Genomic DNA, 222,756 nt, shown 5'->3' with positions numbered 1-222,756 from the left:
AAAAAAAGCTGGAAAATGTAATTCAGTGTAACTCTTTCAAGGATATGGGTAACTCGATTTAGTTTGGAACATCAATCTTCCGATTATGCTTTTGAACTGAAATGTGAAATGGAAGTAAAATAATTAAATTTCAATCAACTCACTATTTAATTTAAAAATAATGGTTATATTTGTTCAATACTAAACACCATGCTCTTCCATTACAAGGATTAGACAATACAAGCTTATTCACCAGCTCATTCTTAAAACAAAATAAATTAATGGCTAGGACAACTACTACGTACAGCAAATCCAAAGTTTTCAGAAATGGTTCTCCCTCCTGACCATTTGGAATAGCTCACTTTGATTTGTGTGCAGTACTTGTGTCTTTATTTAAGGAAGGATGTAAATGCATTGGATGCAGTTCAGTTTACTACACTAATACTGGGAGAAGACAAGTTACTTTGTGAGGAAAGGTTGCCCAGGCTAGGTTTGCATGCATTGATTTGACTTGATTGAAACATATATGATCCTGAAGGCTCTGAGCAAGATGGACTTGAAAAGGATGTTTACTTTTGTAGGAGGATCTACAATCGGGGGTCAGTTTTAAAAATTAAGGCTTGCCCTTTTAAGACAGAAGTTAGCAGGGTAACAAATCATTGGACCAGTCTTCCTCAAAAGATAGTGGCAGTAAAGCCCCTGGACATTTTTAAACCAGGTAGGTAGATTCTTGATACGCAATTGGTTGAAGGGTTATCAGGAATAGTAGAAGTAATCAGATCGGTCATGACCATATTGAATGCTAGATATCAAGAGTGTTATTAGCCTGAATGATCTTGTGCTGCTCCTAATTCTCATGTTCATGTGTACAGTTGCAATTTGTTTTTAGTAATTCACAAGATGTGAGCATCAATAGCTAGGCCAGTAATATTGCCCACCCCTATTTGACCAGAAGGCAGCTCAGAGTCAACCATGTTGACTGTGGGTCTGGGGTCAAATGTGAGGCCAGACCAGGGAAAGTCAGCAGTTTCCTTTCCCAATAGTGGATCAAATTGGGTTTTCCCCCTAAAACTAACAACAGTTCCATAATCATCATTAAACTGTTGATTCCAGATGTGTTAATGAATTCAACTGAAAGGTGAGATTTGAACCTGCTCCCTCCCACCCACCACTCCCCCACCTCTGCTCCCCCAGAGCATTACCTGGGTTTCCAGGATTAATAAGCTGATAGTAATACCATTGGTCCATCATCTCCCCTAATTAGCCTGATCTTGAAAAATATTATGTGATGATTGGTAGAAGAATAAACCATTCCAGTTTCTCCCATTTGGTTCCTCCCTGAGCTATAGTACAGTCATGGGAGACAGAAAGCCAACAGCCCTGTTTTATGGCAGGCAATGCAGATTCAAAATTACCTCAGTGTTAGTTACATTGCTATGTCATTACTTTTCTGGTATGAATTTTATATTTAATTTTCTGGTAAAACTATATGCATAAATGATCGAAAGGATTAAAAGTTATGGTTGACTGGGCTTTATCTTGCTTTTAACAACCTTTCTCTAGTTCTGACAAGTTCACTGACTTATAATGAATATATTTGACAGTAATTTTAAAGAGGAGCAGCCTGTGTTTTAAAGATGCACCTAGAACAAGCTCCAAACTTATTAAGCATGAATTTTCTGGATGTATTTTGTGTAGAGAAACAGAATTAGGTATGTTTTTAGTAATAAAAGTACTTTTTAAAGCACTTTTTAAAGTAGATATTTATAAATATATATTTGTAGTATTGTTATTATAATACAATTTCCTCTTTCAATGTTTTCCCTTTCTGGAAATATAAAATTAGACAATTTTAATAATAACTCCTTTTCCTATAATTAGACCTGTGAACCTAAGCAGCCACAATTCTACATATAAGTGAAAAACAGATTCAGTATTTTATTTAGGAGCAACACTAGCTGTTCATGCAAGGAACCAGAAAAATGAAAGGACTTACTCCTAGTAAGATTTAGACTTTGAAACTGCTGCCTTCTGATTGGGATACCAGTCTCAAAGACTGTAACAGGGCAAGATTACCTGTCTTCACTCACTGTCAGTTTTGAACAAGTTGATTGACTGGCAATTGGATGAGTTATCTCACCAGTGGAGGTGACATGTTAATTACCACCTTAGAAAATAGTGAAAACTCCCCCTTTGTAATTAGTCTATTACTAAAGATGACTAATTGTTTTAAACTACAACCACTAGAATAATTGCTCTGTTTGTAAAAAAGAGCTAATCGTACAAAATATTCACATTCAGGTACATGAGTTAAAGTTCAAAGATTGGATGAACTCAAAGCTATATTGTAGAGACAAGACAAATATGGATCAGAAATACTGTGAATCCTTTATCTGAAACACATCTGATTTTCTCTTGAAAGGTGGATGACTCTGCATTGAATTGATGCTCACCCAGATTCACTTCACTCACCAATACCTAGTCATTCATTGATCAAGTGAATAAACAGGTTTAAACGGAGAAAAAATGAACAAATGAGGTTGCATTAAATTTCTTAATTAAAATGTTCTGTTGGAGTACATTTGGTTTAAAACTTTGAAGATACCAGGGTTATTTTGGTTTTGACCATAAGAACGGGGGCACAGTGGTTGGCACTGCTGCCTCACAGCACCAGGGTCCCAGGTTCGATTCCAGCCTTGGGCAACTGTCTTGTAGAGTTTACACATTCTCCCTGTGTCTGCGTGGGTTTCCTCCGTGTGCTCCGGTTTCCTCCCACAGTCCAAAAATGTGCAGGTTAGGTGAATTGGCCATGCTAAATTGTCCATAGTGTTAGGTACATTAGTCAGAGGGAAATGGGTCTGGATGGGTTACTCTTTGGAGGGTCGGTGTGGAGTTGTTGGGCCAAAGGGCCTGTTTCCACACTGTAGGGAATCTAATCTAAAAACAAAGGAAACAAGGTAGGCTATTCGGCTCATTGAGTCTGCTCCATTTTTCAATGAGATCATGGGCGATCTGAAAAAGCTCAACCTTTGATTTTAAATGAATAATTGTTTCAGCTCTTTAATTAGGAGGAGCACTAGTTTCTTATGTAAGGAACTGTATAAACTAAGGTATAATTCATAGTAGGAATAAAAATCAGATTCCACCCTGCTCTGATCCCAGTGCAGGAATATGTTTCTGGATCCTTTTGTATTTAAAGGACTGGTTGTACGTATTTTATTTGTTACTAAATTTCTTGATATATGTATCTGAGTTGGATAGCAATTCTAATAACTTGTTGGAGGATGTGCTGAATTTTATCAGCTAGCTAAGGTTCACAGTTAACAAATCCTATTGCATCTCATGCTAACCATGCTTCAACCAATCGATACCCTCTTCTTATATTGCATAAAGTAGTGTTCCTTTCAAATTTTGGTTTCTTGCATGTGAGTCCTGATATCATTAACAAACAAATATCGTAAATACCATGGGATTAAACCTTTCAGAAGTTGGAATTGACTTTGTTGCATTTAATAGAAGATTTCTCTCTGTAAAGCCAAGTGTGTGTTCTTATGCTATTTCTCGTCCCATATTCACCAAATTAAGAAGTCCAAGCTCCCGGATTGATATTGGGATTACATGATCAAATGTCCATAAAGGAGATAGTGCTAGTCATTCCTGGAAGTACCATTGCTGACTCAGTGGCTGATGACTCAGATAAACCCATTAAAGATGATTTTATCCTCCTAACAAACCTGATCCTACTTCTCACATTCCACTTAGCTCTCCTCCCCCATTTTTCTCTGACTTGCAAGCTGCAAATGGTAACCATGAACTTCCTGCTTTCCCACCACCTTTCACCACAAGAGCACCCTTGTGTCTCTTCTTTATCAGAAAGACAAGAAGTTTGATCTGACTAGACAGTGAAAGCAGAAAACCAGAAGAATGATTCATTTCACATTGAAATGATTAATTTCCCATTTGTGCACCAGCACAGATATTGGCATCTACTTGGAGTACAGCCCACAGATGAGTTCTGTCCAAGGACAGTTGCTACAAGCATGTAGTTATAATTTTATTTACTTTAAACATTGCTAGCATTCATCAGGAATCACATGCAAGAAACCAAAATTTGAAAGCGAACACTATTTTATGCAACATAAGAAGAGGGTATTGATTGGTTGAAGCATGGTTAACATGAGATGCAACAGGATTTGTTAACTAGCAACCTTAGCTAGCTGATGAAACTCAACATCAGCACATCCTCTAACAAATTATTAGGATTGCTGAGGTGCTTTCCCAGCAGAGTGGCAGTGGCTCCATGAAGCGTAAATGTGTTTTTCTTTGCTCAGGTTTGCAGGCATTTACACTCTCACTCCTGACCTCTACCTAAGCTCTTTCTGTCAGCTAACTGCTGCCTTCTGCTTGGTGATGGTAAAGCCTGAAGCTCAGCCAGGCTCAAAGCTACTCACCAAGATCACATATTGTATTCTCCATTGAAATTCCAGGCTACAACCACTGGATTAGCACTACATAGGAACACTGGCACAGCCAACAATACATGAAGATGGCACTATGAGAATGCAGAAAGCTGATCAGTTTAAGTTTGCTTGTAATTTGAAATACTTTAGCTTATAAATTTGGTTTAGATGGTTATTTTGTCGAGGTTGCAGCCTCTCTGTCTTTTTCCTCCACTTCCAGCTCCTCTTCCTCTTCAGGATGCTACACCTCTCCACATGTAATAACAAGGACCATCACATTATGATGGTGTGGATAGACAGCATTCGATACACGACTAGGAATCTTGAAACCCATATAACTGAGTACCTCAGGGCTCATCCAGAGTGCTGTAAGTAGCGGAAGTCTTGTTTCAGCATGCTAGTGGTCTGATCTATCACATTTCTTGTGGCAGATTGGCTTTTATTGAGCACTCGCTAGGCATAGGTAGTGAACAGGAGTCATCAGCCATGTGATCTGTGTCCATGGTACACTCCAGTTTGTCATGATGACTCAGGTGTAGACATTGTGATTGTTGAATTGACCCGCAAGGGTCGCACATCAGCTGCACATTGAGACAAGTAGAAGCCTTGTCTGGATTGGTATATGGTGCCCTTAAAGAAATATGCAGCATTTGGAAACCTTTCTGGTCACTCTACTGGCTTCCTTCTGGCAAGACAAAGAAGAACAAGAACAAAGAAAATTCACAGCCCAGAAACAGGCCCTTCGGAGCTCAAAGCCTGTGCCGATCCAAATCCACTGTCTAAACCTATCGCCCAATTCCTAAGGATCTGTATCCCTCTGCTCCCTACCTACTCATGCATCTGTCCAGATGCACCTTAAATTAATCTTCCATGCCTGATTCCATTACCTCTGACGGCAACGCATTCCTGGCACCTACCACCCACAGTACTTTCCGTGTGTATCCCGCTTAAACTTTTCTCCTCTCACCTTAAACGCATGACCTCTCATTATTGAATCCCTCACACTGGGAAAAAGCTTAGGTCTATCCATCCTGTCTATGCCCTTCATGATTTTGTAGACTTCAATCAGGTCCCCCCTCAATCTCCTTTTTTTCTAATGAAAACAAACCTAACCTACTCAACCTCTCTTCAAAGCTAGCACTTTCCATACTAGACAACATCCTCGTAAACCTTTTCTGCACCCTCTCCATAGTGTCCACATCCTTTTGCTAATGTGGTGACCAAACTCTACACAGTATTCTAAATGCGGCCGAACCAAAGTCTTGTACAATTTTAACATGACCTGCCAGCTCTTATACTCAGTACCCCATCTGATGAAGGCAAACATACCATATTCGTTTTTGACCACTCTATTCACCAGTGCATCTATCTTCAGGGTATAGTATACCAGATCACTCTGCTCATCAACTTTTTCCAAGGCGCTTCTATTTACAGAATTGTTCGCTCTAGAATTAGACTTCCCAAAATGCATCACCTCACATTTGCTCGGATTGAATTCCATCTGCCACTTCTCCACCCAACTCTCCAGTCTATCTATATTCCCCTGTATTCTTTGACAGTCCCCTATGCTTTCTGCTACTCCGCCAATCTTTGTGTCATCTGCAAACTTACTGATCATACCAACAGTGCTCTCTTCCAGATCAATTTTGTATATCACAAACAACAGTGGCCCCAGCACTGAGCCCTGTGGAACACCACTGGTCACCTTTCTCCATTTTGACAAACTCCCTTCAACTACTACTCTCTGTCTCCTGTTGCTCAAGCAGTTCTTTATCCACCTAGCTAGAACACCCTGCAAACCATGTGACTTCACTTTCTCCATATCATATGAACCTTACCACAGCCTTACTAAAGACCACGTATATGACATCTACAGCCCTTCTTTCATCTATCAACTTGGTCACTTACTTAAAGAACGCTATTAAGTTGGTACGGTACAATTTCCCCCACACAAAATCATGTTGTCTATCACTGATAAGCCCATTCTTTTCCAAACATAAATAGGTTTTATCCCTCAGTTCCTTCTCCAGCAACTTTCCCATCACTGACGTCAGGCTCATTGGTCTGTAGTTACCTGGAATATCCCTACTACCCTTCTTGTACAGGGGGAACAACATTAGCAACCCTCCAGTCCTCCGGCACTTCACCTGTGTTAAGGATGCTATAAAGATATCTGTCAGGATCCCAGCTATTTCTTCTCTCACCACCCGCAGCAACCTAGGATAGATCCCATTCGGTCTTGGGGATTTGTCCAGCTTAATATCCTTTAGCCTACCAAACACATCTTCCCTCCTTACGTCAATGTGATCCAGAGTAAATAAACTTCTATCTCTAATCTCAACATTCATTATGTCCCTCTCCTTAGCGAACACTGATGCAAAGTAATCATTGAGAATCTCATCCATTTTCACAGGTTCGACACACAACCTTCCTTTCTTATCCTTTAGTGGACCAACCCTTTCTCTAGTTACCCTCTTGCTTTTTATGTATGAATAGACGGCCTTGGGATTCTCCTTAATTCTGCTCGCCAAAGTTATTTCATGACCCCTTTTAGCCCACTTGATTCCTCTCTCCCGATATTCCTCCAAGGCCTGTTCTTTTCTTAGCTACCTGGACCTTCCCTTTCCCACTTGACTAGTTGCACAATTTCTCCTGTCATCCACAGTTCATGAATCTTGCCTTTCCTATCCCTTGTTTTCAAAGGGTCATGCCTATCCTGCACTATCTTCCACCTATCTTTGAAAACCTCCCACATATCAGATGTGGACTTCCTTCCAAATCTGCTCCCATTCCACAATTCCCAGCTCCTAAAGAATTTTGATATAATTGGCCTTGGCCCAGTTTAGTCCTCTTCCCTTCAGGCCACTCTCATCTTTGTCTGCACGTATTCTAAAACTTACAAAATTGTGGTCATTACTCCCAAAGAAATCCCCCATTGCAACTTCTACTCTCAGCCTGGCTCATTCCCAACGCCAGGTCCAATATGGCCCCTTCCCTCATTGGACTATTGACATACTGCTCTGGAAAACTTTCCTGGAAGCTCCATCCAGACCTTTGACACCAAGTGTAGCCCAGTCAATGTTGGGTAAACTAAAATCTCCCATCACCATCATCCTGTTGCCTCTACATCTTTCCATAATCTGTTTACCTATTTGTTCATCTTCCTCATGCTCACTGTTGGGACGCCTATAGTATAGTCCCAACAATGTAATTGTACCTTTCTTATTTCTCAGCTTTACCCATAATGCTTCACTGCTCAAGCCCTCCATAGTGTCCTCCTTTAGCACAGCTGTGATATCATCCCTGACCAGCAATGCAACTCCTCCCCCTCTTTTATTCCCTCCCTGTCCTGTTTGAAGCGCCTATATCCTGGAACATTTAATTGCCAATCATGTCCTTCCTTCAACTAAATCTGTGTGGTCGCAATAACGTCATACCCAAAGGCACAAATCCAAGCCCTCAGTTCATCTGCCTTACCCACTAGACTCCTTGCATTAAAGTAGATGCACTTCAGGCCACCAGTTCTTTTGCATTCATCTACAGTCTGCCTAATCTTCCCTTGGTAATGCTAACTTCATGATCCTGTTCCTTACAGTCTCTAGCTTCCACCTCACTGTATACTTGTCTTCTCTTCTGGTTCCCAGCCCCCTGCCACATTAGTTTAAAATGTCCCCAACAGCAGTAGCAAAAACTCCCCCAAGGACATTAGTTCCAGTCTGGTTCAGGTGTGGACCATCCAATTTGTAATAGTCCCACATTCCCCAGAGCAGGTCTCAATGTCACACAAATCTGAACCCCTCCCTCCTACACCATCCCTCAAGTCACATGTTCACCCTGCCTATTCTTTCATTTCTGTCCTGGCTAGCAAGAGGCACTGGTAGCAATCCCGAGATCATTACCTTTGAGGTCCTCCTCTTTAACCTCTCTCCTAACTCCCTGAATTCTCCTTTCAGGACCTCATCTTGTTTTTTACTTATATCATTGGTGCCTATATGCACCACAACAACCGCTGTTCAACCTTCCCTTTCAGAATGCTCTGCAACCAATCGGTGACATCCCTGACCCGAACACCTGGGAGGCAGCATACCATCCGGGAGTTTTGTTTTCGGCCTGTCTACTCCCTTACAATAGAATACCCTATGGCTATGGCCCAAAGAGATTTTTTCCTGCCCTTCTTAACAGCAGAGTCTGCTATGATGCCAAGCTTGTGGCAACTGCTGCCCTCCCCTGGTGAGCCATCTACAGAATGGTATACCTGTTTTGGAGGGAGATGACCGCAGGGGACACCTGCACTGCCTACCTACTCTCTCTCTCTCTCTCTCTCTCTGCCTTTTGGTCACCCATTCACTGTCTCCCTCAGCAATTCTAATCTGCCGTGTGACCAATTCACTAAACGTGCTATCCACGACCTCCTCAGCATCGCGCGTGCTCCACAGTGAGTCCATCTGTAGCTCCAGAGCCGTCATGCGGTCAAACAAGAGCGGCAGATGGACACACCCCTTGCAATTGGAAGAGTCAGGGATGTTAGCCACGTTCCTGAGCTCCCACATCAAGCAAGAGGCACATGCCATGGATGTGAGGATCCCTGCCATTATAAGCCTTAGCTTTATATCAACTAACTAAAACCAAACAGTGCACTTAAATAAATGAAAGAAAAGAAAAAAAGCCTTACCTTACACAGTTTTTTTCTTCAGGTTAGAGGAGGGGGCGGGAGGGAGATACTACTACCTGTGTAATATCTCAGGTTTAGCTGCTGCCCAAATATATACTAAGCCCTTACCTTCCTGACAATCTTCTGGTCTCCAAGTCATCTCTGCTCTGTCCCCCGCTGCGCTCGGAGAGGAGAAAAGCTGCGAGTTTTGAAGGCAAGAATTCATACTGTTCTCTTATCTTCCTGACAACCTCCTGGTCTCAAACATCATCTCCGTTCTGTCTCCCACTGCTCCCGGACAAGAAAAAGGCAGTGGGCTTTGAAGGTAAATATTTATACTAAGTCCTTACCTTCCTGGGAACTCCTGGTCTCCAACATCACCTCTGCTCTGTCTCCTGCTGCTCCCGGACAGGAAAAAGACAAATCAATTGAAATTCTCTCTCTTTGAGCAGAGAGCCTTGTTGATCCATCATTCCATGTGAAGATTTTGCTGACATTTCCAGAACAAGGTAGGACTGATAAATTAAACTGCATTTATTTCAATGCAAGAGGCATAACAGGTAAGGCAGATAAACTCAGGGCATGGTTTGGAACATGGGACTGGGATATCATAGCAATTAGAGAAACGTGGCTCAGGGATGGGCAGGACTGGCAACTTAATGTTCCAGGATACAAATGCTATAGGTAGGACAGAAAGGGAGGCAAGAAAGGAGGGGGAGTGGTGTTTTTGAGAAGGGATAGCATTACAGCTATACTGAGGGAGGATATTCCTGGAAATACATACAGGTATTTGGGTGGAACTGAGAAATAAGAAAGGGATTATCACCTTATTGGAATTGTATTATAGACCCTGTAATGGTCAGAGGGAAATTGAGAAACAAATTTGAAAGGAGATCTCAGATTTCTGTAAGAATAATAGGGTGGTTATGGTAGTGTTAAGGGTTTAGATTAGATTAGAATCCCTACAGTGTGGAAACAGGCCCTTCGGCCCAACAAGTCCACAATGACCTCCAAAGAGCAACCCACCCAGACCCATTCTCCTACATTTACCCCTGACTAATGCACCTAACACTATGGGCAATTTAGCATGTCCAACTCACCTGACCTGCACATCTTTGGACTGTGGGAGGAAACCGGAGCACCCAGAGGAAACCCACGCAGACACGGGGGGAATGTGCAAACTCCACACAGACAGTTGGAGAACGTGCAAAATTTGACCTACTCTTGGGAAATTAGGCAGAGCAGGTGACTGAGGTGTCAGTGGGGAAGCACTTTGGGGCCAGCGACCATAATTCTATTAGTTTTAAATTAGTGATGGAAAAGGATAGACCAGATCTAAAAGTTGAAGTTCTAAATTGGAGGAAGACTAATTTTTATGATATTAGGCAAGAACTTTGAAATGCTGATTGGGCGCAGATGTTCAGAAATAAAAGGACGGCTGGAGAATGGGAAGCCTTCGGAAATGCGATAGAGTCCAGAGAAGGTATATTCTTGTTAGGGTGAAAGGAAAGGCTGGTAAGTATAGGGAATGCTGGATGACTAAAGAAATTGAAGTTGTACTTAAGAAAAAGAAGGAAGCATATGTCACGTATAGACAGGATAGATTGAGTGAATCTTTAGACGAGTATAAAAGCAGTAGGAGTGTATTTAAGAGAGAAATCAGGAGGGCAAAAAGGGGACATGAGATAGCTTTGGCAAATAGAGTTAAAGGAGAATCCAAAGGGTTTTTACAAATACATTAAGGACAAAAGGGTAACTAGGGAGAGAATAAGGCCCCCAAAGATCAGCAAGTGTGGGGCCACAGGTGATGGGGGAGATACTAAACGAGTATTTTGCATAAGTATTTATTGTGGGAAAGGAGATGGAAGATATATAATGTAAGGAAATAGACGGTGACATCTTGAAAAATGTCCATAATACAGAGGCGGAAGAGCTGGATGTCTTGAAATGCATAAAAATGGATAAATCTCCAGGACCTGATCAGGTGTACCTTAGAACTCTGTGGGAAGCTAGGGAAGTGATTGCTGGGCCTCTTGCTGAGATATTTGTATCATCGATAGTCGCAGATGAGGTGCCAAAAGACTGGAGGTCAGCTGATGTTGTGGTGCTGTTTAAAAAAGGTGGTAAGAACAAGCCAGGGAAGTATAGACCATTGAGTCTGACATCGGTGGTGGGCAGGTTGTTGGAGGGATTCCTGAGGGACAGGAGGTATTTGGAAAGGCAAGGACTGATTAGGGATAGTCAACATGGCTTCATGTGTGAGAAATCATGTCTCACAAACTTGATTGAGTTTTTTGAAGAAGTAACAAAGAGGTTTGATGAGGGCAGAGTGGTAGATGGTGATCTATATAGACTTCAGTAAGGCGTTTGACAAGGTTCCCCATGGGAGACTGGTGAGCAAGTTAGATCTCATGGAATACAGAGAGAACTAGTCATTTGGATACAGAACTGGCTCAAAGGTAGAAGACAGAGAGTGGTGGTGGACAGTTGTATTTCAGACTGGAGGCCTGTGACCAGTGGAGTGCCACAAGAATTGGTGCTGGGTCCACTACTTTTCATTATTTAAATAAAATGATTTGGATGTACACAGAAGAAGTATAGTTAGTATGTTTGCAAATGACACCAAAATTGGAGGTGTAGTGGACAGCGAAGAAGGTTACCTCAGATTACAACAGTATCTTGATCAGATGGGCCAATGAGCTGAGAAGTGGCAGATGGAGTTTAATATAGATAAATATGAGGTGCTGCATTTTGGTCTCCTTCCTATCAGAAAGATATTGTGAAACTTGAAAGGGTTCAGAAAAGATTTACAAGAATGTTGCCAGGGTTGCAGGATTTGAACCATAGGGAGAGGTTGAATAGACTAGGGTTGTATTTCCAGGAGCAGCGGAGGCTGAGGGGTGACCTTATAGAGGTTTATAAAATCACGGGGGTCATGGTTAGGATAAATAGAGAAAGCCATTTCCCTGGGATGAGGGAGCCCAGAACCAGAGGGCATAGGTTTAGGATGAGAGGGGCAAGGTATAAAAGAGACCTAAAAGACAACTTTTTCACACGTGTATGAAATGAGCTGCTTGAGGAAGTGGTGGAGGCTAGCACAATTGCACCATTTATAAGGATGGGTATATGAATAGGAAGGGTTTGGAGGGATATGGGCCAGGTGCTGGCAGGTGGGACTAGAGTAGGCTGGGTTATCTGGTTGCCATGGATGAGTTGGACCGAAGGGTCTGTTTCCATGCTGTACATCTCTATGACTCTATGACTGTATGAACCAGCTTGGGAAGAGTCTGACATTTAAATGTTCATTGCCATAATCACCTTCACACTGAATTTAGATTTAAGTTTTATTGTCATGTGTACTCATGTACAGAGTGCAGGAGTACATATAAAAAGTGTACACTGTTACCATTCCCGGTGCCATCTTAGGTATAACGGTACCTCACTATAAAATCTTAGGTACAAAAATGGAAAAATAATGAAATAAGTTAAAAAGTTCCACACTGCAGTTCTTCTTAGTATGTAGAAACAAAACAACAAAAAAAATTTAAAAGCAAAACATAACAGTCTTTTCTTAAACCATGGGCCTACAGATGCTCCAAGCTGTGCTTTCCCCACTAGGGCTTGCTCTCCTCCATGCTGGGCACATTTTCACCCGCGCTGGGCTAAGTCCTGTCTGTGCTTGCCAGCCATTACATGGCTGACTGCCATCTGTTCTCACGCTAGGCCCTAGTTGCTGCCATGCTCCATCACCACCACTGCCTCCATGACTGAGCTCTCTCTAGAAGGTAAGTAAAAGAAACACTAAAAAACTCAAAAAGAGGAAAAAACAACGAGAAATGAAGGAAAGAGAAAAGCAGAAGGAATGGACTGAGACCCAGGCTCAAAAGCCTGGAAGCTGCCTACTTGTAATGCAATCCTTTCCCTGCTCTGAATCTCAAGCAATTGACAGATTTCAGGGCTGACCTACCTCTTGAAGCATTGATGACCAAATACTGTTTCTGAGGTTTAGGCAAGATAATTGCTCCCTGAAAACCCTGGGTGGATATTGGCAAAAACAAGGACTGCAGATGCTGGAAACTAGAGTCTAGATTACATTGGTGCTGAAAAAGCACAGCAGGTCAGAGAGCATCCTGTGGGTTTGGAGTCACATGTAGGCCAGACCACAGAAGAATAGCCAATTTCCTTCCCTAGTGTCAACCAGATGGATGTTTCAATGATAACTAGGTAATTGCCATGTGGCCTGTGTAGTGAATTCAAACTCGACCATCTACAATGGTGGGATTCAAAGCCGTGTGCCTGGAACATTAGTTTGGGGTTCTGGAGGGCCAGTCCAGTGGCACCCCACTATCTCCTTCAATAAGGGGGTTTCATTATGGCAGCCTCATCCAATGGAATCAAATGCAGACATGGTGGGCAACACGGTGGCACAGTGATTAGCACTGCTGCCTCGCAGCGCCTGAGACCTGGGTTCAATTCCTGACTCAGGCGACTGACTGTGTGGAGTTTGCAAATTCTCCCCGTGTCTGCGTGGGTTTCCTTTGGGTGCTCCGGTTTCCTCCCACAGTCCAAAGATGTGCAGGTCAGGTGAATTGGACATGCTAAATTGCCCATAGTGTTAGGTAAGGGGTAAATGTAGGGGTATGGGTGGGTTGCGCTTCGGCGGGTCGGTGTGGACTTGTTGGGCCGAAGGGCCTGTTTCCACACTGTAAGTAATCTAATCTAATCGTCCGAGGAGCAGGAAAATCGACGTTTCGGGCAAAAGCCCTTCATCAGCCCACCAGCTGAGAAATCTTCTTCCATTCTCTTCTAGTTTTTTGGATTCTTAATAACAATTATGAGATGCAGAAAAAGGCATATCACTGAACCTAATTTCTCCATCAATGCCCATCACCTTAGGAAGGATCATGGAAGATTTTCTGAGAGGCATTGAGATAAATGTTAATTTGGGAGAACACAGTGGGTTTTGGAGCTGGTGTGACTGCCTCAACCCTGGAAAGTTGGCAATGTATTGGAAAGCTGGTTCCAACCTGAAAATGTCTGCATTTGATTCCATTGGATGAGGCTGCCATAATGAAACCCCCTTATTGAAGGAGATAGTGGGGTGCCACTGGACTGGCCCTCCAGAACCCCAAACTAATGTTCCAGGCAGAATGCTTTGAATCCCATCATTGTAGATGGTCGAGTTTGAATTCACTACACATCTGAAATTAAAAACAAGCCACATGGCAATTATCTAATTATCATTGAAACATCCATCTGGTTGACACTAGGGAAGGAAATTGGCTATTCTTCTGTGGTCTGGCCTACATGTGACTCCAAAGTCACAACAACACGATTGACCCTTAACTGTCTTCTGGGCAATTAGGGAAGGGCAAAAATGTTGGCTTAGCCAATGATGTCAGCATCCCATGTACAAATAAAAATAAATCATTGAATTCCCATATGTTAATCACTCATTTGGTACGATATAGACACAATGCCAAGAATTTTTCAGGCCCTTTGGAAGCTGGCTTGGAAGCAGGAGGTGTTTAAAAACCCATGGGATGGAAGATGTTAGACAGATTTCATATTGTTTCTGCACGTTCCTGACAGCAGCAGACATGGAGACAGATCTTGCACAAGAATATGACAGGAAGATAATTTAGGGAATGAAGTAACTGCAACAGTGCGGTTTTTCGATGTTACAGAGAGTACACAGGAAGCACGGATCCCCAGAACCTTGCCCAAAAAAAAGCGGCAGCTAGCAAATGGGAACTTTGTGCTGGCTTTCTTAGGCAAACTTTGAAACAGCCAGCAAGGCACTCCAGCAAGCATGAAACAGCAAGAGAACTGCTAAATAAAATCAGGAGGGGACGAAAATGCCAGTGCTGTGTTACCTGGCAACAGGCCCTGTTTTGGAATTGGCATTTGATTAGAAAAAGACAAGTGGGGAAAGGAGCGTAGGCCATTTACATGAAACAAAATCTGTGGGTAGAGAGACAATATGCCATTAGCCTCATTTCCCCAGACCTCAGACTCTTGATAAGAAGAAGGAGCAGTAGAGAGGGAGCCGAGTCCAGCCATAGGCAATGTGAACTCAACAATCTCAAGGCTAACAGGTGGTCCTGCATGAGGGGGTCGATGCCGGAGAAAGGCAAGAGGGACAATGAGCGGTTTTCCAAGTACAGAACAGGCTACCATCCAGTAAGGCCCTTATATTGGGGTTTATTTGTCTTCAAATGTGCAAGTGGCACTGTCTCTGAAAACCATATCTCTCCAAGGAGGCCCACACTGACCTGTGTGGCATGATGGAGAACAAGCTGAGCCCTGTGGGAAATGGTGGCCATCCCATGCTAGTACTGTCACTATAACACCAAAGTAGTACAGCTCGGGATCTTTCCAGGGATCCAGTCAGTTGCATATCCATGCTTCAAGGTGAAATCCTTTTTAAGTGGGATGGCGTTTATGTGCATTTCAGCATCTATCCTGATCATCAAGGTGAGAAAGCCATTGAGTTCAGGGCCAATACTGGATTCTCCAAGATACAAAATACAATTGACTAAATGCATTAGGCCAATAAGATTTCCATGAACCTGCCAGTGGTCTCATAAACAGGAAGAACTTCCGTTATCCAATATAAAACTGACCTGTGACCAAAGTAAATCCCTCCTTCAGGCCAGTGCACAGTTCCCAGGAAATTGTCCCGATGCCTACTTCAGTCCTAAATTCCACAACTTTTCTGTCCCACAATCTCACTTCACATGCCTTCAGGATTGAATACTTGGAGACAAGGGCCACTAAGAAGGAGATGGCTACTTGGAACTCAAGAATGGCCAGAGAAAGATGTGCAATACCTGCCATGGATTACCCTGGGTAACCATTGAGCCAACCACTAGGTTTTTGAAGATGCATTTGGATCAATCCACTGCAGTTCTTCATTCTGCCCCTAGGGTGTTGTGTGTCATGATGGCTCTGCTGTGAGCATTCCTGTAGAGGAGGAGGCAGTTACCAATGAGGATCTGATGGATGATGATACCTATCCACTGCTGATGTTGTCGAGGAGGCTGCTGACCAGACAATGCCAGGTTAGCGACCACGTGGCAAGGCACAATGGGATACACAGATGTTTCATTTAATTCTTACTACTTTTGAATTTGCTCCAATAAAGCCTTCCTGCAGCCTATCCTGCTATTGCCTCCTTCAGTTACCATTCCATCAGCCTATGCTGAGTCACAGTGACAAATGTGAGGATTTAACTGCATGTGGCATGGTCCATCACAAGCAGCCCCCTGACGGAGCCAGGGTATAACTGAAGTCCCATAGGGCTGCAAAAAATCGATGGGGATATAGCGCTAGAACATTAGATTAGATTAGATTACTTACAGTGTGGAAACAGGCCCTTCAGCCCAACAAGTCCACACCGACCCGCCAAAGCGCAACCCACCCATACCCCTTACCTAACACTACGGGCAATTTAGCATGGCCAATTCACCTGACCTGCACATCTTTGGACTGTGGGAGGAAACCGGAGCACCCGGAGGAAACCCACGCAGACACGGGGAGAACGTGCAAACTCCACACAGTCAGTCACCTGAGGCGGGAATTGAACCTGGGTCTCTGGCGCTGTGAGGCAGCAGTGCTAACCACTGTGCCACCCTTACCCATATATTAATGGTGCACCATACCCACTAAACATATATTCAACAAAAGAAATATAAGCCTTCATGATGTGACACATTCAACAATGGACCTCCATGTATCACTTAGTTCCCATTGTGCAGTGTAATGATGATACACATTGTTGCCTCTGTGAAGCAATGGCTGAAGAGCTAAATGTTTACAGTGATCCATTTGCTGCTATCCAAATAGACTGTTTAGTTCTGTGTTGTTGGAGCTGCATTTTGTTATGGACCAGGCCAGACCCCTTCAAAATATTTCAAGAAAGTAGCCTAGACCCTAGCATTTCTAGTTGTTTTAAACAGGTGTATAGTGGATACTCAGGGAACGATGCAGCTAGTCAAACCACTTAGTTTCAAACAAAGAAGAATTTATTTGCAAGATTACTGAATGAAAAACAAACAAAACAAATGATATATAGAATATCTCAACCTATCTGAAAACCCAACAGATTATCCCAACTTAATGATGCTGTTCCAACTACTTGCAACAATCCCCAGAAAGATCCATCAGCAAAAAAGGTAGAATCAAACACAGGATGAAGTACTAGATTACTAACAGTGTGGAAACAGGCCCTTCAGCCCATCAAGTCCACACCAACCCGCCAAAGCCCATTCCCCTACATTTTCCCCTTACCTAACACTATGGGCCAATTTAGCATGGCCAATTCACCTAACCTGCACATTTTTGGATTGTGGGAGGAAACCGGAGCACCCGGAGGAAACCCATGCAGACACAGGGATAACGTGCAAACTCCACACAGTCAGTCGCCTGAGGAGGGAATTGAACCCCGGTCTCTGGTGCTGTGAGGCAGCAGTTCTAACCACTGTGCCGCCCACAAAAGACATTAGTGAACCAGGAGGATTTTTCTGACAATTGACAACAATTTCATGGGCACCATTAGACTCTTAATTGGATTATATTAGATTACTTACAATGTAGAAACAGGCCTGTCAGCCCAACATGTCCACACCGACCCACCGAAGCACAACCCATCCAGACCAAATACCCTACATTTACCCCTTCACCTAACTCTACGGACAATTTAACATGGCCAATTCACCTAACCTGCACATTTTTAGATTGTGGGAAGAAACCGAGCACCCCGTCTTACAGGAGAGGTGGCAGAGAGATTCAGCATGGAATATCTTCTTCCATGTCTCTGTTTCTTTTACTACAATGTCAAACTGACTGATTGCTTGCTCTGAACAACCAGACCACTAAAACCAAACCAGAGAAAAGCTGAGCTGGGAGAACTAGCCACTTCCCTTTCTTTGTACAACTGTTTTTTTATTTAAAAGCTTCCCCAAGTAGATCAACCCAGATATTTCGGAGCCTGTGTCTTTATGACCATCTGAACAATAAACAAGGACAACATTATCATGTTAAAGGAGCAGTACCATCGTAATTAATCGCAGCAAATGGAGTGTATTCCATCACACTCCTGACTTATAGAGGGTGTACAGATTTGGGATGTAGTTGCAATGTCGAATAATCATGATGAGACCCAGGTTTATACTATAGGGGCATGGGTTCAAACTCACTGTGGTAGTTAAGGAATTTAAATTCATTGGTATTGAAAGTTAGTCTCAGTAAAAGTGACCAGAAACCAATATCAATCGTTATTGAAACATATAGGATTCTTAATGGCCATAGTGCTTGAATGGTGCTTGCTGTGATCTGATTTTCCTCATGGCTGTAGGAATGTATCAATCAAGAAGATAATGGAATATTGTCTTTTATTCAAAGGGGTTAGAGTATAAGAGGAAGGAAGTCTTACTGCAAGCACAAATATACAAGGTGCTGGTGAAACCACATCTGGTATATTCTGAGCAGTTTTGGTCCCCTTATTTAAGAGATGTTATTTCATTAGAAGCAGTTCAGAGAAGGTTCACTAGGATGATCGCAGGTGTGGAGGGATCGTTTTATTTTCACTCCCACCTTCCCCCAGTTCCAAACTCCCAGTTCAGATCGCCGTCATGACCTGTCCTACCTGTCCATTTTCCTTCCCATCTATCCGTTCCATCCTCCGCTCCAATCTATCACCATTATCCCCACCTCCATCCACCTATTGCACGCTCAGCTACCTTTCCCCCATTTTCACCCCCCTCCCATTTATGTCTCCACACCCAAAGCTCCCAGTCTCATTCCTGATGAAGGGTTTTTGCCCAAAATGTCGATTCTCCTGCTCCTCGGATGCTGCCTGACTTGCTGTGCTTCTCCAGCACCACACTCTTGACTCTAATCTCCAGCATCTGCAGTCCTCACTTTCATCGGGATTGTTTTATGACCAAACGTTAACCAGGTTGCATCTCCACTCACTTGAATTTAGAAGAATGAGAGGTAATCTCATTGAAACATACAGGATTCTTAACATGCTCAACAGGGAAACTGATGAATGTTTCCCCTCATGGGAGTGTCTAGGACCAGAGAACATAGTCTAGAATTAAGGGTCATAGTCTAACTTAAGACTGAGATGAGAAGGATTTTTTTCTCATAGTGCCTTTGGAACTCCTTGCCACAGATAGCTGTGGGGGCAGAGTGCTTATGTCTATTTCAGGCTGATATAGATAGATTCTTGACCAGTAAGGAATTCAAGGACTACTGAGAAAGGGCAGAAAAGTGGATGTGAGGAACATTGGGTAAACCAATGACTGCAGATGCTGGAAATCAGATTCTGGATCAGTGGTGCTGGAAGAGCACAGCAGTTCAGGCAGCATCCAAGGAGCAGTAAAATCGACATTTCGGGCAAAAGCCCTTCATCAGGAATAAAGGCAGTGAGCTGGAAGCATGGAGAGATAAGCTAGAGGAGGGTGGGGTGGGGAGAGAGTAGCATAGAGTACAATGGGTGAGTGGGGGAGGGGATGAAGGTGATAGGTCAGGGAGGAGAGGGTGGAGTGGATAGGTGGAAAAGAAGATAGGCAGGTTGGACAAGTTCGGACAAGCCATGGTGACAGTGCTGAGCTGGAAGTTTGAAACTAGGATGAGGTGGGGGAAGGGGAAATGAGGAAGCTGTTGAAGTCCACATTGATGCCCTGGGGTTGAAGTGTTCCGAGGCGGAAGATGAGGCGTTCTTCCTCCAGGCGTCTGGTGATGAGGGAGCGGCGGTGAAGGAGGCCCAGGACCTCCATGTCCTCGGCAGAGTGGGAGGGGGAGTTGAAATGTTGGACCACGGGGCGGTGTGGTTGATTGGTGGGGGTGTCCTGGAGATGTTCCCTAAAGCGCTCTGCTAGGAGGCGCCCAGTCTCCCCAATGTAGAGGAGACCGCATCGGGAGCAATGGATACAATAAATGATATTAGTGGATGTGCAGGTAAAACTTTGATGGATGTGGATGGATCAGCCATGATCCTATAGAATGGTGGAACAGGCTTGAGGGGCTGAACAGCCTACTCCTGTTTCTATCTCTGATAGTCTTATGGAATGGCTATGATGGAAATTATTACATCAAGACTATCACAGGAGTGTTCAGTTTCCAGTAAATTGTAACTCAAAACATTAAAGAATAAACACTTTCCTGTTGATGCAATATTGTCAAATAATTATCTTGTTATACTTATTGTGCAACTGTTGCATCATTTTATTTACGAGACTTTGAAACATACACCCATTCCGTTTCACATTATTGTACTTCTGGCCAACTATGATGACTCTTTTAGTGTTTTATAAAACGAATGACCTAATTAACACACTAAACATCACATTTGGTGAGGATTACTGATAAATATATCACATTAGTTGTTGCAAGTAGATACATAAGAACTAGATGGAGATGTTTCAGAAAAAACACTTCCACAGAAAACCATCAGCTGCAGGATATGCTGGAATCTGGGGAAGTCAGGAACCCACACACATCAAATTAATCATTTCTTTGAGAAGTTTGTTAATAATCCAAGGAATGTCAGAAGGTCATTTTCAAATCATAAATCATCAAATCTGAGCAGGTCTGGGTGCATGCTTGAGCATGGATGCATGGGTTCACTGTAAGGAATTACTTAGTTTTGATCATGAGGAATTTGTTCCATGCTCAGTCTCTTTCAGCTGGAGGTATGACCATTTTTGTGCTTCCTGGGACAGCTGGCCCTCTGAGTTGCTGCCTGCTTTCCTCTGCCCCATCATGGCTGCTTTCTGCCTTTTCAGTTCATGCTCTACTTGCAGCTCCTGCCTCCTTGGGAGGTAATGCCATACGAAAATAATTAGATTCTGTGCTCACCTCCCTGACTAGGATATTTACATTTGAAGATTAGGTGGCAGATTTGGCTACCTGGAAATTGTCCAGGTGCTAGATTCCTGACCCTAGATTGAAAATCAGGCTTGTACGGCTAGATTATCCTCTTCTTGGTGTCAGAATGGCAGGAAAGGGGTCCACTATTCGTTGTTGTGACCCTGTTATATCTCTAATCTATTTCCCTGATGTGTCATCCATCATGTAGGGTGGTCTACATGACCACCACGGGAAGCCAGCCCTGAAGGATTTTGATTGCATCATCAGAAAGAGTGACCAGCCATATACAGACGAACCTCGATAATTCGAAGGACACGCCGGGAAGTATTTTGTTTGGTTAATTGAATGTCAGATAACATTGTTAGCCTAGCCTCAGGACCTTGCCATCTTGTCTGGATAATCTGCAATTCGGTTAATCGAATGCCGAATAATTAAGGTTCCTCTGTAAACACTATTACTATGAGCAAAGGTCAGAGACTAGAACTTCTGCAGCAAGTAATTCATCTCCTGTTTCCCTGTTTCTCAGCTTTAAGGCACAAGTTAGGAGTATGATGGAATACCTCCCAATTGCCTGGATGGGTGCAGCTCCAACAATATTCAACAACACCATCCAGTAGAAAGCAGCCTGCTTGATTTGTACCTTTTCCAGGACCTTCAATATTTTCTCCCTTTACCACTGATGCCAGCAGTGCATACCATCTACAAAATGTACTGTTGGAACTCATCACTGCTCTGACAGCACATTCCAAATCTATAACCACTTTTCACTGAAAAGGACAATTTCAGCAGATGCTTGGGTACAACATCAGTTGCAAGTTCTCCTTCAAGCCATTCATTATTCTGACTTGAAAATACATCAACACTGAAGGAACAGAGATAAGTTAAAATCCTGGAGGTCCCTTCCAAAGAGCACTGTTGGTGTCCTGACATCTCAAGGACAACAAAAGTTTAAGAAAGATCACCAATTCTTTCCCTAAAGCAGTTAGGAATGCACTACAGATGTGGCCCAGCAGTGATACCCACAACTGAAGGACAATTAAAGCATATAAAGGACTTCTTTACCTATTTGCAATGTATTGAAGCCAAAGCTATCACCACAATCAACTGGGATTAGCTATCCCAGCATGAATCAAGGGTCAAACTCAAAGCAATTCCTTGTCAGTCACACATTAATTCAGTTAGTTAACAAGGAGCTTCATGAGTGTGGTTTGTTTGAAATACTATATTTTACACAAAGAGTATTCTGGTGTTAAGGTCACGTTTGTTTCTAAAAATGATTACATTGGTTGATTAATATGTGTTTAACGAATGGATGCATTTTGGGAACATGCTTTTATTACAGAGACATTTTGCAATAAGTTTCAAGAATGTTCACAATTCAATAAAATTAAGTTTTAATTTTTATTGAACTGTGAATCAAAAGTGGCTGAAGCAAAGAGTGAACTACCCTGACCTCAGCAGAATGAGGCCTAGATGATTTAGGAAGAGCCTCACAACCAGGGCAGGCAAATGGGGAAGGCCTTACCTTGTGGGATCCAGAGAAGGACAGCTATTGCTTTAGGCACCATAAAGAAAGAGAAAAAAAGACTCTCCTTCCTGCTCCATTGACCTTGTAAGATAGCATCAAGGGCTTGCTTGTGAAGCCACTAGTTAAAGTCCTTATGAAGGGTCCTGACTCAAAACGTTGACTTTCCTGCTTCCCGATGGTACCTGACCTGCTGTGCCTTTCCAGCTCCACATTTTATTGCATTAAAGTATTTGTTGAACTTTGATAATGCCATCACAGCCCAATCTACAACTTTAATGAAGAAACAGGCTGCTTTCTGACAGGTAAACCCTTTCCTGTTAAGAAGAGTAGAATGAACTGGAGGTGTGTGTAAGAGCAGCAGAATACCTATGGGTACGCCTCTTGGGCAATTTTAACTGGTTAAAGTTTGGCATGCTAAATTTTATTTAAGATAAGGATTAGCTATTTTTCAAAATTTATTAACATTGTTCATCTAACTCATAAATCTTTGGCTAAATCAGAGGGGTTTGTTGCTGTGTGGCTGAGAGCGTTCACTCACTGTATTCTACCAAACTCACTTCATTCATTATCAACCACACCTACGTGACAACACTACTATTATAGGACGAGCCAAACAGAGAACAGCCAGGGAATTCCTAAAGGCATGGCACTCATCCACAGATTCTATCAACAAACACATCAACCTGGACCCAATATACCAACCACTGCAGCGGACAACCAGAACTGACAACCGGAAGCGGCAGAGACAAACCAGTATAAATGCCGGAGGGAACATCACAGAAGTGCTTCACAGGAGGCTCCCAAGCACTGAGGATGTCACCTAGACAGGGGACGAAATGTCTGCAACACAAATTCCCAGCTCGGTGAAAGAATCACAACAAAAAGGAAACTGTCAAAACATTTGGGGTTCACATTGGCACCAATTCTATCCTGTGGTTGGCCAGTGTGTGACCTTTTCCTATTGCTTCCTTCCTGTTAAAGAGGTAAAGCAGGAGAAACCCTTCAATGTGACTGGCTATTGTAATAATACAGCACTTTCCAAATCACAAAGTAAGGCAGAAACGCAAGGTTCAGTCCCTGTTGCAATGTCTGTCCAGATGGGAACCCAGCTTACAGAATGAATCCTGTTCTGCTAAACATCATTTTCAATTTGTGCTGGTGCCTATCAAGGCTCCAATCCTGAAGGAGAGTTTAATAAAGTCCTTTTATTCATTTTTCCTAATCTGATCAGAGGTATTTACAGTCAGGCTCATAGTCTATAGGTGTTCATAGAATTGCAGGATAAAATAAGGTATTGTAAGAATACACAGATCAATTCGCAAAAGTGATGTTATTCATCACATAGAACTGTTTTATATCGCAAAAACTGTTGGACAGTCAATTGATCAATTCTTTTGTGGTATTATGACCATTAGTCAAAAACCCAAAATACTGTGAACATTTTTGACTTGCAATTCCACAATGTAGTTTTTTTTAAAAAGAGGATTGATGCAAAGATAGCTGCAGATGTAAATTAAGTGGCTGTCTGGAAAGATAAACCCACAGAATGTCATACCTACAGATTTGAAGGGAACTTCAAACAACAGCCCTTGAAAGAGGGGAAGAGCTGAGACAAAATAGTCTTGATTGTGATTTCTTAGGAGTACAAAGATAATGAGAGACTGATGACCTCCTGCTGAACAGCTAGCTACCTCCTGGATATTATGCACCAAATTGCTGACAGATTTTGTGCTTTTTGATTTAAAGAATACACATGGCCAGGCGTTAAAAAGCCAGTTTCAAGTCTACTGGAGTGTGTGCATTGGGAATGAACATTTGCAAATGTAACAGTTGAGTTTGAGCAACAGAATGCTGCTAATGTCACAGTCAAAGAACTACCCACTAGCCACCTCTGTGTTGCAGGTAAAATGATCTTCACTCACTGCAAGTGTTGAAAACTAGACAGAAGGAAATAGGACAACAAAAGGACACTCTCACCCTGAATACAGAATTAAATTGCAAAAAAGTACAAAATTTCAATCAATCTACAAAAGGATTGTAAAACGAATTGTTCAATTCCCAATATCAGTGCCAGCAGTAACACTGCAATAGCTGCACTACAATAGCCACTTGTTTCTAATTTGTATACACGTGTGTTGTGTTAATATGTCCTCTCGGGTATGGACATTAATAAACTCTTAGTTTTTATTAATTCAAGGAAATCTGTTTAAATTGGTTCCTTTTAAAACCATAAGTTCATTTATGTTCTGGGAGAGAAGTGAGCACAAAATGAAGGGCTTCCTAAATTAATCTTGCTGCAACCAACTAAAGGAGCTGGTAAGAAGGGGATCCAGTTCATCCTCTGACCTGGGGAATTAACAGTTTTGGGTATCATGTCTGGAACTGTATTGGATTGGAGAATCTTATGTCCATAAGACATAGGAGCAGAAATTAGGCCATTCAGCCCATCGAGTTTACTCCGCCATTCAATCATGGCTGATAAGTTTCTTGACCCCAATCTCTTGCTTACTCCTCATAACCCTTGATCCCCTTGATTCACAAGAACCTAACTGCCTCAATCTTAAACATACTCAATGACTGAGCCCCCACAGCCTTCTGCAGCAATGAATTCCATAAATTCACCACTCTCTGACTGAAGAAGTTTCTCCTTATCTTCGTTCTAAAAGGTTTTCCCTTTACTCCAAGGCTGTGACCTCGGGAACTAATCTCTCCAATCAATGGGAACATCTTTCCAACATCTACTCTGTCCAGGCTGTTCAGTATGCTGAATGTTTCAATTAGATCTCTCCTTATCTTTCTAAACTCCATCGAGCATAGACCCCGAGTCCTCGAATATTCCTCCTATGTTAAGCTTTCATTCCTGGGACCATTCTCATGAACCTCCTCTGAAAATGCTCCAAGGCCAGTACCTCCTTCCTGGGATAGGGAGCCCAAAACAGCGTACAATAGTCCAAATGTGGCCTGACCAGAGCCTAACAGACCCTCAGACATACATTTCTGCCTTTATATTCAAGTCCTGTCAAAATTGATGCCATCATTGCATTTGCCTTCCTAACTACTGACTCAACCTGCAAGTTTACCTTGAGAAAATCCTGGACTAGAGCTCCCAAGTCTTATTGCTAAATGGGGAGAAAATTGAAGTGCAAACAGTCCATGCCTCTATACTTCCTACCAAAGTGCATGACCTCACACTTTTCCAAATTGTACTCCCATCTGCCACTTCTTTACTCACACTCCTAACCTGTCCAAATCCTTCTGCAGTCTTCCCGCCTCCTCAATGCTACCTGTCCCACTTCCTCTCTTTGTATCATCTGCAAACTTAGCCAGATTGCCCTCAGTTCCTTCATCTAGATCGTTAATGTATAAAGTGAAAAGTAATGGTCCCAACACTGAGCCTGGCAGAACACCATTTGTCACCAGCTGCCATCCTGAGAAAGACCCTTTTATCCCCACTTTCTGCCAGATAGCCAAACATCGATCCGTCTAGTCTCTGATACCGTTGATCCTTATCTTACTCAGTAGCCTCCTGTGCGGCACCTTTTCAAAGGCTTTCTTCATGTCCAGGTAGATACCATCCATTTGCTCTCCTTGGTCTAACCTGCTTGCTACCTCCTCAAAGAATTCTAGCTGAGTTGTCAGGCATGAAACCATGCTGACTTTGCCCTGTTTTACCATATACATCCTTCACAATGGATTTCAGGATCTTACCCATGACCAAGGTTAGGCTAATCAGTCTGTAATTCTCCTTCTTTTGCCTTAGTCCCTATTTAAACAGGCGTGTCACATTCGCAATTTTCCAGTCCTCTGAAACCCTCCCTGATTCTAGCGATTCCTAAAAGATCACCACTAATGGCTGGGATAGAGTCCTTCCAGTCCAGGTGATTTAACCACCTTCAGGCCATTTTGTTTTTCTACCTCCTTCCCCTTGGTAATGACCACCACACTCAAATCTGCCCCTCACTTTCTTGAATTTTTGGGATATTACTCGTGTCTTCCACTGTGACGACTGATGCAAAGTAATTATATTCAGTTCCTCAGTCATTTCCTTGTTCCCCACTACTATCACCCCAGCGTCATTTTCCAGCAGGCCAATGTCCCCTTTTGCCTCTATTTTGCCTTTTATATATCTAAAGAAACTCTTACAGTCTTCCTTTATATTATTTAGCTTACCCTCATATTTAATCTTCTCCCTCCTTATTTCTTTATTTGTTGCCCTCTGTTGGTCTTTGTAAGTTTCCCAATTCTCTGGTTTGGGAATTCACTGCCCTTCGCTGCATTATATGCATTCTCTTTTTGGAGTCTAGTCATAACATTGATAATTTATTTTCAAGTATTATTTAACTGACCATAACATGGGCTGATGTCTAGGCTGACATTTCCACCCAAACAGCAATGTCTGTTAAAGGCAAACATGTTGTGCAATCTCTGAAAATTTACCGAAGAAAGAGATTCTATTGTGTTTCCATGACCCTTCCATTGCAAAACCTCTTATAGCCAATTCAATACAGTACACATACAGATTCCAAACAGTAATAAACTAAATAATTAGGTAAATGAGTTTTTGAATTTGTTTGAGGTTTAATGTTGATCAGGATGCCAATAGGACTCCTCAACTCTCTTCAAAGAGTGCTATAGGAACCTCAATGAACTGAGAGGATAGAAAGTTTAACATCTAATTATCAGAAACACACCAGCAATAGTGAAGCACACCTTCCATTTTGTACTGAGATTTATCAGTCAACACTATCAATAATACCATTCTCCCCCATGTCTGAGTGAGTTTCCTCCGGGTGCTCTGGTTTCCTCTCACAGTCGAAAGATGTGCAGGTTAGGTGAATTGGCCATGCTAAATTGCCCCTAGTGTTAGGTGCAGGGGTAAATATAGGGGAATGGGTCTGGGTGGGTTGCTCTTCGGAGGGTCGGTGTGGACTTGTTGGGCCGAAGGGTCTGTTTCCACACTGTAGCGAATCTAAACTAATCTTAAATCTAATCTAATCTTTCAGTCCACAGTAGGGCAGAAAGAGTCAAATCATGTAGCATGCTGACCATCATTTACTCCTCACCCTTATGAGGAAAGAATTTTGATTGAACATATCAAGTAGGTATCGAAGGTTACCCTTGAATTATTGTGCCTGGAACCACTCCCCCTCCACTCCTCCATGCTCTGACTGAGGCTTTCTGACAAGTATGAGTTTGCTAGTTTTGTCTCTGGGCTAAATGGCCTGTCCAGACAGCTGTAATATGAGCCTGGTACGTATGGTTGAGGAAGAAAAGCATCAGAAACAGCAAGGCAAGGTAATGCAGAGCATGGAAGCTGTGAGCATCTAAATAGGCTCAGAGTGAGTGAGGAATAAGTGAGTGAGTGAAGAGCCCTGAGATGCAGCCAGGTCCACTCCATGAGTTGGTTGTGTATTTCTGAGCACACAGTCTCTTTGCTGTAGCATTATAATGATAGTTGTCAGTGCAGCAATGTTCTATAAGCGTGATGTGTCATGAGGGTTCTTACAGACTGAAACATGTCACATTCCAATGTCTGTGGGAGTGAGCTTTTGTGACCAGTGCCCAGGGAAGTTGTCCAGAGATGCTGGAAAACAAACACTAACATGAAGATTGTTTGCAGCAAGCAGCAAGTTAAATCTACAAGGTGCTTGCACTGGTTTCCTTGTCAAGTTTTCCTGACATCAAGCTTATATGGTGAGTTTGGTAAGATGGAAGGCTGGTTATTATTGACATGACTTGGGCTGTTAAGATGATGTTTAACAAGCAATAATCACTGTAAATGCGAAACTTGCTGCTGCCTAGTGAGAATCCTGCCACACTGCTTGTGAAAAACATAAAAGAGCGTGAGCTGCTCTCTACATTGTTATAGGCTTTGGCAGACTTCTCAACTGATTCTGCCACAAATCTCACCATAGCCACATCGGTCAGACACTATTAGATTCCAACTGTCCCCTCATCTTACCATCCACACGGTCTTACATGTTTACATAAATTTGTAACGTCAGTTTAGGTAGTTTCAATAGACATGAGACATTTTGAAGAGTTAATACTTTTTAATTATTTTCCTTTTGTCAAGCAAAATCTATTTTTTTCCAGAGATAATGGAGGTTATCATAATACAACTTCAAATGGAAAAAGATTGAAAAAAAACATAACATTTTACCAATGTTATCTGATAAATTGTAACAAACTGAATAAACATTAAAGCATTTTAAAATGGGAATTTAGTATTAGAAATGTTTTTGTACAAAATTACAAAGACAACTTCCACATTAGAAATGTTGAGTTTTCTCTTAAGTAACACATATCTTACATGCCTCTGCTTTCTCTCTCTCCAACCAGAGAATGGTTTCATGTTGCTATAGTTGATACTTCTTTTTAAATGCAGTATAAATTTTTTAATGTTTTACAAATTTTAAGACACTAATAACAAAAGTTTAAGTATCAGATGTTAAAAGTTGATGCATTACGTTTGAAAGACTAATTTAGGAAAATGAACATAGGGAAGAGGAGAATGTAACTCTGCCCCTTGAGCCTGTTCCAGCATTCAGTTAGGTCACAGCTGATCTGTACTTTTTCTTTACCTTAAGGTTGATTTAAAAATGAACTGAACATTACATTTCCACTAATAGTTTAAAATGAATATAATGCATTGTTCTTTACATTCTAATTACATACTGTAACAGTTTTCTGGTCAAGGCTTTTGTACAAGATATATACACACTTTTATTCAACCAGTGGTGTGAAACATAATTTCATAATTCAAAAAAGTTTGGGATTTTTATCAATTTTTTAATATCTTTCCATTATGTTGAATGGTGGATAACACTGCAATATTGTTGGTGAGTTAATTGCAAAGCCCTTAATGCATTTGAAAGCTAACCTTTATGATGCTATGGACTGAAATTTCAGGATTAAGGAGGAAAATAAAATTGAAAGCAGACTGTAAGTAACTCTAAGACAACATGGTTAGGTTAAGAGTTTGGACAGAAAGGTGCTGGATACAATTTAGTTTGGAGAGGTATGAAGCAATACATTTTAGAAGGAAGAATATGAGCGATCATTTTGTACTGGGCAATAAGACTTCAAATATAGTCAGGAAATAGAGAGATTTTGGGGTTCAGAGTCAAAAATGTCTCAAGTGGAAGGGTAAATTGATAATAATACTTAATAGTTAAAATGCAAACACTGAACTTTATACCTTAGGGTACAAGAGCAAATAGAAATGCCAAATTGAGATAAGTCATTGGTTACACTGCATTCAGAAAACTGTGCAAAAGTGAGGACTGCAGATGCTAGAAACCAGAGTTTAGATCAAAGTGGTGTTGGAAAAGCACAGCAGAGGTCAGGCAACATCCGAGGAGCAGGAAAATTAGCATTTTGGGCATCTCAACTTAGAAAACTGTGTCCAGTTTGTGGTGTTTTTAAGGAAATCTGTCAAAGCCACATTGAGCATGTGGAAGAGATTCACTATTTGCATACAACTCACAAGAGACATTAATGAAGACAGATCAGAGTAATTAGGTTCTTATCAATATAACAAAGAAGATGAAGAGAATGTCTCAAAGTTCTTCCAAATTAGGAGAGGTTTAGTCATATTTTGTTTTAGAGTGCTTCTGTAAAGCACCTTGGGAGGTTTATGATGTTGAAGGTGCTATTTAAATATAACTTGTTGAGAAGATAAATAGAGAATATCTATTTCTGGCAGAAGTGAGTTGGAAAGGACAAACACACAATATCACCAAAAAACATGAAAGAGATTAGGAAAAACTTATTCACGGACACACGGTTATTAGAACACAATTTCCTACCAGTAATAGTGGTAGGACTCAAATCTGTAATACCTTTTAAAAGAAAAGTGAATAAATATTCAAAACAGAAGAAGGAGGGTATGGAATTAGGACAATGCTGATAATTCTTTAGACAGTTGATACATGTATAACGGGCCAAATGTTTTCTTATATGGTGTCACATTCTGAGATTATAATTTAATATTAGCAACAATATAGATGCAATTTGGTAATTTACATTTTGAGAATGTTTAGCATACTGTGCCACTTCTATTAACACATCTGAAGATTGAGACACTTTAACTTCATTTTTAAATTAACATATATATATAAACTTTGTGTGCCAAAGAAATAGCAACTACTCATCAATATTTCAATTAGAAATGTGAGGTTATAAATCCAGTTTAAAATCTAACAATGTAATAAATAAAACAAACCTATTGGATTTGAAATAAAGATAAACATTAGAAAATACGTATACATTTTAGAATCAATGAATAATAACAATTTTTTTTGTCAGAAAACTGTTTCCAATAATGTAACCAACAATATTAGGCACAATTTCTGTGTAAACGATGAACCTCAAGATACTATGTAGATACGACTCAGTTTTAACAAGTCAAAATGCAAATAGTATCTCAGTGAAGCTCTCAAGTTTTAGCTGGTAATTTATTACAAAAAAGGAGCACAGCCAAAGAAACAAGACATATATATAGTGCCAGTCTACATTTTACAACACTGTATCACTCACATCTATCGATACTTTTTATAAAAGATGCTAGACTAAAAAGCTTTAAACTGTTTAAAAATTCTAGTACCGCTTGTTGCAAACTACAGTAATAAAAATGCAAGCTCTTACCTATCAGTTTGAGGTTTGTGATCAACTGTTCACATATAGATTTCAGTTAAAGACATTAAGCAAATAATTTAAATGCCAAATATGATTAAATACAATCTCCTTCAGATGTATTGATTCTGAGAGGTCTGATGGTACAATCTATTGTATAAAACTCTGTTGACATCTTGCAATTAACAATTTTAACAAGAAGAATAAATGAAAAATATACAAAAAAAAGATAATGATTTTGGTTTTCTCTTTTTTTTGTGTAAATTGTAATTAATCGCATAAAGTGGAAAAGAACGTCCAAATGTAGCTTGAAACAGTTCATTAGTTCATATGAAAACGGTGTTCTCCTCTTGTTATGTGTGAAGAGAATTCATATCTATCCTGGCTTCGGTACCCACACATGTTGCACTCAAAGGGATCACGGAATCCATGGCACCCCATATGTATTGTAAACATCACATGATCCAGGAAAAGTACCCTGCAGTGTTCACATTTATACACTTTCACATGTTCTCCTTCACTACTAATCACTTTGATGATTTCTTGATTGGATTCCATACCTGCTCTCATAATGTCATAGGATCTAGGGTCTTCTTTTACTAAAGACAGACCATTTCTTGCCTGTGGAGCTACGTGATTTGTCAGGTAAATCAGGTTGTTTCGTTCTTCATTATTGCTCTCAGTATCTGTGGAATCAGGGCAGCTGTTGTTTGGAGATGGTTCTCTTTCTGATGACTGTGATTTTGTTTTCGAAATAAGCACTACGCTTTCTACGACACCATCTTGGCTTGCGGCACTGTTAGCATGACTCTGTGTATCTGAATGCGTTTTATGCATGGTGTACATGTTGCTTATTACTGGTATCACTTCAGAGCCTCCAGCAGGAGTTTGGACAAGAGGACGCAAGGATTCAGCCCCTAGATAATTGATAGCATTGTTAATTGCTTGATCCAAAACATGAGTCTGCATCATCTCACTCTCCTTTTCATAATTTGAATTAGCGTCATACTGAAGCTCTGAAATATCAAGCTGCAGCTTCTTTTCACCTGTGTAATTAGCATATGAACAACCAATACAGTATTACTTTACACAGACTGGATAAACAGCAGACTTCCTGTTATAAAAATAACGGATCCTGCAGCTGTAACACTTGCATAAACCATAAAATTGCTTATTCTGAAAAAAAAGTCAACACAAAGATTAAACTGTTTCACTAGTACTAATATTAGATATTGAGATATAATGTGATCTAGGTGCTTTCACTAATTAAAATTGACTTGCATTTCAATATTGGTAGCAGAACTACAATAGCTAATGATGTATTTACCAAGAATAGTGCCAATTATTAATTTACTTTATTTACTAACAAATGTATTTCCAAATAAAGCAAATTAGTACCAATGTTCTCACAGAGAGGCAAGTACAGCAACAGAGGGGGTTTAAACAAAAATAGCAGGTGGAGAGATGGGTCTTACAGCATATGGATGAGTGGTTAAGAAAAGATTCGGTGAAGAGGCAAAGTAATCTAAAATGCCGTATTATTGGGTAGATACAGAGTGATATGCCTTAGGCAGGCAGGAGAGGTTATGTAAAACTGAAATAAAGATAGTATATGAAAAAAGGAAAAAGGAATTAAACTAGAATGGGTTTGAGTTCCTGTATTTTTTTTTGCCAATGTGGAAAGAATTAAAGACTATTTATGTGAGTGAAACTAATTGGCAAATGTCAGCAGAAATTCTCTAAGGGAAGGTTGTGCTTGATGAATTTAAATAATTCCTAGAATTAGAAATCCTAGAATTTATAAACGACGAGGACAAAGTAACTGTGGTACATCATATTTCAGAAGGCATCTTGTAAGCTATCCCATAGAAAATATGTTATCAAAATTAAATGAATTATATCAAAGAAACCCATAGTGAATGTTCAGGATTAGAAATCAAATAGTATCAGTAGCACCAATCTTGGTACTTATTCTCTGTTTTATTTTTAATAATAAATTGCATGCAGGCAGCTGATTATTGTTATTCTGATGATACCAAATTAAGGGGCATGGTAAACTCTGAGGAAGATTGTTGACGAATAGTTTTGTGAAGTGAGCAACTAAGTGTTGGATACACTTCAATTCAATGGATTATCATTTAAGTTTTTGAATAAAGGACACAGTGGCACGGTGGCTCAGTGGTTAGCACTGCAGCCTCACAGCACCAGGGTCCCAGGTTTGATGCCAGCCTCGGGTGACTGTCTGTGTGGAATTTGCACATTCTCCCCATGTCTGATTGGGTTTCCTCCCACAGTCACAGGTAAATTGGCCATGCTAAATTGCCCATAGTGCAAGGTGCATCAGTCAGAGGGAAATGGGTCTGGGTGGGTTACTCTTTGGAGGGTTGGTGTGGACTGGTTGGGCCAAAGGGCCTGTTGCTACACTATAGGGAATCTAATCTAAAAAGGATGCTTTTCCTAAATGGTAAGATTCTTAATACATTGAAACAATATAGGTAGAAGCTACTTGATCTTTGAAGGGATGAGTACAAGTAAAAGAGGCTACAAAAAGACAAATAGATTTCTGAGGCTTCCAGATTGGAGCGCCCAGAATATAAAACAAGGAAGTGAGTTTGAACTTTTACAATTCATTGGTTAGGCAACAGTTGGAGAGTTGTGAGCAGCTGTTTGCCTGTAATAGGGTGGTGGTGAGAAGCATAAAAAGGAGTATTCAAGGTTCACTAAAAAGAGAGAATCTATTCATAATGAAAGACTCAAAAAGTGGATTTTCTTGGGGTTGGAACAGAGATAATGAAGGGAAAAATCTGACGACTATTTACAAATTATAAATAGTTTTAGGAGGATAAATAATGACAGACTGCTTCCAGTGGCTGGCATATAGTGTAAGCTGAACTAGAGGGGAGATAAAGGAAAGTCTTTACAAGGTTGGGTGCTTATTGGAACCTGGAAATCTAAAATATGACTGGCTTTTAGAAAACAAATATATGTAAGTATGTAAGGATGTAGAAACATAACTGGGAAGTGGTTTAAAATAAAGTGCTCTTGTTGAAGTACTGGACTTAACTCAGACACGAAGACCATTGATTATACATTCCTGATGTTTTTTCCGTCTTGTAAAGCATGTTCAAAGTATTCCAGTTTTTCAAATTGTTTTAATATAGTAAATTGATGCTTTCGTTTTTATCATTATGAATTAATTCACAATCTTTTAATGCTGGCAACTTGATCAGGTAAGTTATTTCTCACCTTTTCCCCAATTCACAAAATATTCAGTCAATGCAGTATGATCATATTTTACTTTTAATATCAAGTAAATAAAAGGCACAAAATTGTTGAAACTCATATCATGAGTGCAAATATGAAATGAATAAACTGAAGAAACTAAATTCAAATTTAAACATCAAAAATAGCTGTTTCAAACCAGTGTTCACTGCTGTGCAACTTGTGTGACACAGCTAGTTACTTAATGAGTATTGCGACCAAATATTTATGCTTACCAACAAACTTTTGTGGCATTGAACTTTTGCGTTTTGCAACATTGCTTGCAAGTCTGTCCAGTACCATAGCTCTTTCTGATCCCATCTTGCATACTCCTTCAGTTAAATCATGTGATTTGTTGTCTTCTTTCACTGTGAAACAAAAGAAAAATTAAAATCCATTTATAATTGAATAAGTAAAGCTTGCTGGTTCAGCAGGTTGAAATAACTATGTCACAACTAATTATTTTCATTAATTAGTTACTTGGCTCATCCAGCCTTTCAAACTGACAGCATTTTGTCCCAATCAGAAAATAACTTACACTGTCAAATCCATAAGAATCAGAAACACTGAAAGCACAGCATTGATTAAAAACAAGTCAACCACAGTGGTAGCAAATAGATAGACAAAGTAATTTGCATGTTTCTGGTAAATTTTTGTCCTGATCGTTTAGTAAGCTATGGTGAAGAAATGACCTTACGTTGCATTACGACAGACATTTCCCCCTGAGTCTGGAAGAACAGGAAAGGAACAAGAATTTACAGAATATTTTGCAGCTCAGTAAAGAATAGCAATATTCTAGTGGCAGCACCTCAGACATTGTATTAATCTCAGATTCATCAACATAGTCCAATAGTCTACTGCAACTAAATCATAAGAAAAATATGATTTTTCCCCACTTATACTGGGGAAATACGTAACTACACATCTGCTAGTATGCTGATATATATTGAATGCAATTTAGGCCAGAGATTATACTGTCTAAGGATAAACCAAAACAAAAGCAGCAGTTGGAAATAAACTTGTTTTCGAACATAATTATTCCCAACTGCCTACCCTAATTAACATAAATGGATAAAATAGGTAATCAGAGATTATGAAAATTATTTTTCAATAGTATTAGGGATTAGGCAAGATGAAAGCTTAGACTTGCCCCATGACAGAGAGGCAAATGGTGGAAGTGGCTTAAAATTGTAAGTCCCATTGTGAACGTGGTACTTCTGATTTTTGCAGGTGCAGGAATGGGGACGGTGCACTCTGATCTTCCTGAATGCACATTTTACAGAAGCAGCTCGCCATTCAGCTCAGTAACTGGCTCAATTGATATGGAATGTTATTTTAAATTCATTAGTGGGATGTGAGCATCATCAACTAGCTCAGCATTTATTGCCCACCCCTAAATGCCCTTGTTAAGATCTGTCCACATTACTGTGAGTCTGTAATCATGTGTCAGCCAAACCAGATAAGGAATAGCAGATTTCCTTTCCTAAAGTACATTAGTGAACCAGATGGATGTTTACATGAATTGACAAAAGTTACATGGTCACATTTAGGTTAGCTTTCTTTTAATTCCAGATTTTATTGAATTCAAATTTCAGCAACTGCCAGGGTGGGATTCAAAGCCATGTCCACAGAACCTTAACCTGGATTTCGGGATTAGTCCAGTGGCATTACCACACAACCACTACACTTGTGCTCCCCTCAAATCTTGGCAGTTTTAGAGTGTGAAACCCAATGTTTGCAGATTAGATGCTATAAGAGCAGGCCTGGACTTTATGGATTTATTTGGATGGCCACATTACCCCTGTGGACAGGTAAGGTACCCCTTTGTATCAGGTTCCAGGACTCAGGTGCCTTTGGGTATGTTGGGTCTCCTGTGTAGGCATAAGTGTGAGCAAAAAGTGCATAAACCTAATACTGTCAAGCCTATTGGAACTGTCAGCAGACCTGTAAAAAATAACTGTCACAACTGCCCAAAGCACCTGTTAAAAGGCCCTATCAAAAATGTCAAGAGGTTCTGTCAAAGGGAACTCTCAACTGGAACTATCGAAGCAGTTGTCCATATAATACCGACTATGAGATGCCATACTGAATCAAAAGCCTGTTAAAGAAATCTGCCAATAGGAGCTGTCAAAAATATTAAAGGGAGCTCTTAAGAATTGCCTGTCAAATGTACTATAAAAGCAAGGTGTAAAGGCATTTAAGACTCGTACATGTTATACCTTTAGCAAAAAAAAACTGTCGACAGCATTAAAAATTATTGTTTATTATCTCACTGCCTGTTAACATAAAGTATGTCGGCTTCCATTATTAGTGTTGATGACAGATTACACAACTGTCCATTTTCACAGTAGGGTGCCTGTAATTTATCAGTTTAATTGACAATTACTAGTGGTTATGGCCTCTTGAAGTGGGATGTTGCTTTAAAGGATGAATGAAATGTTGTTTTAAGGCTTTATTTAGTTGAATGAATATAAATATCAGATATTGGCTTTTGTGGATTAAGGTGCTTTCTCTAGTATAGTCAAGTCAATAATACATTTTATTTGTGCAGAATTTTGTTCTATCTCATCTCTGCATGGGTCAAGAGGTCTGACTATAGTGGTTATGAGGTGATTTGGCTTGAAATGTGGAAGAATAAAAGGTGAGCGTGGGCAGTAAGTTGTCACAGGAACTGTAAAGGGGCAGGGTTAACACGAAGGGCATATGGGGTCATGTGAAATGGTCCAATGAACATAGGTTGACTTGGAGGGCATGTGGAATCATGGAGAATGGCAAAGGGGCATGGGTTTTCATGTAGGGCATGTAAGGTCACAGGTTGGCATCAATGGGCCATGGGAATTATGTTGTGGAATAGGGTGTGAAAGACTATAGCTGGAGGGATTTCTTTTGTTTTATTCTTTTTTTAAATTAAACAAGACAATGCCAGAGCATGAAGGCAGACCTTCTCTGTAGCCAGTCACTGCACCCAGAAGCCTTTACTTTTGATCTAGTGTCATCCAACCTGTCTCCCAAGAAGTCTTACCAATCATGAGTAAAAATCTGACTTGCCAAGCTTGCATTTGTGGAGCTCAATGCTGTGCTTTAAGCCTGGGCTTGTGAACTTGTTAAAACAATGTTCCACCCATCTCCATTTCACTTCTTCTGCCCAAACTATTAAAACTGTCCTCTCTGCTTCCTTCATCTAAATCTCTTCAGCTTGGTTTAAAGATTTGCCACTGCCTACTAATTTCACTCTGTTAAAAATTGCATCGAAGCGGAGATCTTTGTGGGGTTGGGTACATCCAATGACACTCAAAAACAGGATCTGAATGGCCCCTGCCTATTTACAACAGTTGGGGAATGAAGGTGAGAGTGGGTAACTCACATATGGGGAGATATCCAAACTCAGCAGGACCATTGGAACCCAGTGACCTGTTTTTGCTGGAGTGACAGTTTAATAACACAGTATAGAATCCCTACAGTGTAGAAAGAGGTCCTTTGGCTCATTGAGTGTACACCGACCCTCCAAAGAGTATTCCACCCAGACCCAACCCCTATCCAATCCCCATTATCCCAGATATAGCATAGCCAATCCACCTAACCTGCACATCTTGACCATGGGAGGGAACTGTAGCACCCAGAGGAAATCCATGCAGATACAGGGAGATGTGCAAACTCCACACAAACAGTCACCCAAGACTGGAACTGAACCCATATATGAGTTGCAAATTGTACATGAGTTACATATTTTTACAGCAGGTGTAAATGTACATGAAGGGTGGTTACGGTGTGTGGAATTATTGACTTATCAAGTTATTTAAATATCCTACCCTTGAAACGTTGAAAGCAAAACAGTCTACCTGTGTCTGTATTTGGAAAAGAAATTTGGTGCATGAAGTTTCTGTGTTTGTTAATAAAACCCTAAGCACCATTATTATGTATTTATTACTACTCGACTGCTTACAAATCTATTAGCACCACAATTGGTTTGGGGTGGGGGAGGGGTTTCATCAGTTTGCTTCTTTCCATTTCAACTATGATTATATTTTTACTAAATTCTGTTCTCTCCTACACCTCCTGATTTACGGATTTTACAGGAATGATTTTGTATCCCTTACAGATAATTAATCCAAATAATAACATACAAGTGTTATAAAACAGTATCATAGGGATTGATATAGCCTCCAGTTGCCTATAAACCAATTCTATTCTGTAATGTGGAACCAGTGACAGCTGGCTGCATTTACATTTCAGATAGATATGATTGCTGAAGGTGTAAACCATAAATTCCAGGTGATTTCTCCTTGTCTTTCTGCAGTATTCCAGTTAAACCAGGAATACAGCCATTTTGCAGCTTCCCTTACAGTCTCCCACCAAAATTAGGTAAGGTGACTGAGAAAGTACCTACAGAATTTCAAAGCCAGAGTTCTTAAACAGCCACGTATTAAGTAAAGGAAAGCAAATCATTTAAAAAGTTCTTTTAATGTCCTCAAACTATTGGATTCAGTGAAATACTCCTGAATCACTACAGCTATACAAAGAAAAAGAAAGATTTCCATTTACTTAGCACTTTTGACAGTTACTGGACATTTCGTAGTTCTTTACAACCAAAGAAATCCTTTCTCAGTGGGCACTGCCATAACGTAGGAACCATGGTAGCAATGTTAAACTGACCAGATAATCTGTTTCTGTCATTTTGATTAAGGGATAGGCATTAAACAGGACACTGAAGTGAACACCTCTACTCCTCACAATTCTTGAGCAGGTAGTTGGAACTTCAGTTTAATACCTCCTCTTAAAGATGGCATCTCCAACAGTGTAGCATTTCGTACTCCTGCGCTGAAGCGGGAACCTGAATCCATCACTGTTTCACTCAAACAGTGCTGTGACAGACAATTGATGGTGAAGAACCTGGTATTTTTATTTATTAGAAAACCAGCTTTTTGAGTGATTGACATGCTATTGCTTTTCCTCAGCAGCGATATTTAAGATGATATCCACCCTTCACACACACAGTTTTCCATTTAAGAGAGTTTGTTGCTAAATCGATGATCAGCAGCTCTATGGTTCCAGCACCAACAGAAGGAGTGATAGCTAGTATTGGGACTACAGACAGTATGCAAAGCACATCTCCTAAAAGGAAACTAGATACCAAGTTAAGTAAGGGGAGCATTTTGTGGGGACCAGGCTTGTTGAGGAGCCTAAGCAACCAAGTTTGGAAGGCCAGGATGGATGATAAATGGGCAAATATTATCCAAGGCCTGTAAAGGAAGACCTATTCCCTTGCACGGCATAGGCCTGCAGTTACTTGTCCATTCAAGGGCATCAAATGGGCCACGGAAAATGCCCGAGTTACTTAATATCATGACCAACTGCTGACAAATTTCTAACAGGTTGAAGACAGACATGTAGATAGCAGGAAAGGAAAGTATTGGATTTTGAAAACCTCATTGCCACCATCAAAGCAATAAGTGAGAGCCTCTTTCATCTATTTCCCTGGTCTTCATACTTTCAGCTAGTGGAAACAACTTTCCTTGGTCCACCTTACCCAAACCTAACATAATCTGGCATTCCTTTGTCAAATCTTCCATACATGCCCTTTCCCTAAATCTTCCTAACAGGACTATAAGGTTAATACAGGAGTAATGGTCCCAGTGATGGAGGAGTCCAGAACCAGGGGTCATGGTTTAAAGATACAAGTTGGCCATTTAGCATTGAGAGAGTGGTGAGCCTGTGGAATTTTTCATCACAGAAAGTGGTTGAGAGTGAAACATTGAATGTTTTCAAGAAGGAATTAGATTTAGGACTAACTCTTAAGGCTGAAGAGATCAAAGAATATGGAGAGAAAGCAGGAACAGGATAGTGAATTGGATGGTCAGCCATGGTTAGACTGAATGGCAGAGCAGGCTCAAAGGGCCCGATGGTCTAGTTGTGCTCCTGTTTTCTATGTTTCTATATATGCTACATGGAGAACAAACTCATCTTCTCATTGCCTACTTTATTGCTTTTGTACTCAATACTTCTATTTGTTATATCCATGTTCCCATGCAATTTGCAAATCATTCTTGCACTATCAAAGGTCATTGCTCTGTAATGGGAATTCAGTGCCTCTCAGCACCGTTGTTGCTTTACCAGCTGAGGATTTCAAGCATTCTCTGTTTTCACTCTTTCAACATGCCCTGCCATCTTCAGAGATTTATGCACATGAACTGTCAGACCCCTATATTTTGGCAAACATTTTCGAACTATGCCAATAGATCAATATTGCCTCTTCCTTACCCTTCTGCTAAAATGCTGTAGGGCACATGTCTCTGTATTAAATTCCATCTATCACTTGTCTTCCCATTCCATTAGCCTATCTATGTCCTGTTAACATTGACCCATCCGCAACATCAATAGCCATCTCTTTTAAGACTTGAGGATGAAGTCCATTAGAATACCAGGGCTCATCAACTTGCAGTTCTAGAAGTACAGCTTTCCTACTGATTAGAATTTCCTCAAATTGTCCTTTCCTTTCCACTCCTGATTTAAAGATATAACTGGGATGTTTTTGTGACCTCTGTAGTGAGGACAGAAATAAAATATTTGTTGACGTCATCCACAATTTCTTTTAGATTACTTACAGTGTGGAAACAGGCCCTTCAGAGGGGGTGGTGTGGCACTGTTAGTCAAGGACAGTATTACAGTTGCAGAATGGACATTTGAGGACTTGTCTATTGAGGTAGTATAGGCTGAGGTTAAAAACAGGAAAGGAGAGATTGCACTGTTGGGAATTTTCTGTAGGCCTCCAAATAGTTCCAGAGATGTAGAGGATAGGATAGCAAAGATGATCCTTGATAGGAGCGGGAGTGACAAGGTAGTTGTTTTGGTGGACTTTAACTTTCCAAACATTGACTGGGAATATATAGTTCAAGTGCCTTAGATGGGTCGGTATTTGTTCAATATGTGCAGGATGGTTTCCTGAAACAGTACGTAAACAGGCCAACAAGGGGCGAGGCCACATTAGATTTGGTATTGGGTAATGAACCTGGGTGTTGGATTTGGAGGTAGGTGAGCACTTTGGTGATAGTGACCATAATTCAGTTATGCTTACTTTAGAGATGGAATGGGATAGGTATTTACCACAAAGCAAGAGTTATAACTGGGGGAAAGGCAATTACGATGCGATTGGGCAAGATTTAGGATGGGTAGGATGGGGAAGGAAACTGCAGAGGTTGGGCATAGTTAAAATGTGCAGCTTATTCAAGGACCAGCTATTGCAGACCCTTGACGACTATGTACCAGTCAGGCAGGAAGAAGTTGTCAAAGCTGTGGTTTACTAAGGAAGTTGAATCCCTCCTCAAGAGGAAGAAGGCGGCTTATGTTAGGATGAGATGTGATGGCTCAACTAGGGCGGTTGAAAGTTACAAGTTAGCCAGGAAAGACCTAAAGAGAGAGCTAAGAAGAGCCAGGAGGGGACATGAGAAGTCACTGGCCGATAGGATCAAGGAACACCCTAAGGGTTTCTATGGGTATATCAGGAATTACAAAATGACGAGAGTAAGATTAGGGCCAATTAAGTATAGTAGTGAGAAGTTGTGCATGGAGTCAGAGGAGATGGGGAAGCACTAAGCTAAATGAATACTTTTCATCAGTATTCACACAACAAAAAGACAAGGTGGTCAAGGAAATAGTGAGATACAGGCTACTAGACTAGATGGGATTGAGGAGCACAAAGAGAAGGTGTTAGCAATTCTGGAAAGTGTAAAGATATGTAAGTCCCCTGGGCCAGATGGGATTTATCCTAGGATTCTCTGGGAAGCCAGCGATGAGATTGTCGAGCCTTTGGCTTTGATCTTTATGTTGTCATTGTCTTCAGGAATAGTGCCAGAAGACTGGACAATAGCAAATGTTGTTCCCTTGTTCAAGAAGGGGTGTAGAGACAACCCAGGAAATTACAGACCTGTGAGCCTAGAGTCATAGAGATGTACAGAATAGAAACAGATTCTTCAGTCCAACCCGCCTATACTGTAAAGTTTTGAAAAAGGTTTATAAGAGATAGGATTTATAATAATCTAGAAATGAATAAGTTGATTAGGGATAGTCAACATGGTTTTGTGAAGTTAGGTCGTATCTCACAAACCTTATTGAGTTCTTTGAGAAGGCGATCAAACAGGTGGATGAGGATAAAACGGTTGATGTGGTGTATATGGATTTCAGTAAGGTGTTTGATAAGGTTCCCCATGTTAGGCTATTGCACAAAATACGGATGCATGGGATTTAGTGATTTGGATCAGAAATTGGCTAGTTGAAAGAAGATAGAGTGGTGGTTGATGGGGAATATTCATCCTTGAGTTCAGTTACTAGTGGGGTACCACAATGCTGGTTGTCATTTTTATAAATGACCTGGATGAGGACATAGAAGGATGGGTTGATAAATTTGCAGACGACACTAAGGTTGATAGAGTTGCTGATAGTGACAAAGGATGTTGTAGATTACAGAGAGACATACATAAGCTGCAGAGCTGGGTTGAGAGGTGGCAAATGGGGTTAAATGCAGAAAAGTGTGAGGTAATTCACTTTGGAAGGAGTAACAGGAATGCAGAGTACTGGGCTAATGGTAAGGCTCTTGGCAGTGTAGATGAACAATGAGATCTCTGTGTACAGGTACATAGATCCTTGAACGTTGCCATCCAGGTTGATAGGGTTGTTAAGAAGGCATATGGTGTGTTAGTTTTTATTGGGAGAGGGATTGAGTTTCAGAACCATGAGATCATGCTGCAGCTGCACAAAACTCTGGTGCGGTCACATCTGGAGTATTGCGTACAGTTCTGGTCACTGTATTGCAGGAAGGATGTGGAGGCTTTGGAAAGGGTTCAGACGAGATTCACTAGGATGTTGCCTGGTATGGGGTGAAGGTCTTACAAGGAAAGGCTGAGGGAAGTGAGGCTGTTTTTGTTAGAGAAAAGAAGGTTGAGAGGTGACTTACTTGAGTCATATAAGATAATCAGAGGGTTAGACAGGTTGGACAGTTAGAGCCTTTTTTCCTTGGATGGCGATAGCTAGCATGAGGGAACATAGCTTTAAATTGAAGGGTGATAGACTGCCTACAACACTGCCTGCAACAGTAGTAGACTCACAAACTTTAAGGGCAATTAAATGGTCAATGGATAAACATATGGATGATAATGGAATAGTGTGGGATAGATGGGCTTCAGATTGGTTCCACAGGCCAGCGCAATGTCAAGGGCCGAAGAGCCTGTACTGTGCTGTAGTATTCTATGTGCTATGTTATACAATAATGATTGCTCTTACACAAGTGGTCAGTACACAGTCATTTGGTCAACTTGGCCCACCTCAGATGCAGTGATACTCCCATCCTAAATGGATTGTGGACATCCGAGCCAAGCAAGCTCTCGGAAGCATACTTCAAAAATCTGTGCTTAAATCGATATTTGGGTAAGTAAAGTCCTTCAAATTCACTATCTTCTAATTTTTGCTTGAAGTGGGAGCTTAGGAATGTTCTGACTAGAGAAAGATTGGTCCACTAAAGGATAATGAGAGAAGGCTGTGTTTCGAACCTGAGAGAATGGGTGAGATTCTGAATAATTACTTTGCATCAGTTTTCACTGAGGAGAGGAACATGATGAATCTTGAGATTAGAGATAGAAGTTTGATTAGTCTGGATCACGTTGACAGACAAAATCCAGCAACTAGCAGGAAGACTACAAATAACAGTCAATAGCTTAATTACTCATAGTCTTAACAAGGTATTTTCCTGTTCTCTGGAACTGAGACAAGTAATTTGATACAGAAATATCCTACTGACATTTTATCAGATCTAGTAGGAAACAAATACATTCAACCCACGCTTTGCAGAATGTTAGATTTAATATCACTGTACGATCTACTGAAATCAAACTTTTCACTCTTCAACATTATTACTATTCAATTTACTAAGCATGAAATATACTTGAAGCTACTACGAGAGCCAATTGTTAGAGACTACCTGTTTGTTTGGATTTTGATCAGTTTACATACTTTTATGATGATGCTAAAATAGTGGAAAAACGCATAAAAATCAACAATTCTCCACAAGTACAAGTAGCCTGGCTTCATTTCAGACAGGTGATATCTTCACCATTTGATCCTGGTTTATTCACCTCTAAGGGACAATCACTGTACCTGGTCCCTTGTTAAATCAAACATTTGCCTCTTGGAAAACGTTACAAGTAATTATCAAGAGATGGTGAAATATTGATATTTATCAGTGAGGTAGAATGATGAAAACATTAATGAAATAAGTAGACTTAATATAAAATATTCAGTTGAATAAACTGAAAAACATGAGAGGATAGAAGGGTAAAGAGGACAAAACCTCTGGGTCTGAATGGATTGCATCCATGTATTTTAAAATGATAAAATACTTCAAAGGAATCTAGGGAAAAAACAGCACAGCATTTCTTAACATACTTAGTGATTTGTTTGAGGAAAAAATGTGGTGTCAGAACCCTGTACCATGTCATTCCAATATTTAGAAGGAGAACACATTCAGGGAATTATAGTCAGTCAGTTTACCATCCGTGATAGGAAAAAAAATGTTTTGGAAACCTTTCTAAAGAACAGAATAGAAAAACATCTGAAATAGAAATATAGCAATTGATAGTCAGCATGGATTTTAAAAGGGAAAATCCTGCTTGCTTAACATCTTGACTTGTTTTTGGAGAGGTAACCAAGAATGTGAACAATAGTGATGCAGCAAATGTACCTGGATTTCTGATGAGGTGCCCCATAAATAGATTAAATAATAACACCAGAGAATGTGGAGTCAGGGGACAAGTGGCAGAATGGATTGTCACCTTGCCTACGGAATCCTATGTAATCATGAAATAGTTTTTGTTTACCTGAATAAATACCACTTTGCAGTCCCATGGTTTGTAAGTAATTGTGGCAACGTTCTTTGTGTTCTTCGAGTGAGCTGCGTTGCTTGTAGCTTCTCCCACAATAACTACATTTGTGAGGCTTTCCAACTACACACAAACAGGAAGAGGTCTTAAAAGAATATTGAATGGGCTTCACATTTGTAATTTGTTATTAATAAGGTATTTGTGTTTCATGAGAATATGCACTTTCATCTGTCTTGTATAATATACTCGCACCAACAGACATACTCAAACTGCATATCAGAGTATTGCATATATATCTATTGACTCTATGATCTGCCTGATGAATTAACACATTTCATAAATACAGAGTTCCTTATCTATCATTTAGCCAGCACTTAAAAACAAAACACAGCAGTTCTGGAAATTTGAAACAGAAGCAAGAAATGCTGGAAATGCTCAGCAGGCCTGGCAGCATCTGTGGTCAGAATAAAAGCAAATATTTCAGTTCAATGATATTTTTAGAATTGAAAAATTCAGAGATGTGACGGATTTTATGCAAGTACAGAGGCAGAGGAAGGTGGTCTAAAATACAGCTAGGAAGGTCTGCGATTGGCTGGAAGACAAGGGAGATGACATGGTAAAAGAACTGTTGGTACAAAATCTCATCATCATCATCTTTCCCCTTGTACTAGTTGCTTTCTGCCATTTTCATGAATTAGATTAGAGTCAATGAGATGCTAAGGGAATTGCCTTCTGTCCCTGCTACAAACTCTGTTTCATAGCCACTAGCTCCATTTCTCTCCCTAGTGACTGCCTGAACCACACTTTTCCCGAATGTGGTGTCATTGGCTCCAAGATTAGCTTTCAATTACACATGCATACCTTTAGTAAGGCTGCCTATTTCTTCTTGAGTAGCCCTTCCTAATTTCCAGTTCATCTGCTACAGAAACACTTATTCATTCCTTTCTAATTTCTCATACTATTGACCTGCCACGTTCTGTGCTCACTGACTTCCACTAGCCCGTTGTTATGCACCATCTTGGGCATAAAATTCTCAAAGTTGTATCTCAGATTCTTCAATAGCTTCAGTCCTCCTTATCCCAGCAATTGCCTCCAACTCCACAACACTGAGATATCTTTGTTTCTTTAATTCTGGTATCTCAAATATTTTTGAATTTACTTGCTTCATCATTGGTGGAAGTATCTTCAGCTGTCTAGAGTTCTAAAGTCTGGAATCCCCTCCCTGAAAACCTCTCGGACTCTTTTCCTCTCAGATATTTCTAAAAGCCTATCTGATCAAGCTTTTGGCCATTTGACTTAAAATGCCTTTTCATGTTTGGTGTCAAATTTGTTTTTGATTTTGCAAAGCACTGTAGCATGGTGTCTGACATTAAATGTGCTACATAAATATAAGCTGTTGTTAATAGTATAAAAAGTGTTGAAGCATGAATATGAAGAAAATATAATCTAAAACATTTCTTAATATGGTGAAAATGTTACACAAATAAGATTTGGATGCAGAGAAAGTATGGGAAAGAATTTGGGTGGCACGGTGGCATAGTGGTTAGCACTGCTGCCTCACAGTGCCAGAGACCTGGGTTCAATTCCCGCTTCAGGCATCTGTCTGTGTGGAGTTCGCATATTCTCCCCGTGTCTGTGTGGGTTTGCTCTGGTTTCCTCCTACAGTCCAATGATATGCAACTTAGGTGAATTGGCCATGCTAAATTGCCTGTAGTATTAGGTGAAGGGGTAAATAAAGGGGTTGCGCTTTGGCGGGTTGGTGTGGACTTATTGGGCCGAAGGGCCTCTTTCCACATTGTAAGTAATCTAATGAAGAATAGTCATAACAAACACTACTTTTTGAAAGCTTGAATTGTAACTTAAATATTTTAAAGCTAAAACAACAGTATTTAATTGTATTGAATTACCAAAAATAACTCTTAGGTTACATATTTGAATTTGTTAACCACTTCTGTGAGCATGAGCTAGCTTAAAAAAAAACAACCAAGAATTGATCAGACCAGATAAAGTTTTGTTCAATAACATCAGTAAAGAATGTTGACCTGTTTACAGCCTACAGTAAATCTGCTTAGCACCAGTCCTCCACCACTATTTCCTGCATCACTTAATCTGTGTTTTCACAAGAATGTAATAAGATGCTACTTACAAAATTATACTAAGTTTGTTGAAATTTAGCTGCTGATGGCTAGCCAGAGGCAGACATTGAATACACAGAGGCTACAAAAATGCACTAATTACACTCATTTAAGAAAAATCAGAATGGAAACCAAATATTTTGATTAAAATTAGAACACTGTCAAAAGTTAAAACTACTCTGAAGTCCTTTAGTAATTTGATATCAATATTCTGACTGTAATTCACTGACTGAAATGTAGACTATTTCTACTCGTGCAGTGACTGGGTTTAGTTATCTGGTTCAATTATAGTGCTGTTTAGTAGAATAAGGTAAAGCTCAATGTATGCAGACTTGTATGTGTGTACAGAGCACTGATTACTAACATGGACTGCCAATGATATTTACAGTATCAGAAAGAGTTGACAGAACTGTCACATATGTCTTGAGCAATTGCAAAGTGGTCTAAGTGTCCCATATAACCAGGGTACTACATTACTTGTTTAAAAAGGAAAACAACACCTTTGTAAAGTATTTTCTATCCAGTGAATGTGTTTTACAAATAAGTTACTGTTGTTTTACAGGAAAATGTAATAATTGATTTGAGCACAGGAAGATTTCATAAGGAGCAAATGACTAGTTGATGGGCTAAAAATGAATTTCCTCACAGTTGTGGGTGCAGGAGTCACGATTTACAATTTCCTACATCTAGTTCTATAGAGGCCAGCAGCACACACCTTTCATCCACATATGAAGAAGTAATTGAGGAAACAAGCCACTCTATCAATGTCCATCTTCTAACTGTACATTTACTGTAACTACACACTTTGCCTCTCCAAACCAAAGGCACCCCATTCAAACTTTTAACTTCACAACTGTAAACTTTCCTAATCTATGCTGCATAATATTTCCTGACTTAAATGTCAAAACCTTGCCAAGTACTACCTGCTTAACACAACAATATAAAAGGTTATATCTATCTCACAAATTCTCAATACCTACCTCCCCTAAACCTACTGCAAAGTGTCTCGAATGGTGACAAAATGATTGTATTCCTCTAACCACCCTTTGATATCATTTACCATTGTCAATATCACAATACAATCATTTATATATTAAATACTGTATTCTCCAACTTATCATGTGATGGAACCTACTGTATTTTGTATCTTTCATATTTCAGATACTGTACTCCATCTGCAACTTTAATTTAGCAGTGTTCTCTTTCAAGTTCCAAATTTAGAACATGCAGACAATCACTGGACTTTTATATTTATGCTCATTAAATTGGATAAAGAGATCTGATATGACTACTTGGTTGAAACCTTAAATATAAATTAATATTAAACATACATATTCAGAAATCGCTTTAAATACCTGCTCAGTAAGTGCAAAATTGCCTATGGAACAGTTACAAAGATCAGGATGCTCTTAGGCTCAAGATTGTTGTTTTTGTTGAATTGCCTGATTTCATCATGTTATATATAGCAGAACTACAACAGATCTAATTGAATGGCACCAGAACATTGGAGGGAATCAAAATAAAATTAATTACATAACTAATAGACACACTCAATAACTACCGGTAACTTATCACTTCTGGGTTTTTTTAAAAAGAAAGAGCATTTCCTAAAGTGTGGAAAGAGGCTATTTAGGCCCATCAAGTCTCCAATTTCCATCCCACGCAGACCCATCACCCACATCCCATCTCCGTTACCCCACATGGGGTTTTTACCAAGACTAACTCACCCATATTGCACATCCCTGGACATTATGAGCAATTTGGCCTGGCCAATCCATTTAACCTGCACATCTTTGGACTGTGGGAGAGAATTAGTGCACCTTAAATATCATTAATGTTTGGGTTTGGATTTTAAAAACGTGGGCGGCACAGTGGCACAGTGGTTAGCACTGCTGCCTCACAGCGCCAGAGACCCGGGTTCAATTCTTGCCTCAGGCGACTGACTGTGTGGAGTTTGCATGCTCTCCCCGTGTCTGCGTGGGTTTCCTCCGGGTGCTCCGGTTTCCTCCCACAATCCAAAGATGTGCGGTTCAGGTGAATTGGCCATGCTAAAATTGCCTGTAGTGTTAGGCAAGGGGTAAATATAGGGGTGGTGGTATGGGTGGGTTGCGCTTCGGCGGGTCAGTGTGGACTTGTTGGGCTGAAGGGCCTGTTTCCACACTGCAAGTAATCTAATGGAGGAGGAAGGTGCAAACTCCACACAGTCACTCAAGACTGGAGTCGAACCTGAGTTTCTGATGCTGTGAGGCAGCAGTACTAGCCACTGTGCTACCATTAGTAGATGCTTGTTGATATGGTATTTGTTTAACTGCCATGTGAATGGAAAGTAATCCCTTCTTCAAATGATAGAAAAATGAATATGATGTTTATGTTAATATTTTATGTACCTGATGTTTAATGATAAATTGGTGACTAACATGGAGTACACATTGTCAAAATATGTACCCACCAGAATGAGTCCGTAGATGACCTGTGAGTGCATCCCTACGGCGGCAAGCATAGTTGCAAAGATGGCACTTGAATGGCTTCTCTCCAGAGTGCAACTTAATGTGGCGAAGTAGATTGCCTTTCTGAGTAAAAGATGCACCACATTGACTGCATTGGAAGGGGCGCTCCCCTGCAAAGCAGAGTATATTTGTTAGCAAAAAAAAAACAGGATATTAAGCGCGGAATTTCAGAAAAAAGATGTGTCTCTGTTACTGTTTTCTAATTTCTGCCAGCTGTAGGTTTGATATAACATGAGGCATTCAGATTAAACCTGCCAGTTTCTCAACGCTTCAGTGGCTGGGTCAATTTGATCTGAAAATCTATTTTTTTTTAAATCAAAATGGCACATCACAATGAAGATTCAACCTCATTTAAATAGAGTGCCTGCATCATTGTGTGTTAACAGCTACTCTTCCTGATCAGCAGTTTCAGAATAAACAGATTTGATTTTTGAATGTTGTGGCATTTTGGTTTTTTAATGTGGTTTTTTCAGTGGTTCTTTTAAAAAAATAAGAAATGGCAATGAACAAAAAAAAGAAAACTTATTAAAAATGCATTTCAGGCTTTCAGTTTAATCTCTGCATCACATTCTCATTTTAAATGTGAAGCATTTCACTACTCCAGTTATGATTTTCTTCATGGAAATGGCATGCAAAAACGTGGCATAACAAAATCCAAATGAAATGATGAAGGTAAAAAACAGATAAAAGCGGTGCCTGTTTTTACCAGTGTGGCTACGTTTGTGCACCATGAGGACATTTGGGCCAATGCAAATTATTCCACAGATATCACACTTCAGCTTGCCATTTGGAAGTCGAATGCCACCAACTCCAGAAAATGCTTTGTTGCCTTGGCCATTGTGTGGTCCGTTCAATTTAGTCACAGAAGTATCTATCATGCGTAAGTCTTCAGCGCACTCTTCACCATTTGTGTCACAGGTTCTCCCATTCTCTTCGTCACTCGGAGTTTCAATTTTAATAGAATTTGCTGCAAGAAAATAGAACATAAAATACAATAAATGTTGATGTCATGATACTAATGTACTGACAAGACAATCACTTTTATTTCCATGAAGGAAAGTGGATGAGGAAACATACTAGTTTTTATGTTGAGGAATCTGACTGCAATGGGGTCTTTGTGAGTCAAACAACTGAACATCAAATAAAGAACAGAACATGAACAGGCTATTCAGTCCATTGAACCTTTCCAACATTGAAGACATCATAACAAAAGGAAATTAATATGGATTCTAGAAATTGGAAATAAAAATTGGAAATGCTGGAGTCCGGCAGCATCTGTTTCTCTCTGCATAGACCTGCTGATGTTCTCCCGCAATTTTTTGTTTTGGTGAGATCTTGGCTGTGTGACCTAATTCCACACACTTGTCTTTGCCAATCTTAATATATTTGACTGACCAAATCTAAAACTATTAAGTGCAGATGGAAAATTACCAATTGACCATGTGCTAACAGCTATTTGCATAAGGAATTGCAAACATCTGCTACCTTTCATTGTGTAAGAGTGTTTCTGAAAATTTCTCCTGACAGGCAAGGTCCTTAATCTACGTTCCCTCCGTGATACAATTCCCAATCAGACTCTCATATTATTTCCTTCATGAAAAGCACCACTCCCCTTAGGTTTCTTGGAAGATTTAATCAAATTATCTATCAAATTTCTGAATTCCAGGGATCATAGTTGTGTACTTTAACTGTTAGGGAACACGGTGGAAAATCTATGTTGCACACTGAGGCTCACATTGGCTTTCTAAGATGTGTTGCCCAAAACTGCTCACAGTACTCCAGATATAGTCTCACTTAGGTTTTGCACCATTGGAGCATATCTTCTAGCCCCCTGGATTTAAAGGCCAAACTAAGAATTTTTTCTCTCTTGTTCATTATTATCACGAACAGATTAACAATTCACTTACAACATTTGTGTAGTCATTCTGGATTCCTTTATAGATCCCAATCTTAATTATAAACTAATAAAACAATGCATTTAAATATTGGAAGATCTATTCTGAGATAGAAAATGAAATAAACTACCTGCATCGGTATTGGTTTAGCATTAGTTGGTGTAAATTTAATATTCTTTCTTACATGTGGCATTTTCATTAACTAGTACTGTCTGTACTCATTAGCTGGACAGTAATACAGTTGGAATGTCAAGGCAAAAATAATAGCATACATTTTTACATCAACAATTAAATGTTGAAATTCTGCCACATTATCACCTCCTAGATAATGCAAAAGGACAGGAATAATTAACGATAAAAATGTAATACATCACAGAGAAGACTCATTTGTGGGCTCAAACTCCAGAATGTATAAGATTTAATTGCAGTTAACCACATGATGAAATAATATAAACACTTAAGGAGCTTCTGATTCATGTTACATTAGGATGTCCCTATGGAAAGAAAAATATTTCTAATTTTTTTTGACTGTGGACAATTCATTGACACTAAAATGGAAGCAATTCTGGAAGCAGAATTATCTTCTTAAAGCTGTATCAGGTAAGACAGCTTCTCAATGGCTTTAAGGAGTAACCATTTGATTACACAAACAGGGTATTTCTATTTTTCACGTGATGTGAGCATTGCTGACAAGGTCAGCTTTTATTGTCCATCCCTCATTGTCCTCAAGGAAGTGGTGGTGAATCACTTTCTTGAATCACTGCATGCAACACATCATTGTTAGGAACAGTGTTTCAGGACTTTGAACAGCTGTAAGTCAGGACATTATGAGGTTTGAAGGGGAACTTGCAGATGTTGGTGTTTTCATGCATCCATTGCTCTTGTTCTGCAAGTTACTGCAGGTCATTAGTTTGGGAATTATTTTTAAAGAAGTTCTGGTGAATTGTTGTGTACATCTGGTAGATGATTCATGCACAGCCGCAGTGGTGGAGAATGTGAACATTTAATTAGGTGGGTAGGCTGCTTTGCAAGTGGAGACTATTTCTTTAAATTCCTAATTTGTATCTTCTAGATGATGGATAGACTTTGAGAATTAGGTCGTGAGTTATAGATAACTGCATTTCCAACCTCTAACCTGCTCTTATAGTCACAATATTTGCATTGTTCATCTAGTTAAGTTCCCATTTATGATGAATCCAAAGGTGTTTGGTTCTAATCAATGTTGCTATCCATTAGCCCAAGTCTGAATATTATCCAGATTATTATCATGCTGCAAATTGGTATCAACTGTTTCATTACCTGATGAGTTATGAATGTAATTAAACAATGTACAATCATCAGTAAACATCCCCAAACACTCGCAGTACTCAACTTATAATGGATAGAAGATCGTTCATACATGAGTTAAAGAAGTCTACAAAGGAATTCCGGCAGCAATGACCTGTGGCCGCTTTTAAGAGCCAGATTTGCAACCATCCTCAGCCAAAACTGCTAAGTAGATGATCCACCCCAGCCTCCTCCTGAAGTCTCCAGCATCATAGCCAATGCAATTTTCTTCGTATGATATCAAGAAATGTCACTGGATATTGCAAAGGCTGTAAATCCTCACAACATTTTAGCAGTTGTACTGAAGATCTGTGCTCCAGTATTAGCTGCACCCCTAATCAAACTGTCCCAGTAGAGTTGAACCAGTGGCATTCACCCATCAATGTGAAAAATTGTCCAGGTATATTCTATCCACAATAGGTAGCATAAATCCAATCCAGCATCAGTCTACTCATAAACATCAGCAAAGTGATGGGCAGTGCAATGAATTTAGTCAGCAATAACCTATCTAATGATGCTCAGTTCAGGTTTTGCTAGGACCTGTCAGCTCCTTATCTTATTACAGCCTTGGTCCAAGCATGGACAGAAGAGTGAACTCCAGAGCTGACATCTCAGTGGGTACCCTTGAAAACAAGGCAGCCTTTAATTGAGTGTGGCATCAAGGGGTAGATAGGATTCATTGGGGTGAAAATTCCACTACTTAGTGTCATACCAGTACAAAGGATTGTGGCTGTTTAAGATGAAACATCTCATCTCTAGATCATCTCTTCAAGAGTTTGTCAGGGTAGTGTCCTGGACCCAAATATCTTTAGCTACTTCATCAATGGTCTTCCCTCCATCATAAGGGTCAGAAATGGGTATGTTCACTGATTACAGAATGTTCAGCTCCACTGAAAACTCCTCAGACACTGAAGCACTCCATGTCCATATGCAGTCAAATCAGGACAAAATTCAACTTGGCTGATAAGTGGAAAGTAACACTCTCCTTCTCCCACACAAGCTCAGTAATGACGATCCTAAAAAGAGACTATAACCACTTGTCCTCGATCTTCACATCGTTACAATTACTGAATTCCTCACTGTCAACATCCTTGGATTATCACTGACCAAAGACTGAGTTAAACCAGCCAGTTAAATAGTGTAGCTACAAACACAGGCAGAGCTAGGAATCCTCTGACAAGTATCTCACATCTGAGCTGTCACTGTCTGCCCACCATCAACAAGGCACAAGTCTGGAGTGTGATGGAATTCTTTTCACTTCACTGTATGAGAGCAGATCCAGCAACACTTCAGGAGGTTGGTGCCATTCGAGCGATCCTCCAGTCCCCCTTTCAACATTTACTCCTTCCACCTCCAGGTACAGTGGAGGCAGCATGTGCGTTTACAAGATGGACTGCAATAACTTGCCACTGCTACTCTGACATTCCCTGCAAAACCCATGATCTGTACTGCTTAAGGGTGCCACATGCATAGCAGGGCAGCAGCGGTGAACATTTCCTTTCAAGCCATACATAATTCCTGACTTTGTCAATATTGTATATTGCAGTTCCTCCAAACTCATTGAGTCAAAATCCTGGAACTTTCTTCCTAACAGTACTGTAGGATTTGTCTATTTCCTATGGATTGCAACAATTCAAGAAGGTAGCTCATTACCACCTTTCCCAGTGTAGTTAGGAATGGGAAATAAATGTTGGTCTAGCCAGCAACTCTCACATCCCACAAATGAATTATTTCTTTTTAAATGACTGACGACTGATATCAATGAAACTGGGGATCTTAGGAGAAGGCGGAGTTGAATTGTAACACAGTACTTTCAGCTCAAATAGTGATATCAAACAGCTCTGGATCTTTTTAAGAGTTAGGATTAGCCACAAATGATTTCTCCTACACATTGTAACTATGGCCCTTCTAATTGTGTAATCTTCTGCAACTAATATATTCTGTTCCTCCACATATTCTACATGAAGAGGACTGAGTGCATCTCATTTTATCAATAATTCCCCTAGGCCTATCTTTGATGCAGAGCGCCTGTGCACTCCAGACCAGTTGGTGCTGCACTTAATAAAATTAATTAATAATGAAAAAGTCATTATCAAAAATAATTGAAAATACAGCATTAATAGCTAATCTTTAAACAAGATTACATCAAGCCTGGTCAACCTTAATATAAATAGAATACTTGAGATGGAGAAAAAGGGATCTCTTTCAGGCAACTACATCTAGCACATTTAAAGATAGTTTTTCATATTTCATTCAAGTTTTCTGCAGCTTTAACTTACACCATGATATGGAGTACTTTGTAAATTTGGTAAGTGGAAAACAGTCAATACAGCTATCAAAATTATTGGTTTTGGAAGCATTTACAGTCCTAGTGAAAGCACTAGCCATAGAAGATAGAACAACATCATTTTTAGTGCCCAATCTTATTTAATCCTGCCATTCTAATAGATAGGGCTGTTACTGGTTAAAATATTACCATCAGATTGACAGTCTTCAATTTGCATATCCAATCACATAAATTTAAACTCAGTTATTACATTAATTGCTACTCAATTTTATCTACTGACTGATCCATTATTTCCTAACAGTAACTTCTGCTTTCTGTCATGTTTCAAATGTTTAAGGATAATGACTAAAATTACTTGTCCGATTGAATAATTTAAGCCCATAGACTTAAATGAAGCAAATATAATTAAATTATGATTAAAATTTGATGTAAAACAGAATATAAATCAACTCTTTTTCACCTCATTGATGTAATGGGCAACATCTTTCCTGCAAAGAATCTTAGATGAAACCTTATTCTAAGCAAACTATCCCAAGCTTTCACTTTTGAGCTTTTAGCTGAAATTCTGAAAGGAGAACAAACTGTATTAATATAGCAGTTTTAATGTATTAGAGTAGCGCAAGGTGTTTCGTTGGAATGGTATGAAGTAAAACTGGACATTGAACACAAGCTGATGGATAATAGAGCAAATTTGAAAAGCTTAGCTGAAATGGAAGGTTCTAAGGTGTATTTTAAAAGACAAAAGAGAGGGGGAAAGCAGCAAGGTTGAGAGAGGAGTTTCCAGAACTTAGGCCTTAGGCTACTGAAGGTAGCACTGTAATCACAATCAGGTATCCCAAAACCTTGCCTGCAGTTGGAAAGACTATAGGAACCGAATGAGGTTATTCTGCTCATTCTCCTGCCTTCTCCTCATAACCCTTGATACCTTACCAATCAAGAACCTATCTATCTCTATCTTAAATAGACTCAATGATGTGGCCTCCTGCTGCAGCAATGAGTTCCACAAATAAGCACCCTCTGGCTGAAGAAATTCCTCACCACCTCAGTCGTAAAGGGTCATCTCTTCACTCTGCGGCTGTGCCCTTGGGTCCTAGTCAGAAGATGAACACCTGAACAGAATTGGAACAGGATGTAACCAGTCCAGATAAGGGCAAAAGATCCACATTGACCTGGGGCCTACATTTCATCTGCAGTCAAGGGCAGAAACAGCTCAATATTGTGGGACCCAATTGACATCTGGACCAAGTTTGAAAAAAAATCCAAGAGTGACATTACAGGGAAGTCCTGAGTGGATTGGTTGTTTAGCAATTGCTGTTGGTCTTTGTAAATATACAGGGAATAATTTAAGGCTACATTATGGCAGTTCAGTTTGACCAGAAAGCTCCTCTTCTGTGATGTAAGAAGTCAAACCCATGGTCTGTGTCCAGGGTGACCCCATGTGCAGAAGGTGTCTCCAGGAACAGCAATTGGAAACCGTGATTCTGACCTGGAGTAACAGCTGGAGGCACTGTGGAGCATTCATAAGAATGAGATCTTATTGGTGTGTTTGTACAGTCAGGCAATCATACGGCAGGTAGAGTGAACAGGTAGAAAGGGATTGGGCAATTCCCAGTAAAGCCACAAGGCAAGGAGTTGACTGGGTCTCTCTCTCTCTCTCTAATAGATAATCCATTTTGGATGCAACTTGAGGAAATGATTTCTCAGGGGAATGCAACAGAAGTCAGGTCCATGGCACTACAAGTGGCTCACCTACACGGGGCAGAGATTGTTGTTCACCTTGAGATTAGCAGCATACGTAGAAAGAGGAAGTGGTCCTGCATCAGGAATTGAAGGAGCAAGGCAGAAGATTAAAAGCAAACCGTCAAAGTTGTAATCTCTTTGTTATTCCTGGTGTGATGTACCAGTGAGTGAAAGGATAGGTGGAGAAAATAGATGACTATGTGGCTAAGGAGTTGCAGCAGAATGGAGGGCTTTAGATTGCTGGATTATTGGGTCTGGTTTTGTGGAAGGTGAGACATGTACAAGTTTTATAGGTTACACCTGAAGTCAATTGGACCAATATTCTTGCGGGGATGTTTGTAATTGCAGTTGGTGGGGGTTTAAAATACTTTGGCAGGGGTGAAGTGGAAGTATAGTACAGAAGAATAATCAGGTCAATCTGAAAGGCTGCGCAAATATAGTCAAGTTAAGCCAGAATGGAGCTCAATGGCATTTATTCTAATGTAAGTGGTCTTGCAAATAAGGGAAATGCATTGACAGTGCTGACTAACACATAGGGATGTAATATCATTGCTATCATAGAGACATAGTTAATGGAGGTCTGGCAGCTCAATATTCCAGAGTATTGAATCATTAGGTAAGATTGGGGATATGCAAAAGAGGAGATGTCGCAATATTTATCAAGGAATCAATTCTTGCAATAAGCTTCCTCAAATAACGCCATATAGGTAAAGCTTAAAAGATAACTATGCCTGTATTCTCTATAGTTTAGATGAATGAGAATGAATCTCTTCGAAATATATAGAATTCTGTTGGACAGACTGGACGTATGGATAATGCTTCTCCTGTCTGATTTGAGATGAAGGCATCAAAGCTATGGTAGTTAAATTTGCAGATGACACAAACATAGGTAGGAAAGTGAATTGTGAAGATGACATAAGGGCCATACAAAGGGATATAAATAGGTTAGATGTTTGGGCAAAGATCTGGCAAATGCAGCATAACTTGGGAAAGTATGAAACTGTCCAATTTTACAGAAAGAATAAATAAAGAAGCATATTAATTAAACAGTGACAGGTTGTTTAGCTTTGAGCTATGAAGAGATCTGGGTGTCCAATTGCATGAATCACAGAACATTTGTGTGTAGGTACATCAAGTAAACAGGAAAGTTAATAGAATGTTACGATTTATTGTGAAGAGAATTAAAAGCAAGAGTAGGGAGGTTATGTTTCAATAGTACAAGGCACTGGAGAGGCTGCATTTGGAATAGTGTGTACAGTCCTGGTCACTGTTCTTTCTTAAGGATGTTACAGCATTAGAAGCAATTCAGCGACTGTATACTAGACTAATAACGGGAATGAATGTGTTGCCTTCTGAGGAAAGACTGGACAGGTTAGGCTTTATCTTCTAAAGTTTAGAAGACTCAGAGGTAACATCATTGAAACACAAGATCCTGAGAGGTCTTGATCGCATGGATGTTGAAAGGATGATTCTTTTTGTGGTATTTTCTAGAACTAATGGTTATGGTTTAAAAATAATTGGGGGGGTGGGGTGGGTGTGCAACTTTCAACAGAGATGAGGATACATTCTTTTTCTCTCACAGGGTTGAGTGTTTTTGGAATTCCTTTCTTCAAAAGGCAGTGGGTGGAGAATCTTTAAATATTTTTAAGGCAAACGTAGATTACCAAAGGGATGAAAAATTACCCAAGATAAGAAGAAATGTGGAGTTGTGGTCCATGATCTTATTGAATCAGCCCAAAGGGCCGATCAACCTACTCGTTCCTTGTTTGTTTGTTCAAATGACTGAACAAGACTTGGATATAATTGAGGAGATAGGTCATGGTACTTTGGAAGACCTCACGTTTCAGGATATGAAATATGGGAAGGCAGCCAAAAATGCATTAAACTAGACAAGTCTAGAGATGAACAGTTTATGCCTGAAACACCGACTCTCCTGCTCCTCGGACCTGCTGTGCTTTTCTAGTGCCACACTTTTTGACTCTGACTCTCCAGCACCTGCAGTCCTCACTCTCTCCAAGACTAGAGATGACAAAGGCAACAATGAGTGTTTGAGGAGCAGTTGAATTGAGGCAAGGTATAGTCGGGCAACATAAGGTACATGGAAATAGTCAATGATAGCATGAAATATGGTTGGAAGCTCATCTCAGGGGCAAATATAACAATGTGAACTGGGACCTCGGGAAACAAAAGTCTTAATGATTTTCACCCAACCATAGTAATTTATGACTGCGATTTCACTTGAATAATAATATTGAGAACTGAAAACTTCTGTCTATTGCTTAAATACATTAATCAATTAATTTTACAACTGTATCATATTTTCACAGCTGCACATTGCGTGTTGGGGAGGAAATGGCCTCACATGGGACAATAATATTAAAGAGACCATTTCCTTTTTGGTTTTATAAAGAGGTTACAATATCATTTTGCTTAACAACAATCAAAGGCTTGTAAAACAGAGATGTTTGTGCCTGACCTTTAGAGGTCAGAGGTTTGTAATGATTAGCTGGTATCTATCTATTTATTCCGCAGTAACATAATAGAAGAAACATCTACGCTGGGGATGTTCATCTGTCCTACTTCTAAACTTGCACACACGGCACCAGGAGTAATACAGAGATTACAGCCATTGAATTCCTCCTTTTTAATCTACTGCCTAGCTCCCTTAATTCTTAATGCAAGACCTCATTCCTCATGTTGCCCGTATTATTGGTACAAAAATGTACTATAATCTCTAACTCATCACTCTCCCCTCTCAGGAGATCTGGCAGCTGTTCAGTTACTTCCCTGACCATGGCACCAGTGAGGCAAAACACCGGCCTGGAGACATGTGTTCGGCTGCTGAAAGGCCTCTCTGCTCCCCTGATTAAATCACCAATTGGTAGTGTTCTTCCTTTCCCCATCTTCCTCACACCTACCCCCCACCATGCAGTTAAGCTACTTGGTGCCAGAAGCTTGGCTCTGACTGCACTTTTCCAAAGTCCCAGCACCCTCATCAGCTTCCAAAATAGAACATAGAACATAGAACAACAGTGCAGAACAGGACCTTCGGCCTTCGATGTTGTGCCCACCTGTGAACTATTCTCAGCCCGTCCCTCTACACTATCCCAAAATGATCCATGAGCTTATCTAAGGATTGTTTAAATCTCCCTAACATGGCTGAGTTGACTACATTAGCAGGTAGTGCATTCCACGCCCTTACCACTCTCTGACATCTGTCCTAAATCTATCACCCCTCAATGTGTAGTTACGCCCCCTCATACATGCTGACATCTTTCACTGTCTACCACTGAATACCAGTTAGTGAGAAGGATTCTAGGAGACTCCTGGATTACCTGCCTATTCTTTCTGAACTGTCTGTGATCTTTCCTCTTGACTCTTGAGCTGCAATGTAACTACCTCTCTAAATGTGGTATCCACATAACTCTCAGCCTCATGATGCGCCAATGTCCTCAGTAGCTGCTCAAGCTCCAAGACCTGGAGCTCCAGCTTCTACAGTTAGAAGCACATCCTGCACATGTGGTCATCTCAGACACTGGCAGCATTCAGGACTCCCCACAGGTGACAAGCCACACATTCTGTTTGGTTCGCCTCTCTCGACATTTCTTAAACTAGAATTAATGTCTTAGACTAGCGTTATTAGTCTTATTTTGTTAAATGTCCGACTCTATCACAAAGGTTAAAGAATAACTATAACTCAGTTCCCACAACTCTAAATCTGTAGGTAAGGAAGGTTTAACCAGTGTCCAATATTCACTAATCTGGAATCTTTCTCACCTTTCAACGTATGATGGTAACAAGAGGCACACTATGTTCCTCGATTTCTTGCACAGTTTAAGTTAATTGAATTTATTTGAAAGAATAAATGTAATTGCTCATGCTCATATTCATATACTTCTTTGAAGTTGCCTTTAGTACTAACTAGGGCTGACACTCCGAAATGCAACCTAATAGAATTGTCAGTCACCTCAGCCCTAAGCTCGAGACGCTGTCACAAAAGTCACTTGTTGGATCTCTTGCAATCCTACAGAAAATGTATCAATTTGATGGAGAGGAGACCAGCAAGGCTCCAAAAACCTCCTCTTCAAATAATCTCTGCTCCTAATGGCACAAATGGCTATTTTTATTAGCATGAGTTCATAGAACAATAGACCAGTACAGCACAATACAGGCCATTTGTCCCACAATGCTGTGCTGAGCATTTATTTTAATCTAAGATCAACCTAACCTACACACCCCTCAACTTACTGACGTTCATCTGCTTGACCAGCAATCGCTTCAATGTCCCTAATGTTTCTGACTCTACTACCACTGCTGGCAGTGCATTCCATGCGCCCACCTACCTCTATGTAAGGAACCCACCTCTGGCTTCTCCCCTAAAACTTCCACCAATCACCTTAAAATTATGACCCCGCGTGACAACCATTTCTGCCCTGGGGTGAAGGCTCTGGCTATCTACTCTATCTATGCTTCTCATTACATTGTACACTGCTATCAAGTCACCTCTCTTCCTTCTTCTCTCCAGTGTGAAAAGCCCAAGCTCACTCATCCTCTCTTCATAAGACAAACCCTCCAATCCAGGCAGCATCCTTGTAAATCTCATCTGCACTCTCTCTAAAGCATCTACATCCTTCCTATAATGAGGCAACCAGAACTGGACACAATATTCCAAGTGTGGTGTAACCAGGGATTTATAGAGCTACAGCAAAACCTCGCGGCTCTTAAACTCAATCCCCTTCTTAATGAAAGCCAAAACACCATACGATTTCTTAACAACCCAATCAACTTGGATGGCAACTTTGAAGGATATTAGTATGTGGACCCCAAGATCCTCTGTTCCTTCACACTGCCAAGAATCCTGTCTTTAACCTTATATTCAGCATTCAAATTTGACCTTCCAAAATGAATCACTTCACATTTATCCAGGTTGAATTCCATCTGTGACTGGATGCAGAGCTGGGCTGAGAAGTGAATGTCTTATTGCACCCTGCAACAGCCCTTGACACTACCTGCAACACCAAGGACTTGTGTGTCATCGGCAAATGTAGTGACCCACTCTTCCAATTCATCTAAGTCATTTACAAAAACTACAAAGAGCAGAGACCCAAGAACAGATTCCTGTGGGACACAACTGGTCACCTACCTCCAGATGAAATACTTTCCATCCACTACCACTTGCTGTCTTCTTTTGGCCAGCCAATTATGTATCCCAGCAGCCAAATTTCCCTGTATCCCATACCTCCTAACTTTCTGAATGAGCCTACCGTGGGGAACCTCATCAAATGCCTTACTGAAATCCATATATACACAACATCCACTGCACAACCTTCATCAACTTGTCTCGTCACATCTTCAAAGAACTCAATAAGACTTGTGAGGCATAATCTGCCCCTCACAAAGCCAGGCTGGCTATCTTTGATCAAACTATGTTTTTCTAAATAGTCATAAATCCTATCTCTCAGAATCCTTTCCAGTACCTTACTTACAACTGACGTAAGACTGACTGGTTTGTAATTCCTAGGGATTTCTTTATTCCCTTTCTTGAACACAAGAATAACATTCGTCTCTCTCCAATCAGCCGGTACTAGTCCTGTGGAGAGTGAGGATGCAAAGATCATCGCCAGAGGTGCAGCAATCTCATTTCTCGCTTTCTGTAGTAACCTTGGATATATCTGGTCCAGCCCTGGTGATTTATCTATCTTGATGCATCCCAGAGTTTCCAGCACATCCACTTTCTTAATATCACTCTGTTCAAGCCTATTAACCTGGTCCACGGTGTTCTCACTATCAACAAGATCCCTCTTGCTTGTGGATACTGAAGCAAAACACTCATTTAGAGCCTCCCCTATCTCTTCAGACTCCATGCACAAGTTCTCTCCACTATCCCTGATCAGCCCTATCCTCTCTCTGATCATTCTCTTATTGCTCACGTAAGTACAGAACACCTTTGGGCTTTACCTAATCCTGCCCTCCAAGGCTTTTTCATGCCCTCCTAAGTCTCCTCCATCCATTTTTGAGTTCTTTCCCAGCTACCCTGTAATCTTCTGAAGCTGTGCCAGATCCTTGCTTCCTTAACCTTAAGTAAGCTGAGGCCTACAGTGCGAGTAAATGGAAGACTATGCCATGGAAACCCAGAAAATAATACAGAACACAATACTGATTCAGAGAACTAATGGAATGTTTTCCTTTGTTACTAGAGGAATTGAACATAAGTTCTTTATACAGGGCATAGAGTCATAGAGATGTTCAGCATGGAAACAGACCTTTCATTCCAACCCGTCCACGTTGGCCAGATATCCCAACCTAATCTAGTCCCACCTGCCAGTACCCTACCAATATCCTTCCAAACCCTTGCTATTCATATGCCCATCCAAATGCTTCTCAAATGTTGCAGTTGTACCAGACTCTACCACATCCTCCGGCAGCTCATTCCATACACGTACCACTCTCTGCGTGAAAAAGTTGCCCCTTAGATCTCTTTTATATCTTTCCCCTCTCACCCGAAACCTATGCCCTCTAGTTCTGGACTCCACGACCCCAGGGAAAAGATGTTGCCTATTTACCCTATTCACGCCCCTCATCATTTTGTAAGCCTCCATAAGGTCATCCCCTCAGCCTCCGACGCTCCAGGGAAAACAGCCCCAGCCTGTTCAGCCTCTCCCTATAGCTCAAATCCTCCAACCCTGGCAACATCCTTGTAAATCTTTCCTGAACCCTTTCAAGTTTCACAACATCTTTCCGTCAGGAAGGAGACCAGAACTGCATGCAATATTGCAACTGTGGCCTGAACAATATCCTGTACAGCCGCAACATGACCTCCCACCTCCTGTACTCAATACTCTGACCAATAAAGGAAAACACACCAAATGCCTTCTTCACTATCCTATCTACTTGCGACTCCATTTTCAAGGAGCTATGAACCTGCACTCCAAAGTCTTTTTGTACAGCAACACTCCCTAGGACCTTACTATTAAGTGTATAAGTCCTGCTAAGATTTGCTTTCCCAAAATGCAGCACCTCACATTTATCTGAATTAAACTCCATCTGCCACCTCGCAGCCCATTGGCCTATCTGGTCCAGATCCTGTTGTAATTTTAGGCAACCCTCTTCGCTGTCCACTACACCTCCAATTTTGGTGTCATCTGGTGAGACCACATCATGATTGCTGATGCACTTTTGAACTTAGTTAAGCAAGGATGTAAATGCCTTGGAAGCAGTTCAGAAGTAGTTTACTAGATTGATACCTGGACTGAGTGGGTTATCTTATGAGGAAAGGTTGGGTTGTTTTCACTGGTGTCCAGAGGAATGAAGGGGGATTTTATTTTCAAGTTTACAAGATCTTGAATGATCTTGACAAGGTGAATGTGAAAAGCACGTTTCCTCTTGTACTTAATGGTCTATTTATACTTCAATTGGTATATAGAGATAAAGTTGCCATAGTTCTACCAGATCAAAGGGATGCAGTCTCATTAAGGAGAGATGACTGGTGTTGGTTTAACTTGAATATTACCATGACTCAGGCAAAGAAAGACATTGAGAAGGAGAGTCAGTCCTTCATGTTAATTTTAGCTGGTGTGAAAGTTGAACCAACACTGTTGGCAGCACTCTTCACTGCAAACCAGTTGTTCAGCCAACTGAGCTAACCAAACCCCATTTCCAAGTATGATACTGGAATCAGAGACACTGGGAAGTTCAAAACATAATTGGAGTCAACATTTGATGAGCTGAACTTATGCAGAATAAGTTCAGCGGCCTGAAAGGCCTATTCTTTCTCTGACATTTGCTGGTATCCTGTAGTGTGGTTATCTAAAGACAAGTTGTTATCACAACTGTTAATTACATTATATTTAGTGGCTGTTTAACAAAAGTAACACATTGTAGGTCCCATGGTTTTCTTTACTCATAGTTGCCTTTAACGCAAAAAGAAGCCATGGAAGTATCCAAGAAATTGCCAACTTTAGGAGTTCATTTTCAAATGACTATCAATAACACATAATTGGCTTTAATGCTTGCTACTTGATTCTATTAAACAAGTGATTTACATCGAAAGTGATCTGCCATGGGAATGTGGCACAAATTATGACAGATAAAGAAAGCTTTGCATACCAAGTACAGAGAAATCTCATCATGTTTTATCCAAGATAAAAGTAAGTATGCTAATATTTTCTAAACAAGATCACTTTGAAACTTCATCCAAACATAATTTTATCAAGCATTTGAGAACTGTCCTTCAGAGTTGGCAAGCAACAGCCTGATGTAATCATACTCATAAAATCACATCTTACAGACAACATCCCAGACACAACCATTACCATCACTTTGCTAGTTCAGCGTGAATGACTCTTTAGAGGTGGAAGCACAGTGGTAAATAGCCAGTTACTGCCCTGAGAATTCTCAACATTGATTCTAGACCCCCAACAGGTTTCATAGGATCAGGTTAAACATGGGCACTGTGTTAAATGTGATAGTCTTCAAGGGATCTATCAAAACATGAGCTACCATCAGCAGCAGAATTGTATTCAACCACAATCTGGAATCTCATGGTCTGGCATACCCCCACATTCTGATTACCATTAGGCTATGTGAGCAACCCAGTTCCATGAAGTGAGCAGACAACATGCATTAGACATATCTGAAAATGAAGAATTAACCTGTTCAAGTGATAACACTGGACTACTTGCATATAAAATAATGTAAGCAACAGGCAATAGACAGGGTCAGATGATCTCACAAACAATGGATCAGATTTAAGCTCTGCAGTCTTGCAACATTCAGCCCAGCACATCAGTGCTAATGAAAAAGTTTGCATTCGTTTGCATCTATCTTCAGCCAGAAGTGCTGAGTGAATGATCCATCTCAGCCTCCTCTAGATTTCCCCACAGCATCACAGATGCCACTCTTCAGCCAATTTGATTTCCCCTACATGATCTAAAGAAACAGGTGGAGGCACTAGATACTGCAATGGCTCCAGGACCTGACAGAATTCCAGTAATAATATGAAGATCTAGAACTTGATGTTCTAGCACATCTATCATTGACATTTACCCAACAATTTGACAAAATGTTCACGATTGTGGTAGAATGCTTACCACTTGCCTGGTAAGGCACCCCCAACCAGTGCAAACTGGCAACATGTCTTCTATCCACCAGACGCACTGGAGCAACTCATTCATGCTCTTTCAACAGCACCTCCCAAATTCATAACGTCAACCACTGAGAGATACAATGGGCCAGAGCTGCATTGGAACATCAATTGCAAGTTCCCCTCCAATTCACGTATCATTCTGATTTGGAACTACATTAATTTATTGCCACTTAGTCAAATTCTTAGAGTTCCTTTCTTAACAGCACCATAGTGTCCCCACACCGAATGTACTGCAGCATTTCAATAGAGCAGCTCACGAGCGCCTTCTCAACAACAATTAGGGAAGGGTAATAAATACTGTGCCCACTTTCCCTTGAATGAATATAATTTTAAAAATGCTCGCAATTTTTCTAATTTCAAGGCTGCATAATCTGACAGTTTGGGTGGGGTAGGAATTCTGAAGTGAGTAACTTCATCTCCTGACTCTCCAAATTCTGTCCATTGTCTGTAAATCTATTTAAATTCTTTTGAGTATTGAGGTCACCTCTGAACCAGAAGTTTCGGATTCAAGTCTGATTTCATAGTCATGGAAGGTACATTCAGAACAGTCAAGCAGATTGATTATCAACATTGTTCCAGTGTTGTGGACAGTTAGAGTGGAGAGCCTCCTGGCTGAACAACAGTCAGTGTGGAAAGGCATCCCTCAAGCAACAGCCTTGAGTGACCTTTGTCTGAAAAACCTAGCTGTGGAAACAGACATAAGCATGAGCTTTGTCAGCGTCATGAATAAACATATACGGGAAGCTTTTAAATCTAAGGCCAAGATTTTTACTCCCAGGTCACATGTTCAGAGCCCATAGAACTTGCAAATCTTTTAAGATAGCTGCCTGCAGTCCTATTTTTCAATGGGCAGATGAGTAGTGGGTGTAGCACAGGCAGCCTGGTTTAGAAGTCAGGTTTGGCAAATAGAAAGAACTGGTGAGATGCTGGGTACAGAGTTGGGCAGGTCTTTGGAATACACGATATCTGGCATTTAAAAATAATGAATGCCCAACGAAAGATCTTTCAGGCCCTCATCCAACTCATATAATCCCCATTTCCAATCAATGCCTCACCATGCTGCCTCATGCTCCCTATCCTTCTGCCTTATCCTTTACAGCTCTCATGCCAAACTCTGTCCTTCAACCATCTCCCAGGGCTCTTGATAGCCTCCATGCCATCTCAATGCTAATTTGGTCCCCTACCCAGCCACCATCCCCAAATCCTACACCTACTATGTCAAGACACCCACCTGGCATCCAACACCGAAAGACCTCAGGATCTGTATTGAGGTGAGGTATAAATATGTACATCAGACTTCACTACATTGCAAAAAGAAATCTTATTTACAAAAATACTCATTTACTACATTTATATTTCTTTCACTGCATAATACCTTATACAAACATACATCTCATTCAAGTGCAACATGAACTGGAATTCACAGTCCCACAACAAAGACTCCAGAACTCCTTGTAGCTGTCAATCAAACTGAAATGGATGGCATCCAAATATCCCATCTATGATTGTGCAGTTATGTAGTAGTATGCCAGTAATGGAAACAGTCAGGCTTATGTCAAGAAATAGTCTGCAATAGCAAGCAATATTTTATTTAAAACACTAAAAAAAATTTTCAGAACTTTAAAGGGCAGCAGATATAAATGCTTTGTCATATCCCTTAGGCAGTTGCTTCCAACCGTTTTGACAGTTTAACAGGATTACTGGCAGTTCCATTGATGCTGGTAGTGATGTGTTTAGACACTTTTTATGCATATTGTGCCTACTTTAAACAATTTCCAAGGGCAACTGACCTCTTCCAAAGGTAAACAAAGATCAGATCCGAAGGGGTATTCTAGTTATCCAAATGAATCCACTGATGCTAGGTCCTGAGCAGGTCTAATCTGCAGACTCTAGATTTCACTCTAAAGAGATGCTATAATCAGAATTGAGCGGAGGCGTTGATGACTTAAATGGCCAGCTGCCTCCACAAATGGTGCGTACATGAAAACCTGGCCTACCTTATTCCATGTCTGAAAAATATGAAAGGTATTAAGAGAGATTTGGCAGTTGTGATCACATCCACCATTTTCATCTCATCGAAACAGCAAGATACAAACACAGTGCAGAAAAAATGACTAGATATTCCGTGGTAGCTGTCAATGCTACCAATTTTTGGAAGCTGACTGTTATTATACCAATAACTGGAAACATGGATCTAAAAATACAAATTTACAATTTAGCATCCATCAAAAGGGAAGCTGGATCTCAAGAGGCGAGGGAACTGAAACTTCATTCTGCAGCAAAATGTTCTTGCAAGATTGGGAATTTTGGGGCAGTACAACATATACTTAGGGATATAGGAACAATAGTCACAGCAATTTAGCAGGAAAAGTTAGTAATTATTAAGATAAATCTATTGTGTAGTAAATATTAAAAATAGGTTAGAGAGGAAAGAGTGACAGAAGAATGAAAACGTAGTTCTTAAAGTTAATGATTCGCTGTCTGAAGTGTTCCATTGTACAAGGAATGTAATAGTTTTGGTATTACTGAGCTTCCCTAGCCATTGGATAAATGATCAGAGGCAAAGTAACTTGTTATTTGGGGAGAAAAATTAACTTACGCACATACTGTCAGAAGTCTATCATCTCATAAAATGATGGGTTGCACTGTGACCTTGGAATAATGAACATCAATGTGAATGAGGAGCCCCACTCTGGCAGGGCAGTCTTCACCCCAGTTGTAGCAGAGGAAGACAGTGGGCTGAAAGGGTGCAAGACTTGTGGACTTTTGCTTTCTCTTGGTCTGTTTCTAAACCAGCTGAGCTTTCTATTTCTGCTCACCTCTTCACAGAGCCCTTCAGCAGTCAGTCACCAATGGTCACGGCCACTAGCAACTGTTTCCCAGTTGTCAATACTAATGTCTCCCATCTACATATCTTGCTTGCAGGTTGCCATGTAGTGGAGCTATGAATACCCAAATGGCAATGTTCCAGAGACCAGCTCATTGTATAGAATGCCTTTGGGTATATGTTTTAGTTAATGAACGTGGCTGAGTCAGTGCAAACTTCGTTGGCTCAGCAATGAGTAAACACTGGTGCAAAACCACAAAGCATACATTCAGAACATAATAATCACATGTAGTGGCATAGCATAGCGACACAGTTAGCTGCCTGTCTGTATAAGCACTGGAGTATTAAATGAGGGTGGTGGTGGAAATGAAGGCCTGCCTTAAGTGAATTGGCTCTTAGTTTCAGGCCAAAATAAAGTGGTAATGTTGCACAGATCTCTGGACTACATGCAATGCAGAAGTAGGAAAGCGAAAACAGTACTGCTACTTGCAGTGTCATGACAACATATTTGTAACATGCTCAGTAAAAGAGTATATTTTGCAACTTGACACTTCTGGCAGGAGCTTCAAGAGACAGCAATGCGTATTAGGGATTCAAATTCTGATGTCACACAGTGCCTCTACTTTATGGTCCTGCAATTCCGAAGATTATTTTGAAATTTTTGCAATAATTTCCCCATAACCCATCATAGAGGTAACACTTGTAACATTTGGGAAGGATCAGTATTCAGACAGAAAAAGAATCAGGTGTCAACTGTTATTTCTGTGATTTGGAAAATGCTGTTCTTAGATATTGGATTTTTGAAACTTCAATTTGCCAATGGGTTCAATGCTTTAAAGTGTTAGCAAAGTTTTATTTCTCTAAACGTGCAAGGAAGTCATGTATTAGATTTCAATAACAGCAATTACACCCTTCCTGGATATTGTTCTGTCCTCTTTCATTCTTTATTCTTTAATGGGGATGCAGGTGTTTTTGGCCTTGAACTGAGTACTTGGAAGATCATTTCAGAGAGTAGTTAACAGTCAGCCACATCGCTGTTCATCTGGAGTCACATGTAGGCCAGACCATTAAAGACCGAAGATTTGCTTTCCTAAAGGAAATTAATGTATTTACATTCTAAAAACAATTAATGTTGTTTTCATGGCCACCAGCATTGCGACTTTGCAGATCTGCATTGAAAGAATTTAAATTCCAAAAGCTGCCATGGCGCGTGTCCCCAGATCTTTAGTCCTGACTTCTAGATTATTTGATCATTGACAAGGCCACTATAACTGTCTCCCCCAATAGAGGAACTGTATCGAATCTATTCAAGAATATGACTTCAATCAAATGTATAAAATCATAATATCTGCTCCAGTTTTCACATTTTAGGCCAGCATCAATCCAAACCCAAAGTATCATCTCCAAAGACTATGTTACATTTGCCTACAGTTAACACCAATGGTATTGAAACAAAGGCAAAAGGCAGAACCTTCCTAAAAGTAGAAAGTCATTGCAGATTGGAAGCATGTTGAGTCCCTGGCCACTTCATCGCCATCCTCACAATTTGCAATCTCATGGAGGATAGTGCATTAACCTGACTCTGTCTTTCCGATCTAATAAAGCATGCCTGACAGGATTGCAGAGTGAGGCCCAACAAAAAAGCTTGCAGCACTAGCATGGCTGGCAGCCTGACTTGGTGAGTGGGACATAGCTGAGGATGTTAGGTGATCACAAGATTGACTTGAGATGTTAACATACAAGATACATGAGGAACACTTTGGAAAAGAGCTCCAGAGGTGGTTAGAATGGCATATGAAGGAAACTGACAGGAAGGAATATTGGCTATGGGTACTGCTGTTTCAGCTTTATGGCTCCATGATTGGGACTTGAGAGGAAGCTTCATCGGCAATCAAACATACCATCAGGAGGAGAAAGAGAGGACTGCAGATACTGGAGATCAGATTCGAGTGTATGGTATTGGAAAAGTGCAGCAGATCAAGCAGCATCCGAGGAGAAGGGGAATCGATGTTTCGGGCATAAGCCTCATTCCTGATAAAGGCTTATGCCTGAAACGTCAATTCGCCTGCTCCTCGGGTGCTGCCTGACCTGCTGTGCATTTCCAGCACCACTCTAATCCTGACTCTGATCTCTAGCATCTGCAGTCCTCACTTTCTCCTAGTTGATTTCAACCTTACTGCGAAGCATCTTTCAAGGATGCCTACCCTGAAGAAGTTCTCATCCTCCCTCTACAAGGATGGCAGTGAGTCTCTCTCTCACTGCACCCCCAAGGTCATCTCCTCTACCCTGAAGCTCTTCAGCCACGTCCTGAAGCAGACTTGCTATCACAGCCACATCTCTTTCCTCAGTACCTGCCTACAGAACAAACTGGTCCCGCATGGCCTCCAGACTACATTCAGACCAACACTATTTGGATGTGAACAAGACAACCTGTACCTACTACAAATTCAAAACCTCTAGAAATGTTTCTCCTTCCAGATCTTCTGCTCATCTCGTAGCCATATGCCACCCCTAATCTCTCTACAGTCAACCCTGACCCTGCTAAGGGCCTGTAAAAGACCACTGCTGTTTTACATCCTCAGATGAGTTCACATACAATCAGGAGGCCTTTTCTAAGCAATGGCTGAACTCTAAACTCAACATGGTAATCCACGATCATCTCAGTTCAGCCAGCATAGGATAAGGCCCTGGATTGAGGCTCTACTTGGAACCAGAGGGCATAGGTTAAAGGTGAGAGTGGAAAGATTTAAAGGGACTTATGGGACAACTTTTTCACACAGACGGTGGTGCGTGTATGGAATGAGCTGCCAGAGGAAGTGGTGGAGGCTGGTACAATTACAATATTTAAAAAGCATCTGGATAGGTAAATGAATAGGAAGGGTTTAGAAGGATATGGGCCAAGTGCTGACAAATAGGACCAGATTAATTTAGGATATCTGGTCGGCATGGGAATAATTGGACAAAAAGGGTCTGTTTCCACGCTGTACATCTCTACGACTCGATAACTGTATTGACTGTCCTCCTCTGGCACTTGGGTATCTTGGCTGGAGGCAAGGCAGAATCAGGAGCTGTGCGGACAGGGATTTCCAATTCCTTCTTAGTAACACTGCCACCTAATCTTCCAAGGAACTATGAGGATTTTGCCCAGCGAATCTAAAGAAACTTGTCTGCTGCTCGGCTGACCAGTTAAAGAACTCCTTCTCAATGTTGTTTATGGAGTGAGGCAGTTTCAACATCAATCACTTCTCCAAAACTTCCCCAACCTTTGGGGAAGTTATGGAAGCCAAAGTAAACTATACTTCAAGCTTTTCCACAGGAGAAAATAAAACGTGTGTGTAAGCTACTTTTGCATAAGTGCATGCAGTTATTTTACAATCATCCGTTAAAAAAAGAACTTCCTTTGGTCTTTTTATAATCCATTCCCAGGATATGGGTGTCACTGGCAATACAACATTTATGGTCCAGCCCCAAGTGATGTGATCAACTGTCAAGCTTCCAAAAACTTTTCTGAGGGCAAGAGTCAATCTCAGTAGTGCCAGACTAGAATCATACACAAAACAGACCTGGTAAACAATCCTGGTTTAACTTTCCTTTTCCAAATGATATTACTGAACCAGTATTTGACTATTCAACAGAATCAAATTTAATTGATAATTCATATTTGCCTACTGAAGCTTTGCATAAATGACTGACACTAAAACCAATTACTCTTGAAAGTCAAAGCTAGAGGATTTTAATCTACCAACATGGAGGCAACTATGATTCTGATAATACATACTAAGGGGAGGATAAGGCAACCATGGCCAACGAGAGAAGTCAGGGGCAGCAGAAAATCATCTGATATGGTAAAAATTAGTGGGAAGCCAGAGGATTGGGAACCCTTTAAAAACCAGCAGGCGCGAACTTAAAAAGCAATAAGAGGGGAAAGATGCAAAATTAGGATAAGCTAGCCAGTAATATTTCACAAGATTGCAAGAGATATTTTTAAGAAATCTAAAAGATAAACAACAGGCAAGAGTGGATAATGGACTGCTGGAAAATGAGGCTGCAGAAGTAGTAATCAGGAACAAAGAAATGGTGGGGCAATTGAATAGGTACTGCACATTAGTTTTCTCAGTGAAAGATAGCAGCAGCACATCAGAACTTCAAGAGAGTCAGGGATAGAGGTGGGCATGATGGCCATCACTGAAGAGAAGATGCTGTGGAAGCTAAAAAGGTCTGAAGGTGAATAAATCATCTGGACCAGATGGACTACACCACACAGCTCTCAAGGAGCTAGCCAATGAGATTGTCAAGGCATTCGTAGTGATCGTTCAGGAATCACTGGAGTCACAGAGTCCTAGAGGACTGGAAAATGGCTGGTATAACACCTCTGTTTAAGGAGGGAGACAGAAAGCAGAAAGCTAGAGGTCCGGTAGCCTGACCTCATTTGTTGGTATAATTTTAGAGTCCATTATTAAGGATGAGATTGCAGAGTTCTTGGAAATGCATGGTAAGGTAGGGCTAAGTCAGGGGAAGTAATGCCTGATAAACCTGTTAAATTCTTTGAGGAGGAAATGAGTAAGCTAGACAAAGGAGACCCAGTAGACATAATCTATTTGGATTTCCAGAAGACCTTTGACAATGTCTTGCACAAGAGGCTGCTAAATAAAAGCCCATGGTGTGAAGGGTGAGGATTGGCTGACTGGCAGAATGCACAATATGGCGAATAAGGAACCTTCCCAGAATGGCAGCTGAAGACTAATGAAGTTCCACATTGGTCAATGTTGAGATCGCAACTATTCATGTTACACATTAACAACCTACAAGAAGGAAGTTCATTGTTGGTCATTGTCATTCTAGGTCATTGTTGCTAGGTGTGCTGATGACACAAAGACAGATGGGAGGGACAGATAGTAATGAGTAGGCAGGGAGACTGCAGAAGGACTTGGATAGGTTAGGAGGGTGAGCAAAGAAGTGGCAGATGGAATACAAAGTGTGAAGTTTTGCACTTTGGTAGGAAGAATAGAGATAGGGAAAGGCTGCAGAAATTTGAAGCACTGAGGGACTTAGGATTCAAGATTCTGTTAAGGTTAATATGCAGATTCAGTTGGTAGTTAGGAAGGAAAATGAAATTTAAGCAATCATTTCAAGAGGGATGGAATACAAGAGTAGAGATGTACTGCTGAGGCTGGTTAAGGCTTTGGATAGATTGTTTTTGGAATATTGTGAGCAGTCTTGGAGCTTGTATCTGAGGACAGATGTGTTAGTGTTAGAGGGGGACCAGAGGAGGTTTCTAAGAATGTTTCCAGGGATGCAGGGCTTATCATATTAGGAGTGGTTGAGCACTCTGAAACTATACTCAATGAATTTAGAAGGGTGAGGGGGAATATCGTTGAAACTTACAGAATACTGAGAGGCCTGGACAGAGTGGACATGGAGGAGATGTTTCCAATGTTAGGAGAGACTGTGATGCAAGAGTACAGCCTCAGAGTGAAGAGTCAATCTTTCAGAACTGAGATGAGTAATTTCGTCAGACAGAGTGTGCTGAATTTGAGTAACATATTGCCACAGAAGTCCGTGGAGACCAAGTCGCTGAGTGTACTTAAGACAAACAGCAGTTCTTGATTACTATGCGGATCAAGGATTACGTGGCAAAGATAGGAGAATGTATTTGAAACAAATATCAGCTTTCATTGAATGGTAGAGCAGAATTAATGGGTCAAATGGTCTAACCCTGCTCCTATATTTTATGGCCTTATGGTTAATTTATCCAGTTACTTGCTGTTAGCACAAACTAAGAATTTAAACATTGTCATTTTACTGACTGGAAGAGGTATGGGAAGTATGATCAGCTTTTGAAGGTTTTGCCAAACAACATGGATAATAATTTGGCTTCATTGTATCTCACTCAGCATGCAACAAATCTGAGGACTTGATGGCCACAAATATATCAATTGTTCGGGATCATAGAAAACAAATGTAGTGTTCCCACTGCTGTTCCAGCTTGCGTAAGTTAAATCAAACTTGGATGAGAATTATTGATGATTTTGTTGACCAGATAAGACATATAACAGTTGGTCAAATCATCAATGGAATATCCAGAGACTTCTCCATCCCTTCCAACACAGCAATCTAATAGACTAAATCCAGCCAATGAGGAGTCAGTAATTAAACTCATTTAGTTTTCTGTCTATGTTTAAAATGTATTCCTGATACAAACAGTTCTAAATGAAACAAGGCAGGATGATGCTGAATTCTTCTTCCTGCAATCAAATATAACTGAATGATTGGGGGTAAAAGAAAAGGAAAGGCTTTATACAGAGCCTTGTCACAACTAAGCACCTGCTTGACCGTTGGAGGAATTACAGATTAAAATAATTTGAGATCATTAGAAATGTTGACTGTGAATTAGTTCTGAAATATACATTAAGAATTTTAATTACAACACAACTGAAAGCTTCACCCAACAAACTAAGACAAACTAATGGTGCAGAGTCAAAATCCTGGAACTCCATTGTGGTACTGAGCATGTACTTAGTTGCCATGGACTGCAGTGGTTGAGGACAGCTCACCCCTGCCTTCTCAGCAGCAACTGGGGGCAGGCAGTAGATGATGGTCTAGCCAGCAATGCTTACTCCTGTGAAAGAATAAACTTTGAAAAATTCAGATGTGATTTTTAATTCACGATTGGGAAGCCAACCATCCAGACAACCTCTGGTTCCCGTCACTTGTGTCACAATCATCAAACAGACATGTCCTAATTGGGTTGTCGGTGGGTGTGGTTTGTGGTGCCGTGTGTTCTTTGGCAGTGGGAGCTGCTTGCTGAGTGACAGCAGCAAAGGGAAACAGGAATCATGAGGGAAGGGACCTATTGCTGCCTGTAGAAGAGGGAAGGCAGCATCTTATGGGGGAAGCTGCCCTGCCAAGCACAAAAGAGGCAAATAACCAAGTTGTAAGCGTAATACCCGATCCAGCACAACTTCCAGCATGTTGTCAGCCCTTTTCTGACTGCAGGCAACACTACAGGTCAGGGCACTTCACAGACTATTAACTGGAGGCAAAGAGCATCCTGATTCCCTCCACCCTTTGAAATTTGAAAATTTCAAACAATCCTGGAGGACTTGGGACATTGCATACCTTCTGGGAGTGCCATGTTCAATGTGCATCCATTCCAGTTTTCACCCCCAAGGGTGTTTGAAAGTCCTGAATATTGTCTCTAATGTTTTTAAAAATGTATGTTGCCAAGTTATCAAAGATGCCACAAAGGACACTGATAAATTTATATTCACTGAGCTTTTTAGGATCCAACTACTGAAAAAGAGTCATGACCAAAATGATAGCATTGGAGTTTGAAATCAAAGTCATTTATTTCTTGCTCATAAATATTTAAAAGTGAAAATAATGATCATTTGCAACATTTTGCAGCAAATGCCATAAGTATGTGCTGTATCTATGAATCTGACAATTACAGTAAAGAGGCAGCTGCAGCCTTTGCTTCCACTGCAAATGAAGTGAAGCTTTTTTTTCTGGATCTCATATCTTTGTCCAACAGGTTGAGACTGGAATCTCTGATCAGCAAAGCTCATGCACAAAGCTCAACATGTTGACACAACTGTTTGTGCTATTTTACACAGATGCTTATCTGGGTTAGTGCTTGCAGCAACTGAGACTGTCCTGAATATTCACTAATTAACTCGAGCAATCAGTGGTTCTATTCTATGGAGCTGAATTTTTAATGGAGACTTGGAAAACTGGAGCTGGGCTTTGTTTTCTGGTCAGAGCTCCTCCTCTGGGTGAAATCTGATTCCATTTCATAGAGGTAAACCCTTCATTGACATGGAGGCTGGTTTCTGGTCAAATGAAGATTGGTGGGCAGGCTGGTTGGTGAATCAAAATTTGCTTGCTTGAGAGGAGCACCACAGTGTCCTCAGATGCTACTGACCTGCTGAGTTTTGCTGGCAATTTCTGTTTTTGTTTCAGATTTACAGCATTGACAGTCCTTCAGTTTTTTTTTGCTGCACAAACTGGAATGGTTCCTCAACTCTAAGATGGTCTCTTGGGTAGGTTTTTAAAACTTAATTTTCAAACTGAAGGAAAAGAAGCTAGGCTGGAGGGATGGGGGTGAGAACTCTGCTGCAAAATGGTTTTTAGCTCTCCCTCCTCCTAGCCAGGCAGGAAGCACCTGTGGGCCTCCCACTAAAGTGAAAATGCCCCCAACTGGGCAGTGGGTGACCATTTCCTGGCAACTGATTTGGGTCAAAACTAACTTCTAAGTAAGAAACCTATTTTACTTTGCATTGTGATAAGGAGCAAATTAAATATCACCTTGCACTAAACCTCAATGAAAAGGACAAGTTTATCATTTCAATTGATGTTTGTTCTCTGTTCCAGGTCCAATGATGCTTTTTTACTCATTAGGTTGCTTGTTTTAGCTGGGAGAACACAACAGTCGGCATATTCAATATTGATCTGCCTGTCCAATCTTTCCTTGTACTCTATCATGAAATATTCCATTTAGCAATTCAATCAAGAGCTTGTACAATATGGCCAGAGTATAAATGAGGTCAAACAATCATGCCTGGGATTGACACCAAGCCAAACACTTTACAAGAACCACTGGTTTTTCACATAAACAAACTTGTATCCCTGGATCAAAAAGTGACACCAGCCTTTAAATGTAATGTAATGTACTAGTTTCTAGCATTACCTGCATTGAGTACATGATACAAGATATTTTTCAATTAAGTTTCATTGTTAAATGTGTTAAAATTTTAAATATCTTATTTTCATTTACTAGGGATCTCACAATTTATGAAAAGATTCTAATCAGTTTTTCTCTATTAATGGTTACACCTCATTTTTGTTTGACAAATTCAGTTTTCATCGAAATGGACATTGAGAATCATAACCTCAATTTCATACAGTTATGATGTTTCAAGGCCATTTATGATTCTCAAATGACTATTAATTTGTCTTTTTCTGCTTATTTTCCATGTTAATAGATCTGTGATGTCAAGTTTGTATGATATTTGAAAAGCAGACAATGATGAATTTAATCCATGCATTCTTCAATCGCTTTGCAAATTTCCGTGGCAGTAATTATGACTTCCCAAGTGTACTGGAAACTGTATAAGCCAGATCATCATTGTCTTATTATCTGAGAAAAATATTTTTAATCATCATAATTTTGGGGAAGAACCTTTGTGACCTTTGTGTGTCATGGGGATGGGGAATACGGACATTCGTTTTGGCTAAACTAGTCAAACTTTACAACTCTGAACTGACACTACTCCACCCCCCTTACGACAAAATGTGCCTCAAGATTACCCTTCCATAGATTTGACAGAGTTAAAAGTTGCTTTAAATATTAAGCAATTTCTGCTACATCCTGTGAAACTTCCAAAGTTTAAGCAATCCACACTAGATCTTGCGGAACTTCCAAAGATATCACAATTAACTGTTTAGAAATTCATCGCATCTATGAATATTTTTTGGAATTGGACAAAAAAACTAAAACATGCAGAATAATTATCCTCTTCAGACTGTTTATTTATGAATGTTGCAAACTCAATCTCAATTTAATTCACAGCTTATTTAAGACTTCCAAAAATCGCTTTAAGTTGAACTTAGCGGTTTTCAGCCTTGAATGGAACCAACTGATATATAACCAAGTAAATGCAAGTGAGATAATCAACATTGAGGAAAGATCATCAAAATAAAGTGTGACAATAAGGTATGGGAACACTAACGAGGGGCCAACTTGGAGTTAACATATTGGAATATTAGCCTTTATTAAAAGAGGATTTTGAGTATTGGAGTAGCGAAGTTTTGCTTCAATTGTATAAGAGTTTGGTTAGATAGGATCTGCAGTGCAGGATGCAGTTGTAGTCCCCTTATTTCAGGAAAGATATTATTGCCAACCTGGGACTGTGATGACGGTCCATCAGATTTGTTCCTGGGATGGTGGGAGTTTCCCACGAAGCGAAATTCAGCAAATTGGCCTGTGATCCCTCAAGTTTTGACAAATGAGAGGTGAACGCATTGAAATGTACAAAACACATTAAAAGGATAGATGGTAAGATGAAGATAATATGTTTTCCTGGTTAGGGACTCTAAACGCAGGGGACACAAGTACAACAAAGGAAGATTTCCACAAAGGGGATGAAAATTTAGAGGCTCTGGATAACAAAAGAGGTATATATTAGGATGAAATAAACAATGTGAGGTTATGGTGGAAGGATCAAGAATAAGAGAGCATAGATTTATGGTAAATGGCAAAAGAAACAATGAGGAGAAACATTTTCATGCAAGTGGTTATGATCTGGAATAATCTCCCTGAGAATATGCTGAGACAGATTGAAGAGAAGCACACTAGAGGCTACTGGATTGTTGTCAGAAACACAAAAATATGTAGGGGGTTATGGGAGAGACCAGAAGAATGGTAGTAGGAGAATTATTCATTCAGAGAGCTGGCATGAACATGACAGGCGAATGGAATCCTCCAGTACTATACTAATTATATGATGTGAAGATTAGCACACAAAGCATGCCTCTCCAGAATTCCTTAACCTGCTGTTTCAGGAAAACAATAAACTAATTCTAAAAAGTTGAGTGAGTATGTCAAAACAGATCAAGCAAATCTAATTACAAGACCTATGATTCTTGCCAACTCTGAATTTGGTGACGAACAAGCTGGAAAGGCAGAAAAATTCCAATTTGTTTTATTATTGAGAATATTCAACATAACTTATACTTTGTCTCAATTTCATTCTTTTTCAGTGTTCTAGTTATATATAGAGATACAATACTTTGTTTTTCTACTTCAGACATTCAATCTCAATCAACTCCTTAGCACTAGCACTGATGCAAAAACAATAAATACTTTCCACTCTGTCATAACAGTGGTTAAACGTAGAATGTCCAGATAGAACAGCAAAGTTACTAGAGTACACAACTAGATTAATCGTTCAGCCACCAGAAACCGAAAGCACCGAAAACAACATCCAATAGTCCATATACTGAGGTTTAGAGCTAAAATAACCTGAGGTTAGCAACCTGCTGTCACCAGTTCTTTCTCATGCACTTAAAAATTCCACTGCCTGAGCTCTGCACGCCTGAGCTCTGTTGCAGTCACCGTTAGATCCTGCAAGATAACTTAGCTCTCCCAAGAGATGGGTTTGATCTGAACAGAAGATATGCACTTCTCTGATAAAAACAACTTCCTCTTGTTGCAGATTAGATCAGTCAGCACAGTATCTGAACTGAAGCCACATAGCAAAGTGCTTCTCCTCTCAAGCAGACTTTGAGTTTATCACTTCTTGTGGCCTTAATCATTCTGTCATAAATAACACACGCCTGTACCTTTTCTGCTCACCACTGACATTTAACAGCTGACACCTGCACTGCCATTGGTAATGCTTCAGTAACCAATGTATACTCATTAAAACAGCATTAATTCTGTAAATAGTACACCTCTGAAAAAGAGAACACTGTCAGTCTTGGCACGGTCACATAACACCAATCATAAAAATTAGATTTCTGCCTCAGATTTCATCTTAGAATTGCATTAGTCTCATTCAAGTCTTCAGGTCTTATCCAGCATAGATTAAGGTCTGCAGTAGCAGTCTGCACAAATATAAAAATTATCACAATTATAATGTCATGGTTAATTTCTAAGAAGTCTGTGCATCAATATATCTTCTGTCAATTTATGACTCCTGTTCTAATTCTATTTAAAAACACATTTACAGAAATTAACATGAAAAGTGCTCCTTTTTGAAGCTGAAAAAGCATTTCTACTAAAGCATTTTCCATTCAACAAAAGCCTTTGTCAAAATAATGAATTTGATCCTTGAAAGTTTATTGGCTACGCCCAGTCACATTCAGCTGCTTCATCAAATAATATCCCTCTACCAGAAGCTCAGAAGTCGGGGGTTGTTCATCGGTGATTGCAGTGTTCTGTGTTCCGTTAGTGACTCCTCAGATATGAAACAGTATATGCTCATGTACAACATAATCTGGGCAATATTTAGGCTTAGGCTGAATACAGGCGAGTGGTATTTGTGTCTCAACAATGCCAGGCAATGACCATATTCAACAAGAAAAAAACTAACCATCTCATTTTGGCACTACCATCACTGAATCCGCCATTGCCAGATACAAATAATGTGGCAGGTTCAGAGACTGAAAATTCTGCAACAAATAGCACATCTCCTGACTCCCCAAAGTTCTTGGCAAGGCAAAAGTCAGGACAGTAATGGAATGCTCTACGCTTGTCTGGATGTTCTAACTAACAAAGATAACTTTTAACACTCACCCCAATACCACTGGTGCACAATGGTAGGGCTGTGTCCCACTGAGAAGATGCATTGCAGCAACCTGCCAAAGGCCATTTTCACTGCATCTTGCTAAACCATGATTCCAATGCCTAAAAGGACAAAGTCAGCAGATGGATGGGAATAACATCTCCTTCAAGTTCATCTCCAAGCTACAGAATACTCTGACTTGGAACTGGATTGCTCATCCTTCACTATCATTGGATCAAAATCCTGGAATTCTCTCCCTAGTCTTGACTTCAGATGATGGTTTAGTTTGGTCTTCTCAAGAGCAATTAAAGCTAGAGAGGAAAGCATGGACTTGTCCACAAACCGTGAATTAATAAAAATATTAAAGTTCAAAATAATATTTTACTCTAAACATAAAGGTCAAAAATTGCTGAGAGTAGAGTTGATTTGAGTTTAACTGAAGGGAGCGGAAATGGAGCACGATGTAGTTTGGCTGCCTACCCAGAATGCCTATAATTCTTTAAAAACATGACAATTTGTTATTAAAATAATAACAAATAATATTAACCAAAAAAATGGCTTAAACCTTCTAATGTAGGTCGGAATCCCCATTCCTGACTTAGATCAGACAAAATGCTACATAGTTACCAACCTCTGATGTTTGGGTCCATTTTGCACTAGAGAATCTCTCCAAACTCAGCAGTGAAGGAACTTGGAGAGATGCCATGACAATCTTCATAGTAGCCATGCCCACTATTTAAGGCATTGGCTGCCACACTCTGGCAAGTAATGAGTTGAAATGTCCAAAACTCCTTTGACCAGCTACAGAAGGAAGGTGAGCAATGTAAGGTATGTGCGTAAGGAGGTACAGTGGCAGATGGATTGGTGAGGGGTAAGGGTGGCAGGTAGATGAGGGTTGTAAGTTGACACATAAGTGGGGAGCTAAGATAGAAGGTGGGTGGTTGACATGGTTGGAGAAGCTGGTGGATGAGGGAGACATGGTGGCAAGTGGGTCAGTGCGGGTGTACAGTAGTAGGTGGTGGGTGGGGGGGAGGTTATGGTTGACATAATGGTCAGAGGATAATCAGATGATGAGGTGGGGATGCAGTCAGGTCAGTTGTGTCAGTAATTTGAATTGGTTTTAATCGATCTAACAGCTCATGGGTAACTATCCATGTGGGTCCAAACTTGCAAAGTTGTCAACCCTAGATCAGAGATGGAGACTTTTCCAAAGAGTTCCAGGCACAACATAATTGCCCATCAGAAGTTTACACTTCCTGAACAATTCCCACCTAAGCATTACATGAGGACTTCTGAGGGATTCCTATACTTTTCTTATGGAGAATGTCTGATCTCTGATGGTCCAAAACCTGGAAGATCTGGCCCATAATGTTGGAATGCAATTAGGTAAATCAGTTCTCCTCGACATGATGCTATCATATAGCAGGTTGATTACTAAAAACACGGTGATAGGTTTTTAAATTGGAGCACGATGAATTAAATGAAAATAATGGAATTCCAAAAACTGGAATAATAAATTATATAACCCAACTGGGAGCCAAGTATTAATATATGCCAATTATAACAGCAATCCATTCCTTTTAAAAATTACGGATAGATTGTATTCAATCTGTTACTGAGAAGGCAAGGGACTTCAAAGATATCATCTAAGCTTTAAAACAAGGGAATTGTAATGTAAATGACAATAAGAGGGCAGCTGAGAAATGTCACTTCAAATTGCACAATGTCCAAAAAAGCAATGAAGCTAATGATTAATGTCATAAGAAGGTTCACTAATTAACATGATTGAGCATCAAAAAGAGTTTGATTTTTTTTGTGCACCAAACAAGACAACCCCTTAACAACCCAACTGCTTTATATTTGAAGAAATTAGATGTTATACAGTAAATCCAGGCTCTGGAACATCAATAAGGACAGGACTGATAACATTCTGCCAGTCTTCTTCCTGTAAAGTCAATCCTAGGGGACAGTAGGGAAATTGACTGACTGACTTAAATTGTTCAAACATAAACATCATTTTTATTATTAAAAGAGGAATAACATTCTGGTTAGTGTCAAAGCTGAAAGAAAACACCCCGCTATTATAAGTCTGCGACATTATATTGCTCCTTTTATTTCTCAGGAAATGCAGAAAAAGGCAATAACCATTTTTGGAGTATAATACACAAGGAGGTCTGGAAAAAGTACTTTGCCCCATCCTCTTTATATTATCAATTCAAACCCCAATGTCATGGTTCAGCATGTGTTCTAAAATTGCTAAAGAAGGTGACTTAACCTCTATAAATTTCCAAGGCCAACATACTTTAAACAAGTATGCTTGCTATGCTAAGCACTAAGACATGTTCTGCAAGTATTCCTTAACTATTTAATCTTTTCTTACAACTTCAATGTCATTGCCAAACAGGTAATTTTTTTTAGACTTTTTAGTGAAGCTCAGTGAATTAGTACTAACAAATTCTGATGGAATTCCATTCTGCATATTAATTGGACAAATATTATGTAAGTAAATATTACTAACAATTATGAGAAGTACACACTAACATAGAATTTAGGAGCTGTTTAAAGAAAACAAGTTGTAAATGGAGCATTGTGGGATGCCACTTATTAAAGTGTCACCCCAAAGAGCCCTCTCCATTCAGCATCATCTCATTACTTAGCCTATTATGCATCTAGCAATGGGATTATTCATCCAGGCTCTTGCCCAAAATGTTGATTCTCCTGCTTCTTGGATGCTGCCTGACCTGCTGTGTTTTTCCAGCATGCCAGTCTCAACTCTGATCTCCAGCATCTACAGTCCCGACTCTCTCCTATTATTCATCCAGCCATTTCATGTCATATTTTATGAAAACCACAAATGTTCATCCTTAATTTTTCAGTGTTTTCCAAAGGCCACTTAGGATTCAATGGCTATTATTAGACTTCATCAAATTCTCAGAGAAAAAGGGAAAAAGGGAAAATGGATTTGAAACCTTGCTAAAAACCAATAAAACTGCGGATGCTGGAAATCCGAAATAAAAATAGAAATTGCTGGAAAAGCTCAGCAGGTCTGGCAGCATCTGTGGACAGAAATCAGTTAACATTTGGGGTCAAGTGAGCCTTCTTCAGAACCCTTGTTGAAACCTTGTTTCCTGCTTCACTTATGTAACTTTTAACCACTAATTGAGGAGAGAGGAATAGATAGCCTTCTCACCACCTAAAACCAGTGCAGCACAGGAGCAGGCCAAATGGTCCATTTATATTGACTCTTTAGAAGAAGGGCTCATGCCCGAGACGTTGATTCTCCTGCTCCTTGGATGCTGCCTGACCTGCTGCACTTTTCCAGCAACACATTTTCAGCTCTTTAGAAGAACATTCCACTTTGCCCTATTCTCCTGTTCTTTCCACATAGACCTGCATTTTGTCTTGAATTTTCTTTTATCCATTTGTCTCTGACAATTGTTAATTAATTAATATCCATCACTTTATCAGCCATGTGTGTTCCCAATCTTGACAAGAATGTTTTTCTTCATATCACCTCATGTAGCATTAGTAAGAAATGTTTACTAATCACATTGAATATAGGACCTGTGCCTTTTCACGAGCAGTCCATCCAACATTGAAAACAGTCAGTCAGTCACTACTTCTTTTATCAAACAGTTCAGGGTTCTAAAAACTTGTTTTGAATCTTTACTTCATCTACTTTGATCCAAGGAGAAAGAAAAATAGCTTCTCTAGTCTGGCTGTTTGGAGAAATGCAAGTGTGTTTATTTAGCATACTGGCTAGCTTGCCATAGGCAAGTGGATAGCCTGTGGTAGTCATGACACACATATCAGATGAAACATGGTGTCAACATGAAGGATGCTACAAACAAGTAAAGCTGAATGAAAGTAGCTGTTTGCTATCCGCAGAACCACAAATCTTTTCTGCCCTCCCCAAAATCATCCAGTTCATTATAAATTGTGGTAGCCAGAATTGCATGCAAAACTCCAACTAGGGCACTCGTTTTATATGTATTTAGTGCAGCCCTTAGCTTTTATACTATAGGGGCTAAATGTTAGATTTGGTTGGGGGAAAGCAGGTGTGGTTTCAGTCACACAGGTCAGTAGCTTTTTACTACGGTCACTGCATTTGCATCGGACTTCCTACTTTCATAACCAACAGAAGAAATAGGTGCAGTGACATCTCTTTCTGCTCCATTATTTAAAGGAACTCCTGTGAGGATCAGAATGGAAGGATTGTACTGGTGTCCAAGCAGAGCGAAAACCTGCAGATCTGTGGTACATAGCACTAGTCTTTTCTAATACAACGCTGAAGCTCAATGTATGTTTAAGAAACAACCACTCATCTTTTGATTAAGCACTTAACAGCCTTTGATATGGAGTTCAATAATTTCAGCTCACAACTGATCTTTTTTGGCAATTTTTGGTACTTTATTTTTACTTTCAGATAGGAGCATACCTGCTCCAGGCACATTATTAGTAACTTTGTTTCTTTTTAGTCCCATTATCATTTGTTTTGGCCAAATTTTCCGTCATTTAATCTCTCCTATTTTTCATCCTTTTTGTAGGCCTTTTCTGACTTCTCCCAACCATTGCTTCCTCAAAATATATCTCTGATTTTTTCCAGTTACAATGGATGATCCTTTAATTACATGGGCTAGTGTTGGGCAACGGTACGGGAAGCCTCCTTTGAATCCCTTAAGTTGGTCATTCTCTTGTCTTATCGGTCTCCCCAGCCCCACCCCAGTCTCTTGAACTTGGACTGAAGGGTTTGGGACTGAATAGGCTGGGGTTTCTTTTCCCTTGGAGGCTGAGGGGTGACCTTATGGATGTTTATAAAATCATGAGGGGCATACATAGGGTGAGTAGCCAAGGTCTTTTCCTCAGGGTAGGAGATTCCAAAGCTAGAGGGCATAGGTTTATGGTGAGAGGGAAAAGATTTTCATGCATGGAACAAGCTGCCAGAGAAAATGATAGAGGCTGGTACAATTACAATATTCAAAAGACATCTGGGTGGGTAGATGAATAGGGAGCGTTTGGAGGGATATGGGCCAAATGCTGGCAAACGGGGCTAGATTAATTTAGGATATCTAGGTGGGTTACTCTTCAGAGGGTCAATGTGGACTTGTTGGGCTGAAGGGCCTATTTTCATACTGTAGGGAATCTAATCTATCTAGTCGGCATGGATGAGTTGGACCGAAGAATCTGTTTCTGTACTTGACGTCCCCAACTCCTTAAAGCCTCTTTCGGGATTACTTACCCCAGATTTATAACTGGCCAGCTTAGTAATGGTGGGACGGCCTGCATACCCAGCAATGTTTCCATTCGGATGGTACTATCAGCCTCAGCATCATACCATTTCTATATTTACTATAATTGAAAAGAACACATTTATCAAGCTACATGAAACTAATTCAAGCATGGAATCATCAAATACTAAATTACAGAATAAGGTGAGAATTAGTTCCTCATGCTGTGCTGACTGTTTGAAAGCAATTAGGAGAAAGTGAGGACTGCAGATGCTGAAGATCAGAGCTGAAAAATGTGTTGCTGGAAAAGCGCAGCCGGTCAGGCAGCATCCAAGGAGCAGGAGAGTCGACGTTTCTTCAGGAATTGTTTGAAAGCAATACCAGTTAATTGCAATTCCCCAGTTTTCCATTTGCAAACTTTGAACTTTTATTCTCTAAGTCCAGATATGAAAATTTATCAAAAGGGCAGTAGTTCTAATATTGACTCCTGAAGTAATTGAAGCAATTTGAAATAAAAACAGACTCACCATTATTCTCTATGTCAATATTTCTAAAGTCTTTTTATTTTTGAAGGCTTTAATATTGTTGACAAATGTGGTCCTTAATCAAATACCTATATGAAGTTCATACAGTTCATCAATCACACTATCCTCATCAGTCCACTCTTTTCCTTCAAAGAACTTAATTAAACTAGTTACATTGACAAATATGTATTTACTTTACTCTTTTAGCCGTAGTTTGTCAACTGGCAATCAGCTTTGTCTTGAATTAGGTGGAATTTTCACATTTTCAGTCAAAGTATTCTGTCGAGTGAGATACATGGTTTCCAGAGCAACTTTTTTTACCCAAACTTGTGCTCTTCCACTCAGACACCGTACTCTTAGGTGCATTTCTTGGGGAGTCTCATGGCTGGAGAGGTTTAAGGGCTTGTCATTTATGGGACCGTCTGGCCTGTATGCCATTCTGAAATCTCATCTGCATACCATATCAGTTGTTACAAGTAAAGATTGAACCCTCACATGGCCATGCTAGGATCTCCAAGTACAGACCATGGCTCAGACAGAAGGAAAGCTTGGTCTGCATTTCATGTGCAGGGACCTGAAAGCATTACTGAAGAGGTGGTGGAGAGGATGGCAATTTTTTTTCTGGAGACCACACCACAAGAGTAAGTCAATCCAGTTCAGTGCTGTGTCCTGGCAAAATAGTACACCACACAGTGCAGGGAGAAGATCAATGATCTTTAGCACTTCGCATCAGTAAGTGCTACCATCTTCTCTCTATTATCTCACACTCACAGGCCAATCATTCATCTCACCAAGATTCAGGGCTATAACTCTCAATATTGCATGTCCACTCAAGAGTTCTCACCAGCCTCGCCCAAACACTTCCTGCCCTCCTCCCTTCCTACTCACTCACAGGGAATACCTCACCGCCTCTTCTGTATCACCATGAAATGCTCCTTCCATCCATTTCTAACATACTCAATCTCTCTCATTGTCTCATCACAAGAAAATCTAGTCCACACCCTCCAGACTGATGTCTCCATAGTATCCTGGCTGACCTAGCTGATAACTTGACCTGCAGAGGTAACTGTTGGTAAATTGCCAGGCTTTCAGGACACCAATCCCCAGACTCTGTTGGGACTAAAAGTCTGACTGATCACAGCCAATTCTCTGGATCAGAAGTTGGTAAGCTTCATGACTGACTGTGGTAGTAGACTACAGTCATTTCACTGACTGTAGTCCCCCTTCACCTTACTAAGGAGAGCTCTGTTCAAATATGGCCAATTGCTTGAAGCACATGCCGTGTGTTATTGCTATGCAAACTTCTGGCACTTGCTACAGGAGTGACATTTGCAAAACATGGAACTGCACAGTGACATGTGCACCCCTTTGACTGTTCAGTGCTCTATCAACATGACTAGCTGCCTACCTCTACAGAAAATAAGAAAGCACAATCTGTAACTGAGCACAAATGACCCAGTCATATGACCTGCACAGATGCTGGAAGCTCATAAGTCAGCACTAAAGTCAGTGAGTGAGTGTGTGCTAAGAAAGTAATATTAAGTATATGAGCATGGTAGCCTTTAAGTAAGCTTGATGAAAATGAACATGAAGAAAGCAAGCTAAGAGCCATCAGATGCATCCTTTGCTAATACATGGCATGAATGTATAACCCTGCACTCAAAGTGACTAGGCAGAAAAATGCTTGTTGTAGGATGCCTTGAGCTCCAAAGTAAAATACTGCAGTGGTGTGAGAGTTGTTCTGACAGCAGGCATGAAGATGTGGTGAGGCTGGTGGTTTGTTGATGCCGATTGGTGCCAACAAATGGTCAAAGAAGATTGCGACCATGGAACATGCAAGGATATTATTTTGAAGCAGTAGCTATAATATGGCTAGGACAAGCATTCAGGAAGTTGCAATTGTCAGGTACTCATTCAGACTTCCCATTCTGCTGGGAATTTACAGTATCTAGCTTCTCAGAGGACAGAGGAGTTGGTTGTGGCATATAAATAAGGCAAGCTGGGACTTTGATGATATGCAATGCATGGAAATAAGGTAGTCATTGCTCAATGGCAAGATTCCAAAAGGCAAAAGTCAAACAACAGCAGGTTAGAGTCCAACAGGTTTATCTGAAATCACAAGCTTTCAAAGTGCTGCCCCTTTGTCAGGTGAAGAGCGTACCCAGGCACAGATTTTATAATCAGACCGATCAAAAGTTCATACAAACTATATGAGTGAAATGGTGACAGGCCAAATAGTAGGTCTTTGCGAGTGATCAAGAGTGTCAGACGGTGAGAGTAAAATGTCAACAGCTGACTAACAAGTGAAGGGATACCTATAATTCGATTAATTGAGGCAGAGAGAGATAATTACATAAAATTAAAAATAAGGTGTTGCTGGAGACATGCGTTTCTTGAACATTTTGATTAATTTATTTATGAGTTTCCTGTTGTTTAATTAATGCCATGAAATTTGGTTTAATTACAAAATCACCTTTCACCAACTTTTCCCTCTTCCCTTTATAATTGGCACTTATTTTGGACTGGATATGTCAGTCTAGGCAATGACATGAGATATAATTGTACAATGATCATTTCTACCAAAGATATTTTACAATGAGATTAGAAATTAAGCAACATTTAAAAATTACTATAGATTTTCCTTATGAGTCTACTGTGTTACAATAATTAATAACCCAGTAAGTACCATAGAAATGTGACATCAAAAGAATTTCTATGGTGAATCTCTCCTTTATCTACTGGTGGTTGAACATACAATTGAAAGAACCCCAATGAACACTCATCCTCTTGGCATATTAATACTGTGCTCAACAGTTGTTTTAAAATGTGATAAAACATCTTCAAATGCATAATACGGCTTAATGCTTGAAGCGAACATGAGTGCATAGTTAGGAAATGGATGCAAATATAAGTGTATCAAGTTGTTTTGTGGAAAATCTTATTGTACTTGGATGCGTACATATTCCATTCTGGAAATCAAAGTACGACGCTTTTTTAAAAAAAAACATTTTTGTAGGATGTGGGCATTGCTGCCTGGCCAGCATTTATTGTCCATCCCTAATTGCCCTTGAGAAGGTGGTGGTGAGCTGCGTTCTTGAACCGCTGTTGTCCATATTCTGTGGGTTTACCCACAATACCATTAGGTAAGATTTTGACTCCGTGGCAATGAAGTAATGCCAATATATTTCCAAGTCAGGATGGCGAGTGGCTTGGAGGAGATCTTGAAGGTGGTGGTGTGCCCATGTACTTTCTGCCATTGCCCTTCTAAATGGAAATGGTTATGGATTTGGAAGGTAATGTCTGAGGATCTTTGATGAATTTCTACAGTGAACATTGTGGGTAGTACACACTGCTACTACTAGTTACGGAAGGGATGGGTGTTTGTGGATGTGATGCCAAACAAGGCTGCTTTGTCCTAGATAGTGTCAAGCTGGAGTATTGTTGCAGCTGGCCATCTCGGCCAGTGGGGAATATTTCATCATACTCCTCATTGTGCTCTGTAGGTGTTAGGCAGGATTTGGGCAGTCAAGAGGTGAGTGACTTGCCACAGTATTCCTGGACTCTGACCTGCTTTTGTAGCCACTATGTTTATGTAGTGAGTCCAGTTGAGTTTCTGGTCAATGGTAACCCCCAGGATGGTGATAGTGGTGGATTTAGTGATGGTAACACTATTAAATATCCAGGGCGGTGGTTAGATTGTCTCATATTGGTAATGGTCATAGCCTGGCACTTGTGTGGCTTAACTGTTACTTGCAGCCCAAGCATGGATATTGTCCAAGTCTTGTTGCATTTTAACATGGACTGCTTCAGTATCTGAGCAGTCATTATTGGCACTGTATATTGTGTAGTCTCCTTAGTCAACATCCCCACTTCTAACCTTATGATGGAGGCAAGGTCACTGATGAAGCAGCTGAAGATGGTTGTGCTTAGGACATTACCTTGAGGAACTCATGCAGAGATGTCCTGAAGCTGAGACGACTAACCTCCAACAACCGCGACCATCTTCCTACATGTCTGGTACGACTCCAAACAACAGATGGTTTTGCTTGGGCTCCTTTATGGCACTTTCAGTCAAATACAGCCTTAATGTCAAAGGCTGTAGCTCTTAGATTAGATTACTTACAGTGTGGAAACAGGCCCTTCGGCCCAACAAATCCACACCGAACCGCTGAAGCGCAATTCACCCATACCCCTACATTTACCCCTTACCTAACACTACGGGCAATTTAGCATGGCCAATTCACCTGAGCCGCACATCTTTGGACTGTGGGAGGAAACCGGAGCACCCGGAGGAAACCCACGCAGACACGGGGAGAACGTGCAAACTCCACACAGTCAGTCGCCTGAGTCGGGAAATGAACCCGGGTCTCAGATGCTGTGAGACAGCAGTGCTAACCACTGTGCCACCGTGCCGCCCATCTTACTTCACTTCTGGAATTCAGCTGTTTGTCCATGTTTGAACCAAAGCTGTAATGAGGTCAGGAGCTGAGTGGCCCTGGTAGAAAATGAACTGGACATCACTGAGCAGGTGCTGCTTGATAGTACTGTTGATGACACCTTCCATCACTTTACTGATTATTGACAGTAGACTGATGGGGAAGTAATTGGCCAGGTTGGAATTTGTTCTGCTTTTATGTATAGGACATACCTGGGCAATTGTCGGGTTGATGCTAGTGTTTTAACTGTATTGGAATAGGTTGACTAGGGGAGTGGCAAATTCTAGAGCATAAATCTTCAGTACTATTGCCAGAATATTGTCAGGGCCCATAGCCTTTGCAGTATCCACTGTCACCAACTATTTGTTGATATCACGTGGAGTGAATTGAATTTGCTAAAAACTAGTATTTATAATATTGGGGACATTGGAGGAGAAGATAGATCATCCACTCGACCCTTCTGGTTGAAGATTGCTGCGAAAACTTCAGCTTTATCTTTTGCATTTCCATCATTGTGGATAGGCTCCTCCATTGAGCTAATTAATAATCCACCACCATTCCTTTTTAGAATTTAGATTCCCTACAGTGTGGAAACAGGCCTTTCAGCCTAACAAGTCCACACCGACCCTCCAAAGAGGAACCCATCCAGACCCATTCCCCCTAACTAATGCACCTAACCTACTCATCCCTGAAAAAGATGGGCAATTTAGCATAGCCAATTCGCCTAATCTGCGCATCTTTGGACTGTGGGAGGAAACTAGAGCACCTAGAGGTAACGCACACAGACACAGGGAGAACGTGCAAACTCCACACAGACGGGAGGGAACTCCAAATTGAACCCGGGTGCCTGGCACTCTGAGGCAGCAGTGCTAACCACTGAGCTACTGTGCAGATGATTCTTGATTGAATGTGATAGGATTACACAGCTTAGATCTGATCTGTTGGTTGTGGGATCACTTAGCTCTGTCTATTACTTGCTGCTTATGCTGTTGGCATGCAAGTAGTTTTGTTGGTGGCTTCACCAGGTTGACTCTTCATTTTCAGGTAAGCCTGGTGCTGCTCCTGGTATGCCCTCCTGCAATCTCCATTGAGTCACAGTTGATCCCCCTAGCTTGATGGTAATAATTGAGTAGGGGATATACTGGGCCATGAGGTTACAGATTGTGCTGGAGTACAATTCTGCTGCTGTTGATGGCCCACATCGCCTCATGAGTTACTAGATCTGATCAAATTCTGTCCCATTTAGCTTGGTGATAGTGCCATACAAAATAGTGTAGGTTATTCTCAATTTAAAGATGGGACTTTGTTTCCACAAGGATTGCGCAGTGGTCACTTTTACGGATACTATCACAGACAGTTGAATCTGCGGTCGGCAGGTTGGTAAGGATGAGGTCAACTATGTCTTTCCTCTCTTGTTGGTTTTCCCTCACCTGCCGCTGACCCAGTTTAGCAGCTATGTCCTTTAGAACCAGTAGTGTAGCTTGGTAATGGACATTGAAATCCCCCATAGGATATTTTGTGCACATGCCATCATCAGTGCTTCCTCTAGCTATTGTTCAACATGGAGAACTACTGATTCATCACGTAGGTGAGGACGGTATGTGGTAATCAGCAGGAGGTTTCATTGTCTGTGTTTAACTTGAAGCCACAAGACATCATGGGGTCAGGAGTCAATGTTGAGAGGTCCCAGAGAAACTCCCTCCCTACTGCATATCATTTTACTGCCACCATTGCTGGGTCATTCCTGCCAGTGGGACAGGACATATCCAAGGATGGTGATAGTGGCGTATGGGATATTGTCTTTAAGGTGTGATTCTGTGACTTTGACTATGGCAGGCTATTGTTTGACTAGTCTGAGACAGCTCTCCCAATTTTGACACTAGCCCCCAGATGTTAAGAAGGAGGAGAGGGCTGTTTTTGCCATTGTCTTTTCTAGTGCCTTGGTCGATGCCAGGTGATCTGTCTTGTTCCATTTGTATGACACTTTGTAGCAACATGTACAAGTGAATAGCTTGATAGGCCATTTCAGAGGACGATTGAGAGTCAACCACATTGCTGTGGGTGTGGAGTCACATGTGGGCCAGATCAGGTGAGGATGGCCGATTTCCTTCCCTGAAAGATGTTAGAAAATGAGCTGGGTTTTTCCCAACAATTAAAAGATTTCATGGTCATCAGCAGAATCTTAATTCAGATTTTTTTTAACACTTGAGTTAAAATTCCACCATCTGCCATGACATGATTCGAAACTGGGTCTCCAGAGCATTAGCTGAGTTTCTGGATTAATAGTCTAGTGATTATACCACTAGGCCATTGCATCCCCAGTACTAAAACAATTAATGAATATTGAGACAATGAAGAACTATTGCAGCAATTCACAATCATTTTATCAAGGGAACATTGTTGCTGGGTGTCAAATGACAGATGTAAAAATGTTCCATTGCCGTACAAATTTGTTGTGGAACCTGTTTTGTCTGCTTCGGTTATAGGCTACTTTTTGCAGACATTGCATTTATCTTGTAAGTCATGTACCAGACCAATAAAGCTTGCCATAAAAATTACAAGGGTATACAAGGTACAATTTAAAGTTCACTGTTTGTCTATTCCAAATTTTTACTTTGGACAGTCAAAAAGGTATGGTGATTTCTTGCAGATTATTTGCATAACTTTATGAAAATGTACTCCCTGCAGAAATTATCTGCTAATGGTCTACCAGCAATTTGGGGATCTATCCCAAGAACATTTCATTCATTAATTTTAATAAATGAAAATTCATGGAGAGCATATATTTGTAAAGGAAAAGTAGACACCATAGTTTGCTCACTCATTTGACAGAAACGACTGGTGGTGATTTAACCTGAATGTCACCATGTCTCAGGCAAGGTTGTGAAAGTGGGAACTTCATGGTAACCTCAGCTGGTAGTGAGAATTCAACCCATACTGTTGGCTTTACATTACAAACCAGCCTTCCAGTCAAATGAGCTGTACATGACAGGCAAAGAGAGGGAACACAATTTAATAAAATTGCTCTTTATATCCTGTTTGCTGCTCCAAAGTTAGCAGAAGGCTTTTCTACTACAAATTAGAGCATAGTTCCATTCAATTAATCCAAATGGAGGATGGGAAAAATTTCTGCTGTAAGAGCTACTCCTTTTATTTTGAGGTATTTTAGGTGTTGGATGTGATTTTCTCCAATTCCAGGAGCAGCAATTAATGTTTTATATGCTGTTGCATTGTTTTGGAACTTTAGAGAAAAAATATCAAAACATCAGCAGTTTTAAAAGGGAGAAGAGCAGACAAAGGAAGCACATGGTGAGGACAGTGCAGGAGACAGAGAGAGAAAGAGAGAGAAAACCTGCACAGTTACCACCTTTTATGTTTGAATTCGTGTATCACTGAACATCGGAGTGCATCTGGGAAAATTAACAAACAGTGAAATTCACAACTAATCTTGGAGGGACTGCTGGGCGAAGTTCACAGCACAGAATCAGATAAGTTAGTTGTTGTTTTAAGTCTGTCCAAAAGAAAGGCTGCAGTAGTGGGTACAGTGGATTCTTTCTTGATTATATGTTTTTGGAGATAAGTCTCTGGATTAAACTTAAAATATAAGCCATAGCTATTAATTTAACCTGGGGCAGTGTTTGTAGAGGAATAAGACGGTGTTATTTTCTGGGTCTGTAGATTGTGAAGGAGCAAAAATGGCCTTTGCAGCGATATGTACTTGTTGTCAGATGTGGGAGTATAAAGAGAGTTTAAGGGTTACTGCGGATCATATCTGCCATAAATGCTGTTGGATGAGAATCTTATCAGATCGAGTGGATCGGTTGGAGAAACAGATAGAAGCGATAAGGAATTTGCAACAGCAACAGTATGTGATGGATGGCAGTTTTAGAAAGGAGGGAAAGTCTCGGATACATAGATGAGTTAACTCCAGGAAGGGTAAGAGAGGTAGGCAGCTAGAGCAGGAGACTTTCAAACAGGTATGCGATTTTGGAAAATGTAGGGGGTGATGGATTCTCAGGGGAACGTAGCACAAACAGCCAAGTTTCTGGTACTGAGACTGACTCGAATGCAATGAGGGGTACGTCGGCTTCCAAGAGATCAATTGTATTAGGGGATTCTGTAGTCAGAGGTACAGACAGACGTTTCTGTGGCTAGCAGAGAAAAAGCAGAATGATGTGTTGTTTCCCTGGTGCCAGAATCAAAGATGTCTCAGAGTGGATGCAGAATGTTCTCACGGGGGAGAGGGGCCAGCAGGAGGTCATTGCCCACATTGGAACCAACGACATTGGAAGAGAAAAGGTTGAGACTCTGAAGGGAGATTAGAGAGAGTTAGGTAGAAATTTAAGAAAAGGAGGTCCTCAAGGGTAGTAATATCTGGATACTCCCAGTGTACGAGCTAGTGAGGGTAGGAATAGGAGGATAGAGCAGATGAATGCAAGACTGAGGAGCTGGTATATGGAAGAAGGATTCACATTTTTGGATCATTGGAATCTATTTTGGGGTAGAAGTGACCTGTACAAGAAGGATGGATTGCATCTAAATTGGAAGGGGACTAATATACTGGCAGGGAAATTTGCTAGAACTGCTTGGGAGATTTAAACTAGTAAGGTGGGGGTGGGGGAGGGGGACCCAGGGAGATAGTGAGAAAGAGATCGATCTGAAACAGGTACAGCTGAGAATAGAAGTGAGTCAAACAGTCAGGGCAGGTAGGGACAAGGTAGGACTAATAAATTAAACTGCATTTATTTCAATGCAAGGGGCCGAACAGGGAAGGCAGATGAACTCAGGGCATGGTTAGGAACATGGGACTGGGATATCATAGCAATTACAGAAACGTGGCTCAGGAATGGGCAGGACTGGCAGCTGAATGTTCCAGGATACAAATGCTACAGGAAAGATAGAAAGGGAGGCAAAAGGGGAGAGGGAGTGGCATTTTTGATAAGGGATAGCATTACAGCTGTACTAAGGGAGGATACCTCCAGAAATACGTCCAGGGAAGTTATTTGGGTGAAACTGAGAAATAAGAAAGGGATGATCACCTTATTGGGATTGTATTATAGACCCCCAATAGTCAGAGGGAAATTGAGAAACAAACTTGTAAGGAGATCTCAGCTATCTGTAAGAATAATATGGTAGTTATGGTAGGGATTTTAACTTTCCAAACATCGATTGGGACTGCCACAGTTTAAAGGTTTAGGTGGAGAGGAATTTGTTAAGTGTATACAAGACAATATTCTGATTCAGTATATGGATGTACCTACTAGGGAAGGTGCAAAACTTGACCTACTCTTGGGAAATAAGGCAGGGCAGGTGACTGAGGTATCAGTGGGAGAGCACTTTGGGGCCAGCAAACATAATTCTATTAGTTTTAAAATTGTGATGGAAAAGGATAGACCAGATCTAAAAGTTGAAGTTCTAAATTAGAGAAAGGCCAATTTTGATGGTATTAGGCAAGAACTTTCGAAAGCTGATTGGAGGCAGATGATCGCAGGTAAAGGGACGGCTGGAAAATGGGAAGCCTTCAGAAATGAGATAACAAGAATCCAGAGAAACTATTTTCCTGTCGGGGTGAAAGGGAAGGCTGGTAGGTATAGGGAATGCTGGATGACTAAAGAAATCGAGGGTTTAGTTAAGAAAAAGAAGGAAGCATATGTCAGGTACAGACAGGATAAATCGAGTGAATCCTTAGAAGAGTATAAAGAAAGTAGGAGTATACTTAAGAGGGAAATCAGGAGGGCAAAAGGGGGACATGAGTTAGCTTTGACAAATAGAATTAAGGAGAATTCAAAGGGGTTTTACAAATACATTAATGACAAAAGGATAACTAGGGAGAGTACAGGGCCCCTCAAAAATCAGCAAGGCGGCCTTTGTGTGGAGCCACAGAAAATGGGGGAGATACTAAATGAATATTTTCGCATCAATATTTACTGTGGAAAAGGCGATGGAAGATATAGACTGTAGGGAAATAGATGGTGACATCTTGTAAAATGTCCAGATTACAGAGGAGGAAGTGCTGGGTGTCTTGAAATGGTTAAAGATGGATAAATCCCCAGGACCTGATCAGGTGTACCCGAGAACACTGTGGGAAGCTAGAGAAGTGATTGCTGGGCCTCTTGCTGAGATACTTGTATCATTGATAGTCACAAGTCAGGTGCCCGAAGACAGGAGGTTGGCAAACGTGGTGCCACTGTTTAAGAAGGGCGGTAAAGACAAGCCATGGAACGATAGACCAGTGAGCCTGATGTTGGTGGTGGCCAAGTTGTTGGAGGGAATCCTGAGAGACAGGGTGTACATGAATTTGGAAAGGCAAGGACTGATTTGGGATAGTCAACAATGCTTTGTGCGTGGGAAATCATGTCTCACAAACTTGATTGAGATTTTTGAAGAAGCAACAAAGAAGATTGATGAGGGCAGAGCAGTAGATGTGATCTACATGGACTTTACTAAGGCATTCGACAAGGTCCCCCATGGGAGACTGATTAGCAAGGTTAGATCTCATGGAATACAGGGAGAACTAGCCATTTGGATACAGAACTGGCTCAAAGGTAGAAGACAGAGGCTGGTGGTGGAGTGTTGTTTTTCAGATTGGAACACTGTGATCAGTGGAGTGCCACAAGGATCGGTGCTGGGCCCTCTACTTTTTGTCAGCTACATAAATGATTTGGATGCGAGCATAAGAGGTACAGTTAGTAAGTTTGCAGATGAAACCAAAATTGGAGGTGTTAGTGGACAGCAAAGAGGGTTACCTCAGATTACAACAGGATCTGGACCAGATGCGCCAATGGGCTGGGAAGTGGCAGATGGAGTTTAATTCAGATAAATGCGAGGTGCTGCATTTTGGGAAAGCATATCTTAGCAGAATTTATACACTTAATGATAAGGTCCTAGGGAGTGTTGCTGAACAAAGAGACCTTGGAGTACAGGTTCATAGCTCCTTGAAAGTGGAGTCGCAGGTAGATAGGATAGTGAAGAAGGCATTTGGTATGCTTTCCTTTATTGGTCAGAGTATTGAGTACACGAGTTGGGAGATCATGTTGCGGCTACCAGGACATTGGTTAGGCCACTGTTGGAACATTACGTGCAATGCTGGTCTCCTCCCTATCGGAAGGATGTTGTGAAACTTGAAAGGGTTCAGAAACGATTTACAAGGATGTTGCCAGGGTTGGAGGATCTGAGCTACAGGAAGAGGCTGAACAGGCTGGGGTTGTTTTCCCTGGAGCGTTAGAGGCTGAGGGAGTGACCTTATAGAGGTTTACAAAATAATGAGGGGCATGGATAGGATAAATAGACAAAGTCTTTTCCCTAGATCGGGGAGTCCAGAACTAGAAGGCATAGGTTTAGGGTGACAGGGGAAAGATATAAAAGAGACCTAAGGGGCAACTTTTTCACGCAGAGGGTGGTACATGTATGGAATGAGCTGCCAGAGGATGTGGTGGAGGCTGGTACAATTGCAACATTTAAGAGGCATTTGGATGGGTACATGAATAGGAAGGGTTAGAGGGATATGGGCCAGGTGCTGGCAGATGGGACTAGATTGGGTTGGGATGTCTCTTCGGTCCAACCCATCCATGCCGAAGGGTCTGTTTCCATGCTGTACATCTCTATGACTCTAATTGAATGCTTAATGTGTTCGGATACATTCTTTATTCAATAGTTTTCAATGGGCATCACCTCATTCACAATACATAGGTTAACATTAGTGCAAAACCAGTTCGCATAGGATCATCGTGCGAGCCCTTATTCAAAAGGTTCGAGGATTAGAATGTCTACTCTCTAACAGTTAACTCATTATTTTGATATAAAGGCCAATAAAATGTAAAGAACTTTAAGGCACATGCTATTCTCTTCAGCAGCAGGAAAAGGAATTTCCATGTTGGTAATCAAAAAGCAAAACATGTAGATGCTGGATAAGTAAAACCAAAATGGAAACAAAAGAAAGCCTCAGTCAGTCAAGCAGTTGCCATCAAGAACCATGAGTTACTTGATCGTTCAGACACATGCAAATCCATCCTCAGGAACAAAAAGAATGTATGAAAATATTTGAAGAGGAAGAGATCACAGAAAGAGAGAAAGAATGATTAGCGTACATCTTCCTTACAATACAACATCATCTAATAGTTTCACATAATATTTCTTCACCTTAATCGAGAAGAAAAATCTCTATTGCCCAACCATGATATTTCTATTTCCTGGATGAGTACCTCCTCTGAAATGTTTCTGTGAATGTGGCAATCGAATGGCAATTGCAATTGAAATCTTGCAATTAACTATAAATTTGAGATGATTACAAAATCAACTTAAATTGAAAGAGTTCATTTCAATTAATGCTCTTACACCTATAGAAAGGAAATCCTATCATTCTGGTCTGAACTGGACTTGCGATTGTAAGGCAAATTACAGGGTTCTAAGATAACGGTGTTCTCAGTCTAAAAGGCTATACAAACCCAAACTTGGAAGCATCTTTTATGCCACATCCACCTTAGTCCCAACAAAGATGATGTTTGTCTTACACTGGAGAAAATGAATGGAATCCATCATTATCATGAGACTCAAACACTAACTTTTGTTTTTGTTGATCATATTCCACAATTCTGCCCATTTTATCATGAAAAACAAACTTGGCATTACTAGTCAAGATTGTGGTGCTGGAAAAGCACAGCAGGTCAGACAGCATCCGAGGAGCAGGGGAGTTGATGTTTCGGGCAAAAGACCTTCATCAGGCACCACACTCTCGACTCTAATCTCCAGCATCTGCAGTCCTTACTTTTGACCATTGGCATTATTAGTAAGGCATAAACAAATATGATAAATTATTGGTTTTGTAACTTCTCAAAATAATTGAAAACACATTTAATTTTCTGCTTTGCATGATACAAAATTCTACAGACTAGAAGGCCTGATATAAACTGCATACTGTTGCATATTTGGCTTATTTGGAATTGGAATCCAAAAATAAACCCTAATCTTGCATTCACTGGCAAAAATCAGATTGCTTTTCTCTATGGTGTGCTCATGATTGAGCCACAATGCACCTATGGCCATAGAATTTGGAAGGGCAACAGACCTGAAATATTGGACATGATATCAAACTCACAGCAGTATCAAGAATGGAGACTGGCTGAAGATAAAAATAGCTCCACTGACTTGTTTGGTGGTTCCTCATCTCTATCCAGTCCATTTGAGAGAAGGACAGGAGGAGGGAGCTGACAGGACTAACCATCTGTGTGTGGCAGGCAGCAAGGATGGCTCAATAAGTGCCCAAAGTATCTAGGATGTGCAGGCTGGGTGGATTAGCCATGGGAAATGTAAGGTTACAGGGATAGGGAAGGTCTGGGTAGAGATGGCTTCGGATGGTCAACATGGACTCAAATGGGCCAAATGGCCTGCTTCCACATTGTAGGGATTCTATGATTCTAAGCGTCACTTAAGTTGAATTAAAGGAAACCAACTGGGATTTTCCAGTTAGCTTCCAGGTTCCCACAAATAGTGGGGGCAGTTTAGATACAAAAACCACTTTTTAATTTAGCTGTTTAAGAAGTTCAAGAGAGGGTACACCTATTTTGAAGTGTTGCCTCCTTTGGAGCCTGCTGCTCCAATCCTGTTGGAAGCCCTCTGAATGGTTATTCAGTTTTGACAGCTCATCCATTAACCTCAAATGGACAGCAAGCCCATATTCCGACCATGGAGAAAATCACAATGAGTAAGAGTTATCCCACACAGTGCAAGTTCAAAATTAGATTTCAGAATGACAGTGGTGTTCAGAAGTCTCTCATCATGATTGATGCACAGGTAGGAGTTTTTAGAAAAATCTTTAGCGAAGGGAGAGGTGAAAATCTTTGATATTCCCTTTAATGAAAGTTCTTGAACTTTACGAATGAAAAAACATTTAATCATAGCAATGTGGTTGTGATTCACACAGCAATAAAGAAATTAAACTTGTCATTGTGGAGTTTTCCATGCAAGCTCAATCAAGGAGCATATCAATCAATATGAAGTGAAACAAGAATGCATTTTCAAAACAAATGCTTCAAGATAGCACACTTATTTGCCCAACATTTGTTTGGGGCATAACTGACCCATTTCAGCCAAAAGCTACAAAGTATAGTCTATGTTACACTTTGCTTGCTTGCTTGCAATCTGCTTATTCATAAACTTGCATTGATTCTCCAACAAAATGCGTCTGCTCATTAATCCAATTGATAAATATCTTGGACCTGATTATTCTCACCCCACGGCAGTTAATTTAAATATGGAAGGAAATTGCAGGTAAAGTTATCCAAAGTGCCTTAAATTCTGGAATTGTGAATTTGAATTGCAAAGCTGCAAAAGCACTTGAAAGAAAGAGCAGGAAACTACAGATCTTTCTGTTTCACTAACTTACCAAAACAATCAGAAACAGCATGACAAAGCAGTTGGATCAGGAGGAGCTGATGAAATAAAGCCAACATTAGTATTTTTTGAAAGGGAGGTCATGTTTGATTAATCTACTTGAATTTTTTTAAGGTTACAATTTATATGAGGGAGAGGGTAGGGACTAAAGGTGTTCCCAATATGGATTTGCAGAAGGCATTGATAAACCATTTGAGTAAGAGGTGATCATTAGCAAAAATAAAAATAATGGAATTAGATATAGCCATTTGTCCTTCAAAATTAATTGGCATTATATTAGCCTCAAAATTAACAGCCTATTCCCCATAAGCCCCACATCAAGTAGGAGATAATGAAGATGGAGTTAAAATTTTCATTGAATTCATAGTTGGTGGTGAATTAATTATTGATAAAAACCTGGTGCCTCTCACCAGGATAATTGCAGTGCGTATTTGAGGGTTCATTTCTACGTTAAGATATTAAGATGAATCTCTCACAGTGCAACAATGTTGAGGTGGCCTTGAACTCAGAATGACTATCACATTCCAATCTTGTTGGGCTTTGCCCGTACTGTCCTACACACTTTCCTGCAAATATCAGGCCATTATTTCAATGAGCAAGTGGCAAATCTATTGATAACATAAGGCAACAGTATTGATCCATTTATTAGATATTATTTTCTGAAAGAAAACCTACTTCACAACATTTTGAGAAATGCCATTTAATAAGTGTATCATATGAGAGCTGGTATTACGCAATGAGATAGGATTCATCAATTCTCTCATAATAAGGGCGTCTCCAGATAGCAGTGGGCATGATTAAATTTTACTTTCAGTTTGAGAGAAACAGCAATGGGCTCAAGACTATTTTTAAAAGAATTATCTCAGGGCAATTAGAAGGGCTTGAGAGCAGAGCAGGCTAAAATGAATTGGCAAATTAGGCTAAAGGATTGATCAATAGAGATGCAGTGGTAGGTATTTAAGGGGATATTTCAAGATACAATCCAAACAGTAAGAAAAATCCCAAGGGACAGAACCACCATCCATGGTTAACTAGAAAGATAGCATCAATCTTAAAGAAAAAGCCTATAGTTGTGCAAATATTGGTGACAAGTCTGAAGACTGGACAGAATAAAAAAAAAGAATGATCAATAATTTAGGGAAGGAAAAGGAATAATATGGGAGAAAGTTGGCCAGAAATAAAAAAAACTCAGTTAAAAGTTTCTATAAATGGCAGGTGAATTGAAAAGGTATATTACATCAGTCTTCTTTATGGATGCTACTAGTAAAATCCAAGAAGCAGCAATAAATCAAGAAATAGAGGGAGGCAAGAGCACAGGAAAACCATTATCATCAGAGGAGTACAGTACATTGTTGGAACAGAGAGATGAAAGTGCTTAGTCCTTCATCCTAGGATCCTAAAATATGTGGCTGGTAAGATAGTTTGTGCACTGGATTTAATTTTTCAAAATTCCCTTTAGGAAAGTCCCATTAAATTGGAAAATAACTAACCATTTATTCAAAAAAAATGAGGATGACTGAAAGTAGGAAACAACAGACCAGCTTTACATCTGTATTGGGAATATCCTAAATGAAAATATTATCTCAGAGCACTTAGAAAATATTCAAGACCATCAGGCAGAGTCAACACAGTTTTACAAAGAGGGAATCGTGTCCGACCAATCTATTGAAATTCTTGAGAGGTAACATGTGCAATGGACAAAAGGAAACCAGTAGATGTACTGTAGATAGATTTAAAGGCATTTGATAAGGAGCTGCATCAAAAGTTATTACAAAAAATAGAATTTCTGTAGTGTAGGAGATATCATTTGCCGCGGACAGAAGATTGGCAGCTAACAAGTCTTTTTCAGGTTGGCAAGATGCAATGAGTGGTATGCCACAGGAATCAGTGCTGGGACCTCAATTGTTTACAATTTATTTAATGATTTGGATGAGGGGACAAAAGGTATGGTTGCCAAATTTGCTTACCTCTCTCCTACCTTGCAGAGAGAGGTAAGAAAGTAAGTTGTGAAGAGGATATAGGGTAGCTACCAAAAGATATAGATAGGCTAAAGTGAACTGACAAAGATATGGCAAATGGCATGCAACAGTGGAAGACTCTTCATTTTGTCAAGAAGGAAAAAAGAAAGCATTTATCTGATTGGTGAGAAATCGCAAAGTTCAAAGAGGCAGATGTACCCAAGTGACTTACAGCTTGAACCACAAATAATTAGCATTCAAAGTCAGCATGCTCTAATTTATCATGAAAGGAAATTAATACAAATGTGGAGAGGTTATGTTTTAGTTACACAGGACACCATATCTGGAGTATGAATTGGAAGCCGTTAAGAGACGCTTTACCAGAGATCACTCTCATGCCTTGTTGTTGACCCAACCGCCATCATCTCTGCCTTGTGAGCCCCATTCTGCCAGCACACTTGGTGCTATCATTCAGCAGAGGCCTAGGATCCAGTGAGAATTCCAGACTTCATGTGGATGTTATATTGACAACAGTCACCACCGATTCACAAATTGAGCCAGAGGATAGCACAATTTTATGCAAAAAGGTTTTTACTGTTTTCAATGATCTCCTGCAGAAAAGCAGAAAACTCGGAATGTGTTCAAGATCTGCCAAGTAAGATCAGGCTAGATTTATTCTGAAGCCCCTTTGCACATTTAAAAGGTTGCATTCTATTTTAGAGAGTACCTTGTTAAATGTTCACACATATGAAACTTTTTTCAAATGTTGTAGATTTGTTATGGAAATCATGGTTTACCTCCCAGATAACCAGCAGTTAATTTGCATTACTTACATTATTCTGAAGCATTTCAAATGATCAGTTTCCAAAAGTGTTCTAAATAACTGTTATTCTGAAGAGGCATTTATTTTTAAAAAACAGAATCATTTCTATTACTGAAGTAGTATTAAGTACATTGAACGAGAGGCTAGATAAACATGAGCAGAAATGAATGAAGTATATGATGACAGTGTTGGATGAAAGACGCTCATTTGGAGCATTCAAACCAGCGTAGATCAGATGGGCTGAATGGCCTGTTCTAGTCTGTGCCGTCAACATAATAATTCTAACATTTTTGCACTTACCAATGACCCTCTCGCCCTGTGGATTGTTCTGGCTCCCTGAGCTGGTGGATAGATCTTCTGGGACAGGCATCTGCTCTAATTCTTCTTGATCATTTACAGAAAGAGCTTCTTTACTCCCTATATGGAAAGGATATGAGTACAATAACCAAGCAACAACAACACCAGTAATCAAAATAATAGGATAGGGAATTTAAAAGAGGAGAATACATTTGTGGATTGACTGTAAATTTATCACTAATAATGTGTGGTCATATATTTTTAATACAACATTGATTGCAGCAAAATGTTTTGAACTTGTTTATATCCATTTTCAATGAGGTATTACCTTTGAATCTGTTGAATTAACACAAATTGTATATGATCTACACCAAAGAAATCTGAATTAATATGTTGATTTTCTTCACATCTCTACAAAAATTGAATCGCTAAAACCATAAATGTTCTGTGAGAAGTGAAAGTGATTGTAGTCCTAGAGAACCACTAGCTACTTGATCATTGGAGAGAAATGATGGTGGTGCACTTAACCTGAGGGTGGCCACATTTCAAGCAAGGTTGAGATGTTATACACCTCCTGGTGACCTTAGCCAGTCTGGGAACTGAACCATTGCAAGCGCCATGTCCAGCCAGCTGAGCTAACTTGTTGGACGAGAGGAGAGGAAGCTTGGCTGGAGTTGCATTGAGCAGCAACAGGCTCCAGAGATTGAGGCATGGCTTACCAATGGAAGGAGATTGGGTCATAACAGCCTCAAGATGGGTGAGAGTGGGTGAGAACTGGAAGACAGACAAAAGTCAGTCCCTGCCAACAGCAGCTCAACCATGATAGAGGGATCCCAGCAAGGTCAGCAGGGAAAAGCAGTAGCATTTCAAGAGCAAATTACTCAGTTCACAAAGTTATTGTTGTCTTGCAGGAAATGAATACTTGTCCCGATGTCCAGTTGGACCTTCAAGCATTATGAGGTAATGGTGGTATTGGTGACTTATAGATGGTCATGGCCCTTGACAGTGCAGAGCTAACTGATTGCATCTGGTCAAGCATCAAGATACTCACCTCTGCAACAAACTTCTGCAAATACATGTGCTTAAAATCTTTGAACTGATTTTTACCAAATTTCGTTTGACAGATACAAATGCTTCACTGAATGATTTTAGATTTTATCATTCAATCAAAGTGTATTAGTAGATAGTAAAGGAGGGAAGTTAATCAATATAATGAACAAAATTAATGTAAAATACAGAAGTACAGTAGACAAAGGAAACTAAATGGAAGGCAAAGACATAAAGCTTCTATTTATCAATTCATGGGATATGAAATTGCCAGCAATGTCAGACATTATAAGAATATTAAAATACAGGAGTAGAATCATCTGTTCAACTCCTCATACCTGGTCCATTGTCCAATAAAATCATAGTCGCTTTAATCATAGCCTCAATTTTACTTTCTTGTCTGGTGTCCTTAATGTCTCAAAAATCTGTCAAACAGCCTTGAATATTTCCAGTGACTCAGCTTTCACTGCTCACTAGTTTACAGAATGCCAAAGACAACCCTCAGAGAAAAAAAAATCCTCCTCTTCACCAATGTAAATGGGAGAGACCTCATTTTGAAACTGTACCGATTAGTTAGAAAAAATTAGAGAAGGTAACATTCCTTGCCTTTCTAGGTGACATGGATTAGGATGTTGCTGAGATTGTTTAATGGATCTTATGGGTGGCACACTGGTGGTGTGGAGAGTGAAAGCTTAAGGTCATGGCTGAGCTGCCAATTGTGCAGCAGCTGTGTCACATAGGTGCCTTTCACTGCTTTTTCTCTCTCCTTAACCTCTGCACTGAATGGCTTCTCATCTTCAGTAGTTCTATCCTTTGTCCCAACTCATTATGTTTTTTTCACTTTTAAGTTCACTGCATGTCATCATCCCTTAACCACTCCCATGGAAACTCCGGATTCGCAGTCATGGTCAACCCATTGATCTCATCATCTCACTAATCTCACTTATTAATCACAGAGAAGATCATCTTTGATCACTTTGCTGTATCACTCTGTCCTTCAATCCCCCCCATTGCATGCCACAGACTAATCTCCTTCTGTGCCTTCTGGGTCTACTCCATCTTTTTTCTCCTACTGTGAACTATTTTCCTATCTTTCTTCAAGATCTCCTTCACCCTCACCTCCAATGTGAGGAGCTCATGGTTTTCTGTCACTAAATTTGGGATCTGTTGCCTGGACCACTTTACTCCATTCCACTAATCCATTGGGCCAAAATGCATCCAAAGTTCCCCTTGCCTTAGCTCCAATTTTAGTTTCTTTCCTACCTCTTCTCATACCTTGTCTAGGCTCATTGTGCCCAAAAACATAGCTCCTGATCCCTCAAAATGATTCCCATAAAGCTTACTGTCCAATTTCCCCATTTGTATGGACTCCTGTTGATGGACATTCTTAGGAGATAGTGAGGAATGTTTGGAATGTTGACCTGAAACATTTCAAGGTGAATTTTCAAACTTGATGCTGGAGAAGTCAGAGTTGACAAAGCATGGCACTGGAAAATGTACAGCACATCAGGCAGCATCTGAGGAACAAGAGAGTCAAAGTTTCGGGTATGACCCTTCATTGTCAACTCACTTCCTCCTTAGATGCTGCCAGACCTTACTGACATTCTTAACAACTCTCTGTCATTGAGGGCTGTTCCATTTATTTAATTCTACTGTAACCATTTCTCATCTGAAAGGAACCCTCGACTCCCTGAACATCAATGCAAATCTCTACCACTTGTTTTAACCTCCTTTTCTCTCTGCAAAGTCCTGAACATATTGCCACCTTCCAAACCTGTGCCTCATTTTTCCTGAAACTCCAATCATACTTCTGTCTCTCTATGCCAAAATAGCAACCATCAAATAATAGTAATGTATTCCTGTGGCAAAGACAAACTAAGCAATCTCAATTTTCTCAACCAGTCTGCAGACTTTGACATCCTAATACCATCTTCTTATGTCATTCCTCTGTTGCTAACTTAATGAAACTACATTCAGTTGGCTCCATTCTTACCTGTCTTATCACTGCCACAGTATCACTTGCAATGTATTTGCTTCCTACTCTTTCAACCAGTGCCTCCGAACTATCCTTGCCACACTCCCTTCCACTTCTCAAATACATGCTTCCCCTTGGAAATATCATCTTGAAACACAGAATTAGCCTTCACAAGCAGACTGACAACTCCTTGCTCGACCTCACCATCATCTCTCTTGACTGCTCTACTGTTACTAAGTTATCAGATTGCGAGCCTGAACTCCAGTATCGGTTGAACAGTAATTTCCTCTAATTATCACAAAATCACAGAACTATGACACAGAATGAGCCATTCAGCCCATCATGCCTGCATGAGGTCTTCAAATGAGTAAATAAATAAAATACATTGCTTTCAGACTGTTCTCCAAGCTCAGTTTCAAATCCATCAATCTACCTTAAAACAGTTTTGTGATTGAACTAATGAGTTTCTGACCAGACATTCACACTATCACGAAGATTGTCTCTTTCCATCTTCCAAACATCACCCAATTTCAACCACTACTGAAACCCCTTTACTTTTCCTATCTGTGGGCTTGACTATTCCAGGATTTAGACTGATCTTCCATATTCCATTGCCTACAAAGTTGAGCTCATTCAAACCTCTTCTGCCAGTTTCCTCCTTCATGTGGACTTTGGTTTAACTACCATCCTTATGGTTAGTTGGTTCCAAGATTTTCACCCTTGTTTTTAAATCCACCCATAATCATGATCTTGTGTATCTCAATAACTGCCTTCAGCCCCACAACACAAATATCAGCAACCAGCAGCTCTGACCTCATGCACTCCTGATTTAATTACTTCATCACTGACTTTGACCTTTCTTGCTTCATTAAGACATTGCTTAAAACCTACCTCTATGACCAGGTTTATAGTCATTGGGTGAGAGTGTGATGTGAAAATTGCACTGCTAGAAGGTATTACTGGAAGCCTGCGCCTTCAGGGTGCACAAAAACAGAAATTGCTGAAAAAGTTCAGCAGGTCTGGCAGCATCTGTGAAGATAAATCATAGTTTATGTTTCGGGTCCACTGACCCTTTCTCAGAACAGTTCTGAGAAAGTGTCACCAGACCAGAAACATTAACTCTGATTTCTCTTCACATTTGCTGACGGACCTGCTGAGCTTTTCTAGCAGTTTCTGATTTATAGCATCTGCAATTCTTTAGGTTTCCTTCAGGGTACAGCCCAAAAGATGACAATAATCTTCAGACATGAGGAGGGTAAGCAGGAAATGCTACTTCATGAATTCAATGTGCCCAAACAATATGCTAATGTACGGTTGTCAGCTTCAGCCTGGGAGAAATGAAAGTGGGGTCTGGAAATTATCTGGGCATTGGGTTCCTGGTTTGAAAATCCATCTTGAAATGTTTCAGGTCAAAATTCCACACATTATAATAACAAAACATTCTTTCATATGTCTTTCATTACTGTCATATCATTTTCTTTTAAATTAAAAACGAGTTGAATTACCATTAAATTTGTTTTGTTCTAAAAGACACATAACAGAGGACAGAATTGATTTACAATATATGGGGCATGAGATATTCATGACAACTTATCAAGTTACTTGTGAATATGCTGTGTTATGTGTAGTCCAACTAAGTCTGACAACTAACTTGTAAGAGGTGTCTTTAAAATTTTCTTTAAAATTTTTAGAAGTTCTATTGATATTACTTGATAGCAAAGTCATCGGACTTGTAAAAATAAAATAAAACTTGGAAATGAACATCACAGTCACATTTGAGCTGCATTCTGAGGTGCATGAGATAAAACAGACCAGGACATGTCATTTGCATATTTTAGTAGTTTTTCCTTCTGGGGGACAAAAAGTGCAGTTTTTATTGAAGGTCTTGTCTCATGAATGTGTAAAACAAAATTCGGCTTTATTTCTCCTGAAATTATGTTGAAAAGTCATGTGGTAATTTCTGTGAATAAACATGTTCTTTTTCCAGTCTAATATAACAGGTCATCTTTAATCATAAAACTTACTGAGACAGAAAATAACGATAGGATGTTCTGTGGTATTGGAGGCATAAGGGGTGGAGACAAAAATACATGCCGATTCCTTCTAAGCATTGTACATTAAGCTTTTATGTAACTACTTAATTTTCATAATGTATTTATGCCCTTCTAAATTGTATTACCCAGGATTTACATCTGAATTTTTGAGACTATATTTCAGCAAGATCATCCCTCCTAAACTTGTTTAACCATTCTTGATTAGTTAGGCAAGTTAGGACTTTATTCATTAGAGTTTAAATGAATGAGGGCGACCTTATTGAAGCATATAGATTTTGAGGGGGCTTGGCAGAGTAAATGTTGAGAAGATTTTCCAGTAATGGGGGAGCCTCAAACTAAGGAACCCTGTTACAGAATAAAGGGACATTCATTTAAAATTGAGATGTGAAGGAATTTCTTCTCTCAGAGGTTGGTGAATGTATGGAATTCTCAGTCGTGGAGGCAAGATCAGTGTAAATATTTTTTAAAGTAGATATATTATTGAAATAACAATAAGAGGGCACGAAAGAGAACCCTCTGAGTTTCCAACGGGTACTCTGGTTTCATCCCAGAGTCCAAAGACATGCAGATTAGGTGGGTTGGCCTTGGTAAATACAGGGCTACAGGAATTGGGGGGGGGGTGCAGACTTGATGGGCTGAATGGCCTTTCCGCCTGTAAGGATTTGATAATTTCTATGAGAGGTTGAAGCCTGGCGCACATCAACCATGATTTTATTAGATATACGGATAGACTTGAATGTTTCAGTCCTGCTCCTATTTCTTATTGCCTTATGATTTATTAACCTAAAAACCACTTATTTCCAGACATTTTCAATTAATTCTTTTCATCCGAAATCAAGTAAAACCTGAAAATGTCTAAATGTAAAATGATAATTGCAGCTTTGAATGAGTGTAGAGCTTCACACTAACAGAAAACTAAAATATTGTACATGCTAGAGATTTTGAAAATAGTCAGCAAGTGAGCCGAATGTATGCTTGAACTGCTGAATATTTCCAAAATCAGTTATTTTTAGTTTAGAGATCCACACATCTTGATTACCTGCACCTTGTACCAAAGTGTGAAAATGCACGTTCAGGCTTTAAAGCATTCTTCCTTCACTCAAGAAACATTTTATGAATGGCTTAGGACAAAACTTTTAGATCTGGCCAAGAAGAACATTAATCTAAAACTAATGAAGGAGCTGTCCAAACTGAAACACATACTTTATCCTTCAGAATTTTACATATAAAACAAAAGACAGTGACTGAGATAAACAAAATAATTTGCACCTAAGCAGCTTTCATGTCCTAGGAGCATTCCTAAGCATTTTACAGTGAATTAATTATTTTCAAAGTGTGATATCTGTTGCTTGTAGTTAATGTGAAATTGGTGGTTTTAGTTGAAGGCTAACTACTGGTGAGGACACTGAGTGAACAGCTATGCTCTTCCTTAAATACTGCCATTTCATGAAATCTGACCAGGATGTTCAGGTGAAGTGCAAGTGTGTCATATCTACTCTTCAAAACTTTTTTACTTCAATGATTGTATTACTTTATACATATATCATACTTAAGATTGAAAACAATTTCTCTCCACAGATGCTGCCAGACATAGTGAGGTTTTCCAACAATTTCTGTTTTTGTTTCTGATTTCCAACTTGTGCAGTTCTTTCAATCTTTTAATTAAATGTGTTTAAACTGATTTACATAATTTGTGACTTGTGCAGTGTACCACAAATTTGTTTTACTTAGGAGACAAAAACAATAGCTTGGACCACAGAACCAGACATCCAGAAATCAAAGCAGAAAGACAAAAGCAACAGCATTTATTTGAGAAAAAAATATTCACTGTACAGGGGTAGCTTGGAAAATCTGGAAAAAATATTTAAAGGACAATCTCTTCTAATGAATAGAGAAAATTTTCCAGGTGCCTGCCTGCTTAATTTCTTTTGTGCTGATTCCACTTTGAAAATGCTACTCTTTAATTCTGGAAAAATTAACTTTAAGACAAAACATTTAGAGTGTGGCTGCCTTTCAGCTGTAATCAGCAGAAAATTAAGTTACATGAAAATCTACACTTGCATGAGATCTTCCTTTCCTTTTATCAACCCATTGTCAAAGCTGCATTTCTAATACAAAACAGCACATGAAATTGACTCTGCATCAATAGATTGAATTTTGCTGTGAAGGCTAACAGTGCTCACCACTTTATACATAAATCAGACAGCTACTTCCAATAAGTATGCACAGTTATACAGTTAAACACAAAATCCAGAAGCTGTTGTTGAAGATGCTCTGCTCCCCTGCAAAACACTGTTGAGACATCACACACCCATTAAAATATATTAATTAGCAATAACTTTCTGTGTTGATGTTGCAGATACAGACTACATTCACCAAAAAAAAGCTAAAGCCTATTCATTCCAATATTTTTAAAAAAGTCTTAAATATGGCCAAACAATCTCTGATAAAAGAAATCACGCTTGAAAATTCCTTCAGTTTTTTAAAAATTTAAGTTATAGTTGGGGAATCACTTTTCAAAAAAATCTGTAGTTGAGGTTTAATTTTTGAGTCTCTGATTCCTTGCCTTTTTAAATTCAATTTTTCTTTCCTAACTTCTTAAAAATCTTCCTACAGCTGATTCGGTCTTGAATTCTAAATAAGAATTGCTCCTTCAAACCCACATTATTCTTCAAGCTGCCAGAGCAAGGAGAGACACAGCTGCTTTAAAAGGGCACCAGACCATTTAGATACCCTGCTGATAGCAACTTGTCTTGCAAAATCCCACAGAAAGTCAAAGTACATGTGGAAATCAAACAAACAGTGGGTGCTGTTCATTTGCCACCCAGCAAGGTCAGACTCAATGTCTCTGCTAACCATATCTTTTCTAAAAAAGACTTTTGCACCTCCAACTGTCAATTTTAACACATAATAACGTGTTGGTTTCATGATGGTGTTATACTAGGGTCTTTTAAAAATAAATTGCATGGGCCAATAGAGAAAAAGGGCTACAGATTAAAGACCTAAGATGGATATAGGCTGAAGAAGAAAAATACTGGACGAGAGTTAAGAAAAATAATCATGTATTTTGCCAACATGGGTAAATAGATCTATTTACCAAGTTTAGTATTTTAGTTTTCAATGAATACAGACCAGCGTTCATTTTTGTTAAAGAACTTAACTCTTAATTTAAATTAGTAATTGGTTTGTATTTGTTTCCAGATATCTACTTCTAGAATGAGAAAGCAGATCTGAAATGTTTTTGTAATGTTACAAAATAAAGAATTGTTTCCAAAGTTCAATCCAGTAGGGGATTGTGTCATTGAAATGTAACCCAAAGAACGTTCCTCCTGCAAATTGCATGGGATCAAGAAGTCCTGAAAAGATGTAGAGCAAGAGAGGAGTGCCTTAACTAGGGAGATGAGCAGCTGGCTACAAGATCTGGAGCAGAAGATAAGCAGCTGCTGGGAGGATCCTGGACTTAGTAGAATAACTAATGCATGGGAAGTAAGACAGGCTCCTGAACTGCAATTACAACTAGTCATATTACATGCCTATTAATGAATTATACAATTATTCTTCAAGGATATCCAAGTTTTAAAAAGTGAATTGCTTTGAAATTTTGTATGTTGTTTCTATATTTTATCTTTACAGCTTGCAGATGACATTTTAACTACAGCAAATAGAGATTGTGATATTTGTGTGGGAGTGTGTGCGTGCGTGTGTGTGCGTGTATGTCAATCAATGAGAGGACTTCAGCACATGAGACACTGCGTGAAACATGAAATAGAGTTGCAGGTTGTGTGGTCTGCTTATGGGAGAGGGTGTCTGACACTAATAACGTATTAAATATCTCCCATCCATACCAGATGACTGAGAGGCATATCAGGGCTGCTGATAAATGAGGCTCAACTAGAGGATACTGAACAGATAATGCTCCATAGCTTATGGTTGGATAAAGTTTATTAAATGAGTATATTTAAAACGTAAAGAATGTATTTCAAATAGCTTTTTGATCAAATTAAATATGAATCCTAAATAAAATTTTCAGTTCGCCACATGAAAATTGCTCAGCAAAATGTATCTCCCCTGCTCATGGATTTTTCTTTTAAGAAAGTAAACTTTGCACAAAAGTAAGGAAATACAGAAATAATTTCAAACATACATTCTCACAAAAGTAGAAGTGATGTTTTGTTCTATATAACACAGTCAATTCCAGGTACCATTCCCTCAAATATCATGCACCGTTTTTATCTGTATTGCAAATATGAATCTCTTTTCAATAAACATCATACTTGAGGAAAACTGTGGAACTGGAGTTACTTAGATTTTGCTATGGATTCAAAAATGTTATCCAATTTTTTTTAATACAGGCATGTACACTTGTCATCTTTATTATTGTCCAACAGTTTGGAAAAGTTCATCCATGCTGTGTGTTATTCTGGAGAGTTTGTATGGTTAACTTCCCACAACACCACATAAAAAATTTACATGAAAATATCAGGAGCAAAAACGTCTTACTTTTAAAAAACTGCATAATAACATGGAGTAACTATAAAAATTCTATTTACCTGTCTCACCTGACAGCTGGGAAATGTCCTGTGCCTCTTCAGCTTCCATATTCTGCTTGTGTTCTATCGTAGGGTGGGTGGGAGAGGAAGAGGAATAATGTAATAAGTTACTGGATGGATGATAACGAAACTGCTTACTATTCTAACTCACTATCAGCTATAGACAAAAATATGTCCTTCTTCCTTCAGTTCCAAATACTATTGAAAAAAACCTACACATTATTATCTGACAGGAGACCCTGATCTCTCACAGATTACAAAGATTTATCGAAATTTCATTACAGGCAGAGGTTGACGAAATTTGTTATTTATTGTTAATTTCCCACTCTATAATAACCCAAAAATGCAAACTGACTGCAACAAAATTAAGCAGAAAATTAAATGGCCCTGGGTCATTGTATGTGAAGAGAAGCACAGAATTCATTCTCTGGTTGATCTATAGTTATGTTCTCTCTAATTTACTGAGCATGCATCGATGAACCTTGAGTCAGCTTTGTGACACTTGTACAATCAGCAATCAAAAATGAAGCAATTTACAGAAGAATGTCTCATTTACCCAAGCAGGACTGCATATTTGAACAGCACAGCTCTGCCTCGATTAATAATGAATACTCCTCATATAGTAGCAGATGGGCAGAACAGCAGTTTTAGACTCTGTCCCTCACTTCAAGATGTGGCAGTAACCAATTTCTTCAGTTAGCCCTTACATAGGGAGAAGTGAATCTCCCTAAAATAGCGAAACAAGTCCAGGAGAGAAAGGGAACCCATGCCTTCCTGTTTTACTGACAGATGGCTCCACAGATTTGGAACGAATGGTGGGAAGCTGCTACTCTTTTGCTGTAACACTTTATGTTCTAATCACTGGTTTTGAAGCAACTGCAAACACAAGGGAATATGAGATTGAGATTTAGTGGGGTACAAATAATTTTTCACAGTTTTTGCTAGGATTGCAGATTACCAATGATTGATCTCTGACAGTGTCTGTGAACATTTGATGCAGTTGAATATTTAACAGTTATGAAACTAAAAAGCAAAACCAGGAATTTGTTGAATTGTGAGGTTCGTCAAATAGTAATTCTCTGGCCCCAACATTTACTAACTTCTCTGGTAGACGTTGACTCAAATGGCATAAAAATTATAAAAGAATATGTTGAAATAAATATGCCCCCAATCGTAAATGACCAATATTTCTACATTGCTGCCCTGCCACCTTGAGAAATAGCCTAGATATACAAAATAGTTTTATGCAAATATCTGAATACTAATTTGGCTAATAGCAAGCCTTGAAATAATTGAGTTCCTCCTCCCGCACTGCTGTATTTTTACAGAATGATTAATTTAACAAAACATTTTCAATTTTCAAATTCTTGGTAGGAATGGAATAATTTGAGCATCCCATTTGATTTTAGTTTCTCTCTCAAAATCTGTACCAACAACTGATGCCCATAAACAGCGAGAATGCGAAAATAATTTAAATTAGTAATTCCAATAAAATTCTCTGTACTACAATGGCAACCAAAAGGTTGTTTGGAACGACTTCCCCAAAATGCTGAACTAACCTTCCTCATTCTCATGCCCACGCGTGAGAGTGAATCGAATAGAGAAGAAAAAAAAACTAACTCTCCATCTATTTCTCTAGAAATGCATTTTTCGAAACTTTCATGGAACACATTGGAGAAAAATAGTGTGGCACTATAGTATAGCAATTCCGCAACCAGTGCTGGAATATGAAAAATATGTGAAGCTAACTGAATAAAAGTCATATTGTCACAGAAATAGTTTCTTACTACAATATTACTTGAACAGATTACAGTCGTATAGAATTTAAGCTTCGTTCCACTATTGCCACTGAACTACAGGAGAAAGTACTGCTTTGTAATAGTTCTTGACAGCCACAATAATGTGTTACGGACTTCTGTAGCGCCACAAAACAACAGGCGCAATGCGCTCGCGAAACTTTGGATATGAACGATATCTGGTTTAATTTTCAGACATAGTTCGATATTAGCAGATGGGCTGTCGAAACCATTTCGCCCAGACACTGAACTTCACGCAGCAATGACCGGACGCAGACTGCAGCCGAGGCAACAGGTGCCTCCTACCAATGACAAGGGCAAAAATAATCAGGGCTTGACTTTCCATCTCATTTTTTAAAAAAAAATGTTCTCCTGTTCGCTCTGACAATCCCCACACCAAGGAGCGAGGGTGGGTGCTGGCTGCATGCTGTAACACGGCGGGTAAGAGCCAAGTTGGCGGAGTTGGCTGTCAGTTCTCTCCTACCTGTATCCCTTCTCCTCGCTGGCGGTAGACACAGCCCGGCAGTTCCTGCTCCATGTGCAGGCTGCACTTGGACTCCCTGCGGTTGTACATCTCTCCCCGCTCGACTTCCTCCTTCCAATGCGCCGGCCGCGCGCACACACCCTCGTGCTGGGATTGGTGGAAGAGCCCAAGGCTCGGCTCACTCACGAGCAGCGGCAGAGAGATGCCCGCGGGCGCTGAGCGGTGCCCCCGGGCGCCAGGAGCTTTTGCTGCCCCGCCATCCCTCTGCTCAGCTCCAACAGGGAATGGGAGCCCAAACGCGTTCGTCCACCTGCTGATGGGGAGGAGTAGGGAGGCTATAATAACACAGCAAGCATATTCCACATTCCCAGAATGAGGAACATTACACAGAAGGTGCAAGGTTACACTAGCCCCCACCCACCCCCCATTTGCCAATCTCAGAGGGCAACATTTTGATGAGTTGTTTATTTTTTCCCCCTACTCTGGTAACAAAACATAACTCCAAAGGAATAATGAATTTGAAATGCAAAAGCTTTCCAGTTGTTGGGGTTTCATGCTAAAGAATGTAGGCCAAGCAACAGCCAAGAGGAAAGGCTCCAACGTTTTCCATTTTGGTGCTGGAGGCATTGATGCGCAAGGTGGAAAAGAGCTGGAAGGCAGTATTTTTGGAGAGAGCTGGGGAATACCAAGGCATGTCTTGTGAGAGTGGTCGTGGAGGGCAATTCCAGAGTCTTATTCAGAGGGCCTAGCACCACCAGGGCTTTTGTGATGTCACATGTGACAAGGTCAATGAACACATCTTTTACCAATGGCAGCACTAACCTCTCGCACTGCCCAAGGCACCACAACATCATCACTCATCTACCAGCACATCTAGCATTGAGGAAAAAGGCCTAACATTCAGATATTCCACCTCATCCTCACACTGACCGACCTCTTGCTGCTTCCACATACCTGCAGCTATTTAACCTGGCTGGCAAAGCACCCGGGGATAATCCCTGGCATTCTTTTCCTTCTTGACAGATAAAACAACTTGCAGAAAGACAGAGCAGATCAGAGCCACAGGGAGACACCTGTGCCTTCCTGAAAATTCTGTTCTCTCTCATGTAGATAGCTATTATAGAGGCTGTAACATTCTACATTACTGAAAAGAATCATAGAATTCATACAGTGCAGAAAGAGGCCTTTCAGTCCGTACTGACCCTCAGAAGAGTATTTCACCCAGATCCAGTTTCCAACTCTATCCCTGTAACCCCATATTTCACAATGGCCAACCCATCTAATCTGCACACTTTTGGACTGTGGGTGGAAACCAGAGCTCCCAAAGGAAACCCTTGCAGACAGAAGGAGAATGAGCAGACTACACAGACAGTGACCCAAGGCTGGAATCAAACCTGGGTCCTTGGCGCTGCGAGGCAGCAGTGCTAACCATTGAGCCACTAGGCCACCTGAATATTCAAGAAGATGGAATGCATCTGCCTTAAACTTTTGTCCGACTTCCAGCTCACCCTTATTCCATTTTCTGGCAAAATGTGAAAACTTCAGATGGTGTGGCCATAGGGAACTTGCTTTCTTCTCCAATGCTCCTTTCTAATGCCAACCCTCCCCTTCTGCATTTATGTTTTCAAATATCCAAGAACTGCTTCCTAACCAGTCACGGCAGCTCCATAAGAACTGATGAGAGTTACAATGGGCATCTAAGGAAGAAGTACTATCATTTATCAGGCACTCACAGTCATAGGCTTAGACACACACCGCATTTAACAATTTTTTTATTCATTCATAGGATATTTGTGTCACTGGATAGCATTTATTACCCACCCCTAATTACCCAGAGGGCAATTAAGGATCAAGTACACTGTCGTGAGTCTCAATTCACATATTGGACAAACCAGGTAAGAATGGCAAACTTCTTTCCCTAAAGGACATTAATAAGCCAGGTTGGTTTTAATAGTTGCATGAGGCCAGCTCCCTGTTCCAGATCTTATTAAATTCAATTTTCAGCACCTGCTATGGTGAGGTTCAAACCCATGTTCCCAGAACTTTGGCCTGGGTTCTTAAGAGTGCCAGTCTAGTGAAATTACCATGACACCACTACCTCCCTGAGACAATGGTGTGAGGTTGGATTAACATGGATAGGCTGCCAATCAACTGGGCCACTTTGGGTCAACCTATCCAAGTACATGGTGAGCACTGGGCATGATTGGCTAACTGCCAGACCAGAAGGAGAGTACTGTATGCCAACTCCCTGGAGAGTCAAGTTCAAATGAGTTCTATTGCACAAGATGCAAATGAGGGTGATATTGGGGGAAAAACTGATAAACATGATACTCACTGCACTAGCAGGTCTGTTTGACACTGCTAAAGAGCATGGAGGAGTCATGCAGAACTTCAAAGTATGACCTCTCCTGACAGTGGTGCTGCCAAGCTTGAAACTGTTGTCCTCTTTCACTATAATGTTTGCACTCTCACCTCTGCCATTCTGCCAGTCTCACCACCATTGCCCTTTAGCCAGCTAGCCAGCCAGCTGAGACTATGGCTGACCATATGAAGGGCTGCAGTCCGAATTCTGGAAGCAGACACTCAAATCCCTGAGCTGCTTCATGGTCATCCTATAAGGCCATCTGCTTTCTTTGTAATTGAAAGTTATGGCCTTTGACAATTTATTTGAGTACAGTTCTGCTCACCACACCATCAGAAAGATGTGGAAGCATATGAGAGGGTGCAGAAAAGGCATACCAGGCAGTTGTCTGTTTTGGAGGGTGTTAACTATGAAGAGAGACAGGACAAAGTCAATTTGTTTTCACTTGAATGTTGGAGGCTGAGGGGCAAGCTGTTAGTGGTTAATACAGCTGCAAATGTGTTGCTGGTCAAAGCACAGCAGGCCAGGCAGCATCTCAGGAATAGAGAATTCGACGTTTCGAGCATAAGCCCTTCATCAGGAATAAGAGAGAGAGAGCCAAGCAGGCTAAGATAAAAGGTAGGGAGGAGGGACTAGGGGGAGGGGCGATGGAGGTGGGATAGGTGGAAGGAGGTCAAGGTGAGGGTGATAGGCCGGAGTGGGGTGGGGGCGGAGAGGTCAGGAAGAGGATTGCAGGTTAGGAGGGCGGTGCTGAGTTGAGGGAACCGACTGAGACAAGGTGGGGGGAGGGGAAATGAGGAAGCTGGAGAAATCTGAATTCATACCTTGTGGTTGGAGGGTTCCCAGGCGGAAGATGAGGCGCTCCTCCTCCAGCCGTCGTGTAGTTGTGTTCTGCCGGTGGAGGAGTCCAAGGACCTGCATGTCCTCGGTGGAGTGGGAGGGGGAGTTAAAGTGTTGAGCCACGGGGTGATTGGGTTGGTTGGTTCGGGCGGCCCAGAGGTGTTCTCTGAAGCGTTCCGCAAGTAAGCAGCCTGTCTCACCAATATAGAGGAGGCCACATCGGGTGCAGCGGATGCAATAGATGATGTGTGTGGAGGTACAGGTGAACTTGTGGCGGATATGGAAGGATCCCTTGGGGCCTTGGAGGGAAGTGAGTGTGGAGGTGTGGGCGCAAGTTTTACATTTCCTGCGGTTGCAGGGGAAGGTGCCGGGGGTGGAGGTTGGGTTGGTGGGGGGTGTGGATCTGACAAGGGAGTCATTGTCTCAGCCTGCTCCTGCCCCACCGAAGCCCGTTTCTACCTCCTGCCCAAAATCCACAAACCTGCCTGCCCCGGCCGACCCATTGTCTCAGCCTGCTCCTGCCCCACCGAACTCATCTCCCAATACCTCGACACGGTCCTGTCCCCTTTAGTCCAAGAACTCCCCACCTACGTTCGGGACACCACCCACGCCCTCCACCTCCTCCAGGATTTTCGCTTCCCCGGTCCCCAACGCCTTATTTTCACTATGGACATCCAGTCCCTGTACACCTCCATCCCCCATCACGAAGGACTCAAAGCCCTCCGCTTCTTCCTTTCCCGCCGCACCAACCAGTACCCTTCCACTGACACCCTCCTTCGACTGACTGAACTGGTCCTCACCCTGAATAACTTCTCTTTTCAATCCTCCCACTTCCTCCAAACTAAAGGAGTTGCCATGGGCACCCGCATGGGCCCCAGCTATGCCTGCCTCTTCGTAGGATATGTGGAACAGTCCATCTTCCGCAACTACACTGGCACCACCCCCCACCTTTTCCTCCGCTACATCGATGACTGTATCGGCGCTGCCTCGTGCTCCCACGAGGAGGTTGAACAGTTCATCAACTTTACAAACACCTTCCATCCCGACCTGAAATTCACCTGGACTGTCTCAGACTCCTCCCTCCCCTTCCTAGACCTTTCCATTTCTATCTCGGGCGACCGACTCAACACAGACATCTATTATAAACCGACTGACTCCCACAGCTACCTGGACTACACCTCCTCCCACCCTGCCCCCTGTAAAAACGCCATCCCATATTCCCAATTCCTTCGTCTCCGCCGCATCTGCTCCCAGGAGGACCAATTCCAACACCGCACAGCCCAGATGGCCTCCTTCTTCAAGGACCGCAGATTCCCCCCAGACGTGATCGACGATGCCCTCCACCGCATCTCCTCCACTTCCCGCTCCTCCGCCCTTGAGCCCCGCTCCTCCAACCGCCACCAAGACAGAACCCCACTGGTTCTCACCTACCACCCCACCAACCTGCGCATACAACGTATCATCCGCCGCCATTTCCGCCACCTCCAAACGGACCCCACCACCAAGGATATATTTCCCTCCACTCCCCTATCAGCGTTCCGCAAGGACCACTCCCTTCGTGACTCCCTTGTCAGATCCACACCCCCACCAACCCAACCTCCACCCCGGCACCTTCCCCTGCAACCGCAGGAAATGTAAAACTTGCGCCCACACCTCCACACTCACTTCCCTCCAAGGCCCCAAGGGATCCTTCCATATCCGCCACAAGTTCACCTGTACCTCCACACACATCATCTATTGCATCCGCTGCACCCGATGTGGCCTCCTCTATATTGGTGAGACAGGCCGCTTACTTGCGGAACGCTTCAGAGAACACCTCCGGACCGCCCGAACCAACCAACCCAATCACCCCGTGGCTCAACACTTTAACTCCCCCTCCCACTCCACCGAGGACATGCAGGTCCTTGGACTCCTCCACCGGCAGAACACAACTACACGACGGCTGGAGGAGGAGCGCCTCATCTTCCGCCTGGGAACCCTCCAACCACAAGGTATGAATTCAGATTTCTCCAGCTTCCTCATTTCCCCTCCCCCCACCTTGTCTCAGTCGGTTCCCTCAACTCAGCACCGCCCTCCTAACCTGCAATCCTCTTCCTGACCTCTCCGCCCCCACCCCACTCCGGCCTATCACCCTCACCTTGACCTCCTTCCACCTATCCCACCTCCATCGCCCCTCCCCCTAGTCCCTCCTCCCTACCTTTTATCTTAGCCTGCTTGGCTCTCTCTCTCTTATTCCTGATGAAGGGCTTATGCTCGAAATGTCGAATTCTCTATTCCTGAGATGCTGCCTGGCCTGCTGTGCTTTGACCAGCAACACATTTGCAGCTGTGATCTCCAGCATCTGCAGACCTCATTTTTTACTCAGTGGTTAATACAGAACAGGGTCAAAGGTAGAAGACAGAAGATGGTGGTAGAGGGTTGTTTTTCAGAATGGAGGCCTTTGACCAGTGGAGTGCCACAAGGATCGGTGCTGGGTCCTCTACTTTTTGTCATTTACATAAATGATTTGGATGCGAGCATAAGAGGTACAGTTAGTAAGTTTGCAGATGACACCAAAATTGGAGATGTAGTGGATAGTAAAGAAGGTTACCTCAGATTACAACAGGCTTTTGACCAGATGGGCCAACGGGCTGAGAAGTGGCAGATGGAGTTTAATTCAGATAAATGCGAGGTGCTGCATTTTGGGAAAGCAAATCTTAGCAGGACTTATACACTTAATGGTAAGGTCCTAGGGAGTGTTGCTGAACAAAGAGACCTTGGAGTGCAGGTTCATAGCTCCTTGAAAGTGGAGTCACAGGTAGATAAGATAGTGAAAAAGGCGTTTGGTCTGCTTTCTTTTATTGGTCAGAGTACTGAATACAGGAGTTGGGAGGTCATGTTGCAGCTGTACAGGATATTGGTTAGGCCATGTTGGATTATTGCGTGCAATTTTGGTCTCCTTCCTATTGGAAAGATGTTGTGAAACTTAAAAGGGTTCAGAAAAGATTTACAAGGAAGTTGCTAGGGTTAGAGGATTTGAGTTATAGAGAGAGGCTGAACAGGCTGGGGCTGTTTTCCGTGGAGCGTCGGAGGCTGAGGGGGTGACCTTATAGGGGTTTACAAAATTATGAGGGGCATGGATAGGGTAAATAGGCAAAGTCTTTTCCCTGGGGTTGGAAAGTCCAGACCTAGAGGGCGTAGGTTTATGGTGAGAAGGGAAAGATATAAAAGAGACCTACGGGACAACTTTTTCACACAGTGTGTGGTATGGGCATGGAATGAGCTGCCAGAGGAAGTGGTGGAGGCTAGTACAATTGCAACATTTAAGAGGCATTTGGATGGGTATATGAATAGGAAGGGTTTGGAGGGATATGGGCCGGGTGCTGGCAGGTGGGACTAGATTGGATTGGGATATCTGGTCGGCATGGACGGGTTGGACCGAAGGGTCTGTTTCCATGCTGTACATCTCTATGACTCTATGACTCTATAACAAAGTTATGTTGGCATGGATAGAATGGATAGCTGGAGTCTTTTTCCCAAGGTAGAAATGCCACTACGGGACTGCGTTTAAGGTAAAAGGGGGAAAATTTAAAGGAGATGTAAGAGGCAAGTTTTTTAAACAAAGGGTAGTAAATGCCTGTCATGTGCTACCAGTGGAGATGAGAGAAGCAGATACAATAACAATGTTTAAGATGCATCTTGCCAGATATAAAAATAAGCAGGAAATAGAGGGATACAGACCACTAGGAGGCAACAGGATTTTAGTTTAGAAAGACATTATGTTTTGGCGCAGGCTTGATGGGCCGAAGGACCTGTCCCTGTGCTGTGCTGTTCTTTGTTTTTAGTTCTTGTTTTTATACTGTAGCCACTGGGATACCTCCACCGCATCTCCTCCACTTCCCGCTCCTCCGCCCTTGAGCCCCGCTCCTCCAACCGCCACCAAGACAGAACCCCACTGGTTCTCACCTACCACCCCACCAACCTCCGCATACAACGTATCATCCGCCGCCATTTCCGCCACCTCCAAACGGACCCCACCACCAAGGATATATTTCCCTCCCCTCCCCTATCAGCATTCCGCAAGGACCACTCCCTTCGTGATTCCCTCGTCAGATCCACACCCCCACCAACCCAACCTCCACCCCCGGCACCTTCCCCTGCAATCGCAGGAAATGTAAAACTTGCGCCCACACCTCCACACTCACTTCCCTCCAAGGCCCCAAGGGATCCTTCCATATCCGCCACAAGTTCACCTGTACCTCCACACACATCATCTATTGCATCCGCTGCACCCGATGTGGCCTCCTCTATATTGGTGAGACAGGCCGCTTACTTGCGGAACGCTTCAGAGAACACCTCCGGGCCGCCCGAACCAACCAACCCAATCACCCCGTGGCTCAACACTTTAACTCTCCCTCCCACTCCACCGAGGACATGCAGGTCCTTGGACTCCTCCACCGGCAGAACACAACAACACGACGGCTGGAGGAGGAGCGCCTCATCTTCCGCCTGGGAACCCTCCAACCACAAGGTATGAATTCAGATTTCTCTAGTTTCCTCATTTCCCCTCCCCCCACCTTGTCTCAGTCGGTTCCCTCAACTCAGCACCGCCCTCCTAACCTGCAATCCTCTTCCTGACCTCTCCGCCCCCACCCCACTCCGGCCTATCACCCTCACCTTGACCTCCTTCCACCTATCCCACCTCCATCGCCCCTCCCCCTAGTCCCTCCTCCCTACCTTTTATCTTAGCCTGCTTGGCTCTCTCTCTTATTCCTGATGAAGGGCTTATGCTCGAAACGTCGAATTCTCTATTCCTGAGATGCTGCCTGGCCTGCTGTGCTTTGACCAGCAACACATTTGCACCACTGGGATACCTACAGAGTAAAGCAGGCAAAGATACTTGCAATACAGACACTAATTGGATTCAAAACATTCAATAGTTGAGTTCTGTTGGTTTTTTTGGATTTGCTGCTAGATAAATTATGGAAAGGTTTTTGTTGGTGGATTTTATTTCAGGATTTTGACCAAAAGAAGACTGTGATGCCACACAGTAGATTGTTTGGAAAGTGGAGAATTGTGAAACATTGATCCTGACTGAAGTGGAATGGTTGGTACAGGCATGCTAGGGCAAAGGGCATATTCCTGTGCAGCACTCATCTATATTCTATGTTTTTAAGTGAACTATTTAGATTTCCAGAAGGCCTTTGACAAGGTATCACACATGAGGCTGCTAAATAGGATAAGAAGTAGACAGGCAGGAGGCTGGAAGAACACAGCACCAGGCAGCATCAGGAGATGGAGAACAAAAAACGAAGAACAACAAACAATGAAAATTACAGCACAGGAACAGGCCCTTCGGCCCTCCAAGCCTGCACCAATCCAGATCCTCTATCTAAACCTGCTGCCTATTTTCTAAAGATCTGTTTCCCTTTGCTTCCTACCCATTTATGTATCTGTCTAGATATATCTTAAATGACGCAATCATTCCCACTTCTATCACCTCCACTGGCAACGCATTCCAGGCCCCCATCACCCTCCACACATATCTTGCCCCTCTCACTCTGAACTCATGACCCCTAGTAATTAAGTTCCACACTCTGGGAAAAAGTTTCTTGTTATCCACCCTGTCTATACCTCCCATGATTTTGTAGAACTCTATCAGGTCCCCCCTCAACCACTGTCTTTCTAAAGAAAATAATCCTAATCTATTCAAACTCTCTTCACAGCTCCCACCCTCCATACCAAGCAACATCCTAGTGAACCTCCTCTGCACCCTCTGCAAAGCATCCACATCCTTTTGGTAATGTGACCAGAACAGTACACAGTATTCCAAATGCAGCCGAAACAAAGTCCTATACAACTGTAATATGACCTGTCAACTCTTGTACACAGTACCCCGTCCAATGAAGGAAAGCATGCCATATGCCTTCTTGATCACTTTACTGACCTGAGTTGCCACCTTCAGGGAAAAATGGACCTGAGCACCCAGATCTCTCTGTACGTCAATTTTCCCCAGGACTTTTCCATTTACTGTTGACATTTTGGGTGTAACCTTTCTTCATGACTGAGGGTGGGTATAGGGGGAGCTGCAGATAAAGAGGGTGGCGGGGTCAGGGTGGTGAAGACAGGCAGAGAGTACAACCTGATTTGTAAATGGAGGAATGAATCCAGTAGATGGCTGGGAGGAGTGGAGGGGAGGGTTAGGGCTGGAAAGGGAGTTGGGGGATGGAAAAGGAGGCTATTGAAATTGGAGTACTCAGTGTTGAGTCCTTCCAGCAGTATGCTTTCCGGACGGATAGGTAAATAGGATAAGAGCCCATAGTGTTCGGGGTACCCGCATGGATAAAGGATTGGCTGACTGGCAGAAGGCAGAGAGTGGGGATAAAGGGGACTTTTTCAGGATGGCAGCTGGTGACTATTGGAGTTCGATGGAGGTCAACTACAACTACTCATGTTGTACATTAATGATCCGGATGAAGGAAATGAGGACATTGTTGCTGTGTTTGCAGAAGACACAAAGATAGGTGGAGAGACATTGGACTGCAGAATGGCACAGTAGTTAGCACTGCTGCCTCACAGAGCCTGGGACCAGGATTCAATTTCAGCTTTAGGTGACCATCCATGTGGAGTTTGCATGTTCTCCCTGTGTCTATGTGGGTTTCCTCCAAAGGCAAGTTTGCTGGATTAGCCAAGCTAAATACAGGGTTTCGGGAGTAGGCCAGGGGAGTGGGTGGGTGGATCTGGGTGGCATGCACTCCAGAGGGTCATTGAAGACGGGTCAAATGGCCTCTATCTGCGCTGTAGGGATTCTATGTTTCTAACAGGTAGTTTTGAGGATGTAGGGAGGCTGCAGAAGAACTTGGTAAAACAAGGGCTGCAGATGCTGGAAACCAGATTCTGGATTAGAGTGATGCTGGAAAAGCACAGCAGGTCAGGCAACTGCTCCTTGGATGCTACCTGACCTGCTGTGCTTTTCCAGCACCACTCTAATGCAGAAGACCTTGGACAGGCCAGGAGAGTGAGCAAACAAGATAGAATTCAATGTGGGAGAAGTGAGGTTATGCACTTTGGTAAGAAGAAAAAGGGTGTACATTGTTTTCTAAATGGGAAAAAGCTTCAGATATCTGAAGTACAAAGAAACTTAAGAGACCTAATTCAGAATTTTTTAAAGATTAACATGCAAGTTCATTTGGCAGTTTAGAAGCCAGATGCAAGGTTGGCATTCATATTGAGAGGGCTAGAATACAACAGCAGGGGTGAATGGCGGGGGCTGTATAAAGCTCTGTCACTTTGCATTTGAAATATTGTGAAGGGTTTTGGCAAGATCCTTTGGAGGAACTGAGATGAGGAGAAATTTCTTTAGCCAGAAGGTGGTGAATTTATGGAAATCATTGCTACAGAGGGCTGTGGCGGTCAAGTCATTGAGTATATTTAAGACAGAGATAGATAAGTTCTTGTTTGGCAATGGGATCAAGGGTTATAGGGAGAAGGTGAGAGAATGGGGTTGAGAAATGAATCAGCCATGATGAATCGGTGGAGCAGACTCGATGGGCCAAATGGCGTAATTCTACTTATACGTCTTATGGTCTTATTGTCTTATGGTGTAAGTGTTGTCTGAGAAGCTCTAATTGTGTGTGACCTTCTGTTAAAAATCCACTCCTTGTCTGCTCATTGTGCTCCACATCCCTATCATCTCCAGGGACTGTGTTCACTTCCCCCATAAGTCATAGAATCATAGAGTCATACAGCATGGAAACTTGTCCATTCCAAATGAATCGCAAACTGAACTAGTCGCACCTGCTTGCTTCTGGCCCATATACCTTCAAACACTTTCCTATTCATGTCTTTTAAACATTGTATAATACCCATGTGCACCACTTCCTCAGGAAGTTCAATCCAGTGTGAACCACCATCTGCATAAAAAATTTGCCTTTCATCTCTTTTTCAAATCTCTATCCTCTCACCTTAAGGTTATGCCCCAATCTTGAAATCCCCTATCCCAGAAAAAAGACAACTACCATTAAGACAACTACTATCTGCACTCCTCATTATTTTATAAACTACTATAAGGTCGCATCTCAACCTCTTACATTCAAGTGAACAAAGTCCCAGCTTATTTAGCCTTTCTTTATAACTCAAACCGTCCATACTTGGCAACGTCCTGGTAAATCTCTTCTGAACCCTCTTCAGTTTAATAATATCCTTCCTATAAGACAAGCCTTCAAACTCTATTGAACTCCAGTACATTTCTCTTCTAACTCCATGAACCTTGCAGAACTCCTATATTAAAACAATACTTGCATTTACTTTTGAGTTTTTTGAGGAAGTAACAAAGAGGGTTGATGAGGGCAGAGCAGTAGATGTGATCTATATGGACTTCAGTAAGGCATTCGACAATGTTCCCCATGGGAGACTGATTGCCAAGGTTAGATCTCATGGAATACAGGAAGAACTAGCCATTTGGATAGAGAACTGGCTCAAAGGTAGAAGACAGAGGCTGGTGGTGGAGGGTTGTTCTTCAGACTGGAGGCCTGTGACCAGTGGAGTGCCACAAGGATCAGTGCTGGGTCTTCTACTTTTTGTTATTTACATAAATAATTTGGATGTGAGCATAAGAGATACAGTTGGTAAGTTTGAAGATGACACCAAAATTGGAGGTGTAGTGGACAGCGAAGTGGGTTACCTCAGATTACAACAGGATCTTGACCAGATGGGCCAATGGGCTGAGAAGTGGTAGATGGAGTTTAATTTAGATAAATGTGGGGTGCTGCATTTTGGGAAAGCAAATCTCAGCAGGACTTATACATTTAATGGTAAGGTCCTAGGGAGTGTTGCTGAACAAAGAGACCTTGTTCATTGCAGGTTCATAGCTCCTTGAAAGTGGAGTCACAGGTTGATAGAATAGTGAAGAAGACATTTGGTATGCTTTCCTTTATTGGTCAGAGTATTGAGTACAGGAGTTGGGAGGTCATGTTGCAGCTCTACAGGACATTGGTTAGGCCACTGTTGGAATATTGCGTGCAATTCTGGTCTCCTTCCTATCAGAAAGATGTTGTGAAACTTGAAAGGGTTCAGAAAAGATTTACAAGGATGTTGCCAGGGTTGAAGGATTTGAGCAACAGGGAGAGGCTGAACAGGCTGGGGCTGTTTTCCCTGGAGCATTGGAGGCTGAGGGGTGACCTTATAGAGGTTTACAAAATTATGAGGGGCATGGATAGGGTAAATAGGCAACATCTTTTCCCTGGGGTCGGGGAGTCCAGAACTAGAGGGCATAAGTTTAGGGTGAGAGGGGAAAGATATTAAAGAGACCTAAAGGGCAACCTTTTCACACAGAGGATGGTTCATGTATGGAATGAGCTGTCAGAGGAAGTGGTGGAGGCTGGTACAATTGCAACATCTAAGAGGCATTCGGATGGATAAGTCAATAGGAAGGGTTTGGAGGGATATGGGCCGGGTGCTGGCAGGTGGGACTAGATTGGGTTGGGATATCTGGTCGACATGGATGGGTTGGACCGAAGGGTCTGTTTCCATGCTGTACATCTCTATGACTCTATGAGTCTATGAACAAAACTTACTTGAAGGTCATATGCTGATCCCTTTCAAATAAGGCTACTGCAGTGGAGGTAGTTGGGTGTCTCACTCATTCACCTGAACATATCTTCAATTGTGAGTGTTTAGGAGAGGAAATTAATGGGACCTGAAAATTTCAAAATGGCTTGTCAGATGATGAGACTGTCTTAGACATTAAATGATATTCTCACTCACGGCAAGTTCATGCCATGTGGTGCACTCCATGAGCTGCAATGAAAATGGTTGATCCACTGTCAACATGGCCCCTCACTGTGTAAATAGGTCTGGAAAGGTCTGAAATAGTTAATATTAATTGAATACCATAGTTATCACCCACAGTGATAATGTCATGAAGAGTGGTGGAGAGAGAAATTAAGGATCTTGAAGGAATCAGTCCTAAAACTGATATTCTTAACAATCTCTGTAATAATGTATATCATATGGATGAAAATGGACACAAATGAGCAACACTTATTGCACAATTCTGAGTGTATGAAGTATGATAACCAATTTAGGATTGCCAAGTGGCGTCTCTGCATAATATGTCGGAAGCTACACATCAATACGCAGGACCCTGACAGAAAAAAAGTGTACACATATTGCGCCTATTTTAGTGCAATAAAATAGGCGACAGTCATTATCTGGTTCATTTCTCAGGGTACTGCCTTAAATAATCAGAATATACCAGCCTTCGTTAAAATTTAAACAAAGCTTAGCATTTAACTATCAGTCATCATCATTAACTCTTATAGTCTTTATGACAATGTCTATAACAATCAGAGTCCACTTGTCCACCAACCAATAAATACTCAACTGAAATACCATGAAATATCTATTTATTACCATATACTTGTAATATGCAAACATCTGCAGACATGCCATAAACTGGATTTTATTTACTATAAGACACTCTTCCTCTTAGACAAGAAAGTGGCTATATGCATTCAACCAGACCACATAGCCCTCAAGAATGACTGAATAGGTACTGAGAATATTTGACAATTATTTCAAGCTCAAATTAAAAAGTTGTTGAAAGACCAGTTTTTCAGTGAAAAGTTAATTGGCCAAGGGAATCCATAGGTGAGTATTCATGATCTCTACAGAGATGCAATGATGGTGATTTAAAGTCAAAATTCATGAGAGGCAATTGCATGGTGAGTCTTTGTATATTTATCACAGTCCAAAGAAGACCTAACATTAAAGAAAACCATTCAGATGGTGAGTGAAGCAGAGGTCCAGAACAAACACAGATTAATCCCAAGAGGAGAAGATCAAACCTAGCACAGAAGATCATCAAAATTCATTCAATTCACAAGTTATGGAAGTATAAACGTGATTCAAGCCAATATGTTGGTTAGAACAGATGCTGGACACTAAACTTCTTTATAAATGTAGTGGAAAAGAGAGAGCTCACTGGCTCAAACAGTTCTCAGATATTTAAACCAAATGCTTTAATTGTTCACTTTCAGAAGATGTGCTGAAGCAGGACACAGCCAAAGTAAAACAAAAGAGAACAATCTCCAGTAGAAGAATTACCCAAAGTTTACTGATAGAAATTGGTGATCCAGACCTAATGTTTTGACAAGCTATTTCTATTAATTAACATCTCATGAACATCTCAAAGTAGATGCCATCAGAAATATAGCAATAGTATCACAAGGTGAGCCTTCTGTTGCTGATAGAAGTGCAATTATATGGTCTATGGCATGTAACACTTAATGTTAAAGATAAACTTCAACATGGAGAATACCAAATATCAAAATAAACTATATGTACTTCAAACAGCAGAAGAGTCTTGTTATTTGTTCATGGGATGTGGACATGACCGGCTTGGTCTACATTTATTGACTGCTTCTTATTAATATGGAGAAGGTGGTGGTAGGCCATCTTCTTGAACCATTGCAGTACTTGGAGAATAGGGACACACACAGTGCGATGAAGAAGGGAATTTCAGGACTTTGACCCAGTAACAGAGAAGGAATGGTGATACACTGTGCTTGTTCTCAATGGTAGAGGTCATTGGTTGGCAAAATGTTTTTGGAGGAGCCTTCGTAAGCTACTGCATTTCATATTTGTAAAGAATATGCACTTCTGTCACTGTTTGTCAGTGGTGAAAGGAGTGAATTTTAATGGTCGTGGATGAAATGTCAATCAACTGGGCTACTTTTTCCTGAATGATGTCAAAACATTTCATCAAGCACTAACTTACCCTTTGTAGATAGTAGACAGGCTTTTGGGAGGCAGGGGTGAGTACTGTTGTTGGACATGGTCATTATTTGTGTGGCATGAATTTCACTTGCCAATTATCAGCCCAAGTCTGGATATTGTCTAGATTTTGCTGCATATGGATATGACTGGTTTCAGTATATGAGGAGTTGTGAATGGTGCTGAATATTGTGCAATCATTGGGGAGCATTTCCACTTTTATCCTTACAATGGAGGTAAGCATTGATGAAACAGCTTAAAGTGCTTGAACATGACTCTGAGGACCTCCTGTAGAGATGTCCTGGAGCTGAAAAAACTGAACTCCAACAACCACATCATCTTCCTTTGTGTCAGGTATGACTCCATACAATTGAGAGTATTTTCTCGATTCTCATTGACGTCAATTTTGTGAGGACTCCTCGATCCTGCGTTTCGTCAAATGAGGCCCTGATGTCAAGGGCTGTAATTCGCATTTGACCTATGAAATTCAAGGCTGTAGTGAGGTCAAGAGCTGAGTGGCCCTGGCAAAGCCCAAGCCTCAGTGAGCAGATTATCCTTTTGCAAGTACAACTTGATAGCTTGGTTGACAATCCCTTCCATCACTTTACTGATAATCGAGAGTAAACTGATGGGCAATAACTGGTCAAGTGGATTTGTCCTGCTTTTCATGCACTGGACATACCTGGGCAATTTTCTACATTGTTGGCTGGATGCCAGCATTGTAGCCATACTGGAAAAGCTTGCCCGGGGGTGCAGCTAGTTCTGGGTATTAAGTACTATTCTGGAATGTTGTCAGAGCCGATGGCTTTTCCAATATCCAGTGTCTTCAGTCATTCCTTAATCTCACATGGAGTGACTTTAATTGGTTAATGACTAGCATCTGTAATGCTGGGGACCTCAGGACAAAAGGTCAAAGGACAGTTGGCAGAAAATTTCTTAGGGCTCAATAAACTCATGGTGGAACCTAACCTAAAAATGTAAGTCTTTTAGGTTTGTTTATGTTGGAATTTTTAAAAAAAACATATCGTCAATAAGATGAGAATAGGTGACAACACCACCTCCATGACAGTCCTCAACACCATCACCCTGCATGACTGCATACTCAGCCCCTTACTATACTTATGGTTCCTCCAATTCAGAGAGAACTACAAACCTCAGATAATTTGGAAGACAGTTCAAGTCGACTATTTTCTATTTAGCAAGTTACTATTATTCCAAGAGAATCCATTTAGAGAGAATAGTGAAAGCTCAACATTATCTGAATTTTTAAAGTCACTGTTGATCATCACTAAAAGCCCACCTGACTCATCAGTGTACTCAGGGAAGGCAATTTGGTGTCCTTAGGCAGTCTGGCTGACATTGACACCAGTGATATGGTTGACTCTCAACTGCTGTCCAAAATGGCCCCAACAAGGCACACCATTCGAGGGGAGATTAAGGTTGGGCAATAAATGCTGACCCATTCAATACATTCCATAACTAATATTAAAAAGTCCACTTTGGTAACTGGGAAATATATTTTCATTTCAAGTTGTGACCACAGAGTAGTAGAACAGGAGTGACTGTGAACATCTCCAGTCTTGGTAATAACAATACAATTTATAAGTTGTTGTAGAAATGCAAGAAATCCAACTCCAGATCATTGAAGACAGGATGTATCCTCGAAGATGTGTGTGGGACAATGAGGAAGTCCCAATGAACTAACCAAGGGGTAATTGCCAGGGAGGCTGAAAGTTCCAATGGGCAATTACCAAGCATTTACAAACCTCCAAAAAATTCCCCAATCCTGAGTTAGAGACAGATTCCCTTGAGAGTTCTAATTTAATTATTTTTCCAGGTGGTCAGGGAAAAGATAAAGGAATTAATACAAGTTAAGTGGTTAACTATGAAACTGATTCTCTCCAAACACTCACATGAACCCCATCAATTACTCAAATACCACCATTCTCACAGACACACAACCTTTCCCCTCTCCCTGAACCAACTCTCTCACTTTTTTTATAGGTACATTCAGGATTTGTCAAAATGTCTTTGGGACCTTTAAATGTTGGAATATAGCTAGAAGTATCAAGAAAAAGGGCTGTGTTTTCAATCACAATCCACTCCACTGCTGGTTCCTTGGATTCTTTGTCCAGCCCCAAATGCTTCAATGGGGAAGGCTCCTGGCTTGACAGTTCATATTGGAAACGTTTTTTACTCCAGATGGTGAGGCTGCCTCTTAGAATTTTCCTTTACTGTACTTATGTTAAGTATTCTGAAATTTCATCTTAAATGTCTTCTTTATTCTTCTATTGATCTTTCCCTAGTATAGTATCCCAGTTCACTTCAGCTAGCTCAGCTTTCATGCGTACAGAGTTGCCCTTTTTTGAAAAATATAAAATACTTTTCATAGATTCACTTCTAGCTTTCATTATGAATGTGAAATTCCATCGTATTGTGATCACTACTACCTCAGGGTGCTTTTACTCTGAGGTCACTCGTGAATCCCGTCACCACACATATTGACAAGTCAGAGAAACACAGAATTCTTACACTGCAGAAGGAGAGTGTTTGTCCCATTATACCCCACCAACTCTCTGAATATTATGCACCCAGACAGGATACTTTCAATGCGCATCTGTAGAAGTCGGTGAGGGTCCTTATGAACATGCCAAATTTCCTGAGCTGCCTGAGGAAGAAGATGCATTGGTGTGCCTTCTTGACCATCACAGGCATGTCCATAAGCACCAACTTTTACAAATGCACCACAGAAAGCATATTATCCAGGTGCATAATGGCCTGGTATGGCAACTGTCCTGCCCAGGACCATATGTAATTACAGAAGGTTGTGTGCACAGTTCAGACCATCATGGAAACCAATCTTACATCCATGGTGTCCATTTACATGACTTGTTGCTGCAGAAAGGCTACCAATATTATCAAAGACCCATCCCACCCTCGTAATGCTCTCCTACAACCTCTTTCATCAGGCAGAAGATACAGAAGCTTGAGCATACGCACCAGCAGGCTCAGGAATAGCTTCTTTCCAACCATTATTAGACTGATGAGTGGACTCTTTAACTTCAAATTATGCTGATCTTGCTAATGTTGATTTTGCTTGGCACATGCCTATGCAATGTAACCTGTGTGTGTCTTGGTTTTTTTTTCACCCTATGATCTGTATGTCCTGTACTCATGTAAACAAAACTTTTCATCGTACTTAGGTACATGTGATAATAAATTAATCAAATCAAACCAAATCAAATCAAATCCTCTAAAGGTAAATTTGTATTCTTTTGAGATGGTTTCTCAAAGCAGCATTTTCTGTAACTAACCCGATACACCACGCAGAGTCAAAATGTTCAGAGAATTGGTGGGACACAGCGGGACAGATAGCCTCCTTCTGCAGCGTAAGAATTCTGTGTTTCTGTGACTTGGCATTATGTGTGGTGATGGGATTCATGAGTGACCTCAGATGTTATAGAATGCATTAAGTTACACAGAAATAAATGCCTGGTCAGGGGATAGCACAGAAAATAAACAATGGCACAGGAAGCTAAAAGATTAAACAAGATAAAGAAAGTAGAGTACAAGATGAAGTTAGATAGGAAAGTAAAAATAGATAGCAAGGGTTTCTGCAGGTATTTATTTAAAATAGAAAAGAGTAAGCAGAGTGTTGGTCTTCAATATAGTGAGAATCAAGAGTTAATAGTTAATATTAGGGAAATGATGGATGAAATGAACAAATATTTTGCTTTTGTCTTCACCTATAGAGGGTATTAAAATCAACTTTTCTTAGCTATAAATCAGGAGCTTGAATGGAGAGAAGAATTTGGAGAAATTACAATCACTAGGGAAGTGGTAAGTAACAAATTGATGGAGCAATGGACTGATAAGATGTTGGATGCTAATAGATTTCATCCCTGGTCTTAAGATAGTCAGCCAATGAAGTAATAGATGTATTGTTAGTTTTCCAAAATTTGCTTGGTTCCATCAGATCATTAAGTTGCGAATATAGATCCTCTATTCAAGAAGGGAAGGAAGGAGGAAACAGGGACCTATAGTCTGCGTCTGAGATGAGGTGAGGGGTTAGAATCAATCATTAGAAGATGTAGTTGGGACATTTAGAAAATTCCATGGAAATTGGGAAGTGTCAGCATAGACTTATCAAGGGAAAATCATATTTAACCAATACATATTATCCTATATTATACTCTATTGTTAGATCTTTGTCCATTCATTTAACCTATATATGCTATTTTGTAGTCTCTTTTTGTCCTCTTCACAATTTATTTTCTGACCCATCTTTGTATCATCAAAAATTTAGCAACTGTACTTTTGGTACCTTTATCTGAGTCATTTATATAAATTGTAAACAGTTGAAGCCCCAGCATTCATCCCTGTTCTGAATTATCCCCTTAACTGCTTTAATTAACCTATCTCTTAACCTAAATTACTAGCTCACATTCACTGCTGCCAGATATTTTTGTAATCAACCTGTTCAGAATTGTTATTGCAAACCTGCGTAATATGTGGGACTTGAACCTGGGCCTTCTGGCTCAGAAGTAGGGACACTAACACAGCACCACAAGAGCCTATGCTCTCACAATTGACCTTTTATAGGTTTATGGAGGCATAGAACTTTTAACAATCACCTGATGAAGGAGCGTCGCTCCGAAAGCTAGTGTGCTTCCAGTTAAACCTGTTGGACTATAACCTGGTGTTGCGTGATTTTTAACTTTGTACACCCCAGTCCAACACCGGCATCTCCAAATCATAACTTTTAATGGTATGGAAAAGGTCTCTTTGATCCACCATGTCTGCACCAGCCGTCAAACTTCCTTTCATTCTAATCCCATTTTCCAGCACTTGTCTCATGTCCTTGTACACTACGGCATTTTAAATGCTCACTTAAATACTTCTTAACTGTTCTGAGGGTTCCTGTCTCTGACATCCTTTCAGGCAATGTATTCTAAATGCCCACAATCCTCTGGATGAAAACAGTTTTCCTCAAATCCTTTCTAAACCTCCAGCTCCTTACCTTACAATTGTATCCACGGGTTTTGACTCCTCCTACTAAAAGGCAAAGTTTCTCCTTATCTACCCTTGTCATGTCACTCATAACTTTGTATACCATCATCAGGGACCCCCTCCGCCATCTCTGCTCCAAGGAAATCAGTCCCAGTCTGCTTTTTCTATCTTCATAGCTGAAAAACTCCAGCCCAACCCACATCCCAATGAATTTCTCCTGCGCCTACACTAGTGCAATCACATTCTCCCAATAGTGTGGTGACCATAACTGCATACAGAACTCCAGCTGTGGCTTAACTCACATTATATGCAACCCAATCATAATCTCCTTGATTTTGTATTCAATGCCTTGACTAATAAAGGCAAGTATCCCATTTGACCTCTTAACAATCTTATCTTCCTGTCCTGCTGCCTTCAAAGATCAATGGACATGCACATCAAGGTCCCTCTGATCCTCTGTACTTCTCAGGGTCCTACTACCTCATCTTGTTAGTCCTCCCAAAATGCATGACCTCACACTTTTCAGAATTAAATTCCACTTGCCATTGTTCAGCCCATCTGATCAGCCTGTCTACATAGCTCTATCGTCTAAGGCAAAACCTGTGATACCTGTAAGAAGTATTTACATGAACACTTGAAATGCTGTAGCATACAAATGTATGGGACAAGTCCTGGCATTAGAATGGTGGTGGCTTTTGGAATATTGTATGCAATTCTGGTCTCCCTCCTAAAAGAAGGATATTGTGAAACTTGAAAGGGTTCGGAAAAAATTTATAGGGATGCTGCCAGGGTTGGAGGGTTTGAACTATAGGGAGATGCTGAATTGCCTAGGGCTGTTTTCTCTGGAGCATCAGAGGCTGAAGGGTGACCTTATAGAGGTTTATAAAATCATGAGGGGCATGGTTAGGGTAATTAAATAAAGTCTTTCCCCTGGGTTGGGGGAGTCCAGAACTAAAGGGCATAGGTTTAGGGTGAGAAGGGAAATATTTAAAAGGCACCTATGGGACAACTTTATCACGCAGAGGGTGGTGCGTATATGGAATAAACTGCCAGATGAAGTGGTGGTGGCTGGTACAATTGTAACATTTAAAAGACATCTGGATGGGTATATAAATAGGAAGGGTTGAGAGGGCTTGGGCCAAGTGCTGGCAAATGGGACTAGGTTAAATTAAGATGTCTGATCAGCATGGTCAAGTTGGACCAAAGGGTCTGTTTCCATGCTGTACATTTGAGTGACTCTATGATATAACCGACGCAGACATAGTGAGCTGACTGGTCTGTAAACATGATCAATTAGCAAGTTTTGAGAAGATTTGTCACTCAGGTTGAGGTTCTGGATGTCGGTTTGCCTGCTGAGCTGGAAGGTTTGTTTTCAGATGTTTCACCACCATACTAGCTAACACCATCAGTGAGCCTTCAGATGAGGCACTGGTGGTATAGCCCACTTTCTATTTATATGTTTGGATTTGCTTGGGTTGGTGATGTCATTTCCTGCAGCAAAGTATTTTGCAAGAACTTTAACAAACACTAAATTGAACAAACAGGCAGAAAACTAGCCACTAGGATACATGAACATTAATTAGCCACAAAAACTCATGACCAATTCTCACTGGTATCCTTGCATACAGATGAAAAAGGACACCACTTTGACTGGGACAACACATCCATCTTACGACAAGCCAAACAGAGAAATGCACGAGAATTCATAGAAGCATGGCAATCCAACCAGAACTCTATCAACAAACACACTGATTTGGATCCCATTTACCACCCCTTGAGAAAATGAACAGGAAATGACATCACCACTGAAATGACACCACCAACTCATGGAAACCCAAACACATAAATGGAAAGTGAGCCATACCACCAGTGCTTCAAATGGAAGGTCACTGAAGATGTAACCTAGGATGGTGGCGAAATGTCTGAAAATGAACCTTCCAGCTCAGCTAGCAAGCTTACATCCACATGATCAATTTTCATGAAATCTGTGAATTTACTGATCACACCTCCTACATTCACGTCCAAATCATTAATGTACACAACAAGCAGCAAAAGACCAACACTGAACCATGTGGTACATCACTGGATGCAGACTTTAGATCACATAAACATGATTTGACCATCACCCTCTGCTTCCTGCCATTAAACCAATTTTGGATCCAATTTGAGAAACTGTCCTGGATCCCAAGGGCTGTTAGTTTCCTAATCTTTTTGCGAAAAATGCCCTTGTCAAAAGCCTTACTAAAGTCCACGTAGACTACATCAGCATTGCTCAGGCATATCACAATGGTATAGCTACCACTTTCCCTAATATTGATGCCAGTGCCCCATAAACAGGAGCTCATTTATGCCATACCACTCTTTAAAGCCATGCATTCAACTGTCTAATCTAATTAGTTCTATGCCACTTACATCCAGAGATTATTGCCTTTGAGGGGCTGTTTCTTAATTGGTTGCCTAGCTCCTCAAAATGTCAATACAGAACATCTTTCCTCATCATTCCTGTGCGCTTGGTATGCACATGGATCACACCAACTGGATCCTGCCCCTCCCACTAAAGGTCTTCTCCAGCCCTGAGCAGATGTCGCAAACATGAGCACCAGACAAGAAACACAACAATCTGGACTCATTTCGTTGCTACAGGCAACAATGTCAATTCTCCTGATTATTCTGTCACCCACTATCACTACATTCCTTCCCAATTGTAAAATTTAACTGGCTTCCTATACCACAGTGCCATGGTCAGTCTGATCATCTACTGTACAGATCTCACTTTCAATGACCCAGATTGAGAGCATCTCAAATCAGTTTGGTAATTGTGAAGTCTGAGGCTCGTTCACTACTGTCCAAGCAGTACTTTTACCTGTTTCATGCATAGCCACATCCTCCTGTTCTTCACTACTGATGAGATCAGGAAACACTGTTCCAATGACCATCTTTGAAAGAAAGTTTAGTTGGCATTAGCCTGTATGATTCTTTGTTGATGATCCCATACAATATTCACGATAGGGAACAGCATTGGTTCCATGGTCTACTAGCAACATAAAATTGTCTAACTTTGGTGAAGACACCAGTTGTGTAGAAGCGTGTTCCTTTCTCATCTTTCTCCTCTGATTAGTGATGAAAGGAAAGATATCATTAAGCATGTCAATTTTGCTTTCCAATTCTTTAATTATCAGCCTGGTAAGGTTATTTAGATTAGGTTTCTTACAGTATGGAAACAGGCCCTTCGGCCCAACAAATCCACACCAACCTTCTGAAGAGGCAATTTAGCATTACCAATTCACCTAACCTGCCCATCTTTGGATTGTGGAAGGAAACTCATGCAGACATGGGGAGAATGTGCAAACTCCACACAGATAGTCACCTGAGGTGGGATTGAACCCAGATCCCTGGCACTGCTAACCACTGAGCTACCATGCCACCCCAAAACAATGTCTAGTATATTATAGAGAATAGATTAGATTCCTCAGAGTATGGAAATAGGTCCTTTGGCCAACATGCCCACACCAACCCTCTGAAAAGTAACCTACCCAGACCCATTCCCCTACATTTACCTCTGACTAATGCACCCAACACTATGAGCAATTCATCTGTCCTGGACATCTTTTGGATTGTGGGAGGAAGCCAGAACACCCAGAGGAACCAGCGTAGTCGCAGGGAGAATGTACAAACTCTACACAGACAGTCACCTGAGGTGGGAATCGAGCCTAGGTTCCTGGCACAGTGAGGTAGCAGTACTAACCAATGAGCCACCACGCTGCCCCATAATTTAATGCTCCATTTTAAATATTCTTATATTTTTCTTCCTCTGTGACAAAAATGCAGCACAGAATGAAATATAGCCCCAACTTCATGACACACTACAAAAGCAGAAAGATCTGAATAACTCAATACGTTTGATTATATCTGTGGAGAGAGAAACAGAGACCATTAATGCTTTAAGTCCAAGATGACTCTTCAGAGCCCTTTCTACTTTTATTTCAGATCTCCAGTATCGACAGTCTTTTGCTTGTCTTTCATTATCCAGGCATTGCTATTATTCACAGAGAATAGCCATGACTTCCGACATCCATCACAAGTATGATAATTCGGAAATATCCTAAAATCTATTAATTGGCAGATTTCCAAATTAAATGAAGTCACAAGATAGGAAACTAACATCACTTACCTGGTACTTACCCTCCTGGCACCCTATCTCATACTCATCCTTTCTCTGTAGCTGTCGAAGTGGCTGCTTGTGATGATGCATCTTTGCATTTCCGAATAGGGCAGTTGAATGCTCCGAAAAAGAGAGGTGGTTTGCCTTCCACCAACATTCTTCTGTATGAGGAAGCTGTGCAAATGGAAGTATGGCTTCACATTTCTGATGGAGCACTGATTGGAATTGTCTATTAGAAATGCGGAATTGTTTCATTTAATGAAAGAGGAGTGGAGCAGCAATCTGCATGAAATTGTTACTCTTTGTAAAGTCCAGCATAATCATATTCTTCTTGCTGAATATAGTACTGGAGAAAGAATTGCTGTTAGTGAAATGGAGGCATTGACCACAATTGCCTTCAATTGTGGACTGGCATTTGGAAAGGTAATATCAGTGTTTTAAATTCTTCAATGTGATTGTAAGGATTTATACCTTTTCTTGCTTGGTGATGATGCAACTGAATAAAAAAAGGGGTGAGTTAATTCAATCCCTTGTCCCTCACTAGCACAACAGAGTTTTAATTTAAAAAGGGAGGTGATTTTGCCAATTTGATATTGCACTGTATGTAGCCCTCGCAGAAACAACTCAGTCAGGTTCCTGAAGTAACAAATAAAGAACTAGTTTGTTCTAAACTAAAGTTACCAAAGCAAACATGCAAGGAATGTTATCAAAATGTTTAAACTACACAAATAAATACAATTACACTTATTACAAACCAACACACATACAAACATCCACATGCACATGCTAGTTAATGCCCAAGTCTAGAAAGAAAAATACAAAACTCGATAGAGAGTATAGTTAAACGGTATTTTTAATAAGTTACAGTTAAATTTACAAAATATATTTATTTATGGATTGTCCCAAGCATTGGTTGTCAGCTGAATTTACTTTGCAGACAAACTGTTGGCACTGGAATATCTTCCTGGATCAATTATAACCTGTAGAAGTTGATTTTCTGGAGACACTGGTGCGGATTTCAAATTCTCCATTATAGAATTTACTTTTAGTGATGAGATCTTGCAATGGATTTTCAACTCAATCATTAATGAGCAAGGGCTCAGGGATGAGAGAGAGGGTGGAGGCTGATGCACTTGTGACAAGTTATCTTAGACTCCAACTCTCTGTCTACAAAATCCAATATTATGAATATACCTATAAATTGGATCATGTGATCTGTCTCTCTGAATCATAGTAAACTTAGCAAGCAGATAGTGTTCTTCACAAATGCAACATCCTTTCTTGTTGCAGCCAGTTTCCTTTGTTTTGCTAAATGTTCTTTCCATAATGTCCAAGATATAGGTATATGTCCAGTCAATTGCATTCTAAATTGTACATCTTCATTACGATGTTAAAATTTCCTTTTTGCCAACTACTATTTTTCTCAAAACAGATCCATAAAGTACCTGATTAAGTTAGAATGCTGCTCACACACATCAAAGTTAACAGTACAGGAGGACATCATTTTAAAAACGTCTGACTTACAAATGCTTGTATTTATGAATGGGATCCCATACAGGGCTGTAACTTTAAATATCCAGCATACGAATATTTCTTGTACTTTTAAATGGCTGCTTTATAGCATCCTGCATTGTTTTTTGACTTGCATATGAATCAACTTGCAAACAGACTCCAGAACAGAACCCTTTGAACTATTACTGAAGAGGAAGGCCTGGTATTCCATGGCATCTTTGGCAGCATGGGTATTCACTTAAATCTCTCCCTTATGGTCAGAGGTCTGGAGAAACCTAACTGATGAGCCAGATAGTGTAGTTAATTAAATAACACAAACTTGAAATTGTTTAACACCTTCAACATAGAAAACTACACCAAGGTGTTTCAAAGAACATTGTCAAACAAATTCCAGACCAAGCCCCATAAGAGGTAATTAGGGCAGATGACCAAAAACCTGATCAGAGCTACCATCAGAAATGTGCAAAGTTAAAAATCACACAACATCAGGTTACAGTCCAATAGGTTTAATTGGAAGCATTAGCTTTCGGAGTGCTGCTCCTTCATCAGGCAGCTGTAGAGTACACAATTGTTAATACACAGAATTAATAGCAAACGTTTACAGTGTGATGTAACTGAAATTGTGCATTGAAAAATACCTTGATTGTTTGTTAAGTCTCTCATCTGTTAGAATGACCATGTTAGTTTCACTTCTTTCATATGTAAATTACAAAACATTTTTTAAAAAGTTACATTCTCAGATTAACTTTAACAATTGGTGTCAGTCCAGATAATGTGTTGAAGGTGTTAGCCCCCTGTGTACTGTTGTTTGTGCCATAATGTTTAGACTGATTCTAATCTTTAAAAAAAAATCTAATAAATAAATAAATAATCTAATCTAACCTGTTGTTGTGTGATCTTTAACTTTGTACACCCCAGTCCAACACCGATATCTCCAAATCATCAGAAATGTGGAGCCATGCTTCCATTCTGATTGCTCTCTGATACAGAAGAATGTTGGTGGAAGGCAAACCACCCTCTTTTTCAGAGCTTTCACTGCCCTATTCTGAAATGTAAAGACGCATCATTAGAACCTGCCACTTTGACAGCTACTGAGAAAGGATAAGTATGAAGTTAGGGTGCTTTGAGCAGGATCTTAAAGATGATAAGAAAAGTAGAGAAAGTTAAGTGGTACTCTAGAACTTAGAGCCAAGGTAATTGAAGTCATGATTTGGAGATGCTGGTGTTGGATTGGGGTGTACAAAGTTAAAAATCACACAACACCAGGTTATAGTCCAACAGGCTTAATTGGAAGCACACTAGCTTTCGGAGCGACGCTCCTTCATCAGGTGATTGCGGAGGGCTCGATCGTAACACAGAATTTATAGCAAAAATTTGCAGTGTGATGTAACTGAAATTATACATTGAAAAATTGATTGTCTGTTAAGCCTTTCATCTGCTAGAATATAGTGATAGTTATCACTGTATTCTAACAAATGAAATGCTTAACAGACAATCAATTTTCCAATGTATAATTTCAGTTACATCACACTGCAAATTTTTGCTATAAATTCTGTGTTACGATCGAGCCCTCCGCAATCACTTGATGAAGGAGCGTCGCTCCGAAAGCTAGTGTGCTTCCAATTAAACCTGTTGGACTACAACCTGGTGTTGTGTGATTTTTAACAAGGTAATTGAAGGCATAGATGCCAATAGTGGAGGGATTAAAATTGGGATTCTTGAGGTTACAATTGGAAGAGTGTTGAAATGGAAGGGCAAGCTTATTTGAAAATAATATAATGATTTTAAAATCTAAAGCAAATATAAATCAGCGAGCACAGGAATGATGGGTAAATGGGAGTTGGTATGAGTCAGTACACACTAAGGTGAGTTTGGAACAATTTCAATATACACAGGGTAAAATGTGAGCTGTTGACCAGGAGTATGTTAGCATAACCTAGGGTCAAGATAGCATGAGGGTTTCAGGAGCAGAAACACTGTGGAATCTGTAGCAGTTTCAGGGCAATCCCCAATTTTAAAAGGAAAGACTGAAAGAAAATGGCCTATTGTGAAAAGGGAAGGGCTTATGCCCGAAACGTCGAATCTCCTGTTCCTTGGATGCTGCCTGACCTGCTGCACTTTTCCAGCAACACATTCTCAGCTCTGATCTACAGCATCTGCAGACCTCTCTCTCTCCTTTTGTGAAAAACTGGTCAACCTGGCATCTGTGCAGGCAGAATTTCCCAGCAGGCCTGCCAGATTAAGGACACACCTTCTTCTGGGGACAGAGATCCTCGGAGGTATGAGACAACTCAGCCAATAAAATGGCATCCGCCAGAGATTGTATCAAGGGACAGGCATAAAAATGGTAATGAATCCTGAAACTGTGAACAATGGAGCCGACCTAATTAATGGGATTACGATTTATTCTAATCTGTAATCAGTTTGGGAGACTCCCTGAAGTCATCAAAACTTCGGTTAAGTAAATTTGGGACAGTGTCGACCCTTCTATTTCCATGAACAATGAGATTAAACCGGCCCCAACAACCACCGGAGATGCTTTGTGAAATGGAGTTACCTGAGGGGCAGAGCCAGCAGCCCTTTGGAATCACAAGGGTAAAGGGGGCAGCAGGGCCAGATATCAAGGCTCTTTTCCTTTTCATTCTCCTCGCTCTGAGCTCACTGCGTCTCTGGACACCTACTCTTTGGGGCTGAAGACATCGACCCTGTCCGCGACCTCGGATGTTGGAAGTCTGCAACAACACCCAAGGCAGAGACGGAGCAACAAGTCCTTCTGAGACATTAAGAATCCTTTTCAGGCCTGGGGCACTCATCACTCATACTGTGGTGTAGTTGGTTAGGCATTGGGGAGGAGGGGGGTCAGTGGTGGTGGTTGTGTGATTCTTAAAGTATACATATCCTGTAAATTGTATAAGGTTAAAGATTAATGCTGTATTCGCTTCAGTTTTCTTATATTTTATATCATAGTACAGAGTATAAAGTTTCATTGAAGTATTGTATGGATTGGGCAAGTTGAACTTTTTCTGTAATAAAGTTCACTGGTAATTTTGAACTCATATTTGAATCCGTCTGTGCTCCTTCTGGGTATACCAGTTCTGGCTGAGTTCTCAGCAGAGCCCAGACTATAATTCCAGTGTCAAGGACCAAAGGGTGATCCAGGTGATTCGAACCGCCCACTCAAGGGGGAATTGCTGGCCAGGATAAGAAGTTTGATCTCTTTTTTTCTCTCTGTTGGGGGTACTGCTGGTGTGGGTAGGTACCAGGTGGCTGTTGTCGCACCAACAAGAGAGGGGATCGCCCAGCCATTGGTGACAGTCGTGATTACTGAGTGGAGATAAGTTCCAACTCGCTGGTCAGGCTATAAACAGTGAGTTCGGTTCAGCACTCTCTCTCCAGTGGAGTTGCCCTCGTGCGGCATTCTGGGTCCTTGAAGTTTCAGAGCCTGTTGGAGAGAGACTACCACAGTAATTGGCGAAACCCAGACACCGGCCTGAGTGCAGAGTAAAGGGAAGAAGCCCTTCCACAAGTCGAATCAGACATTATCACAGAAGTTGAATTAAGTAATCATAATAATTGTGCATTTGGAGCCATGTATGAAGTTCAGGTTGCAAACCCTCTGGTTCAGCATCAGATAGTTGCACTGTTCAGGCATGGAGGCGGTGGAGAGGTGGTGGAATCTCTGGTGAGGCCTGAAGATAAATATTTTTCCACTGTTCAGTTGGAAATAATTTCTGCTCAGCTGGCACTGATGTCGGGCAACCAGTCTGTTAACTTAGAAACTTTTAACAACACAGAGCACATTATAACCAAAGAATGCAGTTGCAGAGGCTGAGCCTGATAAAGTAATCAAAGGCATGTGACATGTTAACCCTGTCCACAGAAGCAGTGTATTATGATGCAGGGAGGTTTGCCTTGACGAGCAGGCAGCTAGGAATGCATTCACCATCATTTTTCCCAAAATATGCGCAAATTCCTGGGTTAATATAGTCCACTGGAGTGCAATGCACAAAATCCAAAAGGCTATAACATATTTCAAAGATAGTTTGAGAAAGTAATAGCTATGACTGCATCTGAAAAGTTTTCACCCGTCATGAGAAGGTGAGGGCAATTTAGAACTTTCTTTGGAGATCTTGAATGAAAGCCTATGGATTTTGAGATTAATGTGTTGAGAGATCAAGATGTAAGAACTGACATACAAATTAGGACCAGGAGTAGACCATTCGATCCCTCAAACCTGCTCTACCATTTAAGAAAATAATGGCTGATGATTTTGTGACCTCTGCTCCAGATTCCTGTCTATCGTTGATAGCCTTTCATTTCTTGTAGTCATGAATCTATTTACCTCTGCTCCAAAAATATTGTAACTCTGCCTTCACTGCTTTCAGATGGAAGAGCAATTCAAACATTAATGAGAGAAAAAGAATCCTCACACCTGTCTTCAATGGAAGATCCTTTATTTTGAAACTGTGACTCCCAGTTCTAGCCTCTCCAAAGAGAAACATCCTTACACCATCAATGTCAAACTCTCTTACATGTTTTAACAACATCACCTTTCAATCTTCAATACTCCAATTGATAAAAACCCAGCCTGTCTAACCTTTCCCTTAAGATGACCCAGCCATTTTAACCTGTAAGTGAATCCAGTTTTATAGGGAATGCGTGGGAAAGTGGAGTTGAGGTTAATCTTCCTGATGAAGGGTTTTTGCCCGAAAGGTCAATTTTCCTGCTCCTCGGATGCTGCCTGACCTGCTGTGCTTTTCCAGCACCACTCTAATCTAAACTTGAGGTTTATCAGATCACATTGGGTGTTGGAGCAGACTTGATGGGCTGACTGGCCTACTTCTGCTCCAATGTCCTGTGGTCTTATGATCATGGGTATCAACAAAGTGAACCTTCTCTGGATTGCTTCTAATGTATTTATATCATTGCTGAAATAAGGAGAACAAAACTGTATACTGCATGCAAATGTGGCCTCACTAATGCTGTGTACAACTGCATTTATACTGATAAATGAAAGTGAAATACATAGTTGCTGGAAATATGAGATAAACAAGAAATTTCTGGATAAACCTGGCAGTAACTGTGTAGAGAGAAAAATAGGGACTGCATCAAGCCTGATATAATTGGGATACCTTCTGGCGAAGGTGGGACCTTTATAGGAAGGACAGGTTGCAACTGAACTGAAGGGGCACAAATTACCTGGGTGGGAGATTTGCTCGTGTGATTCGGGAGGGTTTAAACTAGTTGGGCAGTGGGGTGGGAATCAGAACTACATGTCTGATAGGGGGTCAGTTGCAGACGAAACAGTGACAGGATATATTGAATCTATCAGGAAGGTTTCTCACGCGATGAAACAAAGGGATCAGTTAAAGTGTGTCTGCTTTAATGCAAGGAGTGTCCAAACTTGGAGCATGGATCAGTACTTGGGGCTACAATGTTGTGGCCATAACAGAGACGTGGGTTTCACAGGGGCAGGAATGGTTGCTTGATGTTCTAAGGTTTAGAATGTTTAAAAAGAACAGGGAGGGTGGAAAAAGAGGAAGGGGTGTAGCATTGCTAATCAGAGAGTGCATCACAGCTACAGAAATGAAGGTTGTTGAGGAAGGTTTGTCTACTGAGTCAGTATGGGTGGAAGTTAGGAACAGCAAGGGAATAGCCACCACATTGAGGGTTTTCTATAGACCACCTAATAGCAGTAGAGAGATTGAAGATCTCATAGGCGGGCAGATTCTGGAAAAATGCAAAAGTAGCAGGGTGTTTATTATGGGTGATTTCAAATTTCCCAATATCGACTGGAACCTCGCAAGTGCAGATGGTTTGGATGGAGCCATTTTTGTCTGGTGTGTTCAGGAGAGTTTCCTTACTCAGTATGTAGACAGGCCAACAAGGGGAGAGGCCATTTTGGATTTGGTGCTCTGCAACGACCCAGGACAGGTGTCAGATCTCACGGTGGGAGAGCACTTTTATCAAGTGATCACAACTGCCTCACATTTAGCATAGCCTTGGAGAGTGAAAGGAGCAGTTACCAAGGGAAGATATTTAAGTGGGGAAAAGGAAATTATGACACTATCAGACAGGAGTTGGGAAGTACAGACTGGGAGCAACTGTTCCACAGAAAGGGCACAACAGACATGTCCAGACTATTTAAGGAGCAGTTGTTGCAAGTGATGCACAAATTTGTTCCTCTGAGACAGGTAAGAAGGGATAAGATTAAGGAATCTTGGATGATGAGGACAGAGGAACTTCTCGTCAAACGGAAGAAGGCAGCTTACATAAAGTGGAGGAAGCAAGGAGCTAGCACAGCTTTCGCGGATTACAGGCTAGCTAGAAAGAAGCTCAGAATTGGACTGAGGAGAGCCAGGAGGGGGCATGACAATGGCTTGGCAATAAGAATTAGGGAGAACCCAAGGCATTTTACTCATATGTGAGGAACAAGAAAATGGTCAGGGAGATAGTAGGGCTGATCAGGGATAGTGGAAGGAACTTGTGCGTGGAGCCTGAGCAGATAGGGGAAGCCCTAAATGAGATTTTTGCTTCAGTTTTCACCAAGGAAAGGGAACTTGTTGTAAATGAAAACTTAGAGGAGCTGGGATACAGTGTTGACCAGATGAAGTTGATGTGCTAGAAATTTTGGAAAACATTAAGATTGATAAGCACCCAGGGCTAAATCAGACTTCTCCTAGGCTGCAACGGGAAGCGAGAAAGGAGGTTGCTAAGCCGCTGGCAAGTGTATTTGCCTCCTCACTCTCCACAGGAAGAAGCTGAAGATGAAGCTCTACAACTGGAAGGCTTTCTAGTCCTAACCAAACTCTGGAATTTTCCTTTTTAGCATTCCCATGGCTTCCTCACTTCTTAACTATGTCTTCATCTGTAACAAATTCTATCAACAGACACATCGACCTCGACCCTATATACCGGCCACTGCAGCGGACAGCAACTGACAACCGGACGCGGCAGATTCAAACCACTATAAATGCTGGAGGAATCAGCACAGAAGCGCTTCACAGGAGGCTCCCAAGCACTGAGGATGTCACCTAGAAAGGGGACGAAATGTTTGCAACAAAAACTCCCAGCTCAGCGAACAGAACCACAACAACGAGCACCCGAGCTGCAAATCTTCTCACAAACTTTGAACACAGTTAAGTTAAAGCAGGTCAGAAGTCTGGAATTGCACAGTCCTAGAATAACCTGAGCTGGAAAATATACTCTTGTAAGTATTAGCCACTTGATGGAATTACTAATCATTACAAAAGGAAAAAAAAAGGAAGAAAGCCATCAAGTATGGAGGCAAAAAGAGAGTAGTGGAAACAAAGAGAATTTGCAAATGGAAGTCAAGCAGATGCATGATTACAGAAAGAGAGGCATTTACTTGACTACAGTGAAAATCATGGGAAATCAAGTTTTGATGCATCCTCATTCATTTTAATATTGTATAGAGTATTTGAAAGTGGAGCGTTCTCATAGGAGTTTCGACTGTTAATGAAAATCACCCCTGTGACAGCTTAAACAACACAATTACAAGCGAAAATAACAAAAAAAAACAAAGAAGTACAGATGCCAGATACCTGAAACAAGAACAGAAATTGCTGGTGAAACTTAACAGGTCTGATAGCATCCATGGAGAGAAAACAGAGTTAACGTTTCGAGTCCAGTGACCCTACTTCAGGTGTCTCTGACATTTCTGTTCTTACTTGATGATTATTGTTCAAATGTACACAGCATTTCATTCTACCACGTTCTGAATAGGACTCCAGTTAAATCTTGGGTTAATTGTCATCACTGGAAATGTAATATCTATCATTCTCATGAATGAAATGAAATCACCCATAAAATGCTTTAGCTGTTTACATGTGGCATAATTCTATTGGTTTGAGAACAATGGATGGTAGGATAATACAGACAAACACAGAATTTATTGTGCACAATTTATTAAATCAAAATGGTCTTTTGAAAAGAAAACAAAATTGGAAGAAAGCCTGATGTATTAAAACAACATTTTGCTTTGATTTTCATGGAAACATGTAGTGCTGTCAACAATGGAAGGTGGATCAATTAAGGTCACCTATTGACAAGAATCTAATGTTGAAAGGAATAAAAGTAACAGTGACCCTGAAATCTAATCACATTTATCTTTGAATGCAGCGAGATGTCAGAGAGGAAATACATGGTCTGACCACAATGTTTCAAGCATCTGTGGATATGGACATTGTTAGAGCCCAGGAGAACGGCTAACATTTCACAGCTGTTCAAGCAGGGAAGAAGCATAAATCAGCTAACTTGTAATCAGTTAGATTAATGTTCGTAAAGACACCATGGGCTAAATCTTCCCAGAACTCGGCTAAGTGTCAGTTTGGCAAGTTTATGGAGTGTTTCTCACCGTGAACCTGAGTGAGATTTCTCACACTCTCCTCCAAAATTGCCTCATTACTAATCCTCTATTCCCCTATGGTGCACTACTCACTGTAGTCTGCCATTTGTAACAGGTGGAAATATTGGTCACATGGGACATCTAACAGGAAGAAGTGCTGCTTCAGAGAGCTATCAGACCTTTGAATGGCTGGCATCCATATGGACCTGGTAACCAAAGTCAGTCCCAGCATGCCAATGGAGCACAGACTGGTGGGTGGCAGAAGGATGTTTGGTGGGGAGGACACTTGCTGGCTGAGAGAATTTGGAATTCAGGTTTGAGAGACCAGAACAATCACCTTGGATGTAGGGTGGTTTGATATTGCCTCCAATGGGCCACATTCTATTGTGATTTACTTGCAGCAGGAGCATGGTGGATCAAGAGGCACAACAGTTGTTAGTCTTTATGTATCTGTGAGGGAGCCTATGATACAATCCTTCAGAAAATGATAAATATTCATAATTGCATGGCAACCAAGTAAAATCTTCCAGCAACTTATCACCCCTTTGAATAACAGTAGCTCTTTTGTTCAGTTTAATGCCACATTAGGTATGTAATGTTATGACAGTGAGATGAATTTCACCAGATGTTGGCTAAGTGTTAGTTTTGAGGTGTTCCATGGTAGGCTTCTGTGTGGGTTTTCTCATACTACTCCCCACAGCTTGCTTCATTAATAATGCATCACAGCGTTATGGTGCTTGCTCACACTATCGTGTGCTCACTAGCAGCAGCTATACTCATCACTGCAGAGACATTGCAAGATTCCTGGTGTTGGCATCATTGTTAAATGCAGTTGTGCAATAGATCAGGTGAGGCTGCATACATCTCCCACCAAGGTTAGTGGGCCATCACTCTCAATATTGCATGCTGCGTCTTCATTTGATTTTACCTCCTCTAACTCCACATGCCTTTAGTGTTGCCTCCCTACTTATTTGGGATAACTCACCACCTTTCTCTAAGCTGCACCAGTATTAATAGCTGTACCAGGCATTTTTATCTCACTCAATGTCTTCTTTAACATCATTGCTGAGATACTGACCCAGAATATTGCCAAGCTGGTTGATGGATACACAACATCCATCTCCTCACTCGCTTTGAGGAGAGGATCTTTACTTCAGCAGGACAGGATAGAGATATCTCATGAAATAATGCCAAAACTTCAATACTCTGGTCCCAGGTAAGGATCATTGTCCAGTGCTGCACTGCTGTCCTATTATCCATATAGCAAATAGTTTTTTTTAATATGCCTGAACTTGTGACACTATTTCACAAGTCATTCTGTCTTTTCTTTCCTGAAAGTGCCAACGGTATCTTCACAGTCTCTGTCCTGACAAAAAGTGGAAATCTGAGCCCAAAAATCAAAACTGTGCTCTGAGAACCACCCCAAAGGTTGAAGGAGTGCTATATTCTTGCAGATGCTGCCTTTCAGATGGGTACTATTTACTTTCTCAGCTGGACCTTCATGTTTCCATGGCATTATTCTAAGAAAAGCAAGAAGTGATCCGTGCCTTCCTCCAATATTTAGACCTCAAACACCATTACACAATCACGTTATCTGGTCATTATCTAAGTTGTTGTTTGTGGGAGTTTGCTCCAAGACAATTGGCTGTCCCATTCACAACAGGGACCACATTTCAGGAGTGTTTCATTGGTTGAAAAATGCGTTGAGACATCTGGCCATTGTGAAAGGTGCAATGCAAATACAAATCTCTCATTTCTTGTAAAGATTTAGAAGTAAAGAATCAATGAAAATGAGATATTTGATAAACATAACATACAGCTTACGTGATTAGATTCCACAAGGAAGTCCCATTGCTCTGGGAAGACATTTGTTTGGAAAGGCATGTACAATTGTCAAAAATATCCCCAACTGCTTCTAGGAGATCAGTATGTGTTGAAAGACAGGTAGAAGTATCATTGAAAAACATCTGTAATTAGTAAAAAGTAAGAGGATCAAACCTTGTGGCTAAAAAAAATGTATTTTAACGCTTCTTTGAACTCTTTGAGCTGAATATTAGGTGTTTTTGGCTGAGTCCTATATGTGTTGAGTTTTTTGGAGGACTTTCCACATAGAAACCTAGTGAGATTTCTCACCATATTTTATCAAATTCAACTCTTTTTCTACCTATTCCATCTCTGTGACATCCATCACATTGCATTCCACTTACCAGAATAACTTGCCACACAACAGATATCCACTGAAAGACCAGAATCCCTTGTGTTCTTGCCATCATTAAAAATTCCTCAAGCACCCAGACAAGCACCAGCATTTCATAGCTGCCCTGTTGGGTCAAGGACATTTACGGAAGATGATGGTGACAGGATAGATGGTACTGTGATTCTCTGGCATGTTACCTGGAGGTCCAAAGGTAAAGAGCCCTCTACTCAGGGAAATGGCAGAGGAGGCTACGCAACCTAATCTAAGGTCACATTCCAGGTCAATGTGGTCTCCACAGTCTGATGGAATGGACAACAGTATCATTGGTAGGTCAAAACATTCTCTTCTGTCCCACATTGAGTGCCATAACCTTCTGTTAGAAAGGCAGTAGTGCTGAAGTCTTGTGCTCCAGAATTTGACACACCCTAACCAAGCTTTGGCAGTACAGTATAACACTGGTATCTACCCGCTAATGTGGAAAATTGCCCAACACAAAAGCAGGTCACATCTAACCCGACTAATTACTTTCCTCTTGGTCTACTCTCAATCATTATGAAATGATGGAAGGTGTCATCAACAATGCTATCAAAGCAATAACCTGCTCACTGCTGCCCAATTTGGGTTTTGCCAGAGCCACTCAGCTCTGATCTCAATAAACTCTGCATTCCAGCACATCCTCAATAATCTTTCATCTCCTTGGTATTAGAGTCTGTCTACCTTCACTTTAAAAATATTTAAACATTCTGCATCCATTGTCCTTTGAGGGAGGAAATTCCAAAGACTTAACCCTGTGAAAGAGCAAAAAAAGGAGCTGAATTCTCGGGGGTGACTGAGAGTGACAGCCATTAGTATCAAGGCCACATCTGTGACACCAAAGAGGCCTGGCAAAACTAGACTCAATGGGAATTAGTGGGGAAAGCTCTTCATTAATTGGAGTCATATCTGGCTCAAAGGGAGATGGTTGTGGTCTTGAAGGTCAGTCATCTCAGCTGCAAGACATCAGGGCAATACCAGAATTTGTTGGGGTATTGACCTGGGCCCACCATTTGTGCTTGCTTCATCAATGACCTTCCCTCAATCCTAAGGTCAGAAGTGGGAATTTCACCAATGACTGCATTCCATGTCGAAATGCAGTAAGGCCTGGTTCATATCCATGCTTGGGCTGACAAATAGTAAGTAACACTTCCATCAGGGCCAGGCAATAACAACCACCAACAAGACAGAAACCAGCCACTGCCCATTTTATTCAATGGTTTTAAAATATCACTGAATTGCTCAATATCAATATCCTCCAGGTCACCATTGAAATTTAGCTGGACTAGCCAGAATAACAAGTCATTAGCACCTAGAAGGGTAACTGATAGATGGGAAAGCGACAAACTGCAAGTTCCCCTCACCATCCTGAACTGGATATATTGTCGTGTTCTTCAGTGTCATTGAATCGAATTCAGTGTTCCTAAACCAATTGGATTGCAGTAGTTTGGGAAAGCAGCTCAATACCACCTTCTCCAGCTGGGCAATAAATACTAGCCCAGCCATCAAGGTATACATATCCTGAATGAAGATAAAAGGACCCTGTTGTATTTACTTGTAGGCCATGAGCCTTAGGCCCCACTGTTCGAGTATTTACACACATAAATGATAATATAATGAACATACAAACAAGGAACAGTAGTAGGCCACTCAGCACCTCAAGCCTTCTCGGCCATTTAATAAGATCATGGCTGATCTGATTTGAACCTAAACTCTGCATTCCAACATATCCTCAATAATCTTTCATCCTCTTGATATTAAAGAGTCTGTCTACCTCCACTTTAAAAATATTTAAACATTCTGCATCCATTGCCCTTTGAAGAAGGAAATTCAAAAGACATAACCCTGTGAGAAAAAAAACTGTTCATCTCTGCCTAAATATCCAAATCTTATTTTTAAACTATGACCTGTAGTTCCAGATTCTGCAACAAGAGGAAACATCTTTTTCACATTCACCGGGTCAAGTCCCCTCAGGATCTTATATGTTTCAATTACATCACTTTTGACTTTCTAAACTCCAGTTGACCCAGGCCCAACCTGTTAGCCTTTCCTCAGAAGGCAATATGCATATTCCAGGTATTAGTCTTGCAAATATTCTCTGAACTGATTCCAATACATTAACATCCTCTGTAAGTACAGTGTATACAGTATTACTAGGCTGAATAGTTTCCGGTGTCGGAAGATTCGGTGAACCAACCTGGTTGGTACCAAAGTGGAAAATAAGTCAACAGCCTTTTTGTTTAGATTTTACTGATTATTGTATTCCCAGCACCTCTCAAATTAAATCCCAAACCTCAGGGATTTAGAGGAATGGATGAAGTAACTGTATACAGTACAACAAAAATTCACCAAATCTCCTCAGACAGCACCTTCCAAACTCATTACCACTGCCAGCTAGAAGGACAAGGGCAGCAGATACATGGGATCACTACCACCTGCAAGTTCCCCTCCAAATCACTCACCCTCCTGACTTGGAAATATATTGTTGTTCCTTCACTGTCACTAGGTCAAGATCCTGGAATTCCCTCCCTGACAGCATTGTAGGTCAACTTACAGCACATAAACATCAGTGGTTGAGCTCACCACCACTTTCTCAAGGGCAACTAGGAATGGGCAATAAATGCTGGTCCAGCCAGCAATGTCCTTGTCCTATGAATAAATAAAAACAACTCCAGATATGGCCTCACCAATGTTCTGTATAACTGAAGTTTAACCTCCCTACTCTTGCTTCCAATTCCCCTCACAATAAATCACTCCCAAATCATTTCTTCACCAGAGCAAGCCATGTTTATGGCAAAGATTTGTCTCCAGAACAGGAGCACCTGTGAGGAATGCCCTGGGCTAGAGCTTTACTCAAAGTGTCCAAGGTAACAAAATAGGGAAAATTAGGTAGGTGATGCGCTTTTCCAGCAACACATTTTCAGGTGAATTAATTGAAGCCATTACACATATCTTACAATGTGCCAAAATACATCTCTTCTGTATGTTACATTCAATACATGCAGTAAAAAGGTAAGTTGCAGTGCATTATAGCATGAGATCATAAATAGCTGCATTTTCAGCTGAAGTAAACTATATGACTCAGGGTTGAAACACAGATCAACATGACTAACTGTGTGATTAATAAATACCTGTGGGCTCCTATATTGGAAGAATTTTGACCACAATCTGCTTTGTTTGTGCTTCAGTGAGGACATTCCATAAAATACACTGTTAACAGAAACATGTGATACCTTTCTCATTATGTGTGTGTATGCCTATTGTGTGCAAAACAACTTAGAAGCACCTTCTAACTAATTATAGGAAACTTTAAGAAAACATTATCAGATGTTTGTTCATTTAGACATCCTGGAGAACAAATCTAAAAGAGGTCTTGTGGTAAAATGTGTTGCTCAGTCCAATGGAAGTCCATTATTGCTAATAGCCTCTTAGGTTGTGGTACTAGGTGATGGAAAGTGAAGAAATGCTCAAATTCTATCAAACTACCTTTTGAATTCTGTTTACAAAATCTGGCTAATAAATATAGATTCACTTCAGAAATTGTATGGTACTGTCAGGGTCTTGCAAATTAATTCTAATAATGATGCAGAAATTTCCTTTGGGATTCTCTATATTGGCTTTTGTGACTTGGGGAAACCACAGATAGAAATATGAGTGGGTTTTCTGTCAATTTTCCTGTGGTCATTCGGGGAAACCCAATGGAACTTCCCTGTATGGGTACTTTAATTTCATTATTGAAGTATTTCACACTTGGGTACCCAATTTGTTATCTTGGACACTTTTATTTGCCTTTAAGAAAAGCTATAGTTCAAGAAATTCCTCATGGTTGCTCCTGCTGTGGGAATAAATTGATGTCACAAATAAAGTTTGCTGGTGAAGTAATGCTGGTGGAGTTGGAATAGTTCAGAGGAATTTATCAGAGCACACAGACCAAAGATTAATCATGAAGGAAAATGAGGAAAACCTTTTCTCATTACCCATCCAGGCAAGTGGGGAGTGTCCCATCTTGCTCCTGACTTGTGCCTTGTGGGTGGTAGACAGGCTTTGAGAATTCAGGAGATGAATTACTCACTGCAGGATTCCTGGCCTCTGACCTGATCTTGTAGCCACAGTATTTATGTGGTGTATCCAGTTGAGTTTCCAGTCAATTGTAACCTCAAGGATGTCAAAGTCGAGGATTCAGTGATGGTAAACCTGCTGAATGTTCAAGGGAGGTCGTTAGATGGTCTCCTGTTGGAGATGGTCATTACCTGGCATTTGTGAAGTAACATTCGCATCTCATAAATGCCAGGTAATGACCATCTCCAATATGAGACAATCTAACCACCATCCCTTGACATTCAATGGGTTTTTGGATGGTGAAATATTTGTCAACTATGTCCAAGAAAATTTTCTTTATCAGTATGTGGATGTTCTGACTACAGAGGGAACAAAACTTTTGGGCAATAAGGCATGGCAGGTGACTTAACTACAAGTGAGGGAACACTTTGGGTCTAGTGATAATTTTTTAGTAGTTTCAAAATGGTTATGGAAAAGGATAAGCCTTCCATAAAAATTAAAGTTTTTAATTGGAGTAAGGCAAATTTAAATTGTATGAGACAGGAACTTTCAAAACTTGATTGAAGTAGACTGTCCACAGGTAACAGGATGTCTGCCAAGTGGGAGGCTTTTAAGAGTGTGATGACGAGAGTTCAGAGACATAATGTTCCTGTTAGAGTGAAGGGTAGGGTTGGTAAGATTAAGGAACAATGGATGAATAAAGATATTGAGGTTCTAGTCAAGAATAAAAGAGAATCTTATTTTAAATATTGACAACTTGGTTCAACTGAATCTCTTAATCAATATATAGAGTGTAGGGGTATTTTTTAAGAAAGAAATCTGGAAGACAAAGAGGAGACATGAAATAACATTGGCAGATAAGGTTAAGGATAATCCAAAGAGATTCTGCAAATACATTAAGAGCAAGAGAACATCTGCAGAGAGGGTAGGGTTGCTTAAAGATCAAGGAAATCATCTTTGTCTTGCACCACAGGAGATGGGAGACATACAAAATGTATGTTTTGCTTCAGTTTTTACGGTGGAGAAAGAAATAGAGACTAGAGAATGCAGAGAAAAAAATTGAAGTTCTGGAGGTTTCAAAGAATATGGAGGCGGATAAATCTCTGGGACCTGATCTAATGTATCCCAGAGAATTGTAGGAATAAGAGAATGAATTGTGAGACACCTTGCAGAAATATTTGCATTATCTTTAGCAGGTGAGGTGCCTGATGACTGGAGGGTAGCTAATGTCATACTTTTGTTTAAGAACAGTTGAAAGGAGAAACTGGGAATCTATAGACCTGTCAGTCTGACTTTGGTCGTGGATAAATTGTTGTAGGTGGTTATAAAAAAAATAGGATTTATGGACATTTAAGAAGTCACAAAATTGATACGGGATAGTCAGCATGGTTTTATGTGATGAAAATCGTGTCTCACAAACTTGATAATGTTTTTTGAGGAAGTTACCAAAAGGTTGATGAGGGCCGAGCAGTAAATGTTGTTTACTTGGATTTTAGTAAATCCTTCAACAAGGTTCTCTATGGTAAACCAATTAGTAAAGTTAGCTCACATGGAATTCAGGATGAGCTTGCCAATTAGATACTTAATTGGCTTAATGGCAAGAGACTGAGATTAGTGGTGGCGGGTTGCTTTTCAGACTGGAGGCTGGTGACTAGCAGTGTTCCACAGGGATTGTTTCTGGTTCCTGTTTTGTTGGTCATTTATATAAATGATTTGGATGAGAAAGTATGGTTAGTAAGTTTGAGGATTGCATGAAAACTGGTGGCATAGTAGACAGTGAAGAAGATTTTCAAAGATTACAGATCTTGTTCAAATGGTCAATGGCCTGAAAGATGGCAGATGGATTTCAATCTGGATAAATGCAAGGTATTACATTTTGGTATAACAAACAAGGGTAGAGCTAATACAATTAATGGTAGAGTTTTGAATATTGTTGTACAACAGAGGGACTTGGGTGCAGGTACAGAATTCTTTGAAGTTTGCATCACATATTGACAGGGTGGTTTAAAAAGGCAGTTGGCACACTTGCCATGAATGCTCAGTCCTTTAAGTATAGGATGCCCTGTTGAGATTGTACAGGATCTTGGGGAGCCTCTTCTGGAATATTATGTCTAGTCCTGGTTGCCAGGTTACAGTTAGGATGTTACTAAGCTGGAGAGGGTTCAAAAAAGATTTACCAGGATGTTGCCGGGTATGGAAGATTTGAGTTATAAAAAAAAGACTGGACAGGCTGGGACTTGTTTTACTGGAGTGTTGGAGATAGAGAGGCGATCTGATAGAAGTTTATGAAATCATCAGGAACATTGATAGAATTAATGGTAATTGACTTTTCCCTAGGATTGGGGTTTCAAGACTAGGGGGCACATTTTTAAGGTGAGAGGAGAAAGATTTTAAAAAGACATGGGGGTAAATTTTTTACACAGAGGGTGATTTGTGTGTGGAATGAACTTCCTGAGGAAGTGATGGATACTGGTACAATTACAACATTTAAAAGACATTTGGATAAGTACATGAATAGGAAAGGTTTGGAGGAATATGGGCCAGGAGCAGGCAGTTGGGACGATTTTAATTTGGGATTATGTTCAGCATGGACTGATTGGACCGAAGAGTTTATTTCTTTGCTATATGACTGTTTGACATAAACACAGTCGTTACAAGAGCAAGTCAGAGGCTAAGAATACTTTGGCAAGTAACTCACCTCCTGAATCCACAAAACCTGTCCACCATCTACAAGGTACAAGTCAGGAATGTGATGGAATACTGTCCACTTATCTAGATGCGTACAACTCCAACAATGCTCAAGAAGCTTGACACCATCCAGGATAAACAGTCTGCTTGATTGGTATGACATCCACAAGCATCCACTCCCTCCACTACCACTGCTTAGTAACAACAGTGTCTACTATCTATAAGATGAGCTATAAAAATTCATCAAGGATCCTTAAACTTCTACCACCTAGAAGGACCAGGGCAGTAGGTATATAGGAACTCCATCACCTTCAAGTTCCCCTCTAAGCCACTCACCATCCTGACTTAGAAATATATCATCATCCTTTAGTGTCATTGTGTCAAAATCCTGATATTCCCTCCTCACAGCATGGAGGGTCAACTTACAATACATGGACTGCAGTGATTCAAGAAGGCAGCTCATTTTCCCAAGGAGAACTAGAAATGGGCAATAAATGCTGGCCAGCCAGCGACACCCATGTCTCATGAGTGAATAATCAAAATTTTAAAAATGATGAAAAAGTTCTGCTGATCTGGGATGTATAACCTGACAGGAAGCAGACAATGACTTTCTAAAGAGGAGCAGATACGTTCTTGATAGAGGAACTTTTCCGGACAGTGTGCGGAAAAAGCAAGGAAATCGGATAAACTGGATGATTGTTTTGAAAATCAAAGCCCATGGGGAAATGATCTCTCCTGCGCTGTATGATTGCCATCATTTGTAGCCCAGTAAAACAGCATGTCAAACATGCCTGCACCAACAGTGTGCTGAAGGGGTTAGGGATCTTGAGGTTGGTTGCCTTTGTTAGATCACTGTTTCCTTGCACAGTTGGTTACAGGACTAACCTTCAGGACTCTGGGCTGGTGTGGGTGGCAAATCTCAAGTCACATATGTCCCTTCCGAGTGGTGCTCCTTCTGCTACCACTAGCAAACTAACAAGATGTCAAATTGAATGAAAACAAAATCTGTAAACTATGGCCTGACATGACTGGAGATGCTGCCAAGTTGTTGCAAAAATCCAACTGATTCACTCTAGAAATAGAAAACCTTTAGTTTTACACATTTAACCCTTTCATGCCTGTCGAGAAAAGGCAACTCATCCTGATCCCAGTTTCTCGTAGGTTACAGTATTTAAAATTCCACACAGTGTCGCCACAGTCTGAGGATGTCTTGGGATCCTATCACCAAACTATGCCAACTGTTAGAGTGGGATCGGTGACCTGAAAGAGTGACTGACCACCCGATCCCAGTGGAGTGGCTTAAAAGAAACAACTTCATTGAACCTTTCCAAGGATCCGGAGGGGATCTGTGTTGGATTGCTCCATCATCCACATTATTATTAAGGTGAGAGGAGAAAGATTTAAAAAGGATACGAGAGGCAACTTTTTTTACACAAGGAGTGATTCGTGTATGGAATGAAATGCCAGAGAAAATGGTGGCTGCAGGTACAGTTTCAATGTTTAAAAGACATTTGGATAAGTTCATGAATAGGGAAGATTGGAGGGATATGGGCCCAGCAAGGGGAGGTTGTTAGTTTCACGTGGAAACGTGATTGGTGTGGACTGGTTGACCGAAGGATCTGTTTCCATGATCTATGACTCTATGTATTTTCAAATGTGTTGAGGCTGTTACTGGTGTTATTTGATGTAGATCATATCACTACAGCTCAATTCCCAGTGACAAAGTCAGTGCTGCAGCCCAAGCAGGAGGACTCAGCAACACAGATGGCTTGACCCAGGTTCTAGATATGACAGAGTGTATGTACATCACACTGAGAGGATGTCTCATAACACAGTGGAGTTCATCAAAAGAAACAGTTTCCATTCCATCAATGTGCAGGTGATCTGTGAACATTGGTGGCACTTCTTAGAGATTTGCTGCAGGGAAATCCCTTGATGCATTTATCCTTGAGACCTCTCACATTCCTTTGCGTCTAAGGACCAGACATCTTACAAGGATGGCTGCTGTGAGATAAGGGCTGTCATCTAAAACCATAGTTGATGACTCAACCCCTGACTGAGACTGAGTGTAGATACAATACAGTCTATATTTCCACCAGAGCCACAGAGAAGCTGAAGATGAAGTTTACATATCTGTTTCAGTTTTGGGGGGCCTTACAACACATTCCTGTCAGTGTGTATGACATCTTGATCTGCTGTTCTCTACACAACTGGCACAGGTAGAGAGGGGTTGCAACAGAGACTGGCAAGATGAGAAACTAGGAGCTGTTTTCTAAAGAGGAGGATACATGCATTGAGGAGCAGAATAAATACCTTCTACATGGTAGAATGCTGCAGTGCCAAATATTACAAGCCTGACAGGATATCACTGACAGCTGATTTCAGGAGATGAGAGCTGGCTGCAGTGAACACTTATTGTGTGCAAAACTGTTGCATCTGTTCATGCAAGCAGTTCATTTCTGTTCTGAGAGGCAAATGCAACTTCTATTTGTTTGATTTCTCTTAATTTTTGGCCTCGGTGAATAAAAGTAATATTTTGAATTATTTGCAGGCTTCCCTTTATATAATGGTCTCACATTGAATAATGATAAGATGCTGGTCTGCATTGGGCACTGGGGAAAGAGTAGCAGTAACTTAGATTATTATAAGAAGAAATGTAACTCTTAAACTGTGACTGGTGTACGAATGTGCAGTTGTATCTGCAATGGAGTGCCAGCTGTGCTACCTGTGTGCCATGATGGTGAAGGACAACTCCAGTCTACCAGGTTTGACCGGTACACAGCTGAGGGTCAAAAATGGTGCAGGTGCCAGGAAGGCCAGGATATCCAGGTAATGGCGAATATTTTTGGCAATGGTGAGTTGGAGAATTGGGCTAGCATCAGATAAGAGGGGTGACATGGGATATGATACCATGTTAAGGAAGTGAGCTTGAGACAATACCACGAGAAAGGTCGCTAGGCCTGGTGGACAGAAACGCTCTATGAAAATCAACAAAACTGACACTTGTTGAAGGGTGTGGTGCTGGAAAAGCACAGCCAGTCAGGCAGTAACCGAGGAGCAGGACAGTCAACGTTTTGGGCATAAGCCCTTTATCAGGAAAGGGAAAACACTAAGAATTGTTCATATCAATGAACTAAAGTTTCCACTTCAGCCTTTTGCACTTCTGAGACAGGAAAATGGGATCAGTGGCACATAGTTTTATATCACTGCAAGTACCCTTAGAACTCCAGAACAAACCAGTGTGTATCCCATTAGGGCAAATTGCATAACATGTATTCCTGATGAAAGGCTTATGGTGGAAATATTGATTCTCCTGCTCCTCAGATGCTGCCTGACCGACTGTACTTTTCCAGCACCACACTCTTCGACTCTGGTCTCTAGCATCTGCAGTCCTCACTTTCTCCAAAACTAATGTTTGGCCGATTTCTGGCAAAATTCAATAAATTGTTGCTTGTTGAGATGCAGGTTGAAAAATTGTTTCTTGAACATTTTGGACAAACAAGATCATCTTCAGACAGCAGTTCTCCATGTCCGGTCCCTGTGGTCCTTTTACAAGCCATGCTACAATTCATGGAACGTTTCCATTGATGCAACTACAGATAGATCCAATTGAATCATAGAATCCCTACAGCGTGGCAACGGGCCCTTCAGCCCAACAAGTCCACATTGATCCTCTGAAGAGTAGCCCACCCAAACCTCATCCCCATTTACCCCTCATTAATGCACCTAACCTGCACATCCCTGAACACAATGGGCAAATTAGGATGTCCAATTAACCTAACCTGCACATCTTTGGACTATGGGAGGAAACCGGAGCACCTGGAGGAAACCCACACAGACATAGGGAGAATATACAAACTCCATACACACTCACCCGAGACTGGAATTGAACCTGGGTCCCTGGTACTCTGAGGCAGCAGTGCTAACCACTGAGCCATCGTGCTGCCCCATTGGTTTGTGCAGAAGCCTTGAAGTCAGCAAAAGCTCCTTCAGCACCTATAATGCCACAGCCAGGACTTTTCTCCAATTTCAAAAAACAACAGAAAGCACTAAACACTTATAGAATCACAACAGCAATCAGAAGTAATCAATTAGCAATTTGCAAGTTGTTGATTATCCCTTTGAATAGAGCTGTCAGAGCTGTTCTATTGCTGAGCACACATTCTGCTGTGTGAGATTAAGGAAGGGCTCTAAATGGCATCAAGTCAGCGCTACATGCTAATTGATGTCACAATCTGCCAAATGTACATACTTTCAATGGTGTCCGAACACACTCATCAATGTCATGTATATTGCAATTTGTCCTTATGGGATACACACTGGTTTGTTTTGGAGCTCTAAGAGTGCTTGCAATGATATAAAACTATTTGCCACTGATCTGACTTTCCTGTCTCAGAAATGGAAAAAGGTTGAAGTGGAAACTTTAGTTCATTGATATGAACAATTCTTAGTGATTTCCCCAGATCATAATTACACAACTGGGGAGTTTGATAGATGTGAAAATGTTTAATATGAAGGTGAAAAAGTTATTATTATTGATTTGATACTGTCTAAAATTGGAAGCATGATAAAATATTTTGAAAATGTTTTTTCTTCACTCATGGGATGTGGACATTACTGACAGGACCAGCATCTAATGCCCATCCCTAGTTATCCTTGAGAAAGTGGTGGTGAGCTGCCTTCTTGAACTGCGGCAGTCCATGATGCCATTAGTGGTAGAGTTTCACTTCACAAAAAAAAATTCTGTCACAGTGGTAGTATCCTGTCATTGACTCAGGACGGCTGTATTCAAATACCACATTCTCTGAAAGTGTTATGATATCATCTCTGAAGAGGTTGATTAGCAAAATGTTAAAACTAATAACACGCATCAGTGTTGCTTATAGAAGTCAAGTGTTACTAATTTCTCTACTCTTTCGATGCTTTACCCTTTCAGAGAAGTAAAATACCCTAATGGGTGTAGCTTCAGGTCACGGTGGAGAGGGGCTCAAGTGCCTTTTGTGGGAATGTCATAGAACATAGAACATAGAAAGGTACAGCACAGAACAGGCCCTTTGGCTCACGATGTTGTGCTGTGGTTTAATCCTAATGTAAAATAGAGCAACTTAATCTACGCACCCCTCAACTCACTGCTATCCATGTGCATATCCAGCAGTCACTTAACTGTCCCAGTAACTCTGCTTCCACCACCACAGCTGGCAATGCATTCCATTAATTCACAACTCCTCGTAAAGAACCTACCTCTAACGTCTCCTTTATACCTTCCTCAGAATATCTTCAAACTATGACTTCTCGTAACAGTCAATCCTGCCCTGAGGAAAAGTCTCGGGCTGTTGATTCTTTCTATTCCTCTCATTATTTTGTATACCTCGATCAGATCTCCTCTCTCTTCCTTCTTCTCTCCAGAGAGAAAAGTCCGAGCTTATTCAACCTTTCTTTATAAGACAAGCCCTCCAGTCCTCGCAGCATCCTGGTAAACCGTCTTTGCACCTTCTCCAAAGCTTCTGTATCTTTACTATAGTAGGGCAACCAGAACTGGACACAATATTCTAAGTGTGGTCTCACCAGGGACTTGTAGAGCTGCAGCAAAACCTCGTGGCTCTTAAACTCGATCCCCCTGTTAATGAAAGCCAAAATACCATTTGCTTTCTTAACAATCCTATCCACTTGGGTGGCAACTTTGAGGGATCTATGGACTTGCACACCCAGATCCCTCTGTTCTCCCACACTGCCAAGAATCCTGTCTTTAATCCTACATTCAGCATTCGAGTTCGACCTTCCAAAATGCATCACTTCGCATTTATTCAGGTTGAGCTCCATCTGCCATTTCTCAGCCCAGCTCTGCATCCTGTCTATGTCGCGCTGCAGCCTGCAGTAGCCCTCTATACTATCGACACACCTCCAACCTTTGTGTCATCTGCAAATCTACTAACCCACCCTTCAACCTCCTCATCCAAGTCATTTATAAAAACTACAAAGAGCAGAGGCCCAAAAACAGAACCCTGCGGGACCCCACTCAACACTGACCTCCAGGCAGAATACTTTCCATCTACAACCACTCTTTGCCTTCTGTCAGCCAGCCAATTCTGAATCCAGATAGCCAAATCTCCCTGTATCTCTTACTTCCTGACTTTATGAATGAGCCTACCATGGGGAATCCTATCAAATGCCTTGCTGAAGTCCATATATACCACATTCACTGCTCGGCCGTTGTCGACCTTTCTTGACACCTCCTCAAAGAATTCAATAAGATTTGTGAGGCATGATCTGCCCCTCACAAAGCCATGCTGACTGCTTTAATCACACTATGCTTTGCCAAATAGTCATAAATCCTATCCCTCAGAATTCTTTCCAAAACTTTGCTGACCACAGACGTAAGACTGACTGGTCTGTAATTGCCAGGGATTTCCCTATTTCCCTTCTTAAAAAGAGGAACAACATTCGCCTCCTTCCAATCCTCCGGTATGACTCCTGTGGAGAGTGAGGAGGCAAATATTCTCACCAGCGGCCTAGCAACCTCCTTTCTCGCTTCCCAGAGCAGCCTTGGATAAATCTGGTCTGACCTTGGGAAATTATCAATCTTAATGTTTTCCAAAATTTCTAGCACATCAACTTCATCAATTTTGATCTGGTCAAGACTGTATCCCAGCTCCTCTAAGTTTTCATTTACAACAAGTTCCCTTTCCTTGGTGAAAACTGAAGCAAAAAACTCATTTAGGGCTTCCCCTATCTGCTCAGACTCCACAAGTTCCCTAAGCTATCCATGATCGGCCCTACCTTCTCCCTGATCATTCTCTTATTCCTCACGTATGAGTAAAATGCCTTTGGGTTCTCCCTAATCCTTCTTGTCAAGCCTTTTTCGTGCACCCTCCTGGTTCTCTTCAGTCCAATTCTGAGCTCCTTTCTAGCTAGCCTGTAATCCTCTAAAGCTGTGCTAGATCCTTGCTTCCTCCACCTTATGTAAGCTGCCTTCTTCCTTTTGACGAGAAGTTCCTCTGTTCTCATCATCCAAGGTTCCTTAATCTTACCCCTTCTTACCTGTCTCAGAGGAACAAATTTGTGCATCACTCGCAACAACTGCTCCTTAAATAGTCTGCACATGTCTGCTGTGCCCTTCCTGTGGAACAATTGCTCCCAGTCTGTACTTCCCAATTTCTATCTGATAATGTCATAATTTCCTTTTCCCCAATTAAATATCTTCCCTTGGTAATTGCTCCTTTCACTCTCCAAGGCAATGGTAAATGTGAGGCAGTTGTGATGACTTTCACTAAAGCGTTCTCCCACCGCAAGATCTGACACCTGTCCTAGGTCGTTGCCGAGCACCAAATCCAAAATGACCTCTCCCTTCGTTGGCCTGTCTACATACTGAATACACCTGACAAAAATGGCTCCATCCAAACCCTCTGCACTTGCGAGGTTCCAGTCGATATTGGGAAAGTTGAAATCACCCATAACAATAACCCTGCTAATTTTGCATTATTCTAGAATCTGCCCGCCTATGAGATCTTCAATCTCTCTACTGCTATTTGGTGGTCTATAGAAAACCCACAACGTGGTGGCTGTTCCCTTGCTGTTCTTAACTAATACCCATACTGACTCAGTAGACAAACCTTCCTCAACAACCTTTGTTTCTGTAGCTGTGATGCACTCTCTGATTAGCAATGCTACACCCCCTCCACTTTTTCCATCCTCCCTGTTCTTTCTAAACATTCTAAACCCTGGAACATCAAGCAACCATTTCTGCCCCTGTGAAACCAACGTCTCTGTTATGGTCACAACATCGTAGCCCAATGTACTGATCCATGCTCTAAGTCCGTCACTCTTATTTCGGACACTCCTTACATTAAGCAGATACACTTTAACCGATCCCTTTGTTTCATCGTGTGAGAAATTTTCCTGATAGATTCAATATATCCTGTCACTGTCCCATCTGCAACTGACACCCCTCTCAGACATGTGGATCTGATTCCTACCCCCCTACCAAACTAGTTTAAACCCTCCTGAATCACACGAGCAAATCTCTCACCCAAAACATTTGTGCCCCTCCAGTTCAAGTGCAACCCGTCCTTCATGTACAGGTACCACCTTCCCCGAACAGTATCCCAATGGTCAAGGTATCTGAAGCCCTCCCTCCTGCAGCAGCCTTGCAGCCATGTGTTAAGCTGCATTCTCTGACTGTTCCTCATCCCATTATCTTGTGGCACCGGTAGCAAACCTGAAATCACTACTCTACTCTGCTCTTCAGCTTCCAACTTAACTCATATGCATTGAAAGTTGAATTGGGGTTGGGGATGGGATCAGGTACCCTTTGGATTTGCAAAATAAAGTATTTAAAAGTACATAAACCCATCGGAATGGTCAAAGCTGTTAAATAATTGTCGAAGCTGTTAACGAGCTGTCAAAACTGCAAAAGAGAAAGCATATGAAGTAGCAAAGAACAATGGGAAACCAAAGGATTGGGAAGCTTAAAAAACCAAGAGAGCAACAAAAAAAAATAAGGAGGGGGAAAATTAAATACGAGAGTAAGCTAGCCAGTAATACAAAGGAAGATTGTACGAGTTTCTTTATATATATCGAGGGCAAAATAAAGGCAAAAGTAGAAATTCCACTGCAAAATGACACAGGGGAGATGGTAATGGGGAACAAAGCTGAACTGATTTATTACTTTGCATCAGTCTTGACAGTGGAAGACATCAGTAATTTCTCAAAAATTCAATAAAGTGAGAGGGCAGAGTTGAGTATGGTGGTCAGCACCAAGGAGAAAGTGCTAGAAAACCTAAGTGGTCTGAAGGTGGACAAATCCTTTGGACCAGATGGACAATGACCCAGAGGTATAAGGGAAATAGCTGAAGAGATAGTGGAGGCATTAATCGTAATCTTTAGGAATCACAAGAATCAGGAAGAGTCGCAGAGGACTGGGAAATTGCTAATGTACCACCCCTGTTTAAATAGGGAGTAAGGCAGAAGGTGGAAAATTACAGTCCGATTAGCTTAACCTCAGTCGTGGGTAAAATCCTGGAATCCATTGTTAAGGGCGGGATTTCTGAATACTTGGTAGTGTATGGTAAAATAAGGCAGTGTCAACATGGTTTCATCAAAGGGAGGTCATGCCTGACAAATCTGCTCGAATTCTTTGAGGAGACAGCAAGCAAGTTAGGCCAAGGAGAGTCAATTGATATTATCCATGTGGACTTCAAGAAGCCTTTGACAAGGTGCCACACAGTGAGGCTACTGAGTAAGATAAGGACCCATGGTGTCAGAGGCAAGTTGCTAGCATGGATAGAAGCTTGGCTGTCTGGCAGAAAGCAGAGAGTGGGGATAAATGGGTCCTTCTCAGCATGGCAACCGGTGACAAATGGTGTTCTGCAAGGCTCAATATTGGGACCACATCTTTTAACTTTTATACATTAATGATCTCGATGAAGGAATTGAAGGCATTCTGGCTAGGTTTGGAGATGATACAAAAATAGGTAGAGTGACAGGTAACACTGAGGAAGTGGGGAGGCTGCAGAAGGATTTGAATAGGTTAGGAGAGTGAGCAAAGAAGTGGCAGATGGAGTACAATGTGGGAAAATGTAAGGTCATGCACTTTGATAGGATGAATAGAGGCATGGACTATTTTCTAAACGGGAAGAAAATTCAGAAGTCTGAAGTGCAAAGCGACTTGGGAATTCTAGTCCAGGATTATCTCAAGATAAATTTGCAGATTGAGTTAGTAGATATGAAGACAAATGCAATGATGGCATATATTTTGAGAGGACTTGAATATTAAAGTAGGGATATACATCTGAGGCTCTATAGGCTCTGGTCAGACCACATTTGGAGTATTATGTGCAGTTTTGGGCCCCATATCTCAGGAAGGATATATGGCCCTGGAGTCTGTTCAGAGGAACTTCACGAGAATAGTCCCAGGAATGAACAGCTTAACATTTGAGGAACGTTTGATAGTTCTGGGTTTATATTTGATTGAGATTACAAGGATGACGGGGTGGGGGAATCTAATTGAAACGTACAGAATACTGAATGGCCCAGATAAGCTGATGTTGGGAAGATGTTTCCATTGGTATGAGAGACTAGGACCCGAGGGCACAGCCTTAGATGAAGGGAAGACCTTTTAGAACAGAGACAAAGAGAAACTTCTTCAGCCAGAGAGTAGTGAATCTATGGAATTCATTGCTACAGAAGACAGTGGAGGTCAAGTCATTGAGTATATTTAAGATTGAGATAGATAGGTTCTTGAGTATCAAGGGGATCAAGCGTTATGGGGAGAAAGCAGGTCAATGGGGTTGAGAAACTCATCAGCTATTATTGAATAGTGGAGTAGGCTCGATGGACTGAACGACCTAATTTCTGTTCCTGTGTCTTATGGTTTCACAAAGCGCAGCTGACTACTATATGGGCTGCCTGAGTCAAAGGTGCCACAAACTGTAAATGTCAGTAAAGGCCATCTCTTGTTTGTCTTGATACAATAAGGCAAGTGGTGAAATTCTGACAGGGAATGAGCTTTTCCAACATTCCATTTGGGGATAATGGTTGAGCTAATTTCTTGACCAGAGACTTTTATTATTAACTTCTATTTAAATATCAAGGAAGTTGGGATTTAGTAGTAATGCAACTCGATTAGTAATCCAAACTAATGTCCTTAGGACATGGACTGAAAATCCTAACATGATGGTCAAACTGGAATTTAATAAAATCTCCAATTAAAAGATACCCAGTGATGACCATGTAACCAAAGTTGATTACCTTAAAATCCATCAGCTTTACAATGCCTTTTAGGGAAGGAAGTTTTCGGTAAGAAATCCTTATGGGGTCTGAGCTACTTGTTGCTCCAGAACCACATCAACGTGGTTGATTCTTACCTGCCCTCTGATGTGGTCTAGTGAATTATTTAGTTGTTTCAAGATGGCTACACCATGTAAGGAAAGGATGGACCACTTGGCATTGGAAATAACAACTGCAAGTCCTCTTTACCAACACTTGCTCATCATATCAAAATTGGGAGATATGTCACACACACCAGTGAAAAACATCCCACCATATTCATATTCACAAAATCTTACCTTACAAACAATGGCCAACACAAAGCTATCAAAGCCCTTAGGCATGTTCTCTCCGACTGACAGGACAGATGTAACTAATGTGACGGCACTGTGGTATAGAGTCCAGAGGGATTTGTCCTGACAGTACTGGAACCCATGGAAACTCATAACCTCATGACCATCATGGACAAGGATTGAAACTACCTACTGTCCCGTTAGCTGATGAAACAGTATTCCTCCATGTTGAATACTACTAGGAGAAAGTACTGAAAAGGCATAGAGTGGACTCTGGTTGGGGAGCTTAAATACCCATTGGAACCCCAGTACTGACCAAATTAACCATGTTCAAAAGGGTATCGTTGCTCTGCTAGGTCTGAGACAAGTTGTGAGGGAAACAACAAGACAAAAAAAAAGTGAACTTGTGCTCACCAATGCACCCGCAACAGATATATCCTTCAATTATGGCAGAGGTAAGAGAGAGACCACTGCATAATCCTATGAAGAGGAAGTCCCATCTTTACATTGAGGATATCATCCATTGTGGTGTATTGTACTCCACAATGCAAAATGGGAAATATTTCAACTAATCTAGCAACTCAAAGGTGAACTTGAATGGGGTTCAGTGAGGTCCTGAGAGGCATCAACAGCAGAACTGTTATGGAACAACAACATCTGTAGCTTCATGGCCCAGTATACCATTGACCAGGAACTGAATTGGGTCAGCCATATAAATACTGTAACTACAAAAGCAAGTACAGGCTGTAAATTCTGCAGGATGCAACTCAACTCATGACTCCCCAAAGCTTGACAACTATCTACAAGCATAAGTCAGGTCTGTGATAGAGCAGCATCCATTTGCCTGTCTTAATGTATCCAACAATGCTCAAGAATCACCAAGCCAACAAGGCCACGTAGCTCACTTAATTGCCACCAGCATAAACATTCACTCCCTTCACAACCAATGCAAATTAGCAGCTGTATGTACCATCCACAGGATACACAGCAGTAACTCACCAAGGCTCTTACATAAGCATTTTCCAAACCCACGATATCTACCCACTAGAAGAACTATGGAAGCAGGTATTTTGGTACATCACCACATGTGTCCCCAATAACAATGTGGGTGGCCTTATGCCACAAGTACTGTAGTATTTCTAGATGACATTTCACCACCACCTTTTTCAGGGCAGTTAGGGATGAGCAATAAATTGATCTAGTCAGCACCCATCCCCTGTCAATGAATGTAAATAAAGTTCCCTTCCCAATGAAGGCTCCTTGAGCAATAAGAGGGCTATCTCCCCATCTTGCCCTGGACAATGGCACTGCCTGTCCACCCACCATGTCTTTCAATCTCAATCACTCATGTTTGAAGGCATCGCAGCCATTGTTGTACCCTTGCCTTGCAAATGTACTGTGATTTTGCCCACAGCTCTTGGGAAGGGTTATATTTGGAGACACCATCGTCTTTAATTGGAAATAATGATCCTAATGGAGACCATTTAATTGGCTACTGCCAGGAAGATGCCTCTATGTATTGCTCCTGGTCAAGCATTTCTGCCTTTACATTTCAGCCATTTCAGAGAAAATTTAAACTATTATTTCTAAAATTATGCTAACTGTTAGTTCTAACTACTTATCCTTATTGCTAATTTAGTAATGAAAGGAACTTAACACTTCCATCAGAAAAATGGATCCTTATTACTTTATGTACTAATGGGAGATTGGTAGTATTTTTGAGATTTTTCCTGAATATTCTGATTCTCATATTCTCCTGCATATTCTCAAGCTGAAATAACATCCTGATATTATTTCTTCATTTCAAAAGAGAACTGAAAATTTCCTGAAAATTCAACATATTAATTTCCATGTGCCTCTTACATTCTATCATTTTCTGAAACCACACTTCTTTGGATGGTATAGATAATTCAACTTACTTGGAATAAAATAATAGAAAGTCAAATTTTGTGCCTACAATTAAATGTTTCCTGAACTCAGCATTTGAAGTGACCCTGAATATACACAAATTGCTCATTATAAAACTATACAGCTAAAAATTCCAAAGAAGGCCACATTTAAACATATTCTGACTTTAAATTGTTTCTATCTTTAAGTCAGTAAAATTATCTCTTTTTAGTAAACTGAAATAAATGTTATAATCCTAAATTCTTTTTGACACGTAACTTTCTTGGAAATGTATGATGCAATGCTGCCACACAAAAATTTTGAATATCATAGAATGCTGAGTCATTAATTGTATAGTTTGGTCAGTTCATAATATCTTATCTTCATTGCCAGTATAGTTAGTATTTATTTCAATATGACTGGAATGTATTAAAGCATGCAACATGAAGACACTTCATGTGGTTATCTGATGTTACTGTCTGAATAAACCGTTTTACTGGAACTCCAAACATTCACAACATGTACTGTCAGAGAACAATTATAAACTATCATAAAAGATGCAGAGATGTACAGTGGATCTTATTATGGAACAATATTATTGTGTTTAAGAAATATCTGATGAAACTGATGCCTGGGTGGCAATATAGTTTTATGGTACAACAACACAAACAAATGCAGCTCAGTAAAGCCACTAACCCAGTTGTAGCTTCCCTTCTCCAGCAACAAAAGGAAGGGAGAAATAGGAAGTTTAGTACGACACTTTCTATGTGTTGCCATGTGTTAAAAACAAACCACAAGTTTCCATAAGTACAAAGCAAGCAACTGTATTATTTGTTCCACAAGGTTCTGGGAAGATTCAATTTTAAACTATCTTCTCCAACTAATTTATCCTTTCTCACTAAATGTACTGCCCTTCAGCAGTAAAGAGGTTGCTTCAAAAAAGCACACAAATCAGCAGAAGTGCAACATTCTCAGTCATTAAAAATTGGGATAGAAAACTTCTCCTGGTGAGGTAACAGTTAAGGGAAGTTGGGTTTTCAGTTGAAATGCAGAAAAACAAAGTTGAATTATTAAAAGCCAATGTTTTCATACAATTGTGAAGAAATTTAAGAGAATTCCAAAAGCTATTTTGAGTCTTGAGGCATGGAACACATTTCTTTCAGCAATAAATACTCTGAAATCAGTTGAACTTAACACAATTCTATAAAGCCAAGTTATTTTGTGGATTTAGACTACACTAGGTTCACAAAGGAGATGCAGTTATTATCGTACTGAGCTAGGGTTTAGGCTTTGGTTTGTACTGTCACTATGTTTTAATGATTTCTGTGCTATTTGTGCGAGATAAACTGAAATACAACATTTTTATTTGCATTGAAACTTTCATGTCATGGAAAAATTATTCTTTGAACGAGAAGTTAATGGATTTCTAAACAGCAGTGATTCATAATTAGCACTGAACAACCTCTCTATCCAAGAAAAATGAAATATTTGTGAATGTCTAATAACTCCATTATGATGTGACACAATGCTATAAATGTTTCAAAATTTACAACACCTGAAGTATTACTTTAATACTAAGTGCATTGCTGAATAAGCTTTGGCTTATGCTTAGGGGATAGAAGAAACAAAGAAGGGCAATTTTGTACCCTCATCAGCCTCTCACTCAAAAGAAAAATGGAATGAGGAGAAAATGGAGTGAAAGAAGGAGGGGTTAGGAGTGCAGGTACCATAAATTGCTTCATCATTTCCAAACGTAATGGCCTCAATGATGTTCCTTCCCTTAATGAACTGCATTATTTTCTCCATGGGGTTAAATCATTAAGGCTTGCTTATGCTCTCCACATATTTTTTGTTGTTTCCTGCCATTATGTAGCACTTTTTCCTGTAGGAGTGAAGTGTTGGTCATGCAATCTGTTTGGCTGATGATCCTGTCATGATTGACTAGCTTCCAGTATGTGCAGGCTGTGAGTTGTGGATGTGAGGTGAAGTGTATGAATGTTAGGGTTGAGTTCCTAATTGACCGAGGTTGTTACTAGGGTGGAGCAAATTGAGCAGTTGAACAGGCTATTGATGCAATTGGTAACATATATCATTTGCAGATGAAGGCAAGTTTTAACAAGTTTTCAATATCATAATCAATCTTGCAGCACTTGTACCATGTTTGACAAGCAGCAATGATTTAACAATAGGTATACGAATTGGATTAGGCCAGTCCCACCATTCTCAGTCATGGCTGATCATCTCATTGCCATTTTCCCATATTATTTCTATATCCCTTAATGTCTTGAGTCTCCAGAAGCTTATCATATTTTGTCTTGAACTTGCTCAATGACTGAGCTTCCACAGTCAGTGGGATATAGAATTCCAAAGAACCACCATTTTAACTGAAGGATTTCCTCCTCATTTCAGTCTTAAATGGCTTGACCCTTATCTGAGGTTATGGCCCATTGTTCTAGAGTCACCAACTGGGGAAAAATCCTACCTCTATCTGCTCTGTCACACCCTGTAAGAATTCTGAAAGTTCTATTGATGTCTCCTCTTATTCTCCACGACTCTGGAGAAGAAAGACTCTGCTTCCATAATCTCTCCTTTTAAAGCAGTCCCTGCTAATTTAGTGATGAATCTGATGAACCTCTGTTGCACTCCCATATTCATTGCTTTTTTCACTCCACTGCCTCAAGAACAATTATCTGGAGGTCCTTCTACCTTTAGTCATCCAATCCCAAACTCTGAGGATACAGGACATTCTTTTCAGTTCAAAACCTTCAACCTTCAGCAGGAAACAGGAAATCTTGGTGTGTGCTCATGTTCAGCCTTTTCGCAAACTACCACAGCCTAAAGTGGGCTTTTTGAAAACTACCAGCATTTGGTGCAAACATAATGTATCTCCCTTTTAAGAGTTGCAGTCTATCTTTAAGTAGTGTGAGACATCAGCAACATTTATACCTACACTGATGACTGCAAACAGTGAGCAGTGCAAGTAGTGCTGGCTACATGGAGAAATCATTCATGTATCACAAATTTAACTCTCAGCAAAGCTACAAATGCATGCAGATCATGCACCACGATTCCTGTATTTGTTTCAAGGTCATATTCAAGTATTGTACTGAGCTCCTTTGAGGGATAATTCTATATCAGACTTAAATTGTAAAGAAGTGTTAGTGAAATACTTGATAATTATTTTAAAAAAGGCTGATGTTATGATTCCCACATAAACTAGTCACAATTTAAAAGGAAAGAATCCCCATGAAGCAAACAAAAAGAAACTTGACAAATAAGATTTAACTTTGCAAATATTTCCCTGCAATGAACCAAATAAAATGAAATAATCCAAAATTTAATTTACAGGCAAACAATAATTCAAGTCAAAAGGTAAACTCCACTTTAACCAGTCAATACAACAAAGTTACACCGCTTGTTGTTCTCAGCACTTGCATCAGTCCCCACCCAACTGTCATGCCACATGCAATCTACGTTTTTCTGACTGGATCTCTCACCTCCATGCAATAGTTTTAGCTATCCAATTGCTTTCATTGGCAACCATATCTGACTCAAAGTTACTAGACGTGGGCAATTCCAGGCATCCATCCACAAACCTTCTTTCACTTGGGTCTATAATGGTCTTAATGATATAGCTTTCCAGACTCCCTTTTCCATCAGTCAACTAATGCACCTAATGTGAGGTCTGCTCCTCTAATACAAATGCTCAGCTTACTTGCATGTTGCTTCATCATGTGCATTTAAAGTTGTATTTTTGTCTTACTGTAAAACAGAAAACTTATCTATTTGTAGAAAGTTTTAGTTGCTACTCCCACATGAAGTCTGTGTTCTAAACCACATGTTCTGAAAGCAGCTATATTTTAATCAATTATCTGTATATTTGCTCTTTATTTTCCATCCCTCATAACAAACCTAGGTCAAGTGACCCCAAACTGAGGAAAGCCAATAATTCCTGTTTATGGAACTTCCTTAATTTCACTTTGATCTTAAAAAGGCAGTGAAAAATAAAATAGAGGTTTTTTTGCAAAGCTCAATGATCATAACGTTGATACAACCTAATTCATTCAAACATAAAGTCATGAAAAATGAACATGTAAATAATAATATAGTACTTAGCTGAGTTCACTGACTGTTGATGGAACAATAGAATGGACTAATGTACTAAGTGGGTGGATGTAGTCACTCAGTCCACAGTGTATGATTTCAAAGTGATAATATCTTCAATTTGTTCCAGAACATATTGGAAACAGTATGTTAAGTAGACTGAAAAGTGAGAAAACTCAAATAAAAGAAAATACAGGAGATGTTGCCGATCTAAAATAAAAACAGCAAGTTTCAGTAAGTGCTGGAGAAACTCAACGGGTCTGTCAGCATCTACGGACAGAAAAATAGAGTTTATTTCATGTTTATGACAATTTTTTGCGTATGAACAATACCAGCTCTCCCCCTACATCAATTCATCAATTTTCTAAACCATTTAATTTAATAACCCAACATTTTCCTGTTGCTAAGGCAACATATAAATGTTTAACATATAGATATAATTTCTAGAATTTATTGCAGTATAGTATCTATAATTGTGCCCAGTTAGTTTGACTTTTTGCTGCAGCTTTTCAACTCAAAATGTTTTATTTTCCTACAGGCTGCCTGAAATGCAAATGGATAATGGCATAGCAAGGACAATAGGACATCTGGGACTTGGGTGAAAGACAGGTCCAACAGTTAATCTCTGTAACCAATAAGACTGAATGGTTGAGAAATAAACAATAGAATAATTGTATAAATGGCAGAGAAGAAAAGTTTGTTTTAAGAGACCAAGAAAGAGAGGGAAAAGAGACATAAAGGAAAGGTTACAAATTTAAAAGTTATAAAATTTACAATTTGGCATTCTTAAAATCACCAACAATAAATTATCCACCCCACATAACAAACCTAGGTCAAGTGAGCAACATCTTAGCAGACTTCACAGTTGCATTTTTAGTTTTCTGTACTAAAGAGATTGATTGGCCATCATTAATAATTACCATGTCGCTAAATGGGTTAACTGCTAAGCCTACATTTCAGCATTTAGTTTCATGAATAATTAATGTGTAAGTACAGCAAATTCATGAAAATCATGGGGAACTTAAAAGTGAAATGCAGTTTTTTTTGCAGAGCTAATGGTGGAATAGCACAAATCCTTGTGGTGCTTCATTACATAACTCTTCTTCACCACTGGCTGCAAGTTAATTTGCAAATGAATCATGATGGACTGAATTTTCTGTGGATGTTGCATCTCCCAGGAGTGGCACAGAAAATGGGTACCACTTTTAGTTCAAGTATCATGTAACTGGACCATTGGAATTACCCAGTAATTGGCCAGTTTAACATTGGAAAAAATAATCCAAACCACTCAGAATCAGAGTCCAACAGAGTCCAGCAGACAACCCTGAAAAAATAAGAACCTTATCACAGAGGAACAATGGAACCAATTAGTTGCAGAAAGTATGAACACTAAACACATCAGCCAAGAAAAGATTTCAGTTACTTAGACCCTGTGCTAGTGCTATGGAACAGAATGTCTTATTGGCAAAAGTAGTACTGTATTCAGCTTTGGCAAAAATGTGTCAGAACATAATAAATTGCACATAGAATATCATAGCTTAGTACAGACCCTTTGGCTCTCAATGTTGTGCCAACCTGTAGAACCAACCTGAAGCCCACCTAATCTACACTGTTCCATTCTTGTCCATATGCCTATCCAATGACCATTTAAATGCCCTTAAAGTTGGCAAGTCTACAACTGTTGCAGGCAGTGCGTTCCACAAACTTACTACTCTCTGAGGTAAGAAACTACCTCTGACATCTATCCTATATCTATCACCCCTCTATTTAAAGCTATGTCCCCTCATGATAGCCATTGCTATCTGAGGAAAAAGGCTGTCACTGTCCAACCTATCTAACCCTCTGATTATTTTATATGTCTCAATTAAATCACCTCTCAACCTTCTTCTCTCTAATGAAAACAGCCTCATGTCCCTCAGCCTTTCCTCGTAAGACCTTCCCCCCATACCAGGCAACATCCTAGTAAATCTACTCTGCACCTCTTCCCAAAGCTTCCACATCCTTCCTATAGTGCAGTGACCAGAACTGTATGCAATACTCCAAATGTGGCCTCACCAGAGGTTTGCACAGCTGAAGCATGATCTCATGGTTCCAAAACTCAATTCCTCTACCAATAAAAGCTATCACACCGTATGCCTCCTTAACAACCCTATCAACCTGGGTGGCAATTTCCAAGGATCTATGTACCTGGACACCGAGATCTCTCTGCTCAACTACACTATCAAGAATTTTACCATTAGCCCAGTACCCTGCATTCCTGTTACTCCTTCCAACGTCAATCACCTCACATCTTTCTGTATTAAAGTCCATTTGTCACCTATCAGTTCAGCTCTGCAGCTTAACTATGTCTCTTTGTAAACTCCAACATCCTTTGTCACTATCCACAACTCAACTGACCTTAGCGTCATCTGCAAATTTACTAACCCAACCTTCAATGCCCTCATCCAGGTCATTTATAAAATGACAAACAACAATGGACTCAAAACAGATCCTTATGGTCCCCCACTATTCACTGAACTCCAGGATGAATATTTCCCATCAACCACCGCCCTCTATCTTCTTTCAGCTAGTCAATTTCTGATCAAAACTGCTAAATCACATGCCTCCGTATTTTGTGCAATAGCCTACCATGGGGAACCTTATCAAACACCTTACTGAACTCCATATACACCCCATCAACTGCGTTACCTTCATCACCTGTGTGGTCACCTTCTCAAAGAACTCAATAAGGTTTGTGAGGCACAACCTACTCTTCACAAAACCATATTGACTATCCCTAATCAACTTATTCCTTTCTAGATGATTATAAATCTTATCTCTTAAAACCTTTCCCAACACTTTACCCACAACCAAAGTAAGGCTACAGGTCTATAATTTTCAGCGTTATATCTACTCCCCTTCTTGAACACGGGAACAACATTTGCTATCCTCCAGTCTTCTGGCACAATTCCTGTAGACAATGACAACATAAAAAAAATCAAAGCCAAAGGCACTGCAATCTCCTCTGTGGCTTCCCAGAGAATCCTAAGTAAAGCTCATCTGGCCCAAGGACTTATCTATGTTTACACTTTCCAGAATTGCTAACGCCTCCTCCTTGTACACCTCAATCCCATCAAGTCTAATAATCTGTATCTCAGTATTCTTCTTGACCACATTGTCTTTTTCTAATGTGAATACTGACGGAGAGTATTCATTTAGCACTTCCCCTATCTCCCCTGACTCCAAGCACAACTTCCTACTATTATACTCAATTGGCCCTAATCATAATCTAGTCAATTTTTATTCCAGATACACCTACAGAAAGCCTTAAGATCTTCCTTGATTCTCTCCTTCAGTGACTTCTCATGTCCTCTCCTGGCTCTTCTTAGCTCCTTCTTTAGTCTATCCTGGCTAACTTGTAACTCTCAAGCCCCCTAACTTAATCTTCACATCTCATCCTTCCTCTTGACAAGAGATTCAACTTCCTTACTAAAACATGGCTCCCTTGCTTGACCACTTCCTCTCTGCCTGGCCAGTACATACTCACCAAGGACCCACAGTAGCTGGTCCTTGAATAAGCTCCACATTTCAACTGTGCCCAACCACTGCAGTTTCCTTTCTCCATCCTATGCATCCTAAATCTTGCCTACTCACATCATAATTGCCTTTTCCCGAGTTATAACTTTTGCCTATGGTATATACCTACCCCTTTCCACCGCTAAAGTAAACATAACTGAATTGTGGTGACTATCACCAAAGTGCTCACCTGCCTTCAAGTCTCTGACGTGGTCGGGTTCATTTCCCAGTACCACATCTAATCTGGCCTCTTCCCTTGTTACATCTGTTAAAAAAAATTTGGTCACTTTCAAAGCATGTGCAGAAATTGAAAACAATTTCAGAACAGTTCCATTAATCAAGAGTTAAATTGATGCCTGCACTGGGGAGATATCTGAGGCTTTTCAAGGGAAAATAGGAGATCAGTTGCAACTGGACATAACTGAACCTGTTCATGTCAATAGACATCTTACTCAATTTAAACTTGATACAAAGTGAGTAGCACTGTTTTATTTGAATGGATATCAATGGCTGTTGAAAGTCAACAGGTCTGGACCTACTCTGAGGATTAAAGGGAAAAACAAGATAACAACTGATCCACAGAAGTCTGTTGAAGAATTTTGTCTCATTTGGCAATCATGGCTGGACCCTTGAGACAACTACTCCATAAGGTGTAAGGGTGGGAGGACTGACATTGGGAAAGGCCTTCTAAAAAATCAAAGACATGCTGTCTGTTGTCCATTGATCTCCTGCTCCACTCCAATCCATCTCTTCCAAGTATTATAGCTGCAGATGCTTCAGCCACAGCGTAAGAGTAGTGACCTTTCAGAAAGAGTGGTGAGCCTGTGGAATTCATTACCACGGGAAATAATTGAATGTATTCAAGAGGCAGCTAGACATAGCACTTGGGGCTTTTGGGCTCAAAGGTTATCTGATTGGGCTATTGAGTTGGAGAATAAGCCATGATTGTGTTGACTGGCGGAGAAGCTCAAAGGGCTGAATGGCCTCCTCCTGTTCCTATCTTCTATGTTTCTCCGTTTCTTTAAAGGAAATGGATTTGTGTCAGAAACTAATTTAATCTTCCTTCACAGCATTAATTGTCATGAAGACATGTAACACAGTTATAGAGAAAGGGTTCCTTTGGTCAAGAATTTTGCAGCCTACATCTTTAGCCTGAAAGTTCCTATACAGATGGAACAAATGATTAAAATTAGATGTCAAAGACAGGCAAGGACGTGTCTAGGTTGAATGGACTTTCATCCTCACCTATTGAGATTTGCCTACGAAACCAAATATGTGCCTTGGAAGCTGCAAATGATGGTAGATGCTCTCTCCAGAAAGACTGCCGACAGTTTGATAAGGAATTCATTGGTGAGTTTCAATTGTATAGTCAGGATACAGTGCTACAGTGGCCAACAATCCAAAAGACACTCAATTAAATCTGGCAGGAATCAAAGGAAGATCAGGATTTGTCAGTATTGTGACAGATGTTAGCCAGACCAAAAGCTCATTGTGTTGGCCATGAAGCATCAACAACATTGCATCACTATAGATGACTTACTTGGATTTGATCATTTCAGTTTCATTCAGAGACATCATGCTAAACATTCACACCTGGTACACATGCACATTTCAAAGTCTAAAGCAAGGGCTCAGATGGTGGCTTAGTGGCTGGGAGTCTCAAAAAAATATTGATATTGAGCAGTCTACCGTGAAATCTGTTCTATTCTTAGGCCTGACTACAAAAAGTCACTGATCCCTGCCTGATCACAGGAACAAGTGAGTACTAACGTATTTTTGTTTGACAGATGGCTTAATGCTCTTGCTTTTGATCATTTATCATGGTGGATTGAAGTTAAAGTGTTAGAGTCTTATATGTAATGTTTGCGTCACGCAACATCCCTGATGTGGTCATATTTGACAGTCGACACACTTTGCTAATAAATCTTTTAACTAATTTTCAGCCACTTCCAGATTTCAACTTGAAACCAGCTTGTCGAGATATCCACAGCCAAATGGCAAAACAGAGTGTGGGATTCAGAAAGCCAAATCCTTTTTGACAACATTGCAATTTTATGTGATTTTGTTAAATTACTGATCCATCTTACTCCATTATGGTTTATCACCATCAAAATTACTGAAGGGCAGAAAACTGCAGGCCAACATTCCCATCCTATCAAAGAGGTTAATTCCACAGTTGAGTCCAAAAGGTACAAAAGGGTTTGTAACAAGGAGTAGTCTTATTGACAGCAGCAGATTTCTCACTGCAAGAGATGCCACTGTTCATGATGGCTGCCAAACCTTGAGTAAGAACACTGGATAAGTGTCCCTCGATGGGAGTGGTATGGTCATCCAACCATTGGGGAGGACCAGCAACAACTGTACATTGTGTTTAGAACAGAGAAGGCATACAGAACAACTGGAAGATTTTTTTTGAGTTGTATGACCTTCATTCATATATGCTTTGTTAGAACAAACCCAGTGAGGAATGCCATGACAGCAATGGTCAAGATAATGATCAGCATCAATATCATTGATACTCAAGCCAATGACCTACAAATCTTAATGTGGCAAAGAGCAATGGGAAACCAGAGGACTGGGAAGCTCACAAAGACTAATTGAGGGCAACAAGAAAAGAAATAAGGAGTGAGAAGATTAACTATGAGAGTAAGCTAGTCAGTAATATAAAGGACGACTGTAAGAGTTTCTTTAGATATATAAAGAGCAAAAGAGAGGCAAAAGTGGATATTAGGGTGCTATCAAATGACTCCAGAGAGATACTAGTGGAGAACAAGGAAATGCATGAGGAACTCAATAATTACTTCACATCCGTCTTCATGATGGAAGACACAAGTAATAACCCAAAAATTAGCGGGAGTGAGTGAGGGGGCAGAGCTGAGTATGGTGGCCATCACCAAGGGGAAAGGAGAAAACACTAAATGCCTGAAAGTGGACAAATCAAGTGGACCAGGTGGACTGCATCCAAGAGTTAGTGGAGGCATTAGTGGTGATCTTTCATGAATCACTAGAATCAGGGAGGATATCAGAGGAGTGGAAAATCACTAACTTGACACCTCTGTTTAAAAAGTGAGCAATTAGCTTAACCTCAGTTGTGGGTATGATCTTGGAATCCATTGTGAAAGATGAGATTTCTGAATACTTGGAAGTGTGTTGTAAAATAAGGCAGAATCAACGTGCTTTCATCAAGGGGAGGTCATGCCTGACAAATCTGCTAGAATTCTTTGAGGAAGTAACAAGTAAGTTACGCCAAGGAGAGTCAGTGGGTGTTATGTATCTGGACGTCAAGAAGGCCTTTGACAATTTGCCACATAGGAGGCTACTGAGTAAGATAAGGTCCCACAGCATTAGAGGCAAGGTGCTAGCATGGATAGAAGCTTGGCTGTCTGACAGAAAGCAGGGAATGAGGATAAAAGGCTCCTTCTCAGGATAGCAGCTGGTGACAAGTGGTGTTCTGCAAGGCTCAGTGTTGGGACCACAACTTGTCACTTTTATATATTAATGATCTCAATGACGGAACTGAGGGCATTCTTTCTGTTTGCACTTTGAACTGAAGATCACAACTTTTTATTGCACACAAAAGGACAAAACATTAACTATATTACACTATGCAAGAATTGCTTAAAACAGTCTTATGATAAATATAAACTAAAGATTCAACCCTTTTACAATCAATGATAACCTTTCAGGTGTTCAGTACTCAGTGAGGTATCAATGTGTTTCTATTTTCAAGTTTCTTGTTCGGTTGGCACAGCTGTGATTATTTCTAGTGCTTTATTCTTACTGATTTCTAAACACTTTCAGAGCTAACAAGTGGGTTGTCTCTCGACCCAGCTTCCTGCAATCTTTTTACAAGCTTAGCTCTTCAGCCTTCACTGTCTGATATCAATAGACACTGATTTACTGAATTGTTGGATTTTCTTTTAAGTAACTCAATACTTTTTTGCTAGCCCTGACTGCTTTGGTGGCTAATAAACTAATACCATTCTTCATCTTTTTAAAAAGTTTTATTGATTTTTCTCCAAAAAGTGACAGCAGAACAAGGTGCAATTACAAGCAATAAGTGATCGTAAACAAATCCTCCCATCCTCCCCATGGCATATACCGCACCCCAAAATACAAAGAAAAAAAAGACAAACAACCCTAATAAAGGTAAACATATACAAAACACAAAACCATAATAAATTAGACCAGCCGTAAGACAACTGCATTAGCAAAAGAAAAAGGAAAAAAAGATAAAAAGAGATCAAAGAAAAGGAAAAAGTCGCCATAGCATATGATACCTCAGTCTGTGATAGTTAAAAAGAAAACACTCTTAATATATGAAAGAAAAAGATTTTTGTAAATTTATTACAGGAGCCAGATAAGGATAATCTAACCTTTTCTAATTTCAGAGCGTCTAGCACATCTCGAACCCAGTGTGTATGAATAGGCGGAATTCGGGATTTCCATTTTAACAATATCAATTTTCTGGCCAATAGGGTAGTGAATGCTATCATGTCTTTTTAGAGGAAGAAAGATTAGGTAAAGAGGGCAAGACCCAAAATAAATAAGAAATACCATTAGCAGTAAGATTTTCGCTGGATACCTTAGATAGGGTGTCAAAGATATCACTCCAATAACTACTCAAAGAAGGGCAAAGCCAGAACATGTGCATACAATTTGCTAGGTTTGTTGACACCGATCGCAGAACGGAGACACCTCCTCAAATATTTTTGTAAGTTGAGCTTTGATGTAGTGGGCGCGGTGTAGACTCTTGCATTGAATAAAATAAGTTTTGCACAGAGAGAAGATCTGTGCACTCTTTGTAAAATCTCATCCCACACATCACCTAGAATTACCTCTTCCCGATCTGCCTCCCAGACAGCTTTAATAGAATTAAGAGAATCTGAGCATACTTTATGAATGTTATAGCCCCCTTTAATGTAGAAAGTGGTTCTAGAAAGATGTTAAAATCAGAATCATTAGGAATGGTGGGGAACCCCTGAACTGAGCTACAGACAAAACTGTGAATGTGGAGGTATCTAAAGAAGTGGCTTTTAGGAAGTGAAAACTTGTCAACTAATTGTTGAAAAAATGCAAAAACGCGATCAACATATAAATCTTTCATAGTTTTTATTGCTAACTTAGCCCAACCAGAAAAGGAACTATCCACTAAAGATGGGGGGAAATTATGATTTACTGCCAGTTGTGCCTATAGAAAATAACTGAAAGCCAAAGTGGCATTTAAACTGAAACCAAATTTTAAGATAAAATAATTACATCGTTCGTGTAAATAGTGGTTAAGACAGGAGAAGTGAATGCAATAAAGTCTTCAATGTTACCAGATGGATCGAATTTGCCTCAGTAGCCAAACAAATTGGGAGATCATCAAGGTTAAGTAAAAAATGAGGTCTGCAGATGCTGGAGATCACAGCTGAAAATGAGTTGCTGGTTAAAGCACAGCAGGAATAGGGAATTCGACGTTTCGAGCATAAGCCCTTCATCAGGAATGAGAGAGAGTAGCCAAGCAGGCTAAGATAAAAGGTAGGGAGGAGGGACTAGGGGGAGGGGCGATGGAGGTGGGATAGGTGGAAGGAGGTCAAGGTGAGGGTGATAGGCCGGAGTGGGGTGGGGGCGGAGAGGTCAATAAGGAGATTGCAGGTTAGGAGGGCGGTGCTGAGTTGAGGGAACCGACTGAGAAATTCAGATCATCAAGGTTCTCATTTTGGAGCCTATGGTTCAAATTTCTAATGTTTGCTGCCCAAAAAAGCCCGAAATATTCAGCAGCGCTATTTCACTTAGTATCTTAGGCCTCTGTAAGAGCTGTTTTTGTAACCTAGGAGAGTTTTTATTCCAAATAAATTCAAGAATGAGACAATCTACTTTACAGAAAGAGGAAAGATGGAGAAAATAGTATACATTGAAATAAATAAGAATATCATGGAATTTTATTGGAATTAATTCTAGCAGCAGCTGCCAAATTAAGGAGAGACCATTGTTCGAAGTCTCGTTTAATTTGTACCAGTAATGGTTCAACTTTTTTCCAGTACAAATCGCCTGGTGTTTCTGCTGTGGGTACACCAAGATAAACAAAATCAGAGTTGGCAATTTTAAATGGTAAATTATCTAGTGGGAATTTCCCGTCAGGCTTATTGGTAGCAAATATCTCACTTTTGTTAAAATTCAACTTATAACCAGAAATCTTACTGCACGATTCTAAGATTGAATGTGTGGTGGGAATGGAGAGAGATAAGTTTGAAACAAAGAGCAAAGGGTCATCCGCAGAGAGGGCAGCCTTCAACTCCACATCACTTCTAATAATGCCAGAGAAATCAGGATGGGTCCATTGAGCAATAGGCAGAGGTTCAATTAGCAGTGGGCTCAAGGGATAACCTTGCCTAGTGGAACGATAAAGGTAGAAATAATTCAGATTCATATTATTAGTCCTAACAGAAGCCTGCAATGATGCATAGAGTAGTTTGATCCAAGAAACAAATTTTTCCCCAAAGCTAATTTCATCCAAATTTAAATAAAGAGATAATTCCATTCCACCCTATCAAAGACTTTTTCAGCAGCTAAAGGTACCAAAGCCTGAGGGAGAGTGGATGGGGAAAAATTGTAAACAACATTAAATACCCACCAAAAACTAAAAAAAGTGCCTGTTGCGAATAAATCCAGCTTGATCCAAGGATGTGATAAATGGAAGGATGGTTTCCAGCACGGTGGCTCAGTGGTTAGCACTGCTGCCTCACAGCCAGGACCCCAGGTTTGATTCCAACCTTGGGCGACTGTCTGTGTGGAAATTATACATTCTCCCCGTGTCTGTGTGGGTTTCCTCTGGGTGTTCTGGTTTCCTCCCACAGCCCAAAGATCTGCAGGTCAAGTGAATTGGGCATGCTAAATTGCCCATAGTGTTAGGTATGTTAGTCAAAGAGAAATGGGTCTGGATGGATTACTCTTTGGAGGGTCGGTGTGGAGTTGTTGGGCCGAAGGGCCTGTTTCCACACTGTAGGGAATCTAATCTAATCAAACATCTGGCCAGTAGCTTTGGCAATAATTTAAAGTCAACATTTCACAGACTGATTGGACAATATAAACCACATAGTAAGGGATCTTTGCCTTTCTTTAAATGCAAAGAAATTGATGCTTGAGTTAAAGTTTGAGGAAGAGAGCCAGAATTAAATGCTTCAACAAACACATCTACCTAAAGCGGAGCCAGCTTTTTATAAAACTCGGCTGGAAAATCATCGGCTCCAGGACTTTAACCACTTTGTGGTGATCTAGCCGCAGCCTCAAGTTCTATTGCTGTGATTAATTGTTCCAATTCCTTTGCCATATTTTGATCAATAGTGGGAATGTTAATCTTACCAAAAAAGGTCTCAAAGTCTGCTGTAGCAGAAGAACATTCACATTAAAAAAGTGAAATGTAAGATTCCTTAAAAGTTTTATTCATTTTTAATGGGTCTGATGTGACACCTGAATTAATCTGAATGTGTGGGATTAATTGAGATGAGGACACTTGGTGCAACTCATGAACCAACATTTTAATAGTTCTATCTCCTTGTTCATAAAATTTAGACCTAGAGTGAATTAAAAGCTCAGTGCTGTATTGTGACATTACAACATCATACTCGGCCTATGCATTCTTTATATACTTCTGAAGACTTAGAGATTGCATAAAGATAGTCTAACTGAGATAGACATTGTGCTAACCATGCCAATTTCTCTTTCCTAAGTCTATTCTTCTGTGACGCATAAGAAATTATTTCACACCTGATGAATACCTTCAGGGTTTCCCACAGCAAGGAGGCTGTAATGTTAGGGTTTTATCAAATTATTTAAAACAATCTATTCACTGAGAGACAAAATTAAGAAAATTTTCCTCTTAGAGTACGTGTGTATTGAGATGCCAAGGTGGGCATATATTAAGAAACTTCTGAAAGTGAACACTCAAAGAGACAATTCCATGGTCTGATAAAATAATTGAATCATATTTGCAACCAGAAATAGATGTGAGCAGTCTGTCATCCACCAAAAAAGAAATCAACAAGTGCAAATGTGTGGTGGATGTGCAAAAAAAAATTCCTTCTTAGAGGGATTAAAGAACCACCAGGGATCAACAACATTAAACTTCTCCATAAAATCCTTAATTATTTTAGCAGATTTGGACTGGAACGGAGGAAGAACTGTCTAAGTAAGAATTCAATCAACAGTTAAAAACTCCTCCCAAGATTAACTGGCATGAAGATAAATCTGGTAACATTGAAAGGAACTGTCTGAAGAAAGCCTCATCATCCCAGTTGGAAGCATAAACATTAGCCAAGATTACATCAATGTCAAAAATCCATCCAATAATAATAATAAATCTGCCAGTAGAGCCAGAGATAGTTTTAACATAGACGAAAGGAGTAGATTTGTGTAAAAGAATAGCAACAACTTTACAACTGCAAGAAAAAGAGGAAAAATACACTTGTCCAATTCAACCATAGAGTATAGAGTCATAGAGATATACAGCATGGAAACAGATCCTTCGGTCCAACCTGTCCATGCCGACCAGATATCCCAACCCAATCGAGTCTCACCTGCCAGCACCCGGCCCATATCCCTCCAAATCCCTCCGATTCACATACCCATCCAAATACCTCTTAAATGTTGCAATTGTACCAGCCTCCACCACATCCCTCCTATAATGCGGTGACCAGAACTGTACGCAAAATATTCCAAGTGCAACAGCACCAAACTTCCATGTATACAAAAAAAAGCCTGTCTAACTCAACCTTGAATATATTCATTTTCTCAGCCTCCGCTGTTCATTAGAAAAAATCATTTCAAGGAATAACAACCCTTTGAAAGAAGTAATTATATTTTTTTCACTTCCTTAAATGTAGACAGTTTATTTTGAAACTATGACCTTGGGTCTATATTTCCAAATGATATATTCTCAACAACTACCCTGTGAAATCCCCTCAGAATCTTAAAGATCACCTCTGATTGTGGTCAATCCCAGTAAGTCTAGGTCTAGACTGTTCAAACACTCCTCATAGGACAAAACCTCCTTCCCCAGAATCAGCCTTGTGGATCTTTTATGATCAGCTTCCAATGGAAATGTATCCCTCCTTAAAGGGGATAAAACTGTACTAAGTACCAAGACATTATACAGTTATAGCAAGACTTCCCTACATTTGTACCCTATCTCCTTTATGTTGAAGGCCAACATTCTACTTGCTTCCTAATTGTTTGCTGTACTCACATGCTAACTATTCAAGATTTGTGTAAAAAGACAATGCAAATACACCATGCTACACTATTTAGCAATCTCTCTTTAGTTAAATAGTATTCTGCCTTCCTCTCCTTTTTGCTAAAGGGGACAACTTCAGAATTTTCCACATCATACTGAATCTTCTATATTTTTGCTCACTCAGTTAATTTACCTATATCCTTTTGCAAAGTTACTGTATCCCTCTCAAAACTTGGTCCCCCACCTATTTTTGCGCAATCAGCAAATTTAGCTACAATTCAATTGAATCATGTCATTAAAAAGAACCTTAAATAATGGAGGTCCCAGCACTGACCCCTGTAAAATGTCACTAGTTATAATTTGCCAACCTGAAAATGACCCATTTGTTGTGAAGCTTTGGGTTGAATCTTACTTTTGGATAAATGTGAACGGTGTTGAGTTTTTTGGAGCGAATCTTACCAAACGTGCTACAATAATTGCCAACCCTACCCCTGAAGACATCTCTTCATCTGCTTTACTCCCTACCTTACCACATGTCTTTCCTGGAATAACTCATCACTGGTAATTCTTCACTGGGGCAGCATGCTGGAAGTCAAGCTCTGCTATTTTTGAAGATGTCAAAATTTATAAGGCCATCAGATCCAGATTGATAGAAAGCACAGACCAGGTTTCTGTACTGAAAGAAAATCACAATTTGTGATAAGCGATTCATTTCTAGCTACAAATAAACAGTTATAAATTGTTAGCATATAATACTATTAATGAAAATACTAACCTCTTCTAAATTTCTCCTTACACAAATAAAGGCGGAAAAATAATAAGTATAAATTGAAGGGAAATCTTGAAAGACAGTTCCGTACTCTTTGTTCCAGGTTTTAGTGTTGAGATAACACTTTTGCTAACCAGCACAATCGGTGTATGGTCATTTCCAATGGTTGGTAGCAGGCACCAGCTGGCTGGTTCAGTCAAAAAATGTCTCTGACGAATCAATTAAAAGTCACAGGTTATGACAATTGGTGTGGAAAAGTATAATTTTCTTCAGGATTAGAGTGAGTTTTGACGCAGAAAACAGAAGGATTGCTTCTGAGCTGAATACTTCACTCTCTCTGTAACTTGTTTCCAGCTCCAAGATAGATAAGAGTGGTGCTGGAAAAGCACAGCAGGAATTGGAGTATAAGTTGTAGATGAATTAGAGCTGAAGGGTTATGCAGATAAAATCAAAAGGCAGCATCCGAGGAGCAGGAAAATCGACGTTTCGGGCAAAAGCCTTTCATCAGGAATAGAGGCAGGGTGCCTGCAGAATGGAGAGATAAATGAGAGGTGGTGGGGGTGGGGAGAAAGTCGCATAGAGTATAGTAGGTGAGTGGGAGTGGGGATGGAGGTGATAGGTCAGGGAGGAGAGTGGGGGAAGGTAGCAAAGAGTACAATGGGTGAATGGGGTGGAGGTGATAGGTCAGAGAGGAGGGTAGAGTGGTTAGGTGGGAAGGAAGATAGGCAGGTAGGACAGGTCATGAGGGCGGGGCTGAAGAGCTTCAGGGCAGAGGAGATGACCTGGGGGTTGCAGTGAGAGAGAGAGAGACTCACTGAGATTCTTGTAGAGAGAGGAGGAAAACTTCTTCAAGGCAGGCATCCTTGCAAGAGGATTCGCAGTAGGGTTAAAATCAACTCGGTAAAAACAATGACTGCAGATGCTGGAAACCAGAGTCTAGATTAGAGTGGTGCTGGGAAAGCACGCAGATCAGGAAGCATCCGAGGAGCAGGAAAATTGATGTTTCAGGCAGTAGCCCTTCATCAGAAATAGAGGCAGGGTGCCTGCAGAGTGGAGAATAAACAGCTCCAAGCTGTTCAGTTATCTGAGCTGCAAATGTGTTGCTGGTCAAAGCACAGCAGGCCAGGCAGCATCTCAGGAATAGAGAATTCGACATTTCGAGCATAAGCCCTTCATCAGGAATAAGAGAGAGAGAGCCAAGCAGGCTAAGATAAAAGGTAGGGAGGAGGGATAGGGGGAGGGGCGATGGAGGTGGGATAGGTGGAAGGAGGTCAAGGTGAGGGTGATAGGCCGGAGTGGGGTGGGGGTGGAGAGGTCAGGAATCAGGAATAAGAGAGAGAGAGCCAAGCAGGCTAAGGTAAAAGGTAGGGAGGAGGGACTAGGGGGAGGGGCGATGGAGGTGGGATAGGTGGAAGGAGGTCAAGGTGAGGGTGATAGGCCGGAGTGGGGTGGGGGCGGAGAGGTCCAGTTATCTGAGAACCAATCACACAATTGTTGGCATACAATAGATCTCTGTCACTGTCTATCAACCAACTTTTGATTTTATCTGCATAACCCTTCAGCTCTAATTCATCTACAACTTAAACTCCAATTATTCTTGTTCAAGTAGTTGTTTGTAATGGGTATTAGGTTACTTTACAAACCTCACAGATGCAAAGACTAGTTTTAAAGCAGCGTTTTCTTATTTCAGTCCTTATTTAAAAAAATATGACATTCAAAGACACTTTCCTTACATCACTCAGCAGCTATCCACCATAATAACAACATCTCTTGCAGCTGTGACATCTTTGAAAGCCTACTGTACATCTTGGATTGTGCTAACATCTGGAAGCTGCCCTGTTAGGTTCTGGAGACAGAGGAGAGATGGCTGAGGAAGAGAAGTTTGCCTAGCCTTCTCCAACAGAGGCCTGCAGATCCTGGTCAAGGGTGCAACAAACTGGAAGACTGTCAGACATGCCAACCTAGTCAAAAACTGCCACTCAGTTAAATGCTAACTCAAGGCTGTGGAGAACTTGGCTGCAGTGCCAGAAGAGGGTCAAGGTATTCCCATCTTTACAAGGGTTAATGCCGTTCGCTGCTGTCTGCAATCTCATACTCACTCTCTACGTTTACCACATATCCATATCTTACCAAGATTCGTGTTCTGATAACCCCTCTGTTCCATTCAACATCTTCCCTCACTCACTCTGATTATCTCCCACTAACACTGTATCCCCTCTACACTGCCTTCTCACTCTACCTTAATAGCTTTCCCCATGTTCACCAGCACTAATAGCCATGTCATCCACTTGCATCCTATTTGTTTGCCACTTTTACTGCCATCGAAAAGGCATCCCATAACAGAACAGGGTGAGACCATTTGGGTGAATGAGTGCCTGGTATCCATGTCCTCACCCTCTATGAGGGCAGAATCTTTACATTCACAGGTGAAGACCACGCGTATGGAGAGAGAGTCGTGTCCCACCAACTGAGTAAGTACCCCTTATGGTTGTACTGCAGTGCTGACATTAACCAGTTGGTCAGTTTCAGGCATCAACCACCAGTTTGAACCAATAGCCTTGATGCCTCCTGCCTGTTTTGTCTTACAGGTACAGCTACTTTTCTGAGTTCAATTTCAGACAATTCCTCATTCCTCCTGAAGGCACATCTCAATTTCTAAGGCAGACAGTGTTGATTAATTAGATGAAGCATTGGCAAGGCTGCTTCCTGCTCTCCATCAGATCCAATATTCTGAAACTTTTGTTATCACCTGGATACCCAGGCACCCAAAAGGGACACAGGGGTGGGTGAACACTGTCCAGGAACTGTTCTGCAAATGGGGAATGGAGAAACAGCCAGGCTGCTCACATTCGTACAACTGCTGGAGACCAGATAGTTGTGCAGTCCCTGTGAGTTGAAGATCCCATGGTCCCTGAGCGACTATCCCCACATGCACAGGATGGATCCGGACCAGCAGACTGGCCTGTGAGACACATTGACTGGCACTGCCTCAAAACTGCAGCAGAGCAGTGAATCATGCAACACCATGTCTGCTTCCATGGACAGGGTGGTGTCTGCCATGGAGAACAAAGCTCAGTGCCCTCAGTGCCTAATGGAGAGGTGTACACTACTGCACTCCATTGCCCCAGCCACTGATCCTCAGGATCAAAGGTATGATGAGAGAGGACTTCCCCACCTCACCTCCCCCCCCCCCCCCCCAATTCAAATATTCCTTCCTCACAAGGAGTCAGGGCAGTGCCCAGAGGCACTCTGCTGGAGGAGGGGCCATGCAAAGGTCTCACTGCACTTTCCACTCTGGACACTGAAGAGTTAACTGGTCCTCCACCTTTACCTGGCCTTCCTTGCTCTGAGTCTTGGAAACTCAGGCTGATGAGGATCAACGTGTTTCTGGCAGGGAACAAGCAAACGTAGTGGAAAGGAGAAGTAGAGGCAAATGTTTAGAGACTATGTTTGTAGCATGGTTAAGACTGTTTTGTAAATAGTTGAGTTATATGTATCTCTGTGTAGGGTCCAGAACATTTTTTACACTTTTTGAGGTGCACTGCATGGAGGTGTGCACTGAGCTCCTAGTACATTATGTTGGATCAGGGGAGCAATGTACATGGCAATGGGTCAGTCTGATACCTTAGCACTATTCACCACCCCTGACTGTTCAGCTGTTTCTGTGCTCAGGAACATAGCTCTCCAGTAGGTTCTCTGGCTGTACCAGGGAGGTATCACACACAGGATGATGAGAGAATAGGCACCTAATATGCCTGTGATGTGACCAGCTCTTGGGTTTCTGGCCAAACATCTTCTCCTATAGAAGCTTAATGACTGGTGCTTGCTGCAGCTGCTTGCCCCTCTTACCCTGCCCGTTCCGAGTGTCATCACGGCAATTTTCTCCACATTGTGTACCTTCCATTTACTTCATGATGGAAGGTGACAGTGAATGGTCCTCATCCTGAATGTGGCAGTAAGCCCTGAAATATGTGCCCATGCATCAACCCCACAGACAGGTTTCACATTTTGCCATATCCACTCCCAAGGGATAAACCTGCCTATCTCTCCCCTAACACCACTCCACACCTAAACTACAGAGGAGAGGACTGAAGCAATGTCTATCAACACTCTCTGAGCAGCCTGACCAGCCAGCCTTGCCCAGACCACAGACTGGTGGCTACACATGTCCATGACTCACCCTGATGTAGATAAAGGCTTGACAGTGACCCATGCCCTGGAACATAGAAGCACCGAACCCCTGTGCAATGCTTCTTTGACCAAATGCCTGCCCGTGGCTCAGAGCCCTGGACTGTGGGGGAGGCTGAACTTGAATCACTACACTAAGCCCCCCCATTGCGGGATGATTGCCCACTTGGACTTCACTGAGTATTCCACTAAGACTTTGAGACATGGCCGACCACATGCTGCAGATATAGTGCTTTTTGTGTGAATGCTACTGCATCATAATGCAGGACAGTAGAGATGCCTCTTTTGCAGTTCTGATGCCAGTGCTTCACTAATTGAAACTCACATCAGACTTCGAGAAATACTCCCTCTGATTCTATTTACCCCATTTGCCAATTTTCTTATGGCCCAAGTAGTAATTTCAAGATGGTTAACTATGTGACTCTGTTTTTACATTTGTCCCTAATTGCTCGTACTCCAAGCAGAACCTCCTTTTTGGTCCTACCGATGTCATTGGTTTCCATGTGGACCACAACTGGATCCTTCTCCTCTCACTCTGAGTTCCTCCTCCAGTATTTAACTTTGGCACCAGGCAGAGCCTTTGAATATTACCTTGTGTTAACTTACAGACTCCCAGGATGTAGGATTGAAAATACTTTGAAAACAGAGAAAGAGACACATATTAGAGTTGTTGTCATCTTTGGGGGGAATAAGGATGTCCTGCAGTTGGCTATCAGGCAGGATGCTGTGAAACACTGACCACTGATTACTGATGGAACTTGCAACAACTTAAAAATGCTGCAAGATTAGCAATGTTCAGGGCAGGAGAAGAAATCAGAGAGTGGACCTTCCTATTTCAAGTTTGTTTAGAACTTCATAGGGTGAGGATTTTCAACAGTCATGGAACATTATGATTCAACAAAATGAACCCATTGAAATCTGAGTGTGAATGCAGACTGTTCATGTGCAGAGCATGATGTAATGTATATGTGCATTATGGGATTGTTATTTGGGATTAAGACATTAATAATCTATTCTGTGCTTTACAGCATGTGTCATCCACTGTTTATCCACATGATAACGTTTATTTCAGCTTGTTTTTTACAGTTTAAGGTTTAAAACTTAAAATCTTGTCATATGATCATTAAATTACTGAGAGTTCAATGGTTACTGGGAATTAAAATCTCTTGCTTAAAGTTAGCAGGTTTGGCAGGGCTGGAAGATTGCCCTTGCTTTTAGTGTCACTATAAACACTTTTGGATAATCCATAGAAACCCTAGAATATGGATACCGATCAGTCAGCGCAGCAAGTCCACACAAATCGCCGAAGAACATCACACCCAGACTTACTTCCCCCTACCCTACAACCCTGCATTTCGCAAGGCTAACCCACACATCCCTCAACATTATGGGCAATTTGGCATGTCCAATCCACCCTAACCTACAATCTTTGGTCTCTGGGCGAAAACTGGAGCACCTGGAGGAAACCCACGCAGACATGGGGAGAATGTGCAAACTCCACACAGACTGTCGCCCAAGGCTGGAATCCAATCCAGGTACCCGACTCTGTCAGGCAGCAGTGCTAGCCATCGAGGCACCCCAACATATTTTATCATACCTTCCTCCTTCTTGCTTTCCGAATTTCCTTTTTAATTTCATCCTAATACTTTATTCTATAACCCTTCTCAAAACAGGATAGTACTGAGCTCTCACTACCTGATATAAACCTTTGTATTTTTGCCTTATTGTACTTTGTATCCTCCTTGACATGTGTGGGGGGTAGCTAGTTTTGGGAGTCCCACCATTTTTGTTTGTGAGAACACATTCACTGTGTTCTCCTTAAATTCCTCTCAAAGCTCTGACACAGATTCACTTTCAAGTCGCTGCAGCTAGTCCATTTCTGCAACATCTCTGATCAGATTAGTAAAAATAGCCCTCCTCTAAATGAGAATTCTTGGTTCTTTAAATTCCTTTCCTTAACTGTGATAAATCTAACTGACTTCTGATTACCCATTTATATTCCTTCCACCATCCCAGCTTCATCCCTAAACCTGTGGAACCAACCCTTCCTCTGTTGGGCCGTTGACATTCTGGCTAAAAAGAACCAACTGAATACATTCCAAAAACTCTGTGCCCTTTTATACTAAATCTATACAATTAACATAATAACAACTGAAATTCCCTGCAATTACCCACAAATATATTTGAACTTCCAGAATTTTTTCACATATTAGCTCGCCTAGACTTTTGAATCAACCTGTGCAGGTATGTTATTAAACACCTCTGGAGCAGCTTGATATTTAATCCAGACCTCCTGACCTAGAGGTAGGGATGCTACCACTGTTCCACAAGAGTCCTTGTTTGTACTATTCAATTCATCAATTTGACCTCATTTGCAAGATGGCGGCACCAGCATGGCAGGCAGCGTTAGGGTTCTTGAGCTCGTACCTCCAGGTCGGCTACAGCCTTGTCTCTCTCTCTCTCTCTCTCACTCTCTCTCATTCACCCTTTTCCATCTTTTTCTATGTATTTCATTTTCTTCATCTTCTGATGTCATGGGAAAGTTGGAGCGATGTGGAAGGGTGGTCAGCAGCGGTCCTCAGAACAAAGACTGCTGACTTTGGTCGGCCTGGAACCTGGAGTCTTGGGAAATTCAAGGGCTGTCAGTTGCCGAGATTCTTGGTGCCAGAGCGAGACTGTGGTAGGACCAAAGCATGGTTTTGGGGACTATAGTCATAGAGTCATAGAGATTAGCACTGGTTCACTGCCTCTGCCTCACAGCACCAGAGACCTGGGTTCAATCCCCACCTCAGGCGACTGTCTGTGTGGAGTTTGCACATTCTCCCCGTGTCTGCGTGGGTTTCCCCCAGGTGCTCCGCTTTCCTCCCACAGTCCAAAAATGTGCAGGTTAGGTGAATTGGCCATGCTAAATTGCCTGTAGAGTTAGATACAGGGGTAAATGTATGAGAATGGGTTTGGGTGGGTTGCTCTTCAGAGGGTCGGTGTGGACTTGTTGGGCTGAAGGGCCTGTTTCCACATTGTAAGTAATCTAATATAGATGTACATCATGGAAACAGACCCTTCTGTCCAACACGTCCATGCCAACCAGATATCCTAAATAATTTAGTCCTACTTGCCAGCATTTGGCCCATATCCCTCTAAACCCTTGCTATTCATATATCCATCCAAATGCCTTGTAACTGTTATCATTGTACCAGTCTCCACCACTTCCTCAGGCAGCTCACTCCATACGTGCACAACCCTCTGTGTGAAAATGTTGCCCCTTAGGTCCCTTTTAAATTTTTCTCCGCTCACCCTAAACCTATGTCCTCTAGTTCTGGACTCCCCAACCCCAGGGAAAAGACCTTGTCTATTTATTCTATCCATGCCCCTCATGATTTTATAAACCTCTATAAGGTCTCCCCTCAGCCTCCAGCCCCAGTATATTCAGTCTCTCCCTGTAGCTCAAGCCCTCTAACCTTGACAATGTCCTTGTAAATCTTTTCTAACCCTTTCAAGTTTCACAACATCCTTCTTATAGCTGGGAGACCAGAACTGCACACAATATTCCAAAAGTTGCCCAACTAATGTCCTGTACAGCCACAACATGACCTCCCAACCACTATACTCAATGCTCTGACCAATAAAGGAAAGCATACCAAACACCTTTTTCACTATTCTATCTACCTGCGACTCCATTTTTGAGGAACTATGAATCTGTGCTCCAAGGTCTCTTTGTTCAGCAACATTCCCCAGGACCTTATCTGTCAGAAAGATGTTAATACCATAAGACCATAAGAAATAGGAGTGGAAGTAAGGCCATTCAGCCCATTGAGTCCACTCCACCATTCAATCATGGCTGATAGGCAATTCAACTCGACTTACCAGTGTTCTCCCCGTAGTCCTTAGTTCCTTGTGACATCAAGAATTTATCAATATCTGCCTTGAAGACATTTAACGTCCCGGCCTCCACTGCACTCTGCGGCAATGAATTCCGCAGGCCCACCACCCTCTGGCTGAAGAAATGTCTGTGCATTTCTGTTCTGAATTGACCCCCTCTAATTCTAAGGCTGTGTCCACGGGTCCTAGTCTCCTCGCCTAACGGAAACAATTTCCTAGTGTCCACCCTTTCCAAGCCATGTTGTGAAACTTGAAAGAGATCAGAAAAGATTTACAAGGATGTTGACAGGGTTGGAGGATCTGAGCTACAGGGAGAGGCTGAACAGGCTGGGACTGTTTTCCCTGGAGCGTTGAAGGCGGAGGGGTGACCTTATAGAGGTTTACAAAATTACAAAAAGAGGGGCATAGAAAGGATAAATAGGCAAAGTCTTTTCCCTGGGGTCGGGGAGTCCAGAACTAGAGGGCATAGGTTTAGGGTGAGAGGGGAAAGATATAAAAGAGACCTAAGTGGCAACATTTTCATGCAGAGGGTGGTACGTGTATGGAATGAGCTGCCAGAGGATGTGGTGGAGGCTGGTACAACTGCAACATTTAAGAGGCAGTGGATAGGTATATGAATAGGAAGGGTTTGGAGGGATATGGGCGGGGTGCTGGCAGGTGGGACTAGATTGGGTTGGGATATCTGGTCGGCATGGACGGGTTGAACCAAAGGGTCTGTTTCCATGCTGTACATCTCTTTGACTCTATGACTCTATTACGTGTATAGGTCCTGCCTGATTTGCTTTTCCAAAATGCAGCATCTCATATTTATCTAAATTAATCTCCATCTGCTACCCATCGGGCCACTGGCCCATCTGTTCAAGATCCCATTGTACTTTGAGGTACCCTTCTTTGCTGTCCATTACACCTCCAATTTTGGTGCTGCAGTGGTACTCGATGGAGGTGCTTAGCAGATTGTTGGCTGCGGTGGTACCCAGATGAGGTCTCCTGGCTTTGGTAAGCCCACGGTGTGGATGTGGGAACTCAGTGGGTTTTCAGCTGCTGCAGTAACGGTGCCTGGAGTGGAGATTGCTGATTTTGGTAACCTGAATCATGGATCGGCAGGTCTTGCACAGAAAATCAACTCAATTTTGTTATTTCTTTGTACTTTTTTGTACCTAAAATGGCACTTTATTGTGGTGACAACACTTTTGACTATATCTCTTTAATAAGTAAATAAATCATGCAATATACCTTCATCATTTGAGAATATTTTAACACATCATCTCTCCTCAGAGCACCAAATTGTTTCTTTAACCAATATTGCCACCTCTCTTCCTTTTTATTCTCCTCTCTATCTCTTCTCATTTCCCTTTTCTTGGTAACTCATCTTTAAACCTCATAACCGAATGTAATGCTTTTATTCTTCAAACCATGATTGATTAATAGCTGTGATAGCGCAGCAGGTCAGGCAGCATCCAAGGAGCAGGAGAATTGACGTTTCGGGCCTGAGCCCTTCGTCAGGAATGATGAAAGTGTGCCGAGCAGGCTAAGATAAAAGGTAGGGAGGAGGGACTTGGGGGAAGGGCATTGGAAGTGAGATAGGTGGAAGGAGGTTAAGGTGAGGGTGATAGGCTGGAGTGGAGGTGGGGGCGGAGAGGTCAGGAAGAAGATTGCAGGTTAGGAAGGTTGTGCTGAGTTCGAGGGTTGGGACTGAGACTAGGTGGGGGGAGGGGAAATGAGGAAACTGGAGAAATCTGAGTTCATCCCTTGTGGTTGGAGGGTTCCTAAGCGGAAGATGAGGCACTCTTCCTCCAGCCGCCGTGTTGCTATGGTCTGGCGATGGAGGAGTCCAAGGACCTGCATGTCCTTGGTGGAGTCCCAAGTCCCTCCTCCCTACCTTTTATCTTAGCCTGCTTGGCACACCTTCCTCATTCCTGAACAAGGGCTCATGCCCGAAACATAGATTCTCCTGCTCCTTGGATGCTGCCTGACCTACTGCGCTTTTCCAGCAACACATTTTCAGCTCTGATCTCCAGCATCTGCAGTCCTCACTTTCTCCCAATAGCTGTGATAACATGCAGTACTTTTACATGGCTGCCTGGCCTCTCAGCTTTATTTACTGGCCCTCTTAAATTGAAGTGTGTTATGTTTTGATGAAGAGTCACTGGGCTCAAAATGTTAACCGTGATTTTTGCCCACAGATGCTGCCAAACTTGTTGAGTTTTTGCCAGCAATTTCTGTCTTAGTTCCTGATCTCCAACATATTCAGTGCTTTGTTTTATTTTAGTGTTTCTTAAATGAAACTGAACAGCTACAACCATGCCCAGCTGAGAGGTTAGTGTTTATAGATATGGACAAGATATATCAGACTTTTATTTCACAAGCTTGGATGAACAATCTTTGCTTTTTAGATTTACAGAACAACCTTGGTTATCCAAACATCAATTGTCCAAATTTTGGATTATCCAAATAATATCTTAAGTTCCTCTAAAAATGTAATCCACTTCTGAACGATCAGTTATCTAAAAATCAGTTATTTAAACAAAATACTCCCTGTCCATCCCATTCAGATAATTGAGGTTATTCTGTATGTTTATGTAATGTGTCAATTATATACTAAGATTGATTTTTATTACTAGCTATTCACATGGTCTCTAGTTGAACATTCAGTGTTATTTCATTGGCAGTTGAGTACATTGGTGGGAACTACAAATAATCATTTTTCTTATTGCTTGCAAAGCCAGCATTGAAATAAAACTTTTAACCTGGCCTTGATATTTTAATCTTTTCTGTTCAAGTGAAAATACAATGATCAGAGATCAGAAGAGTTAAGTATTAATTTAATTTCACATCTTAAAAGACCACATAAACAAATGTAATTCTCAGGTATTATGATGTGTTTTCTTTATGAAATTCTGGTTGAAGTACCTTGTTCAGGCAGAATAAGTGCATTAACATAGCGCCACAACAGATTTCCTAGGCAATAACTTGCTTTAATTTATGATCATTGTTATGTGAGCAAATGTAGCAATGAATGGCACACAGCAAGTTCGAGCAACAATTAACTGGGTTTCTGTTGGAGGGAGAGTGTGGCCAGAATGGCAGGAGAAGTCATTGGCAAAAGTGAGGACTGCAGATGCTGGAAGCCAGAGTTTAGCTCAGAGCGGTGCTGGAAAAGCACAGCAGGTCAGGCAGCATCCGAGGAGCAGGAAAATCGATGATTCAGGCAAAAGCCCTTCATCAGGAATAGAGGCAGGAAGCCTCCAGGGTGGAGAGATAAGTTGGGGGTGGGGCCGCTGCTGGGGAGAAGGTAGCAAAGTGATGAAGGTGATCGGTCAGAGGAGAGGGTGGGGGAAGGTAGCAAAGAGTACAATGGGTGAATGGGGGTGGGGAAGTTATTGTTATTGTTCTTCCTGTACCTGGGACAGTCCAGTATAAAAGGCAAGAGTGCTTCTTCTAAACCTGCCAATGAAATTATCATATTACATGGGTGGGGCTCTCCAGCAGGCACTTTTAGAACTGTTGGGTATCCTGCTCAGTTCCTAGCATTGCCATGTTTAATGTACACACTGTATATTTCACCCACTTGCATGTGAAAATCCAATTTGAGGCCCTACAACTGGAACACAGATTTTCATGTGTAAGCAGCCACCCTTTCTCTTGTTGTAAAGGGCCGAATTCTTTGCCTATTTTCAGACACAGTGGGAAAATACTTCAGGCCTCGATGGGATGCTCAAAGGCTCTCCCAGCCCACTCTGATTTTAAATTGTCATCTGCCATGTCTTCAGGTGAGAAATGAATGACTGATAGTTGGCAATTTTTCCTGATGAATGAAAAGCAAATTCATGCAGCAATGAAACTCAGTATCAGGAGACCCACAACATGGGGACTGATGGAGGGACTGTCTGTTATATAGCTGGAGAATTGATTATGTACGTTTAGTGCCTGCCTCATTCCGTTCACCCTCATCAAAGTTAAAATATGACAAAGCAGCAATTTGGCAATTGTTTTGAAGATACAAAGTAAAGGTGAGGCCGTGTCTCCTGTCAGGATGACTGGGTAGGAGTCTCTCAGCAGCATATTTATCACTGAAGTAGCAATGGAATGTGATTTTCTGGCTGTCAGTGTAATTGCTGAATGGCATCCAACCCATTTCTCATGGTTCAGGTTTGGTTATAATTATATGGCGGACTTCCAGACGTTAGGTTGTGTGAGGAAGGGGAGAAAGGGTACTCAATTGATGTTAGAACCGGATAAAAAATGAAATCAGCCATTTTGTATTCATAATGATGGCCAGGACATTCTGAAAAGAGGCAATCGCAGTCAGATTGCCATTCCACTTAATACTGAGCTTTGCATTTAAGGGTAGCTCAAATCAACAGCTCCATGGTGCAGGATAGTGCTGGGAGTGGGCGGGGAGGGGTTGGGGATAGGTGAAGAAACCAATCCAAGCTCTCTTTTGCCTCAGTATGCTGTGTTGAATATTTTAAAAATATCCAGCAGCATGACCTGACGCTTTGACAAGTGTTTGCAGGAGGGAATGTCAGTGTTGCTAGTGGTCCACAAGGAGGGAGTCACTGTGACAATGTAATGGGTGTGGTAGCTGGTGTGGGAGGTGTTGTTAGGGTTGATGGGGGGGAAGGGGTTAGGGGTTGAAGAGGTGTCGGAGAGTGAGGGGAATTGAGGATGAGGGGGAATGGCTGGGTGCAGGGGTGTTGGTCGGTGCAGGGTAGTTGGAGGTGAGGGGGCATTGGGGGGTGAAGGGGGAGTTTGGGAATGAGAGTGTATTTTGCTTGGTGAGGGGGGTCTTGGGGGGTTAGGGGCTGTAGGGTGGTGAGAAGGTGCTTGGGGGTGAGGATGTAGTTTGGGGATGAGGGGCTGTAGGTGGGTGGGGGGGTGTTGGGGTTGAGGGACTGTGGGTGGGTGAGGGAGTATTGGGGGTGAAGGGCTGTAGGGTGATTAAGGGGTTTTAGGGGTGAGGGAATGTGGATGGGTGAGGCGGTGTTGGGTGAGGGGCTGTAGGGGGGTGATGGGGTGCTTATGGGTGAGGGTGTAGTTTGGGGGTGAGGGACCATGGGTGGATGAAGGGTATTGGGGGTGAAGAGCTATAGGGGGTGAGGGGGTGCTTATGGGTGAGGGTGTAGTTTGGGGTGAGGGACCACAGTGGGTGAGGGGGTGTTGGGGTTGAAGGATTGTGGGTGGATGAGGGAGTATTGAGGTGAGGGGCTGTAGGGGGTTGAGGGGATCCTTATGGGTGAGGGTGTAGTTTGGGAGTGAGGGACTGCAGGTGGGTGAGGGGGTGTTGGGGTTGAAGGACTGTAGGTGGGCGAGGGGGTGTTGGGGTGACAGGCTGTAGGGGGGTAACAGGGTGTTGGTGGCGGTGGAGAGGGTGTTGTATTTGGTGCGTGAGAAGGTATTAGGTGTCAGTGGAGTCGCAGGTCTGTTCTGCGGGGCAGTGTGTTGGACCCTGGTGAGTGGCACTTTTCTTTAGGGTGTGGATTCTGCTCAGGGTGGTGGTTTACAAATTTCTGGGTGCAGTTGAGGTGCTGTTCGTGGCATGTCAGGACATCAGCTTATGAGTTATCCAGGATGTAGACAAGGTTTTTAAGCATCTACCTTTACTAGGTGACTCTTAGCGGAAGCAGAAGCCTCCAATTTGTCTGATGTGAGGGATTTTTCAGAAAGTTCCGGAATTCCAAGTGGTCCTGACACACAATTCCAGTCTGTGCTGCTCTATTGTCTATCCAGCCATTGGAATATTTTCGCCTACACTTTCACCACTTTCTTCTGAAAGAGGAAACAGCTAAACAACGAAAGACAAGGAAGTACCAAATCAATTCTAACAGTGCCACTGCTGCAAATCATTCTTCAGCTGCTTCAGGCTCCTGTCACTGTGGAAGAAGTCAGAGCTAGGCTAAAACTGAAAAAAAAAACACAGAAGTAGGTTGGAAGGAAAGATGTTATCAGTCGGAAATTTTGCCATATTTTCTGTCAAGAACAAGCACTGCTTGTGTGAAGGAATAGCAGAAATGCACTCCTGTGTAGTGTGAATCAGAATTCCCTATCAGCAAGTGACAGAATTGAAATTATTTCCCAAACAGACAAAATGTTTCCCCTGGCTAGTAGCTTAAAATGAGGGGACCTTGTCTCCAGAGAAGGGGAGGTGATTTAAGACTGAGGTGAGGACGAGTATCTTCACTCAGACAGTGGTGAATCATTGGGATTCCCCAGCCCAGAGAGCTGTGGAAGTTTAACGAATGAGCATGTCCAAGACAGAAATTGATAGATTGCTGGAAGCCAATGATTTCAAGGGAGACAAGATAATGCAAGAAAGTGGCATCAAGGTAGATGATCATCCATGACAGAGCTGACTAGATGGACTGAACAGTCTACTCCTATTCTTATCTTCCTCAAGGAGGTACAGACAACGTACATGGCTCTACTGTAGGGGGTGCTGTTGGTGGAGATAGGTCGTGGTTTGGGAATAGGAAGGTCAGGAAAGAAACAGGGATAGGAATTTAATGGTTAGGGAAATAGTCAGGTATTCCCACAGTCCCAATGGCATTTTCAGCATGCCGGGTTGCCAGGGTCAAGGGTATCACTGAGCAACTACAGAATTTTCTGACTAGAGAGGGTGAGCATCCGAAGCCCATTTTAATATTAGTATTGATTTCAGAAGGTGCTCTGACCAGATGAGGAACCAGATGAAATTACTTTCCCATTCTCCTGCTCATCATTTCCTTCTTTAGATTAGAGAGAGAGGTTGTGCTTTGCTAAATCTGAAGTTGTCCCTCTCTTTACACGTTGAAGATTTGAAGAATTGACTTAGACAGATTTCCTTTGATTAAACAAAGAAAGATTTTTTTAAAAAACAGTTATTCTTGAGCTAAAATCCAAGCCAAGATAATGTAAAAAAAACTAGTGTCTTAGTTCAGTGGGTATTAGGGAAGGCAAATGGAAGTTATCTCAAAGGGAATGGAGTACAAAGGTAGAGGAGGTTTTGCGAAAATAAGATCAAACACTAGTCAGACAACAGCTGGAATACTGTGAATAGTTTTGAGCCCCTTATTTAAGAAATACTGGCATTGGGGACAGTGAAGTGAAGGTTCACTAGGCTGACTGGAAGGACGGACTGTCTTATGAAGAGAGGTTGACTAGGTTGGGCCTGTACTTATCAGAGTTTAGAAGAATGAGACATGAACTTATTGAAACATCCAAGATTCTTAGAGGATTTGACAGGGGGAGATGCTGAGAAGCTTTTTTTTTCTTGAGATGGGCTGTAGGACCAGAGGACATAACCTCAAAATAAGCAGTGTTAAACCATTTTAACACTGAGATGATGAAGAATTTTCTATCTCAGAAGGTAGTGAATTAGTGGAATTCCCAGTGGATTATGAAGTCTGTGTCATTCAGTATATTCAAGTTTGAGATTGACAGGTTTTGCCCAATGAGGGAATCAGGTGGTGCAGGCAGAAAGTTGGAATTGAGAATCATCGAATTACCATAAGCTGTGAGTGGCACAGCAGGCTCAGTGGCCTGACTGGTCTACTTCTGCTCATATGCTTTATTTTCTTATGGTAAATCTGTCATATTATATCAGTGTACATAGTAAATATTGCACGTGAGCTTCAAGACATCACTCTCAGGGAGAACACACACTCCCGTCTGATGGCTGGCTCATGGAGGTCTTCCTGTCGCAGATAGTAACTCTTCACAGTATGCAGGGGAGCTCTGACCTTTAGATTCCCTGTGCCTATTCTATGATCTGTACCCAGTGGGTCAAATCAGTAAAAATCACCAATACAAATGATGAAGGTGACTGTGATGCTATATTATTGTTGAAAATGATGGATATAAATAACAGCAGGGAAACAAGCCTGCAGAAGAAGGGAAGGAAGTGAAAATCACCAGAAGTGGTGATAAAATCTACAGTCTGAAATTTACAACACAGGTCTGCAAGAATTATGAGGGTTACTTTAGTCAAAGTGTGGAAACAGTGCATATGGATGCTGCACCATTAAAAACCATCTATTTAAGAGACTTGATTTAACACACATTCTTTCAACAAACTTATTATGGTTATGGCTTCAACTTTCTCAGGATCTAATCAGAAATATGCAGCTTTAGTACTCGGCTGCTGATTAGACACATTTTTATAAGATCATTGCACCTACATCCACTCTGTGTCTGAATGCTCTGGTTAACACACAGTGCATCCCTCAATGATCAAAGGAGAGGAAATGCAAGTTCTCAGGTGCTGTATTGGAGAGGTTGGTGAAGGATGACTGGAGGAAGAGCAGCCTGAGAGAACAGATACTTGCAAAAGGGAAGAAGGTTTCCTGTCCATCTTCAACCTCTTCCCTCTCGCCTGCAGCAACTATTGCTATCCTGCCTGATGTCATGCCATGTTCCTTTTCCTCCCTGAGCCAAGGTGGGTCTCATGTTCACACATTCTCTCTCTCCTGGTAGCACCTGTACAATGAAATGACAGACCTTTTCTTATCTGATGAAATCCTTAACACTAAGAGAACTTCCAGAATAAATGTTGCTCAAATTTTGGGAAAATCTTGAGAAATTTTCTGGAATGTTCTCCTGATGTGGTTCAGAAATCCTCTTCACAGCTCCCAAGGAATCACCCGGAAATTGTGAGTGCCCCTTCAAATGATGACTCCCTCTTCTACCTCACCATTTACTTACTTCCAATGAGGAAAGAGTGTTACTCAGAGTGTTCACTAAGAGCCAGCAGGTACTTTAAGTGACAGGTCTCCAGGCAGCCACTTCTATTGCTGACTGACTCATTTACCAAGATGGTATTGTGTGTTAAGATATTGGGTGTAATTTAGAGATCCTAACCTGAGTCTGGATGCCAGACAGAGAAGTGGGTGCTGTTAGTGCTGGCAAATATGCAGCAGCCAGTTGATTACCACGACAGAGGCATGGGACCCAGACAAATGGGAACAGAAAAGAAGATACTAAGCCTGGTGCAATATGATGGGGGCCAGAGATCTGGGCATGATTTTTAACCACACACAGTCCTGTCTGCAGTGCCTACTCACCAACAAGGAGAGGCATGGTGGCTCAATGGTTAGCACTGTTGCCTCACAGGCCCAGGGACCTGGGTTTGATTCCAGCCTCAGGCAACTGTCTGTTGGAGTTTGTACATTCTCTTTGTGTCTGTGTGGGTTTCCTCCGGGTGCTCTGGTTTCCTCCCACAGTCCAACGATGTGCAGGTTAGGTGGGTTGGCCCTATTTAATGCAGGGGCTAGAGGGATAGGATGGGAGGTTGGGTTTGGGTGCTCTTTGGCGGTTCGGTGCAGACCTGATGGACTGACTGGCCTCTATTGCTATGTAGGGATTCCATGAAGGTATAAAAAGCAGTGGTAAAATCACAAACCTGACCAGGTCTGCTCTATCTTTTCAGAAGCCCAAGCCTCATTCTCCAGACATCTCACCACCCCACTCCACTCCCCTCATCTATGTCTGTCTTAATCAGCTAACAGTTGACGTAAGCCATGGCTAACTGGCTCAGACCAAATACAGGATGTTCCCACAGTCCAGTGCTGTCTCTCTGCAGGATCTCCTCCAGGTTGCCCTGGAAGGTGGGGAGTTGTCTTCCTTGCCAATAGGGTCAGAAAACTCTCCTGCTAGACCAAGACAGGTTGGTCGGAGATTTCAATAAAGTCTAGTGGCCTCGGTTCATGTAGGTCCAATGTAGAAATAGTGTCACCAATCTTTTTGTCAGAGTGAGTATAACAGAATGCTATGGGTCTTCTGTGGGCAATCATGATTGGCTTTCAGAGGGGAGAGGGTGTAGGTAAATGAAGAAAGAATCATAAGACATGCAGGCGCATCATGTGGCTGTGCAACATGTGGGCTACAGGTAGCGACCTCCTTGTGGCAGTGTTACACAAATGCTCTGAGACCAGCAGGAGGCCCTATTAAATGTCAAAGGAATGATGACTGAGAATGAAGTCAATTGTCCACTGAGCACAACCTGTCCATGTATAGCCACAGGTGAATCTGCCTCTCCTCCAACCTAGTTTACTGTATCCGGTGCTCCAGGTGTGACCTTCTCTACATCGCGGAGACCAAATGTAAAGTTAGGGAACATTCCACTGAGCATCTCAGCCATGTCTGTAAGGGAGATCCCCACCTCTCGGTCACTGCCCATTTCATTTCCTCTTTCCACTCCCTCTCCGGCATGTCCATCCTCATTGCCACAGTGAATCTGACTGCAAATTGAAGGAACAACATCTTACCTTCTGCCTGGGCAGATACAGCCCAGAGGACTCAATGCTGAGTTCTCCAATTTCAAATAACCTTCCTGCTCATCCTCCAAATCCCTTTCCAGCCCCACCCCTCCCTTCCATTCCTCTGATCAACCCGTCCTTCCAGCTAAGAACCGGATTCATTCCTCCCATCGACCAACTAAGTCATAGCCACCACCCGTGTTCACCTATCACTATTCCGACCTTCTCCCCACCAAAAACCTTCCCCCTCCCCCCTTTATCTGCAGCTCCCTTATCCCCACCTGTAGTCCTGAAGAAGGTCTGAAACATTGAAACATTGACTTCTCCACCTCTTCATGCTGCCTGGCTCCTGCTTGTCTACAAGGAGTTGTGGAGGCAGAGTCCTTACATATATTTACAGCTGAGATGATGGATTCTTGATAAGTGTGGAGAATCGTGGTTCATGGGGAAAGGGCAGGAAAGTGAACCAGGAAAGGGCCTTATTGAATGACGGAACAGGCTCAAGGGGCTGAACAGCCTATTCTTATTCCTATTTCTTATGATCTTAGGTCTGTCACAACTGCCAGAAGCACTGTCCAGACCTGTGAGGATAATGGAGAAGTCTGTTTTGTCTCAGGGGGCAAATGTATGTGTCCCCACCAGCCCCCCCCCCACCCACCCAAGGAGAGCTCAATTCAGCAGACCATGGACTAGCTACCAGATATACACTCAGACCTTCATACCATTTCTCTAGTCTTGAACTCCATACAGAGGTGCTCAGACATGAAGGTAACAAGATGTGTGACCCTCCCACTCTGGTGGTCAGGGGGATGCCACTTTGCAATGACAGAATGGAAGAGCACCAGCCTGTCACTCCTAGGATCTCCTCTTGGGGCACTGTGAAGCTGAGCGAACACTCAGCCATTTGTCAGTAAGTCCATCAGCTTCAGTAGCTGTGGCCACAGAGGAGGAATTCCAGCAAGCGGGGGCATCAGGCAACCAGAGGATCACCACCAAGGTCATCTTCTGCCACAGTGCAGTGCACTCAGGAGCTAACCCCACTTCAGCTAAATAACTCCACACCATGTTCCAGCATTCATAAATCCATGAGAAAGAACATACAATTACACCAAAGTTGCATGAGTTGTTAACATTTATATGGTACTGTTTGGTAGTGTGAAATTAAATAGTGGTATTATACATTTATGTTATCTATTTCTTTGTGTTGTATAGTATTAAAATATCTCCAGTTCACTGTGTAACCACCTATAAAATCATTTGCAAGTCTGTATGAGTGAAAGCAAAGTCTTGCCTTCTTTGCGATTGGATTGCCATGAATGGAATTTTGTCGACTAAAACTGCTGACTAGCTCATGCGAGGAGATCTGTAGCTTGCATACATTTGGGTCTGATGCAGATGGCTTGCCAAAGGATTCACTTGTGCTGGAATCAGGTATGAGTGGGGATTCCTGGGCCTTTTCACAAGGCTTTTCTCTGCTCTCCTATTTGGTACAGGTGCCTTGATCTACTGATTTGTCTGCTATTCCCTCCTCCCCTTTTTCCACATCAGATGACATGTACGTGTGCTGTTCAATGCAGATGATAGTTATCCAGGAAACTGTTGCTGGTGTCTGGGCAATAGAATAATATTTTCATCAAGCCAACCATTTACTGAATTGTTACCTATGCTTACCCATGACATTCATTATCCCACTTCTTGGCTGGCATTTGAGGGTTCTATACTGGCATCATTAGCCAGATCTTGATCAAATATCATTTGCCTGCTGGGATTCATTCCTGCACCTGTGACCTCAGAATGCTGTGGCATTGGGAAGAGCATCATGAGAAACTGCCTGGAACCAAACAAACACCTGAAGAACTCACCAACTGATGATTCATAAAGTAGAAGCCCAGTACCAGACAAGCCTTAATTGCCACAAGGGCACAGTCGATCATACCCTATGTCTATGGGATGCTTACAATGATCCTGAGCCCAAAGATCGCCTGGCTATTTGGATCAGTTCCAAAGGGCATACATGCTCCAGCTCAACTGAACAGAGTATTCATTAAAACATTACCATGCAGCTACCTTAAGTAATTGGGAAAGCAAATGGAATGTTAGCCTTTCTTGCAAAGGGAATGGAATCTGAAAGTATGGAACAATGTAGGACATTGTGAAACCCTACCTGGAATTGACCTCAGAACAAGGGAATGATACTCTTGCATTGGAACTATTTCAAAGAAGGTTCAGTGTTTTATGTGGAGAGATTGAGCAAGTTGGGCTCATTGAAGTTTAGAAGAATGAGGGGTGATCCCCTTATTGAAATATGTAAGATTGTAAGGAAGCTTTGACAAGGTAGATGCAGAAACGATGTTTCCTTTCATGGGGGAATCTAGGACTAAGGCCAAAGTTTAAACTTAGGGCATCTCCCATTTAGGATGGAAATGAAGAAGAAGGGTCAAGTTTTTTTGAATTGTCTTCCCCAGAGAGCTTTGGAGGTTGTGGCATTGAATATATTCAAGGCTGAATTGGACTGATTTTTAATTGAAAAGAGAGTCAAGGATTATTGTAGATAGGAAGGAAAATGCTGTTAAAAACACAATCAGATCACACAGATCTCATTGAAAGGCAGAGCAGGATCAGTGAGCTGAACAGCCTACTTTTGGTAAGATCTTGTGATCTTATTGACTACCTGGATGTAGTAATGAACAACCATGAGGAGATCTTGCACATTTCAAAGTGGATCCTTAGAAGGAAATGATTGTGTGGAAGTTTAAGGCTGTGGTTACTTTTAGAGCCACAGGCTTTGGGTTCCTTCAGTCTTCAGGTCCATTGATCATCTGTATTAGAAACAGCATGTCTGTATGCATTCTTGAGGTATATGTATTCTTTGCTTGCATAGTGCTCATTCACTTGAAGGTAGTTTATTCTAACTTTCATACTCTGCCATGTTGCAAGGATCTTCACCTGACTTGTCCCTGGTCCCCTTCAACTTGACCCTCATCATTTTGTCTTGTGAAAAAAAACATCCTATAGATTATTGAATAGGGGACTAATTTGTAGAACAATGATAACATTCTGATGAAAGTTGAGGGGTGAAAGGCAATTAGTATTTTAAAATAGAAGAGATAACAAAAAGCTAGCACAGTTTCATTTGACTGATCCTCCTAGCAAGTAAGTCGGGATTTATAGACATCTAAGAGATGTTATGCAGGCAAACACAGAATGAGAATGAAATACTTAAACACATATGTTGCAGTCAGCAGTGAAGCAATGGTGCTCACCACTGACCTTGAACAAAGCCGTCCACAATGATATAGCAACATTTGTGGTGTGGTTTTCCCTTTTCCTGATGGCAGTTTACATAAGGGTATAAGAACAGAAGGAACTAGAGCAGGAACAGGCCACAAGAACCCTTGAGAATAAAACTGAGGCTAATCTGATCCTGTTAAATATTTCAAGACCTTGATCCTTGTTTTCCTTATTTTTCTCCTCTGATAACATTGCATCAAAGGCTTCCTTCTCAACTTGCTTCATTTCTTTTCAAGTTTCCATTGCAAATTTGAAAATTCAATGTCCTGTGGTTACCCAATAAATATGTACAGTGAAACCAGGCATACTGTCTGACCCAGCAGCAAGTGTGGGGTTCTACTCTGGGATAATGGCTTGGACTGCCAACACTTTCCATCAATCCTTTCCTAAAAGTTTGAAGCAACAACTTTATAAAAATGGCTATGAGGTCTGGGGAGGCAGTTATGTTAGGAAATTGAGTGTTCTTCATGGTTTGGCAGCGGGGGGAAGTGGGGGTGGGGGGGCGTTTCATTAACAAGTAGTCTTTAGAATTAACTCAGAAAGGCACTTTTCAAGTGAAATAATATTCAGTTCTTAAAGCAGCACCCAGCCTATTGACCTGTGGTATTACTCAAGGTGTGTTGTTAGGCCAGTGACCAATGCACTTACAGCAGGTGGCTGGATATTGAATTATTTTGATGAATCAGCTTTTCTCAGTTTTACAGTATTTTTATTTTTAACTCATGGATGGTAGAGTTCCTGAATCATAGGAATTCCAGAAGATAAAGGCCAAAAGGCTAGACTCACAAGGTAAGTGTTTTTATTGCATTGTTTGTGAGCTGGGGGTCACACTTTGTTCTAGCATCCTCTCGGGTCATTGTAATCTCAGATTTGCTCTTCCATGATTTCCAATTCAACGAGACAGTTTTATTTTTAAAACTTGACTTTTGAATTGTGAAAATGATAAATTGATCTTGAGAAAGTTCCACTTTCCACATTGCTGTACACTGACCAAACATACAGAAAGGAGACAGTGGAAGTAAACAGAAAACAGATGGGTGGCACAATGGCTCAGTGGTTAGCACTAATGTCTCACAGCGCCAGGCACCAGGGTTCAATTCTGGCCTCAAGCAACTGTCTGTGTCGAGTTTGCACATTCTCCTCCTGTCTGCATTGGTTTCCTCCCACAATCCAAAGATGTGCAGGTCAGGTGAATTAGCCATGCTAAATTGTGCATAGGTGCATTAGTCAGGGTAAATATGGGGTAGGAGAAAGGGTTAGTGTGGACTTGTTGGGCTGAAGGGCCTGTTTCTATACTATAGGGAATCTAATCTAAAAAACATCAGAAAGGAAGTAAAACTAGAATTGTGGAAAGCCAATTTGAATGACTAATGTTAGCCTCCAACATTCTTATTTCATATGGCAGAATGAAAAAAAAACAGCTTGTGCTTTCCATTCCATGTTTAGATTAGATTCCCCTACAGTATCGAAACAGGCCCTTCGGCCCAACAAGTCCACAACGACCCTCCAAAGAGCAACACACCCTGACTCATTCCCCTACACTTACCCCTGACTAATGTACCTAACACTATGGGTAATTTAGCATGACCAGTTCACCTGACCTGCACATCTTTGGACTGTGGGGAGAAACTGAGCACCCTGAGGAAACCCACACAGACACAGAGAACATGCAAACTCCATACAGATAGTCGCCCAAGGCTGGAATCAAACCCAGATCCCTGGTGCTGTGGTGCAGCAGTGCTAACCAGTGAGCCACCATGCCACCACCCATGTTGTTTCAGAAATATACATGGGATAGTTTTTGCAAGATGTGTGAATCAGTGACCTGTATTATTCATATGTTTCAGTGTAACTCATGTGTTGTTAAGGTCTAACTAAAAGTTTTCTGATTATATTTGTGCAAGACCATGACATTGGGAAGTGCTACAATCCTGCACTCTCAGTGAAGAGTCATGTTCAGGGTCGCCATGGTTTAAAGAATCAGGACACAGTGTCATCACTCAAATCCAGTCTATAACCTTCACAAGGATGACTTTCCTTCTGCCACTGCAGGATTATGAAATTAACTCTTAAGTACATAGTAGACAATAAAAATGATATTCCTGAATTCCAAGTTCCAGATAAAGTTTTCAAATGCCAAATTCCAAGAAACGTTGGTAAGTTTCAAAACTCACTTTCCCACCTCTCCTGATCGTATTGTCATCTTTCCCCTGTTTAATTTCACAACATCCTCTTCCACCTCTGCCCCAACTCACAGCCACATGGCACTTTCCAAACCCGTAGTCCAAACGTTCCCTATTTAAGTTGAGAAGTGTTGGTCACTCTGATCAAACCTATATTAACATTAAATACAAAGGCACGATCAGGTGCCTCAGATTTTTAAAATCTGGGATACTGTTCCTGTATGAGGGAAAAAAATGATAGTCGCAGAGTATATCTACTAAGAGCACCCATTTATTTATGAATTTATCTCAGTTGAGCAGTAATTGTTGACTGTATCCACTCTGAGTGATGTAAGGCTAACCTCAAGACCAGCTGAGCAATGAACATTCACTTACACTGTAGCTACAGAAGACAGGAGAATATAATTCACTTTCCAATCAGTCTGAGCTGCCTGGCTCCTGCTTGAATCCTGTCATTCAAGATTCTGTGAAGTTCTTTGGAACAAACAGTGTTAGCAAGGCAGGCTCATGCTAAATTTTTAAAAATTTCTCAGATAGCCATGGACACGGACTTTTTAAACATAGCCCATTTTTGACTGAATGACACTAAACATGGCTCCCACAGTTTACATTCCGACATAATCCACATTTGACTCTACTGGGATGGAAAACTCAGGGACTTTGAAGACATCATCAGAGACAATGATTTCATGGAAATTTGCAAATTAATTCCTTCTTGCCTTATTAAAATGGAGATATGCACAGTAACCATAGAATAACGAACCAGTCAGAAGTTCATCACATGGGTTAAAAAAATGTTTGCCTCAGCCAAATGTGAGCTAATTAAAGTTACCTTTTGGAATATACAATGAACCTTTGAACTTCTGATGTTAGTTAGAGATGTCATGTGACCAGTGAGCTATGTGTGTGTTAATCATAAACATGTTTTAGCAGAAGACCATTCACAACTGTGAAAGGAAGAAACTGCATTCTCCCCCCCATCTCCCCCTCTTTCTTCATGGACAATAGACAATAGACAATAGGTGCAGGAGTAGGCCATTCTGCCCTTCGAGCCTGCACTACCATTCAATATGACCATGGCTGATCATCCTTAATCAGTATCATGTTCCTGCCTTATCTCCATAACCCTTGATTCCACTATCCTTGAGAGCTCTATCCAACTCTTTTTAAAAATAATTCCAGAGACTGGGCCTCCACTGCCCTCTGGGGAAGAGCATTCCACACAGAAAGACAACACCTTGTTTGCTGAGTTTAGTTGTGCGTATGCTCCTACAAACAGGCAGAGAACATCGAAAAGAAGCCTTCAGTTTCCACAAAGGCATTTCCAGAAGGAGGAGATGACAGCAGCTACAACCTCAAACTGTCAGCTGAGGACCAAGGCCTTTGGCTATTCGCAGCCACACCAGAGAGCCAGTTACACCCAGTGAACTCTTACTCATCCTTTTTTTTAGTGAATGTAAACATGGCCAAGTCTAACGTCCATTCTGTAATTTATATTTTTATCTATTATTATGTGTGTTTGTGTGCATATTGGGCATTAGGACGTGCATTTGCATTTTTAACATTTTTACCTGGGTGACTTTCAGCCAAATAAAAACTAATCCCTTCCTCTTGTGGAGCTGAAGAAATCCTATGTGAACACAACAACATAAACATAGGAGCAGAAATAGGTTATTTGACCACCTTCCTCAAAATGCTCCAGGTGTGGTCTCACCAAAGGCCTGTACAGCTGCAGATTTCATTCCCCTTGGAATAAGCACCAATATTCCATTTGCCTTCTTGATCACTTCCTCTTCTGTGTGCTAATCCTTTTGTCATTCATGTACCAAAATACCCAGATCTCTCTGGAGTACAGAGATCTGCAGTCTTTCTCCATTTAAAAAGCATACAGCTTTTCTATTAGTTATTACAAAGAGATCAAGTTCCCACATTATACTCCATCTGCCATTTTTTTCCCATTCACTTAATCTAATTATATCCCTTTGTAGATTAACTACTTCCTAATGATAACTTACTCTTCTATTTATCTTGGTACGATTGGCAAATCTATATAAAACACACTTGGCCTCTTCGTCTAATTTATTGTTATTGATTGTGATTAGTTTAGGCCCTGCACTGATCCCTGTGGTACTATTCTATTTACAGCTTGCCAATTTGAAAAAGACCCTTTCAACCTTAATCTCTTGTTTCCAATAGCTAAGTAATCCTTTGTCCATGCTAGCATGTTGTTTCCCCACACCATGTGCTCTTGTCATTGTATTAATCTTTAATTCGACATTATTGAAAAACTCAACTATGTCATGTCTATAGGTTTCTTCTTATCCACCTCCCATGTTCCTTCCTAAAAAAAACTCTAATGAAATACTTAAACACAATTTGCCTTTCACAAATTTATGTTGAGTCTGTCTGGTCTCACTATAATTATCAAAGTACCTTGCTTTCATTTCCCTATAATGGAGTTGCTACAAATGGAGGGTTTGAGATATAAAAACAGACTGGAAAGGCTGGGACTTTTTTCACTGGAGTGTAGGAGGTTGAGGGGTTGTGTTATTGAGATTTATAAAATCATGAGGAGCATAGACATGGTGAATGATTCGGGTCTTTTCCCTGGGGTGGGGAATTTCAAAACTAGGAAACATATTTTTAAGGTGAGAGGAGAAAGACTTAAAAAGTAAATGAGGGGCAACTTGTTTACACAGAAAGTGGTTTGTATGTGGAATCAACTTCCAGAGGAAATGGTGAATGTGAGTATAGTTACAACATTAAAAGACATTTGGATAAGTGCAAGAATAGTAAATCCTTGGAAGGGATATGGACCAAGTGCAGGCAGGTGGGACCAGTTTAGTTTGGGAACATGGTCGGTATAGACTGTTTGGACCGAAGGGTCTGTTTCCACGCTGTATGACTCTATGACAAATGCCAGGCTAAATAGGCGTTTAAGTTCCTGCTTTCTGTATTCCTCCACTCTTGAATAAAGGTGTAAAATGAATTCTGTAAAAATCACAGCACATAATGAATTAAGTACACATACCGAATTGGCAAATGCATCCTTTCTAAATTCAAAATCATGTTAACAATTAAACAGGGAGTACTAAAATGGGAGGGTCACTTGACCATGTCAGAAATATGGGGATAAACATTGGATTTGAAACCAGAGACTAATGCAGGAATTGGAAGTGGCAATTAAATAATTCCTCACCATAATTTTAAAAAACTCCAGAATGGAATTTTTCTTGTCGTGCTACGCTAGTATAGTAAACAACACACCCACTTTCAAAGCCAGTGCTTTTCTAGAACAGTGAGATTGCTTGATTGATTTATTGTTGTCACATATATGGAGATGAAGCGTAAAGTGTTGTTTTGCATGCTATATAGGCAGACTGTACCATACAAACTGTATCATGGTAGCAGAATAGAGTGCAGAATACAGTATTACAGCCACAGAGAAGGTGCAGAGAGAGAGAGAGATATGAGACTTAACATTTGAGGGGTAAGTTCAAAAATCTGTTAACAGCGGAGAAGAAATTGTTTTTGAATCGACTCATACATGCATTCAAACTTTTATATCTTCTGCCCAATGGAAGCGGATGGATGAGGGTCTGACTGGGGTGGGAGGGGTCTTTGATTGTATCGGTTGATTTCCCATAGCAGCAGGAAGTATAGAAGGAGTCAATGGATGGAAGGCTGGTTTACATGATGGATGGCCTATATTCACAACTCTCTGTAGTTTCTTGCAATCTTGTGAAGAGGTGACTTGATAGATATCCGAGCAAAAGCTAGGAGAGCTGAAATCCAACCGTTTGTGGCCATTGGACTGGATGAACCAGAATCTGAAACAATCTTTAATCTACTGCATCCCTCCTGTTCTGAGAAAATGAGAGGCTTGAGACATTTCAATAGCTTGTTTCTAATATGTAAATGTTAAATTTACAACATAAAATTAACATTCAACTTCATTACTAACACTGTTATGTATGTAAAGGTTTGTATTAATTAAACAAAGCACTCCATCATACACAAAAATGGGGAATGCTTTGTTCGCCATCTGAAAACAGTTCACTTTGTGATATAATCATTTAGTTATGGTGAATGTTTTCTCAGGCCCAAGTAGGATTTCATCTGAGATCAGGTGTAATCTTATGTAACTCATGGTCTTCATCTGAGATATGGATGTTGGAATGGGATTCAATGCTTGCAAATGACAGCTTCAGTATTATGAAGAAAGATGGGTTTTGATGTTGATTTGTGACTCATGGTGAGTTTGCTCGTTGATCCTTTTGGTTTGATCACAATAAATGTTTGGATGTTGTAGGATGTTGTTTGTTTTCCAACTTCATGATCACATTTCATATTTGCCTTATCACTTGGCTTTAGTGATGTAGTTCAAAATGTCATACTTTGCTCTGCTATTTACTCATTTGATCCTTCTGTTTTTGATCTTGTTTATGTATGGGTTCAGCATTCGTTCCATGTAATGATCAGCAACGAGTGTGTGCACAGGATACACAAGGATGAATGTAGCTGGTAACTTTGCAGTAGTCACCTGAGAGAGAATTGTAAAGAACGTGATACAGCTGTTCCTTCCATGACTTGCACTAGTTGTATATTGCATGTATCATGCTTTTCAAGGCATGCATAAATCTCTCCATTTGTTCTTGGAGAATAGGATGTGACTTTTCAATGAATCAAACCCGGGTAGTTTACAATTTACTGAACCCCTTACTGTTGAATGGGGTTCATTGTCATTTCTCATCTTCTGAGAGATTCCAAACAATACAAAAACTTGGTCAAGCTGTGGTGAAGTGGTCTTATTGTAGTTGAACGTATATATTTTAATGATGGATACTACTGTAGTTATCAGTGACAGCAAGCATGTGTTCACCAGAGGAGCAAATTTCCAAAATCATTGCAAACTTCAACCCATGTGCTGAAGGTAATTCACACCTTGAGAGGATAATGGAGATTTGACATCAGTTTGCTTGACAGGGCAACGCTATTTAGCTTGTGCCATCAGTGAATGTTGTATGACAAATGCTATTCATGTAATGAGATCAGATGTTGTATCAGAAAGCTCATTCTGAGTATTCTGGATACCTTGGTTGCATAAATGATTTCATTTGTAAATGGTTTATAGATATAAAAGGGATGTGGATGAGCACTTGAAACATCAGAACATTCAAGGCTATGGGCCAAGAGCTGGAAAGTGGGATGAGTGTAGATTTAGTAGTTGTTAGCAGTGCAAACTCGATGGGTAGAAGGACCTCTTTTGTACTGTACAATTCTATGATTCAATGATTCAATTGTTTTGATCAATCTTACTAGTTTTGTGATTCTATAGCCATTATACATAGCTATAAAACCTCATCTTGCTTTGATGTTAGCTAATTCTAGTGACTTTAGCAATACATTTAGATCTACACAGTTAAAGGATCGTGTTTCCTCACCACTTTTAAGACTGACTGTCAGCAATAGAAGTCATGATGGTCTGATGTCAATGAATAGCTCGACTGATACTTACACAGAACTTGTACTCTTGTAGCCTGAATATCCAACACTCTATTTGAGTGAACCAAAACAGGAAGTGCTTGAGAAACTCAGCACATCTGGCAGCATCCATGAAGAGAAACTAGAGATGCTGCCAGACCTTGTTATTAGATTAGATTACCTACAGAGTGGAAACAGGCCCTTTGGCCCAACAAGTCCACACCGACCCGCTGAAGTGCAACCCACCCATACCCCCATATTTACCCCTTTACCTAACACTACGGATCTGACCCGCACATCTTTGTACTGTGGGAGGAAACCGGAGCACCCGAAGGAAACCCACGCAGACACGGGGAGAACGTGCAAACTCCACACAGTCAGTCACCTGAGGCGGGAATTGAACCTGGGTCTCTGGTGCTGTGAGGCAGCAGTGCTAACCACTGTGCCACCGTGCCACCTGAAGAATTTCTCCAGCAATTTCTGTTTTACTTTCTTTCAGCTCTCTAGCATCTGCACTTCCTTGTTTTATTCTGTTGAATGGGCACTTTGCTTTGTGTGTTTTGAGCAAACTCATTCATGGTCTAAGATAGGTTATTACAACAAACTTGCTCCCATACAACTAAAGACGGGAAGTGTCAGATATCCATGGGATTGAAATCACCCCTCTCTCTATTTGATTGGTTTACCATCACAATGATAGATGTGGTTCCCTGCAATGTCTTTTCACACAGGAACTGCAGCTAAGCTAATCAGCCTTCCACCCGTTGCCATCTGTGTAGATCTCTCAATGTTGAAATGGACATTTGTCCAACTTGCTGACAACTATTGTTTATTCTGGTGTTCTACCGTACCTGATCTATTCCACTGTCACCTGGTGGTCTCTGTTGTCAGATCATGTTGGGGTGGGGGGGGGAGGGGAGGGGAGGAAAGGACAGACTATATATGGAGGCCAGTTTGAATTGATTACTGTATGTCATGTGTCTTAGCAGACTTGGGATTCCCTGCACATTTACAGACTTAGAAACATTTGCAAACACTCCATTCTTCAGGTTCACAGCTGAACACATAACCAAAGAATTCTACTGTGCTTTCATTGACCAAGAACTTGCCTTTGTTTACGATGAGGTCACATTACTTAACATGTTGTAGTTATGAATATAGACATGTCTCAAATTCACTTTCAGTATGATCAGAGATGTTCTGTATGCATTCAAGTCCTTGAAATACAGAATGTTCAACACTGAAATACCTCTTCCTGAATTGACTTCCAAACTGAGCCTTTGTATCATAGCAACATAGGAACAGGATTGATTGATTGATTTATTATCACGTGCATTGAAGTACAGTGAACCTTTGTTTATGAGTAGTACAGGCAGATCATAGTAAGCAAGGATATACACATCAAAAAGACTGAGACAGAGGCATGCAGGTTACATTGCACAGGGCGTGCGCTAGATCAGCATTGTTTAAGGCTACAGAGTCAATTCATCAGTCTAATAACAGCTGGGAAGAAGTTGTTCCTGAACCTACTGGTGCATGTGTTCAGGCTTCTGTATGTTCTGCCTGACGAAAAAGGTTGTAGGAGTAGGTCATTCAACCCTTCAAGCCAGTTCCACTATTCAATGAGATCATGACTGATCTGTGGCCTATCAAAAGAAGCCTCTGTAGTGCACAGTGATACAATTGGCAGGCTCAATTTGATAATTGCCTGGATTGAGATCAAGTATAGTGAAGTGTTTTGCACATTCACTTCCCTACAATATCAATTCTTAATTTCAAGTGTCTTTCTTATTGCATTGGCATGGTTTGGTGGCTGCATATCAGCATTGTGCCTAATATAGATCTCACATTAAAGTTTCTTGAAAACCTGTATAATTGAGACTCAATGGGTAGGTTTGTCCCCAACTCTGTCAATAATGTGCAGGTGAAGAAGACGCTGAAGTTCCTTCTCCGTCAGCTTTTTAACATGCAGTGGTATTTGTGGCTGTTGATGATGAGTGTCTGAGTATACATTAGGGTCTATATGTACCTTACAGTTTGCTGATATCATTTAAATGGCCATTACACAATTTGATGCTACATTGTTGTTATATAGTTCATGGGGATTGTCCATGTGACTGCCAGCATATAGAGATGTAGTGCATTGAGAAAGCTTTTTAGCATTTCACGTTCTCCAATTATGATTAGGATATAGCATACATTCTGGTGTCTTTGAACAAGACTTTGTATATCAAACTAAAGCAGAAATTGCTGGAGACTTGAGTTTCAACGATCCTGAGAATCTTCAGTGGGGTGACACTGTTGAGTAGGAATTTTATGTGCCTTGACATCGGTTTAACTTCCTCACACTTTTGTTGGGGCACACATTTTTGTTTATTCATTCATGGGACATGGACATCCCTGGCTGGCCAGTATTGATTGCCCTTCCCAGTTGCCCTTAAGAAGTTGGTATGAACTGCCTTTTTGAACTGCTGCAGTCCATGTGCTGTAGGTTGACCCTCAATACCCTTAGGGAGCAAATTCCAGGATTTTGACTGGGTGATAGTGAAGAAACAATGATATATTTCCAAGTCAGGATGGTGAGTAGCTTGGAGGGGAACTTGCCGGTGGTAGTGTTCCTGTGATCCTGCTGCCTTTTTTCATCTAGATAGAAGTGATCGTGGGTTTGGAAGGTGCTATCTGAGGATCTTTGGTGAGCATCAGCAGTGCATAGTTAGTATACACTGCTTCTACTAGGGAATGGATGTTTGTGGTGCCAATCAAGTGGGCTGCTTTGGCCTGGATAGTGTCAAACTTCTTGAGAGTTGTTGGAGCAGCACACACCCAGACACTAGAGAAGTATTTGGTCACATTTCTGACGTGTGCCTTGTAGATGGTGGACAGCCTTTTGATAGTCAGGAGGTGAGTTATTCAATGCAGTATTCCTAGCCTCAAATCTGATCTTGATGCCATAG

General features: G+C 41.1%; 1 protein-coding gene and 1 long non-coding RNA gene across 5 annotated transcripts; one reads left to right on the top strand and one right to left on the bottom strand.

The window, feature by feature from the left end:
- Window positions 1-31,276: 31,276 nt before the first annotated feature.
- On the bottom strand, window positions 31,277-117,075 carry ikzf1 (IKAROS family zinc finger 1 (Ikaros)). Of its 4 annotated transcripts, none has more exons than XM_060825486.1 (8): window positions 116,972-117,075; window positions 114,692-114,754; window positions 105,069-105,185; window positions 50,610-50,870; window positions 49,846-50,013; window positions 45,259-45,384; window positions 34,633-34,764; window positions 31,277-32,181 (listed from the first exon to the last, which is right to left on the bottom strand). In XM_060825486.1, the coding sequence occupies exons 2-8, from the start codon at window positions 114,738-114,740 to the stop codon at window positions 31,457-31,459; spliced, it is 1,578 nt and encodes a 525-aa protein (XP_060681469.1). In that variant the 5' UTR covers window positions 114,741-114,754; window positions 116,972-117,075; the 3' UTR covers window positions 31,277-31,456. The 4 variants fall into 4 exon arrangements, with proteins under 4 accessions (XP_060681469.1, XP_060681473.1, XP_060681472.1 ...); XM_060825490.1 differs by having other exon boundaries at window positions 31,277-32,052; XM_060825489.1 differs by having other exon boundaries at window positions 50,688-50,870.
- On the top strand, window positions 116,815-131,420 carry LOC132816065 (uncharacterized). The gene is made up of 3 exons (XR_009644744.1): window positions 116,815-116,928; window positions 118,758-118,866; window positions 131,192-131,420. It is a non-coding gene; the product is annotated as an uncharacterized LOC132816065 (long non-coding RNA).
- The last annotated feature ends 91,336 nt before the right edge of the window (window positions 131,421-222,756 follow it).

This window comes from Hemiscyllium ocellatum, chromosome 5 (genome assembly GCF_020745735.1).
Source record: "Hemiscyllium ocellatum isolate sHemOce1 chromosome 5, sHemOce1.pat.X.cur, whole genome shotgun sequence".
NCBI classification, from domain to species: Eukaryota; Metazoa; Chordata; class Chondrichthyes; order Orectolobiformes; family Hemiscylliidae; genus Hemiscyllium; species Hemiscyllium ocellatum.
Note: the sequence above shows the minus strand (reverse complement) of the source record. Positions and strands in the feature narration are given on the sequence as shown.

Coding starts and splice junctions, on each gene's coding strand:
- ikzf1 (XM_060825486.1), bottom strand. CDS start 114,740: ATGGAAGCTGAAGAGGCACAGGACATTTCCCAGCTGTCAGGTGAGACA. Junction 105,186..114,691: donor CCAGCTGTCAGGTGAGACAG/GTAAATAGAATT, acceptor CTTTCCATATAG/GGAGTAAAGAAGCTCTTTCT. Junction 32,182..34,632: donor AATGCCACAAAAGTTTGTTG/GTAAGCATAAAT, acceptor CTAATTACACAG/GTGAAAAGAAGCTGCAGCTT.